The following is a 287746-nucleotide window of genomic DNA, read 5'->3' as shown; positions in this document are numbered from 1 at the left end:
GATATAATGTTGGAGAGATAAGGAGGGTGTGGGTTCGAATCCCCCCACTAACAATTAACATTTGCCTATCAAAAAAAAAAAAAACAATGTCGTTACAGCCCATGACGACAAAAAATGGCTTTAATGAAGTCACTAGAGCCTACACCGCCTTATTTTTAATATAAAATAAAATATTTAGAAAAAATAAGTAAATAGTATAAAAAAAAAAACGAATTTGTGAAAGTGGTGCTATGGCCTATAGTGACATAATGTCGTTATAGGCTATAGCGCCACTCATTTAAATATTAAAATACATAAATTTAAAAATAAATATATATAAAATAAAGAAATTTACAGAGAAGATAAATAAAAAAATATAAATTTATATTACATTCATAATATAAATTAAAATTTGAACAAAAGAAATAAGTTAATAATTAAAAAAAAACGTTAAAAACAGTGGCGCTATGGCCTATAGCGACACAATGTCGCTATAGGCCATAGCGTCACTTTTAAAAATAATTAAAATACATAAAAAAGAATAAAAAATATATAAAATTAAGAAATTACAGAAAACATAAATTTATAAACATAATGTCATATGAAATTGATAATAAAAAATAAAATAAAAAAAAGAATTGAAGTTAATAATAAAAAAAAAACGTAAAAAAGTGGTGTCGCTGTCCATACCGACACCCTTGTTTCCAATTTTTTAATTTTTTTTATTTACTTATAATAATATAATTTTATTTAAATTATTTAGTTTATTTACTTTTAATTCAAAATATAAAAACGAAAATTTAAAAATAAAACGTGATAATTTATAAATATAATGTTATATGAAATTGATAATAAAAAATAAAATTTGAAAAAGAATTGAAGTTAATAATTAAAAAAAAACGTAAAAAAGTGGTGTCCCTGCCCATAATGACACTCTTGTTTCTAGTTTTTTAATTTTCTTATTTTATTTACTTATAATAATATAATTTTATTTAAATTATTTAGTTTTTTTACTTTTAATTCAAAATATAAAAATGAAAATTTAAAAATAAAACGTAATAATTTATAAATATAATGTTATATGAAATTGATAATAAAAAATAAAATTTGAAAAAAAGAATTGAAGTTAATAATTAAAAAAAAACGTAAAAAAGTGGTGTTGCTGCCCTTAGCGAAACCCTTGTTTCAAGTTTTTTAGTTTTTTATTTTATTTACTTATAATAATATAATATTATTTAAATTATTTAGTTTGTGTACTTTGAATTCAAAATATAAAAACAAAAATTTAAAAATAAAACGTGATTATTTGCAAAAAAAAAAAATTATACAAAATGATTGGCGCTATGGCCCATTTGTCGCTATGACCCATAACGTCACTTTAAAAAAATTCATATAATATAATTTAAAATTATAGTTTTAAAAACTTAATTTTATTTTTATAAATATATAATAAATAACTCAGTTTATTATTTATTTTACATTTCTATTATTTTTATTTTTTTTTATTTTTTTCTTACATAGTGTCGCTATGGACTACATTGTTTTTGTTAGGCCAGCACACTTAAGTGTGCTGGCCGAGCCTATAGCGACACTGGTGGGGCTCATTCCAGCCCAACCTAAAAAAAAAAACATGTATCATGAATATCGTTATGAGCCACAGTGACACCGTTGTAAACAACCCAAAAACATAATTAACTATAAAATAGCCCTATTTACATAAAATATTTTTAAAACAGTCCCACTATATTCAAAAAGCCTTAATATTTATATGAGAGAGTAAGTAGAGGGATAAAAGTAGAAAAACCTTCTCCTCTCTCACTTTTGTTTCTTCGCTATTTCAACTCAAATTTGTGGAGAAATTTACAGACGTTGGATCCAATCCAAGCCTGCAAATTTCTCTTCAGCCGACTCTCTTGTTGAACAAATCACGCAACTTATTGGAAGATTAGTATTTTTTTTTCTCTCTTTCTACACTATTTCTCGAGCATTTGATGCAGATAAACGCAGTGGAAATATTTTAATAATTATAAACAAAAAAATATTAGTACAAATAATTAGATATTTGTGTTTTTTAACCAAAAGCTCAAATTTGAACCTTAACTTAAAATGAAGGTATATTTTACATCTATAAAGGTCGTATCGATAGGATTTAAATATGTTTTTAATTTTTATAAAATGAGTAAATTTTGATTTTGGTCTTCTAATTTTTTTTTCATTTTTTAAAATTTATAAACATTATTTTTTACTTTTATAAAATATTTTTTTATAGTTTTTATCCATATCAAATATTTTTTATTTTCATTACTCTAGAATCTAAATTTAATATTTTTAGCCTATAATGATCATTTTAAGATAAATAAATAATATCTATCTTAAAAATTTATTAAATTTTTAAAAATTGTAAAATAACAATATAATATTATTAATGATTGTAAATAACACATAGAATGATCATTAAAGCTTTTAATAAATAAAAATTAGTAAAAAAGATCACATAAAAAATAGGGATTAAAAATAATAATTCCAATTTTAGAAAGATAAAAAATAAAAAAATAAAAATTATAAGAAGCAAAATCAAAATTTACTAATTGTAGGAATTAAAAATATATTTAATAAAAAAATATCTTAGTAATTATGTAACAGTTAATTACTTACAAGTTACGGTTAATTATTATTAAGGATTTTAATAACTTCAAATACTGTTAATAGTGAAATAAAGTTAACCGTATTTACATATGATAGTCAATAATTTTATAACACTATTAACCACTTATAAGACAATTTATCATATTTATACATATTATTAAATGTGTATGATATTTAATAACTATTCATGACATGGTTAACTACTTGTGAGGTAAGTAATTAATCACTATTTAATATTTTAATAACCTTGTTAACATTACTATTAACTACATATATCGATTATATATACATATATAATTAAGCTCATTTATTTTTAACCACATGTAAAATAACATTAATCATATTTGTACTTTTATATATAAAATCCATATACGTTGAATGGAGATGAGTGTACAAATCTAGCATGTTTCATTGGTCTTTTTCCTTCTTATACACCAAACTACAACCAATGTATGTACTCCGGTGGTTTTTAATTAATTGTATTGAGATTTTTTTACCCCTTCAATTAAAAAAAAAGGGACTCACAAAGTTAAAAGAAAAACTATTATTGTGTTGTAAATAAAAATAGATTAAATTACATTTTTAGTCTTTATTTTTATCCATTCGTAATTTTCATCAAAGTAAAGTACATTTTATTCATCTTTAGATTAAACTAGATTAGTATAAAAGAAAGTCTTAGAACACTAGTGTAAAATAAAAATAATAAAAGATAAAAATTTTCCCTCCATTAAAACTATAAAAAAAATATTTAAAATTTAAAGAATAGAAGTCGTGAATAATCATGAGACTTCTGAGTAAAATTGTATTCCCAATTGTGTGTTGCGACTTCTAAGATAAATCAAAAAAGTATTGTAAGGTGTTAATTAAGAAAAATAAAAATAAATGCCCGCGTGAGGTAAAAAAATATTAAAAATAAAAAAATAGAAGTCATGAATGACTATTCTTAATAAAATTGTGTTTACAATTGTGATTTATAAAATAAGTAAATAAGAAATAACAAGGTATAAATATTGATAATTTTTCTAGGTTAAAATATCTTTTTAATTCTTATAATTGTATATATTTTATCTTTTAGTCTCAATAGTTTAAAATAATTTTTTTAGTCATTATATTTATTTATTTTCTATCCTTTTTAGTATTTATAGTTTAAGATAAATCTTTTTAGTCTATATATTTATAGTTTTTTTTTTATAATATTGTTTCTCTTATTTTGATATGAGAGATATTAATTTAATTTTGTGTATCTTTTGTTGAATTTATCTTTCTGAAATTATTTTAAATTAATTCTCTCAATATTTTGAATCTCTTTTGTACCCTCACTTGTAATGCACATTATTGATACACCTTTTTTTTATCTTCACAAAATTTAAAACTTTTACTATGTTAATACAAAACAGAAACAAAAATATTAATTATAAAGAATAAGATGATTAAAAAATTGTAAATATAATAATTAAAAAGATGTATCTTAAATTATAAGAATCAAAATAATTAACAAAGATAAGTACAGAAATTAAAAATATCTATTTTAAATTATAAAAACTAAAAAATAAGTATAAAAAAGTATTTTGACCATTTTCTATATACCCATTCTTGAAATTAAAAAAAAGAAAAAAACTGTGTGAGATAACAAAGCCGTAAAAGCGTGAAGGGTTTGACGAGGAAGGATGATACGAATGCAATAACATGGTCGCTGTGTTCGAGAAGCATAGTAGAATAATATTTCCCTTCTTTTTTTTATTTTGAATTATTGGTTAAATGCTTATATGTAAAGATCTCGAACAATAAACCGTTGGTCCGAACGAAATTAGATTTGGTTTGTTTAAATAAAATTTTGGATTCAAGTTGTAAAAAAAAAAAAAAAAAGTAATCGAGAGAGAAGATAGATAGGTAGCCAAATTCTCTTAGATTAGATAAGTGAATACTTAATACTATTAAGATGATAAAAAAAATGTATAAATGCGCGCATAGAAATTATAGCAAGAAGAGAAATGATAATGTTGAAAACAACATGAGTAACAAAGCCAAAAAATGATTCACCTGAGTCATTAGTTTGTGTCTTCTGAAAGACCAGTCAACCCAACCAAAGTAGTGTCCGTTTATTTGTGTTTTATCTTTTAGTGAACAATGGAGAAACGAGTGTTTACGCTCGCTCTTTTATATAACTAGAACCTTTACCCGCTGAGGGAGTGGTTGTACATTGCAGGGTACCTTTTAATGGGAGATAAGGAAAAAAATAACAAGGAAATGGTAAAAGTCCCTCTTGCTCCAAACCACATATGGAGAAGAAATGCGACCAATGCTATGTCTTTATCTTTTGGCTTCAATTCTTCTTTACACTGTTGGAGGCATCTTTAACCGTGTTGGACTTTCTTTCATCATTAATCAAGGTTATTGGTTATATTAACAAATGGATGCTTGAGCCCTTCAAAATCCTACTCCAACTTTAAATGGTCATTTGTTGACACCGTTGTATTATAATTCTATTGTGCTTTTGTTGCTGTATCTCAATTACTTGTACCCGTGATTCCGTGAAAATATCTCGAGGCTGCAATTTTTATCCTCCAACGAAAGTATGGATTTTGCCAATGATAAAATTAATTTCTGCAGCATCTTCTGAATGTAAATGTTTCAAAGAAAAGTTCTTGTGATTTACCATTGAGTTAAAAAATTTATGGTCGAGAGAAAGTAAGGCTCCTACCATGAATACATCCACTGAGTGCCTCACTCACGAGGCACCAATTTTTCTAAATTTAAAGTTTAGTATTAGATAGTTTATGTGGAGAACATGTTTTATAACTGTTAGATATATTAGTTAAAAATTCAATGACAGAAAAATTCATAAAGTGCCTTGGCTTTTTCTGCAAATCGGATCCGTGGCAGTCGTCCTCCTCCTTGTGGTGGCTGTGGTTGTTGAAAGAAAAGGAAGTAGGTTGACTGCTCTTGCCGCTGTAACAAAGGCGCTGATTCCAGGAACTCAATTTCTATGTGCAGCACATTCAATGAATCAATACAGAAACTCTAAAAAGAATAAAAAAACAAACTAACGACATCACGTACTAAAATCATCAAAATTTGAAGCAGTTCTCGCATCTCATTTTCTTACTCGAAGAGGGGTTTCATCATTGATTTCTCGTCCAATCCCTGTTCATCTTTCAAACAAACGATAAAGATCCTCCCAGATTAAAAAAGAAATCTCGCAAAAAGTATGCATTTCTCCAAAGTTTGTCTTATACATGATATCCCTTCAGGAATGTATCTGATATTTATGTTCTTCCAAAAGAAGTGAAAGAACAATAATTTCGACAGCAGTGTATATTTTTTACTTTTTTTTTTAAAGAATACCAAATCCATTATCGAAGTTTGAATCCTTTTTGATAACAATGCTACAACTCTATATCGGAAGGTGCACCAAAAAATTTGCACCATGGCAAGAATTAAAAAAAAAATAAAATCAATTTACAAGTAAGTTACAGTAGAGACAAAAATAATAGATCAAAAGTTGTCTGTAAAAGCTGGAGACTGGATAGTCCTTGAAAGCTCCCTCAAATTAGCCAATACATGGCGTGGTCCCAAACTCTTGGCATCAATGAAATTCAAAAGCTGTTCTAAATCCTTCAATCAAAAAAGCACGAGGGAAAGGAGCAGTAAGTCAAGGTTAATCACGAATATGTCTACACAGTAGTATAGCTATTAAATCTCGTTCAGACAACCACACTTTCAGGAAATATTAATAAGAGAAAAATAAGCAATAACGAAGTATGGGAGATTGCAAATACATTAAGCAAAAGCCTAAGCCACCCTTCCTGACAACAGCAATGCAAAACCAACAGCTTGTCAGTGTCAATATAAATGTAAATCTTGATACTCATTTTTGGGAGCAGGAACACCTGCAGTTAAAATTAAATGGTCTAGAATGTTGTACGATACATTTTATTTCATTATTCGGTGTTTGCAAAGCATTTTTATGATGATTTCTTGACGGTGAAAATTCAACTGCAGACAATCATAAATTTGTTTTTTAGTAGGAGGAAGTCTTTGGAAAAAACCAATAAGTTCTTAATATTAACAGTTAATATCCCAACACATCCGTGATTGGTTATGCAAGTGTACGTAATATTGACTATTGATTTTCTCATCAACAACTGAGATTTGTTTCTTTCTCTATAATGAGTAGCCCACTTTGTAAGTTCAATTCGAACAAAGGGTAGGGAAAATAGAACACTGAAGAGAAGCTAATTCTGGTGGAGGAACCCTCCAAACTTCCAGTTAGCTAACATACCGTAAGCTTTATTCTCATAGTCAAACGGAAATCTGCCAAATCAGTATTTGTTCATTACAAAGAGAAAAACACAAGCTAGGCCAAAATAGAAAGCTACTTCAGTGAAACAGATGGGAAACAAACTGCTAAAGATGCAAAACACAGATCCAACAATCTTGCGAAATATGAAAATGTATAAAGTCCACAACCCAAACAAATAAATTAGAAATGATAAGGGGGCAGAGAGTGTCTGCTATAAGATGCACTTATTTGTGTCCTCAGAAATTCTGAAGGAAAAGTAAACAAGATAAAACTATCCCTGCCCTGTTATGTTTTGCGTTAGTTCAAACAGAGCATTTCAAAGATTGAGAGTAGCTAAAAAGCAAATATAAATTGAAATATATACCTTATTCAGCAAGAATACAGCATAAGCTGCTCTTGTTGTGTCTTGACCTTCTAAATAAAGAGGGAATTCCACGTGCTTGACATTATTTGTGTTTGCATTTGATGAAGCTTCGGAAGATGTTAGTTCTGTTGAAGGTGCATTGTCAATAATATATGAATGAGAGGCACCCAACCGTAAAGGATATCGCAAAGGAACTTGCAAGTATGACGCTATAAGTGAAACAGCCTGCAAGAAAATTGGTCTAATAAGGTATATTTCAATAATTATTATAGGTCAACGGACATCCATATGAGCTGGCATAAGAAATGCTGCAGCTGAAAATACAGAAGTTTGATTATGATAAGAAAAAGAAATGACAATTAAGTTTGCCATATACAAGATGTCAAAATATGTAGGCTTAAATATATTTTTTGTCCTTGTGAACATATTAGTTTTTGCTTTTAGTTTCAGTATTTTTAGATTTTTTTAATGTTGAAACCTTTTTACTTTTGGTCCTTCCTGTTAGTCTCTGTTACAAAAATCACTTAGTTCCATTTAGCATTGCCACATAAGTATTTTTATAATGCGATATTGTCACGTGAAACACATGATATGCAAGCATTTTTGTAACGAAAGAACAAAAAAGGAACAGTTTGGTATATTTGTAAGAATGAAAAAGTAATTTAAACCAAATATGTATGTGACAATTTAGGAACTGTACAACACATTTTGGAAATGGATCACAAAAGGCACAAGATAGAATAACACAATCAGTTCTGAGGCATAAAAAGGGCCAGGTAGGTGCTAATACTCACATGTGCAACATACCCCAGAGCTGTAGCAGACCTCTGAATTTCCTTTTTATCAGTGAAAAAGCTCATCTTCCTGAAAGATAGCACATTCAAGTGCAGACCATGAATTGTTAAGGATCCTTGATTAACTGGTTTAAGATCAGCAGAAGTCCCTGAGTAATGAAATAAAGGAAACTTTTAACAATAAAAAATTCAGAGAAAGTATCACATGGAGATGCAGTAAATATTATCCAAAAATTTGTGATAATTTAAATTAGCTTGAGAGAAACTAGACTTAAACTTAATATTCAATGAATAGCTATGGTCCTCTGTTGCATCCATGTCACATTGTAAAACATCCCATGAAAGTCTTTTGCAGTATGAAGAAAAGTATACCCAAAAAACAATATTATTAATTAGCTGGATGGATGTTCAAAAGGTTTGTTATTTGGTCAGTCATCTTTCAATTTAAAGAATACAAATCGAATATGAAATTTTAAAGAAGAAAAATGAAAATGCATGACAGGAAACAGTATATTTTCCATCCTAGTGTTCAATTATAGCTAATCTTGGGATAAGAGAAGTAATTGCCGCAGCTGGTGGCTTTGGCAAGGGAGCATTGGGTGGAGTGCCACCATGGATGGTGGTAGTGGAGTTGTTGTAATAGCTGTCACAGTTGACCTGCATCAAAATGACAAGGAGCGAGAATTGCACTGTGGAGGCAACTGGGGAGTTTGGTATTAATCCCTCACTAGGCTTATTTCCTCTCTCTGTTTTCTCTCCACCAAAAAATATAAAACTGACTTTTTCATCCAATTTCTTTCCTCTCAATTTCCTTCCTCCCAAAATCTACTGTACTAAACAAAACTATAAAGTTATAATTTAAGGCTATTGACATTATGCAAAACTAACGCAGAAGCATCAAATAAAAGAACAAGACACGAGGCACACACATCAGGCAGATAAAGTTACAGAATGAAAGACACCCTTTCAACGCAACAGCCCAACATAAGGAAAAACTATATCCCAAGGCGCAAGTAAGAAATCAAGGGATAGGAATTGAACCATCCAATACCTCAAGTTTCATCATTTATTCAAATTGCAAGTTTCTTATTTTGCATGACCTCGGCCGTTTTTTACCTTAGGGGCACATTATCAAAATAAAAAATAAAAAAATAAAAAAAGAGAGAGACTACTATTGAGCTAACCATTACCTGCCAGGCAACCTAAAGGATATGCTTCAAGCTCTTGTTCTTGTGCTGGTCCAACCAAGATCTTTACAGGATGGAGCATTGAAATTTGAGATGTCATATATTGTTGCCTCTTCCTCAGCATCTTTTGCAATTTTCTAAGACGAACATAACCATTTTCTTCTGACAGTAATCTACTTGAATCCTATAATAAAAGCATCATGAATAAAATGATAACTTATTTAGATTCAGCTAAATAAACACGTCAATGCTATTTCTTACATGGACAAATAACGGAAAGAAGGCTTTCAAAGAAATGAGAACATTTGAAAGAAAACAAGGAGTTCATTTCAGAAGGATAGACACAAGAAAAACTGAGAAAGGTATACTCTATTCAACTGAATATAAACTCAGTCAAAACTCAAAAGCAAAAAAGAACAATAGAATGAATGTCAATTTTAACACATACTTCATCAATAAAATGAACCATTTTTTAAATCAAGACAACAATCCATTCCCTCTATAACTCAAAGCCCAAGAAACTAATATTAATCAAATCAAGGGATGGGATTAAGTTTAAAATTAAAAGTCTCTAAACATACCATCCCAACCCTAAAATAACATGTATAGTAGACAAGAAGATATATCACCCATAAGTCCTAACAAATACAGAGAAACTGTAAAAAAGCAGCTTTGCCTTTCACAATTTAAAAAAAAAAAAAAAACCCAGGACCAAAATTAAAATTAGTGAATACTATGCTTCTCTTGATAGTTGAGACTGTGTAGCATGCTTTAAGGCTTCTTATAAATTATCAAAAATATGATAATATACTATGGGTTACAACTTACAAGATAAAATACAACCAAAGAACATAATAGTTATATCCAAGCTACCCATATATGAAACAAATATTTAGTTTTCTTATGATAAAAGATAAATTAATGGTTTAATACAAAGACCCATCACACAAAGACGGAAGTCTTTGTTCTTGGATGTGTTAACCAAGGACATGCAAAAGATTGTTCCTAAATGCATACTTTTTGTTATAGTTTTGATTGAGGAATCAAGGGAACAAATTAACTCAAGCTTTAGAGACAGGCAATGGAATCAATGGTTTTCGTTTAATGAGTAAAACAATATTGGAAAAATCCAAGTCTTGCCTATCCTAGATCATTAAAAAGGGTCACTCACCATTTATCCACATATCAAGCCCAATATATTGAACATGAGGGGGTATATTGAAAAAAATTCAAGTCTCACATCAACTATAAATAAAGCAATTAAAGAATATATAAGTGAGATATAACCCTCACCTTACGAACTGATTTGTAAGGTTGTGTTAGGTCCATAAACCCCATTCTAAAATCGTATCAGAGCTATCTACATCCACTCTAAAAGGATCACTCATCATTGATACATGCACCAAGCCCAATAATTCTTAGCGTGAGAGGGTGCATTGGAAAAAACTGAAGTCCTACCTATCCTAAATCATTGAAAAGGGTCACTCACCATTTATCCACATATCAAGCCCAATAGTATTGGATGTGAGGGAGATGTATTGGAAAAAATTCAAGTTCCACATTAACTAGAGATAAGGCAATTAAAGAGTATATAAGTGGGGGACAATCCTCACCTTACAAGCCGATTTTATAAGATTGAGTTAGATCCATAATCCACATTCTATAAAACAAAGTACATGCATTGCTTTTTTAGTAACAAAAGGAAAATGACATAGGTAAAAATTTGAGAAAATATCAACCACAAGATTTTTAGTTAAAGGATTAAAGATCAATATGAAAAATTTATGGGAAAATTAATGGAAATGTCACATAAGATATAAATTGGGTAGTTAAAATGGAGAACGTTGCACTTTATAGTAGTGTATGTTGGACTTTAAAAGTGACAAAAAAGAGAAAAAAGCGGAAGTAGCAGAAATGAGTATGTTAATATGGATGTGTAACCACACAAGAATGAATAGGATACAAAATAATTGTCTACAAGATATTGGTGTAGCACCTATAGAGGAAAAATGACAGAAATTGGTTAACGTGGTTTAAGCAAGTGCAAAGAAGGCCATTGGAGATGCTAATGAAGAAAGTAACTTGAATGGTTTTAACTCAATGAAATGAAGTAGAGGAAGGCCGACAACATTGGAGGAAATTATTAAAAGGGAGCTCATGCCGGATAATATCCCTCAAAATTGTTTTCAACCGAATCCAAAGACGTCATGCGATCTATATAGTTAACCTTACTTGATGGGATAAGGTTATTGTTGTCATTGTAGTTTGTTGTTTTCATAAATCAATGCCTATTGCCTACAAATAAGAATAGTATCAATTTCATTTCATTCTTGAGCATCATCCATAGAGACAATGCTAATTCATTTCTATCTTATACATGCTTCTATGTCTCATTTGGGCTACATTAGGTTTTCATAACTCCTTTTAAAGGCTTGGATACTTCTTCATAGATACCAATCAGTTAAGCATTCGAGTGTATCAAAATTGGATTCATATCTGATACAGAGACATGAATAAAAAGAAGTATCAATGCTTTATAGAATAGGAGACCCTTCTATACTCTTTCATACATCTCACTCAAAATGTCAACCACAATGGTACACAAAAGGTAAATTTCAATCCATGTGTACCCTCCCAATTGTTTGCCAATATTCATAGCATAGCTATTTTTCTTTTTTTGAGAAGTCTCTTCAACATTGCTTATTAAAAGAAAAATGATAGAGACTACTGAACTTTTTGCTTCTAATTATTTCAACATTATAGCATAAACTCACCTGGAGATTTCTGCTGGTTACAGAAAGAGCACCCCCTGCCACCAAGAGTGATTGCACAGCAACACTAAGCTGCTCCTCCTGCTTACTAGCATCCTCCTTTGCCAGTCTAGAACGAATAGACATATTCTCCATCATCATTTTCTTTGATTCCAATTTTTGACGCATCTCCTCAAGTTCATTTAACCGACCCAATGATTCAGCATTGACCTGTTCACAAAATTATTGCCCATTAATATGCATCCTCGTCAATTAGGTACAAGTAAAAAATAAAAATCATCATACAACTATATATTGGAAATTTTAACATTGCTGTTGTCAACTGAAACCAATAATTAGCATGAAAAAGCTTCCCGTAGTATAAAACACAAACTAAACCACTCAACAAATTGACAAGACTGAACTGTTGTGCTCAAATAAAATCTTAGCACCATAGTTATCAGTCCTGATAACAGTAAAGTGACCAACCCCAAATTAACTGTAGCAATATAACAGATAGTGGGATGACTACTACTACAAAATTTATAGGTATAAATCAAATTATATATATACTAAACAAATACCCATAATTAAAACATAATTTTAAGCAAAGCACACATATAAATATAGACCCCTCTTTGAAAATTACAACAAGAAAGGACAGCATAAGGTTAACTATCTGAACACAGCAGTGAAAGAAAGAGAAAACATAACAGACACACACATATATAGACCCCTCTTTGACTTGAGCAGAACAGACCCCAAAGGATGCGAACAAAGTAGAGCCACAGAACAGTGTACCAGACATTTACAGATTGTGGACAGATGGTCTGCATCAAAGAGAGAAGAGACCACCTTTGATGTGAACAGAACAGGCCCCAAATGGTATGAAGAGAGTAGAGACCATAGAATGGTGTGCAGAGTTTCGTATGGGTTGACCTGAAACTCCATCAGAGTGCCATGGGTCGCCAGAAATGCAGTTGAGAGTGGGAAATATTGTTTGTGTTCTGATCAAATAAAAGGAGGGAGGGCTGAAATACCAAGATTGACCCCCTTAAACAGCACCAAAGAACATCAATCGAGGGGCTAAAAAAGGGCTTCATTTATGAATATCAGAAGCAATAGCAGCTGCAATTCATGCCACTCCAGGCACGACAGCAAGCTGTGACATGACAGGCTTCTATTGAGCAGCCAACAGACATGACACTCTATAGAAGCACTATAGCGCAGCTGACTGCTATGCTTAACAGGCTATTCTGAGTTGGAATTTGGGAATCAAGTGCATTACCCTTTGTTCATATATCATGTATCTAATCATATTGGGCACATTTATCAGTTAAGATCCAAGATATGCAACAGAATAAAGTCAGAAGTCATTACACACCAATGATTGTACACCTACTCAGACCAACTCTGATAAAAGTTAAAAGTTTAAACACAAAATGTTCAGTGTAAAACCAGAAATTTGATCATCAGAAAATTATTACTCTTAAATCTGCTCCTAAAAAATGTAAATATGCCTCTTTATAATCGAAGTTATGTAGTTCTTTCTCCTTATTCTGATAAAAAGAGGAAGATTAAATAATAAAGAATAAATATTCACAGTAGGAAAAAAGAAAGTGCAAAGTCTGAGATAAGACGTATTCATAAATAATCAAAGACATGTCAGCTTAATTTTCTATTACCAAAAAACAGAAGAGAGATGAAAGATCATCCAGTCCAACCATAGTATTCCTCAACCCCACTAAACATTGATTGAATTTGAAGCTCAGCTACCAACTTAAACACTAGTTACACGACAATCCAAAACCTATAGAATAATAAAATAGCCTAGTTGTGAACCAAAGGATCACCTTAAACCCTACATGGAAAATGGACCACAAGTAGTCCAGTAATAACTAATAAATAAGAAAATAAATATATTAGTTCTAATTTATGACATAAATGCAATGAGCTCAATTCCCCCATGTCCCACTAGATAGTGATGGAAATTAAAGCCTCTCAGCAATGAATATAATGTAATGTAAGGCTTAGGCTCAATGCCAACCTTGTTCCCCTTCCCCACAACACATGTGCCTGCAAAAATCACTATAAACCATCATTAAGGCCTTTAGCATGCCTTGGCCTTGGAATTACAAACATTGGGCTCCAATTTTTCCAGATAAAATAATTGCTTTGTTATCAAAAGTTCTTTACAGAAGCTGGCAAAAGACATTATTTTTTCAAAAATAAGCTGATCCAAACATATAATTCCATCATGATCGCAGATTCAAGGAATTCCGCAATGCAATAGCATTACAGCACTTCTGTGGCGGCTATTTAACCAAATTGACCATAATAAACCTCAACCCCATTAGACAGTGATTGAATTAGACGCCTACCAGTCTGAAACCAATTTAAATACCACAATCGAAAGCCAAAAAAATAATAGAATAGCCTAGTTGTGAACTGACAGACCTGCTTAAATGGAAGATAGACCACAAGTAATAAAGAAGAAAATAGTTTGCTTTTAAGTTATGATAAATGCAACAAACTCAATCCCCCATATCTCATTAATTAGATAGTGATAGACTTTTAAAGCCTCTAGGCAACAAAGTCAAACACAGCCCAAAACCCAAAATCACCACAGACTATTGTAAGGCTCAAGTTCAATATGCCTTGGCCTCGGAATCAGTGTTGTTAAATAGCCGCTATGGTGGTGCTATAATGCTATTGCATTGAGGAATTCCTTGGTTCCACAATCACAACTCCTTCGACCATTGCAGCCATTATGGTGTCATGTTTGCAGTATGTATCCTACATTCCCTTGTCATCTCTGCCACATCTTCAGCTAATTGAACTTTTGAGTTAAATTTATGTCAACTTTTATGCATTTTATTTTTATTTGCATACAACTTATAATTGATGTATTATATATTTTAACTGCTATTCAACTTCCGCTATTTGCCCGGGAAAATGATGATAGCAGATTGTTGGCTTTCCACCATTTTCCACAATCTGCAATTGATAACCCTGCTTGGAATTACAAATACATTTGATTCTAATTTTTCCTGATAAAATAATTTCTTCATTATCAAAATTCAAAAGTTCTTTATGGAAGCTGGCAAAACACTGATTATTTTTCCAAAATAAGCTGAGACAAACACATACATACCCCCCCCCCCCCCCAAGCTTTTATTATCAAAAACAAAAAGAGAGATGAGAGATCATCTACTCCAACCATAATAAACCTCAACCCCACTAGACAGTTATTGAATTAGAAGCCTGTGGGTAACCAACTTAAATACCACAATTAAAATTAAAAAAAAAAATAGCCTAGTTGTGAACCTAAAGATCTGCTTATAAGGAGAAGGAGAATCCTAAATGAAAATGGGCCACAAGTAATAAAAAAAAAGAAACAGTTTGCTTCTATGTTAAGATAAATGCAACAAACTCAATCCCCCCATATCTCACTACATAGTGATGGAATTTAAAGCCTCTAGGCAGCAAAGTCAAACACAACAGCTGACAGCCCAAAACCCAAAGATCACCTTGGCCTTGAAATTACAAAACATGTTTGGTTTCAATTTTTCCTGATAAAATAATCACTTTGATATCAAAAGTTCTTTAAGGAAGCTCGCAAAAAACAGATTTTTTTTCTTCCCAAAATAACATAGGCAAACATGTTCATAACCCTCCCCCCTTAACTTTCTATCAACAAAAACAAAAAGAGAGATGAGAAATCAACCAGCCCAACCATAATAAACCTCAACCCCTCTAGACTGAAACCTCTGTGCAACCAACTTAAATACCACATTCCAAACCAAAAAAAAATAAAAATAAAATGGCTTAGTTGTGAATCAACAGATCTACTTATAAGGAGAACTGGAGAACCCTAAATGGAAAATGAGCCATGGATAATAAGTAAGAAATAAATAGTTTTCGAAAATAATCCCAGTTGTTTATGGAAGCTGGCAAAAAAGAAATTATTTGTTTTCCAAAATAAGCGAAACAAACACATGCATGTTCCAAACCTTCCAAAAGTATGTTCAACCAAAAGATACAAAGGAGTTCATTCCCCGAACTTATGCTCAACACCCCACCAACGGATTTCCAAACATTCGCTTTTTATTACCAAAAACAAATAGAGAAATACGAGATCATGCAGTCCAACAACAACCATAATAAACCTCAACTCCACTAGACACGGAATGAATTCAAAGCCTCTCAGCAACCAACTTAAAAAGCACAATCCCAAACAAAAATATATAATAAATAGCCTAGTCGTAAACCGATGGATCCGCTTATAAGGTGAACCCTAATTTGCAAACAGGCCAAGAGTAAGTAACTTACATAATAAACAAACATATAAACAGTTCGCTTCTAATTCATTTTCACGACAAATCCAATCACATTCACCACCACGAATTCGTCTCTCTCCCCCGATCAATTTCCTTCCGCCAATAATCCTCCCAATCAAATCCACAACGCGATGTCATCCCCCACTCGAGTTCACAGTCTCCACGAGACCACACGCGGTGTCGCTCTAGCCACTAAATTCTAACCGCATTCTCATTTAATTTTTCATTTCCAGTACTCAACAGCACAAACGCAATTTCCAAATTTCAAGAAACGCAGTTTCGGCATTATTCACAAACGCCTAAACCTAAAACCTAAAACCGGAAATGCTACCTGGATGAGAGACTGGAGCTTGTGGTGAAGGTTTCGCTTCTTGTGGTTGGCGTGGTGGAGTGCGGAAGAGAGACTGGTCAACCTAGCGAGATCGTGCTGGAAGTCCTCCCACTGAATAAGCTTCACATGTTCGGGATCAGTTAAGGTCGTCTCCAATGAGAGAATCTGAAATTGAGGTTGGTGTGGTTCCATGAGGGATCGAATTCATCATCGACCCCTCTTCTTCTTCTGCTGCTGCTCCTGATTTTCTCGGGAAAATGCCGGGAGAGAAGGAAATTCGGTCCTCGTCTTGGAGAATGAAGAGAGTTAGGTTTTTTTTTCCCCCTCTTTTGGATTAAACCGCGAAATAGTGGACACGTGGAAAACGTGCACGGCACCTTTGCTCCCTCTTTGGGATAAATTTTTCGGTATTTTAAAATTGTCTTTATTTTAACTTAATTATCAAATAGTATTTTTTTTTAAATTGAATTTGAAAAAATAGGCTTGTTTGGTTTTATTATAAGTTAAATTTGAATTTTAGATTTTCTATTTTTATTAATTCATAATTTTGATCACCTATTTTAAAGCAAAGATATTTAGTGTCTTTATTTTAAAAAATATATAATTTAAGTTTTATATTTTTTTTTGTTGATTATTAAATAATATTATTCAAATATTTGTTACTATGTTTTCCTTCTCTTCTATTCCTTTTATTTTTCTTTCTTTTAAATCAAACAAAGATTCAGAAATTTAGTTGTATTATAATATCTGCTTCTTTTTTAACGTATTTCATAACTTGATCGAGTCTCAACATGAATATATGAGTGAAGATTTTCAAAGATAGAAAAAAAAAAAAGGAACATGATATTAAGGACTTAAGAATATAGTTGTGATGGCTTCCAACTCTTAAAAATGAAAATGGTAACAAATGGAAATATTGTGGTTATTTTTAGTGTTTTTTTTTTCAAAAAAAAAAAACTACTATATAATGTATCTAGAATATTAATTTCTAAACCTTATTTTTTCATGCAACAATCAAGTGAGTTGGATTGACTCCTTTAATCCATCACAATTAAAAAAAATTATATTTTATGTAATTTTTATTTAAAAATTTGATTAATATTTTTTATATATTTACATTTAAATCAATAATTAACTTAATTTTTTTAATAAAATAATTGTAACTCTTTATTTATTTGTTAAAAACATAAATATTTAACTAATTTTTAGTTTTTCTCATTTTAAAAATATGGTAAGAAAACCAATATAATTTCCTAATCCGTAATAGATTGAATTAGATTGAAATTTTTCTGACTCACCAAAAAATGAATCAAATTAGATTGATCCATTTAAAATATCAATTCATAACGAACAAATTAATTTACTTTAACATAAATATTTATAATTAATAAAATAATTCTAATAAAAAATTAACAAGAAAATATTTATATTTTAAATTAAATAACCAAACAAACTTCTCTATATAATAAGATTAAGTCATAATAAAATCCATAAAATTATTCCACAAGTTTGAAATTAAGGCTTCAACTATTGTTATCCACAGAAAATACTTTTTGGGTTATCATTTGGTTTGACAACACATCTTGATTCTTAGTTACTAACAAAATTTTACAATGCTCATGATCAAAATCCATGAAATACCTTTATATATTGTTATAAATTTTTGTAATTTATTGAGCTTCTTAAAATTGTCACCCAAATTTCGTTTCTCACTACCCATCAGCACAACTTCTATTCCATCTTAATTGGATATATATTACTAAATCCATGTTTGACAGTTGCCCTTACACAATGAGATTACTTTTTTTTTTTTGACTTGTCAAAGAAAGAACTTATAAGCACTCTCGTGAAAGGCCTTTCAAGATAACTAAAACTACAAAAATTGAAGACAACCAAATGAATTTCAGCATTTAAAATAAAAGGCAAGGTGTAGTAGAAAAAGAAATCAAAGTCAAATATTTGCTTATTGCTTGATGGAGAACTATTCCCTTATCCTAATTTACTCATTAGATATGGCAATTAAATTGTGATTCCTATAAACTTTCAACTTACAGGATAACTAACAAAAGAAACTAGCTATTGAACATCATCAATAGGATACTGTTTAAATAAATTGCTATCATGTTCAAAGCTAAAAATACACTATCACCTACCCAAAAATGGATTTTAGGTACAAACAACTTTTAGTATTTGGAATCATTGATCAAATGAGACCAAGTACCTATTTATTTTACTCTGCTTCCAAATTTCAAAACACGTTCAACATAATTTCTTTCACACATAATTGGATTTTAGTTACAAACAACTTTCAGTATTTGGAATCATTGAACAAACCAGACCAAATGCTTATTTATTTTACTTTGATTCCAAATTTCAAAACACATTCAACATAATTTCTTTCACACATAATTTTGATGTTTGAACAAAATTGGATGATAATACAAACACGCCTCGAATGTTTTGATTTTCATTTCCTCAACATTCATTATCATGTTACTATTCTCTTTACTTTTATCAAGGATATGAAAGTCCTTGAAATAATAAAAAAATATAATTTAAATAATAGTTCATCAACCCAATTTGTAAACCAAGAATACCATAGAATTCATCTATTTCTTGAAATAATTTTAACAAAAAAAAAAGCTAACAAGAAAGATTTAATTTATTTTTGTAAAGTAATTAACCAAACAAACTTCTCTATATAAAAACATAAAGTCACAATAAAAATCTCATAAAATTATTTTATAAGTTTGAACTTAAGACCTCAACAATAGTCATCCGTAGAGAAGACTATTGAGATTTTCATTCTGTTGGACAACACCTTCTTATTATTGGTCACTAACAAAATTATACAACCCTTGTGATCATTTCCAAATGGTATTCCTATCTTGGTCAAATTGATTTCACCTTGCAGATCGTTTAAGATGATAAGGATTTTTTGCTTCATCTTTATTTTTTCATATAAACAATTAGCTCTTTCCTCTAGAATCTTCTCTTGGAGTTGTAAACCCAACTGATTCTCAAGTTCTTCTTGAATATTTCTCACGTATAGTGATTTGTTCCGCCATATACTCTTTTTTTTTTTATACCAAGTTTGCCTTTATAACCACATCAAATTGTCCATCCCTCTCAACTCTTCTGGTGATTTTCTTCACCGCATTGTCTTTACTCTTATTACTTGTTTTGTACAACCTATTCATGATAATATCCGGTTGTGTTAGAGTTGTTATCATTTTATTCAAAATCTGGTCCATGTATGAATAAGGAGTGACATCAAGCACATAAGACCCATCTTCTTCTGATTATGTAAAATGGATAGATTAAATATAATTTTATAATAATAGACAAACTAGTAAATGGACATGTGCAATGCATGGAAAAAAAGTTAGTTAGAATATTATAATAAATAATTATAAAGTAAGTAATAAAGTTGAAAAAAAAATGGAAAGAGATGATTTCTAAGTCACAAGCTTATGAAATTCAAACTTCAAAACAATATACAGTAGAAACTCTTTAAATTAATAATGTCAGGACCGGATAAATTTATTAATTTAGAGAGTTATTAATTTATCGATAAATTAATAATTATTAATTTAAAGAGTTTTTAAGTAATTATACTGTACATACCAAACAAAAAGGCAAATTAGTCTATGCCTCTTAGAATTACGTTACAGCGAACCTTGAGACTCAACGTAAATTAGTAACTTTTGAAGTACATATGCATTGAAAATCAATACGTAATGACTTTTGAAGTACATATGCATTGAAAATCAATAATGACTTTTGAAGCCTATTACGCGAAAGGAAGCACTTATGGCGTCGAACACTCTTCACAACTTTATGATACAATACAAAAATACAACACCTGACCTATTGGATGCAATAAGAAAAGTTAGAGATGAGTTCCAAATAGACTTGAACTTTAAAGGAAAACAGACAACTATTGAATCATATTTCAATAGAGTGTAATATATTTTTTTCAGTTTCTATGAATTATTAATTTATGATTTTCTTGAACCGAAAATTATAAAGGGATCTCCAGAAAAATTATTATCTTATTATTTTATCGATTTTTTCAATTTTTTACATTGACCCAAGTCGGGACCGGACAAATTTATTATTTTAGAGAGTTTATTAATTTACCGATTATTAATTTAAAGAGTTTCTACTATATATATATATATATATATTAACTCTCTCATCTCTCATAATAAATTTCCTCTCACTTGATATGCTCCTTATATATATAGAGAGAAAGAGAGAGCATATTCCTTAAGCTTACAAAATGGAAAAGGAAAATATATTATTATAAAGGTGAAAAATATACAACATATGTCAAATGAAACTCGCTTCGCCCATCGGTATTATAATTTATAATACATTATTATAAATTATTTAAAATTAATTTAGTCTCGATCTGCTGCTCAAATCATAAAACTTAATGTATATATAACAATTCTTTAATCATTTCATGAAAGAAATGGATGCAAATAAAAAAAATATATTATGCAAGAAACTAATATTTAAAAGTAATCGATGAAATGTTGATAGAAAACATCCAAATAGGAATGCAAAAAGTTGCTCAAATTTTGAAGGTAAAATATAACTCAAAAGTTGAAGTAGAATAATTTTTTGATATGCACTTCATTCAAAATTGTGCTAATTAAATACATATAATTGAACAAAATATCCTATACCAATCATTATCAACAAAACTAAACTCAATTGATATTTTTTATATATATAATCTATAAGTAAAGAACTTTCGATTTAATAGTTGAATTTATAAAATTTATATTTAATATAAAATTATTGAGCAGTGTAATATTTAGTAAAAATTATACCGGTGTTATTATAACCCTCCTATATATATTATTATTACAAGAAGGACTGAGGCACTTCGTGCCTCTAATAATAATACACGGACAAATATTATAAATTATAGATAGTTATTTAGAAAAAAAAAATATTTTTTTTATATTCAAGGGATATAATAGTCCACTAAAAAGTGGAGACCAAAAGTAGTTACTGAAAAGGGTATTTTCTTTATATATTAGTATATATATATATATATATATATATGTATGTATTGTAATATTTTTGATAAATTAAAAAAATATTATTAGTAGATTTATGGATAAATTATAATTTCATAAATATAAATTATTATATAATAATATACTTTTACAAAAATATAAAGATATTATATAAAATAAATATATTAAAAGAAAGTTAATTAGAAATATCTATATAATGTATTTCTCTTTTAGTATTATATTAACAAAATTATTAAATTTTTAAAGAGGAGGCTAAATGGTATACTTTTGGTATTTGAAAGATTAAAATTGATCAATTAAAAGTTAAGAGATACAAATCACATGATTATAAAATCTAAAAAATTAAAATTTGAAGAATTAAAATCATACAATTGTCACAATTTGAAAGACTCAAAAAATATGTTTAGGGCTATACTCAATTTCGATTAGCTCTAGACTCTAATTGAAGTGGACTTGAATTTTTTTTCAATACATCCCTCACGCCAACATTATATAAGTTTGATATGTAGATATATGATGGATATGACCATTTTAATAGATATAGAATAGGTTTGTGAGACTTGAGGGTGACTGTGTTTAATGAATATTGGATAACATATATATCATCTTAAAATATGGATTTAAACTTAATACAATGATGCAAAATTATCTTGTTAAGTGAGAATTATCTCGTATTATAACACTATTTTAGTCTTATTTTTAAAAATAAATAAGATCCCAATTGTTTTTTTTTTAAATATATTTTTTACTTGTCTAATTATGTTAGATAGATATTTATACATGTGTACTTTGGATGACCAAGGGCTAACAAGGTATTCGATCACATATCCTTATTAGTGAGGATCAAATAAATAAATGTATATATATAAAGAATGATCTGTTTATTCTAGGAATAAGTCTATATAGACTAATTTTGTTCAATAACTCATGTTTTATATTAAATTTCAACGATCCAACCATTGAATTTAAAGTTATTGATGCATAGATTAAATCTGTAAATTTTTAAAAAATTTGAAAATTATTTAACACTTTGTTTCATTAATTCAAATCAATGTATAAAATAATATTATGATTATCCGTCAATTTGAATTAATGAAATTAAATATTAAATAAGACACATAGAGACAAACATAAACACCAAGCACACATATAAAATTGAGACAAGCACAGAGCACGCACACAAACACCAATACAAGGCATAGATATGCAACCACTTTTTTCGACATCAGGGTTAAGAACATCCTTAAAAGGTTTTATACTCCCACGTTTATCATATATCGATCAAACTACTCATCAAATAATGGCAACAAAAATTTCGAATTCAAGGATAATGACAACATTTTAAGGGTTCAAATACCTTACGTTTTATCATGATAAAAAAAAGAAACCCATATCAATAATGCAACCACATTTTTCGACATCGAGGAAAACTTGAAAAAGTCTATACTCCCATGCTCATCATATGTTGATCAAACTATTCATAAAGAAAGACAACCTTAAAAGACATCAAGAACAAAGACAACCTTAAAAGACAAGCAATCACATTTTTATGACATCAAGATCAAAGACAACCTTAAAAGATTTTTACTCTCATGCTCATCATATGTCGAGCAAATTAATCATTAAATAGGACCAACAATTTATTTCAAATTCATGGACAAGAACATCATTTTAGGGTTTGTATGCCCAATATTTAATCACAATAAATAAAAAATTCATACAATTAAAGTAACCACATTTTTTTAACATCATGACCAAGGTTAACCTTGAAAGGCGTATATTTTCATGTTCATCATGTTAATAAAATACTATTCGAATAAGAGAACCAAATTTTTCTAAATGTAGGGCTAGGAACAATTTTGTACGATTCACAACCCAATATTTTATTATGATAAATAAAAAAATCATTTCATTTAAGTAATTACTTTTTTCGACATAAGAGTTAGAGACAACCTTAAAAGGCTTAATACTCTCCCATTCATCATATGTCGATCAAACTATCCATCAAATATAGGCAACCATGTTAGGCCAAATTTAGGGGTATGTACAAAATATTAGGGTTTACAAACCCTATATTTTCTCATATTAAATAAAATTTTATATCATTAAAACAACCACTTTTTCATCAAGGTTAGCAACAACCTTAATATTTATACTCTCATATTTATCATATGCCAATCAAACTACTTATTAAATAAAGGCTATATAAATTTTTAAATTCAAGGACATATACAACTTTTTAAGATTTATATACCCCACATATTCTTGTGATAAATAAAAAACTCATATCAATAAAACAACCCCATTTTTTGACATCAGGTCAAAGATAACCTTAACAAGTTTATAATCGCATATGCATCATATGTCAATCAAAATATCCATACATAAAGGCAACCAAAATGTTTAGAATTCTGGAATAAGGATAACTTTTTAAGGTAGGGGTGTGCATGGTTTGATTTTTTAAAAAAACTGCACCGAACTACATCGCACCATTTTAATAAAATAAAACAATTTATAAATTATGTGAACCACTTTAATAAATCATTTTAAAATTGAATTACTTTAATAAACCAATTTATAACCGGTTTAAAACCAGTTTCATAACCAAACCAGTTTTTGAAAATTTTATCATTATGAAAACTAGTAGATTCTACATAAAATCAATAATTGACTTGTCACGGTGAAGTACTATTTGTAATTGAAAGGGTGCAGCCAATAAACATAAAAAGCTTCTAAAACAAACAAATATAAGTGGTAATAAGTAAACACCAGTGAATGATATAAACAATCACCTTGTAATTGACTGCCAGTGTACAAGATCATCAATGATCAAACATTCAACCATAAAGTGTTCACTAGCAGTATTATTAATACAAGCAGATTGGCTTTACAAAATAGTGAACAAATACTCAATAGGACAACTATGCATATGTATATCTCAACAATTACAGGTCCAACAAAGAATACATCATGATAATTCGTGACCTTATCAAGGATAGAATGTTCGTCGAAAGGTCCATTTCCTTGCAAATGATTGTAGACAACATCCAACACAATATGAAGGCCAATATGGTTAAGAGCCTTTAATGTATACAAATTCCAAGAGACAACAATAAAAAATAGATTTAATTGATTGTATACAATAGTATTACGATCTACATTACAAAATTAAATAGAAAATAGGATTTATGGATCTAACTTCTTTGGCTAGAAAGTAATAAATTCAGACCTTAACCATCTCACGAAACTCAATTGTACGGTAAGGACCATTTGGATTACTTGCATAACTGCCTTTAGGAACGCCCCAAAGAACAGGGTTGTACCTTTTTTAGACAAAAAATATAAAGGCAAACTTAACATAAAAAAAATGGTTTGAATTGTCAATCAATGTGATGTTAGGATCTTACCCCCAATTGTATCCATCAAAGTTTTGGATTGCTGTGATGAGAGCTTGTTGCTGATCTGAATCAGGTGGCAAACTTTCCAGTATTGTAGTATCTATCAGAGTGTTTGTGTCAGATATCAAACAAAAGATAAGTCAAAAGAATATAATCATGAGCTCATATTTTACCACATATCTTAGTCACAAGCTTCAAACCAAATGGATAAGAGGCGTGAATCAATCTATAGGAAAATGTAAAAGAAGACAAATGACTTGCATTTCACACACATACACAAAGATATGAATATCATTAGCAAAAATTGACAAAAAAATAACACAAGGCTATGTTATGAATGCATTGATGACTGTATATATTAAATTTATATAACGAAACAACAGATGACTATCTGCATCATATCCTTATATAGACTATAAATCGAGTGAAGAGACAAGGTATTAATTTAAAGATCAAGTAGCACTGATGAAGGAATCCTAGAGGGTGGGAAACATAGCTTAATGTCTGACACTAGATATTATGTGAGATTTCTTTCAAGAAGTAGAGTTTCCATTAAGTATGCAGAGAAGGGAGGAGGTTTAAATGTAAAACAAGAGTTTATTCAAAGGATAATCTGTCATAAATTTTACCTACAAATCTCCAGTTCTCTCCTTTTGAACATCAACCCCAGCAAAATGAAATGTTGGCAGTAGATGGATATGGGTGATACTGGCACTTGATAATCTCTTCAGATGATGTACACCTGCAGAATCCTTCAAACATATTGCAACAGTTATTTTCCATCATAGTAGTTATTAATGCACCTATTATTTCAGTCACATATCAATCTTGTTTTTAGTATGTCATAATTGTCATTCAGTTTTAGAATAATTTCTTCAACTGGATTCCTTTAGTTTATTAGTTACATTGGCTACATTGAACAACCATCATTTTGTGAATGGTATTTACATGGAATTTGAGAAAGTAATGGAGAATTAAAGATAGTAGAATTACCAGCAACGTAAAGACCTAACCACCGCGAAATTCAAGTTGAACAGAGAGGTCACTGGCACTGTGGCAGCAAACAAAAGATAACTAGAATTTATAGGACTGAACTCCATCTGCAATATACAATGAGGAAAAGGAACAAGATTTTCTTTCAAAGGACTAACACGAAACATCTCACATTCAAATTATGACTCTTTCAGTAGCATATGAAATATCTCATTCAAGCTGATAAACCATACAACAAGCAGGAAATGTTGTGATCAGAAACCCTGAATCATTCATCTAAATAAAACATACAACTAGAAAGTGCACAACATTCCTTATTGTCCAGCTTCTACTAATCTAGAAGAAACCCAACCACACGAGAATCCATAACAAACAAGCCAAGAGGATCATATTATCCTGTTAATCTTTCTCACACATAGACACGAACACAAGTGTAAACTATAATGTAAGTGTTTCTCTAATCATCATCAAGTGTAATGGAGGAGGCTGAATAAGCACCGTCTTGTGAGGGGACAATACCTGCAACATAAAGAAAAATATTCAATTAGTAGCTAGTCATATGTCATATTATATTAAGTAGATAATAAAATAATATAGTGTAAGGCAATTAAAAAAAATTATTACCTTGTTCAAATTTATCAAGCTCCACAAAATCCTCTATTTCATTCAAGGACAATGGTGGAAGTGTCCCTTTGAGCCAATCTTGCATGCAAATAAGTGCTTCCACCATTTGTGGTGTAAGAGAACTACGATATGCATCAAGAACTCTTCCACCGGTACTAAAGGCAGATTCAGAGGCCACAGTAGAAACAGGTATAGCAAGCAAATCTCTTGCCATGTTTGAAAGAATTGGAAATCGACCCGAATTTAGCTTCCACCAATTTAAAACATCCAAATCTCTTTGACTCTCTTCTAAGGCTTCCTCTAAGTATTTACTTAATTCAGATTTAGGAGATCCAGTTGATTTGAAAAACTGGTTGTAGCCATAAGGATCGTCACTTGCTTCTTCATTGAGTCGAGCTTCCTGTGAGTTAGCTTCAGACTCAATTCTCCCACCATTATACTCTTCAAAAAGTCATCTTATACTTTATTCCATTTTGTCTTTCAAATTAGATGCCACAACACCATCAAAACTTTGATTAATCAACCAATGCATGAATTTTAATTTATATCTTGGATGCAACACAAGAGCAATCAATAATAACATGTTCAGTCAATCAAGATTGTCCCATATTTATCATATTTCTGTTTCATGTTTTCAGCCATCATACTTATAATCACATCCTTGGAAGCACACATTTACTTAATCTTTATTCCAATACCGAAGGCCTCAAACATGTACATATTGCTAGTCACATAAGATGAACCAGAGATATGCATAGTAGCATCATAAAACAACTTTAAAAATGGCAAGATACCACGCACAAACTCCCAATCACCAAATGTAGGAACACCCTTCCCTTTTTCTAACTCTTCAATGTATTTTTTATCTTGCATCTCAAGATCTTTAAATGCCTTTTGATGTTTTAATGCAGCCTCCAACATTAAGTATGTAGAATTCCACCTGGTTTCAACATCTAGGCAAACAAGCCCTTCAAATTCAATGTTTCGTTGCTTAACACATGCCTTGAATTTAGATAGCCTAGAAGGGGAAGATTTTACATATTTGACAGCGGCACGAATTCTCATAACAACATCAATATTTTCTTTGAATCCATCTTTCACAATTAAATTCAGAATATGTGCACAACAATGCATGTTAACATAATCTCCCTTCATAACCAAACTATTCCATGACATTAGTCTCTTCTTGAGATATTAGATTCCAACATCATTCAATGGGGCATTATCAACTGTTAAACTAAGGACCCGATTCAAGCTCCAACTACTCAAGCAACTCAACTATCTTAGCCATAGTCTTTCCCGAGTGACTTGTGATTTGACAAAAATTTAATATCTTCTTTTGCAACTTCCAGTTATTGTCGATGAAATGAGTTGTCAAACATATGTAACATAGATTTTGACGTGAAAGAAACTTTTTTATCTTTGCTTTTTCACTATCCCAAAGTTTCAAAATGTGACGTGCTAGGGTAGTGCGTGAGTAGACAGTAAGAGAGGGTGCTATAATGCTTAAAAATTCTCGCAAAGCTTCATGCTCAATATTTCGAAAGGGGAGTTTCATTGCTATGAACATTTTGACCAGTGCATTCCAACATGCTTCTTGGTCAATTTTAGGCCTAGCCAAGGAAGGAGAAGAAACAACATTTGTGGATGAATTTGACTTTTGCTTCTTTCTTGCTTCTTTATCTGGGTTATTTTGGCATCTACGTAGATGAGCTCGCATTGCACTTGTTCCATTTTCAAATTTGATCAACCTATCACAATAGTTGCATTTAGCTGTCTTATCTTCATTGGATTCCTTAGTGAAATGATCCCATACTTTAGATCGATTTTTACGTGAATCAAAACTACGAGAAGGTGACATTCTACTTGTGTTAGGGACTGCAGTAGGTGGAAGAGAAACTAAATGATTTGCTGTCTCAAAGGGCAAAATGTCATCTTGATCAGCCATTGATTGATGTAGCTGTCTTGAAGATCTATAGATTGAACAATAATAAATTTAATCACAATAACACATTAATAAAACTCCTTCATTCAAGAGTTAAGATTTTGTGAGGATTATCCAATGAAATGTATTGTGATAATCAAGCCGCTCTTCACATTGCTTCCAATCCAATATTTCACGAGAGAACCAAGCACATAGAGGTTGGTTGTCATTTGTGAGAGAGAAGTTGCTGTCTAAGGAAATCATTACTGAATTTGTCAATTCCAGTGAACAACTTGCAGAAGTTATGACTAAGTCATTAAGGGGGCCTCAAATTCAATTTTTATGTTCCAAGCTCGGTGCATATAATCTGTATGCACCAGCTTCAAGAGGAGTGTTAGAATAGCTTGTTTAGAAAGCTTCTTCTTCTTTAAATATTTATTGTATTTTTCTGATTGGACTTTTCTCCTGATGTGATTACTTAGGCTTCTAGACTCTGTAGCCTACTCTGTAGCCTTTTCTTCTTGTAACCCTAATCACTCTTTATGTAAGGAAATTATTCAGATCAGTATCACTGATCCTTTTTGGCCAATCTGTTTCAATATTCAAGTATATCAACTACAGATGTTTCCCATCAACCTTCACTGCCACCAATGCATCACTGCTCCCATAAATTCAAAAAAAGAAGACGCAGAAAATGTTTAGCAAAAACTTTAATGTGAGCATCAGATCCAAAATTTTTATTGTGATACACACAGGTAGAGATAGAGCATAACTCTAATACTTTAAAAATAATCAAAAAGAAAAAATGTGTGCAAGAATACATAAGATATCAAGTTTTCAATGATAGTGGCCCCCACAATTTTAACTTTTTATGGTGTAAATCAAGGACATCCATAACATACAGATTCCATTTAGGTTCAATAAGCCTAAAAAATAGCATAACATCTCTTTTTCAAAATTCATCTCATAGTGACACCGAAATTTAATTAGGTAGCTAGAATTTATATACCCAATTTTCGTTCAACACGTTTGGGCATTCTTGAACAAACAACAAGACAAAAACATCACATTTTCCGATGCTTAAAAAAATTTATTTGTTATTCGAATTTAGAAACAACAATATCGTACCATCTAAGTAAAATTATCAAGAATCGACTCAAACATTCTAATTCAGCTAAGGGTCATTAACATTTAATAATAGCGAAAAATCGCTTTCTCAAAATTCAAATTTATAGTAGCACCCACAAAAATAAACACGAACGCATATATAGACATAAAGGCATGACCACACCCACAAAAGTCACACAAACAACCACACAGAGGGAGTGACAAAGATACAAGCACAAATAGATAAAGACACAAACAGACACAAAAACAAACATAGTTTGAAATAAAGCACACATACAAAAATAAGGACAAACATAGAGACAAAGATAAATCACACAACGACAAATTAGCAAAACCTTAGGCTGTCTTATACGATGGTGTCTTATAGGCTAATTTTTTTCAAATAAATAATTAATTCAACTACTAAATAACTTAATTCATTTTAGAAATCAACATACTTCATGCTTAGTACATTTTATGGACTAACTTATCATTTTTATTTTATTTTTATTAAAAAATATACAAGTTAAGATGAATTTATATATAAAAAAAAACATAAGTAATATATTAACCCATATTATTGTTCTAAAAAATTAATATTTTAGCAAAAATTAAGATAACCACATTTTCTATACAATTATGATAAACACACTGATTAACAAAAATAATCAATAACAAAAACTTACCCAATCTTTGAGATATCAAAAGTTATTTTATATTTGATTGCACTTATTGTACTTCTTGTCAAGATGCAAGATCACACCCCAAGTCCCAACCCCTGAAATACTACAGAAACATGATCATTGCTTGGGCAATACACATTATGCTAACAAAATAAAAAAATCCACAATTCAAAGAGAATTAAAAGAACTATTCATACGGCGGATTTGTATCCTTTCCATCATTCTTCTTTCCATTCACTTTATCTCTAAAAATCATTTATCCACCTTTTGTTTCCTTTTTTCTTTTCTGTACAAGAGAGGGCTCTAAAGTCAATCCAGTTTACCACCAAACAACACTCCTGAAAGTGAAATAATGGGCACACAAAACATTAGTGATCGAGTTGATATTAACCTATGTCACATATGACCACATCATCTTTTTTCTTAAATGCAATCAATATCCCTATCGAATACATTAAGAAAAAAACCCAGTCTTGAAAACAGGAACACACAAGTTCAAGAAAGAACCTGAACACAGACAGAGGAATCAAAAACAGCAATAAGGACGGCAAAAGGAGTCCAATCTCATTGCACTCCAAACATAAGAAAACAAGAATCAGAGATATTGAAAAAAGAATAGAGTTCAACTCAAAATCAAAATCAAAGAAGCGAAAGCATTCCACAATCGTCTCTGAATTGAAGAGACAAAACAAAAGAAAAGAAACACAAAAGACATAGGAGGCATTGGGTGTGGAGAAATAAAAAAATTTCAGATTACAAAGAAAAGAAAAGGAAAAAAAGCAAACAATTTTGAACAGAAGTGAGAGGGGGAGACAAGCACTCAGAGAGGCAGACAAATAAAGCTCGAAAAAATATAAATAAGATTGGAGTGAGTGAGATTATAAATAAGCTCGCCTCTACCTTAAATTAAAAATTAAAAATAAAAAACATTTATTCCTAGTCTAATCTAGTTTACCTAATTATCAATTATAAACAGAGAAAAAAACCAACATTAATTATACAATATGAATTTTTAAAAAAAAATTGTTATAAAAGATTTTATAATAATTTTGTTAAAAAGTTATATTTCTAAGACAAGGATTGTGATAGTGTCTGAATAAGAGAATTCATGTAACAAGTAGTTGGTTTTTCAGTCTTACAATATCAGTTTCTTTTTTCGAGAAATGTGACCAGTCATCAAGAGTGTTACATGCAGCAACATCAATCTCAATTATACATCTATCATTCACCCAAAAACCTCTAACAGGATCATAGAAGTTAGCAAGAGGCATGAAATTAGTGAAACCCCAATCATTCTCTCGAGCATTGAACTGATGCTATGATTCTGCAATATGCAACTCAATTCACTCTTTTCTAATAAAGAAGAAATGAGAAGGAATATAGCACAAATAAGGATAAGATATTCCTTAAAAAATGAGAGATTTTAAGGAGGCAAAAAAAAAGAAGACAACTATTCAACCTGCCATCAGACAGGTAAACTAGTCAAGCAGAATACCAATAACAAATGGGAAACAATATTATAATTGACAACAGATTGGGTTCATCTCAACTCTGAAAGTCTGTCTGAAGGGAAGAGGATGACACAAGTCATTAAAAATACCATTGCAACCATTATATGCTTAACCGATGTGGGATCTTAACACACAAACCTCAACCTGACTAGACACCTCAATGCTAAGTTAGCAAGATTGGAAATTTGTAAATGTGATTAATAGTATAAGAACTGAATATACATACACATGCAATGTACAAGTACAAAATGTAGTTTGTAACAAATAAATAAATACCACTCATCACAGACACAATCACAAACCACAATTCACATTTGTAAAAACTTAAAAAAAAAAGAAGAAAAATCAACTAATTTTTCAACCTGTTATGAGTATGCTATATTCAAAATTCCTATATGAAATTTGATGCCAGAATATTACACCAATTCCTTGTTACATGCAATTGCCCTCAAGACTGCTAAAGTCATATAATTACAAACTTGTACCCGTGGCAGAAATACTATATCAACTCAGTTGACTTTAACCCACATTCAACATGCGCAGCTTCAACCTTTATATGTTGAAAAATGCAAAACTTCTGTAAACAAACTTCCAAACAAACCCTAACAACTAAGGCAAAAAATCAAGCGAAATATACAGAATCATTCCCCATCTTATCACACAAAAAAAAAACGATAACTCCTTTTTAGCTACCAAATAAAACCTGGTGAATTACAACAAGTGAGAGTGAGAAAAGAAACCAATCCTCAATAAAGGCATTAACCAATAACCCCCAAATACCATCATGCTAAATTTAAAATAGACCTATCTTAATTTATCAACAATTATTTTACCGCTTTGTTTCACACATCTTTTTTCCTTCAAAAAATTCACCCAACATTCGGTCTAGATCTTTTGGTGTGTATTTGATGTACTTGTGAGGATTCTTTCCACTCCCCACTAGAGGTCAATGACATATCAAGTTCCCAATTATGCACTTATTGCAAAATAGTAATAGATCATACAAAAACCACAAGGCTTCAAAGGCAAAAGATAGGCATATGTATTTCTGTTTCAAAGGCACCATTTCACATTCATGGATGCTAACCCGTTACATAATAAATAGGAATGACATAAATTAAAATGAGAACCCACCAAAAATGTTTAACAAACGATCTATAGGCTGGCAACAAGATTTCAGCAACTGCAAGCCTGAGACTCCCAGTTTGGTGTCAAGAACTGTCCACTGAGATTGTTTTCGATGGAGTTCCTCAAACATAACATCAAACCTGATAACACAACACATGTAGATGTGTCAAAACTAGTAAAGAAATTACTCATAAAAAAGCAATTGAAAGGCTATCTGTCTTTAACAATTTCTCTTGAAGCACCGCTACTGCTTCCAGTTCCACCATCACAGCCACCAGTACAACTCCTGCCACCTGATGAGCTAAGGCCCTGAATAGATAAGCACTGAAGAATCTGCCATGAAAAGAAACCAAATGAAAAAAATACACAACTTTAACAAATATTAATGTTAGGAAGAAATAGAGCATTCGCATGAAACCAAACATAAGGAATAATTATATCAATCTACTGGAATGCCTTTATAATCAAAAACAAAAGAGTAATATATGTTTTTGTTCCTATTCCTAAGAAAATTTTTCTAGATTGGTTTTGGTCCTACTAAAATTTTGTCCAATTTTAGTCCCACAAAATTGGAAATACACTGTTATTTATCTTCAAATTAGTTTAAATAAAGTCTTAAAACCATTTTTAATCCCTACTTAAGTACTTGGAGGACTAAAGGTGATGAATTTTTAAATTTGGGGATTGGAATAGGACAAAAAAAACTTGAGACTTAAAAGCAAAGTTCGATAATTTTAGAGCGACTAAACATATTTTATCATTATCCAAGTGACATCTAAGAAAGCTGCAAGACATGTAGTAATCAGTAAGGTCACTAGAATAAGACATTTGCCCAAGTATTTCTTTTGTATTGATTTGCATGCTGCTGAACAATCCTCCCATGTCATTGTACCCAGTCATCCCCCTAGCAAATCCTTGGCATCAAACCTAGAATAGAAGAGGGTTCAGACGAAAAAAGACTTTGAGCCACCAAAACATGCAATAAAATTGGGATTTAAAGAAATTCATAATAAAAAATGTAGAAAACATACATCCGAACCGATCTGACAATATAATGAATATTGTTCTGGAGAAAAAGGATGTGCCAATGCAGGGTCTTTATATTGACTTGATTTTCCATCCAAATTTATTTGCAAAGCTTCCATTATGCACACTGTTACAGATCCCAGCGGTGAAGAATAATAATATAAAAAATTGAAATATGATTTACCAATTACACAAAAGTTAGAAAGAATGTATTTTCTAAATGTGGTCAAAAAGCAACTGAACAAAGAAAAAAATAAAATACACATTCAAGAATTTCAACAAGAACAGCTTTTCTTGAGTTCTGAGGAAAAAAAAAACAATTACAACTATAGAAACATCAAATAGCTTTTCAATTTCAATCAAGAAGCAGTGCAGAACTATGTTTTGGCAGAGAAGGAGTTTTGGCAGCCTTGGTAGTGCAAGGAGAAAATGACCACAAGGGTCGCAGAGACAGAAGCTTTTACCTTGCATACGAGAGGTTCTACTTGAACTTGTGTGGCTCCTTCAACTTCTTTAGTTATTCCGCTCTTGAAGAAGCGGAGAACAGAGGACGCAATGGAAGACAACCCAGAAACTGATAGGAAAGCTTAAAAAGCAGACAGATTAGTTATTGAGACATGTGAATCCATTATATCAAGGAGAATTAAAAGAACTATTCATACAACGGATTTGTATGCTTTCCATCATTCTTCTTTCCATTCACTTTATCTCTAAAAATCATTTATCCAGTTTTTGTTTTCGTTTACTTTTTTTGTACCGGAGAGGGCTCTAGAGTCAACCCAGTTTACCACCGAACAATACTCCTGAAAGTGAAATAATGGGCACACAAAACATTAGTGATCATCTTTTTGCTTAAATGCAATCAATATCCCTATCAAATACATTAAATAAAGAAAAATACCCGATCTTGAAAACAAAAAGACGCAAGTTTAAGAAAGAACCAGCCGGTCTTGAAAACAAGAACACGCAAGTTCAAGAAAGAACCAGAATACAGACACAGTAATTAAAAGCAGAGTCTGAATTGCAGAAACAGAAGAAAAGGGAAAGAAGAGTCTAGACATCTAACCGAAGATGAGGCATTGGCGTGTGGCAGTGCTATCGAAGAAACAGAGAGACTCTTACACTGGAAAAAAATGAAGAGTGAGAAGAGAGCGACTCTTGAAGGTGGAAATGAGAGAAGAGAGTGACACGAAACATTTATATAGAGAGGCAGAAAAAACGGTCACGCGACACGGCGGAGAATTCGTTCGATAAAAGAGAAAATGTATGTTTATAAATAAGACATGCCGTGCAGAATAAAGAAATATTTTTTTAAAAATAAAAAAGTAATGCTTCTGAATATTAAAATATTTATTTTTATAATTTTATTTATTTTAAATGAATTATTTGGTGAAGTTTTATTAATAAATTTTATTTAAAAATATTAAAATATTTATTCATTTATAATTTAATTCTCAAAATTTTTAAAATTAATAAATGTCCATCAACATGAATAAAAATAAAATATCTTTATGATGTTTCTAATATTTTAATTTTTAAAAATAAAATACAAACTTAATTAGAATTTGAATCTTTCTTTTTAATTTTTTATCCTCTAAATTTTAAAAATATAACATTGAAATTACCAATTAAAAAATTTTCACTTAATTTTGTTAAATTGTTTATATTATACTTCTATTTAATATTCTCATTTTTGATTTATAATTTAGCACAATATATAAACTTTTATATTATCATTTTTTTTTAAAATAAATAAATCTTCACAAAATTAATTAAAAAGGACAAATAGTTATTTTTTTTTCTTCTTATTTTACCACTAAATTAAAAAATTAAAAACATGTTTTAGCTATGTTCATGAAAATTATATAAAATCAAATTTAAAATTAATTTTTGTTTGTAAATAAAAGAATATCTATTTTTATTTTCCATGAATAAAAGATAATAAAGATAATCAACCCAAAATCGATGGAAAAATATGAAGATATTACAAATGAAAAAGAGTGACCTCTGGACAATATCTGAAATACAATTATAAATGCTTGATGTAAATTGTAATAAATTATTCGACTATTTATGTGAGGTTTGAATAGGATACAATCTCAACTAAATATGAAAATAAAAAAATAGAATATATTGCACTTTATCAAAACACATACAACTTCTTTTCAAAAAGGCTAAAACAAAAGACTAGACCTGATCGTATAATACTTTATTGTTTAATTTAAACTAAAGATGCTTTTCAAGAACATCCTGATCAAACTTTTCATCCTCATTCCATAGGGTAATAGCCATCTTTGGATAAATCTGCTTATGAGTTACATAATCTCTGTCAACAATTAGCCTAGCAAAACAAGTATTTAGGTGTTAAAATCTATATTTACTAGAAAATACTTACTCTATATGTGCAACCCAAAAGAGTAGCATGTTGGTAATGTTACTGCTAGTTAGTTAATGAGATTTTTCTTTACAAATGATAATTATATATATATATATATATATATATATATATGTGTGTGTGTGTGTGTTTTTTTATGTGTGTGAATAAACAAATTATACAAACAAATAACATTATATATATAACTTATTGGAATCTTCTCATGCCCAAAAAATTTTATTTGAAAAGATAAATACAACTTAATAGACCTAACAATATCATCATGTCATTATTAAACTTGAGAGGAGAATAGAGGAAATTGGATAGGATTTGGAATAGACCATAGGGTAACAGTTGCATAGTATCTGGTTACAGGATTTGAGAATCTTAAATATTCAATGTGAGAATGCTGTATTAACTAGCTCTTTTGCCTTTGAACCAGAAGATCAAAATTTATTTTATTCCTCTACTATTTTATTCCCAAAACGATTGACATACCAACAAGACTTCAGCAACTGCAGGCTTGAGAGACACTAGCAGATGGATGTCAGGAGCTGTCCACTGAGATTATCTCTAATGGAGTTCCTCAAACATAACATTCAATTTCTTAAACCTGATAACACAATACATGTAAACGTGTCAAAACAAGCAAAGACATTACTCATAAAGAAGCAACTGAAAGGCTACCTACCTGTCCTTAATGAAGCATCACTCCTGCTTCCAGTTCCACCATCGCTGCCACCAGTATCACTCCTGCCACCTGATGGGCAAAGGCCCTGAATAGATAAGCACTGATGAATCTGCCGAGAAAAGAATCAAAATTAAAAAAATAGACGAATTTAAAAAATATTAATGTTAAGAAGAAATAGAGCATTCGCATAAAAACAAACATCAGGAAAAAACAAATCAATCTACTAGAACACCTTCATTAACAAAAACAAAAGGGTAAAATAAGTTTTTGTTTCTATTCCCTCCAAAATTTTCTAGTTCAGTTTTAGTCCTTCAAAAATTATCTTATTTTAGTCCCTAAAATTTTGGAATGCAGAGTTTTTTTTTTTTTTTTTTTTTTTTTTTTTTTTTTTTTTATCTTCAAAGTAGTTTAAATAGCTACTTAAAACCATTTTTGAGCATTACCAATGTACTTGGAGGACTAAAAGTGATGCATTTCTAAATTTGGGGGCTAAAATAAGAAGAAAGAATAATTTAAGAGACTAAAAGCGAATTTTGATCAATTTAGAGGGGCTAAACATATTTTACCATTATCCATGTGACATCTAAGAAAGTTGTAAGACATGCACTAGAACAAGACCTTTGCCCAAGCATTTATTTTTTATTGATTTGCATGCTGCTGAACAACTCTCCTATGTCGTTGGCTTTAGACCTTGGCTTCAGTAATCCCCTAGCAAATCCTTGGCCTCAGACCAAGAACAGAAGAGGGTTAAGAGGAAAAAAGACTTTCAAACACCAAAACATGTAAAAAAAATTGTGATTTAAAGAAATTCATAACCAAAATATATTTTGATAATTTTAGAGGGGCTAAACATATTTTACTATTATCCAAGTGACATCTTAGAAAGCTGCAAGACATGTAATGGTCAACAAGGTCACTAGAACAAGACCTTTGCCCAAGCATTTCTTTTTTTATTGATTTGCATGTTGTTGAACAATCCTCCTATGTCGTTGGCTTCAGACCTTGGCTTCAGTCATCCCCTAGCAAATTCTTGGCCTCAGACGTAGAACAGAAGAGGGTTAAGAGGAAAAAAGACTTTCAACCACCAAAATATGCAAAAAAAAAAAATTGTAATTCAAAGAAATTCATAACCAAAATATGTTGAATATATACCTCCAATCCCATCTTACAATATAATAAATATTGTTCATGAGAAAAAGATGTGTTAATGCAGGGTCTTTATACTGCTCTATTTTCCATCTAAATTAGTTTGCAAAGCTTGCATTATTCACACAGTTACATATGCTAGCTGTGATGAATCATCACCCCTTTCAAAGTTTCCAGAAAAATTTGCTTCAAGGTGGATTGCTAGCTGCAAAGTTTAAAGAATTTTGATCAGGTCAAATATGTGAACATCAGATCTACGATAAAGATCCTGAAAAATATTAGCCACACACATTAGAGAAGAGTATAGCATTATCTTCTTACAAAGGTAATGAAAACTGAACTTTAAGAAACAGTTTCTCTTAAATATAAATAAATAAAATAGAAGAATGGGATTGCACAATTCCCTCATAGACATCATCATTTTATAATAAGGAAAATAAAACTCAAGTTCAGAGAGTTGGAAATATTTGATTGGATCAAGACAGATCTAATCACTCATTATTTTCTAGTTCTACCCTATATCCTAAGGCTGCTACCACAATGGCACAACATTTGGTATTTCAGGTTCATCAATAAAAAATATTTCTTTCCTTTAGATTTTGAACCAATTCCATCAATAAGATATCCTTTCAATAAAACTACAAAAGAAACACCTAGAAACTAACAGACCAAACATGTAACATGGAACGTCAATCTCTCATCAAATCTAACACAGAAATGCACTAAAATGTCCATGAGCAGAATAAATCAGAACTGTAAAATAAATTTTAAAAATTTTGACATGTAAGGAATGATAATAAATAATGACCAACAAATTTGTCATCTCATCAATGAACACGGCAAAAAAGGTCAAAAGATATGGCTACGAAATTGGGATCAGACAACACAGAATTTACTCAAACGCTGAACTTACTAAAAAATAAACCTCACATAGTTAATCACAGAGTGTGTCAAAGGATGGACAGTTCCATCTATAACTGCAGTCTTTGTAGTATCTTTCTTGATTGCCACTTCAAATTCTTCAAAGGTCTCCTGGGCTCTTTGTGCAGGATGTTTTGTCAAACTAGTTGCAGCTTCTTTTATTCCAGAGCAAGCTTTGCCTTTAAGAAGAGTTTCAATCTGCAAAATTTAAGGAAACTGTTTATTGCAAGATTATAACACTACTGCAAAATGACTTGTTCCTGTTTTCTGAATGAAACAAAACATCTACCATGTATCATGATAGTCAACTATATAACATTTAGTGCGGTGACTAGTGTAAAGTGTAAACCTCTATCAATAAGAAGTTGAAAGTAAACACTCTGGCAGATGAAATATCAACTAGTTTTTTTTTAAATTTACTAACTAGTTTTTTCTCTTGAATGCAATAAAAAATTTAAAAGTGGCAATGGTATGATTCCAAACTTTTACGCAATACTTTTAAAGAAAAAATGTCCGTATACATGAAATATCAAGAGTGTAGTACCTTCATGGTAGTCACAATTTATCAAAGACAACCATAATAATGTTAAAACATAAGCCAGAGTACAAGATCAAAAACTTGGAGTTTGGTGATCGAGACAAATTTCATGATTTTATGATAGAGCATTCTACCTTAAAAGAATAATAATTAAATTAAAGGCCCTTTACTACTAGTAGTCTCATAGACAACTGAAAAGGAAACTACAAATAAATTAGTAATGCAAGTGAAAAGTCACAGACATATATAGGCACTGAAAATTTTATGTGATAAATAAGAAAAGTCATGACCTCGGAATATAAATACTTATATATTTTTTTTCAAATTGAAGGACAAGGACAACATTTTAATACTCATATAACATTTTCTCGTGATCAATAAAATATTCTTATCAATAAAACAATCAAAATCTTTTGACATTTGAATCAAGAACAACCTTAGAAGGTTTATACTTTCATATTCATCATATGTCAATCAAATTACTCATAAAATAAGAGCAACCATCTTTTATCGAATTCAGCAACAAAGACATCATCTTATGGTTCATATGCTTTACACTCTCTCAAAATGAAAAGATATTTATATCATAGAAGCATCCACATATTTTTGACATCAGAATCAGGACAACCTTAAAAGGTTTATACACCTTGTCCATCATATGTCAATCAAATTTTCCCACAAATAATGGCATTCGCATTTCTTCTAATTTAGGGACCTGGACATGAACATTATTTTTGGGACCATATATCCTATATTTTCTCACAAATAAAAAAAACATATCAATCTCAATTTTCTTTTACCAAAATGCAAACTTGAGTTGCACAAACCAGCCAAGAAAATATATTTTGTCATCACCGCTACTACACCGGTCCTCCAAATTAGATAACAATACAATGATTCCTTTACCGTCTAACCATGTTTCATTAATCAAGGGAAATAGGAATTTTGGTACAACCTTAAAAGGTTTATACTCCGGTGTTCATCATATGCCAATCAAGCTACATGTCAAATATGAGTAACCAAACTTTTTTCGAATTTTGGAACAGGGACATTTTTTCGAGTGATAACCTTAAAAGGTTCATATCCCATGTTCATCATATATCGCTCCAACAACTCAACATGTAACGACAACTAATTTTTTTCAAATTGAAGGACAAGGACAACATTTTAGGACTCAAATAACATATATTTTCTCGTGATCAATAAAATATTCTCATGAATAAAACAATCAAAATCTTTTGACATTTGAATCAAGAACAACCTTAGAAGGTTTATACTTTCATATTCATCATATGTCAATCAAATTACTCATCAAATAAGAGCAACCATCTTTTATCGAATTCATCAACAAAGACATCATTTTATAGCTCATATGCTTTACACTCTCTCAAAATGAAAAGATATTTATATCATAGAAGCATCCACATATTTTTGACATCAGAATCAGGGAAACCTTAAAAGGTTTATACACCTTGTCCATGATATGTCAATCAAATTTTCCCACAAATAATGGCATTCGCATTTCTTCTAATTTAGGGAGTTGGACATGAACATTATTTTTGAGACCATATATCCTATATTTTCTCACAAATAAAAAAAGCATATCAGTCTCATTTTTTTTTTTACCAAAATGCAAACTTTGAGTTGCACAAACCAGCCAAGAAAATATATTTTGTCATCACCACTACTGCACCGGTCCTTCAAATTAGATAACAATACAATGATTCATTTACCGTGTAACCATGTTTTATGAATCAAGGGAAATAGGAATTTTGATACAACCTTAAAAGGTTTATACTCCAATATTCATCATATGCCAATCAAGCTACTTGTGTCAAATATGAGTAACCAAACTTTTTCGAATTTTGGAACAGGGACATTTTTTCGAGGGATAACCTCAAAAGGTTTATATCCCATGTTCATCATATATCGTTCCAACAACTCAACATGTAAGGACAACTATTTTTTTTAAATTGAAGGACAAGGACAACATTTTAGGACTCATATAACATATATTTTCTCGTGATCAATAAAATATTGTTATGAGTAAAATTATCAAAATCTTTTGACATCAGAATCAGGAACAACCTTAGAAGGTTTATACTTTCATATTCATCATATGTCAATCAAATTACTCATAAAATAAGAGCAACCATCTTTTATCGAATTCAGCAACAAAGACATCATTTTATAGTTCATATGCTTTACTCTCTCAAAATGAAAAGATATTTATATCATAGAAGCATCCACATATTTTTGACATCAGAATCAGGGCAACCTTAAAAGGTTTTTACACCTTGTCCATCATATGTCAATCAAATTTTCCCACAAATAATGGCATTCGCATTTGTTCTAATTTAGGGACCTGAACATGAACATTATTTTTGGGACCATATATCCTATATTTTCTCACAAAAAAAAAAACATATCAGTCTCATTTTTCTTTTACCAAAATGCAAACTTGAGTTGCACAAACCAGCCAAGAAAATATATTTTGTCATCACCGCTACTACACCGGTCCTCCAAATTAGATAACAATACAATGATTCCTTTACCGTCTAACCATGTTTCATGAATCAAGGGAAATAGGAATTTTGGTACAACCTTAAAAGGTTTATACTCCGGTGTTCATCATATGCCAATCAAGCTACTTGTCAAATATGAGTAACCAAACTTTTCTCGAATTTTGGAACAGGGACATTATTTCGAGTGATAACCTTAAAAGGTTCATATCCCATGTTCATCATATATTGCTCCAACAACTCAACATGTAACGACAACTAATTTTTTTCAAATTGAAGGATAAGGACAACATTTTAGGACTCATATAACATATATTTTCTCGTGATCAATAAAATATTCTCATGAATAAAACAATCAAAATCTTTTGACATTTGAATCAAGAACAACCTTAGAAAGTTTATACTTTCATATTCATCACATGTCAATCAAATTACTCATAAAATAAGAGCAACCATCTTTTATCGAATTCAACAATAAAGACATCATTTTATAGTTCATATGCTTTACTCTCTCAAAATGAAAAGATATTTATATAATAGAAGCATCCACATATTTTTGACATCAGAATCAGGGCAACCTTAAAATGTTTATACACCTTGTCCATCATATGTCAATCAAATTTTCCCACAAATAATGGCATTCGCATTTCTTCTAATTTAGGGACCTGAACATGAACATTATTTTTGGGACCATATCTCCTATATTTTCTCACAAATAAAAAAAAACATATCAGTCTCATTTTTCTTTTACCAAAATGCAAACTTGAGTTGCAAAAACCAACCAAGAAAATATATTTTGTCATCACCGCTACTACACCGGTCCTCCAAATTAGATAACAATACAATGATTCCTTTACCGTCTAACCATGTTTCATGAATCAAGGGAAATAGGAATTTTGGTACAACCTTAAAAGGTTTATTCTCCGGTGTTCATCATATGCCAATCAAGCCACTTGTCAAATATGAGTAACCAAACTTTTTTCGAATTTTGGAACAGGGACATTTTTTCGAGTGATAACCTTAAAAGGTTCATATCCCATGTTCATCATATATCGCTCCAACAACTCAACATGTAACGACAACTAATTTTTTTCAAATTGAAGGACAAGGACAACATTTTAGGACTCATATAACATATATTTTCTCGTGATCAATAAAATATTCTCATGAATAAAACAATCAAAATCTTATCACATCAGAATCAGGAACAACCTTAGAAGGTTTATACTTTCATATTCATCATATGTCAATCAAATTACTCATCAAATAAGAGCAACCATCTTTTATCGAATTCATCAACAAAGACATCATTTTATAGCTCATATGCTTTACACTCTCTCAAAATGAAAAGATATTTATATCATAGAAGCATCCACATATTTTTGACATCAGAATCAGGGAAACCTTAAAAGGTTTATACACCTTGTCCATGATATGTCAATCAAATTTTCCCACAAATAATGGCATTCGCATTTCTTCTAATTTAGGGAGTTGGACATGAACATTATTTTTGAGACCATATATCCTATATTTTCTCACAAATAAAAAAAGCATATCAGTCTCATTTTTTTTTTTACCAAAATGCAAACTTTGAGTTGCACAAACCAGCCAAGAAAATATATTTTGTCATCACCACTACTGCACCGGTCCTTCAAATTAGATAACAATACAATGATTCATTTACCGTGTAACCATGTTTTATGAATCAAGGGAAATAGGAATTTTGATACAACCTTAAAAGGTTTATACTCCAATATTCATCATATGCCAATCAAGCTACTTGTGTCAAATATGAGTAACCAAACTTTTTCGAATTTTGGAACAGGGACATTTTTTCGAGGGATAACCTCAAAAGGTTTATATCCCATGTTCATCATATATCGTTCCAACAACTCAACATGTAAGGACAACTATTTTTTTTAAATTGAAGGACAAGGACAACATTTTAGGACTCATATAACATATATTTTCTCGTGATCAATAAAATATTGTTATGAGTAAAATTATCAAAATCTTTTGACATCAGAATCAGGAACAACCTTAGAAGGTTTATACTTTCATATTCATCATATGTCAATCAAATTACTCATCAAATAAGAGCAACCATCTTTTATCGAATTCAACAACAAAGACATCATTTTATAGTTCATATGCTTTACACTCTCTCAAAATGAAAAGATATTTATATCATAGAAGCATCCACATATTTTTGACATCAGAATCAGGGCAACCTTAAAAGGTTTATACACCTTGTCCATGATATGTCAATCAAATTTTCACAGAAATAATGGCATTCGCATTTCTTCTAATTTAGGGACTTGGACATGAACATTATTTTTGAGACCATATATCCTATATTTTCTCACAAATAAAAAAAGCATATCAGTCTCATTTTTCTTTTACCAAAATGCAAACTTGAGTTGCAAAAACCAGCCAAGAAAATATATTTTGTCATCACCACTACTACACCGGTCCTCCAAATTAGATAACAATACAATGATTCTTTTACCGTCTAACCATGTTTCATGAATCAAGGGAAATAGGAATTTTGGTACAACCTTAAAAGGTTTATTCTCCGGTGTTCATCATATGCCAATCAAGCCACTTGTCAAATATGAGTAACCAAACTTTTTTCGAATTTTGGAACAGGGACATTTTTTCGAGTGATAACCTTAAAAGGTTCATATCCCATGTTCATCATATATTGCTCCAACAACTCAACATGTAACAACAACTAATTTTTTTCAAATTGAAGGACAAGGACAACATTTTAGGACTCCTATAACATATATTTTCTCGTGATCAATAAAATATTCTTATGAATAAAATAATCAAAATCTTTTGACATCAAAATCAGGAACAACCTTAGAAGGTTTATACTTTCATATTCATCATATGTCAATCAAATTACTCATCAAATAAGAGCAACCATCTTTTATCGAATTCAGCAACAAAGACATCATTTTATAGTTCATATGCTTTACACTCTCTCAAAATGAAAAGATATTTATATCATAGAAGCATCCACATATTTTTGACATCAGAATCAGGGCAACCTTAAAAGGTTTATACACCTTGTCCATCATATGTCAATCAAATTTTCCCACAAATAATGGCATTCGCATTTCTTCTAATTTAGGGACTTGGACATGAACATTATTTTTGAGACCATATATCCTATATTTTCACACAAATAAAAAAAGCATATCAGTTTTTTTTTTTTTTTTTTTTTTTTTTTTTACCAAAATGCAAACTTTGAGTTGCACAAACCAGCCAAGAAAATATATTTTGTCATCACCACTACTGCACCGGTCCTTCAAATTAGATAACAATACAATGATTCATTTACCGTGTAACCATGTTTTATGAATCAAGGGAAATAGGAATTTTGATACAACCTTAAGAGGTTTATACTCTAATATTCGTCATATGCCAATCAAGCTACTTGTCAAATATGAGTAACCAAACTTTTTCGAATTTTGGAACAGGGACATTTTTTCGAGGGATAATCTCAATAGGTTTATATCCCATGTTCATCATATATCGTTCCAACAACTCAACATGTAAGGACAACTAATTTTTTTTAAATTGAAGGACAAGGACAACATTTTAGGACTCATATAACATATATTTTCTCGTGATCAATAAAATATTCTTATGAATAAAATAATCAAAATCTTTTGACATCAGAATCAGGAACATCCTTAGAAGGTTTATACTTTCATATTCATCATATGTCAATCAAATTACTCATCAAATAAGAGCAACCATCTTTTATCGAATTCAGCAACAAAGACATCATTTTATAGTTCATATGCTTTACACTCTCTCAAAATGAAAAGATATTTATATCATAGAAGCATCCACATATTGTTGACATCAGAATCAGGGCAACCTTAAAAGGTTTACACACCTTGTCCATCATATGTCAATCAAATTTTCCCACAAATAATGGCATTCGCATTTCTTCTAATTTAGGGACTTGGACATGAACATTATTTTTGAGACCATATATCCTATATTTTCACACAAATAAATAAAGCATATCAGTCTTTTTTTTTTTTTTTTTACCAAAATGCAAACTTTGAGTTGCACAAACCAGCCAAGAAAATATATTTTGTCATCACCACTACAGCACCGGTCCTTCAAATTAGATAACAATACAATGATTCATTTACCGTGTAACCATGTTTTATGAATCAAGGGAAATAAGAATTTTGATACAACCTTGAAAGGTTTATACTCCAATATTCGTCATATGCCAATCAAGCTACTTGTCAAATATGAGTAACCAAACTTTTTCGAATTTTGGAAGAGAGACATTTTTTCGAGGGATAACCTCAATAGGTTTATATCCCATGTTCATCATATATTGTTCCAACAACTCAACATGTAAGGACAACTAATTTTTTTTAAATTGAAGGACAAGGACAACATTTTAGGACTCATATAGCATATATTTTCTCGTGATCAATAAAATATTCTTAGGAATAAAATAATCAAAATCTTTTGACATCAGAATCAGGAACAACCTTAGAAGGTTTATACTTTCATATTCATCATATGTCAATCAAATTACTCATCAAATAAGAGCAATCATCTTTTATCGAATTCAGCAACAAAGACATCATTTTATAGTTCATATGCTTTATACTCTCTCAAAATGAAAAGATATTTATATCATAGAAGCATCCACATATTTTTGACATCAGAATCAGGGCAACCTTAAAAGGTTTATACACCTTGTCCATCATATGTCAATCAAATTTTCCCACAAATAATGGCATTCGCATTTCTTCTAATTTAGGGACCTGAACATGAACATTATTTTTGGGACCATATATCCTATATTTTCTCACAAATAAAAAAAACATATCAGTCTCATTTTTCTTTTACCAAAATGCAAACTTGAGTTGCACAAACCAGCCAAGAAAATATATTTTGTCATCACCGCTACTACACCGGTCCTCCAAATTAGATAACAATACAATGATTTCTTTACCGTCTAATTATGTTTCATGAATCAAGGGAAATAGGAATTTTGGTACAACCTTAAAAGGTTTATACTGCGGTGTTCATCATATGCCAATCAAGCTACTTGTCAAATATGAGTAACCAAACTTTCTTCGAATTTTGGAACAGGGACATTTTTTCGAGTGATAACCTTAAAAGGTTCATATCCCATGTTCATCATATATCGCTCCAACAACTCAACATGTAACGACAACTAATTTTTTTCAAATTGAAGGACAGGGACAACATTTTAGGACTCGTATAACATATATTTTCTTGTGATCCATAAAATATTCTCATGAATAAAACAATCAAAATCTTTTCACATCAGAATCAAGAACAACCTTAGAAGGTTTATACTTTCATATTCATCATATGTCAATTAAATTACTCATCAAATAAGAGCAACCATCTTTTATCGAATTCAGCAACAAAGACATCATTTTATAGTTCATATGCTTTACACTCTCTCAAAATGAAAAGATATTTATATCATAGAAGCATCCACATATTTTTGACATCAGAATCAGGGCAACCTTAAAAGGTTTATACACCTTGTCCATCATATGTCAATCAAATTTTCCCACAAATAATGGCATTCGCATTTCTTTTAATTTAGGGACTTGGACATGAACATTATTTTTGAGACTATATATCCTATATTTTCTCACAAATAAAAAAAGCATATCAGTCTCATTTTTTTTTTGTACCAAAATGCAAACCTTGAGTTGCACAAACGAGCCAAGAAATTTGTCATCACCACTATTGCACCAGTCCTCCAAATTAGATAACAATACAATGATTCATTTACCGTGTAACCATGTTTCATGAATCAAGGGAAATAGGAATTTTGATACAACCTTAAAAGGTTTATACTCTAATATTCATCATATGCCAATCAAGCTACTTCTCAAATATGAGTAACCAAACTTTTTCGAATTTTGGAACAGGGACATTTTTTCGAGGAATAACTTCAAAAGGTTTATATCCCATGTTCATCATATATCGTTCCAACAACTCAACATGTAAGGACAACTAATTATTTTTAAATTGAAGGACAAGGACAACATTTTAGGACTCATATAACATATATTTTCTCGTGATCAATAAAATATTCTTATGAATAAAATAATCAAAATCTTTTGACATCAGAATCAGGAACAACCTTAGAAGGTTTATACTTTCATATTCATCATATGTCAATCAAATTACTCATAAAATAAGAGCATCCATCTTTTATCGAATTCAGCAACAAAGACATCATTTTATAGTTCATATGCTTTACACTCTCTCAAAATGAAAAGATATTTATATCATAGAAGCATCCACATATTTTTGACAACAGAATCAGGGCAACCTTAAAAGGTTTATACACCTTGTCCATCATATGTCAATCAAATTTTCTCACAAATAATGGCATTCGCATTTCTTCTAATTTAGGCACTTGGACATGAACATTATTTTTGGGACCATATATCCTATATTTTCTCACAAATAAAAAAAGCATATCAGTCTCATTTTTATTTTACCAAAATGCAAACCTTGAGTTGCACAAACCAGCTAAGAAAATATATTTTTTCATCACCATTATCAGAATGCATAATTTCTACGTTTCACCGTGTATAACGTAGAAAATTTAACATGTGAAGTTGTCAATGTAGTGACTTCATCGGTCCTCCCAATTAAGTAACAATATAATGATTCCTTTAACCTCTAACCATATTTCATGATTTAACCGAAAAAGACATATTGATACAACCTTCAAAAGTTTATACTCCAATATTCATCATATGCCAATAAAACTACCCGTCAAACATTTATTTAGGGTCATTAAGCTTCAAAGCATAACATTTATTTTTCAAAATTCATGTCACACTTTCACCCAAACCTTAAAAGTTATGATGGAAAGAACTCATTTAAGGTCATTAAGCTTCGAAAATAGCATAATAATTTTGTTTCAAAACTCATCTTGTACATTCACCCACGCTTTAAAAGTTATAAAGAAATGAACACCGAAATTTTATATCAATTGAAAACTTAAATTGAAAGGAAGGATTACCTTGTAGATATCATCGACAGTGGCACTCACAATTCTCTTCAAAGTCTTCAATAGAAGCTATCTAGCACTGCAAAAGCACACCATCAATGCAGGTCTTGGTATACCAAGGCTTTGAGATCCATTAGTATAAATTGAAAAACATTAACAACTTTATAATACAATGAAAATCTTTATCCATGAAACTATTTGGAGATTAAAAGATCATAACAAATGTAAATAAAATTTAACTAACCCACTGTCTCGCTTTCGCTTGTACATGCTCTTTTGATCAGTTGCATAGACCTATTATCAAGCATTAAACAATATATATGTAACAACATAGAATCATTATTTATATACCTTACATAAAGAGGAATGTCAATAACATACCATGCATAGAGAGGAATCCGAACACTAATCTAAAAATGTTATAAGGGGAGAGAAATGACAATAACATGCCTTGCATAGAGAGGAAGCAAAGGCCATGATCAAATGATGCAAAAACATCAATAAGATGGCTACTCAAAATTACTAAATATTCTCAACAGAAAACTAAAAATTAAAAAGGGAAGAAAAATCAACAAAATAAAGTGCTAAAATAATGAGGAAATAATTCAATTTTGGCAAAATATTCAATATAAAAAATAAAGACACTTAAGAAGTGGTTATTTAGAACCAGATACCAAGTTGATTAACCACCTAATTCTCTAAGTTAACATACCATAATAGAAAATATCATGTCCAAGAATTCCATGTTTGAAATTTTAGCATAAATAAACAATAAAAATGAATTTAGAATTCTATGATTTAATTATAATTCAAATTTTAATATTCCATGTTTCAATTGTCTAATTTGTAAACAACAATGCAACCCTTCTTCTTTTAACTAACTAGTGTAATTGTATTTGATTTATAATTTATAAATATATTGATATCTCATTTATAATTTGGTTTCTCTTTTAAGTCAAGAATAATGCAAATGATTCTCTTTTAATTAACTAGTCTAATTGTGTTTGATTTATAATTCATTAAAACGATATGTATATCTCATTTATAATTAGTTTCTCTTTTAGTTAAGAGTAATGCAATCCTTTCTCTTTTAATTAAGTACTGTAATTGTATTAGATTTGTTATTTATAAATATACACATATCTCATTTATAATTTGTTTTTCTAATAGCTGTAAATATATAACTGTAAATATATAATAAAAAGACGTATTGAATAAAGGATGTTGGACTAAATGGATAAGACAAGAACGAAATCATACCTGTCTAGACTCTCTGGACCTCTTAAATGGATAACAAAGATTACCTGTATATTTTGAATAGCTGTTTTTGCTGACCCTTCAACCATTTGCTGTATATAAACATGTTTGCTGTAATCACACATTCTAAAAGAAAATGTCATAGTAACAAAGAAAATTTTCACAATGCAAGAGAAAAAGGAATCACACATTCAAACTAATACATAGGAAGCAGATTTGGTTTAGCATTATAAAATATATCATTTTCTGGAGATTTACCATCAACGGTTACTTGGTTTACGCAGGCTGATGAACTTTTCATAAAGCATGCCAAAAGATGAACAACATGAAGTATAAAAATAAATACCTGTAAGATGATAATAACCGGTTAAACTCATCTTCTAGCTTCGAAATAGCCTTAGCTAGCAAATTATTTACCATCACTACTCTTAAAAACCTTCTTATTGCCAAAAAAACTGAATGTTGCTTCTCAACTTATCAATTGCTTCAAGATAGTTTTCCAAGTCTTCATATGGCTTTTGCCTCTGCCTGTATAATAGATCAATGATAATAAAAAACAATGTAAATACATTTATGTTCCACATATCTTGTAAAAAAAATGAAGAAAATACATTTAGTTATCATCTTGTAAATTAATTTTTTTAATTACAAGACTACAAAGAGAGTTTAAAGAGCTATCATAACATATTACGACATTGCTTCCATATTCTTTTGCATTTAGAAATAAGTAAATATCTCTCATCGCAAACACAATTGCAAGACACAATTCACATTTGTTAAAATTAAAAAAAAGAAAAATCAACTCAAATAAAGATATTTGTTTCATTCTACCACACCACACACACTTAATTATTACATTACCATTAACGACATCACTCTAATTTCTACCTTCCACTGGCACGAGGTAACCAAAGTGAGGAATAAATAGAAAAACCTTAGCAAGTAACAAAGACAAACAAGAATTAGAAAGAAATGAAACAAAGAAATTGATTTGAAAAGTAGAGAAGCAAAAACAGTTCATAACATCACTTTAATTTCTACCTTCCATCGGCACAATGTCACCAAGTGTGGAATTGTAATATCCATTTCCATCCGTTGCTGCACCACACTAAAAGAACATTGAAACAAAAAGAAAAACCTAGTGCAAAACAAAGATAAACAATAATTAAAAAAAGTGAAACAAGAATTAGAAATAAATCATACAAGAAATTGATATGAAAAGCAAAGAAGCAAATGCAGTTCATAACATCACTTTAGTTTCTACCTTCCATTGGTACAATATTACCTGCGTGAGGAACCGTAATATCCATATCCAGTAGTTGTCACACTTCCACCATTAGATGACCCATTGGACAAGATAGTGAAGACTTACTTGGTAAAGAAGGAATATGCAGTTGCTTCATCAACAATTAAATTGGAAGAAGAGTGACTTTTGAACAATGTCATAAAACAGTTAAATAGTATTTAATTGATTAGTTTATCAACCTTCTTCAACTATTTATTTGAGGTATTGCACAGGAAATATTATGAACTAAATCTAAAGAAAAAAAAATATTTCCAACGTAATGCCCAAGAACTCAGTCCCAAAAATCAAAAAAATTATCATACATGGCATATCAACAAAATAAGTACAAAAGACTTCTTCTCAAAAATACTAAAATAGAGGACCATACCTGATCATATGTCTTCCCAAATCCTTTTTGGCACTTTGATCTGTGCATATAGATGTTGCACCCTTTCTAATAGTGTGAGGTCATGTTTGAAAGCATTTATGAGTGAATTATTGAAATGGTCAAAATTCAGAGTCAAAACAGTAATAAAGTTTCAAAACAAACACTTTAATTAGATTATCTACTTAACCAAAAATCAAAGAGAAAAGTAATAACAAATATAGTAAAAAAGGAACATAGTTAAGCAGTATCAAACAACCTTATTAATTGGGGAGAAGTACACACATATAAACATAGACACAGACAAAGATAGTGATACACCTATAGAACACATACATAGACACAAAGCACACACACAAACATAAACACAAAGGCAAAGAACACAAACACAAAGACAGAGAAACACACATAGATGTATACAAAGACACCAAACACTAAGGCAAACATAGACACTGAGCACACACAGACCCAAATAGAGGCAAAGTGCACACAAACATAAACCCAAATGCACATATAGACAAAGGCACGACCACACACGAGCACACACCAACAAATTCATAAACACACCCATATAGACAGAGTGAGAGATACAAACACACAGAAAAAGGACAAACATAAGCACCAAGCACACATAAAATTGAGACGAGGACACAGCACACACACAAACACCAATGCAAGGCATAAATATGCAACCACTTTCTTCGACATCAGGGTTAGGAACATCCTTAAAAGGTTTTATACTCCTATGTTTATCATAAGTCGATCAAAATACTCATCAAATAATGGAAACAAAAATTTTGAATTCAAAGAAAAACATATCAGTCTCATTTTTTTTATACCAAAATGCAAACCTTGACTTTATGATTCATTTACCTTGACCACTACTGCACCGGTCCTTCAAATTAGATAACAATACAATGATTCATTTACCGTGTAACCATGTTTTATGAATCAAGGGAAATAGGAATTTTGATACAACCTTAAAAGGTTTATACTCCAATATTCGTCATATGCCAATCAAGCTACTTGTCAAATATGAGTAACCAAACTTTTTCGAATTTTGGAACAGGGACATTTTTTCCAGGGATAACCTCAAAAGGTTTATATCCCATGTTCATCATATATCGTTCCAACAACTCAACATGTAAGGATAACTAATTTTTTTTTAAATTGAAGGACAAGGGCAACATTTTAGGACTCATATAACATATATTTTCTCGTGATGAATAAAATATTCTTATGAATAAAATAATCAAAATCTTTTGACATCAGAATCAGGAACAACCTTAGAAGGTTTATACTTTCATATTCATCATATGTCAATCAAATTACTCATCAAATAAGAGCAACCATCTTTTATCGAATTCTGTAACAGACATCATTTTATGGTTCATATGCTTTACACTCTCTCAAAATGAAAAGATATTTAAATCATAGAAGCATCCACATATTTTTGACATCAGAATGAGGGCAACCTTGAAAGGATTATACACCTTGTCCATCATATGTCAATCAAATTTTCCCACAAAAAATGGCATTCGCATTTCTTCTAATTTAGGGACTTGGATATGAACATTATTTTTGGGACCATATATCCTATATTTTCTCACAAATAAAAAAAATATATTAGTCTGATTTTTTTTTTACCAAAATGCAAACCTTCAGTTGCACAAACCAGCCAAGAAAATATATTTTGTCATCACTACTACTGCACCGGTCCTCCAAATTAGATAACAATAAAATGATTCCTTTACCGTGTAACCATGTTTCATGAATCAAGGGAAATAAGAATTTTGATACAACCTTAAAAGGTTTATGCTCCAATATTAATCATATGCCAATCAAGCTACTTGTTAAATATGAGTAACCAAACTTTTTCGAATTTTGGAACAGGGACATTTTTTCGAGGGATAACCTTAAAAGGTTTATATCCCATGTTCATCGTATATCGTTCCAACAACTCAACATGTAAGGACAACTAATTTTTTTCAAATTGAAGGACAAGGACATTTTAGGACTCATATAACAGATATTTTCTCGTGATCAATAAAATATTCTCATGAATAAAACAATCAAAATCTTTTGACATCAGAATCAGGAACAACCTTAGAAGGTTTATACTTTCATATTCATCATATGTCAATCAAATTACTCATCAAATAAGAGCAACCATCTTTTATCGAATTCTGTAACAGACATCATTTTATGGTTCATATGCTTTACACTCTCTCAAAATGAAAAGATATTTAAATCATAGAAGCATCCACATATTTTTGACATCAGAATGAGGGCAACCTTGAAAGGATTATACACCTTGTCCATCATATGTCAATCAAATTTTCCCACAAAAAATGGCATTCGCATTTCTTCTAATTTAGGGACTTGGATATGAACATTATTTTTGGGACCATATACCCTATATTTTCTCACAAATAAAAAAAAACATATTAGTCTGATTTTTTTTTTTTACCAAAATGCAAACCTTCAGTTGCACAAACCAGCCAAGAAAATATATTTTGTCATCACCACTACTGCACCGGTCCTCCAAATTAGATAACAATAAAATAATCCCTTTACCGTGTAACCATGTTTCATGAATCAAGGGAAATAGGAATTTTGATACAACCTTAAAAGGTTTATGCTCCAATATTAATCATATGCCAATCAAGCTACTTGTTAAATATGAGTAACCAAACTTTTTCGAATTTTGGAACAGGGACATTTTTTCGAGGGATAACCTTAAAAGGTTTATATCCCATGTTCATCGTATATCGTTCCAACAACTCAACATGTAAGGACAACTAATTTTTTTCAAATTGAAGGACAAGGACAACATTTTAGGACTCATATAACATATATTTTCTCGTGATCAATAAAATATTCTCATGAATAAAACAATCAAAATCTTTTGACATCAGAATCAGGAACAACCTTAGAAGGTTTATACTTTCATATTCATCATATGTCAATCAAATTACTCATCAAATAAGAGCAACGATCTTTTATCGAATTCAGTAACAAAGACATCATTTTATGGTTCATATGCTTTACACTCTCTCAAAATGAAAAGATATTTATATCATAGAAGCATCCACATATTTTTGACATCAAAATGAGGGCAACCTTAAAAGGTTTATACACCTTGTCCATCATATGTCAATCAAATTTTCCCACAAATAATGGCATTCGCATTTCTTCTAATTTAGGGACTTGGACATGAACATTATTTTTGGGACCATATATCCTATATTTTCTCACAGATAAAAAAGACATATCAGTCTCATTTTTTTTTTACCAAAATGCAAACCTTCAGTTGCACAAACCAGCCAAGAAAATATATTTTGTTATCACCACTACTGCACCGGTCCTCCAAATTAGATAACAATACAATGATTCCTTTACCGTGTAACCATGTTTCATGAATCAAGGGAAATAGGAATTTTGATACAACCTTAAAAGGTTTATTCTCCAATATTCATCAGATGCCAATCAAGCTACTTGTCAAATATGAGTAACCAGACTTTTTTGAATTTTGGAACAGGAACATTTTTTCAAGGGATAACCTTAAAAGGTTTATATCCCATGTTCAACATATATCGTTCCAACAACTCAACATGTAAGGACAACTAATTTTTTTTCAAATTGAAGGACAAGGACAACATTTTAGGACTCATAACATATATTTTCTCGTGATCAATAAAATATTCTTATCAATAAAACAATCAAAATCTTTTGACATCAGAATCAAGAACAACCTTAGAAGGTTTATACTTTCATATTCATCATATGTCAATCACATTACTCATCAAATAAGAGCAACCATCTTTTATCGAATTCAGCAACAAAGACATCATTTTATGGTTCATTTGCTTTACACTCTCGCAAAATGAAATGATATTTATATCATAGAAGCATCTACATATTTTTGACATCAGAATCAAGGCAACCTTAAAAGGTTTATACTTTCACATTCATCATATGTCAATCAAATTACTCATAAAATAATAGCAACCATCTTTATCAAATTCAGCAACAAAGACATCATTGTATGATTCATATGCTTTACACTTTCTCAAAATGAAAAGATATTTATATCATTGAAGCATCCACATGTATTTGACATCAGAATCAGGGTAACCTTAAAAGGTTTATACACCTTGTCCATCATATGTCAATCAATCTTTCCAACAAATAATGACGTTCACATTTTTTCTAATTTAGAAACTTGGACATGAACATTATTTTGGGATCATACATCCTATATTTTCTCATAATTAAAAAAAATGTCAATCCCCTTTTTCTTTTACCAAAATGCAAACCTTGAGTTGCAAAAACCAGCTAAGAAAATATATTTTTTCATCACCATTATCATAATGCATAATTTATACCTTTCACTGTGTATAACGTAAAAAAATTTAACATGTGAAGATGTCAATGTAATGACTGCATCGATCCCCCCAATTAAGTAACAATACAATGATTCCTTTAACCTGTAACCATATTTCATGATTCAGGTGAAAAAGACATTTTGATACAACCTTAAAAAGTTTATACTCCAATATTCATCATATGCCAATGAAAGTATGAAACTACTCGTCAAATATGAGTAAGTTTTTTCAAATTTTGGGACAGGGACATTTTCTCATGATGAATAAAAATTTAATATCATAAAAGCAATCACTTTTTTTTTAGGGATAACCTTAAAATGTTTATATCTCATGTTCACCATATATCGATCCAACTACTCAACAAATAAGGACAACTAAGTTTTTTTGAATTGAAGAACAAGGAAAACATTTTAGGACTCATATAGCATACATTTTTCTTGATCATCAAAAAATTCTTATGAATAAAGCAATCAAAATCTTTTGACATCAGGACCGAGAATAACCCTAAAAGATTTAAACTATCATATGTCAATCAAACTACTTATAATATAAGAGCAACCACCTTTTGTTGAATCCAGGGAAAAAGACATCATTTTTGGGTTCATATGCTTTACACTTTCTCATAATGAAAAAATATTTATATCATAAGAGCAACCACATATTTTTGACATCAGAATAAGAGCAACCACATATTTTTGACATCAGAATAAGAGCAACCTTAAAAGGTTTATACTCCTTGTCCATCATATGTCAATCAAACTTTTCAACAAATAATGACATCCACATTTTTTCTAATTTAGGGACTTGGACATAAACTTTATTTTAGGGTTTATATATCCTATATTTTCTCATAAAAAAAAAATCAGTCCTATTATTTTGACCAACAAATGCAAACCTAGAGTTGAATAAACCGACCAGTAAAATATATTTTTTTATCACCATTATCAGAATACATAAGTTGTACCTTTCACTGTATTAGAAGAAAATAGTATATTAAAAAGTCTAAAATCAAATAGCAATGACAGAAATAAAGATTTTTTTTTACAAGAGTCATCTTAAAAATAATAATTTGTAAAGACTAAAATAAAAATAATAAACTTTTTTTACAAATAAAATAAAATTAAGTAGCAATGGAACTACAAGTGTATCTAAGCTAAATTTTATTAATGTCTATTTATTAAAATTAATTTTAATTTTAATCTTTTCTCTTTGATTAAAAAAAATATTTTTTTATTTGGTTTTGAAAATTAAGAGATGGATTGTTTTCCCTTGTAGTACTTAATTTATATGTTATGGTTTTGAAAATTAAGAGATGGATTGTTTTCCCTTGTAGTACTTAATTTATATGTTATAAATATACATGTATCGCTTTTAATAGTTCGATATGCACACACATATAGAGACACAAAAACATAGAGACAGAGACGCACACACATTATAAATACAAAGACTAAGACTAAGCCAGACAAATACACAGGGCACACATGCACACATAGAGATACACACGAACCATAGAAAGAGCACAAACTCATATTAGAGTCACAAACAATAAACACATACTTTAAAAACAATCGATGACAAAAATGTGCAGCAAAGTTTGCACAACAAGTAATGAGATACTATTACTAAGACCAAAGCCAAAAGCTTAGGCTATGAATCTTGATCCAACAGGAAAAATAAAATCATTAGGTAGGAAACTTTGAGCTTTAGCTGAAACGAGTATCAAAGTTGATGAATGTGTACCAACAAGTTGTTCGACAAAATGGTATTGATGGATAAAAAAAGAAAAAATGAAGACAATGAAACAAAAGGGAAACAAATTAAGGTGTATTGATAAGAACCTTAAAAATGAAGGAGTGTTTGAGAAAAGCTAGGGTCTCTTTTCCTTGAGCACAGTTCATTCAAGAATTTAATATGTAACATCAAGACATTCACACATAAAGTGAAAAAATTAACAAAGTAAGTGGTAGAGGAGTATTGATCCAAAACTATTTTAATTAACATATACATAAATCTCAAATAAAATAAATCAACAGTAAGAGTACAGTTTGTATACTTCCATTGATTTAATAAAGTAAAAAAAATAATAATAATGATGACAGATGTATGAACAACTACAATCCTCCCCATAATTTTAATGTACCCATAAAAAGAACAACACATGTATGAATCCAAACAACAAGAAAATCCAAAAATATAAAATAAAGAAACGGCAAATGCAGTGACAAACTAACCGAGATGTGCAATCCTGATGTGTTGGCTAGGGTTTTATCGGAGGTTTTAAGGTGGAACGGATTGTGAATTCCTGTGATTAAGGACATTTTTTACTACAATTAATGAAGTCCAGCTACGTCTATTTTGTGTAAATAATGAGCACTAATAATAAGCATCACATGTGCCCTATAAAATAAACAAAAGAAAATAAACCCCAAATCCTACAAATCCCAAAAATATATACAATGATTCTTTCTCAACGTTTCAATCAAAAAACCAAAAAGACAAATATCAATTATAAACCAAAGCCAACTGCAATTCGAATCAAAAAGAAATATATCAGACATGAAAGCAAAGAAAAACAAAAAGAAACCGAAACCAAAATCAAATGTCACATAGAAGCATGATAGAAAAATTATCAGACATGAAAGTCCAAAAAAACAGAAAGAAACCGAAACCAAAATCAAAATCAAATGTCACTCAATAGAAACATGATAGAAACTAAAGGTGCTAGCGAGAGATAAAGAGAGAACTCAAAAGGGAATGAGAAAAACCAATAAGAAATCTTTTTTTAAGAAGAATCTTATATATTACTATGATGAAATTATATATTCAAGTGTATTTTTGTAAATATAATTTATGAATAATAAAAATTAAAATAAGGATATTAAGTAAAATTTTAAATAACATTTAATTCTTTTTATAAATTATCATAATTATATATATATATAATCTTAATTGTGCAAGCTAAATATTCATTTTTATAATTAAAAATTATAATAAATACATACTTTTGACATATAAATTATATTTTAGATTAAAATATTGACTATTAAATTAAGACATTGAAACTTTGACAATTTAAAATATCTATGAAAGAACTACATCAGTCGCACATTAAATTATCTAAAACAAAAAGAAAGAAAAAAACTAGAATCACAAGACATTAAATTCAGCCTTATTTTAACATCAAATTCTTTACCTGATGCTATAATGTCTTTATCTCCATTTATGATTTTGATGTAATACTATGACATATTAAATTGATCATCCAAACATGAATGTTCTTATAGTGAAAATAAATTCAACAGAAAACACAACATTCAACTCCAAACCCATATTTACTAAACTTCGTAACCAAATGTTTTCTCCAAATATTATAGTATAATACATGTGTATTATAGTGTCCATCATTGTTCACATCAAATGTAAGTATGCAGCTATGGTTATACCTCAGATAATAAATTCATAGAACATACAATAAAACCACTATATATATATATATATATATATATATATATATATGAAAAGAAAGAGTAAATTGAGATCAAAAGTAGATTTAAGCTACTAAAAAAATAATGAAAACCCCTGCCATTAAAAATTTAGGCAGAATAATACCAACCTCATCAATTTTGTGAAACCATAACACTGCAACCATCTTGTTGAGTTTGGAATCCTTGTAGAGGTCTTCAAAGTAGGCAATCAGATGTTTGACAAAACAAAAACAAAATCAAGCACCTGAAAACTTTTAATCTAGGGAAACAAAAAAGTGAAACTCCCTTGAATAATGAAACTTTTATACATGTTTTGTTGTAATAAATTGTGCCAATAAGTTATTTATAATTGTAAATTAATAAACTATATTAATTTTTTACATTTTTAGGTACAAAATAACTTTATTTACTAATTTATATTACTAATTGAAATATATGGAGGTTTTTGTAGGGGAGGCTTAATCTCTTAATCTCAGACTCGTGTACTTACTTTTGTAGGGGAAGATTAACACCCAATAGTTTGGCTTCGTGTTTGCATGTATTTTGTGGTGTTGGTTTGCAAGTTCTTTTCTTGTGCTTCTTTTAGCACTTATGGTGCTCCTGATGTGTATACATACATACACACACATATATATATATATATTATCTTTGCCGAACAAAAAAATATAAATGGAGGTTCAAAGTATAAAGAAATTATTTTAAAAGAAGTTGAAAAATGGTAAAACTAAATAATGTTCAATTTCAGTGAAAATATAATTATCAAAGAAGTTTGTAATAAACTTGCACGAAAAATTAGCCAAACTTTATTTATGGATATTTAGTTTTCAAATAAAAAGTCAAAAGTAGAAGAAAAAAATATATATTTCAACGGAAGTTGAAAAGGTTGAAGCAAAATTGTGTCAAAGTAGATTTATAAAAAATTTCCACGAAAATATAGTTTTAGAAAAAATATGTATAACAAAGTTGTATCAAAGTTGAGAAATATAGTCATGTGACATCTACTAATATGATACATTAAAATAATAAATATGATGTTGCTTATAAAAAATTAATGAAATTGTTAAATATCATACTATTTAAAAAAAGAAGGAAAAAAAGAAGGAAAAAAAAGCACCTCACATATATCAAAAGCCTTAAAAGTTATAAAGCAAAGAAAAATAGAAATTTTATTGCAATCAAAAGCTTAAAATGATAGGAACAATTACCTCATACATATCATACGTATCCCCAATGGTGAGGCGGCTTGTACCTTCACAATCACCATCGTCTTCAAAGAACTCAACACAAGCTCTCAAACACTACATCAGCACAACATCAAGGCTGCTCCTCCTCCCATAATGCAGGTCTGGGTCCATAGAGGCTTTCGAATCCATTAGTATAAATTAAAAAGAGTATAATAAACACAAATAAAAATAAAAATAAAAATAGAAAAAACAGGCCATTATTTTAGCATTAACAAAACCTTGGTTGCAACAAACTCCTTATCTCAAGCTTTCGCTTGTGCTTGCTCTTTAGATCAACTGCATCCATCTACCACCTAACATTAAACAATAAATATACAACAACATAGGATCATCATTTATATATTTATTTTTAATATAACATAAGAAAAATTGATAATGGAATTTTACATGAAAATAAGAATGCAACTTAACTATTTAGAATAATAATACAGCAACAAACACAAAACCTGATACTGGAAGGAAGCAAGAAACCCCTTCTAAACAAGAGTATGTGTCTTCAAAATTCTTTTTGGCACTTTAATATGTGACTACATACACCCTTTCTAATAATGAGAGTTCAACTTTGAAAGAATTTCTGAATGAATTACTGAAATGTTCAAAATTGAAATCCTCCTTATTCACAGGACCAAAGCTTCAACCTCATGATGAATATGGAACCCATAAAGAATCAGCAACAAATTCAACCCCATCGAGAAAAATAGTGTTTCATCCACACCATCGAGTGGACAACCCAAGCTCTGATGCCACATAATAAATGAGAAATTAGTTCGATTAATTAAAACAAGTTATGCTGAAATATTAATTGGTATCTTGAAATATATCACCACATTCCCAGTTGCACCTTACTTTACAAAGGCACACATTTACAAAGATTCAATTTGGATATATCAACTACAGATGTTTACCATCAACCTCTACTGCCACCAATGCATCGCTGCTCCCATAAATTCAAAAAGAAGACGCACAAAATGTTTAGCAGAAACTTTAATGTGAGCATCAAATCCAAAAATTTTATTGTGATACACAAACACAGGTAGATATAGAGCATAACTCCAATACTTTAAAAATAATCAGAAAGAAAAACTGTGTGCAAGAATACAAAAGATATCATGTTATCAATAGTGGCCCCCACAATTTTAACTTTTCATGGTCATGGTCAATCAAAGACATCTATAACATACAGATTCCATTTAAGTTCAATAAGGCTAAAAAAATAGCATAACATCTCTTTTTCAAAATTCATCTCATAGTTACACCCAAACTGAATTAGGTAACTAAATTTATATACCCAATTTTCGTTCAACACGTTGGGGCATTCTTGAACAAACAACTAGACAAAAACATCACATTTTCCGATGCTTAAAAAAATTCATTTGCTAGTCGAATTTAGGGACAACTATATCATCCCATCTAAGTAAAATTGATCAAGGATCGACTCAAACATTCTAATTCAGCTAAGGGTCATTAACATTTAATAATAGTGAAACATCCCTTTCTCAAAATTCAATTATATAGTAGCACCCACAAGCATAAACACGTAGGCATATATAGACATAGAGGCATGACCACACACACAAGCAAACTCCCACAAAAGTCATAGAAACACCCACGCAGAGGGAGTGAGACAGATACAAGCACAGATAGATAAAGACACAAACAGACACAAAAACACAGCGACAAATAAAGCACACATACGCACAAATAAGGACAAACATAGAGACAACCCTAAATCACACAAGGACAAATGAGCAAAACCTTAGGCAGTCTTATACGATGGTGTCTTGTAATGCCACTGCTTCTTCTCGCGTCTGTTCCATGTGAAATAGATTTTCGGATTCTTGCATCTGATAGAAATAATGGGAAAAAACACAAAGAGAAGATAAAAGCCACTTCTCTAAAAGGAACTACTTCAACAACAAAATAATAAAAATATAAAGAAAAAGAATCGAAATATGATTTACCAATTACACAAAAGTTAGAAAGAATGTATTTTCTAAATGTGGTAAAAAACAACTGAACAAAGATAAAAATAAAATACACATTCAAGAATTTCAACAAAAACGGATTTTCTTGAGTTTTGAGGAAAAGAAAAAATTACAACTATCGAAACATCCAACAGCTTTTCAATTTCAATCAAGAAGAAATGCAGCATTGAATTGTTGAACAATGTTTTCTTGACTTTCTTTTGGCAGCCTTGGTTGTGCAAGGAAAAAATGACCACAAGGGAACAGAGGACACAACTGAAGAGAACCCAGAAGCTCTGACGAGTAACAAAAATCAAAGAAATGCATGTCCACCGGTTGCTGCACCGCACAAAAAGAACAAGAATCAAAGAAAAACTCTGACAAATAACAAAGACAAACAAGAACAAGAAAGAAATGAAACAAAGACTTTGAAAAGCAGAGTCTGAATTGCAGAAACAGAAGAAAAGGAAAAGATGAGTCTTCACATCTAACCAAATATGAGGCATTGGCGTGTGCCAATGCTATCGAAGGAACAGAGACTCTTCGAAACAGAGATTCTTGACACTGGAAACGAATGAAGAGTTAGAGAAGAGAGTCTTGACAGGAAAACGACTGAAGAGTGAGAGAAGAGAGTTGCATACAGATAGAAGAGTGACAACATTTATATATAGAGAGAGAGCAAAGGGACGATCACTCGGTGCAGAATTCACTCGGTGAATTATTTTTTTAAAAATAAACAAGTCATGTCCCTGTATAGAAATTAAAATATTAAAATATTCATTTTTATAATCAATCTTACTCTAATATGAATTATTTGGTAAAATGTTATTAGTGTTTTCTTTTAAGAATATTAAAATATTTTATTTATTTAAATTTTAAGTATCAAAATTTTAAAATTAATAAGTGTTCTTTAACTTGAATAAATAAAATATTTTAATGATGCTCTAATTTTTCAAAATTAAAATACAAACTTAATTGGAATTTGAATCTTTTATTTTTATTTTTTATTTTTTATTTTTTATTTTCTAAATTTTAAGAATATAGTTTTCACATTATCAATTTTGAAAGTTTCACTTTATTTTGTTAAATTGATTATGTTATGTTTCTATACAATATTTTACTTTTGATTTATACTTTAGCACAATATATAATCTTTTACATTGTCATGATTTTTAACAAAAAAATAAAATCTTCACAAAAATAATTAAAAAGGATAAATAATTTTTATTGTTTCTTTTATTTTATCTCTAAATAAAAATATGTTTTAGGTACATTGATGGAAATTCTATAAAATCAAATTTAAAATTAATTTTTGTTTGTAAATAGAAGAATATTTATTTTTATTTTCCAAAAATAAAAGATAATAAAGATAATCAATCCAAAATCCACGGAGAAATATGAAGATATTACAATAAAAAAAGTGACTTTTGAATAATATCTAAAATATAATTAAAAATGCTTAATATAAGACATATTAAATTATATTTCAACTATTTATTTGAGGTTTGTACAGGAAACAATTTGAACTATATATGAAAATAAAAAATAAAATATATTACACATCATCAAAATACATACATCTTAAATCTTTTCACAAAGGCTAAAAGAGAAAAATGTACCTATCATACAATACTTTATTATTTAGTTTAAACTAAAGATGTTTTTCAAGAACATCTTGATCAACAAACTTCCATAGCCTTTCTACCAAAAGATAATAGTCATATTCGGCCAAATCTGCTTATGAGTTACCAAATCTTTGGTAACAATCAGTCCAGCAAAACAAATCTTTAGTGAATACTCTTATTCTATGTGTGCAACCGAAGAGAGTAGCGTATTGGTAATGTTACTATTAATAATTAATGATTAGTGAATGAGATTCTTTTGTTTTTACTGCAATAGTGATTAGATTATAATTTAAGTAACTGTAATTGTTTATATTAAGAAAAATGGCAATTATATATATAATTAATTGTGTGTGAATATTCAAATTATCAAACAAATAATACTATATACATAACTTATTGAAAATTTCTCATGCCCAAAAAAATTATTTGAAAAAGTAAATACAACTTAATAGACCTAACAATATCATCATGTCATCATTAAACTTGAGGGGAATAGTCCAAAGAATAACACTTAAATAGTATTTGGAATAGACCACAAGATAACACCATAGTATTTGGTTAGAGGCTTTGAGAATCTTAAATATTCAATGTGAGAGTGTTGTATTAATGACCACTAGCTCTTTTGCCTTTGAACCAGAAGATCAAAATTGCATACCTCCATTTTTAAGTCATTTTTTCAGTTATGCAATGTGCAATCCTGATCTTCACATTTATATTTGTGGTTTATATAGTCTGAGACAGTAATTGACTAATAAAAATTGATTTATTTTATTCCTCTACTAATTTAAATTTTGTTATTATAAAATAATGAATAAACTATTCATTTTGTTTTTTTGTTTTCTTGAAAAAAGTAGGCGGGGAAGATGACTTGGAATTAAAATCAAGGAAGGATGTGTGGATGTGGATCAAGTTTTACCTCCACCTAGGAAGCAGAAAAGATTGACAGACGCAGTGCTCACTAAAACACCTTGTCAGGCAAGACATTGTAATTACTATACTAATTTTAAACATTTCAGCTATTGTGAGTATGATTAGTTCGAATATATGTTATGATAGGTTGTTTAACATTTTTTAGTGGCCTATGGCTGGTGTTTGTGGTGCATTAAAATGGTCACTTCATATATTTGAGTAAAATGGGGAAAAATGTTTTACCTTATGCATGATGCTTTACTAATTTATTTGGTTCTGTGTACAAGAAATCCTATGAATGTGCTAGATTTTTGGTGGCACTAATACCAATAGGAACACGAATATGACATAATACAGCTAGAAAAATACAGCTATTTAAAAGAAGTACATGCCCAGCATTGATATAACAGAGTGTAAATACCACTCATCTCAAGCATAGTCACAAATCACAATTCTCACTTGTAAAATTAAAAAAGGAAAAATCAATTAACACAAAGATATTTATTTACATCACTCCACACACTCACCGATTACATCCCATCATTTAATTTCTACCTCCTATCGACACAAGGTTACCAGAGCAAGGAATTGTAACATCCATTTCTACTGGTTGCTGCAACACACAAAAAGAACATCAAAACAAATAAAGAAAAATCCTGGTGAATAACAAAAACAAACAAGAAAATAAAGCAAACTTATTGGCATGCAAGAAATAGAACAATTGAATGAACCAACACAAAATTAAAACCCATAAATTCATAAAGCAAAAAGATTTCATCTTTATCAAAAAACAAAGCAAGCTTTCTTTCTTTCTTTTCTTGACCCTCAATTATAATTTATCTTTTCATAACACTTGACACCATCAACACCCATTGGGGACCGATTGAAATTAGAAAACACATGAAAACATAGTCGGTTTATTAACATGCAAGAAATAAAACAAATGAATGAACCAACACAAAATCATAAACAAAAAAAATTACATCTTCATACAAACTTTCTTTTATGCTCTCTTCCCATAACACAATTGACACCATGAACATCCATTGAAAATGATTGTAATCAGAAAACCTGTGAAAACATAAAGTCAGTCTAATGACATGCAAGAAATAGAACAATTGAATGAACCAACACAAAATTAAAATTCACAAATTCATAAACCAAAAAGATTTCATCTATATCAAAAAAGAAAGCAATTTATTTTCTTTACCCTCTTTTATTCTATCTCTTCCCATAACATTTGACACCATCAACACCCACTTGATTGAGACATGAACACTCTTAAAACTTCAGGTGAGGAGTGGCAACAATAGAAGCGTAAGCAAGAATGAAAAAATTAAAGAAAATAAATTCTCAGGAATGAGAAAGGGAACATATTTACTGAGATGTAAAAATTAAGAGCATATGGATGGGAGGAGTATATTTATATACAGTGCAGGTGTCTCATTGGACACCAGACAACTCAGGCTAATTGGTAAGTACTGACAATAACATTTAGATTAAGCATTTTTCTATTTTATATTTTCATTTTTAAATATTATATAATTATTTATATTATTTTAGAATTCAGTTATATTTTATTAATATTTTAACTTATGTAATATATGGATAAATATTTATTTTTTGTTATTAAAATTTACAATAAAAAACATTTTGAATATAAAAATTATATTATAATTAAAATTTGAAATATTTAAATAAATAACTTTTATATATAAATTATAATTTTAATTTATTATAAATAATTCATATTGTTATATAAAGCTCTTTTAATCATTGAAATTTTTTTAAATGTATATTAAAATTCAATTTAAAAATAATATATGATAAATTAAAAAAAAGTGATTAAAAATCTTTAAAAAAATTCCTTAAAACTAATTTCATATAATTATTCTAATTTTTATATGAAAAATAGTTTTTAAAATCTTTATGAGTTTACACACATTATTCTAATTTATATATTATATAATTATCCTAATTTATATATGGACAAATATTATTTTACTAAAAAAAATACCTTTGTTTATATCAAATATATTTTTTTATATGGGTTATTTATGTTATTTAAACACATTTTATTCCCATTTTACACAACAAACTTGAAGAGAGATCAATTTTATTTCTTTCCATTTATTATTTCCCACATAATAATCTAAAAATTATCTTATTCTACATTTTTTTCTTTGCATTTCTTTTCTTACATCCCTTTAGTGATCTCATTGAAAATAAAATAATAACTGATTTGATTTGAAAACTTAAATTAATATAAAGTTGTTAATTAAATAATTAATATTTTTTCCTTAAAGTAAAAGATAAAGTAGATGGGTGAAGTATAATTGTATATACATTATAAATGTACTAAATTTCAATTTTATTTGTTAATTTTTAATTAATGTTTATATTTTGTAATTTTACTTTATAGACAATCAATCTATTTAGATTTATCTCTTTCCCTTCTTCTTAACATACATAAGTTGGATTGTGTCGGAATTCATATTTTTATTACATGTATTTTGAAAGTTGAACATAAATTAAAATATTCTAAATGACGATCGCAACACTACATAGTTAATAGTATTATAAAGAATATAAGAATAATGATATATGAATATCTCACGATTGATTAGATAAATTTTTTGAAAATTTATATAAATATAAAATAAATTGTTATTTTTAGCGCACTTAGTTTTTATAGAAGGTTTCTAGTTTTTTTACTAGTAAAATTTACCATTAATGATTCTAAAGTTTAAATTTAAGATCTCGGATATTTTACTTTAATTCAATGCCATTAAACACATCCCAGTAATTCAAAGGTTATCTTATTAATTATTCTTTATAAAGTTGAATGCTATAATCAATATTAAAATAATTTGTTTAAAATTTTAAAAAATGACTATAAAATAATTATGTAATTCTTAAAAAATAAAAAGTTACTTACTTTTAAAATACTCAGTTTAGACAAGCTTTTAGAAAAATATTTATTTTATTTAAAAATGTTTTTAAATTAAATAAACGGACCATTAATATATAAAGAGAAAAAACAATTTATTGCCAGCTTATACATATTAAAGGAATATAATCAAACTTCACATATATTGCCAGCTTTTAATTATTTTGAAAACGGAAACTAAGGCATCACCTTTTCTATAAGTTTCAATTTCAGTTTAAAAAATAATTTATTTTCGTCACAATGATCATATTGTGTTAAAAAAGTCAATTTAATTCAAGTTCAAAATTTCAAATTTAAATCATGTTTATTTTAGTCACAATGATCATATTGTGTTAAAAAAAGTTAACTTAATTCAGGTACAAATTTTCAAATTTAAATCTATATGTCATTGAACAAGTTTAAGCAAATAACTAACTACAATATTGGCACATCTACAATATCTACATGTTATACTTTATTGCTAAGAAAAATAAAAGGAATAGCACAGTAATATAAAAAAAATCATAAACTTATTCTTTGCCTCTCACTTTTTTTAGAGGCTAATTTTTTTTTTTGGCAGAAAATTTATCTTTCACTTTATAATTAGAAATATAATTTCCCTTTATGTTGTTTGAAGATAGATGTTTTTATTTAATGATGTAGTTTGATTTGATATATCCTCTAACATTTTAATTAAAAAAATTATTTGAGTAAATTTTAGCAATTATTATTTAATTAATAATAATATGAAAAGATTAAAAATCTAAAAGTTATAAAGGAAATAAAAATAGAAAATTTATCAATCAGAAGCTTAAAATGAAATTACCTCGTCTATATCATCCATGTTTGCATAGTGGCTTTTAACCTCATGCTCATGATTATCTTCGAAGGCTTCAACAGATCCATAACATCAAGGATTTTCCTCCTCCCATAATGCACGTTTAGGTCTACCAAGGCTTTGGGACCCATTTATATAAATTAAAAAGATATTAACTATGTTATAATCCAACATAAATCCTACCCATGAAACTAGCTAGAGATTAAAAAGGGCATAAGAATGAAATTTTAAAAGAGACTTTATATTAGGGGGAAATCACTTAAGTTGCACAAATTTGTTGTCTTCAGCTTTCGCTTATGTCTGCTCTTTAGGTCAACTGCATTGACCTATCACATAGCATTAAATGATATATATACAACAATAGGATAATTATTATATAAATAATTTTAATATCATATAAGTAAAATTCATAATGGAATTTTACATGAAGATAAGCATGCAACTTAAGTGAACTAAAGAATAATACCACAACAAGATACACAGAACCTGATGTAGGAAGCGATAAATCCTTCAAAACAAGAATACGTGTCTTCTAAAATTCTATTTAATAAGTGCAACCCTTCACTACTATTTATTTTGTGGATACTAAGACTAAATTAGTTTTGTTTTGTTTTGTTGTGGATGAACCCTCTCCCATTCAAAAAACAAAGGAATAGAACAAAAAAATATCAAGATGAAAATAAGATTAAGTAGTGCTATGTGATAATGTATGCACTCATAAAGGGTAGAAATTTCGATGTGGCTTTTGAGAGAGTACCATGACCAAAAAAAAAAATGAATAATGATGCTTAAGGAGATAATAGAAGTCTAATCTGTCATTTATTACTATATTGATTTTGCTAAAGGGATTTTTGATAGAAAAGTCAAGAGCATGTTACTTACTTCCAAAATTTTCTGAAGATCATTATGATCTTCCCAGTCATTTAGAAAGGGAAAAGTATACATCGTTCTTTCTATATTCAAAATGAAAGGAAAAGGATTAGAGGAATATCTGACATGAAGATATTAATTAACAGAATAATATTATCAATGGATTTATAAGAATTTTGCCTTGAGGACAACAACTCCTCACCACATTTGTCTTTATTATATTCAATTGCTACTCCAGAATTATTCACAAAGTTTTGAAACATTGATTTCAAGAATTTATTTCTGGAACTATTTCATATCTTTCTCTCTTATATTCAATAGCTGATCTGTTATCATCTTTTGCTTTAGAATTTTTCATCTTCAATTCAAGAATCAAAGACCATAAAATTTTTTATTCATCCGCACAGATTGACTTGTATTAGAAATAAAAGGAAAAAGAAATACATTTGAGCCATAATTACCAGACTTGTAGCATCCACAACATAAAGTCATAAAAATGAACACTCCTTTCTTCCAATTAGAGATCCTAATAAGAAAAAAACAGGGAAGATGGTATGTAAAACAACAAGCAAATGAAAACAAAATACCGAGGTAAAGAAGAAAATTTTTATAAGAATCATCTTAAAAAATAGTAATTTTATAAAGACTATAATAGAAAAATAAAGTTTATTTATCCAAAAAAAAATTAAACAGCAATGCAACCACAAGTGTATTTACACCAAAATTTTATAAATATCTATTAATAAAAAAAATTTAATTCTAATTTAAATACTAATCTTTTCACTTCAAAAAAAAAATTATTATTTGGTGTTTAAAATCAGGAGATGCATTGTTCCTCTTCCAGGTTCCAATTGTCTGATTTATAAACAGCAATGCAACCCTTTCTCTTTTTATTAACTAGTGTAATAGTACGTAATTTATAATTTTATAAATATATGTATATCTCATTTATTTCAACAGTATAATGTATATATATATATATATATGAGGTATTGAAGTAAATGGAAAAGGTAACGATGAAATCAAACCTCTCTAGACTCTCTGGACCTCCCTTAACAAACAATTAAATTGGAAGTAAAGTGACATCTAAATAATGTCGGAAATACAATTAAAAATGCCTAATTGAGATGTATTAAATTATAAACCTTCTTCAACTATTTATTTGAGGTATTGCAAAGGAAACAATATGAACTAAATCAGAAAAAGGAAACAATACTTTCCAAACTAATATCCAAGAACTTAGTCCCAAAAATAAAAAGTTATCATACATCGCACATCATCAAAACAGGTACAAACAGAAGTTTTGAATGTAAGTCCAAATTATAGGATCTGTTATCAACATCACAGGAATTTCTATGTAAAAGATTGAAAATATATCTAGAGGTATTACACAGGAAACAATTAAATCAGAAAAGGAAGAAAGAGAATAATTTCCAAACTAATACCCAAGAACTTAGTCCCAAAAAAAAAGTTATCATACATGGCACATCATCAAAACAGTTACAAACACACGTTTTGAATCACTGGAATTTCTATGAAAAAAAAAATACACTGAGAGGTATTGCACTAGAAACAAAATGAACCAAATCAGAAAAAGAAAAAAGACAATAACTTCCAAACTAATACCCAATAACTTAATCCCGAAAATAAAAACATCATCAAAACATGTACAAACAAAAGTTTTGAATTTAATTCCAAATTTTAGGATCTGTTATCAACATCACTGGAATTTCTATGCAAAAAAATGAAAATATACTGAGAGGTACAAAGTGTACTTCAATAATGACATAGCTTCACAAATGGGAGACAAGGAAAGGTACAAATACAGACCATTTCTGCCAAGGCACGTGAAGCCACCTCAAATTGACTCAGTAATTTTTTCATAATTCCCTTTATCAGGGTTATACTGCAGGGTCGATTCCTTGAAAAGAGCATAACACATTGCTATGCGAAGTAGACATGGTAATTGAGCAGGAAAGTCAAGTTGCAATACCTAAACATTTAAATCATATTGGGTTAGTTTGTTTAAAATTTAAATAAATAAATAAAAATTAAAAAATTAAAAAAAAAAAAAGTGATTTAAGAAAACAACTCTTTAAGAAGCAGATGAGATTTGCTTCTTAAAAAAAGTAGATTTTTTTATTTTTAGATAGTTTATTTCATTCAGAAGTTGTTTATTTCATTAAAAATATAATTGTCTTAAAAAAATAGTTTAATCAACCAAGCTTATTAGCATTACAATATTCATTTGTTGGAAAGCCGTCATATTTGCAATCACCTTTAACCCTCTTTAGTTGCAGCCTCTTTGGAGCTGCCTTAATTGCAGCCTCAAGGGTGGTATTTACTCCGACATTGACTAGAAATATGGCTTAAATAAAATTTTATAAGTATTTACATTATTACAAGCTGGTTTTGTGGGTTGACTTATGCTCTAAAGTCCAAATTCTGAGGCCATCATAAGTTTATGTTTTGATGATAAACATGAAATCCATGCTGCTATACCATTGCAACAATCAGAGTTCTATAACAGGTCGTAGTTCAATGCAATCCTTTTCGTTCAAATACTTACAAAGTAAAACAGCATGGATATCCACCACAAAGCCATATACATGACAAAATTGGCACACAATATCCTTAGACCCATGGACATTGTTTCAGGGCAGAAGTTAAGGTCAATAAAATATTTTTCATTTCCAAAAGAAAATATTAGTAAATATTAATCAAAAACTTATATTTTAAAATTACTTTTATTTAAGATTATTTATATAGGGGTGTATCTGGTGAGGAGTTAACTTTCATAACCATGTGAATGGTTCAAGTTATTTACTTAAGTAAAGGGCAGCAGGTGGCTATGGTTGGCAAGGGCAATAGATGACCAGCGGCTGTATGGTTGGTATCTAGGCCGTCATCAATGGTTTTTTTTTTTTGTATAATTTTATTTATCATTATTTTTTAAGGCCTAGCAGCAACCAGGTATAGCACTAGGTATGCAAGAAATACTTGACCACCCTTGCACTACTAGTGATAATAAAGACGGGAATTATGCCCTTGCAAAGCAAGCACATGAGCCACACATATTTTCTCAGTTTTTCTCAATGTTTTTTGCCTAATTTAAATAAGAGCCAAAAAGAAAGGGAAAATCTCGAAAGATAACTATGAAATATGTATATGCAGATAAAATTATAAATGATAAAAAAAAAACTTTGGAACCTTGAGGCCAACTCTGCTCAAATATCAGCTGTAAGTAGCACAATGGAACCATCATCATTGCACAGAATGGTTATACATCTAGAAATTATACTTTGTGGGGCATCATCATTTTCTAATCATGAGAAAATTCCAAAACATGTACCTTGCATACGAGAGGTTCTACTTGTACTTGTGTGGCTCCTTCAATTTCTTTAGTTATTCCGCTCTTGAAGAAGCGGAGAACAGAGGACGCAACGGAAGACAACCCAGAAACTGATAGGAAAGCTTAAAAAGCAGACAGATAAGTTATTGAGACATGTGAATCCATTATATCAAAGAGAATTAAAAAAACTATTCATAAAATGGATTTGTATGCTTTCCATCATTGTTCTTTCCATTCACTTTATCTCTAAAAATCATTTATCCAGTTTTTGTTTTCGTTTACTTTTTTTTGTACCGGAGAGGGCTCCAGAGTCAACCTAGTTTACCACCGAACAGTACTCCTGAAACTGAAATAATGGGCACACAAAACATTAGTGATCATCTTTTTTCTTAAATGCAATCAATATCCCTATCAAATACATTAAATAAAGAAAAATACCCGATCTTGAAAACAAGAAGACGCAAGTTCAAGAAAGAGCCAGCCGATCTTGAAAACAAGAACACGCAAGTTCAAGAAAGAACTTGAACACAGACATAGGAACCCTAAACCCTAAACATAGGAATCAAAAGCAGAGTCTGAAATGCATAAACAGAAGAAAAGGGAAAGAAGAGTCTAGACATCTAACCGAAGATGAGGCATTGGCGTGTGGCAGTGCTATCGAAGAAACAGAGAGACTCTTACACTGGAAAAAAATGAAGAGTGAGAAGAGAGCGACTCTTGAAGGTGGAAATGAGAGAAGAGAGTGACACGAAACATTTATATAGAGAGGCAGAAAAAACGGTCACGCGACACGGCGGAGAATTCGTTCGATAAAAGAGAAAATGTATGTTTATAAATAAGACATGCCGTGCAGAATAAAGAAATATTTTTTTAAAAATAAAAAAGTAATGCTTCTGAATATTAAAATATTTATTTTTATAATTTTATTTATTTTAAATGAATTATTTGGTGAAATTTTATTAATAAATTTTATTTAAAAATATTAAAATATTTATTTATTTATAATTTAATTCTCAAAAATTTTAAAATTAATAAATGTCCATCAACATGAATAAAAATAAAATATCTTTATGATGTTTCTAATATTTTAATTTTTAAAAATAAAATACAAACTTAATTAAAATTTGAATCTTTCTTTTTAATTTTTTATCCTCTAAATTTTAAAAATACCAATTAAAAAATTTTCACTTAATTTTGTTAAATTGTTTATGTTATACTTCTATTCAATATTCTCATTTTTTATTTATAATTTAGCACAATATATAATGTTTTATATTATTATTTTTTTAAAATAAATAAATCTTCACAAAATTAATTAAAAAGGATAAATAGTTTTTTTTCTTCTTATTATTTTACCACTAAATTAATAAATTAAAAACATGTTTTAGGTATGTTCATGAAAATCGTATAAAATCAAATTTAAAATTAAATTTTGTTTGTAAATAAAAGAATATCTATTTTTATTTTCCATGAATAAAAGATGATAAAGATAATCAACCCAAAATCTATGGAAAAATATGAAGATATTACAAATGAAAAAGAGTGACCTCTGGACAATATCTGAAATACAATTATAAATGCATGATGTAAATTGTAATAAATTATTCTTCAACTATTTATGTGAGGTTTGAATAGGATACAATCTCAACTAAATCTGAAAATAAAAAAATAGAATATATTGCACTTTATCAAAACACATACAACTTCTTTTCAAAGAGGCTAAAACAAAAGGACCGTACCTGATCGTATAATACTTTATTGTTTAGTTTAAACTAAAGATGCTTTTCAAGAACATCTTGATCAACAAACTTCTCATCCTCATTCCATAGGGTAATAGCCATCTTTGGATAAATCTGCTTATGAGTTACATAATCTTTGTCAACAATTAGCCTAGCAAAACAAGTATTTAGGTGTTAAAATCTATATTTACTAGAAAATACTTACTCTATGTGTGCAACCCAAAAGAGTAGAATTTGGATCCTTTCCTGTAATTTTTTCTCTCTTCAGCCTCCCTCCCGTAATATTAATAGTCATTAGATATATCTAATGTTAAATTTGAGTCATTAGATATATCTAATAGCTATTAATATTGCAGGAGGGAGGCTGAAGAGAGAAAATTACAGGAGAGGATCTAAATTGAAAAGAGTAGCGTGTTGGTAATGTTACTGCTAGTTAGTTAATGAGATTTTTCTTTACAAATGATAATTATATATATATATATATATATATATATATATATATGTTTGTGTGTGAATAAACAAATTATACAAACAAATAACATTATATATATAATTTATTGGAATCTTCTCGTGCCCAAAAAATTTTATTTAAAAAAATAAATACAACTTAATAGACCTAACAATATCATCATGTCATCATTAAACTTGAAAGGAGAATAGTGTAAAGGATAACACTTGGATAGTATTTGGAATAGACCATAGGGTAACAGTTGCATAGTATTTGTTTACGGGCTTTGAGAATCTTAAATATTCGATGTGAGAATGTTGTATTAATGACCACGAGCTCTTTTGCCTTTGAACCAGAAGATCAAAATTTATTTTATTCCTCTACTATTTTATTCCCAAAACGATTGACATACCAACAAGACTTCAGCAACTGCAGGCCTGAGAGACACTAGCAGATGGATGTCAGGAACTGTCCACTGAGATTATCTCTAATAGAGTTCCTCAAACATAACATTCAATTTCTTAAACCTGATAACACAATACATGTAAACGTGTCAAAACAAGCAAAGACATTACTCATAAAGAAGCAACTGAAAGGCTACCTACCTGTCCTTAATGAAGCATCACTCCTGCTTCCAGTTCCACCATCGCTGCCACCAGTATCACTCCTGCCACCTGATGGGCAAAGGCCCTGAATAGATAAGCACTGATGAATCTGCCGAGAAAAGAATCAAAATTAAAACAATAGACGACTTTAACAAATATTAATGTTAAGAAGAAATAGAGCATTCGCATAAAACAAAACATCAGGAAAAAACAAATCAATCTACTAGAACACCTTCATTAACAAAAACAAAAGGGTAAAATAAGTTTTTGTTCCTATTCCCTCCAAAATTTTCTAGTTCAGTTTTAGTCCTTCAAAAATTATCTTATTAGTCCCTGAAATTTTGGAATGCAGAGTTTTTTTTTTATCTTCAAAGTAGTTTAAATAGCTACTTAAAACCATTTTTGAGCATTACCAATGTACTTGGAGGACTAAAAGTGATGCATTTCTAAATTTGGGGGCTGAAATAGGAAGAAAAAATAATTTAAGAGACTAAAAGCGAATTTTGATCAATTTAGAGGGGCTAAACATATTTTACCATTATCCATGTGACATCTAAGAAAGTTGTAAGACATGCACTAGAACAAGACCTTTGCCCAAGCATTTATTTTTTATTGATTTGCATGCTGCTGAACAACTCTCCTATGTCGTTGGCTTTAGACCTTGCTTCAGTAATCCCCTAGCAAATCCTTGGCCTCAGACCAAGAACAGAAGAGGGTTAAGAGGAAAAAAGACTTTCAAACACCAAAACATGTAAAAAAAATTGTGATTTAAAGAAATTCATAACCAAAATATATTTTGATAATTTTAGAGGGGCTAAACATATTTTACTATTATCCAAGTGACATCTAACAAAGCTGCAAGGCATGTACGGGTCAGCAAGGTCACTAGAACAAGACCTTTGCCCAAGCATTTCTTTTTTTATTGATTTGCATGCTGTTGAACAATCCTCCTATATCGTTGGCTTCAGACCTTGGCTTCAGTCATCCCCTAGCAAATTCTTGGCCTCAGACCTAGAACAGAAGAGGGTTAAGAGGAAAAAAGACTTTCAACCAGCAAAATATGCACAAAAAAAAAATTATAATTCAAAGAAATTCATAACCAAAATATGTCGAATATATACCTCCAATCCCATCTTACAATATAATAAATATTGTTCATGAGAAAAAGATGTGTTAATGCAGGGTCTTTATACTGCTCTGATTTTCCATCTAAATTAGTTTGCAAAGCTTGCATTATTCACACAGTTACATATGCTAGCTGTGATGAATCATCACCACTTTCAAATTTTCCAGAAAAATTTGCTTCAAGGTGGATTGCTAGCTGCAAAGTTTGATCAGGTCAAATATGTGAACATCAGATCTACGATAAAGATCCTGAAAAATATTAGCCACACACATTAGAGAAGAGTATAGCATTATCTTCTTACAAAGGTAATGAAAACTGAACTTTAAGAAACAGTTTCTCTTAAATATAAATAAATAAAATAGAAGAATGGGATTGCACAATTCCCTCATAGACATCATCATTTTATAATAAGGAAAATAAAACTCAAGTTCAAAGAGTTGGAAATATTTTATTGGCTCAAGACAGATCTAATCACTCATTATTTTCTAGTTCTACCCTATATCCCAAGGCTGCTACCACAATGGCACAACATTTGGTATTTCAGGTTCATCAATAAAAATTATTTCTTTCCTTTAGAATTTGAACCAATTCTATCAATAAGATATCCTTTCAATAAAACTACAAAAGAAACACCTAGAAACTAAGAGACCAAACATGTAACATGGCACGTCAATCTCTCATCAAATCTAACACAGAAATGCACTAAAATGTCCATGAGCAGAATAAATCAGAACTGTAAAATAAATTTTAAAAATTTTGACATGTAAGGAATGATAATAAATAATGACCAACAAATTTGTCATCTCATCAATGAACACTCATCAATGAACACGGCAAAAAATGTTAGAAGATATGGCTACGAAATTGGGATCAGACAACACAGAATTTACTCAAACACTGAACTTACTAAAAAATAAACCGCACATAGTTAATCACAGAGTGTGTCAAAGGATGGACAGTTCCATCTATCACTGCAGTCTTTGTAGCATCTTTCTTGATTGCCACTTCAAATTCTTCAAAGGTCTCCTGGGCTCTTTGTGCAAGATGTTTTGTCAAACTAGTTGCAGCTTCTTTTCTTCCAGAGCAAGCTTTGCCTTTAAGAAGAGTTTCAATCTGCAAAATTGAAGGAAATTGTTTATTGCAAGATTATAACACTACTGCAAAATGACTTGTTCTTGTTTTCTGAACGAAACAAAACAACTACCATGTATCATGATAGTCAACTATATAACATCTAGTGCGGTGACTAGTGTAAAGTGTAAACCTCTATCAATAAGAAGTTGAAAGTAAACACTCTGGCAGATGACACTAACACAGGCCCATTCTAATGACAGAATTATAATGCCTCAATTGAAATAAACAGGCTTCAATAAATGAGATGAAGCACCTATCAGAGTTTTTTTTTTTAAATTTACTAATTAGTTTTTCTCTTGAATGCTATAAATAATTTAAAAGTGGCAATGGTATGATTCCAAATTTTTACGCAAGACTTTTAAAGAAAAAATGTCCGTATACATGAAATATCAAGAGTGTAGTCCCCTTTCATGGTAGTCACAATTTATCAAAGACAACCATAATAATGTTAAAACATAAGCCAGAGTACAAGATAAAAACTTGGAGTTTGATGATCGACACAAATTTCATGATTTTATAATAGAGCATTCTACCTTAAAAGAATAATAATTAAATTAAAGGCCCTTTACTACCAGTAGTCTCATAGACAACTGAAAAGGAAACTACAAATAAATTAGTAATGCAAGTGAAAAGTCACTGACATGTATAGGCACTAAAAATTTTATGTGATAAATAAGAAAAGTCATGACCTCTGAATATAAATACTTATATAATTTTTTTTTCAAATTGAAGGACAAGGACAACATTTTAATACTCATATAACATTTTCTCGTGATCAATAAAATATTCTTATCAATAAAACAATCAAAATATTTTGACATCAGAATCAAGAACAACCTTAGAAGGTTTATACTTTCATATTCATCATATGTCAATCAAATTACTCATAAAATAAGAGCAACCATCTTTTATCGAATTCAGCAACAAAGACACCATTTTATGGTTCATATGCTTTACACTCTCTCAAATTGAAAAGATATTTATATCATAGAAGCATCCACATATTTTTGACATCAGAATGAGGGCAACCTTAAAAGGTTTATACACCGAGTCCATCATATGTCAGTCAAATTTTCCCACAAATAATGGCATTCGCATTTCTTCTAATTTACGGACTTGGACATGAACATTATTTTTGGGACCATATATCCTATATTTTCTCACAAATAAAAAAAACATATCAGTCTCATTTTTTTTTACCAAAATGCAAACCTTGAGTTGCACAAACCAACCAAGAAAATATATTTTGTCATCACCATTACTACACCGGTCCTCCAAATTAGATAACAATACAATGATTCCTTTAACGTGTAACCATGTTTCATGAATAAGGGAAATAGGAATTTTGATACAACCTTAAAAGGTTTATACTCTAATATTCATCATGCCAATCAAGCTACTTGTCAAATATGAGTAACCAAACTTTTTTGAATTTTGGAACAGGGACATCTTTTCGAGGGATAACCTTAAAAGGTTTATATCCCATGATTATCATATCGTTCCAACAACTCAACATGTAAGGACAACTAATTTTTTTCAAATTGAAGGACACGTACAACATTTTAGGACTCATATAACATATTTTCTCGGGATCAATAAAATATTCTTATCAATAAAACAATCAAAATCTTTTGACATCAGAATCAAGAACAACCTTAGAAGGTTTATACTTTCATATTCATCATATGTCAATCAAATTACTCATAAAATAAGAGCAACCATCTTTTATCGAATTCAGCAACAAAGACACCATTTTATGGTTCATATGCTTTACACTCTCTCAAATTGAAAAGATATTTATATCATAGAAGCATCCACATATTTTTGACATCAGAATGAGGGCAACCTTAAAAGGTTTATACACCGAGTCCATCATATGTCAGTCAAATTTTCCCACAAATAATGGCATTCGCATTTCTTCTAATTTACGGACTTGGACATGAACATTATTTTTGGGACCATATATCCTATATTTTCTCACAAATAAAAAAAACATATCAGTCTCATTTTTTTTTACCAAAATGCAAACCTTGAGTTGCACAAACCAACCAAGAAAATATATTTTGTCATCACCATTACTACACCGGTCCTCCAAATTAGATAACAATACAATAATTCCTTTAACGTGTAACCATGTTTCATGAATAAGGGAAATAGGAATTTTGATACAACCTTAAAAGGTTTATACTCTAATATTCATCATGCCAATCAAGCTACTTGTCAAATATGAGTAACCAAACTTTTTTGAATTTTGGAACAGGGACATCTTTTCGAGGGATAACCTTAAAAGGTTTATATCCCATGATTATCATATCGTTCCAACAACTCAACATGTAAGGACAACTAATTTTTTTCAAATTGAAGGACACGTACAACATTTTAGGACTCATATAACATATTTTCTCGGGATCAATAAAATATTCTTATCAATAAAACAATCAAAATCTTTTGACATCAGAATCAGGAACAACCTTAGAAGGTTTATACTTTCATATTCATCATATGTCAATCAAATTACTCATAAAATAAGAGCAACCATCTTTTATCGAATTCAACAACAAAGACATCATTTTAAGGTGATATGCTTTACACTCTCTAAAAATGAAAAGATATTTATATCATAGAAGCATCCACATATTTTTGACATCAGAATGAGGGCAACCTTAAAAGGTTTATACACCATGTCCATCATATGTCAATCAAATTTTCCCACAAGTAATGGCATACGCATTTCTTCTAATTTAGGGACTTGGACATGAACATTATTTTTGGGACCATATAACCTATATTTTCTCGCAAATAAAAAAAACATATCAGTCTCATTTTTTTTTTTACCAAAATGCAAACCTTGAGTTGCACAAACCAGCCAAGAAAATATATTTTGTCGTCACCATTACTGCACCGGTCCTCCAAATTAGATAACAATACAATGATTCCTTTAACGTGTAACCATGTTTCATGAATCAAGGGAAATAAGAATTTGATACAACCATAAAAGGTTTATACTCCAATATTCATCATATGCCAATCAAGCTACTTGTCAAATATGAGTAACCAAACTTTTTCGGATTTTGGAACAGGGACATTTTTCAAGGGATAACCTTAAAAGGTTTATATCCCTTGTTCATCATATATCGTTCCAACAACTCAACATGTAAAGACAACTAATTTTTTTCAAATTGAAGGATAAGGACAACACTTTAGGACTCATATAACATATATTTTCTCGTGATCAAAAAAATATTCTTATTAATAAAACAATCAAAATCTTTTGACATCAGAATCCAGAACAACCTTAGAAGGTTTATACTTTCATATTCATCATATGTCAATCAAATTACTCATAAAATAAGAGCAACCATCTTTTATCGAATTCAGCAACAAACACATCATTTTATGGTTCATATGCTTTACACTCTATAAAAATGAAAAGATATTTATATCATAGAAGCATCCACATATTTTTGACATCAGAATGAGGGCAACCTTAAAAGGTTTATACACCATCTCCATCATATGTCAATCAAATTTTCCCACAAAAAATGGCATACGCATTTCTTCTAATTTAGGGACTTGGACATGAACATTATTTTTGGGACCATATAACCTATGTTTTCTCACAAATAAAAAAAACATATCAGTCTCATTTTTTTTTTACCAAAATGCAAACCTTGAGTTGCACAAACCAGCCAAGAAAATATATTTTGTTGTCACCATTACTGCACCGGTCCTCCAAATTAGATAACAATACAATGATTCCTTTAACGTTAACCATGTTTCATGAATCAAGGGAAATAAAAATTTGATACAACCTTAAAAGGTTTATACTCCAATATTCATCATATGCCAATCAAGCTACTTGTCAAATATGAGTAACCAAACTTTTTCGGATTTTGGAACAGGGACATTTTTTTCGAGGGATAACCTTAAAAGGTTTATATCCCTTGTTCATCATATATCGTTCCAACAACTCAACATGTAAAGACAACTAATTTTTTTCAAATTGAAGGACAAGGACAACACTTTAGGACTCATATAACATATATTTTCTCGTGATCAATAAAATATTCTTATCAATAAAACAATCAAAATCTTTTGACATCAGAATCAAGAACAACCTTAGAAGGTTTATACTTTCATATTCATCATATGTCAATCAAATTACTCATAAAATAAGAGCAACCATCTTTTATCGAATTCAGCAACAAAGACATTATTTTATGGTTCATATGCTTTACACTCTCTCAAAATGAAAAGATATTTATATCATAGAAGCATCCACTTATTTTTGACATCAGAATGAGGGCAACCTTAAAAGGTTTATACACCTTGTCCATCATATGTCAATCAAATTTTCCCACAAATAATGGCATTCGCATTTTTTCTAATTTAGGGACTTGGACATGAACATTATTTTTGGGACCATATATCCTATATTTTCTCACAAATAAAAAAAACATATCAGTCTCATTTTTTTTTTACCAAAATGCAAACCTTGAGTTGCACAAACCAGCCAAGAAAATATATTTTATCATCACCACTACTGCACCGGTCCTCCAAATTAGATAACAATACAATGATTCCTTTACCGTGTAACTATGTTTCATGAATCAAGGGAAATAGGAATTTTGGTACAACCTTAAAAGGTTTATACTCCAGTATTCATCATATGCCAATCAAGCTACTTGTCAAATATGAGTAACCAAACTTTTTTCGAATTTTGGAATAGGGACATTTTTTAGAGTGATAACCTTAAAAGGTTCATATCCCATGTTCATCATATATCGTTCCAACAACTCAACATGTAAGGACAACTAATTTTTTTCAAATTGAAGGACAAGGACAACATTTTAGGACTCATATAACATGTATTTTCTCTTCATCAATAAAATATTCTTATCAATAAAACAATCAAAATCTTTTGACATCAGAATCAGGAACAACCTTAGAAGGTTTATACTTTCATATTCATCATATGTCAATCAAATTACTCATCAAATAAGAGCAACCATCTTTTATCGAATTCAGCAACAAAGACATCATTTTATAGTTCATATGCTTTACACTCTCAAAATGAAAAGATATTTATATCATAGAAGCATCCACATATTTTTTACATCAGAATGAGGGCAACCTTAAAAGGTTTATACACCTTGTCCATCATATGTCAATCAAATTTTCCCACAAATAATGGCATTCGCATTTCTTCTAATTTAGGGACATGGACATGAACATTATTTTTGAGACCATATATCCTATATTTTCTCACAAATAAAAGAAACATATCACTTTCATTTTTTTTTTACCAATGTGCAAACCTTGAGTTGCACAAACCAGCCAAGAAAATATATTTTGTCATCACCACTACTGTACCGGTCCTCCAAATTAGATAACAATACAATGATTCCTTTACCGTATAACCATGTTTCATGAATCAAGGGAAATAGGAATTTTGATACAACCTTAAAAGGTTTATACTCCAATATTCATCATATGCCAATCAAGCTACTTGTCAAATATGAGTAACCAAACTTTTTCGAATTTTGGAACAGGGACATTTTTTCAAGGGATAACCTTAAAAGGTTTATATACCATCTTCATCATATATCGTTCCAACAACTCAACATGTAAGGACAACTAATTTTTTTCAAATTCAAGGACAAGGACAACATTTTAGGATTCATATAACATATATTTTCTCTTGATCAATAAAATATTCTCATGAATAAAACAATCAAAATCCTTTGACATCAGAATAAAGAACAACCATAGAAGGTTTATACTTTCGCATTCATCATATGTCAATCAAATTACTCATAAAATAAGAGCAACCATCTTTTATCGAATTCAGCAACAAAGACATCATTTTATGGTTCATATGCTTTACACTATCTCAAAATGAAAAGATATTTATATCATAGAAGCATCCACATATTTTTGACATCAGAATCAAGGCAACCTTAAAAGGTTTATACACCTTGTCCATCATATGTCAATCAAAATTTCCAACAAATACTGACGTTCACATTGTTTCTAATTTAGAAACTTGGACATGAACATTATTTTTGGGATCATGTATCCTATATTTTCCCATAATTAAAAAAAAATGTCAATCCCATTTTTCTTTTACCAAAATGCAAACCTTGAGTTGCACAAACCAGCTAAGAAAATATATTTTTTCATCACCATTATCAGAATGCATAATTTATACCTTTCATTGTGTTTAACGTAGAAAATTTAACATGTGAAGATGTCAATGTAGTGATTGCATCGATCCTCCCAATTAAGTAACAATACAATGATTTCTTTAACCTGTAACCATATTTCATGATTTAAGTGAAAAAGACATATTGATACAACCTTAAAAATTTTATACTCCAATATTCATCATATGCCAATAAAACTACTCGTCAAACATTTATTTAGGGTCATTAAGCTTCGAAGCATAACATTTATTTTTCAAAATTCATGTCACACTTTCACCGAAACCTTAAAAGTTATGATGGAAAGAACTCGTTTAAGGTCATTAAGCTTCGAAAATAGCATAATAATTTTGTTTCAAAATTCATCTTGTACATTCACCCACGCTTTAAAAGTTATAAAGAAATGAACACCGAAATTTTATATCAATTGAAAACTTAAATTGAAAGGAAGGATTACCTTGTAGATATCATCGACAGTGGCACTCACAATTCTCTTCAAAGTCTTCAATAGAAGCTATCTAGCACTGCAAAAGCACACCATCAATGCAGGTCTTGGTATACCAAGGCTTTGAGATCCATTAGTATAAATTGAAAAACATTAACAACTTTATAATACAATGAAAATCTTTATCCATGAAACTATTTGGAGATTAAAAGATCATAACAAATGTAAATAAAATTTAACTAACCCACTGTCTCGCTTTCGCTTGTACATGCTCTTTTGATCAGTTGCATAGACCTATTATCAAGCATTAAACAATATATATGTAACAACATAGAATCATTATTTATATACCTTACATAAAGAGGAATGTCAATAACATACCATGCATAGAGAGGAATCCGAACACTAATCTAAAAATGTTATAAGGGGAGAGAAATGACAATAACATGCCTTGCATAGAGAGGAAGCAAAGGCCATGATCAAATGATGCAAAAACATCAATAAGATGGCTACTCAAAATTACTAAATATTCTCAACAGAAAACGAAAAATTAAAAAGGGAAGAAAAATCAACAAAATAAAGTGCTAAAATAATGAGGAAATAATTCAATTTTGGCAAAATATTCAATATAAAAAATAAAGACACTTAAGAAGTGGTTATTTAGAACCAGATACCAAGTTGATTAACCACCTAATTCTCTAAGTTAACATACCATAATAGAAAATATCATGTCCAAGAATTCCATGTTTGAAATTTTAGCATAAATAAACAATAAAAATGAATTTAGAATTCTATGATTTAATTATAATTCAAATTTTAATATTCCATGTTTCAATTGTCTAATTTGTAAACAACAATGCAACCCTTCTTCTTTTAACTAACTAGTGTAATTGTATTTGATTTATAATTTATAAATATATTGATATCTCATTTATAATTTGGTTTCTCTTTTAAGTCAAGAATAATGCAAATGATTCTCTTTTAATTAACTAGTCTAATTGTGTTTGATTTATAATTCATTAAAACGATATGTATATCTCATTTATAATTAGTTTCTCTTTTAGTTAAGAGTAATGCAATCCTTTCTCTTTTAATTAAGTACTGTAATTGTATTAGATTTGTTATTTATAAATATACACATATCTCATTTATAATTTGTTTTTCTAATAGCTGTAAATATATAACTGTAAATATATAATAAAAAGACGTATTGAATAAAGGATGTTGGACTAAATGGATAAGACAAGAACGAAATCATACCTGTCTAGACTCTCTGGACCTCTTAAATGGATAACAAAGATTACCTGTATATTTTGAATAGCTGTTTTTGCTGACCCTTCAACCATTTGCTGTATATAAACATGTTTGCTGTAATCACACATTCTAAAAGAAAATGTCATAGTAACAAAGAAAATTTTCACAATGCAAGAGAAAAAGGAATCACACATTCAAACTAATACATAGGAAGCAGATTTGGTTTAGCATTATAAAATATATCATTTTCTGGAGATTTACCATCAACGGTTACTTGGTTTACGCAGGCTGATGAACTTTTCATAAAGCATGCCAAAAGATGAACAACATGAAGTATAAAAATAAATACCTGTAAGATGATAATAACCGGTTAAACTCATCTTCTAGCTTCGAAATAGCCTTAGCTAGCAAATTATTTACCATCACTACTCTTAAAAACCTTCTTATTGCCAAAAAAACTGAATGTTGCTTCTCAACTTATCAATTGCTTCAAGATAGTTTTCCAAGTCTTCATATGGCTTTTGCCTCTGCCTGTATAATAGATCAATGATAATAAAAAACAATGTAAATACATTTATGTTCCACATATCTTGTAAAAAAAATGAAGAAAATACATTTAGTTATCATCTTGTAAATTAATTTTTTTAATTACAAGACTACAAAGAGAGTTTAAAGAGCTATCATAACATATTACGACATTGCTTCCATATTCTTTTGCATTTAGAAATAAGTAAATATCTCTCATCGCAAACACAATTGCAAGACACAATTCACATTTGTTAAAATTAAAAAAAAGAAAAATCAACTCAAATAAAGATATTTGTTTCATTCTACCACACCACACACACTTAATTATTACATTACCATTAACGACATCACTCTAATTTCTACCTTCCACTGGCACGAGGTAACCAAAGTGAGGAATAAATAGAAAAACCTTAGCAAGTAACAAAGACAAACAAGAATTAGAAAGAAATGAAACAAAGAAATTGATTTGAAAAGTAGAGAAGCAAAAACAGTTCATAACATCACTTTAATTTCTACCTTCCATCGGCACAATGTCACCAAGTGTGGAATTGTAATATCCATTTCCATCCGTTGCTGCACCACACTAAAAGAACATTGAAACAAAAAGAAAAACCTAGTGCAAAACAAAGATAAACAATAATTAAAAAAAGTGAAACAAGAATTAGAAATAAATCATACAAGAAATTGATATGAAAAGCAAAGAAGCAAATGCAGTTCATAACATCACTTTAGTTTCTACCTTCCATTGGTACAATATTACCTGCGTGAGGAACCGTAATATCCATATCCAGTAGTTGTCACACTTCCACCATTAGATGACCCATTGGACAAGATAGTGAAGACTTACTTGGTAAAGAAGGAATATGCAGTTGCTTCATCAACAATTAAATTGGAAGAAGAGTGACTTTTGAACAATGTCATAAAACAGTTAAATAGTATTTAATTGATTAGTTTATCAACCTTCTTCAACTATTTATTTGAGGTATTGCACAGGAAATATTATGAACTAAATCTGAAGAAAAAAAAATATTTCCAACGTAATGCCCAAGAACTCAGTCCCAAAAATCAAAAAAATTATCATACATGGCATATCAACAAAATAAGTACAAAAGACTTCTTCTCAAAAATACTAAAATAGAGGACCATACCTAATCATATGTCTTCCCAAATCCTTTTTGGCACTTTGATCTGTGCATATAGATGTTGCACCCTTTCTAATAGTGTGAGGTCATGTTTGAAAGCATTTATGAGTGAATTATTGAAATGGTCAAAATTCAGAGTCAAAACAGTAATAAAGTTTCAAAACAAACACTTTAATTAGATTATCTACTTAACCAAAAATCAAAGAGAAAAGTAATAACAAATATAGTAAAAAAGGAACATAGTTAAGCAGTATCAAACAACCTTATTAATTGGGGAGAAGTACACACATATAAACATAGACACAGACAAAGATAGTGATACACCTATAGAACACATACATAGACACAAAGCACACACACAAACATAAACACAAAGGCAAAGAACACAAACACAAAGACAGAGAAACACACATAGATGTATACAAAGACACCAAACACTAAGGCAAACATAGACACTGAGCACACACAGACCCAAATAGAGGCAAAGTGCACACAAACATAAACCCAAATGCACATATAGACAAAGGCACGACCACACACGAGCACACACCAACAAATTCATAAACACACCCATATAGACAGAGTGAGAGATACAAACACACAGAAAAAGGACAAACATAAGCACCAAGCACACATAAAATTGAGACGAGGACACAGCACACACACAAACACCAATGCAAGGCATAAATATGCAACCACTTTCTTCGACATCAGGGTTAGGAACATCCTTAAAAGGTTTTATACTCCTATGTTTATCATAAGTCGATCAAAATACTCATCAAATAATGGAAACAAAAATTTTGAATTCAAAGAAAAACATATCAGTCTCATTTTTTTTATACCAAAATGCAAACCTTGACTTTATGATTCATTTACCTTGACCACTACTGCACCGGTCCTTCAAATTAGATAACAATACAATGATTCATTTACCGTGTAACCATGTTTTATGAATCAAGGGAAATAGGAATTTTGATACAACCTTAAAAGGTTTATACTCCAATATTCGTCATATGTCAATCAAGCTACTTGTCAAATATGAGTAACCAAACTTTTTCGAATTTTGGAACAGGGACATTTTTTCCAGGGATAACCTCAAAAGGTTTATATCCCATGTTCATCATATATCGTTCCAACAACTCAACATGTAAGGATAACTAATTTTTTTTTAAATTGAAGGACAAGGGCAACATTTTAGGACTCATATAACATATATTTTCTCGTGATGAATAAAATATTCTTATGAATAAAATAATCAAAATCTTTTGACATCAGAATCAGGAACAACCTTAGAAGGTTTATACTTTCATATTCATCATATGTCAATCAAATTACTCATCAAATAAGAGCAACCATCTTTTATCGAATTCTGTAACAGACATCATTTTATGGTTCATATGCTTTACACTCTCTCAAAATGAAAAGATATTTAAATCATAGAAGCATCCACATATTTTTGACATCAGAATGAGGGCAACCTTGAAAGGATTATACACCTTGTCCATCATATGTCAATCAAATTTTCCCACAAAAAATGGCATTCGCATTTCTTCTAATTTAGGGACTTGGATATGAACATTATTTTTGGGACCATATATCCTATATTTTCTCACAAATAAAAAAAACATATTAGTCTGATTTTTTTTTTACCAAAATGCAAACCTTCAGTTGCACAAACCAGCCAAGAAAATATATTTTGTCATCACTACTACTGCACCGGTCCTCCAAATTAGATAACAATAAAATGATTCCTTTACCGTGTAACCATGTTTCATGAATCAAGGGAAATAAGAATTTTGATACAACCTTAAAAGGTTTATGCTCCAATATTAATCATATGCCAATCAAGCTACTTGTTAAATATGAGTAACCAAACTTTTTCGAATTTTGGAACAGGGACATTTTTTCGAGGGATAACCTTAAAAGGTTTATATCCCATGTTCATCGTATATCGTTCCAACAACTCAACATGTAAGGACAACTAATTTTTTTCAAATTGAAGGACAAGGACATTTTAGGACTCATATAACAGATATTTTCTCGTGATCAATAAAATATTCTCATGAATAAAACAATCAAAATCTTTTGACATCAGAATCAGGAACAACCTTAGAAGGTTTATACTTTCATATTCATCATATGTCAATCAAATTACTCATCAAATAAGAGCAACCATCTTTTATCGAATTCTGTAACAGACATCATTTTATGGTTCATATGCTTTACACTCTCTCAAAATGAAAAGATATTTAAATCATAGAAGCATCCACATATTTTTGACATCAGAATGAGGGCAACCTTGAAAGGATTATACACCTTGTCCATCATATGTCAATCAAATTTTCCCACAAAAAATGGCATTCGCATTTCTTCTAATTTAGGGACTTGGATATGAACATTATTTTTGGGACCATATACCCTATATTTTCTCACAAATAAAAAAAAACATATTAGTCTGATTTTTTTTTTTACCAAAATGCAAACCTTCAGTTGCACAAACCAGCCAAGAAAATATATTTTGTCATCACCACTACTGCACCGGTCCTCCAAATTAGATAACAATAAAATAATCCCTTTACCGTGTAACCATGTTTCATGAATCAAGGGAAATAGGAATTTTGATACAACCTTAAAAGGTTTATGCTCCAATATTAATCATATGCCAATCAAGTTACTTGTTAAATATGAGTAACCAAACTTTTTCGAATTTTGGAACAGGGACATTTTTTCGAGGGATAACCTTAAAAGGTTTATATCCCATGTTCATCGTATATCGTTCCAACAACTCAACATGTAAGGACAACTAATTTTTTTCAAATTGAAGGACAAGGACAACATTTTAGGACTCATATAACATATATTTTCTCGTGATCAATAAAATATTCTCATGAATAAAACAATCAAAATCTTTTGACATCAGAATCAGGAACAACCTTAGAAGGTTTATACTTTCATATTCATCATATGTCAATCAAATTACTCATCAAATAAGAGCAACGATCTTTTATCGAATTCAGTAACAAAGACATCATTTTATGGTTCATATGCTTTACACTCTCTCAAAATGAAAAGATATTTATATCATAGAAGCATCCACATATTTTTGACATCAAAATGAGGGCAACCTTAAAAGGTTTATACACCTTGTCCATCATATGTCAATCAAATTTTCCCACAAATAATGGCATTCGCATTTCTTCTAATTTAGGGACTTGGACATGAACATTATTTTTGGGACCATATATCCTATATTTTCTCACAGATAAAAAAGACATATCAGTCTCATTTTTTTTTTACCAAAATGCAAACCTTCAGTTGCACAAACCAGCCAAGAAAATATATTTTGTTATCACCACTACTGCACCGGTCCTCCAAATTAGATAACAATACAATGATTCCTTTACCGTGTAACCATGTTTCATGAATCAAGGGAAATAGGAATTTTGATACAACCTTAAAAGGTTTATTCTCCAATATTCATCAGATGCCAATCAAGCTACTTGTCAAATATGAGTAACCAGACTTTTTTGAATTTTGGAACAGGAACATTTTTTCAAGGGATAACCTTAAAAGGTTTATATCCCATGTTCAACATATATCGTTCCAACAACTCAACATGTAAGGACAACTAATTTTTTTTCAAATTGAAGGACAAGGACAACATTTTAGGACTCATAACATATATTTTCTCGTGATCAATAAAATATTCTTATCAATAAAACAATCAAAATCTTTTGACATCAGAATCAAGAACAACCTTAGAAGGTTTATACTTTCATATTCATCATATGTCAATCACATTACTCATCAAATAAGAGCAACCATCTTTTATCGAATTCAGCAACAAAGACATCATTTTATGGTTCATTTGCTTTACACTCTCGCAAAATGAAATGATATTTATATCATAGAAGCATCTACATATTTTTGACATCAGAATCAAGGCAACCTTAAAAGGTTTATACTTTCACATTCATCATATGTCAATCAAATTACTCATAAAATAATAGCAACCATCTTTATCAAATTCAGCAACAAAGACATCATTGTATGATTCATATGCTTTACACTTTCTCAAAATGAAAAGATATTTATATCATTGAAGCATCCACATGTATTTGACATCAGAATCAGGGTAACCTTAAAAGGTTTATACACCTTGTCCATCATATGTCAATCAATCTTTCCAACAAATAATGACGTTCACATTTTTTCTAATTTAGAAACTTGGACATGAACATTATTTTGGGATCATACATCCTATATTTTCTCATAATTAAAAAAAATGTCAATCCCCTTTTTCTTTTACCAAAATGCAAACCTTGAGTTGCAAAAACCAGCTAAGAAAATATATTTTTTCATCACCATTATCATAATGCATAATTTATACCTTTCACTGTGTATAACGTAAAAAAATTTAACATGTGAAGATGTCAATGTAATGACTGCATCGATCCCCCCAATTAAGTAACAATACAATGATTCCTTTAACCTGTAACCATATTTCATGATTCAGGTGAAAAAGACATTTTGATACAACCTTAAAAAGTTTATACTCCAATATTCATCATATGCCAATGAAAGTATGAAACTACTCGTCAAATATGAGTAAGTTTTTTCAAATTTTGGGACAGGGACATTTTCTCATGATGAATAAAAATTTAATATCATAAAAGCAATCACTTTTTTTTTAGGGATAACCTTAAAATGTTTATATCTCATGTTCACCATATATCGATCCAACTACTCAACAAATAAGGACAACTAAGTTTTTTTGAATTGAAGAACAAGGAAAACATTTTAGGACTCATATAGCATACATTTTTCTTGATCATCAAAAAATTCTTATGAATAAAGCAATCAAAATCTTTTGACATCAGGACCGAGAATAACCCTAAAAGATTTAAACTATCATATGTCAATCAAACTACTTATAATATAAGAGCAACCACCTTTTGTTGAATCCAGGGAAAAAGACATCATTTTTGGGTTCATATGCTTTACACTTTCTCATAATGAAAAAATATTTATATCATAAGAGCAACCACATATTTTTGACATCAGAATAAGAGCAACCACATATTTTTGACATCAGAATAAGAGCAACCTTAAAAGGTTTATACTCCTTGTCCATCATATGTCAATCAAACTTTTCAACAAATAATGACATCCACATTTTTTCTAATTTAGGGACTTGGACATAAACTTTATTTTAGGGTTTATATATCCTATATTTTCTCATAAAAAAAAAATCAGTCCTATTATTTTGACCAACAAATGCAAACCTAGAGTTGAATAAACCGACCAGTAAAATATATTTTTTTATCACCATTATCAGAATACATAAGTTGTACCTTTCACTGTATTAGAAGAAAATAGTATATTAAAAAGTCTAAAATCAAATAGCAATGACAGAAATAAAGATTTTTTTTTACAAGAGTCATCTTAAAAATAATAATTTGTAAAGACTAAAATAAAAATAATAAACTTTTTTTACAAATAAAATAAAATTAAGTAGCAATGGAACTACAAGTGTATCTAAGCTAAATTTTATTAATGTCTATTTATTAAAATTAATTTTAATTTTAATCTTTTCTCTTTGATTAAAAAAAATATTTTTTTATTTGGTTTTGAAAATTAAGAGATGGATTGTTTTCCCTTGTAGTACTTAATTTATATGTTATGGTTTTGAAAATTAAGAGATGGATTGTTTTCCCTTGTAGTACTTAATTTATATGTTATAAATATACATGTATCGCTTTTAATAGTTCGATATGCACACACATATAGAGACACAAAAACATAGAGACAGAGACGCACACACATTATAAATACAAAGACTAAGACTAAGCCAGACAAATACACAGGGCACACATGCACACATAGAGATACACACGAACCATAGAAAGAGCACAAACTCATATTAGAGTCACAAACAATAAACACATACTTTAAAAACAATCGATGACAAAAATGTGCAGCAAAGTTTGCACAACAAGTAATGAGATACTATTACTAAGACCAAAGCCAAAAGCTTAGGCTATGAATCTTGATCCAACAGGAAAAATAAAATCATTAGGTAGGAAACTTTGAGCTTTAGCTGAAACGAGTATCAAAGTTGATGAATGTGTACCAACAAGTTGTTCGACAAAATGGTATTGATGGATAAAAAAAGAAAAAATGAAGACAATGAAACAAAAGGGAAACAAATTAAGGTGTATTGATAAGAACCTTAAAAATGAAGGAGTGTTTGAGAAAAGCTAGGGTCTCTTTTCCTTGAGCACAGTTCATTCAAGAATTTAATATGTAACATCAAGACATTCACACATAAAGTGAAAAAATTAACAAAGTAAGTGGTAGAGGAGTATTGATCCAAAACTATTTTAATTAACATATACATAAATCTCAAATAAAATAAATCAACAGTAAGAGTACAGTTTGTATACTTCCATTGATTTAATAAAGTAAAAAAAATAATAATAATGATGACAGATGTATGAACAACTACAATCCTCCCCATAATTTTAATGTACCCATAAAAAGAACAACACATGTATGAATCCAAACAACAAGAAAATCCAAAAATATAAAATAAAGAAACGGCAAATGCAGTGACAAACTAACCGAGATGTGCAATCCTGATGTGTTGGCTAGGGTTTTATCGGAGGTTTTAAGGTGGAACGGATTGTGAATTCCTGTGATTAAGGACATTTTTTACTACAATTAATGAAGTCCAGCTACGTCTATTTTGTGTAAATAATGAGCACTAATAATAAGCATCACATGTGCCCTATAAAATAAACAAAAGAAAATAAACCCCAAATCCTACAAATCCCAAAAATATATACAATGATTCTTTCTCAACGTTTCAATCAAAAAACCAAAAAGACAAATATCAATTATAAACCAAAGCCAACTGCAATTCGAATCAAAAAGAAATATATCAGACATGAAAGCAAAGAAAAACAAAAAGAAACCGAAACCAAAATCAAATGTCACATAGAAGCATGATAGAAAAATTATCAGACATGAAAGTCCAAAAAAACAGAAAGAAACCGAAACCAAAATCAAAATCAAATGTCACTCAATAGAAACATGATAGAAACTAAAGGTGCTAGCGAGAGATAAAGAGAGAACTCAAAAGGGAATGAGAAAAACCAATAAGAAATCTTTTTTTAAGAAGAATCTTATATATTACTATGATGAAATTATATATTCAAGTGTATTTTTGTAAATATAATTTATGAATAATAAAAATTAAAATAAGGATATTAAGTAAAATTTTAAATAACATTTAATTCTTTTTATAAATTATCATAATTATATATATATATAATCTTAATTGTGCAAGCTAAATATTCATTTTTATAATTAAAAATTATAATAAATACATACTTTTGACATATAAATTATATTTTAGATTAAAATATTGACTATTAAATTAAGACATTGAAACTTTGACAATTTAAAATATCTATGAAAGAACTACATCAGTCGCACATTAAATTATCTAAAACAAAAAGAAAGAAAAAAACTAGAATCACAAGACATTAAATTCAGCCTTATTTTAACATCAAATTCTTTACCTGATGCTATAATGTCTTTATCTCCATTTATGATTTTGATGTAATACTATGACATATTAAATTGATCATCCAAACATGAATGTTCTTATAGTGAAAATAAATTCAACAGAAAACACAACATTCAACTCCAAACCCATATTTACTAAACTTCGTAACCAAATGTTTTCTCCAAATATTATAGTATAATACATGTGTATTATAGTGTCCATCATTGTTCACATCAAATGTAAGTATGCAGCTATGGTTATACCTCAGATAATAAATTCATAGAACATACAATAAAACCACTATATATATATATATATATATATATATATATATGAAAAGAAAGAGTAAATTGAGATCAAAAGTAGATTTAAGCTACTAAAAAAATAATGAAAACCCCTGCCATTAAAAATTTAGGCAGAATAATACCAACCTCATCAATTTTGTGAAACCATAACACTGCAACCATCTTGTTGAGTTTGGAATCCTTGTAGAGGTCTTCAAAGTAGGCAATCAGATGTTTGACAAAACAAAAACAAAATCAAGCACCTGAAAACTTTTAATCTAGGGAAACAAAAAAGTGAAACTCCCTTGAATAATGAAACTTTTATACATGTTTTGTTGTAATAAATTGTGCCAATAAGTTATTTATAATTGTAAATTAATAAACTATATTAATTTTTTACATTTTTAGGTACAAAATAACTTTATTTACTAATTTATATTACTAATTGAAATATATGGAGGTTTTTGTAGGGGAGGCTTAATCTCTTAATCTCAGACTCGTGTACTTACTTTTGTAGGGGAAGATTAACACCCAATAGTTTGGCTTCGTGTTTGCATGTATTTTGTGGTGTTGGTTTGCAAGTTCTTTTCTTGTGCTTCTTTTAGCACTTATGGTGCTCCTGATGTGTATACATACATACACACACATATATATATATATATATTATCTTTGCCGAACAAAAAAATATAAATGGAGGTTCAAAGTATAAAGAAATTATTTTAAAAGAAGTTGAAAAATGGTAAAACTAAATAATGTTCAATTTCAGTGAAAATATAATTATCAAAGAAGTTTGTAATAAACTTGCACGAAAAATTAGCCAAACTTTATTTATGGATATTTAGTTTTCAAATAAAAAGTCAAAAGTAGAAGAAAAAAATATATATTTCAACGGAAGTTGAAAAGGTTGAAGCAAAATTGTGTCAAAGTAGATTTATAAAAAATTTCCACGAAAATATAGTTTTAGAAAAAATATGTATAACAAAGTTGTATCAAAGTTGAGAAATATAGTCATGTGACATCTACTAATATGATACATTAAAATAATAAATATGATGTTGCTTATAAAAAATTAATGAAATTGTTAAATATCATACTATTTAAAAAAAGAAGGAAAAAAAGAAGGAAAAAAAAAGCACCTCACATATATCAAAAGCCTTAAAAGTTATAAAGCAAAGAAAAATAGAAATTTTATTGCAATCAAAAGCTTAAAATGATAGGAACAATTACCTCATACATATCATACGTATCCCCAATGGTGAGGCGGCTTGTACCTTCACAATCACCATCGTCTTCAAAGAACTCAACACAAGCTCTCAAACACTACATCAGCACAACATCAAGGCTGCTCCTCCTCCCATAATGCAGGTCTGGGTCCATAGAGGCTTTCGAATCCATTAGTATAAATTAAAAAGAGTATAATAAACACAAATAAAAATAAAAATAAAAATAGAAAAAACAGGCCATTATTTTAGCATTAACAAAACCTTGGTTGCAACAAACTCCTTATCTCAAGCTTTCGCTTGTGCTTGCTCTTTAGATCAACTGCATCCATCTACCACCTAACATTAAACAATAAATATACAACAACATAGGATCATCATTTATATATTTATTTTTAATATAACATAAGAAAAATTGATAATGGAATTTTACATGAAAATAAGAATGCAACTTAAGTAACCTATTTTACTACTATTTAGAATAATAATACAGCAACAAACACAAAACCTGATACTGGAAGGAAGCAAGAAACCCCTTCTAAACAAGAGTATGTGTCTTCAAAATTCTTTTTGGCACTTTAATATGTGACTACATACACCCTTTCTAATAATGAGAGTTCAACTTTGAAAGAATTTCTGAATGAATTACTGAAATGTTCAAAATTGAAATCCTCCTTATTCACAGGACCAAAGCTTCAACCTCATGATGAATATGGAACCCATAAAGAATCAGCAACAAATTCAACCCCATCGAGAAAAATAGTGTTTCATCCACACCATCGAGTGGACAACCCAAGCTCTGATGCCACATAATAAATGAGAAATTAGTTCGATTAATTAAAACAAGTTATGCTGAAATATTAATTGGTATCTTGAAATATATCACCACATTCCCAGTTGCACCTTACTTTACAAAGGCACACATTTACAAAGATTCAATTTGGATATATCAACTACAGATGTTTACCATCAACCTCTACTGCCACCAATGCATCGCTGCTCCCATAAATTCAAAAAGAAGACGCACAAAATGTTTAGCAGAAACTTTAATGTGAGCATCAAATCCAAAAATTTTATTGTGATACACAAACACAGGTAGATATAGAGCATAACTCCAATACTTTAAAAATAATCAGAAAGAAAAACTGTGTGCAAGAATACAAAAGATATCATGTTATCAATAGTGGCCCCCACAATTTTAACTTTTCATGGTCATGGTCAATCAAAGACATCTATAACATACAGATTCCATTTAAGTTCAATAAGGCTAAAAAAATAGCATAACATCTCTTTTTCAAAATTCATCTCATAGTTACACCCAAACTGAATTAGGTAACTAAATTTATATACCCAATTTTCGTTCAACACGTTGGGGCATTCTTGAACAAACAACTAGACAAAAACATCACATTTTCCGATGCTTAAAAAAATTCATTTGCTAGTCGAATTTAGGGACAACTATATCATCCCATCTAAGTAAAATTGATCAAGGATCGACTCAAACATTCTAATTCAGCTAAGGGTCATTAACATTTAATAATAGTGAAACATCCCTTTCTCAAAATTCAATTATATAGTAGCACCCACAAGCATAAACACGTAGGCATATATAGACATAGAGGCATGACCACACACACAAGCAAACTCCCACAAAAGTCATAGAAACACCCACGCAGAGGGAGTGAGACAGATACAAGCACAGATAGATAAAGACACAAACAGACACAAAAACACAGCGACAAATAAAGCACACATACGCACAAATAAGGACAAACATAGAGACAACCCTAAATCACACAAGGACAAATGAGCAAAACCTTAGGCAGTCTTATACGATGGTGTCTTGTAATGCCACTGCTTCTTCTCGCGTCTGTTCCATGTGAAATAGATTTTCGGATTCTTGCATCTGATAGAAATAATGGGAAAAAACACAAAGAGAAGATAAAAGCCACTTCTCTAAAAGGAACTACTTCAACAACAAAATAATAAAAATATAAAGAAAAAGAATCGAAATATGATTTACCAATTACACAAAAGTTAGAAAGAATGTATTTTCTAAATGTGGTAAAAAACAACTGAACAAAGATAAAAATAAAATACACATTCAAGAATTTCAACAAAAACGGATTTTCTTGAGTTTTGAGGAAAAGAAAAAATTACAACTATCGAAACATCCAACAGCTTTTCAATTTCAATCAAGAAGAAATGCAGCATTGAATTGTTGAACAATGTTTTCTTGACTTTCTTTTGGCAGCCTTGGTTGTGCAAGGAAAAAATGACCACAAGGGAACAGAGGACACAACTGAAGAGAACCCAGAAGCTCTGACGAGTAACAAAAATCAAAGAAATGCATGTCCACCGGTTGCTGCACCGCACAAAAAGAACAAGAATCAAAGAAAAACTCTGACAAATAACAAAGACAAACAAGAACAAGAAAGAAATGAAACAAAGACTTTGAAAAGCAGAGTCTGAATTGCAGAAACAGAAGAAAAGGAAAAGATGAGTCTTCACATCTAACCAAATATGAGGCATTGGCGTGTGCCAATGCTATCGAAGGAACAGAGACTCTTCGAAACAGAGATTCTTGACACTGGAAACGAATGAAGAGTTAGAGAAGAGAGTCTTGACAGGAAAACGACTGAAGAGTGAGAGAAGAGAGTTGCATACAGATAGAAGAGTGACAACATTTATATATAGAGAGAGAGCAAAGGGACGATCACTCGGTGCAGAATTCACTCGGTGAATTATTTTTTTAAAAATAAACAAGTCATGTCCCTGTATAGAAATTAAAATATTAAAATATTCATTTTTATAATCAATCTTACTCTAATATGAATTATTTGGTAAAATGTTATTAGTGTTTTCTTTTAAGAATATTAAAATATTTTATTTATTTAAATTTTAAGTATCAAAATTTTAAAATTAATAAGTGTTCTTTAACTTGAATAAATAAAATATTTTAATGATGCTCTAATTTTTCAAAATTAAAATACAAACTTAATTGGAATTTGAATCTTTTATTTTTATTTTTTATTTTTTATTTTTTATTTTCTAAATTTTAAGAATATAGTTTTCACATTATCAATTTTGAAAGTTTCACTTTATTTTGTTAAATTGATTATGTTATGTTTCTATACAATATTTTACTTTTGATTTATACTTTAGCACAATATATAATCTTTTACATTGTCATGATTTTTAACAAAAAAATAAAATCTTCACAAAAATAATTAAAAAGGATAAATAATTTTTATTGTTTCTTTTATTTTATCTCTAAATAAAAATATGTTTTAGGTACATTGATGGAAATTCTATAAAATCAAATTTAAAATTAATTTTTGTTTGTAAATAGAAGAATATTTATTTTTATTTTCCAAAAATAAAAGATAATAAAGATAATCAATCCAAAATCCACGGAGAAATATGAAGATATTACAATAAAAAAAGTGACTTTTGAATAATATCTAAAATATAATTAAAAATGCTTAATATAAGACATATTAAATTATATTTCAACTATTTATTTGAGGTTTGTACAGGAAACAATTTGAACTATATATGAAAATAAAAAATAAAATATATTACACATCATCAAAATACATACATCTTAAATCTTTTCACAAAGGCTAAAAGAGAAAAATGTACCTATCATACAATACTTTATTATTTAGTTTAAACTAAAGATGTTTTTCAAGAACATCTTGATCAACAAACTTCCATAGCCTTTCTACCAAAAGATAATAGTCATATTCGGCCAAATCTGCTTATGAGTTACCAAATCTTTGGTAACAATCAGTCCAGCAAAACAAATCTTTAGTGAATACTCTTATTCTATGTGTGCAACCGAAGAGAGTAGCGTATTGGTAATGTTACTATTAATAATTAATGATTAGTGAATGAGATTCTTTTGTTTTTACTGCAATAGTGATTAGATTATAATTTAAGTAACTGTAATTGTTTATATTAAGAAAAATGGCAATTATATATATAATTAATTGTGTGTGAATATTCAAATTATCAAACAAATAATACTATATACGTAACTTATTGAAAATTTCTCATGCCCAAAAAAATTATTTGAAAAAGTAAATACAACTTAATAGACCTAACAATATCATCATGTCATCATTAAACTTGAGGGGAATAGTCCAAAGAATAACACTTAAATAGTATTTGGAATAGACCACAAGATAACACCATAGTATTTGGTTAGAGGCTTTGAGAATCTTAAATATTCAATGTGAGAGTGTTGTATTAATGACCACTAGCTCTTTTGCCTTTGAACCAGAAGATCAAAATTGCATACCTCCATTTTTAAGTCATTTTTTCAGTTATGCAATGTGCAATCCTGATCTTCACATTTATATTTGTGGTTTATATAGTCTGAGACAGTAATTGACTAATAAAAATTGATTTATTTTATTCCTCTACTAATTTAAATTTTGTTATTATAAAATAATGAATAAACTATTCATTTTGTTTTTTTGTTTTCTTGAAAAAAGTAGGCGGGGAAGATGACTTGGAATTAAAATCAAGGAAGGATGTGTGGATGTGGATCAAGTTTTACCTCCACCTAGGAAGCAGAAAAGATTGACAGACGCAGTGCTCACTAAAACACCTTGTCAGGCAAGACATTGTAATTACTATACTAATTTTAAACATTTCAGCTATTGTGAGTATGATTAGTTCGAATATATGTTATGATAGGTTGTTTAACATTTTTTAGTGGCCTATGGCTGGTGTTTGTGGTGCATTAAAATGGTCACTTCATATATTTGAGTAAAATGGGGAAAAATGTTTTACCTTATGCATGATGCTTTACTAATTTATTTGGTTCTGTGTACAAGAAATCCTATGAATGTGCTAGATTTTTGGTGGCACTAATACCAATAGGAACACGAATATGACATAATACAGCTAGAAAAATACAGCTATTTAAAAGAAGTACATGCCCAGCATTGATATAACAGAGTGTAAATACCACTCATCTCAAGCATAGTCACAAATCACAATTCTCACTTGTAAAATTAAAAAAGGAAAAATCAATTAACACAAAGATATTTATTTACATCACTCCACACACTCACCGATTACATCCCATCATTTAATTTCTACCTCCTATCGACACAAGGTTACCAGAGCAAGGAATTGTAACATCCATTTCTACTGGTTGCTGCAACACACAAAAAGAACATCAAAACAAATAAAGAAAAATCCTGGTGAATAACAAAAACAAACAAGAAAATAAAGCAAACTTATTGGCATGCAAGAAATAGAACAATTGAATGAACCAACACAAAATTAAAACCCATAAATTCATAAAGCAAAAAGATTTCATCTTTATCAAAAAACAAAGCAAGCTTTCTTTCTTTCTTTTCTTGACCCTCAATTATAATTTATCTTTTCATAACACTTGACACCATCAACACCCATTGGGGACCGATTGAAATTAGAAAACACATGAAAACATAGTCGGTTTATTAACATGCAAGAAATAAAACAAATGAATGAACCAACACAAAATCATAAACAAAAAAAATTACATCTTCATACAAACTTTCTTTTATGCTCTCTTCCCATAACACAATTGACACCATGAACATCCATTGAAAATGATTGTAATCAGAAAACCTGTGAAAACATAAAGTCAGTCTAATGACATGCAAGAAATAGAACAATTGAATGAACCAACACAAAATTAAAATTCACAAATTCATAAACCAAAAAGATTTCATCTATATCAAAAAAGAAAGCAATTTATTTTCTTTACCCTCTTTTATTCTATCTCTTCCCATAACATTTGACACCATCAACACCCACTTGATTGAGACATGAACACTCTTAAAACTTCAGGTGAGGAGTGGCAACAATAGAAGCGTAAGCAAGAATGAAAAAATTAAAGAAAATAAATTCTCAGGAATGAGAAAGGGAACATATTTACTGAGATGTAAAAATTAAGAGCATATGGATGGGAGGAGTATATTTATATACAGTGCAGGTGTCTCATTGGACACCAGACAACTCAGGCTAATTGGTAAGTACTGACAATAACATTTAGATTAAGCATTTTTCTATTTTATATTTTCATTTTTAAATATTATATAATTATTTATATTATTTTAGAATTCAGTTATATTTTATTAATATTTTAACTTATGTAATATATGGATAAATATTTATTTTTTGTTATTAAAATTTACAATAAAAAACATTTTGAATATAAAAATTATATTATAATTAAAATTTGAAATATTTAAATAAATAACTTTTATATATAAATTATAATTTTAATTTATTATAAATAATTCATATTGTTATATAAAGCTCTTTTAATCATTGAAATTTTTTTAAATGTATATTAAAATTCAATTTAAAAATAATATATGATAAATTAAAAAAAAGTGATTAAAAATCTTTAAAAAAATTCCTTAAAACTAATTTCATATAATTATTCTAATTTTTATATGAAAAATAGTTTTTAAAATCTTTATGAGTTTACACACATTATTCTAATTTATATATTATATAATTATCCTAATTTATATATGGACAAATATTATTTTACTAAAAAAAATACCTTTGTTTATATCAAATATATTTTTTTATATGGGTTATTTATGTTATTTAAACACATTTTATTCCCATTTTACACAACAAACTTGAAGAGAGATCAATTTTATTTCTTTCCATTTATTATTTCCCACATAATAATCTAAAAATTATCTTATTCTACATTTTTTTCTTTGCATTTCTTTTCTTACATCCCTTTAGTGATCTCATTGAAAATAAAATAATAACTGATTTGATTTGAAAACTTAAATTAATATAAAGTTGTTAATTAAATAATTAATATTTTTTCCTTAAAGTAAAAGATAAAGTAGATGGGTGAAGTATAATTGTATATACATTATAAATGTACTAAATTTCAATTTTATTTGTTAATTTTTAATTAATGTTTATATTTTGTAATTTTACTTTATAGACAATCAATCTATTTAGATTTATCTCTTTCCCTTCTTCTTAACATACATAAGTTGGATTGTGTCGGAATTCATATTTTTATTACATGTATTTTGAAAGTTGAACATAAATTAAAATATTCTAAATGACGATCGCAACACTACATAGTTAATAGTATTATAAAGAATATAAGAATAATGATATATGAATATCTCACGATTGATTAGATAAATTTTTTGAAAATTTATATAAATATAAAATAAATTGTTATTTTTAGCGCACTTAGTTTTTATAGAAGGTTTCTAGTTTTTTTACTAGTAAAATTTACCATTAATGATTCTAAAGTTTAAATTTAAGATCTCGGATATTTTACTTTAATTCAATGCCATTAAACACATCCCAGTAATTCAAAGGTTATCTTATTAATTATTCTTTATAAAGTTGAATGCTATAATCAATATTAAAATAATTTGTTTAAAATTTTAAAAAATGACTATAAAATAATTATGTAATTCTTAAAAAATAAAAAGTTACTTACTTTTAAAATACTCAGTTTAGACAAGCTTTTAGAAAAATATTTATTTTATTTAAAAATGTTTTTAAATTAAATAAACGGACCATTAATATATAAAGAGAAAAAACAATTTATTGCCAGCTTATACATATTAAAGGAATATAATCAAACTTCACATATATTGCCAGCTTTTAATTATTTTGAAAACGGAAACTAAGGCATCACCTTTTCTATAAGTTTCAATTTCAGTTTAAAAAATAATTTATTTTCGTCACAATGATCATATTGTGTTAAAAAAGTCAATTTAATTCAAGTTCAAAATTTCAAATTTAAATCATGTTTATTTTAGTCACAATGATCATATTGTGTTAAAAAAAGTTAACTTAATTCAGGTACAAATTTTCAAATTTAAATCTATATGTCATTGAACAAGTTTAAGCAAATAACTAACTACAATATTGGCACATCTACAATATCTACATGTTATACTTTATTGCTAAGAAAAATAAAAGGAATAGCACAGTAATATAAAAAAAATCATAAACTTATTCTTTGCCTCTCACTTTTTTTAGAGGCTAATTTTTTTTTTTGGCAGAAAATTTATCTTTCACTTTATAATTAGAAATATAATTTCCCTTTATGTTGTTTGAAGATAGATGTTTTTATTTAATGATGTAGTTTGATTTGATATATCCTCTAACATTTTAATTAAAAAAATTATTTGAGTAAATTTTAGCAATTATTATTTAATTAATAATAATATGAAAAGATTAAAAATCTAAAAGTTATAAAGGAAATAAAAATAGAAAATTTATCAATCAGAAGCTTAAAATGAAATTACCTCGTCTATATCATCCATGTTTGCATAGTGGCTTTTAACCTCATGCTCATGATTATCTTCGAAGGCTTCAACAGATCCATAACATCAAGGATTTTCCTCCTCCCATAATGCACGTTTAGGTCTACCAAGGCTTTGGGACCCATTTATATAAATTAAAAAGATATTAACTATGTTATAATCCAACATAAATCCTACCCATGAAACTAGCTAGAGATTAAAAAGGGCATAAGAATGAAATTTTAAAAGAGACTTTATATTAGGGGGAAATCACTTAAGTTGCACAAATTTGTTGTCTTCAGCTTTCGCTTATGTCTGCTCTTTAGGTCAACTGCATTGACCTATCACATAGCATTAAATGATATATATACAACAATAGGATAATTATTATATAAATAATTTTAATATCATATAAGTAAAATTCATAATGGAATTTTACATGAAGATAAGCATGCAACTTAAGTGAACTAAAGAATAATACCACAACAAGATACACAGAACCTGATGTAGGAAGCGATAAATCCTTCAAAACAAGAATACGTGTCTTCTAAAATTCTATTTAATAAGTGCAACCCTTCACTACTATTTATTTTGTGGATACTAAGACTAAATTAGTTTTGTTTTGTTTTGTTGTGGATGAACCCTCTCCCATTCAAAAAACAAAGGAATAGAACAAAAAAATATCAAGATGAAAATAAGATTAAGTAGTGCTATGTGATAATGTATGCACTCATAAAGGGTAGAAATTTCGATGTGGCTTTTGAGAGAGTACCATGACCAAAAAAAAAAATGAATAATGATGCTTAAGGAGATAATAGAAGTCTAATCTGTCATTTATTACTATATTGATTTTGCTAAAGGGATTTTTGATAGAAAAGTCAAGAGCATGTTACTTACTTCCAAAATTTTCTGAAGATCATTATGATCTTCCCAGTCATTTAGAAAGGGAAAAGTATACATCGTTCTTTCTATATTCAAAATGAAAGGAAAAGGATTAGAGGAATATCTGACATGAAGATATTAATTAACAGAATAATATTATCAATGGATTTATAAGAATTTTGCCTTGAGGACAACAACTCCTCACCACATTTGTCTTTATTATATTCAATTGCTACTCCAGAATTATTCACAAAGTTTTGAAACATTGATTTCAAGAATTTATTTCTGGAACTATTTCATATCTTTCTCTCTTATATTCAATAGCTGATCTGTTATCATCTTTTGCTTTAGAATTTTTCATCTTCAATTCAAGAATCAAAGACCATAAAATTTTTTATTCATCCGCACAGATTGACTTGTATTAGAAATAAAAGGAAAAAGAAATACATTTGAGCCATAATTACCAGACTTGTAGCATCCACAACATAAAGTCATAAAAATGAACACTCCTTTCTTCCAATTAGAGATCCTAATAAGAAAAAAACAGGGAAGATGGTATGTAAAACAACAAGCAAATGAAAACAAAATACCGAGGTAAAGAAGAAAATTTTTATAAGAATCATCTTAAAAAATAGTAATTTTATAAAGACTATAATAGAAAAATAAAGTTTATTTATCCAAAAAAAAATTAAACAGCAATGCAACCACAAGTGTATTTACACCAAAATTTTATAAATATCTATTAATAAAAAAAATTTAATTCTAATTTAAATACTAATCTTTTCACTTCAAAAAAAAAATTATTATTTGGTGTTTAAAATCAGGAGATGCATTGTTCCTCTTCCAGGTTCCAATTGTCTGATTTATAAACAGCAATGCAACCCTTTCTCTTTTTATTAACTAGTGTAATAGTACGTAATTTATAATTTTATAAATATATGTATATCTCATTTATTTCAACAGTATAATGTATATATATATATATATATATGAGGTATTGAAGTAAATGGAAAAGGTAACGATGAAATCAAACCTCTCTAGACTCTCTGGACCTCCCTTAACAAACAATTAAATTGGAAGTAAAGTGACATCTAAATAATGTCGGAAATACAATTAAAAATGCCTAATTGAGATGTATTAAATTATAAACCTTCTTCAACTATTTATTTGAGGTATTGCAAAGGAAACAATATGAACTAAATCAGAAAAAGGAAACAATACTTTCCAAACTAATATCCAAGAACTTAGTCCCAAAAATAAAAAGTTATCATACATCGCACATCATCAAAACAGGTACAAACAGAAGTTTTGAATGTAAGTCCAAATTATAGGATCTGTTATCAACATCACAGGAATTTCTATGTAAAAGATTGAAAATATATCTAGAGGTATTACACAGGAAACAATTAAATCAGAAAAGGAAGAAAGAGAATAATTTCCAAACTAATACCCAAGAACTTAGTCCCAAAAAAAAAGTTATCATACATGGCACATCATCAAAACAGTTACAAACACACGTTTTGAATCACTGGAATTTCTATGAAAAAAAAAATACACTGAGAGGTATTGCACTAGAAACAAAATGAACCAAATCAGAAAAAGAAAAAAGACAATAACTTCCAAACTAATACCCAATAACTTAATCCCGAAAATAAAAACATCATCAAAACATGTACAAACAAAAGTTTTGAATTTAATTCCAAATTTTAGGATCTGTTATCAACATCACTGGAATTTCTATGCAAAAAAATGAAAATATACTGAGAGGTACAAAGTGTACTTCAATAATGACATAGCTTCACAAATGGGAGACAAGGAAAGGTACAAATACAGACCATTTCTGCCAAGGCACGTGAAGCCACCTCAAATTGACTCAGTAATTTTTTCATAATTCCCTTTATCAGGGTTATACTGCAGGGTCGATTCCTTGAAAAGAGCATAACACATTGCTATGCGAAGTAGACATGGTAATTGAGCAGGAAAGTCAAGTTGCAATACCTAAACATTTAAATCATATTGGGTTAGTTTGTTTAAAATTTAAATAAATAAATAAAAATTAAAAAATTAAAAAAAAAAAAGTGATTTAAGAAAACAACTCTTTAAGAAGCAGATGAGATTTGCTTCTTAAAAAAAGTAGATTTTTTTATTTTTAGATAGTTTATTTCATTCAGAAGTTGTTTATTTCATTAAAAATATAATTGTCTTAAAAAAATAGTTTAATCAACCAAGCTTATTAGCATTACAATATTCATTTGTTGGAAAGCCGTCATATTTGCAATCACCTTTAACCCTCTTTAGTTGCAGCCTCTTTGGAGCTGCCTTAATTGCAGCCTCAAGGGTGGTATTTACTCCGACATTGACTAGAAATATGGCTTAAATAAAATTTTATAAGTATTTACATTATTACAAGCTGGTTTTGTGGGTTGACTTATGCTCTAAAGTCCAAATTCTGAGGCCATCATAAGTTTATGTTTTGATGATAAACATGAAATCCATGCTGCTATACCATTGCAACAATCAGAGTTCTATAACAGGTCGTAGTTCAATGCAATCCTTTTCGTTCAAATACTTACAAAGTAAAACAGCATGGATATCCACCACAAAGCCATATACATGACAAAATTGGCACACAATATCCTTAGACCCATGGACATTGTTTCAGGGCAGAAGTTAAGGTCAATAAAATATTTTTCATTTCCAAAAGAAAATATTAGTAAATATTAATCAAAAACTTATATTTTAAAATTACTTTTATTTAAGATTATTTATATAGGGGTGTATCTGGTGAGGAGTTAACTTTCATAACCATGTGAATGGTTCAAGTTATTTACTTAAGTAAAGGGCAGCAGGTGGCTATGGTTGGCAAGGGCAATAGATGACCAGCGGCTGTATGGTTGGTATCTAGGCCGTCATCAATGGTTTTTTTTTTTTGTATAATTTTATTTATCATTATTTTTTAAGGCCTAGCAGCAACCAGGTATAGCACTAGGTATGCAAGAAATACTTGACCACCCTTGCACTACTAGTGATAATAAAGACGGGAATTATGCCCTTGCAAAGCAAGCACATGAGCCACACATATTTTCTCAGTTTTTCTCAATGTTTTTTGCCTAATTTAAATAAGAGCCAAAAAGAAAGGGAAAATCTCGAAAGATAACTATGAAATATGTATATGCAGATAAAATTATAAATGATAAAAAAAAAACTTTGGAACCTTGAGGCCAACTCTGCTCAAATATCAGCTGTAAGTAGCACAATGGAACCATCATCATTGCACAGAATGGTTATACATCTAGAAATTATACTTTGTGGGGCATCATCATTTTCTAATCATGAGAAAATTCCAAAACATGTACCTTGCATACGAGAGGTTCTACTTGTACTTGTGTGGCTCCTTCAATTTCTTTAGTTATTCCGCTCTTGAAGAAGCGGAGAACAGAGGACGCAACGGAAGACAACCCAGAAACTGATAGGAAAGCTTAAAAAGCAGACAGATAAGTTATTGAGACATGTGAATCCATTATATCAAAGAGAATTAAAAAAACTATTCATAAAATGGATTTGTATGCTTTCCATCATTGTTCTTTCCATTCACTTTATCTCTAAAAATCATTTATCCAGTTTTTGTTTTCGTTTACTTTTTTTTGTACCGGAGAGGGCTCCAGAGTCAACCTAGTTTACCACCGAACAGTACTCCTGAAACTGAAATAATGGGCACACAAAACATTAGTGATCATCTTTTTTCTTAAATGCAATCAATATCCCTATCAAATACATTAAATAAAGAAAAATACCCGATCTTGAAAACAAGAAGACGCAAGTTCAAGAAAGAGCCAGCCGATCTTGAAAACAAGAACACGCAAGTTCAAGAAAGAACTTGAACACAGACATAGGAACCCTAAACCCTAAACATAGGAATCAAAAGCAGAGTCTGAATTGCATAAACAGAAGAAAAGGGAAAGAAGAGTCTAGACATCTAACCGAAGATGAGGCATTGGCGTGTGGCAGTGCTATCGAAGAAACAGAGAGACTCTTACACTGGAAAAAAATGAAGAGTGAGAAGAGAGCGACTCTTGAAGGTGGAAATGAGAGAAGAGAGTGACACGAAACATTTATATAGAGAGGCAGAAAAAACGGTCACGCGACACGGCGGAGAATTCGTTCGATAAAAGAGAAAATGTATGTTTATAAATAAGACATGCCGTGCAGAATAAAGAAATATTTTTTTAAAAATAAAAAAGTAATGCTTCTGAATATTAAAATATTTATTTTTATAATTTTATTTATTTTAAATGAATTATTTGGTGAAATTTTATTAATAAATTTTATTTAAAAATATTAAAATATTTATTTATTTATAATTTAATTCTCAAAAATTTTAAAATTAATAAATGTCCATCAACATGAATAAAAATAAAATATCTTTATGATGTTTCTAATATTTTAATTTTTAAAAATAAAATACAAACTTAATTAAAATTTGAATCTTTCTTTTTAATTTTTTATCCTCTAAATTTTAAAAATACCAATTAAAAAATTTTCACTTAATTTTGTTAAATTGTTTATGTTATACTTCTATTCAATATTCTCATTTTTTATTTATAATTTAGCACAATATATAATGTTTTATATTATTATTTTTTTAAAATAAATAAATCTTCACAAAATTAATTAAAAAGGATAAATAGTTTTTTTTCTTCTTATTATTTTACCACTAAATTAATAAATTAAAAACATGTTTTAGGTATGTTCATGAAAATCGTATAAAATCAAATTTAAAATTAAATTTTGTTTGTAAATAAAAGAATATCTATTTTTATTTTCCATGAATAAAAGATGATAAAGATAATCAACCCAAAATCTATGGAAAAATATGAAGATATTACAAATGAAAAAGAGTGACCTCTGGACAATATCTGAAATACAATTATAAATGCATGATGTAAATTGTAATAAATTATTCTTCAACTATTTATGTGAGGTTTGAATAGGATACAATCTCAACTAAATCTGAAAATAAAAAAATAGAATATATTGCACTTTATCAAAACACATACAACTTCTTTTCAAAGAGGCTAAAACAAAAGGACCGTACCTGATCGTATAATACTTTATTGTTTAGTTTAAACTAAAGATGCTTTTCAAGAACATCTTGATCAACAAACTTCTCATCCTCATTCCATAGGGTAATAGCCATCTTTGGATAAATCTGCTTATGAGTTACATAATCTTTGTCAACAATTAGCCTAGCAAAACAAGTATTTAGGTGTTAAAATCTATATTTACTAGAAAATACTTACTCTATGTGTGCAACCCAAAAGAGTAGAATTTGGATCCTTTCCTGTAATTTTTTCTCTCTTCAGCCTCCCTCCCGTAATATTAATAGTCATTAGATATATCTAATGTTAAATTTGAGTCATTAGATATATCTAATAGCTATTAATATTGCAGGAGGGAGGCTGAAGAGAGAAAATTACAGGAGAGGATCTAAATTGAAAAGAGTAGCGTGTTGGTAATGTTACTGCTAGTTAGTTAATGAGATTTTTCTTTACAAATGATAATTATATATATATATATATATATATATATATATGTTTGTGTGTGAATAAACAAATTATACAAACAAATAACATTATATATATAATTTATTGGAATCTTCTCGTGCCCAAAAAATTTTATTTAAAAAAATAAATACAACTTAATAGACCTAACAATATCATCATGTCATCATTAAACTTGAAAGGAGAATAGTGTAAAGGATAACACTTGGATAGTATTTGGAATAGACCATAGGGTAACAGTTGCATAGTATTTGTTTACGGGCTTTGAGAATCTTAAATATTCGATGTGAGAATGTTGTATTAATGACCACGAGCTCTTTTGCCTTTGAACCAGAAGATCAAAATTTATTTTATTCCTCTACTATTTTATTCCCAAAACGATTGACATACCAACAAGACTTCAGCAACTGCAGGCCTGAGAGACACTAGCAGATGGATGTCAGGAACTGTCCACTGAGATTATCTCTAATAGAGTTCCTCAAACATAACATTCAATTTCTTAAACCTGATAACACAATACATGTAAACGTGTCAAAACAAGCAAAGACATTACTCATAAAGAAGCAACTGAAAGGCTACCTACCTGTCCTTAATGAAGCATCACTCCTGCTTCCAGTTCCACCATCGCTGCCACCAGTATCACTCCTGCCACCTGATGGGCAAAGGCCCTGAATAGATAAGCACTGATGAATCTGCCGAGAAAAGAATCAAAATTAAAACAATAGACGACTTTAACAAATATTAATGTTAAGAAGAAATAGAGCATTCGCATAAAACAAAACATCAGGAAAAAACAAATCAATCTACTAGAACACCTTCATTAACAAAAACAAAAGGGTAAAATAAGTTTTTGTTCCTATTCCCTCCAAAATTTTCTAGTTCAGTTTTAGTCCTTCAAAAATTATCTTATTAGTCCCTGAAATTTTGGAATGCAGAGTTTTTTTTTTATCTTCAAAGTAGTTTAAATAGCTACTTAAAACCATTTTTGAGCATTACCAATGTACTTGGAGGACTAAAAGTGATGCATTTCTAAATTTGGGGGCTGAAATAGGAAGAAAAAATAATTTAAGAGACTAAAAGCGAATTTTGATCAATTTAGAGGGGCTAAACATATTTTACCATTATCCATGTGACATCTAAGAAAGTTGTAAGACATGCACTAGAACAAGACCTTTGCCCAAGCATTTATTTTTTATTGATTTGCATGCTGCTGAACAACTCTCCTATGTCGTTGGCTTTAGACCTTGCTTCAGTAATCCCCTAGCAAATCCTTGGCCTCAGACCAAGAACAGAAGAGGGTTAAGAGGAAAAAAGACTTTCAAACACCAAAACATGTAAAAAAAATTGTGATTTAAAGAAATTCATAACCAAAATATATTTTGATAATTTTAGAGGGGCTAAACATATTTTACTATTATCCAAGTGACATCTAACAAAGCTGCAAGGCATGTACGGGTCAGCAAGGTCACTAGAACAAGACCTTTGCCCAAGCATTTCTTTTTTTATTGATTTGCATGCTGTTGAACAATCCTCCTATATCGTTGGCTTCAGACCTTGGCTTCAGTCATCCCCTAGCAAATTCTTGGCCTCAGACCTAGAACAGAAGAGGGTTAAGAGGAAAAAAGACTTTCAACCAGCAAAATATGCACAAAAAAAAAATTATAATTCAAAGAAATTCATAACCAAAATATGTCGAATATATACCTCCAATCCCATCTTACAATATAATAAATATTGTTCATGAGAAAAAGATGTGTTAATGCAGGGTCTTTATACTGCTCTGATTTTCCATCTAAATTAGTTTGCAAAGCTTGCATTATTCACACAGTTACATATGCTAGCTGTGATGAATCATCACCACTTTCAAATTTTCCAGAAAAATTTGCTTCAAGGTGGATTGCTAGCTGCAAAGTTTGATCAGGTCAAATATGTGAACATCAGATCTACGATAAAGATCCTGAAAAATATTAGCCACACACATTAGAGAAGAGTATAGCATTATCTTCTTACAAAGGTAATGAAAACTGAACTTTAAGAAACAGTTTCTCTTAAATATAAATAAATAAAATAGAAGAATGGGATTGCACAATTCCCTCATAGACATCATCATTTTATAATAAGGAAAATAAAACTCAAGTTCAAAGAGTTGGAAATATTTTATTGGCTCAAGACAGATCTAATCACTCATTATTTTCTAGTTCTACCCTATATCCCAAGGCTGCTACCACAATGGCACAACATTTGGTATTTCAGGTTCATCAATAAAAATTATTTCTTTCCTTTAGAATTTGAACCAATTCTATCAATAAGATATCCTTTCAATAAAACTACAAAAGAAACACCTAGAAACTAAGAGACCAAACATGTAACATGGCACGTCAATCTCTCATCAAATCTAACACAGAAATGCACTAAAATGTCCATGAGCAGAATAAATCAGAACTGTAAAATAAATTTTAAAAATTTTGACATGTAAGGAATGATAATAAATAATGACCAACAAATTTGTCATCTCATCAATGAACACTCATCAATGAACACGGCAAAAAATGTTAGAAGATATGGCTACGAAATTGGGATCAGACAACACAGAATTTACTCAAACACTGAACTTACTAAAAAATAAACCGCACATAGTTAATCACAGAGTGTGTCAAAGGATGGACAGTTCCATCTATCACTGCAGTCTTTGTAGCATCTTTCTTGATTGCCACTTCAAATTCTTCAAAGGTCTCCTGGGCTCTTTGTGCAAGATGTTTTGTCAAACTAGTTGCAGCTTCTTTTCTTCCAGAGCAAGCTTTGCCTTTAAGAAGAGTTTCAATCTGCAAAATTGAAGGAAATTGTTTATTGCAAGATTATAACACTACTGCAAAATGACTTGTTCTTGTTTTCTGAACGAAACAAAACAACTACCATGTATCATGATAGTCAACTATATAACATCTAGTGCGGTGACTAGTGTAAAGTGTAAACCTCTATCAATAAGAAGTTGAAAGTAAACACTCTGGCAGATGACACTAACACAGGCCCATTCTAATGACAGAATTATAATGCCTCAATTGAAATAAACAGGCTTCAATAAATGAGATGAAGCACCTATCAGAGTTTTTTTTTTTAAATTTACTAATTAGTTTTTCTCTTGAATGCTATAAATAATTTAAAAGTGGCAATGGTATGATTCCAAATTTTTACGCAAGACTTTTAAAGAAAAAATGTCCGTATACATGAAATATCAAGAGTGTAGTCCCCTTTCATGGTAGTCACAATTTATCAAAGACAACCATAATAATGTTAAAACATAAGCCAGAGTACAAGATAAAAACTTGGAGTTTGATGATCGACACAAATTTCATGATTTTATAATAGAGCATTCTACCTTAAAAGAATAATAATTAAATTAAAGGCCCTTTACTACCAGTAGTCTCATAGACAACTGAAAAGGAAACTACAAATAAATTAGTAATGCAAGTGAAAAGTCACTGACATGTATAGGCACTAAAAATTTTATGTGATAAATAAGAAAAGTCATGACCTCTGAATATAAATACTTATATAATTTTTTTTTCAAATTGAAGGACAAGGACAACATTTTAATACTCATATAACATTTTCTCGTGATCAATAAAATATTCTTATCAATAAAACAATCAAAATATTTTGACATCAGAATCAAGAACAACCTTAGAAGGTTTATACTTTCATATTCATCATATGTCAATCAAATTACTCATAAAATAAGAGCAACCATCTTTTATCGAATTCAGCAACAAAGACACCATTTTATGGTTCATATGCTTTACACTCTCTCAAATTGAAAAGATATTTATATCATAGAAGCATCCACATATTTTTGACATCAGAATGAGGGCAACCTTAAAAGGTTTATACACCGAGTCCATCATATGTCAGTCAAATTTTCCCACAAATAATGGCATTCGCATTTCTTCTAATTTACGGACTTGGACATGAACATTATTTTTGGGACCATATATCCTATATTTTCTCACAAATAAAAAAAACATATCAGTCTCATTTTTTTTTACCAAAATGCAAACCTTGAGTTGCACAAACCAACCAAGAAAATATATTTTGTCATCACCATTACTACACCGGTCCTCCAAATTAGATAACAATACAATGATTCCTTTAACGTGTAACCATGTTTCATGAATAAGGGAAATAGGAATTTTGATACAACCTTAAAAGGTTTATACTCTAATATTCATCATGCCAATCAAGCTACTTGTCAAATATGAGTAACCAAACTTTTTTGAATTTTGGAACAGGGACATCTTTTCGAGGGATAACCTTAAAAGGTTTATATCCCATGATTATCATATCGTTCCAACAACTCAACATGTAAGGACAACTAATTTTTTTCAAATTGAAGGACACGTACAACATTTTAGGACTCATATAACATATTTTCTCGGGATCAATAAAATATTCTTATCAATAAAACAATCAAAATCTTTTGACATCAGAATCAAGAACAACCTTAGAAGGTTTATACTTTCATATTCATCATATGTCAATCAAATTACTCATAAAATAAGAGCAACCATCTTTTATCGAATTCAGCAACAAAGACACCATTTTATGGTTCATATGCTTTACACTCTCTCAAATTGAAAAGATATTTATATCATAGAAGCATCCACATATTTTTGACATCAGAATGAGGGCAACCTTAAAAGGTTTATACACCGAGTCCATCATATGTCAGTCAAATTTTCCCACAAATAATGGCATTCGCATTTCTTCTAATTTACGGACTTGGACATGAACATTATTTTTGGGACCATATATCCTATATTTTCTCACAAATAAAAAAAACATATCAGTCTCATTTTTTTTTACCAAAATGCAAACCTTGAGTTGCACAAACCAACCAAGAAAATATATTTTGTCATCACCATTACTACACCGGTCCTCCAAATTAGATAACAATACAATAATTCCTTTAACGTGTAACCATGTTTCATGAATAAGGGAAATAGGAATTTTGATACAACCTTAAAAGGTTTATACTCTAATATTCATCATGCCAATCAAGCTACTTGTCAAATATGAGTAACCAAACTTTTTTGAATTTTGGAACAGGGACATCTTTTCGAGGGATAACCTTAAAAGGTTTATATCCCATGATTATCATATCGTTCCAACAACTCAACATGTAAGGACAACTAATTTTTTTCAAATTGAAGGACACGTACAACATTTTAGGACTCATATAACATATTTTCTCGGGATCAATAAAATATTCTTATCAATAAAACAATCAAAATCTTTTGACATCAGAATCAGGAACAACCTTAGAAGGTTTATACTTTCATATTCATCATATGTCAATCAAATTACTCATAAAATAAGAGCAACCATCTTTTATCGAATTCAACAACAAAGACATCATTTTAAGGTTGATATGCTTTACACTCTCTAAAAATGAAAAGATATTTATATCATAGAAGCATCCACATATTTTTGACATCAGAATGAGGGCAACCTTAAAAGGTTTATACACCATGTCCATCATATGTCAATCAAATTTTCCCACAAGTAATGGCATACGCATTTCTTCTAATTTAGGGACTTGGACATGAACATTATTTTTGGGACCATATAACCTATATTTTCTCGCAAATAAAAAAAACATATCAGTCTCATTTTTTTTTTACCAAAATGCAAACCTTGAGTTGCACAAACCAGCCAAGAAAATATATTTTGTCGTCACCATTACTGCACCGGTCCTCCAAATTAGATAACAATACAATGATTCCTTTAACGTGTAACCATGTTTCATGAATCAAGGGAAATAAGAATTTGATACAACCATAAAAGGTTTATACTCCAATATTCATCATATGCCAATCAAGCTACTTGTCAAATATGAGTAACCAAACTTTTTCGGATTTTGGAACAGGGACATTTTTCAAGGGATAACCTTAAAAGGTTTATATCCCTTGTTCATCATATATCGTTCCAACAACTCAACATGTAAAGACAACTAATTTTTTTCAAATTGAAGGATAAGGACAACACTTTAGGACTCATATAACATATATTTTCTCGTGATCAAAAAAATATTCTTATTAATAAAACAATCAAAATCTTTTGACATCAGAATCCAGAACAACCTTAGAAGGTTTATACTTTCATATTCATCATATGTCAATCAAATTACTCATAAAATAAGAGCAACCATCTTTTATCGAATTCAGCAACAAACACATCATTTTATGGTTCATATGCTTTACACTCTATAAAAATGAAAAGATATTTATATCATAGAAGCATCCACATATTTTTGACATCAGAATGAGGGCAACCTTAAAAGGTTTATACACCATCTCCATCATATGTCAATCAAATTTTCCCACAAAAAATGGCATACGCATTTCTTCTAATTTAGGGACTTGGACATGAACATTATTTTTGGGACCATATAACCTATGTTTTCTCACAAATAAAAAAAACATATCAGTCTCATTTTTTTTTTACCAAAATGCAAACCTTGAGTTGCACAAACCAGCCAAGAAAATATATTTTGTTGTCACCATTACTGCACCGGTCCTCCAAATTAGATAACAATACAATGATTCCTTTAACGTTAACCATGTTTCATGAATCAAGGGAAATAAAAATTTGATACAACCTTAAAAGGTTTATACTCCAATATTCATCATATGCCAATCAAGCTACTTGTCAAATATGAGTAACCAAACTTTTTCGGATTTTGGAACAGGGACATTTTTTTCGAGGGATAACCTTAAAAGGTTTATATCCCTTGTTCATCATATATCGTTCCAACAACTCAACATGTAAAGACAACTAATTTTTTTCAAATTGAAGGACAAGGACAACACTTTAGGACTCATATAACATATATTTTCTCGTGATCAATAAAATATTCTTATCAATAAAACAATCAAAATCTTTTGACATCAGAATCAAGAACAACCTTAGAAGGTTTATACTTTCATATTCATCATATGTCAATCAAATTACTCATAAAATAAGAGCAACCATCTTTTATCGAATTCAGCAACAAAGACATTATTTTATGGTTCATATGCTTTACACTCTCTCAAAATGAAAAGATATTTATATCATAGAAGCATCCACTTATTTTTGACATCAGAATGAGGGCAACCTTAAAAGGTTTATACACCTTGTCCATCATATGTCAATCAAATTTTCCCACAAATAATGGCATTCGCATTTTTTCTAATTTAGGGACTTGGACATGAACATTATTTTTGGGACCATATATCCTATATTTTCTCACAAATAAAAAAAACATATCAGTCTCATTTTTTTTTTACCAAAATGCAAACCTTGAGTTGCACAAACCAGCCAAGAAAATATATTTTATCATCACCACTACTGCACCGGTCCTCCAAATTAGATAACAATACAATGATTCCTTTACCGTGTAACTATGTTTCATGAATCAAGGGAAATAGGAATTTTGGTACAACCTTAAAAGGTTTATACTCCAGTATTCATCATATGCCAATCAAGCTACTTGTCAAATATGAGTAACCAAACTTTTTTCGAATTTTGGAATAGGGACATTTTTTAGAGTGATAACCTTAAAAGGTTCATATCCCATGTTCATCATATATCGTTCCAACAACTCAACATGTAAGGACAACTAATTTTTTTCAAATTGAAGGACAAGGACAACATTTTAGGACTCATATAACATGTATTTTCTCTTCATCAATAAAATATTCTTATCAATAAAACAATCAAAATCTTTTGACATCAGAATCAGGAACAACCTTAGAAGGTTTATACTTTCATATTCATCATATGTCAATCAAATTACTCATCAAATAAGAGCAACCATCTTTTATCGAATTCAGCAACAAAGACATCATTTTATAGTTCATATGCTTTACACTCTCAAAATGAAAAGATATTTATATCATAGAAGCATCCACATATTTTTTACATCAGAATGAGGGCAACCTTAAAAGGTTTATACACCTTGTCCATCATATGTCAATCAAATTTTCCCACAAATAATGGCATTCGCATTTCTTCTAATTTAGGGACATGGACATGAACATTATTTTTGAGACCATATATCCTATATTTTCTCACAAATAAAAGAAACATATCACTTTCATTTTTTTTTTACCAATGTGCAAACCTTGAGTTGCACAAACCAGCCAAGAAAATATATTTTGTCATCACCACTACTGCACCGGTCCTCCAAATTAGATAACAATACAATGATTCCTTTACCGTATAACCATGTTTCATGAATCAAGGGAAATAGGAATTTTGATACAACCTTAAAAGGTTTATACTCCAATATTCATCATATGCCAATCAAGCTACTTGTCAAATATGAGTAACCAAACTTTTTCGAATTTTGGAACAGGGACATTTTTTCAAGGGATAACCTTAAAAGGTTTATATACCATCTTCATCATATATCGTTCCAACAACTCAACATGTAAGGACAACTAATTTTTTTCAAATTCAAGGACAAGGACAACATTTTAGGATTCATATAACATATATTTTCTCTTGATCAATAAAATATTCTCATGAATAAAACAATCAAAATCCTTTGACATCAGAATAAAGAACAACCATAGAAGGTTTATACTTTCGCATTCATCATATGTCAATCAAATTACTCATAAAATAAGAGCAACCATCTTTTATCGAATTCAGCAACAAAGACATCATTTTATGGTTCATATGCTTTACACTATCTCAAAATGAAAAGATATTTATATCATAGAAGCATCCACATATTTTTGACATCAGAATCAAGGCAACCTTAAAAGGTTTATACACCTTGTCCATCATATGTCAATCAAAATTTCCAACAAATACTGACGTTCACATTGTTTCTAATTTAGAAACTTGGACATGAACATTATTTTTGGGATCATGTATCCTATATTTTCCCATAATTAAAAAAAAAATGTCAATCCCATTTTTCTTTTACCAAAATGCAAACCTTGAGTTGCACAAACCAGCTAAGAAAATATATTTTTTCATCACCATTATCAGAATGCATAATTTATACCTTTCATTGTGTTTAACGTAGAAAATTTAACATGTGAAGATGTCAATGTAGTGATTGCATCGATCCTCCCAATTAAGTAACAATACAATGATTTCTTTAACCTGTAACCATATTTCATGATTTAAGTGAAAAAGACATATTGATACAACCTTAAAAATTTTATACTCCAATATTCATCATATGCCAATAAAACTACTCGTCAAACATTTATTTAGGGTCATTAAGCTTCGAAGCATAACATTTATTTTTCAAAATTCATGTCACACTTTCACCGAAACCTTAAAAGTTATGATGGAAAGAACTCGTTTAAGGTCATTAAGCTTCGAAAATAGCATAATAATTTTGTTTCAAAATTCATCTTGTACATTCACCCACGCTTTAAAAGTTATAAAGAAATGAACACCGAAATTTTATATCAATTGAAAACTTAAATTGAAAGGAAGGATTACCTTGTAGATATCATCGACAGTGGCACTCACAATTCTCTTCAAAGTCTTCAATAGAAGCTATCTAGCACTGCAAAAGCACACCATCAATGCAGGTCTTGGTATACCAAGGCTTTGAGATCCATTAGTATAAATTGAAAAACATTAACAACTTTATAATACAATGAAAATCTTTATCCATGAAACTATTTGGAGATTAAAAGATCATAACAAATGTAAATAAAATTTAACTAACCCACTGTCTCGCTTTCGCTTGTACATGCTCTTTTGATCAGTTGCATAGACCTATTATCAAGCATTAAACAATATATATGTAACAACATAGAATCATTATTTATATACCTTACATAAAGAGGAATGTCAATAACATACCATGCATAGAGAGGAATCCGAACACTAATCTAAAAATGTTATAAGGGGAGAGAAATGACAATAACATGCCTTGCATAGAGAGGAAGCAAAGGCCATGATCAAATGATGCAAAAACATCAATAAGATGGCTACTCAAAATTACTAAATATTCTCAACAGAAAACGAAAAATTAAAAAGGGAAGAAAAATCAACAAAATAAAGTGCTAAAATAATGAGGAAATAATTCAATTTTGGCAAAATATTCAATATAAAAAATAAAGACACTTAAGAAGTGGTTATTTAGAACCAGATACCAAGTTGATTAACCACCTAATTCTCTAAGTTAACATACCATAATAGAAAATATCATGTCCAAGAATTCCATGTTTGAAATTTTAGCATAAATAAACAATAAAAATGAATTTAGAATTCTATGATTTAATTATAATTCAAATTTTAATATTCCATGTTTCAATTGTCTAATTTGTAAACAACAATGCAACCCTTCTTCTTTTAACTAACTAGTGTAATTGTATTTGATTTATAATTTATAAATATATTGATATCTCATTTATAATTTGGTTTCTCTTTTAAGTCAAGAATAATGCAAATGATTCTCTTTTAATTAACTAGTCTAATTGTGTTTGATTTATAATTCATTAAAACTATATGTATATCTCATTTATAATTAGTTTCTCTTTTAGTTAAGAGTAATGCAATCCTTTCTCTTTTAATTAAGTACTGTAATTGTATTAGATTTGTTATTTATAAATATACACATATCTCATTTATAATTTGTTTTTCTAATAGCTGTAAATATATAACTGTAAATATATAATAAAAAGACGTATTGAATAAAGGATGTTGGACTAAATGGATAAGACAAGAACGAAATCATACCTGTCTAGACTCTCTGGACCTCTTAAATGGATAACAAAGATTACCTGTATATTTTGAATAGCTGTTTTTGCTGACCCTTCAACCATTTGCTGTATATAAACATGTTTGCTGTAATCACACATTCTAAAAGAAAATGTCATAGTAACAAAGAAAATTTTCACAATGCAAGAGAAAAAGGAATCACACATTCAAACTAATACATAGGAAGCAGATTTGGTTTAGCATTATAAAATATATCATTTTCTGGAGATTTACCATCAACGGTTACTTGGTTTACGCAGGCTGATGAACTTTTCATAAAGCATGCCAAAAGATGAACAACATGAAGTATAAAAATAAATACCTGTAAGATGATAATAACCGGTTAAACTCATCTTCTAGCTTCGAAATAGCCTTAGCTAGCAAATTATTTACCATCACTACTCTTAAAAACCTTCTTATTGCCAAAAAAACTGAATGTTGCTTCTCAACTTATCAATTGCTTCAAGATAGTTTTCCAAGTCTTCATATGGCTTTTGCCTCTGCCTGTATAATAGATCAATGATAATAAAAAACAATGTAAATACATTTATGTTCCACATATCTTGTAAAAAAAATGAAGAAAATACATTTAGTTATCATCTTGTAAATTAATTTTTTTAATTACAAGACTACAAAGAGAGTTTAAAGAGCTATCATAACATATTACGACATTGCTTCCATATTCTTTTGCATTTAGAAATAAGTAAATATCTCTCATCGCAAACACAATTGCAAGACACAATTCACATTTGTTAAAATTAAAAAAAAGAAAAATCAACTCAAATAAAGATATTTGTTTCATTCTACCACACCACACACACTTAATTATTACATTACCATTAACGACATCACTCTAATTTCTACCTTCCACTGGCACGAGGTAACCAAAGTGAGGAATAAATAGAAAAACCTTAGCAAGTAACAAAGACAAACAAGAATTAGAAAGAAATGAAACAAAGAAATTGATTTGAAAAGTAGAGAAGCAAAAACAGTTCATAACATCACTTTAATTTCTACCTTCCATCGGCACAATGTCACCAAGTGTGGAATTGTAATATCCATTTCCATCCGTTGCTGCACCACACTAAAAGAACATTGAAACAAAAAGAAAAACCTAGTGCAAAACAAAGATAAACAATAATTAAAAAAAGTGAAACAAGAATTAGAAATAAATCATACAAGAAATTGATATGAAAAGCAAAGAAGCAAATGCAGTTCATAACATCACTTTAGTTTCTACCTTCCATTGGTACAATATTACCTGCGTGAGGAACCGTAATATCCATATCCAGTAGTTGTCACACTTCCACCATTAGATGACCCATTGGACAAGATAGTGAAGACTTACTTGGTAAAGAAGGAATATGCAGTTGCTTCATCAACAATTAAATTGGAAGAAGAGTGACTTTTGAACAATGTCATAAAACAGTTAAATAGTATTTAATTGATTAGTTTATCAACCTTCTTCAACTATTTATTTGAGGTATTGCACAGGAAATATTATGAACTAAATCTGAAGAAAAAAAAATATTTCCAACGTAATGCCCAAGAACTCAGTCCCAAAAATCAAAAAAATTATCATACATGGCATATCAACAAAATAAGTACAAAAGACTTCTTCTCAAAAATACTAAAATAGAGGACCATACCTGATCATATGTCTTCCCAAATCCTTTTTGGCACTTTGATCTGTGCATATAGATGTTGCACCCTTTCTAATAGTGTGAGGTCATGTTTGAAAGCATTTATGAGTGAATTATTGAAATGGTCAAAATTCAGAGTCAAAACAGTAATAAAGTTTCAAAACAAACACTTTAATTAGATTATCTACTTAACCAAAAATCAAAGAGAAAAGTAATAACAAATATAGTAAAAAAGGAACATAGTTAAGCAGTATCAAACAACCTTATTAATTGGGGAGAAGTACACACATATAAACATAGACACAGACAAAGATAGTGATACACCTATAGAACACATACATAGACACAAAGCACACACACAAACATAAACACAAAGGCAAAGAACACAAACACAAAGACAGAGAAACACACATAGATGTATACAAAGACACCAAACACTAAGGCAAACATAGACACTGAGCACACACAGACCCAAATAGAGGCAAAGTGCACACAAACATAAACCCAAATGCACATATAGACAAAGGCACGACCACACACGAGCACACACCAACAAATTCATAAACACACCCATATAGACAGAGTGAGAGATACAAACACACAGAAAAAGGACAAACATAAGCACCAAGCACACATAAAATTGAGACGAGGACACAGCACACACACAAACACCAATGCAAGGCATAAATATGCAACCACTTTCTTCGACATCAGGGTTAGGAACATCCTTAAAAGGTTTTATACTCCTATGTTTATCATAAGTCGATCAAAATACTCATCAAATAATGGAAACAAAAATTTTGAATTCAAAGAAAAACATATCAGTCTCATTTTTTTTATACCAAAATGCAAACCTTGACTTTATGATTCATTTACCTTGACCACTACTGCACCGGTCCTCCAAATTAGATAACAATACAATGATTCCTTTACCGTATAACCATGTTTCATGAATCAAGGGAAATAGGAATTTTGATACAACCTTAAAAGGTTTATACTCCAATATTCATCATATGCCAATCAAGCTACTTGTCAAATATGAGTAACCAAACTTTTTCGAATTTTGGAACAGGGACATTTTTTCAAGGGATAACCTTAAAAGGTTCATATCCCATGTTCATCATATATTGTTCCAACAACTCAACATGTAAGGACAACTAATTTTTTTCAAATTGAAGGACAAGGACAACATTTTAGGACTCATATAACATATATTTTCTCATGATCAATAAAATATTCTTTTCAATAAAACAATCAAAATCTTTTGACATTAGAATCAAGAACAACCTTAGAAGGTTTATAATTTCATATTCATCATATGTGAATCAAATTACTCATAAAATAAGAGGAACCATCTTTTATCGAATTCAGCAACAAAGACATCATTTTATTGTTAATATGCTTTATACTCTCTCAAAATGAAAAGATATTTATATCATAGAAGCATCCACATATTTTTGACATCAGAATCAAGGCAACCTTAAAAGGTTTATACACCTTGTCCATCATATGTCAATCAAATTTTCCCACAAATAATGGCATTCGCATTTCTTCTAATTTAGGGACTTGGACATGAACATTATTTTTTGGACCATATATCCTATATTTTCTCACAAATAAAAAAAACATATCAGTCTCACTTTTTTTTTTACCAAAATGCAAACCTTGAGTTGCACAAACCAGCCAAGAAAATATATTTTGTCATCACCATTACTGCACCGGTCCTCCAAATTAGATAACAATGCAATGATTCCTTTAACGTGTAACCATGTTCCATGAATCAAGGGAAATAGGAATTTTGGTACAACCTTAAAAGGTTTATACTCCAATATTCATCATATGCCAATCAAGCTACTTGTCAAATATGAGAAACCATCGAATTTTGGAACAGGAACATTTTTTAGAATGATAACCTTAAAAGGTTCATATCTCATGTTCATCATATATCGTTCAAACAACTCAACATGTAAGGACAACTAATTTTTTCCAAATTGAAGGACAAGGACAACATTTTAGGACTCATATAACATATATTTTATTTTGATCAATAAAATATTCTTATCAATAAAACAATCAAAATCTTCTGACATCAGAATCAAGAACAACCTTAGAAGGTTTATACTTTCATATTCATCATATGTCAATCAAATTACTCATCAAATAAGAGCAACCATCTTTTATCGAATTCAGCAACAAAGACATCATTTTATGGTTCATATGCTTTACACTCTCTCAAAATGAAAAAATATTTATATCATAGAAGCATCCACAAATTTTTGACATCAGAATGAGGGCAACCTTAAAAAGTTTATACACCTTGTCCATCATATGTCAATCAAATTTTCCAACAAATAATGGCATTCGCATTTCTTCTAATTTAGGGACTTGGACATGAACATTATTTTTGGGACCATATATCCTATATTTTCTCACAAATAAAAAAATCATATCAGTCTCATTTTTTTTTTACCAAAATGCAAACTTTCAATTGCACAAACCAGCCAAGGAAATATATTTTGTCATCACCACTACTACACCGGTCCTCCAATTTAGATAACAATGCAATGATTCCTTTACCGTGTAACCATGTTTCATGAATCAAGAGAAATAGGAATTTTGATACAGCCTTAAAAGGTTTATACTCTAATATTCATCATATGCCAATCAAGCTACTTGTCAACTATGAGTAACCAGACTTTTTCGAATTTTGGAACAGGATCATTTTTTCGAGGGATAACCTTAAAAGGTTCATATCCCATGTTCATCATATATCGTTCCAACAACATAACATGTAAGGACAACAATTTTTTTTCAAATTGAAGGACAATGACAACATTTTAGGACTCATATAACATATAATTTCTCATGATCAATAAAATATTCTTATCAATAGAACAATCAAAATCTTTTGACATCAGAATCAAGAACAACCTTAGAAGGTTTATACTTTCATATTCATCATATGTCAATCAAATTACTCATAAAATAAGAGCAACCATCTTTTATCGAATTCAGCAACAAAGACATCATTTTATGGTTCATATGCTTTACACTCTCTCAAAATGAAAAGATATTTATATCATAGAAGCATCCACATATTTTTGACATCAGAATGAGGGCAACCTTAAAAGGTTTATACACCATGTCCATCATATGTCAATCAAATTTTTCCACAAATAATGGCATACGCATTTCTTCTAACTTAGGGACTTGGACATGAACATTATTTTTGGGACCATATATCCTATATTTTCTAACAAATAAAAAAACATGAGTCTCATTTTTTTTTCACCAAAATGCAACCCTTCAATTGCACAAACCAGCCAAGAAAATATATTTTGTCATCACCACTACTGCACCGGTCCCCTAAATTAGATAACAATGCAATGATTCCTTTACCGTGTAACCGTGTTTCATGAATCAAGGGAAATAGGAATTTTGATACAACCTTAAAAGGTTTATACTCCAATATTCATCATATGCCAATCAAGCTACTTGTCAAATATGAGTAACCAAACTTTTTCGAATTTTGGAACAGGGACATTTTTTCGAGGGATAACCTTAAAAGGTTCATATCCCATGTTCATCATATATCGTTCCAACAACTCAACATGTAAGGAGAACAAATTTTTTTCAAATTGAAGGACAAGGACAACATTTTAGGACTCATATAACATATTTTCTCATGATCAATAAAATATTCTTATCAATAGAACAATCAAAATCTTTTGACATCAGAATCAAGAATAACCTTAGAAGGTTTATAATTTCATATTCATCATATGTCAATCAAATTATTCATAAAATAATAGCAACCATCTTTATCAAATTCAGCAACAAAGACATTATTTTATGGTTCATATGCTTTACACTCTCTTAAAATGAAAAGATATTTATATCATAGAAGCATCCACATATTTTTGACATCAGAATCAAGGCAACCTTAAAAGGTTTATACATCTTGTCCATCATATGTCAATCAAATTTTTCCACAGCATTCGCATTTCTTCTAATTTAGGGATTTGGACAAGAACATTATTTTTGGGACCCTATATCCTATATTTTCTCACAAATAAAAAAACATATCAATCTTTTTTTTTTTTTTACCAAAATGCAAATCTTAAGTTGCACAAACCAAGAAAATATATTTTGTCATTACCATTACTGCACCGGTCCTCCCAATTAGATAACAATAGAATGATTCCTTTAACGTGTAAGCATGTTTCATGAATCAAGGGAAATAGGAATTTTGATACAACCCTTTATACTCCAATATTCATCATATGCCAATCAAGCTACTTGTCAAATATGAGTAACTAAGTTTTTTCGAATTTTGGAACCGGGACATTTTTTCGAGGGATAACCTTAAAAAGGTTTATATCCCATGTTCATCATATATCATTCCAACAACTAAACATGTAAGGATTTAGGACAACTAATTTTTTTCAAATTGAAGGACAAGGACAACATTTAAGGACTCAGATAACATACATTTTCTCATGATCAATAAAATATTCTTATCAATAGAACAATCAAAATCTTTTGACATCAGAATCAAGAACAACCTTAGAAGGTTTATACTTTCATATTCATCATATGTCAATCAAATTACTCATAAAATAATAGCAACCATCTTTATCAAATTTAGCAACAAAGACATCATTGTATGGTTTATATGCTTTACACTTTCTCAAAATGAAAAGATATTTATATCATAGAAGCATCCACATGTTTTTGACATCAGAATCAGGGCAACCTTAAAAGGTTTATACACCTTGTCCATCATATGTCAATCAAACTTTCCAACAAATAATGACGTTCACATTTTTTCTAATTTAGAAACTTGGACATGAACATTATTTTTGGGATCATACATCCTATATTTTCTCATAATTAAAAAAAAATGTCAATCCCATTTTTCTTTTACCAAAATGCAAACCTTTAGTTGCAAAAACCAGCTAAGAAAATATATTTTTTCATCACCATTATCAGAATGCATAATTTATACCTTTCACTGTGTATAACGTAAAAAATTTAACATGTGAAGATGTCAATGTAATGACTGCATCGATTCCCCCAATTAAGTAACAATACAATGATTCCTTTAACCTGTAACCATATTTCATGATTCAGGTAAAAAAGACATTTTGATACAACCTTAAAAAGTTTATACTCCAATATTTACCATATGCCAATGAAACTACTCGTCAAATATGACTAAGTTTTTTCAAATTTTGGGACAGGAACATTTTCTCATGATGAATAAAATTTTCATATCATAAAAGCAATCACTTTTTTTTAGGGATAACCTTAAAAGGTTTATATCCCATGTTCACCATATATCGATCCAACTACTCAACAAATAAGGACAACTAAGTTTTTTTTAATTGAAGAACAAGGAAAACATTTTAGGACTCATATAGCATACATTTTTCGTGATCATCAAAAAATTCTTATGAATAAAGCAATCAAAATCTTTTGACATCAGGACCGAGAATAACCTTAAAAGATTTATACTATCATATTCATCATATGTCAATCAAACTACTTATAATATAAGAGCAACCACCTTTTGTTGAATTTAGGGAAAAAGACATCATTTTTGGGTTCATATGCTTTACACTTTCTCATAATGAAAAAATATTTATATCATAAAAGCAACCACATATTTTTGACATCAGAATAAGAGCAACCTTAAAAGGTTTATACTCCTTGTCCATCATATGTCAATCAAACTTTTCAACAAATAATGACATCCACATTTTTTCTAATTTAGGGACTTGGACATGAACATTATTTTAGGGTTTATATATCCTATATTTTCTCATAAAAAAAAAATCAGTCCTATTATTTTGACCAACAAATGCAAACCCAAAGTTGAACAAACCGGCCAGTAAAATATATTTTTTTCATCACCATTATCAGAATGCATAAGTTGTACCTTTCACTGTATTAGAAGAAAATAGTATATTAAAAAGTCTAAAATCAAATAGCAATGACAGAAATAAAGATTTTTTTTTACAAGAGTCATCTTAAAAATAATAATTTGTAAAGACTAAAATAAAAATAATAAACCTTTTTTACCAAAAAAATAAAATTAAGTAGCAATGGAACTACAAGTGTATCTAAGCTAAATTTTATTAATGTCTATTTATTAAAATTAATTTTAATTTTAATCTTTTCTCTTTGATTAAAAAAAAATATTTTTTTTATTTGGTTTTGAAAATTAAGAGATGGATTGTTTTCCCTTAGTACTTAATTTATATGTTATAAATATACATGTATCTCTTTTAATAGTTCGATATGCACACACATATAGAGACACAAAAACATAGAGATAGAGACGCACACACATTATAAATACAAAGACTAAGACTAAGACAGACAAATACACAGGGCACACATGCACACATAGAGATACACACGGACCATAGAAAGAGCACAAACTCATATTAGAGTCACAAACAATAAACACATATACTTTAAAAGCAATCGATGACAAAAATGTGCAGCAAAGTTTGCACAACAAGTAATGAGATACTATTACTAAGACCAAAGCCAAAAGCTTAGGCTATGAATCTTGATCCAACAGGAAAAATAAAATCATTAGGTAGGAAACTTTGAGCTTTAGCTGAAAGGAGTATCAAAGTTGATGAATGTGTACCAACAAGTTGTTCGACAAAATGGTATTGATGGATAAAAAAAGAAAAAATGAAGACAATGAAACAAAAGGGAAACAAATTAAGGTGCATTGATAAGAACCTTAAAAATGAAGGAGTGTTTGAGAAAAGCTAGGGTCTCTTTTCCTTGAGCACAGTTCATTCAAGAATTTAATATGTAACATCAAGACATTCACACATAAAGGGAAAAACTTAACATAGTAAGTGGTAGAGGAGTATTGATCCAAAATTATTTTAATTAAGTAACATATACATAAATCTCAAATAAAATAAATCAACAGTAAGAGTACAGTTTGTATACTTCCATTGATTTAATAAAGTAAAAATAATAATAATAATGATGACAGATGTATGAACAACTACAATCCTCCCCATAATTTTAATGTACCCATAAAAAGAACAACACATGTATGAATCCAAACAACAAGAAAATCCAAAAATATAAAATAAAGAAACGGCAAATGCAGTGACAAACTAACCGAGATGTGCAATCCTGATGTGTTGGGTAGGGTTTTATTGGAGGTTTTAAGGTGGAACGGATTGTGAATTCTTGTGATTAAGGACATTTTTTACTACAATTAATGAAGTCCAGCTACGTCTATTTTGGGTAAATAATGAGCACTAATAATAAGTATCACATGTGCCCTATAAAATAAACCCCAAATCCTACAAATCCCAAAAATATATACAATGATTCTTTCTCAACGTTTCAATCAAAAAACCAAAAAGACAAATATCAATTATAAATCAAAGCCAACTGCAATTCGAATCAAAAAGAAATATATCAGACATGAAAGCAAAGAAAAACAAAAAGAAACCGAAACCAAAATCAAATGTCACATAGAAGCATGATAGAAAATTTATCAGACATGAAAGCGCAAAAAAACAGAAAGAAACCGAAACCAAAATCAAATGTCACTCAATAGAAGCGTGATAGAAAATATATCAGACGTGAAAGCAAAGAAAACGGAAAGAAACCGAAACCAAAATCAAATGTCACTCAATAGAAACATGAGATAAAGAGAGAACTCAGCAAAGGGAATGAGAAAAACCAATAAGAAATCTTTTTTTAAGACGAATCTTATATATTACTATGATGAAATTATATATCCAAGTCTATTTTTGTAAATATAATTTTATGAATAATAAAAATTAAAATAAGGATATTAAGTAAATTTTTAAATAACATTTAATTCTTTTTATAAATTATCATAATTATATATATATATAATCTTAATTGTGCAAGCTAAATATTCATTTTTATAATTAAAAATTATAATAAATACATACTTTTGACATATAAATTATATTTTAGATTAAAATATTGACTATTAAATTAAGACATTGCAACTTTGACCATTTAAAATATCTATGAAAGAACTACATCAGTCGCACATTAAATTATCTAAAACAAAAAGAAAGAAAAAAACTAGAATCACAAGACATTAAATTCAGCCTTATTTTAACATCAAATTCTTTTCGTGATGCTATAATGTCTTTATCTCCGTTTATGATTTTGATGTAATACTATGACATATTAAATTGATCATCCAAACATGAATGTTCTTATAGTGAAAATAAATTCAATAGAAAACACAACATTCAACTCCAAACCCATATTTACTAAACTTCGTAACCAAATGTTTTCTCCAAATATTATAGTATAATACATGTGTATTATAGTGTCCATCATTGTTCACATCAAATGTAAGTATGCAGCTATGGTTATACCTCAGATAATAAATTCATAGAACATACAATAAAATCACTTTATATATATATATATATGAAAAGAAAGAGTAAATTGAGATCAAAAGTAGATTTAAGCTACTAAAAAAATAATGAAAACCCCTGCCATTAAAAATTTAGGCAAAATAATACCAACCTCATCAATTTTGTGAAACCATAACACTGCAACCATCTGGTTGAGTTTGGAATCCTTGTAGAGGTCTTCAAAGTAGGCAATCAGATGTTTGACAAAACAAAAACAAAATCAAGCACCTGAAAACTTTTAATCTAGGGAAACAAAAAAATGAAACTCCCTTGAATAATGAAACTTTTATACATGTTTTGTTGTAATAAATTATGCCAATAAGTTATTTATAATTGTAAATTAATAAATATTAATTTTTTACATTTTTAGGTACAAAATAACTTTATTTACTAATTTATATTACTAATTGAAATATATGGAGGTTTTTGTAGGGGAGGCTTAATCTCAGACTCGTGTACTTACTTTTGTAGGGGAAGATTAACACCCAATAGTTTGGCTTCGTGTTTGCATGTATTTTGTGGTGTTGGTTTGCAAGTTCTTTTCTTGTACTTCTTTTAGCACTTATGGTGCTCCTGATGTGTATATATATATATATATATATTATCTTTGCCGAACAAAAAAATATAAATGGAGGTTCAAAGTATAAAGAAATTATTTTAAAAGAAGTTGAAAAATGGTAAAACTAAATAATGTTCAATTTCAGTGAAAATATAATTATCAAAGAAGTTTGTAATAAACTTGCACGAAAAATTAGCCAAACTTTATTTATGGATATTTAGTTTTCAAATAAAAAGTCAAAAGTAGAAGAAAAAAATATATATTTCAACGGAAGTTGAAAAAGTTGAAGCAAAATTGTGTCAAAGTAGATTTATAAAAAATTTCCACGAAAATATAGTTTTAGAAAAAATATGTATAACAAAGTTGTATCAAAGTTGAGAAATATAGTCATGTGACATCTACTAATATGATACATTAAAATAATAAATATGATGTTGCTTATAAAAAATTAATGAAATTGTTAAATATCATACTATTTAAAAAAAGAAGGAAAAAAAAGCACCTCACATATATCAGAAGCCTTAAAAGTTATAAAGCAAAGAAAAATAGAAATTTTATTGCAATCAAAAGCTTAAAATGATAGGAACGATTACCTCATACATATCATACGTATCCTCAATGGTGAGGCAGCTTGTACCTTCACAATCACCATCGTTTTCAAAGAACTCAACACAAGCTCTCAAACACTACATGAGCACAACATCAAGGCTGCTCCTCCTCCCATAATGCAGGTCTGGGTCCATAGACGCTTTCGAATCCATTAGTATAAATTAAAAAGAGTATAATAAACACAAACAAAAATAAAAATAGAAAAAACACGCCATTATTTTAGCATTAACAAAACCTTGGTTGCAACAAACTCCCTATCTCAAGCTTTCGCTTGTGCTTGCTCTTTAGATCAACTGCATCCATCTACCACCTAACATTAAACAATAAATATACAACAACATAGGATCATCATTTATATATTTATTTTTAATATAACATAAGAAAAATTGATAATGGAATTTTACATGAAAATAAGAATGCAACTTAAGTAACCTATTTCACTACTATTTAGAATAATAATACAGCAACAAACACAAAACCTGATACTGGAAGGAAGCAAGAAACCCCTTCTAAACAAGAGTATGTGTCTTCAAAATTCTTTTTGGCACTTTAATATGTGACTACATACACCCTTTCTAATAATGAGAGTTCAACTTCGAAAGAATTTCTGAGTGAATTACTGAAATGTTCAAAATTGAAATCCTCCTTATTCACAGGACCAAAGCTTCAACCTCATGATGAATATGGAACCCATAAAGAATCAGCAACAAATTCAACCCCATCGAGAAAAATAGTGTTTCATCCAAACCATCGAGTGGACAACCCAAGCTCTGATGCCACATAATAAATGAGAAATTAGTTCGATTAATTAAAACAAGTTATGCTGAAATATTAATTGGTATCTTGAAATATATCACCACATTCCCAGTTGCACCTTACTTTACAAAGGCACACATTTACAAAGATTCAATTTGGATATATCAACTACAGATGTTTACCATCAACCTCTACTGCCACCAATGCATCGCTGCTCCCACAAATTCAAAAAGAAGACGCACAAAATGTTTAGCAGAAACTTTAATGTGAGCATCAAATCCAAAAATTTTATTGTGATACACAAACACAGGTAGATATAGAGCATGACTCCAATACTTTAAAAATAATCAGAAAGAAAAACTGTGTGCAAGAATACAAAAGATATCATGTTATCAATAGTGGCCCCCACAATTTTAACTTTTCATGGTCATGGTCAATCAAAGACATCTATAACATACAGATTCCATTTAAGTTCAATAAGGCTAAAAAAAATAGCATAACATCTCTTTTTCAAAATTCATCTCATAGTGACACCCAAACTGAATTAGGTAACTAAATTTATACACCCAATTTTCGTTCAACACGTTGGGGCATTCTTGAGCAAACAACTAGACAAAAACATCACATTTTCCGATGCTTAAAAAAATTCATTTGTTAGTCGAATTTAGGGACAACTATATCGTCCCATCTAAGTAAAATTGATCGAGGATCGACTCAAACATTCTAATTCAGCTAAGGGTCATTAACATTTAATAATAGTGAAACATCCCTTTCTCAAAATTCAATTATATAATAGCACCCACAAGCATAAACACGAAGGCATATATAGACATAGAGGCATGACCACACACACAAGCAAAAGTCATAGAAACACCCACGCAGAGGGAGTGAGAGAGATACAAGCACAGATAGATAAAGACACAAACAGACACAAAAACACAGCGACAAATAAAGCACACATACACAAATAAGGACAAACATAGAGACAACCCTAAATCACACAAGGACAAATGAGCAAAACCTTAGGCAGTCTTATACGATGGTGTCTTGTAATGCCACTGCTTCTTCTCGCGTCTGTTCCATATGAAATAGATTTTCGGATTCTTGCATCTGATAGAAATAATGGGAAAAAACACAAAGAGAAGATAAAAGCTACTTCTCTAAAAGGAACTACTTCAACAACAAAATAATAAAAATATAAAGAAAAAGAATCGAAATATGATTTACCAATTACACAAAAGTTAGAAAGAATGTACTTTCTAAATGTGGTAAAAAGCAACTGAACAAAGATAAAAATAAAATACACATTCAAGAATTTCAACAAAAACGGATTTTCTTGAGTTTTGAGGAAAAGAAAAAATTACAACTATCGAAACATCCAATAGCTTTTCAATTTCAATCAAGAAGGAGTGCAGCATTGAATTGTTGAACAATGTTTTCTTGACTTTCTTTTGGCAGCCTTTGTGCAAGGAAAAAATGACCACAAGGGGCGCACAGACACTTGTGCGTGTTCTTCAATTTCTTTAGGTATTCCGCTCTTGAAGATGCGGAGAACAGAGGACGCAACTGAAGACAACCCAGAAGCTCTGACGAGTAACAAAAATCAAAGAAATGCATGTCCACCGGTTGCTGCACCACACAAAAAGAACAAGAATCAAAGAAAAACTCTGACAAATAACAAAGAAAAACAAGAACAAGAAAGAAATGAAACAAAGACTTTGAAAAGAAGAGTCTGAATTGCAGAAACAGAAGAAAAGGAAAAGATGAGTCTTCACATCTAACCAAATATGAGGCATTGGATTGGCGTGTGCCAATGCTATCGAAGGAACAGAGACTCTTCGAAACAGAGATTCTTGACACTGGAAACGAATGAAGACTGAGAGAAGAGAATCTTGACAGGAAAACGACTGAAGAGTGAGAGAAGAGAAACGACTGAAGAGTGAGAGAAGAGAGTTGCATACAGATAGAAGAGAGTGACAACATTTATATATAGAGAGAGAGAGAGCAAAGGGACGATCACTCGGTGCAGAATTCACTCGGTGAATTATTTTTTTTAAAATAAACAAGTCATGTCCCTGTATAGAAATTAAAATATTAAAATATTCATTTCTATAATCAATCTTACTCTAATATGAATTATTTGGTAAAATGTTATTAGTGTTTTCTTTTAAGAATATTAAAATATTTTATTTATTTAAGTTTTAAGTATCCAAATTTTAAAATTAATAAGTGTTCTTTAACTTGAATAAACAAAATATTTTATTGATGCTCTAATTTTTCAAAATTAAAATACAAACTTAATTGGAATTTGAATCTTTTATTTTTATTTTTTTTTATTTTTTAAATTTTAAAAATATAGTTTTCACATTATCAATTTTGAAAGTTTCACTTTATTTTGTTAAATTGATTATGTTATGTTCCTATACAATATTTTACTTTTGATTTATACTTTAGCACAATATATAATCTTTTACATTGTCATGATTTTTAACAAAAAAATAAAATCGTCACAAAAATAATTAAAAAGGATAAATAATTGTTATTGTTTATTTTATTTTATCTCTAAATAAAAATATGTTTTAGGTACATTAATGGAAATTCTATAAAATCAAATTTAAAATTCATTTTTGTTTATAAATAAAAGAATATTTATTTTTATTTTTCAAAAATAAAAGATAATAAAGATACAATGAAAAAAAGTGACTTCTAAATAATATCTGAAATACAATTAAAAATGCTTAATATAAGACATATTAAATTATATTTCAATTATTTATTTGAGGTTTGTACCGGAAACAATTTGAACTATATATGGAGAACGGGCCGTTCTGGAAGCAGTACGGGGCGTTCTGCTGAGATTGAGAACGGGCCGTTCTGGTTTCAGAACGGGCTGTTCTGCTTTTTGGGAACGGGCGTTCCGATTTTGGAACGGGCCGTTCCAGTTGAGAAATTTGCCCACGTTTGAAGGATCCGGAACGGGCCGTTCCGAAATCAGTACGGGCCGTTCCGGTTGCGCCAGGAGGCCTATAAATAGGGCCAAGGGGGGGTGAAAAATTTATATTGAGCAAGAAGTGGTAATCTTAGAGAGAGAAAGAGGAGAGAGAGAGAGAGAGAGAGAGAAAGAAAGAAAGAAAGAGAGGGAAGAAAAAGGGGATCCAGAGGAGGAGACCCTGCCCAAGTTCCAACTCCGCCTATCCAGGTAAGGGGGGGAGTGAGAACCTCGCTCAGGGGTGTGGGGATAATTGTTGGATAGTTGTTTGTCGGATTGGCCCCCAATCCTTTGCCGTTGTTCTGTCTGATTTTCTATTTACTCTATTTTGTTCCTTGTTGAGGATGCCGTTGTTCTGTTTGATTTTCTATTTACTTTACTTTGTTCTTTGTTGAAGGTGCCGTTGTTCTGTTTGATTTTCTATTTACTCTACTCTGTTTTTGTTAAAGGTGCCGTTGTTCTGTCCGATTTTCTATTTATTATACTTTGTTCTTTGTTGAAAGTAATAAATGAGTATGAAATTAATGTTAATAATAAATGAGTTTTAATATGAACAAGAATGCTCTCTGTGAATTCCTGTGCGGACCTTATGAGGAGTATGAATGACATGACCATGTGAAATATGGACAAATGACATGAGACCTAAGAATGGACTATTGAGACAAACTATGATTATGATACTATGACAAATAATGATATGATGTACTAAATGAAATTATGTAATAAGTTAAATGTTGAGTCCATGAGATTATGAATGTATGACATGCATCATATGCATATATTACTCCAGGTGTGCCGCTGAGGCCGCATACCCACGACTAACAAGGTGTACCTTAGGGTCACCCACGACTAACAAGGTGTACCTTAGGGTCACCCACGATGTAACATGCTAACAAGGTGTACTTTAGGGTCACCAACGATGAATTGTGAATCTTCCGTATGACGCCACATGCATGCATTTATGAGTTGAGTCCATGACATCATAGCATGATAAATGAATATATATGTGATATTTGATTATTTATGTATGTGTATTGTTTACATGTGACTTATATTTGTTGTGTGTGTGTGGGTGTTATTTAACCTTTATTTCTGCACCTGAAACTGAGTGAGATGTTTCTCACTCCCTTGTTGTTTTTGTATATGTTTTAAATTGTGTTGCAGATGATCAGCATCATGGGGATGTTGGTGATGAGGCTTAAGGCTTCAGTGGGGCATGCTCTGATAGGATGTGACATCGGGGCATAGTTATTTTTAGTTTAATATGTTATTGTTTTAATAACTTTAGTTTCTCTTCTTTGTAATTTCTAACGAAGAGATAACGTAGATAAAGTTTATAATTCAAGGAAATTGTATGTTAAGAATTGTAATTTGAACGTTCTTGATAAAAGACCAAAATGAATATCTTTGTTATATTTTATTACATGATTTGGAAAATATAAATTGATTCCTAACTAGGAGGCACTGCCACCTTTACTGGAGTTAATTTATATTTCCTTTATTATTATTTGTATATATATGATTTCTTGTTTTTCACTAAATTGTATTGAAAATCTTAACTTCTTTTCTTTTATAATTTCTACACTGGAGTTATGATTTATGAGTTACAAATGTGAATCTTCTACCTTGTGATATTTGAAATATTTGTCAACTATGAAAGATTTTATTTACCCAAAAAGAAGAAAAGAAATATTTTATTGTTACATTTGTTGTATATTAATAATGGGGTAGAGGGTGTCACATTTAGTGGTATCAGAGCAGGTCGATCTAATCGGCCGTGACTTATCGAGATTCTGTTGTGTACTCTGACATTGTTTTGTTTGTTGTATACTTTGGTGATGCTTTGCTTTGATGATGTTTTGCTTTGATAATGATGATGGTGATGTTCTCCTTGTGTTGATATTGTAAAGTTTGATATTGTTAAGTTATTTTTTTTTTAATTAGAGGAATGATAGTCATGATAGTGTCAGCTAATACCATTATGACCTTTCTTCTTCATTCTTATGATTGTTTAATTGTTTGATACTTACGTAAGAAGTGGTGGTTGAGTAATATCGCTTGTGTTGCAAGCATATGTGCGAGTAGTGGTAGACGAAATATGTTGTTAATATTGTGGGAACTATTGAGGCCTTAGATTTGGGTAAGACATTGATTTATTTTAAAGTGTATTAAGAATTTATGATTGGTAAAATTTTTGAAAGCTATAATTGTAGCAATTGAATCCAAAGATGAGGTATGTTCAGAATTGGAGTTTTGGTATTCTTAAGAAGAGATTGAAGTGTTGATGATTTTTAGAGTTTGATGGTTGCATGAAAATTTTATTTTCTAAGCCTTTTGTACTGAATAGGTGAGTTATTTGGTTTAGATTTGTAGTGGGAAACTTTGATATGAATTTCAGGTGGAAAGGAGCAAGTTTGGAAGGATTAAGGTATTTTGTGGCATAGATGCTGATGCGTTAGTGTGTAGAGAATGTTTGCACTCCCGTTACAGCAACTTTGGTGATCAAAGGTCTAGTGGTAACCATTGAATATATCTATGGTGATTTTTGAATTTTTAGCTAAGAAAATGATTTTTTTAAAAATCTCATGTCTCACTAAGAGTTGTAGCCTATTCACTTAGTGATAGGTTGATATCACGTGGATGAGTAGAACTCTTTATGTGTTGTTTTCTTTGATAGTTGTTAAAAATAGAAGTTAGTCTGTATAATAATGTTTTCGGGTTAGTAGGCAATGCAAGGATAAGAATTGACATGTTTTGAGGTGTTTTCATGTGGATTGAGAGGTTGTTTAAGGTTATATGATGCTATGTGGTAAAGGTTGTTCATGTACATGCTTATGGATGATATATATGAAGGTTTAAAGTAGGCATTCTAATATGACTTGATGTGCATGTATGTCGATATGTGAATAGAAGACCTTAGGGATCAAATGGTGAATGTTGTATGGTTAGTGATATTGATCTTAGGATGTGATATGATCATATTGTAGTTGAAGGTGAAGATATATCCAAGACGGTTGTATGTTAAGTTTTCTAGTCCCTGTAAATTTCAGTTAAGGTGAACATGAATCTGTCTTAGGTAGAAGTTATGTTTAAGCAGAGAGATATCTAAGCAAGTTAGCGAGAATAAAAGTTTTATGAGGCTTACTATTGGAGATTTATTGAAAGAATTTCTAGGATAGCATTGCCCTTGACTACATTCACTATGAGGGGTATTGTCTTTATGTGAGATAGTAAGTATAAGAGTAGTTCTAACTCTTATGGCAAGATTGACTAGTGATAATATTACCTGACTCTAGTAAGTCTTATGTGGGATATAGTGATGACTTTGAAGACAGGTTTGGGTGGATTATTGATGCAAAGGTAGTAACTTATGTTTTTAAGCATCTAGGAAATGGAAAATTCATGAGAGAAATTACCTTGAATTAGAAGTTGTAATAGTTACGCTTGAGATTTTAGAAACACTATTGAGATATTTAGTGATTATAAGGATCTTAAATATCTGTTTGATCCGAAGGAATTGAATATGAGATAGAAGAGATAGTTGGAAATTGTAAGGATTAAGATTTTAATCTTAGTTGTTATCTGGGTAAACCTATAGCAGTCGATGCTTTGAATAGGAAATATCTATATTTATCTTTCTTTATGGTCAAAGAGATATATCTTTTGGCTCAAGTTAGGAATTTAAGTTTGATTTGTGAAATTACTCCTAGTAGTAAGGGACTATGTATGACTCGATTAACGAATGGATTATTCAAAGGATATTGAATAAGCATATTAGTCGATTCATTTTGGTGGCCAGGTATGAGATTATAGGACAAGGTAGTGAATAAGAGTTTTCTTGGAGTATAAATAAAGTGGTAAGACTTGAAGACCGAGTATGAGTACATAGTGAACTTACAATTAGGTGCCTAATCATTGGAGAAGATTATACAAGTTAAACTAATATGGTGACAAATGTCCTGAGTAGGATGAACATTTATCTATCATTTTGATGATATAAGGGTTGAGTTTGATTGAGTAGATTAGAAACTTAAGCATGATGTGTGAGCTCACCCTTAGGAACATTGAATTGAATATGTTGAAAGGATTAATAATGAGATTAGAAGACTCAGGAGTTAGATTCTTTCTTAGTGACCCAAGTGGAAAAGATTGGTAGGAATATAAATAGCCTTTTACAAGTGGAAGTTGATGGTGTTTCGGGATACAAGGATATAATCTATGTGCCTAGTAAACCCAAATTAAGGAAGATGATCTTAGAGAAAGGACATAAGAATATTTTTAGCATTTATTTAAGAGTTACTGAAATGTATCAGAGTGGCGCAGCGGAAACATGATGGTCTAAAGAGAAGTAGAGAAGTTGAATCAAGGTGTAGAAAGTAAGTTTAAATTTGGAGTGGATGGAGTGTTGAGATTTAAGGATGGGTTGTATATTCCAAATGTGCCAGAACTTAAGAGAGCAATCTTGGAAGAAGGTCATAAGAGCAGTCTTAGTATTCATCTAGGAGTTACTAAGATGTATCAATATCTTAAGAAGATGTTTTGGTGGCCTAAGATGACGGAGGAAGTGGAGGAATTTGTGTATGCTTGCTTAGTATGTTAGAAAGTTAAGGTCGAACACCAAAAACTTTCAGATTTAATACAACCTTTAGACGTTCTAATTTGAAAATAAGATTCTGTATCTATGAATTTAGTTGTAGTTATGTATGATATTCTTAAGAAATTTGATCTTATTTGGATTAATGGATAGGCTTACCAAGTCTGCTCACCTTGAACTTATTAACATTAGACATTTCTTGGAGAGATTGATAGAGTTGTACATCAATAAGGAAATTTTGAAGAAAGTGTTACATGGGAGTTAGAAAGCAAGATGCGAGAAACTTATCTATTTTTGTTTTCAGGAAAATTTCGGGGACGAAATTTCTAAAAGGAGGGGAGAATTGTAACACCCCAATTCCTTAAAAGGATATTTTTATTAATAATGGCATTTTCGTAATTATTGATGGCATTTTCGTAATTTTAATAAAGGGACAAGGGTATTTCTGGGTTTCGGAACGGGCCGTTCCAAATGCAGAACGGGCCGTTCCAAAAGAAGGAATATGCTTGTTTTTAAAGACCCAGAACGGGCCTGGAACGGGCCGTTCTGGTATGGAGAACGGGCCGTTCTGGAAGCAGTACGGGGCGTTCTGCTGAGATTGAGAACGGGCCGTTCTGGTTTCAGAACGGGCTGTTCTGCTTTTTGGGAACGGGCGTTCCGATTTTGGAACGGGCCGTTCCAGTTGAGAAATTTGCCCACGTTTGAAGGATCCGGAACGGGCCGTTCCGAAATCAGTACGGGCCGTTCCGGTTGCGCCAGGAGGCCTATAAATAGGGCCAAGGGGGGTGAAAAATTTATATTGAGCAAGAAGTGGTAATCTTAGAGAGAGAAAGAGGAGAGAGAGAGAGAGAGAGAGAGAGAGAAAGAAAGAAAGAAAGAGAGGGAAGAAAAAGGGGATCCAGAGGAGGAGACCCTGCCCAAGTTCCAACTCCGCCTATCCAGGTAAGGGGTGTAACGACCCACCCTAGGCCGTCACATCAATAACCAACCAAAATAAAATGATATATAATATAGAAAATAGAGCAAAAGCCAGCTACGCTAGAGTGTAATTATACAATAACATATAAATTGTTTCCAAAATATATAATATAATCTGCTATAGCAGAGTCATCATCCTTAGTAAAGTTATACAGTAATCCAAAAGATAATATAATATAGACACCCTAGGTGCTGGTCAAGCTCTAAACCTTGCTACTACTCAAAGCAGCTATCAGAAGACTTCTTGCTATCCCAAGCCTCACACCTGATCTGCTCCCCCACAAAGTGAGATCATCACAGTCCAAACCACATGGAAAACATGCAAGGGTTAGCACATATAAAACCAACCATAGTACATGATAAAATATCATTAAACAGATATTTATCCATAATATATATATATATCCGCACCAAGGAAATAAACCTTATAAATAGTTATTTCCATGCCAAATATAAATCAAATCTAAAATCCAATGCATACAATCCACACCATTTGTATACATATTCCACATCCAGAAACAAAGTCACACCACTGTATAATTATTCCATGATCTCACACCAACATATCCTCACAATGTTGGCCTCAACACCATCCACCAAGTGTTGACACGCACGCTGAAACATATCAGCAACCCAGGAATCACACCTGACCTCTCATGGAATTATACAGCTGGAATTACGTCGTCACGTAACCCTGGTGATCATGGCCACTTCATCCATCGGTATGACTCGGCCTGGCCCCCATACCGGTAGCAAATAGAATACTTAAAGGAGTACTTCAGAATCCACCTAACATCTGAAGTGGTTTATCATATAACCTTTGGAAAAGTTCCACATTGGAATCCTCACCATGGGATTCCCAATTTCATATTTTTCCAAAGATTATATCCTGATCTCACCAAGAGATCTAATCCATACCATAACCTTACTCCTTTAAGTCCTATTTACTTTTTTTTTCCAAACCACATGCATATAGCATATTCCACAATTACATGCAATCATTTCCAAAATCATGTCACATTCCATACCCAATATATATCATCATAATTAATTAAACACCCAAAACAACTATAACCAACTTAACCAAATTACCCTTTATGAAATGACAATCTTCACATAAAATAGCATATTAAGAGTTATACTACTCCTATCATGCTCATACTTATCTCATATGAAAGATAAGAAGATTTCCTACAACTCGTATGAAGACATCAAGTCCTAATTCCATCATTTACTTTGTTGAAAATGCTAAAAACCGTAACAGCTATAACCAATGCTGACAGCTTGACCCCTGTTCACTAAAACAGTCATATATGGAGTTCTAGACCTCCTTTTTGGATGATTCCAACGCCATTGGAAAGCTAACATCCAAGGCTAAAACTTTCATGAAGAACTCAAAACCAAAACACGCACGCCCGGCGCACTAATATCCAGCCCGGCGCAAAACTCAAACAGAGACCTCGGTTTTTAAATTGAGCCCGGCGCGACTTGCCTCGCGCCCGGCGTGATTTTGCAATGATGGTCTCTGATGAATTCAAGCCCGGCGCGAAGAACTGAGCCCGGCGCACTAGCGACCAGAAACCCTCGAAAACCTCAAAATTCCTTCCAATCATGAATCTAATCCAAAATATACGAGTTTGAACCATTACAAAGCATAAACACTATCCAAAAACAACATTTTAAGCAATAAAATCAAGTATTAACCATTATACCATAGAAATCATGAAGAAATCATGAAAACCCTATCAAACCCCTTTTTCCTCAATCCATCCTTAATCAAGCTTAAATCATGAAATTAATATGATATTTCAAACCCATACATACTAGATTAAGTCTTATAAGTACTACCCTTACCTCAGAAACTTCAGAAATGCAAGATTTGGACAAACCCCCAAATTCCCAATTCAAACTTCAATCTCAATTTTCAAGGCTTTAGAGGCCAAATCTCCTGAAACTCCAGTTGTGAAGATTGATCCTGGCTTGATAAGCTTCCCAAATATGTCCTCAGTTTCCCTCCGGACCAGAGCCTTTCTCTCTCTACTTTCTCTCTCTAAAAACTGTCTCTGCTGACCAAAAATGAAAACCTCCGGTCCTAAGCCCCTATATATAGCCATTTTCGAAAATTTCCAAATTTCACCCTTAGCACCTATTCACCTCAAATATCCTATTCCTTGAAGTATTTCAACTCCCTAAGCTCTGAAACAACCTCAAATTCACTCAGAAAGACTAGATTTATCTTATGTTCCTATCCTTCGATCTCCTACCCATCTTATTCCTCTCCATGCAATACTCACAACTCACCACCATATGAAATGCAACATGTGTCAACACACAAACAAATATCACTTTCAGATATAGATGCTTGGAATAATGAGTTGCATGCCATAATACTTCACTTAACCAAGATGAGAAGGAAGGTGATCAGTCTTCTTCCCTCTTAGTACAAGTTCAGTATAATGGTGTACAATGCATCATTCACCAAATACATGCACAGAGATAAGTACATTTCAAATTCACACATTCATAATCCAAATAAACAACTTATACATACATGCATACATACATACATATATATTGAATATATATATATACCAAATAGTTTGGTATTTCCATGGTGTTACAACTCTCCCCAACAACAAAAATTTTCGTCCCCGAAAATTCACTTACTCATAAAGAGATATGGGTATTGATCCTTCATTCTATCTTCCAACTCCCAAGTGGCTTCATTAGTAACCTCATCCCAAATAACCTTTACCAAATTGATAGATTTACCCCGCAATTGCTTAACTTTCCTATCTGCCACTGAAACTGGCTGTTTCTCAAAAGTTAAATTTTCCTTAACTTGTACTGCCTCTGATTCCAAGACATGACTCGGATCGTGAATATACTTTCTCAACTGTGAAACATGGAACACATCATGCAGATTAGAAAGGAATGGAGGTAATGCAATCTGATATGTCACTGGTCCAATCCTCTTGAGAATTTGATACGGTCCAATAAACTTAGGATTCAACTTCTTAGCTTTGATAGCTCTTCCCACACCTGTGGTAGGAGTTATCTTCAAAAATACATGCTCTCCCTCTGAAAACTCCAAAGGTTTCCTCCTCTTGTCTGCATAAGACTTTTGCCTACTCTAAGTAGCTCTCATTCTTTCCTGAATTTGTTTCACCTTTTCAGTAGTCTGTAAGATGATCTCTGGTCCCACCATCACTGATTCTCCCTCTTTAAACCAACACAAAGGTGTTCGACATTTCCTCCCATATAGAGCCTCAAACGGTGCCATTCCTATACTTGCATGAAAACTGTTATTATAAGTGAACTCGACCAAAGGCAACATCTCTTCCCAATTCCCTAGATGATCCAAAATACAAGCCCTCAACAAGTCCTCCAAAGATTGGATAGTCCTCTCAGACTGCCCATCAGTCTGTGGGTGATAAGCAGAACTGAGTCTCAACTTAGTCCCTAATGCCTGATGCAAACTCTGCCCTTGTATCTCAAAACTCCATCCATATCTTGTTCAAATCCTTCAGCTTTCTCAGAACCCAACAATTCTCTAACCTTGTTCAATCCCGTATCCTGAACTTGTTTTTGTTTCACCATCTCCAAGAAATCACTAGTAATGGTAGTCATACCACAACTAATAAAATTTGTGGCAACAACAACATTAAGATTCATATCCCTAAATTTCTCCACTAATTCCATCTCCTTGACCATCATGTAAGACATATGAAGAGATTTTCTGCTCAAAGCATCTGCCACCACATTTGCTTTACCTGGATGGTACATTAACTGAAAATCATAATCTTTCAAAAACTCAATCCACCTCCTTTGCCTCATATTTAACTCTTTCTGATCAAACAAATATTTCAAACTCTTATGATCACTGCACACATCAAACTTTGCTCCATAGAGATAATGTCTCCAAATCTTCAAAGCAAAAACCACCGCAGCCAACTCTAGATCATGCGTAGGATAATTCCGTTCATGAGTCTTTAACTGCCTAGATGCATAGGCCACAACCTGCCTATCTTGCATAAGAACACATCCTAAACCTTGATGAGATGCATCACAATAAACTTCAAAAGATTTATTGGGATCTGGCAGTATCAACACTGGAGACGACGTCAGTTTCTCCTTTAACTCTTGAAAACTCCTCTCACACTCCTCTATCCATACAAAAGGATGATCCTTCCTAGTCAGCTGTGTCAAAGGCATAACTATTTTAGAAAATCCTTCTATGAATCTTCTATAATAGCCAGCCAATCCCACAAAATCTCTAACTTCAATAACTGATTTCGGACGCTCCCACCTCAAAACCGCTTCCACCTTAGTAGGATCAACTGCAATTCCTTGTGCAGAAATCACATGACCCAAGAACTTAACTTTAGATAGCCAAAACTCACATTTTGACAACTTTGCAAATAATTGTTTCTCTTTCAATACCTGCAAAACTACCCTCAAATGTTCTCTATGTTCTTCCATAGATCTAGAATAAATCAAAATGTCATCAATGAACACCACAACAAACTTATCCAGAAAGGGTCTGAAAATCCTGTTCATATAATCCATGAAAATAGCTGGAGCATTCGTCACTCCAAAAGGCATGACAACATACTCATAATGGCCATATCGAGTCCTGAAAGCAGTCTTTGATATGTCCTCTTCCTTTACCCGAATCTGGTGATACCCAGATCTCAAATCAATCTTGGAGAAAATAGTAGCTCCCCTTAACTGATCCATCAAATCATCTATCCTTGGCAAAGGATACTTATTCTTGATTGTCAATTTATTTAACTGCCTGTAATCCACACATAACCTCACACCACCATCTTTCTTCTTTACCAATAACACTGGTGCTCCCCACGAAGATACACTAGGTCTGATCATCTGCTTCTCCAAAAGCTCCTCAACCTGCTTTTTCAATTCAAACAACTCCGCTGGTGCCATTCTATAAGGAGAAATGGACACTGGTCCCGCCCCTGGTATAAGATCAATACTAAACTCTAACTCTCGCTTTGGTGGTAATCCCGGAACATCATCCGGAAAAACCTCTGGAAATTCTCTAACAACATCAATACTATTCAACAACTTTTCATTCTCTATACTAATAAAAGATAAGATCATAAACCCAAGAGCTCCATTCTTCAACAACCCATCCACCTGTCTATTAGAAATAAATCTCTCCTGTTCATCAGTAGGAAAGATTAATTTCTTCTCTGAACAATCTATCAAAATCCTATTGGCAGAAAGCCAATCCATCCCTAAAATCACATCCAAATCGGATAGAGGTAAACAAAACAAATTCACTTTATAATAACGCCCTTCCACCTCCACTGGACATCTCAAACAAACTTCAGAAGTCAAAATAGACCCTGAAGCTGGGGTAGAAACAACTAGATCCACACACACGGAACTCACTACTAAATTTAACCTTGCCACGCATTCATAAGAAATAAAAGAATGTGAAGCACCAGAATCAAATAGAATAAAAATATCATTACCATTAGCTTTGCCCTTTCCTTTTACCAGTTCAGATGACGTTTCAGCTTCAGCACCTGTTAAAGCAAAGACACGACCTGCTACAGTAGGCCGATCCACTTTCTGGTTCTCTCTAGCTGGTGTATTTCTGACATTGCAATCTTTAGCCATATGACCCACCTTGCCACATTTAAAACATGCATAGTTCTTTGTAGGACAGTCCCTCATCATATGTGGGCCTCCACATGTATAACATCTAATACTCTGAATAGGTCCTGTAGTAGTGGTTCCCATCGGTTTCTTATTAGCATTTCCAATTTGAAACTGGGATGGTCTCTTTTGAGGATGTTTCCCCCTACCAAATCCAGATGATCCCTCTGGACCCTTTGCCATTTTATTTCCTCCTTCAAATCTTTCCACTGTTTTTGCCTTTTCAACTAAAACTGGAAACTCCATAATTCCCATAGGAACAATAGTCTTTCTCAGCTCAAATCTTAGACCCTCACTAAACTTCCTGCACCTCCAGGCTTCAGTGATAGCTTGAGAATAGTATCTAGTCAAGTGTTCAAACTTGACCACATACTCTTGTACTGACATATTTCCTTGCTGCAGTCTCAAAAACTCAGCTTCCTTAGCATACCTTGCACTATCTGGAAAATATTTCTCTAGGAATACCTTTTTAAAGTTTTCCCAATTTACTGCCTCCCCTCTAGCCTCCATCATAGCTTGAGCACCTTTCCACCAGAAACTAGCCTCACCCACTAACATATAAACAGCATAAACTAGCTTCCTCTCCTCAGGGCATTGCATCACCATGAAGATTTTCTCCATCTCCTCAATCCATTGGTCAGCAACTTCAGGTCCATCAACACCTGTAAATTGAGGAGGATTCCCTTTTCTGAACTCTGACAAGCCCTTATACTCATCAGGTACCTCAGCCCTAGCTGCTTCAGCTGCAGCCCGATTGGTCTCCATCTGAGCCAACAAAGTATTCTGCTGTCCAATAGCAGTAGCAATTTGCTCCATAGCCTGAGCAATCTGTTGCGCATTCATGCCTGAAGAAAGATTAGAATTGTTTCCCCTACCAACCATCCTAATCAAGATGAAAGATCAAGGAACCCATGAGTTTACACCAAAACACATAAGAAATTCCTTTCAAAAATCTATTTCCTCACAACAGAAACATAACAAGACCATTTCCCACAAATCCTAAAGAGACTCGACCAGCTCTGATACCAAAACTGTAACGACCCACCCTAGGCCGTCACATCAATAACCAACCAAAATAAAATATATAAAATAAAGAAAATAGAGCAAAAGCCAGCTACGCTAGAGTGTAATTATACAATAACATATAAATTGTTTCCAAAATATATAATATAATCTGCTATAGCAGAGTCATCATCCTTAGTAAAGTTATACAGTAATCCAAAAGATAATATAATATAGACACCCTAGGTGCTGGTCAAGCTCTAAACCTTGCTACTACTCAAAGCAGCTATCAGAAGACTTCTTGCTATCCCAAGCCTCACACCTGATCTGCTCCCCCACAAAGTGAGATCATCACAGTCCAAACCACATGGAAAACATGCAAGGGTTAGCACATATAAAACCAACCATAGTACATGATAAAATATCATTAAACAGATATTTATCCATAATATATATATATATCCGCACCAAGGAAATAAACCTTATAAATAGTTATTTCCATGCCAAATATAAATCAAATCTAAAATCCAATGCATACAATCCACACCATTTGTATACATATTCCACATCCAGAAACAAAGTCACACCACTGTATAATTATTCCATGATCTCACACCAACATATCCTCACAATGTTGGCCTCAACACCATCCACCAAGTGTTGACACGCACGCTGAAACATATCAGCAACCCAGGAATCACACCTGACCTCTCATGGAATTATACAGCTGGAATTACGTCGTCACGTAACCCTGGTGATCATGGCCACTTCATCCATCGGTATGACTCGGCCTGGCCCCCATACCGGTAGCAAATAGAATACTTAAAGGAGTACTTCAGAATCCACCTAACATCTGAAGTGGTTTATCATATAACCTTTGGAAAAGTTCCACATTGGAATCCTCACCATGGGATTCCCAATTTCATATTTTTCCAAAGATTATATCCTGATCTCACCAAGAGATCTAATCCATACCATAACCTTACTCCTTTAAGTCCTATTTACTTTTTTTTTTCCAAACCACATGCATATAGCATATTCCACAATTACATGCAATCATTTCCAAAATCATGTCACATTCCATACCCAATATATATCATCATAATTAATTAAACACCCAAAACAACTATAACCAACTTAACCAAATTACCCTTTATGAAATGACAATCTTCACATAAAATAGCATATTAAGAGTTATACTACTCCTATCATGCTCATACTTATCTCATATGAAAGATAAGAAGATTTCCTACAACTCGTATGAAGACATCAAGTCCTAATTCCATCATTTACTTTGTTGAAAATGCTAAAAACCGTAACAGCTATAACCAATGCTGACAGCTTGACCCCTGTTCACTAAAACAGTCATATATGGAGTTCTAGACCTCCTTTTTGGATGATTCCAACGCCATTGGAAAGCTAACATCCAAGGCTAAAACTTTCATGAAGAACTCAAAACCAAAACACGCACGCCCGGCGCACTAATATCCAGCCCGGCGCAAAACTCAAACAGAGACCTCGGTTTTTAAATTGAGCCCGGCGCGACTTGCCTCGCGCCCGGCGTGATTTTGCAATGATGGTCTCTGATGAATTCAAGCCCGGCGCGAAGAACTGAGCCCGGCGCACTAGCGACCAGAAACCCTCGAAAACCTCAAAATTCCTTCCAATCATGAATCTAATCCAAAATATACGAGTTTGAACCATTACAAAGCATAAACACTATCCAAAAACAACATTTTAAGCAATAAAATCAAGTATTAACCATTATACCATAGAAATCATGAAGAAATCATGAAAACCCTATCAAACCCCTTTTTCCTCAATCCATCCTTAATCAAGCTTAAATCATGAAATTAATATGATATTTCAAACCCATACATACTAGATTAAGTCTTATAAGTACTACCCTTACCTCAGAAACTTCAGAAATGCAAGATTTGGACAAACCCCCAAATTCCCAATTCAAACTTCAATCTCAATTTTCAAGGCTTTAGAGGCCAAATCTCCTGAAACTCCAGTTGTGAAGATTGATCCTGGCTTGATAAGCTTCCCAAATATGTCCTCAGTTTCCCTCCGGACCAGAGCCTTTCTCTCTCTACTTTCTCTCTCTAAAAACTGTCTCTGCTGACCAAAAATGAAAACCTCCGGTCCTAAGCCCCTATATATAGCCATTTTCGAAAATTTCCAAATTTCACCCTTAGCACCTATTCACCTCAAATATCCTATTCCTTGAAGTATTTCAACTCCCTAAGCTCTGAAACAACCTCAAATTCACTCAGAAAGACTAGATTTATCTTATGTTCCTATCCTTCGATCTCCTACCCATCTTATTCCTCTCCATGCAATACTCACAACTCACCACCATATGAAATGCAACATGTGTCAACACACAAACAAATATCACTTTCAGATATAGATGCTTGGAATAATGAGTTGCATGCCATAATACTTCACTTAACCAAGATGAGAAGGAAGGTGATCAGTCTTCTTCCCTCTTAGTACAAGTTCAGTATAATGGTGTACAATGCATCATTCACCAAATACATGCACAGAGATAAGTACATTTCAAATTCACACATTCATAATCCAAATAAACAACTTATACATACATGCATACATACATACATATATATTGAATATATATATATACCAAATAGTTTGGTATTTCCATGGTGTTACAAGGGGGGGAGTGAGAACCTCGCTCAGGGGTGTGGGGATAATTGTTGGATAGTTGTTTGTCGGATTGGCCCCCAATCCCTTGCCGTTGTTCTGTCTGATTTTCTATTTACTCTATTTTGTTCCTTGTTGAGGATGCCGTTGTTCTGTTTGATTTTCTATTTACTTTACTTTGTTCTTTGTTGAAGGTGTCGTTGTTCTGTTTGATTTTCTATTTACTCTACTCTGTTTTTGTTAAAGGTGTCGTTGTTCTGTCCGATTTTCTATTTATTATACTTTGTTCTTTGTTGAAAATAATAAATGAGTATGAAATTAATGTTAATAATAAATGAGTTTTAATATGAACAAGAATGCTCTCTGTGAATTCCTGTGCGGACCTTATGAAGAGTATGAATGACATGACCATGTGAAATATGGACAAATGACATGAGACCTAAGAATGGACTATTGAGACAAACTATGATTATGATACTATGACAAATAATGATATGATGTACTAAATGAAATTATGTAATAAGTTAAATGTTGAGTCCATGAGATTATGAATGTATGACATGCATCATATGCATATATTACTCCAGGTGTGCCGCTGAGGCCGCATACCCACGACTAACAAGGTGTACCTTAGGGTCACCCACGACTAACAAGGTGTACCTTAGGGTCACCCACGATGTAACATGCTAACAAGGTGTACTTTAGGGTCACCAACGATGAATTGTGAATCTTCTGTATGGCGCCACATGCATGCATTTATGAGTTGAGTCCATGACATCATAGCATGATAAATGAATATATATGTGATATTTGATTATTTATGTATGTGTATTGTTTACATGTGACTTATATTTGTTGTGTGTGTGTGGGTGTTATTTAACCTTTATTTCTGCACCTGAAACTGAGTGAGATGTTTCTCACTCCCTTGTTGTTTTTGTATATGTTTTAAATTGTGTTGCAGATGATCAGCATCATGGGGATGTTGGTGATGAGGCTTAAGGCTTCAGTGGGGCATGCTCTGATAGGATGTGACATCGGGGCATAGTTATTTTTAGTTTAATATGTTATTGTTTTAATAACTTTAGTTTCTCTTCTTTGTAATTTCTAACGAAGAGATAACGTAGATAAAGTTTATAATTCAAGGAAATTGTATGTTAAGAATTGTAATTTGAACGTTCTTGATAAAAGACCAGAATGAATATCTTTGTTATATTTTATTACATGATTTGGAAAATATAAATTGATTCCTAACTAGGAGGCACTGCCACCTTTACTGGAGTTAATTTATATTTCCTTTATTATTATTTGTATATATATGATTTCTTGTTTTTCACTAAATTGTATTGAAAATCTTAACTTCTTTTCTTTTATAATTTCTACACTGGAGTTATGATTTATGAGTTACGAATGTGAATCTTCTACCTTGTGATATTTGAAATATTTGTCAACTATGAAAGATTTTATTTACCCAAAAAGAAGAAAAGAAATATTTTATTGTTACATTTGTTGTATATTAATAATGGGGTAGAGGGTGTCACATTTTTCACGAAAGAACCAAACATATAGAAATAGATTGTCATACTGTCAGAGAAAAAATTGAATCAGGCTTTCTTCATTTGATGCCTATCACCTCAAAGGAACAAGTTGCTGATGTCTTGACAAAACCCTTAGCCTCTGGTCCCTTCCAAGTTCTTATATCCAAGCTTGGAATGTATGATATATACATTCCACCTTGAGGGGGCATGTTACAAAATATAATGTGAACAACAGTTTACTGTTAGTTAGTTTTTTTATCTTTCTCAATTAGTTTGATTAATTACAATTAGTTAGTTGTTATCATTGTTTTTTCTTCTATAAATACTCAGCCTTGTATTTTTATTTTGTGACTTTTATAATCTTCTTTCTCTATTTTTCTGCAATAAGAAATTTTCTTAATTCTCTTCAAAATTATTTCTTTTGTGGTTCTTAATCTACATACTATACCATGATTTTTCACATATTATGTCATTGCTTCCTAAATCTTTAGCAAATAAAATAAATTTGTAAATACCACTCATCTCAAGCATAGTCACAAATCACAATTCTCACTTGTAAAAATAAAAAAGGAAAAATCAATTAACACAAAGATATTTATTTACATCACTCCACATACTCATCGATTACATCCCATCATTTAATTTCTACCTCCTATCGACACAAGGTTACCAGAGCAAGGAATTGTAACATCCATTTCTACTGGTTGCTGCAACACACAAAAAGAACATCAAAATAAATAAAGAAAAACCCTGGTGAATAACAAAAACAAACAAGAAAATAAAGCAAACTTATTGGCATGGAAGAAATAGAACAATTGAATGAACCAACACAAAATTAAAACCCACAAATTCATAAAGCAAAAAGATTTCATCTTTATCAAAAAACAAAGCAAGCTTTCTTTCTTTCTTTTCTTGACCCTCAATTATAATTTATCTTTTCATAACACTTGACACCATCAACACCCATTGGGGACCGATTGAAATTAGAAAACACATGAAAACATAGTCGGTTTATTAACATGCAAGAAATAAAACAAATGAATGAACCAACACAAAATCATAAAAAAAAAATTACATCTTCATACAAACTTTCTTTTATGCTCTCTTCCCATAACACAATTGACACCATGAACATCCATTGAAAATGATTGTAATCAGAAAACCTGTGAAAACATAAAGTCAGTGAATGAACCAACACAAAATTAAAATTCACAAATTCATAAACCAAAAAGATTTCATCTATATCAAAAAAGAAAGCAATTTATTTTCTTTACCCTCTTTTATTCTATCTCTTCCCATAACATTTGACACCATCAACACCCACTTGATTGAGACATGAACACTCTTAAAACTTCAGGTGAGGAGTGGCAACAATAGAAGCGTAAGCAAGAATGAGAAAGGGAACATATTTACTGAGATGTAAAAGAAGGAAAGAAACAAAAAAAAAATTAAGAGTGATTTGGGTATTAAACAATAAACGAAGAGCAAAGGGATGGGAGGAGTATATTTATATTCACTGCAGGTGTCTCATTGGACACCAGACAACTCAGGCTAATTGGTAAGTACTGACAATAACATTTAGATTAAGCATTTTTTCTATTTTATATTTTCATTTTTAAATATTATATAATTATTTATATTATTTTAGAATTCAGTTATATTTTATTAATATTTTAACTTATGTAATATATGGATAAATATTTATTTTTTGTTATTAAAATTTACAATAAAAAAACATTTTGAATATAAAATTATATTATAATTAAATTTTGAAATATTTAAATAAATAACTTTTATATATAAATTATGCTTTTAATTTATTATAAATAATTCATATTATTATATAAAGCTTTTTTAATCATTGAATTTTTTTTAATGTATATTAAAATTCAATTTAAAAATAATATATGATAAATTAAAAAAAGTGATTAAAAATCTTTAAAAAAATTCCTTAAACTAATTTCATATAATTATTCTAATTTTTATATGAAAAATAGTTTTTAAAATCTTTATGAGTTTACACACATTATTCTAATTTATATATTATATAATTATCCTAATTTATATATGGATAAATATTATTTTACTAAAAAAAATACCTTTGTTTATATCAAATATAATTCTTTATATGGGTTATTTATGTTATTTAAACACATTTTATTCCCATTTTACACAACAAACTTGAAGAGAGATCAATTTTATTTCTTTCCATTTATTATTTCCCACATAATAATCTAAAAATTATCTTATTCTACATTTTTTTCTTTGCATTTCTTTTCTTACATCCCTTTAGTGATCTCATTGAAAATAAAATAATAACTGATTTGATTTGAAAACTTAAATTAATATAAAGTTGTTAATTAAATAATTAATATTTTTTTCTTAAAGTGAAAGATAAAGTAGATGGGTGAAGTATAATTGTATATACATTATAAATGTACTAAATTTCAATTTTATTTGTTAATTTTTAATTAATGTTTATATTTTGTAATTTTACTTTATAGACAATCAATCTATTTAGATTTTATATCTCTTTCCCTTCTTCTTAACATACATAAGTCGGATTATGTCAGAATTCATATTTTTATTACATGTATTTTGAAAAGTTGAACATATATAAATTAAAATATTCTAAATGACGATCGCAACACTACATAGTTAATAGTATTATAAAGAATAATGATATATGAATATCTTACGATATAATATTTTGATTAGATAATTTTTTTGAAAATTTATATAAATATAAAATAAATTGTTATTTTTAGCGCACTTAGTTTTTATAGAAGGTTTCTAGTTTTTTTACTAGTAAAATTTACGATTAATGAAAGTTTAAATTTAAGATCTCGGATATTTTACTTTAATTCAATGCCATTAAACACATCCCAGTAATTCAAAAGTTATCTTATTAATTATTCTTTATAAAGTTGAATGCTATAATCAATATTGAAACAATTTGTTTAAAATTTTAAAAAATGACTATAAAATAATTATGTAATTCTTAAAAAATAAAAAGTTACTTACTTTTAAAATACTCAGTTTAGACAAACTTTTAGAAAAATATTTATTTTATTTAAAAATGTTTTTAAATTAAATAAACGGACCATTAATATATAAAGAGAAAAAATAATTTATTTTGGGCGAGTTTTCAAGATTCTTTCATTCTTTGCATGTGGACCTGCAGATTTTTTGAGTGAGAATGTTGTGATGTATTTCTTTTGTACACTACTTTGACAATTTACTGAATTTTAATGGAATCAGAATTCCTGAATAAAAGTTCTGTTATGTATATCTACATTTAGGCAACAAATTATAATTTGTAGAGACTTTAGTGTTTTTTTTTAATCTGCTCTTAATATAGCTCTATAGTTTTTTTTATAATTGATTTTCTGTACATTATAAGATCAGATTATAGTTCAGAAATCTAAATTCTGATTGGATATAAATTGAGTTTGTTCTGTTCAAGTTTTGAATTTGTAAGAATGATTAATTTTTAATATTATTTTTTATTATTTAAAAATTTAAGGATGAAATAATCTAAAATTTATGTAATGAAAATAGACAACCATTTTTATATATAAACTAGTAAGGTGTGTTTCTATATTTATTTAAAAGTATTTAAAAATTATCAATATTTATTAAATTAATTAGTATTTGTTTAAAGTTGTACACAAAAACATGAATAGGTATATATATATATATATATATATATATATATATATAAGAAAAGAAAAAAAACTGTTTCACACTAATTAAGAAACTTAATTTATATTATTTAATTTTGTTAGTTTCATATTGAAAATAACTTATTTTTCTAAATCATCATTTCTTGAAACCTAATATCAAAAATAAAAAAATAAAATAAAAGTACAATCCTGAAGTATTTTAAAGATAACAATATTGAACAGAGCGAAACTAATTAAGATTTTCTTATATTGAGATGAATATAAGTTAATTCTTTTATTTATACTAATGAAAAAAAAAAAAGGTATTTTGTATTTTGTTAATGTTGAAAAGTTACAAAATGATTAAGGTAGTAGAAAAAGAAATCAAAGTCAAATATTTGCTTATTGCTTGATGGAGAATTACTCCCTTATCCTAATTTAGTCATTAGATACGGCAATTAAATTGTGATTCCTATATACTTTCAACCTACAGGATAACTAACAAAATAATAAAAAAAAATATAATTTAAATAATAATTCATCAACCCAATTTGTAAACCAAGAATACCATAGAATTCATCGATTTATTGAAATAATTTTCACAAAAAAAAGCTAACAAGAAAGATTTATTTTATTTTTGTAATGTGATTAACCAAACAAACTTCTCTATATAAAAACATAAAGTCACAATAAAATCCCATAAAATTATTTTATAAGTTTGAACTTAAGACCTCAACAATAGTCATCCATAGAGAATACTATTGGGATTTTCATTGTGTTGGACAACACCTTCTTATTATTGGCCACTAACAAAATTCTACAACCCTTGTAATCATTTCCAAATGGTATTCCTATCTTGGTCAAGTTGATTTCACCTTGCAGATCGTCTAAGATGATAAGGATTTTTTGCTTCATCATTATTTTCTCAGACAAACAACTAGCTCTTTCCTCTAGAGTTTTCTCTTGGAGTTGTAAACCCAACTGGTTCCCAAGTTTTTCTTGAATATTTCTCACGTCTAGTGATTTGTTCCACCATGTATTCTTTTTTACCAAGCTTGCCATTATAACTACATCAAATTGTCCATCCCTCTCAACTCTTCTGGTGATTTTCTTCAATGCATTGTCTTTACTCTTATAACTTGATCCGTATAACCCAATCATGATAATATCCGATCTTGTTAGAGTTGTTATCATTTCATTCAAAATCTGGTCCATGTATGAATAAGGAGTGGCATCAAGCACATAACATCCATCTTCTTCTGATTATGTAAAATGGATAGATTAAATATAATTTTATAATAATAGACAAACTAGTAAATGGACATGTGCAATGCATGGAAAAAAAAAATAGAATATTATAATAAATAATTATAAAGTAAGTAATAAAGTTGAAAAAAAAAATGGAAAGAGATGATTTCTAAGTCACAAGCTTATGAAATTCAAACTTGAAACAAAAAATATATATAGCATATTCCTTAAGCTTACAAAATGGAAAAGGAAAAGATAACATTATAAAGGTGAAAAATATACAACATATGACAAATGAAACTCGCTTCGGCCATTGGCATAAATCATTTAAAATTAATTTAGTCTCAATCTGCAACCGAAATCATAAAACATAATGTACAGCACTTCTTTAGTCATTTCATGGTCAAAATGGATGCAAATAAAAAAAAATACCATACAAGAAACTAATATTTGAAAGTAATCGATGGAATGTTGATAGAAAACATCCAAATAGGATTGCAAAATGGCCTACCAAAGTTGCTCAAATTTTAAAGGAAAAATATAATTCAAAAGTTGAAGTGGAATAATTTCTTGATATGCACTTCATTCATAATAGTGCTAATTAAACACACAATTGAACAAAATATCCTATAGCAATCATTGTAAACAAAACTAAACTCAATTGTGTAACCTTCCTCTAATTTGTTTCCAACACCAAATGTATTACATTGTTTTATAAGAATAGTTTCTTCAATAGTCCTTTCGCCTACAAACACCACATCTATAAAATATTCAATATGTCAATTACTAATGTATCAAATTATAAAATTTTACAACTTACATATAATAAAAAGAAAACCACTGATTTGACAACAAATTTATAGCTAGTGTATTGCTCATCTAATTTACTTATAATAGTTTAAATTAGAATATGTTTAAAATTATGCGAGAGTTTTCTTTGACCTCTAAAATTTAAAATTACAAAGATTATATGTCACATGAAAAATCCTTATCAAGTCTTACTAACATTCAATTTATTGTTAAAGAAATGAATATTATAGTTATAAATTTGTTGATTACATTAGCTTTTACATCATCAAACAACATAAATTACTATAAAGTGATAGAACTAAAAATGACGGCAAAATGTCAATTTTCACTATAAAATATTATTTTTTATAATTGATTAATATTGTATTTATTTTCAAATTTCAAATCACATAAATGAAAATAACCTAAACATAAATATTAAGATAAAAAGTAAATGACATGCCTAAACATGGATCCATTATAGATTTTAATATATTGCAGTATCTGCATCGTATTAACATCTCCTAAAGCAATATAGCAATAGAAGAGGACATATCTTTTGTATCTTATTTGCATTTGAACAGAAGCAGAAAACTGCATAATTTGAAAATGTATTAGAAAAAAATATGAGATCAATATCAATTATATATAGATGCATATAATTGACCTCTGAATAAAATTGTGCTTGTTAATTTCACAAAATAATGTCATAAATTAGTAAAACAACTTTAATAAAATATGAACTTATTTATAAATAAATGAATCGTACTTACTAATCATATTAATTTTTCTTTGTAGTAGCTCCACCACATCCTTATTATTTATTTCTTGTAGTTGTTCCACGGCATCAATATTTTCTGAAGAGTTGAGAAAAATACATACAAAGACATTCCCATATAAGTTAGAGAAATATTTAGAATACAAGCATGAGAGTCAAATTAAATTACCAAGTTTATGGAATTTTTTGCTTTTAATGTTTTTGGACCTTAACTCTTAAAAACAAAAAAGATTTGGATAGAATACCTGAAGAGTAAATCTTGGAGATAATTTTTGAATGTGGATTTCGACATAAATTTCCTTCTTGTTCCTCTCTGTCATCAATATCTTTTGAAGAGTTTGGGGAAATACCTACAAGAAAAGTCTGATGTTTAGGTCAGAGAAGTGCTTAGGGTGCATATACAAGATAGTTAGATTAAATTACTAACCTTGTGGGGTTTTCTACTTTTTATATGTTTTTATAAGCCTTATCCCTTAATAAAAAAAATGATATAATAACTAAAGAGTAAGTTTAGGGGATAATATTAAAATATAGATTTAAGCTTAAGATAATTCTAAAAAATTAATTTGTAAGATAAGAATCTTATTTATATACTCTTTCAAGTATCGCATGTAATTTTGGTGTCCAAATTTTAATTAAATAATTATAATTTTTTAAATATTGTAATTATATAATTTTAATTTATCACATTAAAAATCTAATAATTTTAAATATATATTATTTTCTAAATAAATAAAATGTATATATACTATATGTATTATATCAATAATATTATTAATATATTTATGGATAAATTATAATTTTATAAATATAAATTAGTATATATGAATATACTTTTATAAAATATAAAGATATTAAATAAAATAAAAATACTTTGAAAAAATTAATTAGAAATATTGATATTGTGTTTCTCCATTAGTATTGCATCAATAAAAATTATTAAATTTTTAAAGGAGAGACTAAAATCATAAAATTATAACATTTGGAAGATTGAAATTGATCAATTAAAAATTAAGAGATAAAAATTTTCATGATTATAGAACTTGAAAAATTAAAATTACTCAATTAAAAATTAGATGAATAAAATCATACAATTGTCAAATTCAAAGGACTAAAAATATATTTAAGATCATACTCAAATTTGACATTACCTCTAGCTTCTAATTGAAGTGAGACTTAAATTTTTTCAATACATCCCACATACTAACATATTATATTATATATATATATATATATATATACTTGTCTAATTATGTTAGATAGATATTTATACATGTATACTTTGGATGAACGATAACTAAAAGGTATTAGACTACATATCTTGTTAGAGAGGGTCAAGTAGCAGTGATGAAGGTTAATAGGAGCGAGGGGCAGCTATGCCCCGTCCGCCATTTTTTTTATTTTCCTTTTAAAAAGTAAAAAAAAAAAAAAAAAAAGTGCTATATTATAAATAAATAAAGATATATATATGTATTTAAATATTTTGGCAAAAAATCATAAAAATAGATTTTTTATATGTATAAATGTATCGGAATAACTGGATTGTTATGAAACTCATACCTGAAGCATACGATGGTTGCTGTGTAGCCATGTTTATGCCTTTGCAGCACAAGAAGCCACATAGCGCTCGGACAATTTCATCAACTTCTTCTGCAATGGAAATAATGCATTCCATTTGTTTTTCTTTCCTTAGTCTTCTTGTTTACTTTCTTGTGAAACTGAAAACATGCATGATATGAACATCAAAAACAAATCCATTATGACAACGGAACACTATTGAAAGTTTTAAGATTACCTTTTGTGAACAGATCGCTTGATGAACTCTTATGTTTATACTTGCTTCTCTCGAGCAGAAATGAAGAATGAAGTACGAGATCCAGAGAGACTAATATATATAGCAATAAAGAAAAGAACGAATTTGCTGGGAATGAACCCTTTTTATTTGACCATGATTCTCGAGTTATTATTATATCTAACAAACAAAAACTCGTGTTATTATGACATAATAAATGAAGTTTGGTCGCCACTCGCCAGTATAATATATAGTAAACATAAAAGACAGCACATCATGAGTTGTTCCAAGTAAAACTGTGTTCACATTTTTGAACAATATTTTCAACTTTAGATTAGTGAATAAAAAAAATGATTACTTACGTAAATTTTATTAAATTTAGTAACTTTTTATTTTAAAAATATTGACTCTGTATATTTAATCTTTTTTTTTATTCTAAAAACATTTGTTTAATAAAATGAGTAGTTTTTTTTACATACATATATATATCTAAACATCTTTATTTTAAAAAGTGTTACTTTATCACAGAAAAAAAAACTCCTATATATTTTTAATGAAATATTAAAAAACAATTTTTTTATAAATTTAAACAAGTGAATCATTATACTTCTTAATGTTTTTTTTTCTTTAATATTTTGCAAGCAGGGTGTCAGCTTACACATTGCTGACCAAATATTGGCAAATGCAGTAAAGGTTTTGACTTTCACTATATTGAGGCATCCACGTATGGTATTCAATACTTGCCACATGTGGGTGAAACGGTGAAAGGCATAAATTAAACTAACAACAATTGTTGAAGGGTTTTTTTTAATTAAAAAATTTAAATTAGAGAAAGATATAACTTATATGATAATTTCTTTATAAATAATACGAGAGAAGATGAATTTGATATTAAATTCTAGTCAATAGAAATAACAGGAATTAAGTTAATCTGTAACATGATGTTAGTCAAAATTTTACAATGCTCATGATCAAAATCGATGAATTACTTTTATAAATTGTTATAAATTTTTACAAGTTATTGCGCTTCTTAAAATTGTCACCCAAATTTCGTTTCTCACTACCCATCAGCACAACTTATATTTCATCTTAATTGAATATATATTACTAAATCCAAGTTTGACAGTTGCCCTTACACAAAGATTACTTTTTTTTTTTTTTACTTGTCAAAGAAAGAATGCATAAGCACTCTCGTGAAAGGCCTTTCAATATATAAAACTACAAAAATTGAAGACAACCAAATGAATTTCAGCATTTTGGATAAAAGGCAAGGTGTGGTAGAAAAAGCAATCCAAGCCAAATATTGGCTTATTACTTTTTGGAGAATTATTCCTATATCCTAATTTAGTCATTAGATATTGCAATTAAACTGTGATTCCAATAAACTTTCTACCTACAAGATAACTAACAAAAGAAACTACCTATTAAGCATCATCAATAGGATACCGTTTAAACAAATTGCTATCATGTTCAAAGCTAACAATACACTATCATGTTCAAACCAATAAAACCTCTAATAACCTTACACTTCATAGTCCACCATACACCATTTGTATACCAAGAATACCATAGAATTCATCGATTTATTGAAATAATTTTAACAAAAAAAAAAGCTAACAAAAAAGACTTAATTTAATTTTGTAAAGTGATTAACCAAACAAACTTTTCCATATAAAAATATAAAGTCACAAAAAAGTCCCATAAATTTATTTCATAAGTTTGAACTTAAGACCTCAACTATAGTTATCCATGGAGAATGCTATTGGGATTTTCATTTTGTTGGACAACACGTTCTTATTATTGGCTACAAACAAAATTCTACAACCCCTGTGATCATTTCCAAATGGTATTCCTATCTTGGTCAAGTTGATTTCACCTTGTAGGTCATCTAAGATGATAAGAATTTTTTGCTTCATCTTTATTTTTTCATATAAACAACTAGCTCTTTCCTCTAAAGTTTTCTTTTGGAGTTGTAAACCCAGCTGGTTCCCAAGTTCTTCTTGAATATTTTTCACATCTAGTGATTTGCTCCACCATATATTCTTTTTTCCCAGGCTTGCCTTTATAATCACATCAAATTGTCCATCCCTCTCAACTCTCCTGATAATTTTCTTCACCACATTGTCCTTACTCTTATAACTTGATCCGTACAACCCAATCATGATAATATCTGGTTGTGCTAGAGTTGTTATCATTTCATGTAAAATATGGTCCTTGTATAAATAAGGAGTGACATCAAGCTCATGAAGGGGAAGTGATGATCGTCGTCCGTGTACTGTAAAATGAATAGATTGAATATAATTATATTATAATAGACAAACTAGTACGTGGATGCATAGGACAAATTAATCAGAAAGTAATATAATATATTATAATAAATAATTGCAAAATAATAAAGTTGAAAAAATATATGGAAAGGGGTGATTTCTAAGTCATAAGCTTATGAAATTCAAACTTGAAAAAAAATTCCTAAGCTTACAAAATGGAAAAGGAAGATAACATTTTAAAGGTGAAAAATATACAACATATGCCAAATGAAACTCGCTTCGGCCATTGGTATTATAATATATTATCATAAATCATTTAAAATTAATTTAGTCTCAATCTGCAACTAAAATCATAAAACATAATGTATAACAATTCTTTAGTTATTTCAAAGTAAAAACGGATGCAAATAAAAGAAAACTATATATGCAAGAAGCTAAAAGAATCGATGGAATGTTGATAGAAAACATTCAAATAGGATTGGCTACCAAAGTTCCTCAAATTTTAAAGGAAAAATATAACTCAAAAGTTGAAGTAGAATAATTTTTTTATATGCACTTCATTCATAATTGTGCTAATTAAACACATATAATATTGTCAACAAAACTTAATTCAATTTTGTTGCTTTCCTGTAGTTTTTGTTAACAACATAAAATATTTTGCATTATTCTATAAGAATAGTTTCTCCAATAGTCTTTCTCCAACAAACACCACATCTATAAAATATCCAATATGTTAATTACTAATGTATCAAATTATAAAATTTTACAACTTATATATAAAAAGAAAACCACTGATTTAACAACAAATTTATAGCTAGTGTATTATAGCTAGTGTATTATGCATCTAATTTATTTAGAACAGTTCAAATTATAATATGTTTAAAGAGTTTTCTTTGAACTTTGAAATTTAAAAATTACGAAGATTAATTCTATTAATATATTTAAATATGTTAATGAAAAACTCCTTATCAAGTCTTCCTAACATTAAAGTTTATTGTTAAGGAAATGAATGATGAAAGTAATAGATTTGTTGATTTAGTTTTTCAACATCAAAAAACATAAATTACAATAAAGTGATAGAACTACAAATGAGAGCACAATATCAAATTTCACTATAAAATATTATTATTTTAAAATTGATTAACATTGCATTTATTTTCAAATAAATGATGTATAACTCTTTTAATGAATATAGGATAGTGTCATATGTAACTTTATTTAATGAATCTTTAATAGTTCTTATAATTTCATAAAATGTGAATTTAAATTTAATTCAATAATATAAATTATCTTGTTAAGTGAGAGATATTTCACATTTATATACACCATTTTAATCTTATTTCTTAAATAAAAAAAAAAAAACAAGATCACTATTGTTTTTTCATTTTTTTTTACTTGTCTAATTATTTCAGATAAATATTTTATAACAAGTGTATTTAAATATTTTGGCAAATAACAAGTGGTTGTGGATACATGGAATTAGATTTTTTATATTTTATAAATGTACCGGAATAAATGGATTGTTTTGAAACTCATACCAAAACGTTGTTGTCTAGCCTTGACTATACCTTTGCAGCACAAGAAGCAACGTAGCGTTCGGACGACAATTTTAACGACCTCTTTTGCAATGGAAATAATGCATCCCATTTTTTTCCTTCCTTAGTCTTCTTGTTTAATTTGTTGTGAAACTGAAAACAATGCATGATGAACATCAAAAACAAATCCATTATGACAACGGAACACTATTGAAAGTTTTAAGATTACCTTTTGTGCACAGATCGATTCATGAACTCTTATGTTTTGTATAGACTTGCTTGCTTCTCTCCAGCAGAAATGAAGAATGAAGTATGAGATCCAGAGAGACTAATATATATAGCAATAAAGAAAAGAGCCAAGTTGCTGAGAAAGTGGGAATGAACCCTTTTTCTTTAATATTTTGCAAGCAGGGTGTCAGCTTACACACTGCTGACCAAATATTATTGCGAATGCAGTTAAGGCTTTGACTTTGACAATTATAATACTGACACAGCTAGAGCTAGCTACTGAGGCTTCCACATGGGTATTCAATACTTGTCACATGTGGGTCAAACGCTGAAGGCATAAATTAAACTAACAACAATCATTGAAGTCTTTTTTTTTAAATTTAAATTAGAGAAAGATATAACTTATATGAGAATTTCTTTATAAATAATACGAGAGAAAATGAGTTTGATATTAAATTCTAGTTAATAGAAATAAAAGGACTTAAGTTAATCTGTAACGATCTTCAAACTTTTTGTAACTCTATGTCTCCAAAGTAACTCAATAGTAATGATGACCTAAGTGGTAAAACTTAGTCACATACTCATGCACAAACAAAACAACATCACACACAAATCCATTTTGTCCTTTTGTTTTCTTGTGAAACTGAGAACTAATACATGATGAAGCAATAGTATATCAGAAACAAATCCATTAATTAGGACAAGGGAACACTAATATAGTAAGTTTTAAGATTACCTTTTGTGATATAGTACTCTTATGAGATTACTTTTTTGTTTTTTGAGTTGTCAAAGAAAGAATGTTTAAGCACTCTCGTGAAAGGCCTTTCAAGATAACAAAAATTGAAGACAACCAAATGAATTTCAGCATTTTAAATAAAAGGCAAGCTGTAGTAGAAAAAGAAATCAAAGTCAATTATTTGCTTATTGCTTGATGGAGAATTATTCCCTTATCCTAATTTAGTCATTAGATATGGCAATTAAATTGTGATTCCTATAAACTTTTAACCTACCGGATAACTAACGAAAAAAACTAGTTATTGAACATCATCAATAGGATATCGTTTAAATAAATTGCTATCATGTTTAAAGCTAACAATACACTATCACCTATCCGAAAATGGATTTTAGTTACGAACAACTTTCAGTATTTGGAATCATTGAACAAACGGGATCAAGTGCTTATTAATTTTACTCTCATTCCAAATTTCAAAGCACGTTTAGCATAGTTTTTTTCACACATAATTTTGATGTTTGAACAAAATTGGATGATAATACAAACACGTCTCAAATGTTTTGATTTTCATTTCCTCGACATTCATTATTATGTGACTATTCTCTTTGCTTTTATCAGGATATGAAAGCCCTTGAAATAATAAAAAATATATATAATTTAAATAATAGTTCATAAACCCAATTTGTAAACCAAGAATATCATAGAATTCATTGATTTATTGAAATAATTTTGACAAAAAAAAAGCTAACAAGAAAGATTTAATTATTTTTGTAAAGTGATTAACCAAATAAACTTCTCTATATAAAAACATAAACTCACAATAGAATTCCATAAAATTATTTTGAAAGTTTGAACTTTAAGACCTCAACAATAGTCATCCACAGAGAATACTATCGGGATTTTCATTGTGTTGGACAACACCTTCTTATTATTGGCTACTAACAAAATTTTACAACCCATGTGATCATTTCCAAATGGTATTCCTATCTTGGTCAAGTTGATTTCACCTTGCACATCGTCTAAGATGATAAGGATTTTTTGTTTCATTTTTATTTTTTCATATAAACAACTAGCTCTTTCCTCTGGAGTTTTCTCTTGGAGTTGTAAACCCAACTGATTCCCAAGTTCTTCTTGAATATTTCTCACGTCTAGTGATTTGTTCCACCATGTATTCTTTTTTACCAAGCTTGTCATTATAACCACATCAAATTGACCATCCCTCTCAATTCTTCTGGTAATTTTCTTCACTGCATTGTTTTTACTCTTATAACTTGATCCGTACAACCCAATCATGATAATATCTGGTTGTATTAGAATTGTTATCATTCCATTCAAAATCTTGTCCATGTATGAATAAGGAGTTGCATCAACCACACGAGCATTAAATACAACTGATTCCTTTAAATGAATAAATTAAATATAATTATATAATAATAGACAAACTAGTAAATGGACATGTGCAATGCATGAAAAAAAAATAGTTAGAATATTATAATAAATAATTATAAAGTAAGTAATAAAGTTGAAAAAAAATGGAAAGAGAATATTTCTAAGTCACAAGCTTATGAAATTCAAACTTGAAAACCTTAAGACTACAAAATGGAAAAGGAAAATATATTATTATAAAGGTGAAAAATATACAACATATGGCAAATGAAACTCGCTTCGCCCATCGGTATTATAATACATTATTATAAATCATTTAAAATTAATTTAGTATCAATCTGCTGCTCAAATCATAAAACTTAATGTATATATAACAATTCGTTAGTCATTTCATGGTAGAAATGGATGCAAATAAAAAAAAATACTATGCAAGAAACTAATATTTAAAAGTAATCGATGAAATGTTTATAGAAAAATCCAAATAGGAATGCAAAAAGTTGCGCTCAAATTTGAAGGTAAAATATAACTCAAAAGTTGAAGTAGAATAATTTTTTGATATGCACTTCATTCATAATTGTGCTAATTAAATACATATAATTTGAACAAAATATCCAATACCAATCATAGTAATCAAAACTAAATTGTGTTACATTCGTGAAATTATATATCAATTATAGATGCATATAATTAACCTCTGAATGAAATTGTGCTTGTTAGCTTCAAAATATTACTATTCACGTATGTTTGAATTTCACAAAGTAATGTCATAAATTAGTAAAACAACTTTAATAAAAATAAATACTCTTTTGTAAATAAATAAATCATACTTCGACGACGCTTATCATTCATTCTTTGTAGTTGCTCCATGATATTCTTATTATTTATTTTTTGTAGTTCATTCTTTGTAGTTGTTGCATGATATTCTTATTATTTATTTTTTGTAGTTGCTCCACGACATCAGGATCTTCCAAATAGTTGAGAAGGATGCATACAAAGACATTCCCACATAAGTTAGAGAAGTGTGTTTACAAGCATGAGAGTCAAATTAAATTACTAACTTTATGGAGTTTTTTGCCTTTAATGTTTTTGGGCCTTAACTCTTAAAAACAAAAAGATTTGGACAAAATACCGGATGAGTAATCCTGGAGATAATCTTTGAATGTGGATTTTGACATAAATTTTCTTCTTGTTCCTCTCGGTCATCAATATCTTTTGAAGAGTTTGGGGAAGTACCTACAAAGAAAGTCCAAAGTTTAGGTTAGAGAAGTGCTTAAGGCGCATATACAAGATAGTTAGATTTAATTACTAACTTTGTGGGATTTTCCACTTTTGATATGTTTTTAATTAAGCCTCATGTCTAAATAAAATAAAATAAAAAAAGATTTTGATATAATAACTAAAGAGGAAGTCTCTTGGGGATAATATTAAAATGTCGGTTTAAACTTAACATAGTTAAAAAAAAAATAGTTTGTAAGATAAGATCTTTATGTATACACTCTAAACTTAATTAGATTTTTATCTCTCATGTATCGTATTTATACAAATTTTGTGTCTAAATCTTAATTGAGTAAATTTAATTTCTCAAATATCTAATAATTATATATATATATATATATTATATGTATATATATATATATGTATGTATTATAATATTTTTTAAAATTAATAAAAACAATATTATTAGTAGATTTATGGATAAATTATAATATAATAATATATTTTTACAAAAATATAAAGATATTAGATAAAATAAATACATTAAAAGAAAATTAGTTAGAAATATCGATATAATGTATTTCTCCTTTAGTATTGCATTAACAAAATTATTAAATTTTTAAAAGGGAGGTTAAATGGTATAATTTTAGTATCTGAAAGATAAAAATTAATCAATTAAAAGTTAAGAGATAAAAATTGCACAATTATAAAATTTTAAAAATTAAACTTGCTCAATTAAAATTTGGAGGATTAAAATCATACAATTATAATATTTGAAAGATTCAAAATATGTTTAAGGCTATAGTCAATTTCGATATTAGCTCTAGACTCTAATTGAAGTGGACTTGAATTTTTTTTTTCAGTACATCCCTCACGCCAACATTATATATATAAGTTTGATATGTAGATATATGATGGATAATGACCATTTTAATGGATATAGAATAGGTTTACGAGACTTGAGTGTGATTGTGTTTAATGAATCTTTGATAACATAGATATTATCTTAAAATATAAATTTAAACTTAATCTAATGATGCAAATTATCTTATTAAGCGAGAATTATCTCTTATTATAACACTATTTTAGCCTTATTTTTAAAAATAAATAAGATCCCAATTGTCTTTTTATATATTTTTTTTACTTGTCTAATTATGTTAGATAGACATTCATACATATGTACTTTGGATGAACAAGGGCTTAAAAGGTATTCGATCACATATCCTTATTAGTGAGGATCATATATATATATATATATATATATGTATAGGAGGAATCTGTTTACTTTAAGAGTAAATATATCTAGACTTACTCCGTTCAATAAGTCATGTTTTATATTAAATTTTAACAATCCAACCGTTGAATTTAAAGTTCTTAATACATAGATCAAATAAGTAAATTTTAAAAAAAAATTAAAAATTATTTGATATTTTATTTTATTAATTTAAATCAATGTATAAAATAATTTTATAATTATCTATAAATTTGAATTAATGAAATGAAATATTTAATGAATGTATCGAAATAAATTGATTGTTTTGAAAGTCGTACCTGAACTATACGATGGTTGCTGTCTAGCCATGCTTATGACTATGCAGCACAAGAAGCAACACAGCGCTCGGACAGTTTCAACAACCTCTTCTGCAATGGAAATGATGCATTCCATTTGCTTTTCTTTCCTTAGTCTTCTTGTTTAATTTCTTGTGAAACTGAAAACAATGCATGATGAACATCAAACACAAATTCATTATGACAACGGAACACCAACGAAAGTTTTAAGATTACCTTTTGTGCACAGGTCGATCGATGGACTCTTATGTTTTATATAGACTTGCTTGCTTCTCTCAAGCAGAAATGAAGAATGAAGTACGAGATCCAGAGAGACTAATAATATATACATCAGTAAAGAAAAGAGCGAAGTTGCTGGGAATGAACCCTTTTATTTGACGATGATTCTTGAGTTATTATTATATTTAACAAAAAAAAAACTCGTGTTATTATAACATAATAAATGAAGCTTGGTGGCCAGTATAATATATAAAAGATAACACAACATAAGTTGTTCCAAGTAAAATTGTGTTCACATTTTTAAACAAGATTTTTGGATTCTGATCTGTGAATGAAAACAAAAAGTGATTACTTATATAAATTTTATCAAATTTAGTAATTTTTATTTTAAAAAATTCACTCCGTATATTTAAACTTTTTTATTCTAAAAAAAAACATTTGTTTAATAAAATGAATAGTTTTTTTTTTACATATTTATCTAAACATCTTTATGTAAAAAATTTATACTTTTTCCACAAAAAAAAACAACTTCTATATTTTTTAATTAAATATTAAAAAACAATTTTTATAAATTTAAACAAGTAAATCGATATATTTCTTAATGTTTTTATTTCCTTTAATATTTTGCAAGCAGGGTGTCAACTTACACACTGCTGACCAAACATTGGCGAAAGCAGCTAAGCCTTTGACTTTCATTACTATAATACTAGTACAGCTAGAGCTAGCTATTGAGATTTGAGGCATCACATGTGGTATTCAATACTTGTCACATGTGGGTGGAACGGTGAAGGCATAAATTAAACAAACAACAATTCTTGATACGTGTTTTTTTTTTAAATTAAAAAGTTTAAATGCGTGTTGTTCTTTTAATTAAAATAAATAAATTAGAGTAATACAATTTCTATGAGGATTTCTTTATAAATAATATGGAAGAAGTTTAATTCAATCTCAAATTCTAACTAATAAAAATAAAGAGACTTAAGTTAAACAGTAGTAATCTGTTTTAGTTATAATACTTATGAAATTACTTACCACTAACAACAAAAATTAGATTACTTCAAATTATACATGTACAATTATCTTGATATGTATTATATATCATGCATATAAGAGTGACATTTATACAAAACTACTCAAAAGTTGCACCAAATAGCATAAATATCATTGTCCACCCGATGACTACATCTATGTAGACTTAGTATTGTTTTGTTCATGTGGAAAATAAGTAAGGATAAGCTAGATTTCAATAACATATAAGTATAGAAATAAAATATCTATATTACCACCAACATCCACATGTAAACCAACCAAACTCACCACATTGTTTACAATAATCATTATACTATCAACATGTTTGAAAGCTAAACACTTAAGCAGTTCAAACATTAATTACAATCATACTATATAATAAGGTATTCGTTCAGTGCATATGAACAACATTCACCTACAAAGATCTTCTAATGCATTTGAGTAGTTTAACTGACTTGACCCTACCGAATCAACCTAATCGTTTTCATGCCTAATGCACCCGCTATCGCTCACTAAAATGGGATATATACCAATCCTTTTTATGATTTATTGGGTATCATCACTTACACTAAAAAAGTCGGACTCCATTGTCATGACTATTATAGTTGGGTATAAGCATACTGTAACGACCCGGCTGGTCACTACACAAGGCATAGCACACTAGAAACACCAGACAGATAGAACAAGTATATAAATATAGGATCTAGAATATATAGATATACAAAGTTCCAATCTGACTAGAGTTAAAGTGTACAAAAGTTACAATCAAATGATATCATCCCAAGTAGCTCAACAACAAAATAATCACAAAAGATAGATCAGCTCCTCCAGTCTGCTGAAGACTCACCACTAGACTCCCATCTATCCCTGCTCTGCTCCCATACATAGTATGATCATTGCAGTCCAAAACATCATGGAGACAATAAAAGGGTAAGCTAGTGTAATTAAAATCAACATACTGATATATAACAATATGATAAACAACTGATATAGCTAACAACACACATGTACAACTCATACCACTCACAACTCGCAACAATATCAGCACTGCTTAGCAGCAATAACAGCACCACTCAAGTGGCTATAACAGCACCGCGAAGCGGCAACAACAGCACCGACTTAGTGGCTATAACAGCACCACGCATGTGGCTAATAACGGCACCGACTTAGCGGCTATAATCTCACACAACTCAGCACAGCACAGCATAGCACAGCAGTTCAACATACGGCACAACTAATCAGCATTGGCATTATACAACACAGCTCAGCTTTGCATCAATACAGCTTAAACATCATACGACATTAATAACTTAAACAACATACAACTCAGCTCGGATCAACAACATTAATCAATATTAGTCAGCATTAATCAGCATATTTATGAAAGAACACATCTGAAACAACCTTCAACTTATCCTAATCACTCATTGTGAAGTGACAACCTTTACTAAACATAGAATATCTGGAGTTATAATACTCCTATCATGCTCATCCTTATCTCATATGAAAGATAAGAAGATTTCCTATAACTCTCATGAAGACACCGAGTCCTAATTCCTTCATCTACCTTGTGAAAAATTTTAAAAACCGCAACAGCTATAACCAAGGCTGGCAGCTTGACCCCTCTTCACTAAAACAGCCATATCTGGAGTTCTAGAACTCCTTTTTGGGTGATTCCAACGCCATTGGAAAGCTAAGATCCAAGGCTACAACTTTCATGAAGACTTTAAGACCAAATTCGGTCATCAAGACCCACCGCTGCAGCGCTCAATCCAGCGCTTTAGCTGCAACTCTGTGCCAGTTCAGTTTGCCTTCCACAGCCATGGCTGCAGATCCACGGCCATAGCTACAAGTTTCTGCCACTTCAATTTTTTTCTCCACAGCTATGGCTGCAAAACCACAGCCATGGCTGCAAGTCTCTGCCATCACGTTTTTCCTTCCCACGGCTATGGCTGCGAATCCACGGCTATAGCTGTGGGTTCCTGCAAGTACATTTTCTTCCACGGCTATAGCTGTGATTCCACGGCTATAGCTGTGGGTTTCTGAACTTCCAAAAACTCCATGGATTTCAGCTTCGTTTTCACTCAAAGCCTCCATGAACTTGCAATCCAAGGAGACCCAAACCATGCTACAACTCAAATGCAATACTATCAACCACATGCAACCCAAAAACATCAACAATCACAACATGCATGCATCCAAAACTCAAGAAAAATCATCAATGTTCAACCTTCCATCAAGAAACCAAAAACCCCAAATTTTCATCAAACCACGAAACCCCGAAAATGAAAATCTTTCAAACACAACCATCAATCTCCAAGAATCAGACAATCCGTGAGTTTCTAACTCACTCAACAACAACCAGTACAAGATCCTAGCTTCCCTTACCTCGGTGAAGGAATCCGAGCTTCCGGGAAGAGACGATTGAAGAACAAAGAAGAGAGACGAAAGGGAGCTTGAACGAACACGAACGAACAAGAGAGAACTCTGAAAATTAGCTAGCAGAGTCCAAGCTCACTCAGCACAACCACCTTGAGATATCAAGAAAAGGAAAGAAAGTAAGGAGAGCAAGTGGGAAATCAGATAAAAGAATGTAAAGGTGAAAGAGGAACTTGCGGAAGGAATGGGGTCTCACACATACCATAATCTTAACATGCATAAATAGAACCATCATCATCATACATTCAACATACAACTTAGTAAGTATAAATAACATGCAAAATCTTCCATGTCCAACACAACATACCTTGCGCCCAACGTCATTAAAATAAGCAATTCTTTGTCTCACCCACACTTGAAGCCATTCAACCTGTGCTCAACGTGAATGAAGTGGAGACCCTTCAGACCTTGCACCTAGCGCGAAATAATCCCACACCTAGCCTTACGCTAACCCGAGATGATTCTCTCTCCTGACTCCTAACATCACTCATTTGGCGTATTGTACCAATCCAAGCTAGCAAAGGCAATTCCTCAACTCACATCCAACGTCATTCAAATCATGTCTGATGCTACTTCAACCCGAGACAATTATCTTTCCTCACGTCCGATACCATCAATCATGCGTCAAACATGAACAAAACAAAAACCCTAAATTGAAGTCACATCTAACGTGATATTAGAATATACACAATGAAGATCATTAAAATTGCACACCAAAACCTGTAATTTAGTTAAACCAGACATGCAATGCATCCAACAACATATAAGCACCATTCTCAACTCATCTAACACCAAAAACCAAGCATGCACCAACAATTTGATCAAATAATCAAAACTCAACTCATGTGCTTAAAACACCAAAAATAACCACCCACTTTATTGAATCATTTGAAAATCCAATACATAAACACATTATTGGTGCAATTAAACAACATGCAACATAATACTCTAACAACAAAACGATTATTGCTTCCTTACCAAAAATCTAAGCCATAAAGAGAAGAACTTCAAGCTTCGATGAAGCTCCACACCAAACTACCAACTTGATTCTTAGCTTCAAGTTTTGAATCTACAACCTAGCAATGATCCTCACACGCTAGAGGAATCTAGAAGGAAGGAAGGAAGAAGAAAGCTTCCAATTAGAGCTCCTTTCGTTATAATTTTATTTTTTCTAGTTTTTGAAGAACATGAACTTGTAAGACTCAGTTTTTAACAAAAACCTTATATAACTTTCCTATCTTAGGGTCAACTAGATCTCTAGCCAAAGACCCTTAAAACTAACCAAACTCTTGAAAGTTCTTTAATTATTAAAGCTTCACAACATACCTCAAGCATTATATACATAATTAATGCTAAAAATTTCAATAATTAACAAATAGTAGATAATCAATTATCACTCTTATATAGCATGCATGTTTGAATTAACAAATAATAATTCTTATGTTTTCTTTGAATTAATGATTCGAATCAAGACCTAAAAAAATAAATATTAAAATCATGAATGCGCGCAATTTTTTTAGTTTTTATATTGTTATTTTTTTACCATATCTCCTAACCCTTGGCGGCTAATTTTTAATCAACACTTTAATTCAATGTGCTAAATTATACTATTCATCTTTATAATCTTCAACTTGCAATTTTAGTTTTTTTTTTTAAATTATACAATTTAATATATTTTTCGCATAGTAAATAATATAAATTTTATAATATTTAAAAAGTATAACATTACAATATTTCTTTAAAAAAATTAATAACTATAAAGGAAGCAAACGACAAAAAGTGATTATATATGTTTATATTCAGTTATATAAAAATATATTAAATAAAAAAATTATATAATTAATTTATTAAAAATATTATTTTTATTAGATACTTTATTATTTATTAGTTTTAAACTAGATTAAAATTAAGTAACAAACTTTAAAAAAATTTAATGTTATATATAATATAACCTTCATGTTATAATTTTAAAATGTAAATGACAGAGTGATTTAAATAGTAATTTATTGTGAGGATCATGAGTTTTAATTCTTATCAAATACTTTTTTATCATCTTCTAAATAAATCATATAATTTGTATATAAATTTGTGACTATAGTTGTAACACCCAAACTTTTTTAAAATTAGTATAAAACTTTTAATTAATTTATTGAGTTTTTAGAAATAATTATAAGAAACTTTTTGTATAATGTGTATTTGAAATATATGCATTTTAGTACATTATTTTTATTGACTGTTTTATTTTATTAAGAAAAGGGAGTGAGATTTTAAAAAGGAGCTTTAAACTTTTCGTTAGTTTACGCTTTTACATTACATTTACATTCTTTCTCCCTAGAACATAATTAATAAACATTTTAAAATATAAATATTTATAATATAAAAATAGATATATAATTTTTTTAAAGTTTATAATATCATTTGGTATTTTAATTTTTTAAAGAGCTTTTAATTAGTTTTTCAAACTAAAAAAATTGTAATTTAATTTTTTTATATCTTTTTTTATATATATTTTTGTAATTTAGTTCCTAAAGTTAGAGATTAATTTATAATTTATACTTAATTGTGTTTTTGATCCTTAAAATATTGTAATTGTGCAATTTTGATTCCAAATTTTAATCGAGCAATTTTAGTCGATTATAATCGTGCAATTTTAGTCTTTTGATTTTTAATTAAAAAATTTTAATCCTTCAAATATTATAATTATACAATTTTCATATTTCTCATTAAAAATTTAATAAATTTAAAATTTATATATATATATATACATATAATATTTTAAAATTATATAACTGTTTATTTATTTAAGTTAATGTATATTATAATTTTTTATTAATATATCAAATGATATATATTTATTATTTTTAAGTAAATAAAATTTATATATTATTAATATTTTAGTATTACTGATAAATTAGTATTAATAATATTTTTAGTATATTTATAGATAAATTAATAATTTAATAAATATAACTTAGTATATATTAATATATTTTTACAAAATATAAATATATTAGATAAGATATATATACTTCTAATTAATTATAAAAGGAATATCAAGTTTGTAACTATTTTTATCTATATTTTCAGTGAACTATTGCACTCTTAAATGTCAAAAAATAACTTTTCATATATTTTTTTAAATAATCATCTCTATATATATATTATGTGAATAATTGTTAGAGGAACTATTTAATTTTAAATTATTGCGACTACAAAAGTAAAATTATAGCAGTGTTGTTGGCATCTCCAATTTGGAAGAAAGCGAACAGTCGTGAGTCACAGGTGCAGATTGGTCAAAATATAAATAATCCAATTGGGTGAAAATCGCGAGTGCATTGCATTTGCATTTGCATCTGCATCAATGGCGGGCGTTTCTCTCAAGTGCGGAGACTGTGGGGCTCTGTTGAGGACCGTAGAAGAAGCCCAAGAGCACGCCGAACTCACTTCTCACTCCAACTTCTCCGAATCCACCGAACCCGTTCTCAATCTCGTCTGCACCGCTTGCTCCAAACCCTGCCGATCCAAAACCGTTAGTCCAATCAACACTTTCCGATTATCGTTTTAGGGTTCCACATCGCTATTAGTTATCTGTTTATTTATTTTTCATATGCATTAACTGAATCCGTTACTGTTGCTTGCAATTGAATTCCGAGGCGGTGAAACCGATTAGTTTGGAGGCTCCTAAGGTCGATGCGACTTCTTCGTCGGAAAACCCTTCCGCTGCTGCGTCTACTGACCAGAATGAAGGTAGTTTTTATTATTAAGCTGAGTTAATTAAGGTGTGATAATCTTAATTTGAGATTGTGAAGATGTAAATAATGAATTAATGACCAGTGATTTCCGTGGTTTTATGGAATGAAATTTTGCTAATGAATGATGGCATCCGATGTTTTTATTAGATGTGCACGTTGATTTGGAGAGAGAAAAGAGAGAGATGAAACCTACATTGATCTAAATTGATGAATGTGCAAAATTAAATATACGCTATTCTTACAGGACGCAGATATCATATACAGTGCTTAGCTAGTTAGCTTCGGCTAACTAGTTCTCCGAGAATTAACTACTCGTAAATAGTAATAGTTTGGTTTATAAGCTCAGTGGTGAATGGTGATATGATTTTGGTTTGTATCTTTGCCTGATTGTGATTTGTATTGTGTAATGCAGAAATGGTTGTTCCTGAAGTGGATAAAAAGCTGCTTGAGGAACTTGAAGCCATGGGATTTTCAACTGCAAGGGCAACACGGGCGCTTCATTACTCAGGTGAATTTACGTGCAGTCATATTCTTTTGATATTGACCTTAGTTGTTTAGTATTGTTATGGGTTCAAGATTGTAATCTTCTCTCACTTCTGGATATTAAACATTTAAACTTAGTTTCTTCCATTCTACAGGTAATGCTGGCCTTGAGGCTGCTGTAAGTTGGATAGTAGAGCATGAGAATGACCCTGACATAGATCAGATGCCCTTGGTATAATATTTTTATTTTTAATGTGGTTTATAGTCATTGTGTTCTTAACTGCTTATTGCTTCTTAAGTAATAGATTTGATGCTGCAAACTTCAACAAAATTAAGACTAATTCATGTTGTGATAAATGTCAAAATGTGTTCAGTCATTCAGTGTAATTAAGTTGCAACCTCTAGTTTCTGACCTGCTGAATAATGATTCCCTCAGGTGCCTGCCAACACCAAAATTGAGGCTGCTAAACCTTCTCTTACCCCAGAAGAACTGAAGGCCAAACAACAGGAACTAAGGTATGAAACAGAATTCAGATAAGATTTACACTAAAGGGCGAAGTTATGGGGAACAGACTAAAAAATAATTTTAGCTATTTATTGATTCATTTGATGGAAGTAATGTATGATGATGGCAGAGGGTAATCCTTAATACCTAATTGGCTTTTACCTGACCTCTAAGGAGGTGTTTGTCACAAGGATTGTTTTTACTTTCTTAGGAATTTGAGATTAGGGAAGTTAGTTTCTCATGTTTGATTTGTTAGTTAAAACATTCTTAGGATACATTATTTCCTGGGAATAATTTTTACTTATGTTTCCCATGAAGTCATTCACATGGGAATAGGTGAGAATCTTACATTCTTGAGTTAAATGAAAATTCTTTTCTAGTAAAAACGTCATATTATCTTTATTTTTTTATTTAATACAGTAAAAATATTTGAAAAATGTCATGTTACCTTTATTTCTTTATGTAATACAATTATACAGTAAAGTTTTTTTGATTCCTTGGTAACATTTATAAATACTTCTAAAAAATTTTATGACCAATCAAATGGGTTTTAATCATTCCTGTGAACCAAACAAATTTTAATCATGATTCTTGGGTATGAAAAAATTTCCTGTGAACCAAACTCCTCCTTAAGGAAACAGTTGTTGCATTCTATATATTCAAATTTTCAGTAAATTATTTTATAAATAAATAATAAATAGGTGGCGCTGTAGGCTTTAGCGACACTATGTCGCTATAGGCCATAGCGAGTCCTTGTTTTTTTATTTTATTTTATTCTCAATTATATTATCAATTTTTATCAAATTTTTATTTTATACTTCTGTTTTATTCCATTTATATTTTTAAATATTTTTAGTTTTATTTTTTTATATATTTTATTTGTTAAAAGATATTATATACTCAAATTTTCAATAAATTATTTTATAAAAAATCATTTAATTGGTGGCGCTATAGGCTATAGCGACTTAATTAAAGCCGTTTTGTGTCGTCATGAGCTGTAGCGACTTTGATAATATGACGTTCATGGCTTCTCAGAATTTAAAAAATTACACGTGGCATTGGTGTCGCTATGGTCCATAGCGACACCATAGTAAAATGTCCTAAAGGTGTAAAATGTTTCAAAACAGCCCCATTTATGTAAATAGTTTTGGAAACTACCCCACAATGGTCAATCAGCCATTGTTGACTAAAATTTATTGAAAATTACAAATCTTGGTAAGATGCGAAACTCATGAAGATTTTTTAAATTTTAATACAAATTACTAGATTTCTTGCAACTCCTCGGACTCGAGATAATGTTTTGTATAAGGTATGAGTGGTTTTGTCTATCAGAAGGTTATTTGGTTACTAAACAAAACAATCCCAGCCTTCTTCCATTATGATCTCTGTTAACAATTCTCTTTATAAAAAAGGTGGTGGCTATAGAGCTTTTGAATATTACCTATGATACATGGATTGGATAGAAATGAGTTCCTCGGGTTTTGGGAATAAACTATATGTTTATTTTTATGTCATGCTTATATAAATAATATGATATTTGGATATATTTTCTTAGGTAGGTTCTGCTTAACTCAATAGTTAAAAGTGTAAAAAACCCTGGATGCATACAAGTGTTAAGGCCACGTGATATACATTAATTTTCAACTTTGACTAAATCCTTGCTATCACATACTTGAATCTTGTCTTCGCGTTAGATATTTGATGAGCAAACTAAGGTAGGCTTGTTTACTAATATCACAATTGATTATGCAACTCGGAAACGGCTGGCTATTATATCAGCGGATTTGTTCATAACATTAAATTTTCCCTCTTATTGTTAACCCTTATCTTTTTGAAGCCACCTAGGGGTCCTCCCTTAATATGAAAAATATTTGATAAAAGGATTAAATATATTTTTGTCCTTAAAAAGTTGACTGTATTTGATTTTAGTCGTCCAAATTTATATAATACTCATTTTTAATTCTTTTTATAAACACTATTAACCCTTATCTTTTTGCTTATTTTTTTTATTTATTTAATCACTGTTCATGTTCATTGTGAGATGGTCACCCGATTTGTGAAAGTGATTATGCACTTTTGAAGCCACCTAGGGGCTCCTCCCATAATATGAAAAGTATTTGATAAAAGAATTAAATATATTTTTGTCCTTAAAAATTGACTGTATTTGAGTTTAGTCTCTCTAAATGAAATTTATTAATTTTAGTCGTCCAAATTTATATAATACTCATTTTTAATTCTTTTTATAAACACTGTTAACTTTTAGTTAAAATGAGTCACTTAAGCACCTAAATCACCATATCTTTTACTGAGAAAGAATTGTTCTAATATATGTCACTTGTTTCTTAACCATTCTTTGAGAGCAACTTGCCATTCATGACCATTCTTGTTCCTTATTAGGCCCTCTAACTGAAGGAAAAGAGGATTCATTATCACAACTTTATGTTGTAGATGTTATAAGTATGTTTATTGGACTTGTTAATTATGACTGAAATGTATTTTTTCTTTTTCATTTCTGATATTTGTCAAACTGTGATTTTAGCAATGATATGAATGATAGAGTTGAATATAACAGCCAGAAATGAAATAGCTCAATAAATGAATTCTTGAATCTAATGTGCCACAACTTTGATTCTTGAATTGAAGATGAATAATTCCAGAGTAGCCACTGAATATAACAAAGACAAAAATGGAAGTTATTGTCAATAAGGCAAAAGAATCCTTATATATTTATAATATATTTTGTTAATATCTTCAGGTATGAAGAATCATTCTGTAATTGCAAAAACTTATATGTCAAAAAATACAAAATCCTGATACTTCTTTTAATGGCTCATAGACATTCGATATCAATCTAAACAATATATTTTCTTTAAAGAAATGAATTTTAATTGGTCATTTCTTGTAATTTAATGTTACATTTTTCATTCTTAATTTTGTTTCCTCATGTTCATTCTATAAATACTTTTAGTTCAGTGGAAAGACTAAATTAGTGTTAATATGTCATATAGTATTGCATCCTAAATCATAAACTATGATAAGACATTATAGCATTATGTAAAATTTGATGCTAAAATAATTTAATGTTCATAGTTATTTTTTAACAGTCAATATTTTAATGTTTTAGTTTATATTTAAATCTAAAATATAATATACATGTAAAAAATATTTATATTTTATAAATTTTAATTATAAAAAAGGAATATTTAGCTTGCAAGTTTAAGGTACTAATATTAATATATATATATATATATATGATAATTTATCAATTATTTCACGCATTTTTTAAAATTTTACTAAATATCCTTATTTTAATTTTTATTGTTTGTAAAGTATATTTTAAAAAAATAAACCTGTATATATAATTTCATTATTTTAAATTTTTTAAAATAAAGTAATAGTAATATATAAGATTTTTCTATTAAATTTTTTCCTCTTTATGTCTCTCTTGATGTGCTTCTATCGTTTCTTTCTATAAGAGACATTTGATTTGGGTGTCGGTTTCTTCCTCTTGATGTTTTTTTTTTTATTGAATCGTTGAGAAAGAATTGTTCTATTTATTTTTGAAATTTATAGGGGTTGGGTTTTAATACTTTTTTTTATTTTTATTTTCTTGAATATCCGCTAAGGCACACTGTTGCAAATTATCACTGATATGCCTATGGTTCTTAATTCAGATTGGTGGATTTCTTTGGACTCCTCGATCTCAAGATAATAATGTGCAGTTGTCTAATTGTGCGGTTAGTGATTTTCTGACTAATTTTCTTGGTTGTAACTTTTGTATCTCTGTATACTATTTTGTTTTAGACTTTTGTATTATACTATTTTTGTACTCAAAAATACTATTTTTGAGTACTAGGATGTTGGCTATGGAAGACGGAGAAGAGGGTTTTGTGGTAGAGGGCAACGATGGAGGACAATGTGAGCATATCAAAGAAAAGAAAATGGTTCTTGATACATCTATGTTTCTTGATATTTCTGTCACAAATCTCCTTGCCAGTTTAATTTTTTCTTGATATAGATTGTTGGGTTTCTTGCAACTCCTCTGTTTCAAGATAATGCTGAGGTTCTTGATACTTCTATTACAAATCTCTATCTGAGTTTAATTTCTTCTTGATACAGATTGTTGTACCTGCACCTCCTCGATTTCTTTCAACTACTCGGGCTCAAGATAATATGTACAAGTTTTATAATTGTGAGGTTAGTATCTTTTTTGATAAATTGAGATTTGACCCATAAACTTTGTTATAAAATTTTTGAAATTTTTTGTCTGTTTCAAGGCAGCAACTTATTGTACATACTCATTTTTAAATCTTGAATGTTCCAAATCCTCTAAGGTTGGTGTTGCCTGTAAAAATTGAGAAGTATTGATTGTCCAAACTTGATGAATCCTTTTGAATATTGGAAAGTTTCTTTATTTGTGATTCATAATGGGTTTCCAAGATTGATTTGTTATTGGGTAATATGAGTTTTGCATAACCAAAATGGGACTCGTAGTATGGTTTAATTTAGTAGGAGAAATCTTTGTCACCCCAATTTTAATCCATTTTTAGATGTTTGAGCCTTTGTGACTCAAATTCTGGTAACTGGTAAGTGAGTAATTTTCTTTTCTTTTCTTTGGTGAACTCAAGAATTTTTTTCTATTATGTGCCAAGTGAATAATTTTAAATTAAACTCAAGATTCTTTCACTACTGCTTCATTCAAAATTAAATTTGAAATGTGCATGCTAGTATTAAAAGTTATTTAGTTATATGAGTATTTTGGCATTATTTCTCTAGGTTTAATTTAATCTTGAACTACTTTTTTTTCTACAAAATGACCTAAGAGCCCATTTGTGGAGGATGATTGTTGACCTTGAGGTGAATTACTTGCTACATATCTGTATGACTAAATACTTGCCCTTTCTCTTTGTTTCAATATCATCTGGCTTTAGGCTCCTTGATTTGGTCTAAAATGACCAAAATTGTTGCTGTTACTACTTGTTTTAGTCCCTTGCTTGCCAATGTTAGGTTTGAAGTATGCATTATGGATGAACCTCATACCAGTATGCTAATTTATTTCTTTCATTTATTTTATAGAGAACATGTGATACTTTTATGCATACATATATATATATATATATGTGTGTGTTTATGCCCTATCTCTTGTGTTTATGTCTATGCTCTATCTCTGTGTGTTCTGTGTGTTTATCTTTGTCTTTGTATGTTTATGTGTGTGCCTGCTTATATGTCTTTTGCGTGTTTGTGTCTCTATGTGTGTGCATATCTATGCCTTGTATTTGTTTGTGTATGCTTTGTCTTCATCTCTTTGTTTACGTGTATGATTGTTGTTTATGTTTGTCTGTGTGTCTCTTACATGTGATGTGTTTGTGCCGGTGTCTATCTGTGTCTCTGCCTTGTCTTTGTCTTTGACTTTGTGTGATTTATCTTGGTCTCCGTGTTTGCCTTTATTTGTGTATCTGCCTGTTTTTGGATACAAGTTTGTATGTCTCTTTATCTCTATGTGTTTGTATCTCCCTCCCTCCTTCTGTGTGGGTGTGTCTGTGACTTTGTTGGTGTGTGCCTCTGTGTTTTATGCCTATACGTTTGTTCGTCCTTTATGTTTGTGTGCACTTTGTCTCTGTATTTGGTCTGTGTGTATGTTGTGTCTGTATGTGTGTGCGTTATCTGTCTCTATTTGTGTGTATTTCTCTATCTTTTTCTTTGTCTCTATGTTTGTGAGTGGGCTTCCATTGATCAACATGAGAATGGGCCTGTGTTAGTGTCATCTGCCACAGTGTTTACTTTCAACTTCTTATTGATAGAGGTTTACACTTTACACTAGTCACCACACTAGATGTTATATAGTTGACTATCATGATACATATTAGGTTTGGGTAGTTGTTTTGTTTCGTTCATAAAACAAGAACAAGGCATTTTGCAGTAGTGTTATAATCTTGCAATCAACTATTTCCTTAAATTTTCCAGATTGAAACTCTTCTTAAAGGCAAAGCTTGCTCTGGAATAAAAGAAACTGCAACTAGTTTGACAAAACATCTTGCACAAAGAGCCCAGGAGACCTTAAATTTTTTTAAGTAAGTTCAGTGTTTGAGTAAATTCAGTGTTGTCTGATCCCAATTTCTTAGCCATATCTTCTAACATTTTTTGCCGTGTTCATTGATGAGATGACAAATTTGTTGGTCATTATTTATTATCATTCCTTACATGTTAATATTTTTAAAATTTATTTTACAGTTCTGATTTATTCTGCTCATGGACATTTTAGTGCATTTCTTTGTTGGATATGCTGAGAGATTGACATGCCATGTTACATGTTTGGTCACTTAATTTCTAGGTGTTTCTTTTGTAGTTTTATTGAAAGGATATCTTATTGATAGAATTAGTTCAGAATCTAAAGGAAAGAATTAATTTTTATTGATGAATCCAAAAGACCAAATGTTGTGCCATTGTTGGTCTTGAGCCAATCAAATATTTCCAACTATTTTTGAACTTGAGTTTTATTTTCCTTATTATAAAATGATGTCTGTGAGGGAATTGTGCAATCTCATTCTTCTATTTTATTTATTTATATTTAAGAGAAAGTGTTTCTTAAAGTTCAGTTTTCATTCCCTTTGTAAGAAGGATAATGCTGTACTCTTCTCTAATATGTGTGTGGGTAATTTTTTTCAGGATCTTTACCGTAGATCTGATCTTCACATATTTGACCTGATCAAAATTCTTTAAACTTTGCAGCTATCAATCCACCTTGAAGCAACTTTTTCTGGAATTTGAAAGTGGTGATGATTCTTCACAGCTAGCATATGTAACTCTGCGAATAATGCAAGCTTTGCAAACCAATTTAGATGGAAAATCAGAGCAGTATAAAGACCCTGCATTAACACATTTTTTTCTCATGAACAATATTCTTTATATTGTTAGATGGGTTTGGAGGTATGTATTTGACATATTTTGGTTATGAATTTCTTTAAATCACAATTTTTTTACATGTTTTGGTGGTTGAAAGTCTTTTTTCCTCTTAACCCTTTTCGGTTCTAGGTCTGCGGCCAAGGATTTGCAAGGGGATGACTGAAGCCAACCACATAGGAGGATTTTTCAGCAGCATGCAAATCAATAAAAAAAGAAATGCTTGGGCAAAGGTCTTTTCTAGTGACCTTGCTGACCATTACATGTCTTGCAGCTTTCTTAGATGTCACATGGATAATGGTAAAAATATGTTTAGCCCCTCTAAAATGATCAAAATTCGCTTTTAGTCTCTTTAATTATTTTTTCATCCTATTTCAGTCCCCCAAATTTAAAAATGCATCACTTTTAGTCCTCCAAGTACTTTGGTACTGCTCAAAAATTGTTTTAAGTAGCTATTTAAACTACTTTGAAGATAAAAAAAACTCTGCATTCCAAAATTTCAGGAACTAAAAAAGATAATTTTAGAAGGACTAAAATTGAACTAGAAAATTTTTGGAGGGAATTTCTTAATTGATATTCTCTTTTATCTTTTTCATTTTATCCTTAATAATTATACATAATTTTTGATAACTATACAAATTATGCGAATGAATTTTTTAATTTTCTTTTATAATGGCAGCATGTAATGTTTTATTTATTTATTTTTACTTTTTCAATAGGCACTATTAAAGAGATTACCCTTTTTTTCGGTGTCTATACTAAGTGTTTTGAAGTGTTTTTTTTTTAACTAGTAATAGTTAATAAGCATTAATAAATTGTGTCCGAGCATTTATGAGCATTTACTTATAAATTGAATTGGTATTTTTATTTTGGGTATAAATATCATATTTTTCACTACATGTGCAATACTAGTGAGTGACAGTTTTCCTCTGGATGTTTACTATAGCTTACTCTTAACAGGTTGAAAAGTTAGTTGATATTTATTTTTTTAATTCTTACAAATGTGAATTGGTTTGCGATTGTGTCAGATCAGAGGTATTTATTTATAGTTGCTAAAGAATAAGGAAGTAATGTCATGATATGTTATGGATAGCTCTTTTAACTCTATTTTCTTGCATGTTGTGTTTTAAGTGCCGGAACTTGGGGTGGGGTGTGATCTTGCATGTTGTTAAGTAGCTCAGAATTGTTTTCTATCACGTGGGTGGACTTGATTGATCTGGCAAGTGTGTAATTTGATTTTAAACTTTTAAGATTATTTCTCTACTTTGTGTGGACCTGTTGGATTGGCAAAGTGGGTAATTATTTTTTTCAAGATTTTTTCATTAGATTGAATGTTGAGCTGTTTAATTGGTGAAATAGCTAGTTAGAGTTTCAAGATTCTTTCATTCTTTGCATGTGGACCTGCAGATTTTTTGAGTGAGAATGTTGTGATGTATTTCTTTTGTACACTACTTTGACAATTTACTGAATTTTAATGGAATCAGAATTCCTGAATAAAAGTTCTGTTATGTATATCTACATTTAGGCAACAAATTATAATTTGTAGAGACTTTAGTGGTTTTTTTTATATTATCTGCTCTTAATATAGCTCTATAGTTTTGTTTTTAATTGATTTTCTGTACATGATATCAGATCAGATTATAGTTCAGAGATCTGAATTCTGATTGGATATAAATTGAGTTTGTTCAGTTCAAGAGTTGGAATAATAACCCATCGTTTATTACAAACTACATTTTGTACCTGGGCATTGCATCTTTATGTATATTTAGTTCTTATGCTATTAATTACATTTACAAATTTCTAATCTTGCATATATCAGCCTTGAGGTGTCCAGTTAGGTTGAGGTTTGTGTGTTAACATCCCACATGGGTTAGGCGTAGGCATATTATGAAGGTAAAATGGTCTTTGAGAAAATGCTTGTATTTTTGTACATGTGTGTTGTTTAGGAGAGTTTTGTATATAAATTTTCTTTTGCATTAGGGTACTGCGGTGGAAGGCACCATACAACAGTTGTTTGAACGTTCCCGTATGAACTATATCGAATGCCGCAATTTTTCACTATAAATAAACAAGAGAAAAATCATTTTATGGCAAGTATTTTAGAACTCTATTGTCTCATGCAAGAATCCATAGATTCTCAGAACTTCTGCAATTTTTAAAAATGAGAACATTGAATAGAAACATAACAGAATCACTCTTAACAAAACAAAGTGAAACTTTTTAAATTTGTTATACCAAAGTTATATATTTAAAATTTAGAGGATAAAAATAAAAAAATGAAATAGGATATTTAATTCTAATTTAGTTTTTATGTTATTTTTAAAAATTAAAGTATTAGGAACATCATAAAAATATCTTATTTTTATTCCTCTTAATGAACATTTATTAATTTTTATAAAGTTTGAGAATTTAAATAAAAATAAATAAAACATTTGTATTCTTTTTAAATAACACTTATTAATAAAATTTCACCAAATAATCCAGATTAGAATAAACAAAGTTATAAGAATAAAAATATTTTAATATTTAAAACTTTGAATGGATTGTTTCTTAAGTTGTAATTTTTACCAAATTTTATGAACAAAACATTTAATAGTGTTAAATTACTAATAATCACAAGAAATTATTCAACAAAACAAGTCTTTTACATTTTCTCTTTTCCATTGAACAAATTTAAAGTTGCTCCTATCGTGCTGTTTTTTCCTTGATCACCGTCTCCCGCCCTTCTTTCTCTCTATTTGTCTGCTTTAACATCATTCGTTCAGATTTTTTTTTTCTTTGTTATTAAGAGTCTCTCTATTTTTCAATAGCAACTGTACTCTTGAATGTCTCCTCTTCCGTTAAATGTCTTCATTCTTCTTTTCCTTTTCTTTTGTCTCTACAATTTAGATTTTGCTTTGCAATTTCTTGTTTCATTTCTTTGTTTATTTTCTTGATTGTTTTGGTTTGATTTTTAAATTTTTTAAAAATTTGTAAACTTGATAAACTTATTTTTTGGAGTAAATATATTCTTCCTCTCATATATATATATATAGTCAAAGAAAGTGGAAGTGGATACATCCAATTAGAGATTTTTTATATATAAATGTATCGGAATAAATGGAATGTTTTGAAAGTCGTACCTGAACTATACGATGGTTGCTGTCTATCCATGCTTATTCCACCTAATTCTCTTTACTTTTCTCAAGGATATTAAAGCCATTGAAATAATTAAAAAAAAAACAAACATAATTTAATTAATAATTCATCAAGCCAAATTGTATACCAAGAATACCATTGAATTCAACGATTTACTGAAATAATTTTAACAAAAAAAAAAGCTAACAAGAAAGACTTAATTTAATTTTGTAAAGTGATTAACCAAACAAACGTTTTCATATAAAAATATAAAGTCACAATAAAATCCTATAAATTTATTTCATAAGTTTGAACTTAAGATCTCAACTATAGTCATCCATAGAGAATACTATTGGAATTTTCATTGTGTTGGACAACACCTTTTTATTATTGGCAACTAACAAAATTCTACGACCTTTGTGATCATTTCCAAATGGTATTCCTATCTTGGTCAAGTTGATTTCACCTTGTAGATTGTCTAAGATGATAAGGATTTTTTGCTTCATCTTTATTTTTTCATATAAACAACTAGCTCTTTCCTCTAGAGTTTTCTCTTGGAGTTGTAAACCTAAAGGGTTTCCAAGTTCTTCTTGAATATTTTTCACGTCTAGTGATTTTTTCCACCATGTATTCTTTTTTACCAAGCTTGCCATTATAACCACATCAAATTGTCCATCCCTCTTAACTCTTCTGGTGATTTTCTTCACTACATTATCTTTACTCTTATAACTTGATCCGTACAACCCAGTCATGATAGTGTCTGGTTGTGTTAGAGTTGTTATCATTTCATCCAAAATCCGGTCCATGTATAAATTAGGAGTGACATCAAGCACATTAATGGTCTCTGATGCTGGTTGTGCTATAAAATAAATAGATTGAATATAATTATATTATAATAGACAAACTAGTATGTGAACATGTGCAATGCATGGGACAAAATAGTCATAAAGTAATATAATATATTATAATAAATAATTACAAAATAATAAAGTTGAAAATAAAAATGGAGAGAGGTGATTTCTAAGTCATAAGCTTATGAAATTCAAACTTGAAAAAAAAAATCCTAAGCTTACAAAATGGAAAAGGAGGATAACATTATAAAGGTGAAAAGTATATAACATGCCAAATGAAACTCGCTTCGGCCATTGGTATTATAATACATTATCATAAATCATTTAAAATTAATTTAGTCTCAATTTGCAACTAAAATCATAAAACATAATGTATAACAATTCTTTAATTAGTTATTTCATAGTAAAAATGGATGCAAATAAAAGAAAACTATGCAAGAAGCTAATATTTGAAAGAATCGATGGAATGTTGATAGAAAACATCCAAATAAGATTTCCTACCAAAGTTCCTCAAATTTTAAAGGAAAAAATATAACTCAAAAGTTGAAGTAGAATAATTTTTTTATATGCACTTCATTCATAATTGTGCTAATTAAACACATATAATATTGTCAACAAAACTTAACTCAATTCAATTGTGTTGCTTTCCTGTATAGTTTTTGTTAACAACATAAAATGTTTTACATTATTCTATAAGAATAGTTTCTCCAATAGTCTTTCTCCAACAAACACCACATCTATAAAATATCCAATATGTTAATTACTAATGTATCAAATTATAAAATTTTACAACTTATATATAAAAAGAAAACCACTGATTTAACAACAAATTTATAGCTAGTGTATTATGCATCTAATTTATTTAGAACAGTTGAAATTATAATATGTTTAAAATTATGCAAGAGTTTTCTTTGACCTTTGAAATTTAAAAATTACGAAGATTAATTATATTAATATATTTAAATATGTTAATGAAAAATTCCTTATGAAGTCTTCCTAACATTAAAGTTTATTGTTTAGGAAATGAATGATTAAAGTAATAGATTTGTTGATTTAGTTTTTCACCATCAAACAACATAAATTACAATAAAGTGATAAAACTACAAATGAGAGCAAAATGTCAAATTTCACTATAAAATATTATTATTTTAAAATTGATTAAGCCAAAATCTTTTTATTTTCCTTTTAAAAAGTAAAACAAAAAATTGTGTTATGCTATAAATAAATAATATATGTATTTAAATATTTTGGCAAAGAACAAGTGGTTGTGGATACATGGAATTAGAATTTTTATATTTTATAAATATATCGGAATAAATGGATTGTTTTGAAACTCATACCAAAACGTTGTTGTCTAGCCTTGACTATACCTTTGCAGCTCAAGACATATAGCGATTGGACAATTTCAACAACCTCTTTTGCAATGGAAATAATGCATCCCATTTTTTTCCTTCCTTAGTCTTCTTGTTTAATTTGTTGTGAAACTGAAAACAATGCATGATGAACATCAAAAACAAATCCATTATGACAACGGAACACTATTGAAAGTTTTAAGATTACCTTTTGTGCACAGATCGATTCATGAACTCTTATGTTTTGTATAGACTTGCTTGCTTCTCTCCAGCAGAAATGAAGAATGAAGTATGAGATCCAGAGAGACTAATATATATAGCAATAAAGAAAAGAGCCAAGTTGCTGAGAAAGTGGGAATGAACCCTTTTTCTTTAATATTTTGCAAGCAGGGTGTCAGCTTACACACTGCTGACCAAATATTATTGCGAATGCAGTTAAGGCTTTGACTTTGACAATTATAATACTGACACAGCTAGAGCTAGCTACTGAGGCTTCCACATGGGTATTCAATACTTGTCACATGTGGGTCAAACGCTGAAGGCATAAATTAAACTAACAACAATCATTGAAGTCTTTTTTTTTTTAATTTAAATTAGAGAAAGATATAACTTATATGAGAATTTCTTTATAAATAATACGAGAGAAGATGAATTTGATATTAAATTCTAGTTAATAGAAATAAAAGGATTTAAGTTAATTTGTAACGATCTTCAAACTTTTTGTAACTCTATGTCTCCAAAGTAACTCAATAGTAATGATGACCTAAGTGATAAAACTTAGTCACATATATACTCATGCTCATGCACAAACAAAACAACATCACACACAAATCCATCTTGTCCTTTTGTTTTCTTGTGAAACTGAGAACTAATACATGATGAAGCAATAGTATATCAGAAACAAATCCATTAATTAGGACAAGGGAACACTAATATAGTAAGTTTTAAGATTACCTTTTGTGATATAGTACTCTTATGAGAAAGATATAAAGAAAAGGATTATAATATATAGCAATGAACAGGAGGACTATAATATATACAGTATTAAATTCTTATTCATCTTCGTGGCATTGATTCAATACCGTGTTGTTATTATTTTTCTCTGGTGATAATTCTCGTGTTATTATTATATCTAACAAAACGATACGTGTTATTACGATATAATAAATAAAGTTTGATGATAATCATAATATGGAGTATTAAATATAACAAAATCAATAAAAACATGATGTTAGTCAAAATGAATTCATGGTTGAGTAAATAAATCACACCATTGAAATTGGTGAGATTTTCGATAGAAATAGCTGCATATTAAATAACATTTCATACTTGTAAAATGATTACAAAATAAAAGAACATAAAAATTGAACATGGAGTAGAAAATGAGCATGTCATGCCTTGTACACACTTCATACGCGCAAGCGTCTCTAATTTAAATTTGCATGTCATTGATGCTATCTATATCATGGTAATTTCACTAATTTGACTTGTGGTGCCAACCCATGTAGCTAGGTGTGTTTGTAAGAAAAACAAATTTGTGAAGTAAAATTTGACTTTTATTCTTCTTTATACAATTTGATTGTATTTCATTTTATATTTTCTGAACAAATAATATATCTACATTTGATCCATTTGATTGCGGTAAATAAAATAATAATAATCAGTAATTACTAATTAAAAAATTAAAATAAATAAACAATCTTTATTAACAAACATAAACGGTTATTTTGTATGAGAGTGTTTTCAAAAATTATTCTTTTAGTTAAAGCTTTTTCATTTTTTTAACTTATTATTTAATTTGATTTTTATTTGTTATATTTATTTATAAATTAAATTTTAATATTTTTAAAAATAAATTATCAATAATTAAAAATAATATTGTGTTGTAATATAAGTTATTCATCTTAACTCTAAAATATAACTTATATATTTAAAAAATTATTTATATAAATTTTAAATATGATTTATGTAATTAAATATAATATTCATCAAAAAAATTACACATATGAGATCATTATTATTACTACATTGGCGATTATCATCATTATCATTATCAATGTCACTGTTACATGATAATAATAATAATGTTAAAGATTATAATTGTGTGAAAGTAACAAAAATAATTATTTCCTATATCATAGACTTTTAGTGACTAAATAAAATTCATCATTCTAAAATGATGAGATTTTTCATTTAATCATGTCCCATATTATTTTTTTATCCACTACTAGAAAGATTGTATTCTAAGTCGCTTATTTTGCCATATCTACATCGGTTTTAAAACCGACTTAGATAAGGCCGTCGTAGATGAATGATCATATCTAAGTCGGTTACGTAAAAACCGACTTAGATGTATTTATACATCTAAGTCAGTTTTTAAAACTGACTTAGATGTATTTATACATTTAAGTTGGTTTTTACAAAACTGTTTAAGATGTGCACATACATTTAAGTCAGTTTTTATCAAAACTGACTTAGATGTATATATGCACATTTAAGAAACCGACTTAGATGTATATGTGCACATCTAAGACGGTTTTTATTCAAAACCGACTTAGATGTGCATATATACATCTAAGTCAATTTTTTCTTAGAACCGCTGTAAATTGTATTTTTTTTAATCAGGTTAATTTTTAAAATAAAACTGATTCAATTATAAATAACCTGAAAAAACTGATTCAATTATCCAATGTAAGAGAAACCAACATAGACCAATTTGGGATCGTTATCATTATAGAAATGGCTCAATTACATTATTATATAATATATATAATACTAAAGAAACAATATACTTGAAAACCAAGAGAGGCTAATCTAGTATCCATAAAGAAGAGTTTTTCTCTTACAAGGAGAAGAGAATATCAAAAAAATTAGGTCACACTACATTAGACATGCACTAGGCATCCTAATACTGAAACCACATTCACCTATTTCTAAATTTTACATGTAATATTAGACCTTTCAACATGATCTATTTCTAAATTTTTTCTAAAAACAAATTTTCCCAATGAATCTAAATATCTTCCAATTTGGTTTCCCCCAATGGTGTAGCATCTTCAAAAAGCTGCAACATATATACATCATATATTAGTTACATCAAATAAGGCACATAAGATAATCTGGCTAACTTCTAAAATCTAATTATAAGGTTCATATGTTGGTGTCTTTAAATTTAAGTTTAGAACTATAATTATAATTAAAAGAACTAAATCGTTATATTTACTTTGACTTATTATTTAAAACACTACTTATTGTTAACTTGATTGTTAAAATAGTTTCTTGACAAGTAATTATAAAATTTGTTTTAGTTATTAGAAAATTATTATTTTAAATACATGATCAAGTATTGTATAGAAAATTCTTTTTCCCTCTGGCTTTTGCTGCCAAAGTTGACTATCTCATTAAGTTATGGTTACTTTTTCTAAACTAAAAATGAGTTGCTGGAACTAAATCAGAAAAATAGTCGTTAAGGAATCGAAAGCTTTTCGATTACTAGTTCAGTGACTTTCTAAGCTCTGGAGCTGAATCTATATCTCTCCATAAGAATTACGGTGCCTTAGTATAAGAATTGTGTACTTAAATGAATATTATTGTAAACCTTGAGTGTATAAAAAGCAGAATCATCCTTAACTTAACGCACATTCTCTCTTCTTTTCCTTTTCTTTGTTATTAATTCTTAGTTTAATTAGGCACTTGTAGCACTCAATTGTCTATGTCAAAAGGAGGACACAATGACTCGAAACTATCTAAATCACGCTTCAAAAATGCTTAACAAAGATTAAGACACAGAAGAACGTGGTCAGAATAAAAAACACGGCCAGCAGAGGGCTTAACTCACCATAAAGAACAACATAGTAAAAAGGAGCAAAGACTCTAGACATGTCAGTGGGTTGATAGAACATGAGAAAATATAATTTAAAGGGAGAATAATGAAAATAAAATAGAACTCGCCAAGTTTTAGAGAGCTCAACACCAAAGTAGTAACAGGACATATCAAGCCACGATCCTCTGATATCATGCTAATATTGTGGGATTTTACGTATACATGGAGGGAGAGGTAAACTCTTGTTCATATTAACTAAGATGTATTACAGTTTACAATGTATTGATGAGTGTAAAACCTAGAGCATTAACTTTTACTTGTACTAAATTATGATCCTAACTAATTAAGAAAAGAAATCATGATAAGATGAGTAAATATAGGATAACCAATCCTAATTCCTAAGAGATAATGAGGAAATAAGGAAACAAATCCAATTGAATAATGTAAAATATGATAAGATATGATTCATATATTCTAACATTATATAATATATCATATATATGTACACATTGTGATATTTCAAAAAGAAAAACGTGTATTGCTTACCAGCTTCTTCCAATTGTGGTACACCTCGGTGATGTTTTGCCTCTTCCATTGGACCAAATCAAAAACAAGTTTCTACGGCACCATTAACATTGCCCTTCAAATCAATTGACCACATAGAAGGAGAACCCAATTGCTTAAGAACTGGACTGTAACTTGAATTCAACCATTTAAAGTCTTCAATGTTTTGAACTTGAATGGTTGCCTTTCTTGGCGGATTCACCAAAAACCACATCCTCATTGCCGCATAATTGAGCCTATCAGTAACAATGTGGAAAACACGTTTTGAGGTGTCCTGCAAAATTATTAAAATAACATTATTAATGATATAGCCAGAAATGAAAGTGTCACTGTTAATATCAAATCAATCCTATATGCATAAATTGTAATAGGTTAAACTAACCATTTGGTCCCTATAGCTGACAGTGACACTTGCTAAAAAATCAGTCCTCATATGAAAAAGGCTCAAGTTTTAGTCCCAATAAAGACATATAGGGACTAAAACTTATGAAAAATAGTAAAAGCGTGGACCAATGTGTACAAATAATGAGGGTGTATATGGACTATAACTAAAGATTTTTGATACAGGGACTGATTCCTAAATATAAGATTAAGGACCAAATGGTTAGTTTAATCAATGTAATTCGAAGGTCTAAAGCTAACTGCTAACCATTCATATAGTTAATGGATGAACGCATAAATTCTTTTTGGGGAGGGAGCAAGTTACAGTTAAAAGATAACATGGAAATATTATATATTGACTATAATCAAGTAGATGGTGATACACATATTTGATATAGATAATGATGCACCAACCTGTACTAACCTCTTGCATATTTGATATATACAATAATATTTTGACAACAGATGCTGCATAATTTAATGTAAGTGGGAAATGAATTCAATCATATGAAGAGCAAATCAAATTCATAAGACACTTACGTGCTCTTAAATAGAGTTAAACCAAAGCTAGGGAAGTTGTCAAATCCGCATGAATCCCCAATACCACTGAAGAACCACTTAAAGCAACTCCAGAAGCTTTACATAGCGCTTCCCTGCTTCCCACCAAATTCTCTTGTACTGAAGGATCACAAACTGCAGTTTCACAAACTGCAGTTTCTTAGTCTTATGGTTTGAAAATGATACTTTGTTGGCCCTGTTTGATTTCTTTCCCGTGAAGGGACACACTCTCCCTGAAAAAACAATAAAATCACAGCACTATAAGAATCAATCACCAGGCTGCTAGTTAAAACTGTTTCAAAACAATTATCACAATTGCAGTTGGATGCCTCACAAACCAATGACTATGTTTCGTGAAGATTCACACAAACAAGCAATAATATTAGTTATGGATGTCAAATAATATTGTTAGTTATGCATGTTCTCTAATTAAAAAGTTAAGAGGGAATTTGGTTTCAAAAATATATTCTCTATTTTCAATTTTGAATAAAAGACGTCCAGTTACTTTTACTTTATTTTCTGTTTTAAAAAATTTATAGAACAGTGAAATTAAGAAACAAGGAAATTCATAAACAGGAAGAATCAGCATAATTAATGTAGAACAAATTATGCCTACACCTCCTATTGTTTTTTTCGAAATTCACGTTATATTCCTACATTTGTTTTCTTATACTAATCCCCTTTATTGTTTGAAATACGTTATAGTCACACCTAATGTTACTCGAAAAACAAATTACAGCAGGTCCAGTCTGCCTATAAGGAGGGTATATGCAAGTTATCTTGTGAATTTCGGGGTGTGGGAAGCAATTTGGGGTTGCAGATTCTGAGGCCGCTCAACTGAGAGGTGACGAACCCAAGATCCGCTGAAAAGGGTGAAATGAATCCTTCATTTGACATTTGAGGAAATGAAAATGAAAATGAAAGTGAAGAAGAAGAATTGACTTACAAGGCTTACTCAAACCGAAGTTGTTCCTGAATGAAACCGCACAAGTTGCTGCTGCCATTTTGCCTCTGCCTTTGTTATCTCTTCACACTTCACTGCCCACACACGCTGCACCCGGATAAGTGATAACATCTATATTCAAACCCTTTTCTTTTTAATTTTAATTTTCCTATTATTATTATTATAAAATACTTACATATGTTTATAATCTACAATGATTTTTTCAATAATAATAACAAGTACAAAACAAGAACCGGGTTGCGGAGCTGCGAACAATTAAATAGGAGAAATTTGAGAAATGGAAGAGATAATATGGTTTTGAGACCATCCGTTCAGCCACTGGAACACCTGAACCGGGTTGCTGCTGCTACTTTCCTTTAAAACACGAAACCTAGAAAAAGAAACGGAGAAAGGGAGTAACGGGAAAAAGCGGCTTCAAGTTCAGCACCAGCCAGAAAGCTCACCCAATATTAACTCAGAAAAAGAAAAATACTATAAAGAAATAAAATCACCCAGAAAAATCTCAAAACTACGTCGATAGAGGGAAATGAGAAAATGAAGAGAGAAGATTAAACTTGGTAATGGTTGCTCCGAAATATGAGAGAATGAAGAGAGAAAATAAAGAGGAAATACCTTGCCGTCGTTGAGGTTGTGCTCGCCGGAATCGAGTTCGCTGAAATATGAGAGAATGAAGAGAGCTTTCGAGAACTGAGAGAGAGAACGAGGGCTGTGGCTGACAGACTGAACGGTGCGCATAAATTGAGGGCGAGGTCGCGAATTTTGGGTCTCCATCTAAGTCGGTTTTACTAAAAAACCGTCGTAGATATACTCTATTAAGCTTTTCTGCTACGGGTATTCACTAAACCGTCGTAGATAATGTTCCTTTTATTTACAAAAATGTCACCGTGTTTTATTCTACATCATTTTTCAATACACCATCTTAGAAAATATATATTGTTAAAAACAGAATATTATGAAAAAAATTCCAAAAAATTTTATTTGTTTTAAAAAAAAGCTAAAAATTATTTCGTTGAACAATGATAATTAAAAATAGATTTAAATAAATTTTTAACCATCCACTCTAAAAGAATTTTATTTTTACTGTAGTTTATCTTAAAAAAAATTGTAACTTTTAATTTTTATTAATTTTTTGTTACATAAATTAATCATAATTGAAATTAGTCTTATCTATTAAGTACTATTAATATACATTAAGAATATTGATGCGTATATAATTACATAATAATTATTAAATTATATGATATATATATATATATATATATATATATATATATAATTTTATTATTCGCACATAATCATAGAGAATGAATAATTGTTTTTAAAATATTTTATATTTTCAAAAAAGAATGTCTTATCATAAGTAAATAGAGAAATTACAATGTTATATAATTTAACATCGAATAAATAATTATGTAAACATCAATAATCGATTCTATTATAATTTTTTAACATATAATCATTTAATAGATAAGACTTAATTTTAAGAATTAACGAGAAATTAAAATATGACAAAAAAAAATTTGAGTTTTCAATAGAAAATCAATCATATACTATGTTTTCCTTTTCTTCTATTTTTTTTTCTTTTAAATCAAACAAAGGCTAAAAACTTAGTTGAACTATAATATCTTCTTCTTTTTCAACGATTGTATGTCACAACTTCATCGAATTCTCAACGTGGGTATATGAACAAGGGTTTTCAAAAGGAGAAAAATAAAAAAGGGAACGCGGCATCAAGAACTTAGAATATAGTGGCGATGGCTTCTAACTCTTAAAAACGAAAATGATAACAAATGAAAATATTGCAGTTATTTTTATTGTTATTTTTAGTGTTTTTTCAAAAATAAAAAAACACTATTGTATAATGTACCTAAAATATTAATTTCTAAATCTTATTTTTTGATGCAACAATAAAGTGAATCTCCATCACAATTAAAAATTTATATATTTATATTTTATATAATTCTTATTTAAAATTTTGATTGATATTTTTTTATATTTACATTTAAATCAATAATTGACTTAATTTTTTAATAAAAAATTATAATTCTTTATTTTATTTGTTAAAAATATAAATATCTAATTAATTTTTAGTTTTTCTTATTTTAAAAATATATGGTGAGATAATTCATATAATCTTCTAATATGTAATAGGTTAAGTTAGATTGAAATTTTTTCTAACTTTTCAAAAAGTAAATTGAGTTAGATTGACTCATTTAAAATATCAATTCATGCTAAACTAATTTGGATGGGATAAATTGATTAATTTTAACAGTTTTATTAAACACTTATAATTAATAAAATAATTATAATAAAAGGTTAAAAAAAATATTTTAAACTAAATAACCAGATAAAGTCACAATAAAATCTGTAAAATTATTCCACCCGTACGTTTAAACTTAAGACTTCAACTATTGTGATCCACAAAAATACTTTTAGGGTTATCATTTGGTTTGACAACACATCTTGATTCTCAGTTACTAACAAAATTTTACAATGTTTACGATCAAAATCGATGAATTACGTTTATATATGGTTATAAATTTTTACAAGTTATGCGCTTCTTAAAATTGTCACCCAAATTTCGTTAAAGGCCAGTCTCTTTCAATTTCAATAACTAAAACCACAAAAATTGAAGACAACCAAATGAATTTCAGCATTTTGGATAAAAGGCAAGGTGTAGTAGAGAAAGCAATCAAAGCCAAATATTTGATTATTGTTTGTTGGAGAATTATTCTTTTATCCTAATTTAGTCATTAGATCTTGCAATTAAACTGTGATTCCTATAAACTTTGTACCTACAAGATAACTAACAAAAGAAACTAGCTATTGAACATCTTCAATAGGTTTAAACAAATTACTATCATGTTCAGAGCTAACAATACACTTTCGAACATTCAGCATTTGGAAACGTACGTTGAACATCCGAGACCAAGTGCGTATTTGTTTTACTCAGTTTCCAAATTTCAAAGCACGAATAACATAATTTCTCTTTCACATAATTTTGATGTTGAATGAATCTGGATGATAGTACAAATACGTCTAAAGTGTTTGGTTATTTTCATTTCTTCAACATTCACTATCATGTGACCATTCTCTTTACTTTTATCAAGGATATTAAAGCCATTGAAATAATTAAAAAAACAAACATAATTTAAATAATATTTCATCAAGTCAATTTGTAAACCAAGAATACCATAGAATTCATTAATTGAAATAATTTTAACAAAAAAAAAGCTAACAAGAAAGATTTAATTTATTTTTGTAAAGTGATTGACCAAACAAACTTCTCTATATAAAAACATAAAGTGACAATAAAATTCATAAAATTATTTTATAAGTTTGAACTTAAAAACGTGAACTATAGTCATCCATAGAGAATACTATTGGGATTTTCATTGTGTTAGACAACACCTTCTTATTATTGGCTACAAACAAAATTCTACAACCCTTGTGATCATTTCCAAATGGTATTCCTATCTTGGTCAAGTTGATTTCACCTTGTAGATCGTCTAAGATGATAAGGATTTTTTGCTTCATCTTTATTTTATCAGACAAACAACTAGCTTTTTCCTCTAGAGTTTTCTCTTGGAATTGTAAACCCAACTGGTTCCCAAGTTTTTCTTGAATATTTCTCATGTCTAGTGATTTTTTCCACCATAGATTCTTTTTTACCATGCTTGCCTTTATAACCACATCAAATTGCCCATCCCTCTCAACTCTTCTAGTGATTTTCTTCACTGCATTGTTTCTACTCTTATAACTTGATCCGTATAACCCAATCATGATAATATCCGGTTGTCTTAGAGTTGTTATCATTTTATCAAAAATCTTGTCCCTGTACGAATAAGGAGTGGCAGCACCACAACCTCCACCTCCACCACAACCTCCACCTCCACCTCCACCACAACCTCACCACAACCTCCACCTATAAAAGAACCTAGTACATGGACATGTGCAATGTATGGAACAAATTAGTTAGAAAGTAATATAGTAATTACAAAGTAAGTAATAAAGTTGAAAAAAAATATGGAAAGAGGTGAATTCTAAGTCATAAGCTTATGAAATTCAAACTTGAAACTAAATATATATATATATATAACATATTCCTTAAGCTTACAAAATGGAAAAGGAAAAAAGATAATATTATAAAGGTGAAAAATATACAATATATGGCAAATTAATGAAACTCGCTTCGACTACTGGTATTATAATACATTATCATAAATCATTTAAAATTAATTGTCTCAAACTGTGACTGAGATCATAAAACATAATGCATAACAATTCTTTAATCATTTCATAGTAGAAATTGATGCAAATAAAGAAAATACGCAAGAAACTAATATTTGAAACTAATCGATGGAATTTTGATAGAAAACATACAAATAGGATTGCAAAATGGCCTACCAAAGTTGCTCAAATTTTCAAGGTAAAATATAACTCAAAAGTTGAAGTAGAATTTTTTTTTTATATGAACTTCATTCATAATTGTGCTAATTAAACACATATAACATTGTCAACAAAACTAAACTCAATTGTGTTGCTTTCCTGTAGTTTGTTAACAACACAAAATGTTGTACATTATTCTATAAGAATAGTTTCTCCAATAGTCTTTCTCCATCAAACACCACATCTATAAAATATCGAGTATGTTAATTACTAATGTATCAAATTATAAAATTTTAGAACTTATATATAAAAAGAAAACCACTGATTTAACAACAAATTTTTAGCTAGTGTATTATGCATCTAATTTATTTATAATGGTTCAAATTATTATAATATGTTTAAAATTATAGTTTTCTTTGACCTCTGAAATTTAAAAATTACGAAGATTAATTCTGTTAATATATTTAAATATGTTAATGAAAAATTCATTATCAAGTCTTCCTAACATTCAAGTTTATTGTTAAAGAAATGAATGATTAAAGTAATAGATTTGTTGATTACGTTAGCTTTTGCACCATCAAACAACATAAATTACAATAAAGTGATAGAACTACAAATGAGAGCACAATGTCAAATTTCACTATAAAATATTATTATTTTAAAATTGATTAACATTACATTTAAATATTTTGGCAAAGAACAAGTGGTTGTGGATACATGGAATTAGATTTTTTATAAATGTATCGAAATAAATGGATTGTTTTGAAACTCGTACCTGAACCATACATTGGGACAATTTCAGCAACCGCTTCTGCAATGGAAATAATGGGTTTCTTTCCTTAGTCTTGTTGTTTTAATTTCTTGTGAAACTGAAAATAATGCATGATGAACATCAAACACAAATTCATTATGACAACGGAACACTAATGGAAGTTTTAAGATTACCTTTTGTGCACAGATCGATCAATAAACTCTTATGGTTTATATAGACTTGCTTGCTTCTCTCAATGAAGGATGAGATCGAGAGAGACCAATATATATAGCAATAAAGAAAAAGAGCGAAGTTGCTGGGAAAGTGGGAATGCAGCCAAGACTTTGACTTTCATGAGGCAGAGCAGAGCCGTGTTTAATAAGTATTTAGGTCTAAAACAAATTTTTTTATTTATATTTTACTTTTACGGAGGAGAAAATAAGATGTCATGCCTTATGCGCACTTCATAGTTCATACGCGCAAGCGTCTCTAATTTAAATTTGCATGTCATTGATGCTATATATATTCGTGCCAACCCATGTAGGTGTTTGTAAGAAAAATAAATTTTTGAAGTAAATTTTGACTTTTATTTTTGTATACAATTTTATTGTATTTCATTTTTATTTTTTTTAAACAAATAATATCTACATTTGGTCCATTTGATTGCAGTAAATAAAATATTAATAATCAGTAATTACTAATTAAAAAATTAAAATAAATAATAAATATTTATTATTAAACACAAACTATTATCTTACACGAAAGCGGAACTATTTTTTAATTAAAGTTTTTTCATTTTAATTTATTATCTAATTCAGTTTAATTTATTATATTTATTTGTAAATTAAAATTTAATATTTTTAAAAATAAGTTATCAATAATTAAAATAATATTGTGTTTTAATGTAAATTATTTATCTGAAAATAATATTGTGTTTAAAAAATATATATATATATATATATATATATATATATATATATCGCGTTAAGAAAGAGTAAAAATCAAATTGTTAAAAAGTTTAGGAAGTAAAAACTTATTTAACTTTCAAAATACTATAATTTGAGATAATTATTTTAGTTTAATATAAAATAATTATATTTTTTTATCTTTTTATTTTATTTATACATTTTTAGGTATTGTATTTATTAAAATATTCATTTTGATTATTTTTCTATATTTAAATTGATTTAATTTTATTTTAAATTAATGATCATTTTTAACTTTGTAACATAATTTTAAATCAAAATGAAAAGCTTGTAACACTAGAGTTACCCATATAACAATTATAAGTTTCAATTGATGTTCAATCTAATATAAAAGAGCGACAACCATGATAAAATTGTTTGATAAATATATTCCACAAGCAATTAGTAAATAGTAAAATTAGTTTTTATTTTAATTTTTCAATAACTTTTGAATTATTCTTATTTTTTTTTACCAAATTTATAACACTTTTGTTTGAATTTACATTGCGTTCAATAATATGAATAGAACTAAATTTAATAAAACAAGTTTCAAATATTAAAATCAATAAAAGAAAAATTTAAATCATATCCCAAAATTAAAACAATAATTATTTAAAAAAAATTAAACCAAACTTTAAGAAATAAAGAACTAAAATAACATCTTAAAAGAAAAAACTAAAATGAAATAAATAAATAAAAAAGAAGATAAAGACCATAAATATAATTTGTTACAGGAGATAACGAGATTTACTTCATAATTTTATTTAAGATTTAATTGTTGTTAACCTTTATTTACTTATTTACTTCTTTTAAATACTAATAACTATACTAACCATTCTATTTGTTTCATAATTTTTATTAAACATTTAATTGTTCTGAACCTTTATTTGTTTCTTTTAAATATTATTAACTCTACCGACCATTTTAATTATTGTTCTTAAAACTAATTATATTTCACCTTGTCTAATTTCTAATAACGTAGGAATTTATACTATTTTGTTCAACTCATGGTTTGTTTTTTAATAAAATGTTTAAATTAAGATCAGTGATAACTTTATGTAAGGTCAAATCTACTATCAACTTTTTTGAAAATTTATAATAATATTACATATTGTCTAGCCGTTTCATGTGTACCACACCACTTATACTTTTTTTTTATCCACATAATTTATATAATATCTCAAAATTATTGACAAACTGAGATAATTTTATTTATAATTATTTCACTAGTGGAAAAAAACGTTTTTAAAATCGGTTATTTTGGACTTTTAAAATCGGTTATGGAACCGATTTTAAAAGAGCCGATTTTGAAAAGGTAGACTTTTAAAATCGGTTATTAACCGATTTTAAAAGTAGACTTTTAAGATCGGTTGATTTATAACCGATTTTAAAAGTAGACTTTTAAGATCGGTTGATTTATAACCGATCTTAAAAGTCAAGACTTTTAAGATCGGTTGTGGTTTTAACCGATCTTAAAAGTCAAGACTTTTAAGATCGGTTATGTAGTAACCGATTTTAAAAGTCTACTTTTAAAATCGGTTATGGCATAACCGATTTTAAAAGTAGTGATATTTTTTTGTATGTTTGATTTGTTTTGGGAGCACCTCAGAACAAAAAACCTGTAGAAAAACCAGACAGTTCAAAATATTTTCTCAATGAAGCACAAATCGCATTCAAATGACAAGATGATAAATGTTAATCATATATATATATAATTGAATAGTTTTAAATACATCTAATACATAAATGGACTACATTGCTCAATGAAATGTAAGTTCTAACTAGTTAAAGCAATACTATAAAACATAAGCCCAAACTAATTAAGGTAATGGTCAATAAAAAATGTGGCCCATTGCTCCCTAATGATGTTTATGTCTTCTAACGGCAATGGTGATCGATCTATAAATATCTGTTAAGAAAAATTAAAATAATTATTAATAATTCATAAAATATATAGAATGAGAACTTAAAACAAAAACTTTCAAAATTGTAAAACTTACTTCAGTCCACCCAGATACTATTTGTGAATCGACAATAGTATGCATTGTCTTCATTACATAGTATCCGCACTCATAATTTCCTTTTTGTTTATGAGACTACAAAAAGAATATAAAATCAATTTCAATAGAATAGTAATTAAAAAAAATTAATAAATTACTTAAAAAAAATATCGTTGCTAGAATTAAAATCTTACTTTAGGAGAGACCCAACTTATTTTTTTCTTCATCTTTGAACCCTTAAGTATATGATATCCTTCCATGGCCCTAATGATAAAATGACATTATGATTAGTGTAAAGTCAAATATAATGATAATCAATAAAAGAAATTAGATATTTTTAAACAATTTACCTATCTAATAATTGTCTAAAATCCATAGGAGGAGGTTTATGCAACGAGCAAATGCATACAGCTATGTTGTCCATAGGACAAATAACTAAAAGTTGCCAATGAGCACTGCATTAAGAAATTATGAGTAATAGAAAAAATAGTTTTTATAAAAAATTATATTTAATTATATAAAATTAAACTTACTCAGAAAAATAAGGGGCCAAGTAAACTTTTTTATTTGAGTCGAACATCCAATTTTGAATGTAAGCTTGTATTTCTTCGACTTTGTTTCCACTTTTTTGGATTGACTCAGGCTCCAAAAATCCATATATGTGATCATTTCCCTTATCCATGCTCAATTTATGGATAAATCTACAACGTTAGAAATAATGTTAGAAACAATGTTAGAAACAATGTTAGAAAAAATCAACAAAATATAATTAAAAATAATTTAAATACTTACAACAACCATAACTGCAAAATTGATATGTTTAGCATACAATGACCATTTGTAATCTCTGATATATCACTCTGACTTATATATAGGGGTACTTTACTAGACATGTTAAACACTTCAGGAGGCCAAGGGAGTTGTTTGGGTTGCTCGTTATCTTCCATATCTGCAACTAATCTCCATAGCCTTTTTATTGGAGGAAGATTTCTAAAAGGGGTAACAATGACCGTCCCTTTACCCTTTGGTGAGGTAACAATATCCTACTCCACAAAGTACAAAGCTAATATTATACAATATTATAATAAATTTACACCAACTTAAAATTAAATATTATTTAAATAACATACCTTCGTAGATATCACCTTTACTAACTTATAAGGCCACTGAAGGAAGGTGTTCAAGGCTTGTCCCATTGTCTGAACCTCCACTGTGGGCATAGGAACTCTAGCCTCTGGTTGTCTCACATCCAACACTGAAACCCTAACCATATCATCTCCCATGACTTGATGGTGTACAGTGGACCCTAATATGTGAATCTGCCCTATACCCACAGGATCGAGTGATCCATCCACAAACAACTCACATTTATTAGATGTACCTGGGCCAGTGGCAGTAACAGGGGGATCAATAGAAGCACATGATCCCTTTGTACTCACACGTGCAATAAATGGTTCTACTATTGGAGTACTTTGTTGAAATTGTTGGCTGAGTGATTGCATATGCTCTTGTAGTTGCCTTTGCATGTCCTCTTGTAGCCGCTTATGAATGTCCTCCTGCATCTGACTAAATTTTTGCTCATAAGTTGCTATAAATTGAGAGACCTTCAGTTCCACTAACTGGTCCATCGTGCCAGATGTCTGTGAAGATGAGCGTGATCCAAAGTAGGTTTGTAAACTATGACCTCCACCAGCAGCCCGAACCCGACCTGGGTGCTCAGGCTTTCCAATTGCAACTGTGAGTATATCCTGGCGTCCATGGGAAACAAAAGATCCCTCTGTGGACTGTTGTTCCAATATATCCTAAAATACAAGACACAAAAACAATTTAATAAACATCTATTGATCCATATCTTAATTAGCATCATATGTACAAAACAATTATACTTACTATCTTGTTAGCAATTTCTTTTGCTGCCTCAGTTGTAAACTCGCCCGTTTTTTTTATGCGACCATGCTTCCATAATTCATGACGTGTGGGTGGAGAAGGAGGATCACTAACTGTAGTCTCATCTTGGCTAGCTTGACGCTTCATAGCCTTCTCTTTCATCAACTTTTTCTTAAGCCATGGATAACCCCCACGAGACATCACAACAATGGTGTCATTGTTTGCCTGAATCTCTTGTGCCTTCTTTCTTTTCTCCTACAAAAGTACCATATAATGAGATTAAAGGTAAAAACATAATATTCTGAACAATACAAATAACAATGCATGTAATCCTAACTTACCAAAAACTCTTTAGTCATTCTAGACTCTACAAATGCGTTCCATGTCTCTTGATCTATGGTGGGGTTCTTATAACCAGGAAATTCACCTTTCTTTTTTCCAAAAATGTAATTGTTCGTGAGGCTAGTCTTATATGCCCTCCACCTCTCAGCCACAATAGAGAGGGTTTTCCTTCTCATGTCCTCTGTCCTAGGAATGTCCCAAGTTTCCTACATTTATGATAACAATGAGTTAGTACATGTTATATCCTAATGAAGTTTAATAATGAAAATTGTTGAGTATAAATGAAATTTTACCGTAATATCTGCCCAAATATGGTTCTTGACAACCTCCTCTACATGATCCCAACTAGGCAACAAAATAGAAACCTTGGTTCTAGCAAGAACCCCCATGGTACTCATAAATTGGGTAGCTGAGTCCCCCGTAGGTCTCTTAGTTATCTCATCAATATCAACATGCAATCTCTCCTCATGAAGGCGTTTGGATGTGACATTCTTCATTCTAGTGGGACCTCTGACTTTCTTCTTGGCTGTAGTCTATGTAGAGTCTAAAGGAGAGTCTTGATGTTCATCCATATTTATCTGTTGACAGAAACAAAATAAATTACAAGTCATTAGTATAAAATTATTTATAATAAATAATACTTAAAGTGATAACAAAAATAAAAGTATAAATAGAAGTAACTAACAAAAAAAAACTATAATAACCTATTTTGGAAGTATGATCAAGTTTGAATGTTCTCCCATATTCCTTCCTGATGATCATCACGAGTGGCATGTACATTATCAACATCATCTTCTTCATTAATAGTTGGCACCCGTTTGCACAAAGAAGGAGTATCCATAATATCAATTGAACTCTTACCTTGTAGAACAATTGACCACCTATTGTTAGATGGATCAGTGACATAAAATACTTGCTTTACATGCATAGCCATGATAAAAGGCTCTTCCTTATGACCAACTTTATTGAGGTCAACCAAAGTAAATCCAAGTTCATCAATTTTGACACCATTGTTACTATCAACCCACTTGCATTTAAATACAGGTACTCGGAATGGACCATAATCAACCTCCCATATGTCTTCAATAACTCCAAAATAACACATGGATGCTGTGATGGGGTTCTTATCATTTCTGGTTGAAAAATGCATAGATTGAACAACTAGCATAACACCACTATTTTGCATAGTGCTTTTGTCATCTTGTGCCTTTGTATAAAATGAGTAATTGTTAATGTCATATCCACAGAAAGTAAACACATCAAAGTTAGGTCCTTGAGCTAGCCGTTGTAAAGTTTCAGAAACATTTAAATTTGTCCCAAAATTCTTTTTGAACCACTCTATGAAAGTCTTATTATGCTCGTTTAACACCCATTTCTCAGGCATGCGAGGGTTGTTTCTCTTCACTAAGTCTTTGTGGGCATTTAAATAAGGAAGAACCTCATCAGTATTGTTTAATATATACAAATGCGCTTGAAGCACTTCTTCTCGCATCATGCTTTTTAGTTTTGTGCCTATTGTACCCTTCCCAGCACTTCGTCCCTCATGACGAGTCTTAGGAATGCCTATTGATTCAGCTTGATACATGTATTCAGTACAAAACTCAATTGCTTCCTCTGCAATGTACCTTTCTATGATGGATGCTTCTGGACGATATTGGTTCTTCACATACCCTTTTAGTATCTTCATGTATCGCTCAATTGGGTACATCCACCTCAAAAAGACAGGTCCACACAATCTAACCTCCCTCACCAAGTGGATGATTAAGTGAACCATAATGTCAAAAAATGAAGGAGGCAAATCGTAACTCTGAACGCAAAGCGCGACAATGGCGGTGAAGACGAAAGGGAACTCGAATGGAGGCAAATCGTAACTCTGAACGCAAAGCGCGACAATGGCGGTGAAGACGAAAGGGAACTCGAATGGAGGCAAATCGTAACTCTGAACGCAAAGCGCGACAATGGCGGTGAAGACGAAAGGGAACTCGAATGGAGGCAAATCGTAACTCTGAACTCAAAGCGCGACAATGGCGGTGAAGACGAAAGGGAAGAGGCAAATGGTAACCCTGAACGCAAAGCTGAGACAATGAAGAGTGAAGGAGGTGAGGAAGAACGCACATATTTAAAATCGGTTATCACTTACCCGATTTTAAAAGGTCCCTTAGTTACTACTTTTTTAAATCGGTTATTTTAGAACCGATTTTGTATACTATATACAAAATCGGTTCTAAAACAACCGATTTTAAAAGTAGTAACAAAGCCACCTTTTAAAATCGGGTAAATAACAACCGATTTTAAAATACCATTTAAAATCGGTTAAATTTTAACCGATTTTAAAAGTGGTGATTTTAATTACAAAAATGCCACCGGCCCCCTTTTAAAATCGGTTCCCCCTTAACCGATTTTAAAACCCCGATCTTAAAAGCTATTTTTGCACTAGTGTTTGATAAAAAATATAGTTATTTATTATAAATTTAAAATATATTTTATATATTTAAAAGTATTGTTTATTTATTAAAATATCTATTCACATGTTTAAATAATATTTGAAATAAATCTCATTTTGTCATTGTGTAACGATTCTTTCATCATCACATTAAACATAATCACTATTATTAACAACAAAATTAACCTACTATAACATTTAAGATTAAATGATAAAACATGTTATGCATATATATAGTACATGAATATAAAAGTAAAACACCTGTATTAATATTGACAATTTACATATACGTGTATACAATAATCTCAAAATAATCCTATGTTTCAATGTCGGTCGAATAAAATTATACAAGTTACAGGCAGTAACACTACCTCCAACAAAAATATCACACCACTTGCTTGTAGCATCTTCTCAAACTTGTCTTGATTTACTCCCATACAAATTATAATTATCACAGTTCAAACCACAATGGAAACATAATGATAAGTTAGAGTTCAAAAACATGTAAGTATAAAAAACAATTATATAACATACAACATCACACCACAACGATACATGAAAGTTAAAACACTCCAAAGCAAACATGTATCTCATCTAAAACCATGTCATGCAAGACATTCAACAATGCATATGAACACAACATAACATACATCATATGCAAATGCCTCAATCAATGCGTCGTCATGCACTCACTTATGAAGATTTCCTAGCAACTGAGTAGTCTAAGTAACTTTACCCTACCAAATCAACCTAATTTTTTTCACACCCAATGTGTTAGTTCTATCACAATAAAATGGGATACCAATGTGTCCTCTGATTTCTCAGATATTGTCACTTACACTAGGAAAGTTCGATTTCACTATTAGGAATGGTACAATTGAGTATAGGTTTTCCACAATCTTGACATGTATTATCAAGTCACATGTGGAGTTAGCCCATTGACCATCCTCAAGGAATCAGACAGTCTTTCCAGGTACTTGGTTAAGGGTTATAACCCTTAACCTCTTATCTTATTCAACCATTAACTAAGAACCTGGAGAAGACTCAACACACCTCAAAAACCCACTCCAATATACACACCTACTAAATGAGGGTTTCCCAATAGTAGCCTACCCAAGCACCACTCCAAAGATACCCTATGTGGGATTTTCAATTTTCAAAATATTTTTCTCTCTTAAAGTCTAAGTTAGCCAACATGATTTAATGTCATATCACATTCTCAATATCTACACCTTACCATACATCTACTATATACATCACATTCATTCAATGCATATAGAGATCAACAACATCATCCATACAGGACATATCAGTGCTCTCCAAAATCATACATCATACATATGTACAACATACATATACTCGTCATCATCCAACACCATATAAACATTTATATATGTCATATCCAATCAACATATGCAAAATCATCATCATATACCATACAATATGCAATATAACTTAAAACATTTATTCATGCTCATCATACAACATGTATAAACATACAATGACAACTTTCACATAAAACAATACATATGGGGTTACTCCAATCAAACTCGTCTTTATCTCATATAAAAGCTAACAAGGTTATCTACAACTCTTAATTATATATTCTATATTTTTTATATTAATTAATAGACCATGTATAAATAGATTTCTAGTATTTTAAAATTGAAATATTAATCTTATCTTATTCTTAATTAATCTTATCTTATTCTTATATAATAGAATAAATAAAAATAATAGAATATAATACGAATAGAGTATTCAAATTGAAAATTTAAATTTTTTATAGTTTATTCGATTTATTTTATTATTTAAATTTTATTGTTTTTTTTAGTTTTACAATATACCATCATATAAGTATAAGATATGAAAACCTCAAGTTGAAACTCCATCATTTATTATACTGAAAATCACAAAAATCACAATAATTTGCCTAAATGCAAACAACTTGACATTTGCTCACAAAAAATGTCAAAACTAGTTATAGACCTCCTTTTTAGGTGATTTCAAAGCCATCGGAAAGATAACATCCAAGACTATAAATTTTTTATGAAAATCATAAAAGCAAATTCAATCATCTACTTACTTAAACGAGTCAATCTCTCACTTAAGTGAGGTCAACTCATTCAGAGCGACCATCAACTCACTCAAAGTAATCAACATCTTGTTTTAAGTGACTAATAACTCGCTCGGAGCAACCAAAACTGGCTCTGAGCGACCTAAGGCAGAGAACATCTCTGAATAATCACCTAGGCTTGCTTGGAGTGACCCCCATGGGCCGTCTAAACAACCAAACCCAAAAACATGCAAATTTGAAGCTCAAGAACACCAATCTAGCAAAACACTTCAATAATCCAAAAATCCATTCAATCCCTACATCAATTCATGCATGCATCTCAATCACTCATACGTGCACCTTTCCAACAACTCATTTTACCCAAAAAAACACAAAAAGCAACTACGAAATTTGTCAAGATCATTAAAATCATCTCAACCACCTCAAGAACAACCAAAACCCCACCACTTAACGTTTAAATTTGTAAATCCATCGATTCATGCAACAAATGATAATCTCATTTTTATACAATACAATAATTCAATCAACCATTCATCCTAACTTCCCTTACCGTAGAACTATAGCCACCTCGAATGAAGAGAAAAGGGAGAAGGAAGCAGAAGCAACCCCAAGAAGCTCTACATTCACACAATCATCAACTCCAGCAACTTCGAATCACCACCTAAAGGATCAAAAAGACCTCTCACACCTTTGGAAAATCTAGAAGAAGGAAGAAGAAATGAGAAATCTCCAAAGCCTAGTTATCTTGTTTATCTCTTTATAATCTTGGAGAAGGAACTTATGAAGCTTGTTATAAAAAAACTATTTACACCTTTCTTTCTCAAGTTTAACTAGACCTCTAACTAGAGGTCTTTCGCTTTCAATGTCACTCCACAACCCTTAAGTACCTAAAAATCAATTGATTAACTTACAGTGTCACACACCAGATACTCCATCATTAAAACAAATTTTACATATTATTATTCTTGATTCTTGATTTTTGATATTAAAATTAACTTAAAATACCTTTTTTAACCCTTATATAATTTCACTTAACTTTTTTGTTTTTATAAAATTAAAATATATTTTTTTTAGTTAATGTACTTAAATCCTTAAGATAGATTTTTTAAGTCTTAATAATTGCATTATATATATTTTTTTAATTTCTATTCTTAATTTTTTTAACACCGTCTCCTTTTTTTTTTAATCTTAATTAATATGATAGACATATCAATTTAATATTGAATGTCTAATGTTAAATTTATCTTGCTAGAATTATTTAAAATCAAGTTTCTCAACGTTTTATCACTTTTTTTTTTCCCTTCTTACTCATGACATCCATTGTTAAAATCATTTTTTTACCTTTACAAAATTAAAAACATATATTATGTCCACACAAAATAAATAACATTTTAAAAAATTAATAATATAGATTAAAAAAAAATGCAATTGAAACAAAAATCTATTTTGAATTGCAGGAACTAAGAAGGATGAAAACATAAATATAAAAATTAAAAATACCTATTTATACCTATTTATTTCCTATTATAAAAAGAATATCAAGTTTGTAATTATTTTTATCTGTATTTTCAGTGAACCATTGCACTCTTGAATGTTAAAAAATAACTTCTCATATTTTTTTTTAAGTTAATCATCTATATACTGTCAATATAAAGTTTTTTACACCGGGAACCAATGAGATCTTTTAAAGTTATTTATTTTATTTAATGACATAATAATAAAATAAACAACTTTAAAAATCTCATTATTTATCAATTTAAAATTTTTTTATACTAGCAGTATATAGGTGATTATTTTTATTTTTATAAATAATCATCTCTCTATATTTATACATATTATAAAGTGATAAATTTTAATAATCACCTTTTAGTTTTTATTTTTAATAAATAATTATACTCTTAAAATATAAAAAGATTTTTTAAAAAATATTTTTTTAAATAATTATCTATAATTTTTAATATTTATTTATGTATATATTAGAGGGACAGAGTTACTCAAATTCTCAATGTGAATAATTGTTAGAGGAACCATGTAATTTTAAATTATTGCGACTACAAAAGTAAAATTATAGCGGTGATGTTGGCATCTCCAATTTCTTGTACTCGGAGAAAGCGAGCAGTGGTGACTCACAGGTGTAGATTGGTCAAAATATAACTAATCCGCTTCGGTGAAAATCGCGAGCGCATTGCATTTGCATTTGCATCAATGGCGGGCGTTTCTCTCAAGTGCGGAGACTGTGGGGCTCTGTTGAGGACCGTAGAAGAAGCCCAAGAGCACGCCGAACTCACTTCCCACTCCAACTTCTCCGAATGCACTGAACCCGTTCTCAACCTCGTTTGCACCGCTTGCTCCAAACCCTGCCGATCCAAAACCGTTAGTCCAATCAACACTTTCCGATTATCGTTTTAGGGTTCCACATCGCTATTAGTTATCTGTTTATTTATTTTTCATATGCATTAACTGAATCCGTTACTGTTGCTTGCAATTGGATCGCGCAGGAGAGCGATTTGCACACCAAGAGAACCGGCCACACTGAATTTGTCGATAGGACTTCCGAGGCGGTGAAGCCGATTAGTTTGGAGGCTCCGAAGGTCGATGCGACTTATTCGTCGGAAAACCCTTCCGCTGCTGCGTCTACTGACCAGAATGAAGGTAGTTTTTATTATTAAGCTGAGTTAATTAAGGTGTGATAATCTTAATTTGAAATTGTGAAGATGTCTGATAAATAATGAATTAATGACCAGTGATTTCCGTGGTTTTATGGAATGAAATTTTGCTAATGAATGATGGCATCCGATGTTTTTATTAGATGTGCACGTTGATTTGGAGAGAGAAAAGAGAGAGATGAAACTTACATTGATCTGAATTGATGAATGTGCAAAATTAAATATACGTTATTCTTACAGGATGCAGATAGCATATACAGTGCTTAGCTTCGGCTAACTAGTTCTCCGAGATGTAACTACTCGTAAATAGTAATAGTTTGGTTTATAAGCTCAGTGGTGGATGGTGATGTGATTTTGGTTTGTATCTTTGCCTGATTGTGAGTTGTATTGTGTAATGCAGAAATGGTTGTTCCTGAAGTGGACAAAAAGCTGCTCGAGGAACTTGAAACCATGGGATTTTCAACTGCAAGGGCAACGCGGGCGCTTCATTACTCTGGTGAATTTACATGCAGTTCATATTCTTCAGATATCAACCTTAGTTGTTTAGTATTGTTATGGGTTCAAGATTGTAATCTTCTCTCACTTCTGGATATTAAACTTAGGTTCTTCCATTCTACAGGTAATGCTGGCCTTGAGGCTGCTGTAAGTTGGATAGTAGAGCATGAGAATGACCCTGACATAGATCAGATGCCCTTGGTAATATTTTTATTTTTAATGTGGTTTATTGTCATTGTGTTCTTAACTGCTTATTGCTTCTTAAGTAATAGATTTGATGCTGCAAACTTCAACAAAATTAAGACTAATTCATGTTGTGATAAATGTCAAAATGTGTTCAGTCATTCAGTGTAATTAAGTTGCAACCTCTAGTTTCTGACCTGCTGAATAATGATTCCCTCAGGTGCCTGCCAACACCAAAATTGAGGCTGCTAAACCTTCTCTTACCCCAGAAGAACTGAAGGCCAAACAACAGGAACTAAGGTATGAAACAGAATTCTGATAAGATTTACACTAAAGGGCGAAGTTATGGGGAACAGACTAAAAAATAATTTTAGCTATTTATTGATTCATTTGATGGAAGTAATGTATGATGATGGCAGAGGGTAATCCGTAATCCCTAATTGGCTTTTACCTGACCTCTGAGGAGGTGTTTGTTACAAGGATTGTTTTTACTTTTTTAGGAATTTGAGATTAGGAAAGTTAGTTTCTCACGTTTGATTTGTTAGTTAAAACTTAAAACATTCTTAGGAGACATTATTTCCGGGGAATTTTTTTTACTTATGTTTCCCATGAAGTCATTCACATGGGAATAGGTGAGAATCTTACATTCTTGAGTTAAATGAAAATTCTTATTCTATTAAAAACGTCAGATTATCTTTATTTGTTTATTTAATATAGTAAAAATATTTGAAAATTGTCATGTTACCTTTATTTGTTTATGTAATACAATTATACAGTAAAGTTTTTTTGATTCCTTGGTAACATTTATAAATATTTCTAAAAAAATTTATGACCAATCAAATGGGTTTTAGTCATTCCTGTGAACCAAAAGAATTTTAATCATGATTCTTGGGTATGAAAAAATTTCCTGGGAAGGAACCAAACTCCCCCTTAAGGAAACAGTTGTTGCATTCTGGTATTTTCTTAAGTAGCATAGGCAGACTAAGTGAACACCTAATATCAATGTATACTGCACCAGTGCATCCTGATTTATATAGGTAGCCTTGAAGTAGTTAATTATTAGAAATTCATCTGCAGAATGCAATGTCCTCTATCATTGCATGCCGGTTATAAACATGCCATTAATATGCCACAGTATTAATGTTAGTCAATTTCGTGTCAAAGTAATGTGTTCTGGCCTTCTGAGTATTCTGGACTTTTGTTCAATTCATATAGTCATATATTGATGTTTGATATTATGTAGTTTTAAGTTTTAACACATGCTTACATGTGTCCAGAACTATAGTTTACTCGTGGTTACTTTGTAAGCCTATTTATTATTACTGGTATATCTGTATTCTGTGTAATCATTTTATTTTTAAACTATAATCTCAAGGGAGAGAGCTCGCAAGAAGAAAGAAGAGGAAGAAAAGAGAACGGAAAGAGAAAGAGAAAAGGTATTTTGCTGATTCACCATTTGCTTTTCGCTTATTTATCGGGACTTTCACTACTGGCATATTTGTATTTAAATTTTTTACCTTATGGGATATATGAGGATGCGTTGTTAGGGATGTATTTAAAAGGTATGTAGACTTTGTTAGGGATGTAAAACCAACCATGGGTCTCCATGCAATATTTTTAGCTTTTGGCGCATTGGGAGAGTTGGTACTTGACATGGTATATGACTCTATGACCCATTGGTCAAGGAAGGGCTCAATATATGTTGTCTTGCCTCACCTGGTCAAAGGTTGAATTTCAGCACAAGGTAGACTGGTAGAGTGGGCTTGTTAATGACATTGCAAACTCGAATGACTCTTCTGAGATGCATGTTAGAGATATAAAATCATTTATGATCCTCCACTTAAGAGCTTAAGCATTTTGGCTTGCGTGAGTTGTTTCACAACTCATGTAGTATTGCTTAAAAGATCAATAACTTGTTTTTTCAATTACTCAATTATTGTTTCCATTATATCAAAGTCTTATGCAGTAAACAGATTGTTGTTCCTGTCATATTGGTAAACTTTAGGTTGATTAAAAGTAATGAATTACCTCATCTGTATATCAGTATATTCTTGAATCGATGTTTACATTACTGAATAAATATAATTTTCTAGACTATTAATAGTATTTTTTTAAAAGTGTTATTATTTTCTGGTTTTGTATACAAGGTGGTTTGAGGGTTTCGGTAATAGTTTTATGACCCTTTGTTTTAATTTTGGTAAAGATCAAATGTGTCCATGCACAGTAAATGAGACACTTTTGGAAGATGCCCAACACCAGTTGAGGTTGGTAGAAGTGTGACCTAAGCAGTTTCAGTCTTATTATTGATGTATAAGGCCTTTGTTTTTTAAGTTGCAAGTTGTAACTTAACTATTCAAAGCAGTTTTAGTGGATCTAGTATGCATTCCCCTCAATTTATATTTATCTTTTCCTATTAACTTTCTTCACATCTCCTTGGCTCAAACCAAGATTTTCATCATAACTAATTTGTGGGTGAACGTGAATCATTCAAAGTCCAATTTTAACTCATTATTCCCACTTTGTACAATAACAAATTTTATTTCTCTCACCCATTTATGTGTCTGTTAAGGTTTGATGAATTCACTGGTTTTGGCACTCAGTTTATATAGTCAATATTGAAAAAAAAATCCAAGTTCCATATCGACTAGCAATAAAATGAAAGTAGTGTAAAAAAGTGGAGGGCAACCCTTGTTGTACAAGTCAGTTTTGTGTAGTTAAGTCCAAAATTGGCTTAAAATGTTATTGGACATCTTTTTGTACTAATTTTTAAGCTCTTATACAGTCTAGTTATTCCTGTAGATGTGTGTGTGTGTGTGTTTTCATTGAATGAATTTCAAGCTGGCAAGTATCTGTAATGTGTCATATTCCAAAATAGCAGTATGTCTTTAGTTATCTTGAAAAATCTGAAGTGAATTTGTGTTATGTATACTACATGTTCTTAGATTGGACCAGTTTATGAGATTGTGATGTAGCATTTCTAGATACATTTGTCCATGTTTGTTAGAGCCTGTTTTGTTCTGTGTTGGAACCACATCTTCTATTTCATTTTTGCATGTTTGACGTGAATTTTAGAAGCTACAAAGAGTAGCTTTGGGTCGGATATGACATGGCATCAACTATACGTGCATCCTTAAATTTTAACCAAACACGCACTTGATTACTTTGGATCTTCATTTTCTTGTCTGTCATATGTTTTTATGCAGGAGAGAATTCGTATTGGCAAGGAGTTGCTGGAAGCAAAGAGGATTGAAGAAGAGAATGAAAGGAAACGGTCTGGCTGACCTAGTAAATTTATTGTCTCACATCCTGTGCTTTGTTTTGAATGCACTCAGCTACAAGAAATATCTGCTTCCTCTTGCAGGGTGTTGGCCTTGAGAAAAGCAGAGAAAGAGGAAGAGAGAAGGGCTAGGGAGAAAATCAAGCAAAAGTTGGAAGAAGACAAGGTTTCAAAATTTCCTAACCATTTGGTTCTTTCTCTTGTTCTTTTATTGAGCCTCTGTTCTTATCTGACTCTGAAGTCAGATCATATGAACTGTCTTTAATTAGAATATGCATGCCAAATATGAAGTCCAATATTTAAATTTGTTTCCCTGACCTCTATTTGATTTTGTTTTACCATGTGCATTAAATTCTAATCTTTTCTCATTTGGTGGTTGTTGCATACTGATAACACTTTTTGAGTTTTGTTATTATCTTCTCTCAAAAGATCATTTACTTTTGTTTAATTTATTCTCTGAGTCTTTGGTAAAAGATCACTTAATATAGAAGCCTTGGACATTAATTCAGGTTGTATATTTAAAGATTTTGAAAGATAAGCCACCATTTGCCGTACATGTTGTCAAAAATGAATGTCTTTTTTGGATAACTTTTATTTAGATTTGATTGATTTATACTGCTTTGAATTGGTAGACAAAGTTGTTTTCATTTTGGAACTGCATTCCACTTGGCATTAGGTTATCTGAAGCATGGTAGTAAGTATCGGATGTATCGCGATTCGTATCATACGATACGATACGATTCCAAGGTTCCGCGATACGAATCGCAAGTCGTCTCCTTTTTGATCAAGAATTGCATGTGAATCGTGCGTATCGTTGCGTGAATCGGAAAATCGCGATTCTGGACGAAATCGCACGATTTCAAAACAGCGGGTTGCGCCTCGAAACCGGGTCGGGTCACACGTGATCTGATTCTGGAAACCCTAAAAAAAAGTTTTTTTTAGAAAAAAAATGCAGAAAAGAGAGGGAAAGTGTCGATCCTCCGTCGATCTGTCTTCTTCTCTGACGAATCTCCGTCGATTTGTCTTCTCTGACGGATCTCCGTTGATCTGTCTTCTCTGACAGCGGCTCTGTCTTCTCTGGCGGTGGCTGCGGTGGCTCTGTCTTCTCCCGCATCTGCAACCTGTCTTCTTCTAAGAAAAGTTGGGCCAAATGGGCCAAATTTTATTTTATCTTTTGATTTGGCCTTCACTATTTTTTTAGAAGGTAATTTCTCTTTATTATTAATTATTATTATAATTCAGATAATATTTTAAGTAATAAAAAATTTAATATAAAACCTTAAATATTTTGTTTTCTTAATTTTTTTTTATTTTGTTTAACTACCATGATCTGAAGTACATGTTGAATCAAAAAGGTTGGTTTTTCAATATTAACAATCCAAGCTTCTCATTCATGGGAATTTGTTAAAGGGATATGCTACGTCTAGGTCTATACTTTTCATGCACTTGATTTCTCTTTCTGTCAAGAATAACATTTTTATTCTTTTATTACTAGTAACTTTTCAAGTTTTCTTTTTAACTTATTTAATATTAAGTATTAATTATAATTTATAAGAATATGATTACTTAGAGGGATATTTTTTGAATGAAGGTTAATTTGTTTATTTTTTTCAAATGTATTTAGACACAAGAAACTGTGTCCTGAAGTTGGTAGCAAGGATTTAATCTACTTATTTTGTGATACATATAGGTGAATATTACTTTTTGTACTAATATTTTTATGAAAAAAGAAAAATAAATTATTAAAAATAATGAACTACAAAGAGAAGAGAGGATAAGGAGTCATTCTTAACTAAATAACAAAACAAAAAAACAACGAAGAAAACCAAAAATGAGGGAAGCAAAGCTGCTCCCTCCAATCCCTCAACTTATCTGTTAGGGAAACCTCATTAAAAAGTGCATTCTTCTGTCCAAATAGAGGTCAAATGTCTGATCTTTTCCTAAATCTATTTTTGTCAGTTTTGTCACAGAAGTCTCTTTAAAAAATACAAGTTATTGGTGGTATTTGAATGAAATCACTTTGTTTCTCTATTATGACAGGCAGAAAGAAGGAGGAGACTTGGATTGCCTCCAGAGGAACCTTCAGCAGCCAAACCATCTCCCGTTGTGGAGGAGAAAAAGGTGTGATCTTGGCCAAAAATAGTATCATTTTTTTTTGAGGTCCATGTTTATTTGAAATTTTTGTGCATGTAGAGTTTTGTGCCTGTTAGGCCTGCCACAAAAGCTGAGCAAATGAGAGAGTGCCTCCGTTCTCTCAAGCAGAACCACAAGGTACACTCTTGGGTAATCCTGGGACTTGTCTAGTCAACAGTATTAATTAATGTTTGATAGTTGTTGATGAATTGGTATCCATTGAAAATCTGTTAGTGAGTAGCATTAGAGTTGATGCTAAATAATATTTTTTTCAGAGCAAATTATGCAGTGCTTTACATCCATTATTTTTATCTATTGCATAACCTTTTTTATGTTCACGAGTCCCAACTGACCTACCTCGGCTTTTGAATAATGTTTACTTTTATCTACTTAAATGTTTCCCTTTTTAGAGAGGGTGGAATATTTTTTGGATAGAAATCAGTGATGTACATCTGGGGATGTGCTTCTGACAAATATTAGTGCACTTTAATAGCATCATTAATGAATCCACTAGTGGTGATATCTCTGATGCCAATTTTAGCTTCATATATCATCTTTATGCTTCTCAAAGAAGAGGATTTGGTTGATTGTCATGCAAAAAATATTGTGTTGTTCTTGAGATGGTGTCAAATTGGTGGGTATACTTGCAAATTGTCATGATTGTAATTGACTAATGGCATTAGATGGGTTTAAAACTTTACTGAATTGTTGTGGTCATTAATCATACATTGTTACAAAATTATTGATGCTGGAACTTACTAATGAAAATTATGCCTTGTCAGTAGTTCTAGTAAATTTTAATAATTTTTCATGACTAAAAGCTGAAGTGGTAAAATTCATTTTTACAACCAATGTTTAAATGTAATTTTTGTTGATAAAGATGATGTTCCTATACATAAAATTGAGGGTAAATGATCATTGTGGTTTTCCAAAAAGATATATCACATTGATCTTCCATTTATTTAGACACGTAAAATTGGTCTTTCCCATAATAATTACGAACACAATTTGATGGGCCCCCAAAAAAGTGACATTAGGGAGGATTTACGCCATTTGTGTCTTTGAAGAACCAAAGGATGATCAATATGATTTTGCATATTTCTTTGAAGGACCAAAATTTATATTCTCCTAAAAATCATAAACTTTATATGATTTCAATTATTTTCATTTTGGTTTCTAGTGCATTGATTTTGGATGGTCAGAAGAGATGTAAACCATGTGCCATGCAATGTGGAAAAATGAGGCCATTATTTTTTATATACAGTACTGATAACGTTAACTGCATTTTACATTCTGCTAAGCTAAATGAAATTGATTTTACATCACTGCAACGCTTCTCTAATATATATATATATATATATTCTTTTAAACTTAAGTATCTTCTGCATAAATATTGTTACACCTTAACCTATTTACATGTTCAATTATTCTTGGAGCAGGAGGATGACGCCAGAGTAAAGAGAGCATTCCAAACTCTTCTAACGTATGTAGGGAATGTTGCCAGAAATCCCAATGAGGAAAAATTCAGGAAGATACGCCTTACTAACCAGTCTTTTCAGGTAAGAAACTCCCTAAAGACGTGTGTTTGGTTTGTTGAGGGAAATTCAGCTCATGCTATTGATTTGTGTGCTTTGGGATAAACAGCCCGCTACACCCTCCACCCTCCCCCCAAAAAAAAAATTCAATCAGATCAAAATTCCAAAATGGGCCACTATAACACAGTATGGACACTATAACACAGAATTATTGTTGGGACATGTATCGAAAATTTAAAACACTGGGCTTCAGATCAGGAGTTTTGGCATGACATCAGTCTTATTTTAATCATTTATAATGTTCAATTTGTATATAGTCTTTCTCTGAGAACATATCTAGTAAGATGACCTTTTCTTATTTATGAGAAAGTGAGAAGAATAAAAAATATTAATAATGTGAACTTAAAAAGTTACATGACTTTTTTAAGTAATAATCATACGAATTTAAAAACTTTCAATTTTGACCATTTAAATTTATATATTATCGTATTACTAAGATTTATTCATCACACTCTAGTATAAACCTCCCACCCACTAGATATAGCTCCATTTTATCATGTCTGAATGAGTAGACGCTCCTGAATGTTTATTATTAACCTACCACTAGATCGTTTATATACAGTATGTACTGTATATGCCCGTGTTGATGTTCGGTGTGTTTTACAGGAAAGAGTTGGTTCCTTGAAAGGGGGCATTGAATTTCTAGAAATTTGCGGGTTTGAGAAGATCGATGGTGGTGAGTTTTTGTTTTTGCCTAGGGACAAAGTTGAGATGGCGGTACTGAATTCAGCTGGATCTGAACTAGACTCTGCAATAAAGAATCCCTTTTTTGGAGTTCTTTAGACGAGACAACTGTTATTATCAGAGGCTTGACAATTATAGTCTCATTTCAAAGTCGAGTGCTACCTTTTGTTCATTAAACATACTCTGTTGTTTATTTACCTTAGCTGGAAGGTATCTACAGAGACGTTTAACTTGATTGTCATATAAGTTTGAGGTTTATAGAAAGTTGAGTCTTATATCTAATGATAATGCGATCACTCGGCTTACTTATTACGCTTAGGATTTTTGAGTCAGTTTATGCAAAATTTAGAAAGTAAAAATTGAAGTGTTTTGTGCGCGGACATGAAATCTAGGCAAGCGATTGATAGAGGGAAATTTTTTAACGGCTGGAAATTATGATTTCTAGAAATTAATTTTGGAAATCATTTTCTGAAAATAATTAAAATATGTTTTATTGATATAAATGTTGTTAAAAATACTTATATGTTATTTGGATATTAATGTTTTTCTTTTCTACATTAAATAGGTAACCGTGACATTATTTTTATTTTTACTGGGATAAATTTTCATTTAACTTGATTTTCATTTACTCATAAAAATAACTTTGATTTTGGGGAAAACATAAGTAAAAAAAAATATTTTTAGGAAATAATGTTTCTTAGAAATTGTATTTTCTAATTAACAAACTAAATATGAAAAATTAACCTTTTCATCTTTTAAGTTTTAAAAAAGTAAAAACAACCTCTGTACAATTGTACTAAACGTTTTCTAAAATTTTAAGAACCTGGAATTTGAAAGTATAGAAAGAACTTGATTTTTATTGGTGTATTTTATTAATGATCAGTATATTAAGAATTATGACATTGAAATTTATTGTAAAAAGAGCGTAATTTTTTCCCCTTTATTATTAAGATGATTGTAGATTTAAATATATGAAGAAAATATATAAATTCACTAAGGATGTGTTGATGGAAAATTTAAGGTAATTTGAAAATTTAAAATTTTTGAATTATCTTAATTTAATTTTCTTTTATTTATATTTTTTTTTTGAATAAATCAATACAATTATTTCTAGAGATGTAGTTTGGTGGTGTGATTTACATAAAGTAAGGGATGAATGACTTTATATATTTCAATTTGACTCGTTTAACATGTGAGCCAAACGGTTTATAGTTAGATTAATCTACTAAATCTACTCGGTACTAAATAGTTTAATTTAATACTTTTGTCATTTGAATTATATTTTTATTTGTATTTGTATTTGAATTAAAGAGACTTGATAATAAAAAATGTGACTTTTAAAATGAAGAGTAATTTTTCTTCCTTTTTTTCAATCTTTTACATTTGTTTTATTTTAATTTTTTTTTTAACTAACCTACCTAATTCATGGTGAGTGATGTAGGGTTAAAATTTTGTGATTTATCAGTTGAGTTAGACTAATCTATTTAAAATTCCGATATACGGTGAACCATTTTAGATGAGTGAATTAGCTCACTTTATCTCCTGTGTGCAGTGGTTTTTTGTCCCATGATGTTGGTTGGCACGTAACCGTGGGATGTTGAGGCTTGATATGGGTTGTAAGGGATTGGAGCTTCATCCTGGTCTCCACCACATATATTCCTCTGATTCTAAATACACTCCCTTTTTGTTTAAATCGCTTTAAATAATATATAACTTTTGTTTTAGTTTCTCTAAATATACTTTATTTTATGTTTTAGCTCCTATCTTTACTATACTTTTATTTTAGTCCCTCTAAGTATACTTGTTTATGAGGCTTATAAACAAAAAACCTGTGATATCTTGCTAATGTTATATGAGGAGAGATAGAAGTTTCTACCAACTTGTGCAAACTAAGGTTGGTTATTTCTTTATATTTAAGTTCATTCATTCTGTTAGTTTATATACTAACCCTGAGTTAATATTCCTTCTGTTTTAAATTAATTGTAATTTTAAGGTTTTTTACACATAAGTTATGGATAATAATAAATATGTAGTTAAAATATTTTTTAGTCTATATTTTACCTTTTAGTTTTTATAGTTTAAAATAAATTTTTTAGTTTTTATACTTAATTTTTTTTATAATTTAATATAGATTTTTTAAAAATATTATATTTATAATTTTTTAATCTTTTAATCTCTATCAATAATTTTTAATAACATTATTTATTTTGTGTTAACATGATAAATGTCTTCAATTTTGTGAAAGGAAGAAAATTGTATTTCAACAATGAATGATATAAGTGAAAGTACAAAATAAAAAAACATGAATTGTTGAAAAACTTATTTTAAAATAATTTTAACAAAATAAATTTCACATCAATCATATAAAATTAAATTAATATATCTATCACATCAATATAAAAGAGATAACATTAAAAAAAGTTAATGATAAAATAATTGAAACTATAAAAACTAAAAAAAATATTTGAGTCTAAGTATATTATTTTATAATGTAATTTTATTAAAATAATTTTCCTTTTTCAATGAATATTTAATTTTTCTTTTATGATAATTAAATAATTTAGGAGAATATAAATGATGAAAAATACTTAATCTTACGTAACTTAAATTATTTGAAGTGAAACTATTGAAGTAGGGAGGAGAGTATATAGGAAGAGAAGTTAGGAAGGAAGGTTGGATTCTGATGGATCCTATTCCTGGTTGCACAGACAGACATTAACGTTATAACTTAGAAACACGAGAGATGTTGATGTCGATGTCGATGTCGATGTTCTCATAAAAAGAAAAAGCGAAAGCGTCTTCTATTCCATCTCCATAATATATTTTCCCTTCTCTCTCTCTTTACACCTTTACCAACTAAGCACAACAAAACTCCCTCATATAACTTTCTCCATATGGCACCACTTCCTCTGCTCCTACTAACCATCGCACTCGCCACCCAGAGTGCGAGTGCGAGTGCGAGTGCGAGTGCGGTGGCTCAAGGAGGTGGCACCGCCACTTGGTGCGTGGCCAGGAGTGACGCCACCACCGACGCACTGCAAACGGCGTTGGACTACGCCTGTGGCGCTGGTGCTGATTGCTTTCCTCTTCAGCCGGAGGGACTCTGTTTTCTTCCCAACACCATTCAAGCGCACGCTTCTTATGCCTTCAACAGTTACTATCAGCGCAGAGCTAGAGCTCCTGGCTCCTGTGACTTTGCTGGCACCGCCACCATTGCCACTAGTGATCCCAGTATGAAACTTCAAATATCATATTATTATCTTTCCATTTTTATTTTTATCTATTTATTTTTTGCTGCTTTTCTTTTGGTCTGTGTACTGTGTAGGCTATGGATCTTGTGTGTATCCATCTACAGCAAGGTATGCTTTTACTTTCTTACTAATATTATTATTATTACATATAGTGTGTGCATTTTCAATTGGCGAAAGTGAAACGGTTTGTGTTTCTTGATCATGAAGTAAATGGATTCTCATTCTCATTCTCACTATTTTTTTTGCCTTTCCTTCTCTTTCGTACCTTTTCATTTGTCTGCTTCAGTGGCGTGCCTAATACGGTGGTACAGAAGATCTAAGAGAGAAAGAAGTGTTTGTTTGAATGGGAGAGAGGGGTTATTTGAGAAGATTTACCCATGTGCTACTCAAGTTTTTTAAACTTGTCAATTATTATTTATTACTACCATTTTTGGTAAGAAAAATGACTTTAGTTTAATTTTTCAAAAATAACCAAAATTAAGTCTATAAATATCCCTTCGGTCTATCAATTTTACAGATGGTTTCAAGTATAGTATTTTAAGCTTTAAATTAAGTATACCATAATCAAATTCTTCTGCCAGCAAATTAGTGTGTTTGGGTGGGTGTTGGAAATATGCATGTACCTTTATTTTGGCATAAAAAATGAGCGTATATCCTCTTTTTGGGCATAGAAACTTAGAACATTCACTTCACCAGCTTCCATATGAACGTGGATCCAATTTCAAAACACGGAATTTGTGTTCTTTGCGTCTGATTCTTCTTTCTTCAAATATTCAAATATTCAAAATCTTGGGTTGCACAAATTGGGTGAGTGCAGTGGTGCACTATTTTACTGACACACTGTATGCTCTCGTCCAGTGTGTTGGTTACTTTTTCTGTACTTTGCGATTGGACCGTTGGATGAGTCTGCGTGACCCACTTCCTCCAACGGCTCAGATTAGCGTGATCGTACGGTGTTGATCTTATGAATCATACATAATGTGTTATATTTGCTTTAAAGCGTGGTGAGGTAAAGTGAGAAAACAGTGTAGCAGTAATTGATGCTTACGTTTATGTCAGCCGTTGTTTTCTACCATTAATAAATAATCTGTGGAAAATGCCGTACCCAGCTTCTTCAGATGTTCTTTCTCAATCCTGAAATTGACCCATCCATGATTCTTTACACATTTGCATATACGTGTGACCATTGTTAGATGCGCACTTTGCATCATCTATCACTTCATTCACATTTCATCTTTCTTTCATTTATTCATTTTATATGCAAGTATAGCATCCATTTGCATATGATATAAATGAAAATGACCTTTTGCTTCATTAATGGATGTGATACCTATTCATGGATACTCAATTGGAAAAAACGAATCCTTATTTGAAATAATTCATTGTAGAAATTTACATGTACTTTTTAATCACGTAAAATTAAGCCCATCAAAATTTAACTCAGTGATTCGTAAAATGAAAGAAAGACAAAAAGGGAAGATACAGAGTACATAGGAGAAGTATTTGACATGACTCTTTCTTTAGTATCTTATTGAAGATATGGTTTGGTAGCAGGGTGACTTACATTACATGAAAGGAATTTTTATATGGATAATTACAGTTAGGTACAAAGTAATAACGGCTGGTTTACTTTTTGAATGTTCATTTGTTTTTCGAGTGTAATTAATTAATGTACTAAAAAAGTTATGCATCAAGACAGAGCAATAAGGGAGAGAACCATGCATGTTGTACAACAGTAGGGTAGCATATAAAGATGCTGGTTGTGTTCAAATCATTGCTTGGAATGTGTTTGACCTCTTTTGATTTCTTATGCCTCAACATGTTAGAAAATTGTTGGTATATAGACCAGGGACAATGATGGGGCCATGCTGATCGAGTTCTAGGCTTATTTTGCCCTCCCACGTGTCATCATGACCCTTTATTGATGGGGCCATGCTGATCGAGTTCTAGGCTTATTTTGCCCTCCCATGTGTCATCATGACCTTTACTGTTTGTTGAGGAATCACACCCACATGGTTATTACAATATAAAAGTTCAATGTGTTACAACTTTTCCTTCACGTGGTTAGTTGAATTTAGGGTGTGAAAAAAAATAATCATATCAATTTTTTAAATGAATTGAATCAATTCACTTAGATAAATAAAGGTTGATTAATCGATCAATTTTTAATAAATAGATAGATTCAGTTTGGTTTGAATCCTTAAAAATTCAATCCATGACCGGCTCTAGTTGAATTGTAGCACCATGAAGAGCTCTAAATCAGTTTTTGGAAAGTGGTTTGTGTTAAGCCATGAGAATGCTTTTCATTGATCACTTAAATTATAGTTAGTACTTTACTTTACGGAGTTAATTATTTGATTTCCTATCATGTTCAGTGCTGCTGGAGGACCAAATACACCAACCACAACACCTCCAATGAACAATCCAAATGTGCCATCATCTACCACAACAACACCGATCTATGGTGGGGGCAATCCTGGTGGACTAACTCCTGGAATGAGCACTACTCCATTCACTGACAATTCAAGAGCACCTTCAGAAGCAATAGATACATGGTTTTTGATGATCTTTTCCTCTCTTATTATATTCATTATTATCTCTTAGCCTATGTGTGATCTTTGGGGAGGCTTACAGTTTTGTCAGAAGTTAAAGAGAGCCTTTTGTTGTTTATAACCTTAATTTATGCAACTACTTCTCATACCCTACTATTTTAATGTACAAGGTTATGAACAAGTTAAGCATGACAACATAACATGGTTTATTCAGGAAAGAGCAGAGCTAGGTTGTAGCAAGGCCTTTGCTGATGTCATTCTTGATTTATAGGGCTCAAATTCAATTCAATACTTCAATTTAATTGTTCCCTTTGCAAACATTGTTATGTTTCACAATAGTGCAATATTGATTAGTTTGTGAAAGGATTTTATTTTAGTGTTTCTCCATGTCATTTTCTTTTTTGCCAAATACTTATGCTAAGTGAATTCTGAATACAGACACTCTTAGACCTGAAATTACAATTTGGATCCCAAATCAGAATAAAAAATCTGTACAATGCCTTACAATTAATAATAATAATATTAATAATAAAAGAGGATATTTGTTCTTGTCAACACGGATTGTTGACTGGAATGTCAAACTTTTAGTCTGGATTCAATTCAACAATACTGAAACAGTTGGTGGCTGGAGCAAATTTATTTTATATAAGTCAAGAAAACAAAGGGACTTTATAACTATTGCAAAAATGCTCTATTGAATTTTATTATAAGTCACTTTTAATTGAATCATACAAATTAATATAAATAATTATGTTAGTTTATTTTATTAAATTTATTAAAAAATTATAATTTATCTATTTTATCCTTTTTAACATTAAATTTTAGTGAAGAAATTATTCCATATAAAACTTTATCTATTATATTAAGAAAAATAATAATAATAATTCAAGAATTTAAGAGGTGTGAGAACAATATTCTTACAATTTTTATTAAAGACCAAAATGAAAATTAAAACTAATGCTTTATAAAAACGATAAAGTGCTTTTTTGAATTTATATATAATAAAGAGTAAATTACAATAGTATATGTGTTTTTTTTCGTATATTATATTCAATACACTTCCATTATTTAGAATTATTTAGATTTATAGGGAAATCTCATAAAAATTGAAAAGATATTATATTTATATCTTGTGTTTTTTTATGCGTGTATTCAATATTCTTCCATTATTAGATCTATAGTAGATCTTTTAAAAGTTGAAAAAGATATTAGACCTGTATTCATGTATTTTTTATTTTAGATTGTACCCAATATTCCTATGTGAGTGTAATTTACTAAAAATAAATAAATTATTCACACTATCAATAATAATTATTCTCTTATTTTATAACCATTTTTTACATTTAATTTTGTTTAAGACTATCTTAATCTTTATTAATTATGTATTATATTATTTTTTAAAAACAAAATATATAGAGATATGAAGTATTTCGATTTCACTATTATTTTTAAACAAAACACATTTATTATTAAGTGTTAAAATAAAGAAAAAGTGTAACTATTGAATATCTAAATTCTTTCCTTCATTCATTGATTATTATAAATTTATTTATTATATTTATGAAATGGCGTAAATATATATTTTTAATTTTTATAAAATGAGTATATTTTGATTTTAATCCTTGTTTTTTTTTTATTTTTTCCCTCTAACATTTATAATTATTGTTTTTGGTCATCAATATTGTCTAATCAATTTTAATAACTTATTTGTTAAGGGGTCTCACTATAGATCCAAATAATAGAGAAGTATTGGGTGTAATCTAAAAAATTATAGGTGTAAATGTAATATTTTTTCATTTTTTAAAGGGTCTCATAGTAGATCCAAATAATAGAAAAGTATCAAGTACAATCTCAAAAAGCACAAAAAGTACAAGTGAAGTTTACTCTAAGAAAAAATAACAAACACAAATTAAGAAAGTTCTTAAATACATTCAATTTTTTACAATTTTACATAAAATACGCACTACATTTCTTAAAATATCTTTAATTACATTCATAAAAGATAGTACTTTCTTTTATTACCTTAAGAATATTTTTGAATTAAGAACGTTAAAAAAAAGTTGATTTATTAAAATTCTTATAATTTAGTCTAAAATTTTTAAATGTCAGTCCAAGAGAAATATTACCATTTTTTTTTAAATTATCTTACAATAAGGACCGAAAGAAATAATTATTACGTAATGCATTTTTAGTAGCAAGTTGTTAGTGTATGATATCGTTACCGGTAAGAAACATTAATACTAATGTAAATTAATTGTTTTGTTTATTCATTATATTCAGTTTCATTTTTTTTATACTTGAAAAAGTCCAGTGAAAACTACTCTTTTTAATTATTTAAAACTGTTTCATATGTTATGTTGACCGATCGACTTGCATTTTGATAAATATGTTAACAATATATTTTGTATACTTATATTCTTAAATAATTTTGATTATTTATATATTTATTACAAAAAAAATAGAAATTTTATTTAAAAAATAATTTTCCAAATAATAAAAATAAAAAAAACTGACAAACAATGCAATAATATATTAATTTATATCAAGTAATATTATATTTTTTATAACATGTCATTGACGTTCAATATGGTGAAATTAGGAGTGTCTTCTTGTTTTACTATTTTTTTTTACAAAAGAAAAAATCTTTTAATCTTTACCAACTTAACTGAACCATAATTGTGGTATACTATTTCTTTCAATTAAATGATACTTATTGTTAGATTGAAATTCATTTTACATGAATTATATTACGTATACAAAACATTATTTCAATTCAAAATTATTCATTACCTCATTCCTATAGCATAATGTATATATGTGTGTGTCTCATATAATTTATTTTCTTAAATCAAAATAAAGAACTTATTAAAATTAATAAGCTAAAACATATATTATTTTTATAAATTATTGGAACCACTTACAAATATTTGATTCATGAAATATAAGAGCTAAAGAGGTTAGACAACATAATTTATTTTGCTATTGAGGTTAAGTGGTGCCTATGCCAAGTTGGTCAGATCTTGTAACTTGGATGTTGAATAAGGTGGGTAGACACAACTTCCGAAACCTATACACAAGTATAGAAAGAAAGAAGAGAATGTTAATAAATGATTTAGACATATAAAAGAGAAGAGAAGATGATACATAATTCATAGAACATAATACATAATACATAGTAACATAATACATACTAGGATCTGTTACTGCAATGGTTGCTGCACCACCAAAATTACAGGAACCAGGAGCTTTTCCCTGTCTCTCATAGTAACTGTCGAAAGCATAAGAAGCATGGATTGAAGCAACTTCCACCGGGCCTGATAGGCCCACAGTCAGCTCCATGTGAACATGCATATATAGTCCAAGCCCGCTTTCAGTGCTGCGTTGCTAGCATCACTACGTGCCACACACCATGTTCCTTCCACATTTTCCCCTACTATTATGCTTAATAGCACAACAAAATACACCAACTTTGATGCTTCCATTTCTACAATGAAACCTTATGATTTCCTTAGTTGGGGTGAAGAAATCTTTTTGACCAACCACATCAATTTATAGTAAAAGTCTAGACACCATCCCAACACAATCAACCATAAAATTTAGTATAAATATAAAGAAACATCAATATTTTAACATAATGTATGTTACAAATATTTATTTATGGAGTTGATCTCTCACAAAAAATTTAGTCAGGAATACAGTGCATGATCAGGTACTTAAAAAATAAAGTTATTTAATTGTGTTAACTTTTATACAAGAAACAATATTATTTTTACTATAGATATGTTACATTTCTTTTTAATCTCATTTAAAATTTATAATCTATTAAAATAATTTTAATTTTTAGTATTATTATTTTCCTACATTGTTAACTAACTCTCTCATATTGTGTTACTTATGGATATATCGATATTTTTTATTTAATTTTAAATGATTTGTTAATGATAAATTAAAGTTGTTTAATTTTAAAAATTAATTAGAATAAATTTATAATAAAAAATTTGAAAATATTAAAATTATAAAAATTATAAGATTGAGGTACTTCATGTTTCTATTAAAAATAAAATAATAAAAAAAAGTAATAAATGTATGTCGATATAATATTATGATTAATACATTAATTTCAAAGTTTTGATTTTGATTAAAAAAAATATTTTTTTTAAATGAAAGGATACATTTTTATAAGATAATTATTAAAAAAAATATCCCATTTATGTATTAGTATAAATTAAAAATGGATTTAAACGAATTTTAAATGCAACTTATCGAATCATATTTTTCATTAAACTATTAATAATCAGGTTATGTGATTTTTTTAGTTTATTAAATTTGTGCAATATGACAACATGGGTTCTCGAGTCATAAACAGAACGTGCTATATTACATTATTTCAAAATTTATAATTTAATTTATTCCTTTTAATTTCTTTATTCAATGTTCATAATTTACATTATCCCATATCAATTTTTGAAAACCCCTAAAAAAATCTTTTTTTTTCTTCTTTTTCTTTCAAGTTATCTGTTGAGTTAATTTTCGTTCACGATTGAGCGTGAAAATCAATTCACGTAGAATGTTTTCAATTTTTCTCTCAAAAAAGATAAATGTTTTAGTGATATCGATTTTTTTTTTACGCCATAGTAATCTCGACTATGAATACTACCTATACAATTTTGCACTTCAATTTCACTTCTTTCTTAATAACTAAAATAAATTAACTTACATTGTTTTTCTTGCATCATTGTTAAATAAGCTTTAACTATTTTTTTAATACTTAAGTCTCCTTATAACTGTCATTCTTTATTTTTTAAAACCGTTTCGTCTGTATTATGGTCAACTCTTCGATCTTGAATTTTGGTTGAATGAAATTATGAGAGAAATATTCTATATAATTAGATTTTTATGTAAAAATAATTTATTTAGATAATTATATTTTTACTCTTTATTAACTCTTTTTAAATATATATTTAGACCAAAGATAACAAATAAACTCGTATCTATGAGTAATGTTAAAACTTGTTTCTACTTTGATAGAAATATCTAGTTTGACCAAACACGAGTACAAGTAATAATCGACTTATTAAATCGAAAATGTGGATGGGGATTAATATATATATATATTTACTTGTCTTGTACTCGTAATCGTTCGCGTTTCCATCCCCTTTAAATTTCTATAAACTCAATTTACTTTATTTAGAATTTACTTGAGATTTATGTATTTCTTACTCTATTTTAAATTTATGTTAAATAAAATTTAATTAATAAAATTTTGTAATTGCTACTCTATATTGGAATTATTTTTTTTTCTTGTAAAAAAAATTTAATTAATTTCTAAACAAGTATAAAATAGTTACGAGTATACTTAACAAGGATAAAAATGAGATACAAATCTCATATTCTTCAGATATGGAAAGGATAATGAATATAAGGTACGAACGCAGAGAGAAGAACAAAAATATTGAAACTCTCATTCACCCTATCTTATTGTCATCCTCAATTTTATGTAAGAAACAATATTATTTTTACCTAAAATATGTCAAGTTTCAATTTAATCTCATTTAAAATTTATAATTAATTAAAATAATTTTAACTTTAACTTTTAATAATATTATTTTTTTACATTACTAACTCTAATTGTCACATCGATATTTTTTATTTAATTTTAAATGAAATATTAATTATAGACCAATATTACTTAATTATTATTCATCGAGCCTTGAATCAATTGCCATAGAATTTTTTATTAGTAATCTCGAATTTGAGTACTACCTATATCATTTTGTGCTTCAATTTCATTTTTCTCGTTTTCTTTAGAATTTTTTTTTGATAACTAATATAAATTGAATTACATTGTTTCTTGTGTATCACACTTAAATCCTTAAATATGTTTTTAGTCCCTCAAATTTAAGGCAAATTTGTTTTTGGTCCCTCAAATTTAAGGCAAATTTATTTTTGGTCCCTCAAATTTAAAACTGTTGTTTTTAGTCCCTGTAATTTTTAAAAATTATATTTTAATCCCTTAAGTCATCAATAAAATATTTGAAAGTGACTAATTAAGACAGTTATGCAATATCAACCATATTAAATGTGATATTTTCACTAATAGAGACACCAATAGGTAGATTTTATGCAATAATGTTTGATAAATTTTTTAACAAAATTTGAATATAAAGATTAAAATAAGATTTTTTGAAATTACAAGGACTAAAAACAATAATTTTAAATTTGAGAGACTAAAAACAAATTTACCTTAAATTTGAGGGACTAAAAACATATTTAAGCTCACACTTAAATGAGTTTTTAACTTTCTTTTAATACTTGAGTCCCGTTATAATAATTCTTAATTCTTTAAAACCGTTTCGTCTGCATTAATTATAGTCAACTTTTCAACCTTAAATTTCGGTAAATATATTAATAATATTATTTTTTTAATATATACTTACACTTTTGAATAAAATATATTTAAAGAAAATAAAATTTCCAAATAATAAAATACATTAAAACAAAAATATTAGCAACACACTCTCTAATAATTTTTTACTAATATTCTATCTACTATTAAAGGAAAATAACAAATTATAGTAGAATCTACTATTAAATCAAGAAAATAAGATGTGGTATATACACTATTTATAATTTTTAATAAATTTTAATTAATAATAAGAAGTGTTTGAATAGAAGAGTATAAGACAGCTAGCTTTCCTCTTCATTAAAAAACTCTCACTGTCACACACAATGCATTAATATCTTCTCTTATTTATTTATTTATTTATTTATTTATTATTATTATTATTATTATTATTATTATTATTATTATTATTTAGTTTATAGAGTTTACCTAGCTAACTAAACCTTGAGGGGACGTTTGACAAGGGAAAGGACGAAAGGTATTTCTTTTATGATATTATAATTCTTAAAAATAATAAATTCTAAAAATTATGATTTTTAAAGATAATTAAAATATTTTTAGGTACTCATAAAAGTTATTAAAAATATCTATACATCATTTTGAGAATTAAAGATTTTTATGTTTAATTATAATAATACATTTATGGATTTATAAGTATTTTTCACAAAAAATATTTTTTATTAAAATAAACTTATTATATATATATATATACTTAAATCTTATTATAAATATGACATTAAATTATTTTAAAAAAATTAAAAATTAAAAATTTATTTAAATATTGAATTCAACAAAAAAAAAATATTAACAAATACTATTAAAATATAAAAATAAAATAATTTTAATAATATTATTAAAATTAATAAGATCAATAAATAACGAGATACAAAAAAGGAAGAGAAATAAGAATATGGGAGGGAGAGAAAAGAGAGGAAGGGAGTAAGAGTGAGAGAGAATATAGAAAAGATATTATGATCTTTTATATATGAATTAATCACCTATACACCGCTAATGTAAAGTTTTTTACACTAGCAGTCAATCAAAGCTATTAATAGTGTCTTTTTTATTTTAATTTAATTAAATGAGCAGATGAAAATGCACTATTAACGACTCTGACTGACTGCAGTAGAAAAAAGTTTTACACTGTCAATGTATAGATGATTAAATCTTTATATATATAAAACTTTCCTTTTAACTTGAAAAAATTAGATTCTCACTCTCTTATGATAATGTTTTTATAGAAAAGTAGGATAAAAATAATTTTTAAAAATATATTCCTAAGCATTTCTTTCTCTCTCTCTCTTTTAAAATAACTACTAAACATAAAAAACTAATATTTTTGCTTTAAGATTCTTAAGAATATAAAAATATTTTGTTTACTAAACATCCTAATTGTTTTATATTGTACGAAAATATTTTTATAGACTACTCTTTGATGGGAGCATTTTTAAGATTTTTTTTTAATTTTTTAATCAATTCAATTTTTTTTATTTATCATATTTGTTTATGAATTAAAATATTAATATTTTTAAAAAAAATTATCAATAGTTAAAAATAATATTGTAACACAATATAAATTATTTATTTTAAATTGCAAATATAATTTATAAACTTTAAAATATCTACTTATACAAATTTTAAATATAATTTTATATTCAAATATAGTATTCATATAATTTAGTTATATATATAAAATATTTAACTTATAAAACACACATCAAAATACTAGTGTAGACAAAAAAGAAATAAATTCCAACTCAATAACTAAAATAAATGAACTTTAAATACATTATTATTTTTAATCACAATTAAATCCTTGATCACATCGATCAATGCTTATAAAAGCAGAAGTTCAAAAAAAGAAATAATAAAGAAAGAAAAACACAAATTCTGGACTAATTTTGGCGAAGACTATGGCCAAAATTGTTTGTTTTAGCTATGCCTTTCTTTTCATCCTCGCCGTTGTTTCTGTGATCGAAGTTGTCTGGGTCAGTTTCCATCTTTTTTTTTTTGTATAGATTTCCTTATGCTTTTCTACGTCACAGAAAATTATATATTTCTCGCTTCTTATAACTTACTTTTCTTTATTTTCTTCGCATCTTAATTTTTTTACATATATCTTTTTTAATATGTTACTTACCATATACATCCCTACGACACAAGTGAAAATAATTGCTAATTTAAAAATTTAAAAATTATTTTTAGTGTGAGTTGAAGATTTCATATCATTTAAGTATATATTTAATTTTTTTAGTTATTTATTGTTTGCACAGGCTGGTGGGGAAGGATCACTTAGTCTCGAAGGTACTAGTTCAAAGCTTGTTTAAATTTGAAGTTTTTATGGCAGAATTAGAGATGAAATGAAGGAGGAAAAAGATTAATGTTACAACTAATTAAAATCTTTATTAATTACATTATGCAGAGTGTGGATTTGCATGTGCGGATGTGCCCAACGTTGCTCAAAGACTCACCACAAGAAGCCATGTTTGTTCTACTGCAGCAAGTGTTGTAAGACATGTTTGTGTGTCCCATCAGGAACCTTTGGCCACAAAGATGAATGTCCATGCTATAACAATTGGAAAACCAAGAAAGGAACACCCAAGTGCCCTTAATTTAATTAAGATCCTTCGATACCGTACAAGCATGTTGCTTTGATCCATGTATTTCTCTCATTTCTATATCTAAGATTTTACTATTGCCTTAACGGCCTCATATCATGTTGAGTTACTATTACTAAATATTGATGTGACTATTTATATTAGGCATCAAAACGGGGCGGAGCGGGGTGGGTTTTATGTTCCTGCCCCGGTCCGTAGATTTAAACCATTCCCGTCCTTACCTATAATACTTGTTAGGGATAAAATTTGGGCACTCATTTTCATTTTCGGTGAGATTTGAGTTTCCTGTCTCGCTCCCGTCCCGTCCTCGTTCCCACCTTTTTTTTTCTTTGTTCTTTTAAATAAATACGAATAAATTTAAAAAAAAATAAGAAAAAAAATAATACAAATTTTTACATATAAATATTTCTATTTTTGGTTTATATATATATAAAAATATTTTTTTAATCCGCCCCTAATCTTATCAATTAGGAAAAACTTGAACTTGAACCAGATAAATAAGAGTCATTCCCGTCCAAATCAGGACGGGTTCAGGCAAGTACCCACGGGACGGGTTAGATTGTCATGCCTAATTCATATAGAGAATAAAAATAAGACCTTATAACTCCAAAAACATGTATGAGTTATTGTTAATATGTATTATCAAAGATAATTGAAAAGTTCTTGTGACGATGAATAGAGATTAATAAAAGAATTAAACACATAAAGCGCTCTTAATTGTACACACTTAAAATATAATAATTATTTTAATAATTTTTTTCAGATCCTGATAAAATAAATCAAATTATTTCCAAAAAGAATTAAATTAAAATAAATTCAAGAGTACTATGGCATATATTACTCCCAATCAGCATCGCCCTTAATTGCATACACTCATTATTTTACTTGCCAAGATATGTAGCCCACGAAAGTTCTATAATTTAGCTACTAAGGGCTTGGGATAATAGAATGGCCGAAAGTAGCATCTTCTTTGTTTCTTTGAGTTTTTTTTTTTTTTACTTAAACTTTTTGTAAGTTATGGTAGTATGTTCTTTCATAAATATATCTTGTATTTTTATAGTAAATAAAAAAAATTGATAGACATGTGATTTTCATTGATTTTCATTTTAAAACATTTTTAATGTAGTTTTAAAAAATGTTTTAGAAAAAGGAGGATTCAAATAACATGAGTGTAACTTTTACCAAATATTACATTGTTCAATAACTTTATATTAAATGTATATTTTGTCGATTCAATTGTCGAATTATAACTTTATATCATCTTGTATGTTTATATCAAATTTTGTTAAAATTAAACAACAATTTGAAGATAATCAAAGTATTCACATTTTAGTATATTTTGAAGTGTATATATTACATCAGTTTTGTATTATAAGAATGATGTATCAAATTATCTTAAATTAATATAATATTGATAATGTTAATTTTTACTTACATTCTAGTACCAAATTTGTTAACACATTTAACTCTTTTCTAACTTTTGACTTATGTAATCCTCAATTTAACTTCTCTTTTGTAAGTAAAGACACTTTGGTTACACATACAGGGTTATACATAATTAATCCTCATTTTTTGTGATTTTTTGGATAGGTAATCATGTTGGAAGAGGTCATGTCAAAGAGAAGAAGCTGGATTGAACTCCAATGAAGCTAGCTGGAATTTTCAGTAGACCCGCGCTGAGCCCATAGCTCAACTCGCTCAGCGCACTGGATCAGGGAGTTGATGGAGAATTGGCACCGCGCTGGGCGTGCCCAATCATGCGCCCAGCGCGCCTTCCGTCATGCGCCGGGCGCGTATCGTATCGTGCTGAGCGCGTCACTTAAAGATTTGCGTAGATGGATATAATTTCGAGCTGAGCGCGAAGAGAAAAAGATCTGGAAGCAAAACCAAAGAAGGAGCAGAACGTAGGTCTGAAGGGGAGAAGCTAGGGCTCATCTCTTCACCATTGTTTCTCATTGGTTTTCTTCCATTCCTACTCTTTTGATGTATCTTGCTAATCTCATGGACATGGATTGCTAAAACCCTTTTGTTGGGGTTAGATGTAGCCAACTTGACTCTCATGTAACTTGTCGAATATATATATATCTATCTTCTTCATTCAAATGTTAGTATCATGTTCTTGTGCTTAATGCTTGTATGGAATGATCAACTATTACATGATTTTTGATTACTTTTGGTGTGGGAATATCATTGGTAATCTTGTTTGAGAATGTGGTACCTTGTAAACTTGTGTCTAGGAATGGAACATGAGTTACTTGTTGTTTGGAGCCCTTAAACTTAATGCAAGTGGATTTATTGAAATGTTCAAGGGATTGATATTTGGTAATGAAACTTAGGCTCTTTTAACCAAGGAATTGGAATTTGAGAAAATTAGTGGGCTAGCATTAATGTTTGAATGAGAAGGAATGTTTTTTATGCATGAGATTAAAGTTGGTGAAGTCTAATCCTAACATTTCGTTCATATAAGTCAATCTCCAAAACCGCGTTTCAAGTGTTTGATGAAAGTTCACTTTAGTTTATTTGCTCTTTTTAACTTAACAATTACAATCCATCAAATATGAAATCATTCTTTAGTCTGTATTAGCTTTAATTCCATATATTGCCATTGTATTACTCAAGTCCTTTGAGAAGAACGACTATTACTTCTACTTACTACTTGTGCAATTGGTTCGCTTGCCATATCAGAAGAAATCGTTTAACAAATATTTTGTATATATGATTTAAGAATAAAGAAATCTCAATCTAACAACAATAGGTTTTAAAAAATTCACATTTAATTGAAAGTTATTAAATAATGTAATAGTTGGTAAAGATTGCATTGGTATCATTTGAACTCTTTTCATATATATATATATATATGGGAGAGGGATTAAATCACTTTAAGAGTAACTCTTGGTAAAATTATTTTATTTAATAACTCATGGTATATGTTAAATTTCAACGATCCAACAATTAAATTAAAACTTTTTAATGTATAATTAAAGTCTATTTTTTTTTTAATTTTTTTTATATATATTTAAATTAACATATATTTTTTTTAATTCAACGATTAAATTGTTAAAATTTGATGTAAAATATATTAAATATTAAATTTAATAAATGTAATATTTAATAACCTTACTAAATTTAATTGTGTACTATATTCATTAAATGCAATAAATAATATTATCTTTGTTTCTATATATAATACTTAATTACCTAATTTAATTGTGTATTATACACTCTTTTTTATTGGTTAAAATTTGTTGAAAAATATAAAATTTAGTAGATTTCATATGTTATTTATTGACTATTTTTCTTGATTTTGTGATTTTAAAAAAAAATTTAACCAATAAAAGAAGGTCAATTAAGAAGAACGTGTTAGAGGGTATGTTATTATTGCTTCTCTTGAATTTTGTAAAAGAGAACAAACAATTGTTCAAAGTTAGATCTTATAAATAAGAAGTAAGATTATATTATATCATAAAAGTCTATTTATTTAAATATTTATACAATTACATTTAATAAATTAAAAGAATATATGATATTTAATAAATGCAATATTTAATAACCTTATTATATTTAATCATGTATTATATTCATTAAATGTAATAGTTAATTTTTTACAAAGAAAGAGTTTGTTTATTTAATATTTATATAAATAATATATTAATAGTTACATTAAATATAAAATATTATTTATTATTTATTTATTTATTTTTTAGTTCGTCCCTGGGCCGATAGCAATGACTAATCTCCTCGCTACGTTGGAGGCACCTCAAAGGGTGGGATAGCTGACCCCAAGATTTAACGCGATTGCATTATTTATATATCTATATAAATTATATATTAATAAATTTTAATATTACATTAATATTTATTTGTAAGTTTACTATATAGATAGATATATAATAATAGATTTTTTTATCCGTAAAGGGCCTGTCGAAAATTTCCCTTTACCAACGGACTTGCATTATTATTGACAGAGTTTGGCCGTCAGTAATTTTGCCTTTTTCTTGAAGTGAAACATGTGCTATAATTGGATCGATTTTGTGGTTTCATTAGGTAAATAAAAATTGATTTTATCTCAAAGGAGATGAATTGTCACTATTTAATGTGTGAATCGATGCAAAGTTGTTTTAATTTAATTAGTTCTCTTAGGTTTGAGTATTGAATAGGTTACCTATAATAGTTCTATTTGGGAAGTTATGTCGTATACAGTGTTTTATCTTAAGAGTTTTACATCTCATAATAATTTTATTGTAATCGAACAAAATTGTTTCAATAATCCAAGTTTTTTAACTGATTCAATGATCCAGGTTTTTTAACTGAATGTGTTTTTCTTTTGATTGAAACTGAATGTATTTTTCTTTCAAATATATTTGTTAGTTTTAAGTTTAACTTATTAATTAACCCCAAAAATTCATTGTTGAATCCACTCTCCTTTTATATTTGTAGCGTATTTAATCAAGTTATACATGAATTTTGATTCTGATATTAAATATAAAATAAATTATGATAAAAGAAAAATATTATCTTATATGCGTTTATAATTCTAAACACTTTTTGGAGTAAATATTTTATATTAATATCATGATTATAAAAAAAATTAATGGTTAAATTTAATTTTTTACTATATTTATTAAATGCATCAGGTAATATTATATAGCATAAAATTTTGATATAATTTCTTATATGTGGTCGTGTTATTTTTTAATTAAAGTTAAATTTTATTTTGATAATATATATAAATATATATTAATAAGATATATATTAAATATAAATGCATAATACTAACTTTAACTTTGATCGAAAAAATAACACCAATCACAGTTAAACAACTGTACCTAAATTTTTCCCTATTATATAAGAAAATATTTGTTTATTTAAATATTTATATAAATAATGAATTTATATTGTATTAAATATTATTTAAATTTATATAAATAATACATTAATAATTGCATTAAATATTATGTTAATATTAATTATTTAATTATGTTCACGTCTATGACAAGATTATTATACGATCAGCAAGGAAAAGAGAAGTGTCTCTCTATATTATTTCTAAAATAAAATAAAATAAGAGTTAAATAAATAAATAATGAATGAATGAGAAAGCATACAATTAACTTTAGGAGGAAAGATTCGTTGACATATAGTGTAAAAATTAGTAAAATAACATCTTTAATAATTTTTTATAAAATATAATTTTAATTGGTCTAATTGTTGTATTTAATTTTATGATATTATATTTATCATCATATATATAAAATTTCAAATGATTTGAAATTTTTTGAATATATTATCTAATTATATATAAATATTTATATGTATTTTAAATATAATTTTATATGATAAAATGATTTGATACAATGAATTGTCAAATAATTTTAGAATTGAATATAATTTTGTATATTTAATCTAATTAATAGTATCATCAATATAATAGTTAGATCGATTGAATTTGCATTTTATAAAAAAAATTATTCAAATCGCCATTTCACTAATTTAACACATTGATACCAATAAATCTTAAACCTAATTTTACTCACCGTATAATGAAAGTATAATGGATAATTTATATTATTTAAAAAGTAAAAAGACATATAAGAAGTAACATGGATAGTTGTAAATATTGTGCTCGACCTTTATGATGAATATAATAAAATATTCATTACTTGATCATTGGAACTTGATACATATTATTGAATAAAAATAAATAATATAGAGTATAATTATTATTACAAAGAAACCATACAAATATTTGAGAAAGAAAATTTAGAAAGAATAGAGAATCAATGGAGTAGACTTTATATAGGCAAAGTAGGTATCCCTTCATAAACTCAAAAATATAACTACCCTCCTCCATTAAAAGTGAATAATGTAGAAATTTGAAACTTATAATGATTATATCAATTATTTCTAATTATGAATTATTTAATGTTTATATTCTAATATGGACCATCCATAGAAACTATTATATATATATATATATATATATATATATATATATATATATATATATATATATATATGATGTTATTATAGGTTGTGAGTCACTATATAATATTTTTTGTCTTTATATTTATTTTTTACAATCTTTTTGGTCTGTATAATTTAATATAAATATTTTAAGTCTCAAAACTTACATTTTTTTAAAACCTTTCAGTTCTTTGTCACTATTTTTTTTTATAATAATTTTTCTTTTATATTGACAAGATAAATGTATTTATTAAACTTTGTAACTTATGTCAAATTTATATTTGCTATAGTTATTATAAATTAAGTCTCTCAATGATTCATGTCTTTTTTTTGTGTCCCATCTACAACGTTCATTGTTGAAATATTTTTTTTACTTTCACAAAATTAAAGATCTCAATTATGTTAATACAAAATAGAAAATATTACAACAACAAAAATTAATGATAGAGACTAAAATGATTAAAAAATCTTAAGTATAGAAAATAAAAAATTCTTAAACTATAGAGGCTAAAAAAGATAAGTATAAAAACTAAAAAATCTATTTTAAATTATAGAAATTAAAAGATAAAGTAAGTGTGAAACTATAGTGACTAAAAAGTATATTAACCTAATTTTGAATTTTTACTAACACTACAAAAAATGTCATGTAGTAATTCACACCTTATAATGATACAATACTTGTTACTGAAAATTACTTTTACATACACTATAAATATAATATATGTTGGTATATTGTTAAAAAAAATGCATGTACATGATGTAGTGACACATAATATATATTGTTGAATCTCATTTAAAATTAATATTAAAATTATGTGTAACTATATTTCAAATACATTTATTCTTCCATATATTATATTTATAATGACATTTTTATATGTACTGTATATAATATTTCTCATAGTGTAATAAAAATGTCAAACTTTTATTGTTATAATTATTATTATAATTTCTACTGATAAAAAATGATAAAATAAAAGAGGAAAAAAAGATTAATATAATCTCCTTGATGTAATATAATACTATACATTAACAAAATTTAACATCTGATTTGTAACAGCCCAAGCAACCCGCATGAGGATATTGTCCGCTTTGGCCCACGGCCGCACGGTTTTGCTCTTGGCGATGACACGCATGCCACCCCAAAAGGCCTCCTCACAAGGAAGGTATCCACACTCATATATATGGCATGCTTCGTTCGCCTTCCTAACCGATGTGGGACTATATCCACCCCCCCTCAAGGGAGTCCAGCGCCCTCGCTGGCACACCGATCCGGGCCCCGGCTCTGATACCAATGTAACAGCCCAAGCAACCCGCATGAGGATATTGTCCGCTTTGGCCCACGGCCGCACGGTTTTGCTCTTGGCGATGACACGCATGCCACCCCAAAAGGCCTCCTCACAAGGAAGGTATCCACACCCATATATATGGCATGCTTCGTTCGCCTTCCTAACCGATGTGGGACTATATCCACCCCCCCTCAAGGGAGTCCAGCGCCCTCGCTGGCACACCGATCCGGGCCCCGGCTCTGATACCAATGTAACAGCCCAAGCAACCCGCATGAGGATATTGTCCGCTTTGGCCGCAGCCCTCACGGTTTTGCTTCTGGCGATGACACGCATGCCACCCCAAAAGGCCTCCTCCAAGGCAAGTCCTGCCAACCCATCAGAGTAGCACAGCGACCCCACATGGCCAGATATTGTCCCCTTTGCCCTCAGGCCTCAGGGTTTTGTCCTAGGCAATGCCCTCATGGCATCCCTAAGGGCCTCCTCACAAGGAAGGTATCCACACCCATATATATGGCATGCTTCGTTCGCCTTCCTAACCGATGTGGGACTATATCCACCCCCCCTCAAGGGAGTCCAGCGCCCTCGCTGGCACACCGATCCGGGCCCCGGCTCTGATACCAATGTAACAGCCCAAGCAACCCGCATGAGGATATTGTCCGCTTTGGCCCACGGCCGCACGGTTTTGCTCTTGGCGATGACACGCATGCCACCCCAAAAGGCCTCCTCACAAGGAAGGTATCCACACCCATATATATGGCATGCTTCGTTCGCCTTCCTAACCGATGTGGGACTATATCCACCCCCCCTCAAGGGAGTCCAGCGCCCTCGCTGGCACACCGATCCGGGCCCCGGCTCTGATACCAAATGTAACAGCCCAAGCAACCCGCATGAGGATATTGTCCCACATCGGTTAGGAAGGCGAACGAAGCATGCCATATATATGGGTGTGGATACCTTCCTTGTGAGGAGGCCCTTAGGGATGCCATGAGGGCATTGCCTAGGACAAAACCCTGAGGCCTGAGGGCAAAGGGGACAATATCTGGCCATGTGGGGTCTGTAACATCCCAAATTTTATTCAATGAAAAGAAATATTTTTTTTATGTATTTATTATGTGAATAAGTATTTATTTATGTATTTTACTATTTACGTATACATATTTTACTATTTATGTACACATATTTTACTATTTATGTATATGTATTTTACTATTTACGTATACGTATGTATGAATAGTATTTCACTATGCAATTGCACAGTGAAGGGCGGCTGCACGAGGGACGCGGGTTCAAATTTTATAATAAATTTGAATATAATAATGAATAGTGCATAGTAATTTATAATATTATTTTAATGAATAGTGCATAGTGCATAGTAATTTATAATATTATTTTAATGAATAGTGCATAGTGCATAGTAACTTCAAAAATTCTATAAATAGGGACTTAAGGTTTTGAAAATTTAGAATTCTAGAGAGAAGGAAATTCTGGAGAAATAGAGAGAGAAAGTAAGAGAGAGAGAAGGAGAAAGAAAAGGAGGTTCTGCTCTAGTGTCTTGTTTAAGGAGAAAGAGGAAGAGATTCTGCCCTAATTCCGATTCCTTTTAAGGAAAGATAGAGAGGAGGAGATTCTGCCCAAATTTCTGTAAACCCAGGTAAGGGGGGAGTGGGAAACCTCGCTTGGGGGTGTGGGAATAATTGTTAAATAGTTTGTTTGTTGGATTGGCTCCCGATCCCTTGCCTGTTGTTTATTTCTTTGAATATGTATTATTGATGTGTTTTGTTTTATATCTTATTTATTTACGTATTAGAATCTGTTATTTGAATGGAAGGCTAAGCCTCCTAAGTATTTATAAATTTGTAATCTATTATTTAAATGGAAGGCTGAGCCTCCTTATTATCTTATATTACCTTTTAAGCTTCCTACTTTACTTAAAAGATCTTAATATATTATTATTGAAAAATATGATACCTAAGCAACCTCTGGACTGTTGGATTGTTGGACTGTTGGATTGTTGGACTGGTGGACTGTTGGACTGTTTGGACTGTTGGACTGTTTGGACTGTTGGACTATTGGACTATTAAATTGGATTATTGAAATAATTCTTAATTATGAAATATGAATATGATATGTGTAACATGCTAAAGGTTGAGTCTGTGAATGTATGACATGCATCATATGCACATATTACTCCAGGTGTGCCGCTGAGGCCGCATACCCACGACTAACAAGGTGTACCTTTGGGTCACCCACGATATGCTAACGAGGTGTATGAACACCAATGATAGGTGTACCTTAGGGTCACCGACAATTGTATAGGTGTGCCTTCGGGTCACCAGTGATGAATTCTGCAACTTCCGTATGGCGCCACATGCATACATTAGTGAGTCAAGTCAAGAAAATCATTATACATAAGCATATATGTGAGATTGATTATATATGTGAATTATATTGCGTGTGTGTGTGCTATTTAACTTTTATTTCTATATCTGCAACTGAGTGAGAAGTTTCTCACTCCCTTGTCATTTTTGTGTATATTTAAATTATGATGCAGATAATTAGCATGAGGCTGAGGATGTTGGTGGTGAAGCTTAGGCTTCTGTTTGGGTTTCGCTCTGATAGGATGTGACATCGGGATTAGCTAGACTTATTGTTAAATTATTATTATTTTTCTTTTGTAATTTTTATGTTATTTATGTTGAAAGTGTGTATTTTTGTCATATTATAATTTTACTAAAAGATTATAAGTTAATTCCTAACTAGGAGGCTCTGCCACCTTTACTGGGATTAATCTATAATCTTTATTTTATTATTTCTTGACAATTTGATACTTACAGTTGAAAATTATGAATGTGCATCTTTTACCCAATGATACTTGAGATAATTATTTTATATTAGACTAAGAAAGAATTTATATATAGATGGTTTATATCTATTGTATTTATGTTGGGGTAGAGGGTGTCACATTTAGTGGTATCAGAGCAAGTCGATTTTATCAACCGTGTGTGTTATGTGCTTATCATGACTCTGTTGTGTACTCTGACTATGTCTTGTTTGTTGTGTATTATGATGATGATGTTCGTCCTGTGTTGATATTGTTGAGTTTGAGATTGTTAAGTTAGTTTGTAATCAGAGGAATGATAATCATGATAATGTTAGCCAACTCGAATTATTAGAACCTTGGATGGGAGGTGATATATTGAGTGTACTAAGAGTTTATGATTGGTGAAGTTTCTGACATCTATAGTTGTAGCAGGTTGAATCTAAAGGTGGTTGTCTCTTTGGTGAGAGATCGAAATGATGGTAATTCCCTTAAGTGTTATTATTGGTATGTTAATTATTTATGGTTTAGGTAGCATGAGAGTTGTTTTGATTGAGAAAAGTAAGGAGAGACTTGAATGAGAAATTAAGTAGTGAATTTGGAAAAAGTTGAGGTATTTTGTGGCATTAGATATATTGATACATTATTGCTATTTGGTGTCGAAAATATTTTCATTATAGTTTGTTATGATAGTATGAGTATTATATCGACAAAATTTATATTTTGAGGTCTTTATGAAGAATATGGCTTTAGATATTATCTTTTCAATAGAACTAGGATAAGATGAAACAAAAATCTAGAACTTCAAGTTATGACTGGCTTGGTGATTAGAAATTTAGTAAGCACTGAATTTATTAGTGGTGATATTTGAATCTTTAGCTAAAGAGATGATCTCTTGGAAATCTTATGTCTTCATAAAGAGTTGTAGCTTATTCACTTAACTTTCGTTTGAGATAAGTTTGAAATCACTTGGATGAATACAACTCTGTGTGTCAGGCAGATATATGCTATCATGATATTTTGAGTTGTTAGGTATAAAAATAGATTTAAATATGATATTTTGAGGTTTTGTATTTGATAGGTCTATTAAAATGATATAATGCAGAGTAGTAAAAGTTGGTTCTTGTACATGTTATGGATGTAAGCAATGATCAATTCATACATGCTTAGGAATGATATTTATGAAAAAGGTATTCTAATATGATTTGATATACATGTATGTAGAAATAAGAATAGATGACTTTATGGATCAATCAGTGGAGGGTTGCGATAATAAAATGTTTTTGACCTTAGGATGTGAGATGATCATATTAGAGTATAGATTTAAACTAGATTGTCTAAGTATGAATTTGGATTGTATGAGGTGAGTATTTTAGACCATGAAATTTCTTGCGGAGGAAGATTTACCTAAGTTGTGCTTAAGTGAGAGATACTTGAGTCAATTAGTAAAATCAGGAGTCTTGTTTGATAGTTTATATGAAAATTCAGTGAGTAATTTTTTTTTTTAACAGCTGTTCATGGTTTAAACTGCTCTCACTATAAAAATTGCTTTTGCCTTCGTTTCTTTGGTTATTAAGATGTTTCAGTTCACTAGGTTGTTTCTTGCCTACCCTTGGAATCAACCGTAAGGATAATCTATATCAGGAATTCTTGAACCTATGTATATTTTTAACTACCCAAATCATTTCGTTGCTTACTTCTTTGAATTACTTACTATTACCTTTGACTGAATTGACTAGAAAGGAGTTACATTAGTATGGGATAACAATTGAGGAAGTAGTTTTCAAACTCTTAAGGAAAGATTGACTAGTGTTAATATTACTAGATTTTAGTAAGATTATTGTGATATATAAATATGTCTCTGAAAATAGGTTTAGGAAGAATATTGTGGCAAGAAGAAAAGATAGTAGCTTATGTTTCTAAGAAATTGAAAATTCATGAGAGAAATTACCTTACCCATAACCTTGTTAGCGACTTTGTCATTTATACTAAGATTTGGAGACACTAACTATATGATTCTATGGTTGAGGTATTTAGTGATCATAAGAACCTTAAATATCTTTTGACCAAAGGGGTTGAATACGAGATAAAAGAAATAGTTGAAATTTCTTAAGGAGTAAAATTTTGATCTTATTATTTGGCTAAAGCCATTGTGGTGATTGATGTTTTGAGGAAATCTTTATCTTTCATTATGATTAGAGAGATGAATCTTTTTGGCTCAAATTAGAAATTTAAGTTTGGATTATAAGGTTACTTCTAGTATTGTGAGATTAAGTATGAACAACGAATGGATTGTTGAAGAAAATTATAGGAGCATAATTAGTTGATTTATTTTGGTAACAAGTTATAAGGCTATAGGTTAAGGTGATGGATATGATTATGACTTGGGTGAAGATGAAATGGTGAAACTAGAGAACTGATATGGATACCGAGTGTACATTATGCTTAGGTACCTGATCTTTAGAATTGATCATAGAAGAGTTTGAATTGGTTGTAGATAGAGTAGTAAAATTAGTGATCTGATATGTGTATCTAATGCTTAGGTGTTGATGTTGTGGCAAATATCTGGATTACAATGATAACCAAATTATTATTTTGATGATTTAAGGATTGAATTTGATTGCAGAATTTAGAAACTTATGCTTGATGTGTAAGATTACCCTAGTAGCATTGAATTATTTATGTTGGAAGTAACTATCAGATTAATAGATGAGATTAGAGGAACTAGGAGTTAGATCCTTTATTAGTGACCCAAATAAGCAAGAGATTAGAAAGGACACAGTTGGATGTTTAGTTATAAAACTTGAAAGGACATAAGAGTACTCTTAACATTTATTTAGAAGTTACTAAAATGTATCAGAGTGGCGCAGGGGAAGCGTGATGGTCTAATATGGAAAGAGAAGTAGAGAACTTGAATCAAGATATGGAGAGTGAGTTTAAATTTGGAGTGGATGGAGTTTTGAGATTTAAGGATAAGTTGTGCATTCCTAGTGTGCTAGAATTTAATAAAGCAATCCTAGAAGAAGGTCATAAGAGTATCTTTAGTATCCATTCAGAAACTACTAAGATGTACCAAAATCTTAAGAAGATATTTTGTGACCTAAGATGAAGAGAGGAGTAAAGCAATTGTATATTTATGGTTAGCATACTAGAAGTTTTTAAGAATCTTGTAGCACTTAGATGCTTCATTTTGGAAGTAAGATGGTGAATAGATAGACCCTAGTGTAAGATTTGTCTAAGACGCTTAAGAAATTAATTTTGTTTGTGTTTAAGTGGATAAATTCGTCAAGATCTTTCCCTAAGCAAAATCCTTTGAGGAAATTGATAAAAGTTGTACATCAACAAGGTAGTGATGTTGCATAAGAATTAGAAGTAAGAATGCGAAGAGTTTACCATTGCAAAAATTTCGGGGACGAAATTTCTAAAAGGAGGGGAGAATTGTAACATCCCAAATTTTATTCAATGAAAAGAAATATTTTTTTTATGTATTTATTATGTGAATAAGTATTTATTTATGTATTTTACTATTTACGTATACATATTTTACTATTTATGTACACATATTTTACTATTTATGTATATGTATTTTACTATTTACGTATACGTATGTATGAATAGTATTTCACTATGCAATTGCACAGTGAAGGGCGGCTGCACGAGGGACGCGGGTTCAAATTTTATAATAAATTTGAATATAATAATGAATAGTGCATAGTAATTTATAATATTATTTTAATGAATAGTGCATAGTGCATAGTAATTTATAATATTATTTTAATGAATAGTGCATAGTGCATAGTAACTTCAAAAATTCTATAAATAGGGACTTAAGGTTTTGAAAATTTAGAATTCTAGAGAGAAGGAAATTCTGGAGAAATAGAGAGAGAAAGTAAGAGAGAGAGAAGGAGAAAGAAAAGGAGGTTCTGCTCTAGTGTCTTGTTTAAGGAGAAAGAGGAAGAGATTCTGCCCTAATTCCGATTCCTTTTAAGGAAAGATAGAGAGGAGGAGATTCTGCCCAAATTTCTGTAAACCCAGGTAAGGGGGGAGTGGGAAACCTCGCTTGGGGGTGTGGGAATAATTGTTAAATAGTTTGTTTGTTGGATTGGCTCCCGATCCCTTGCCTGTTGTTTATTTCTTTGAATATGTATTATTGATGTGTTTTGTTTTATATCTTATTTATTTACGTATTAGAATCTGTTATTTGAATGGAAGGCTAAGCCTCCTAAGTATTTATAAATTTGTAATCTATTATTTAAATGGAAGGCTGAGCCTCCTTATTATCTTATATTACCTTTTAAGCTTCCTACTTTACTTAAAAGATCTTAATATATTATTATTGAAAAATATGATACCTAAGCAACCTCTGGACTGTTGGATTGTTGGACTGTTGGATTGTTGGACTGGTGGACTGTTGGACTGTTTGGACTGTTGGACTGTTTGGACTGTTGGACTATTGGACTATTAAATTGGATTATTGAAATAATTCTTAATTATGAAATATGAATATGATATGTGTAACATGCTAAAGGTTGAGTCTGTGAATGTATGACATGCATCATATGCACATATTACTCCAGGTGTGCCGCTGAGGCCGCATACCCACGACTAACAAGGTGTACCTTTGGGTCACCCACGATATGCTAACGAGGTGTATGAACACCAATGATAGGTGTACCTTAGGGTCACCGACAATTGTATAGGTGTGCCTTCGGGTCACCAGTGATGAATTCTGCAACTTCCGTATGGCGCCACATGCATACATTAGTGAGTCAAGTCAAGAAAATCATTATACATAAGCATATATGTGAGATTGATTATATATGTGAATTATATTGCGTGTGTGTGTGCTATTTAACTTTTATTTCTATATCTGCAACTGAGTGAGAAGTTTCTCACTCCCTTGTCATTTTTGTGTATATTTAAATTATGATGCAGATAATTAGCATGAGGCTGAGGATGTTGGTGGTGAAGCTTAGGCTTCTGTTTGGGTTTCGCTCTGATAGGATGTGACATCGGGATTAGCTAGACTTATTGTTAAATTATTATTATTTTTCTTTTGTAATTTTTATGTTATTTATGTTGAAAGTGTGTATTTTTGTCATATTATAATTTTACTAAAAGATTATAAGTTAATTCCTAACTAGGAGGCTCTGCCACCTTTACTGGGATTAATCTATAATCTTTATTTTATTATTTCTTGACAATTTGATACTTACAGTTGAAAATTATGAATGTGCATCTTTTACCCAATGATACTTGAGATAATTATTTTATATTAGACTAAGAAAGAATTTATATATAGATGGTTTATATCTATTGTATTTATGTTAGGGTAGAGGGTGTCACAGGGTCGCTGTGCTACTCTGATGGGTTGGCAGGACTTGCCTTGGAGGAGGCCTTTTGGGGTGGCATGCGTGTCATCGCCAGAAGCAAAACCGTGAGGGCTGCGGCCAAAGCGGACAATATCCTCATGCGGGTTGCTTGGGCTGTTACATGATTAATATTTATTCTCAAATATACTTTATTCATTAATATTAATATTTCATTATTATATACATACTGTAATTGAATAGATTTTGTGTCTACATTTAAATAGAATCTGATTTTGTTGGTGCTTAAAGTCATAAAGTGAAAGAGTTCCCATTTACAGCCCTTGTTTTTATGAATATTCTTGATGACGACAATGCTTATAAAAGCAGAAGTTCATCAGCAGCAGAAATAAACAAAGCATAAATTGATCTGGAGTGGAGTGATTTTGGCGAAGAGAAGACTATGGCTAAAATTGTTTGCTTTAGTTATGCCTTTCTTTTCATCCTCGCCATGGCTTCTGTGATCCATGTTGTTTCGGTGAGCTTCTTAATTTATGCTTATCTCTGTCATACAAAATTATACACTTGTCACCCCCTATGATTCACCTCTCCTTTTATATATATGTTTTTAATTGTGTACAATTATATTTGTATATTGTTTTTATACATATACATTACGAAAAAAAACACAAAATTATAGTCTTAATATTAGTTTTTTCCTGCGATCATTTTCCTTCGACCATGATTTTTCTTCATCTATTAATTTAAAGACTAATCTTTGCTGTTGTTAGTTCAAAGTTATAGTTTAATTTACTTTTATATTATAAATTTGAATATTCATTTTTGAGTGAGAACATTTTAAAAAAAATTTCAATGAAATCAAAGTCAATAATAAGGAGACTTATGATACTCGCACACTCTACTCAATCAAGTGACCTAGACTTCCTTGATATAGAACTATTATCAATTGAAAGTGTTTTCTTAAATTATTTTTTTTAAGAGTTATTCTAACTTTTGTAAAACCATGTGTCTTATGACTCTTATCTTAATCCAGTATATTTAGTTTGTAGTTTTTTTTAAAATATATTAATTTTAATTTCAAATTTGATTTGATTTAATGACTAACACAAAAAATATCTTTATATCTCAAAACACTTTTCTTTTATATATTCATAAATACCTATTTATTATAATTTTAAATTATATAAAATAGTATTTATATTTTTCACTGCACTTGTTAATTAAAATAGTTGTAATATAAATGGGAAAAGAAAAACATTTTCTTAGACTACCAATGAAACTACACATGGAGAAAATCCAAGAGTCAACCTGATGGTCAAATATCCTATATTTACATATTATGAAGATGGTCTATACAATAAAAAAAATTGTGTTCAATCCTTACTATATGCAAAACCTTTTTGACCAACCATAATTACAACACTGTAAGCAAAATTAATCCATAGCCTATTAGCTGGAAAAATATATACCTGCAACAGGAGAAAAAACTACACATTATAAAAATGTAGCCAAAGCTAATGAAAGATTTTTTATATTTAATTTTTACAATTTGATAATTGAGTGTTTTACATTAAAAAAAAAGTATTCTCTCCACATTCTAAATTATATATATATATATATATATATATTATTTATTTATTTATTTATTTATTTTGTTTCCTTCCTCTTATTACATAACACATACAACTCGAGGATTGAAAATATGTATGCATGAATTATTTTGTTGGAGTTTTCCATATATAATATGTTTGTACAAAAGTACTCATTCAACTTCAAATGAGAGTTGCAACAGGATGTAGATAACTTTATTTTTAAACATGTGGTTATGAGTTATATCATTAATCAATTTATATATAAAAAATATATTTGTTAAAAAGATAGTAACTCTTTAAATAGATTCGAGTACTTTGAAAAATTAGTCTATGACTTTCAATGATATCTTAGTTTAAAAATAAGATACAAAATGATAGTATATGTATGCATAATTGTTATTTTGACTTCTCTTTAATTTTATTTATTTATTAAAATCTACAGGCTGGTGGGGAAGGTTCACTTCGTCCGGAAGGTACTAGTTCAAAACTTGTTTAATTAAATTTAAAGTTTTTATAGCACAATTAGATGAAATGAATGAGGAAAAAGATTAATATAATATAGTTGATGTTGATCACAACTCAAATCTGAATTACATTATGCAGAATGCGCAAATGCATGTGACTATCGTTGCTCGAAGACTCAATACAGGAAACCATGTTTGTTCTTCTGCAACAAGTGTTGCAACAAATGTTTGTGTGTCCCATCAGGATTCTATGGTCACAAGGAAGAATGTCCATGCTATAACAACTGGAAAACCCAGGAAGGAAAACCCAAGTGCCCTTAATTTAATTAAGATCCTTCATACGTACGTACTTGGATGTCAAGTTAGAGAATCAATAAATCTCCCTTGATTACGGATCCTATAATCATGGATGATCATGAGAATCATGATATGAATTAGTCAATCCCTATAGTTAAGCTATTCCATATTTTAGACTTTAATGTAATCAATAATTGTCATTATTGTAGAATCATTGCTATAATGACTAGCATGATTACAGGATCAGCTACTTCTCTTTTTACTGTATATATTCAGGTATTCACACATGTAACATATGAAAGTGAATATACAATATTCAGTTTTCTATCTTGGTATCAGAGAATTAATCCACACTGATGTATGGGGTCCTGCACCAATAATATCATCATCTGGTTTTAAATACTATGTCCATTTCATTGATGATTTCACTAGGTTTACATGGATTTATCCTTTAAAACAAAAATCAGATACTGCTCATGTCTTTATCCAGTTCAAAAATATGGTAGAAAATCAGTTCAACAAAAGGATTAAAACAATTCAGTGTGATGGTGGTGGTGAATATAAAGTTGTTCAGAAGCATGCTATAGAAACAGGGATACAATTCAGAATGTCATGTCCATATACATCACAACAGAATGGCAGAGCTGAAAGAAAACACAGACACATTGCAGAACTTGGGTTGACACTGTTGGCACAAGCTAAAATGCCTCTGAGTTACTGGTGGGAAGCATTCTCCACTGCAACTTTCATTATAAACAGGCTGCCCTCACCAGTAACCCAAAATAAAAGCCCTTATTATGTTCTATATAAAAAGGAACCCGACTACAGCTACTTAAAATCATTTGGATGTGCCTGCTACCCTTGTCTCAAGCCTTATAATCAACACAAGTTGCAGTTCCACACAACAAGATGTGTGTTCTTGGGCTACAGTAATTCTCACAAAGGGTACAAATGTGTCAATTCTCATGGTAGAATCTTCATCTCAAGACATGTTGTTTTCAATGAAGATCACTTCCCGTTCCATGATGGTTTTCTTAATACAAGAGTTCCTTTAAAAACACTAACTGAGAATCCATCTAGTTCTTTTCCATTGCGTGTTACAGGTCCATCACTTAGAGAAGACATTGTTCCTGCTAACAATGACTTCCACATTGAACCAGAACCACTTGGGAACCCAAAAGCTTCCAATGAACAGCTTCAGGAGAATGTTACTGAACTTGCTGACTTAGACACGAACACAGGTCTTCCTAAGGCACCTGCTGAATTAGACACAAACACAGGGTTTCCTGAGGAAGGCCGGATCCACACCAGAAGCAAAAGTGGTATTCACAAGCCAAAGCTTCCGTATATTGGATTAGCTGAAAACTGTGTTGAAGAAAAGGAACCAGCAAATGCACAAGAAGCCCTCCAAAGTCCACAGTGGAAAGATGCTATGCACAAGGAAATTCAGGCACTGAATCTCAATCATACTTGGACCTTAGTACCATATCAAGCCCAAGAAAGCATCATTGACTCTAAGTGGGTGTTCAAAACCAAGTACAAAGCAGATGGCACCATTGAAAGGAGAAAAGCCAGATTAGTTGCAAAAGGATTTCAACAAACAGCTGGATTAGACTATGAAGAAACCTTCAGCCCTGTGGTTAAGGCCAGCACAATCAGAATCATCCTTGCAATTGCAGTTCACCTTAATTGGGAAGTAAAGCAGCTTGACATAAATAATGCCTTCCTCAATGGTTATCTAAAGCAAACCATATATATGAATCAACCAGAAGGCTTTGCAGATCCAACCAAACCCAATCATGTTTGCAAATTATCTAAGGCAATCTATGGACTTAAACAAGCACCAAGAGCCTGGTTTGACAGCCTCAAAAATGCCTTGCTAAAATGGGGTTTTCAGAACACAAAAAGTGATACCTCACTCTTTACTCTAAGAGGTAAAAATCATATTACTTTTCTTCTAATATATGTTGATGATATAATAGTGACAGGGAACAACACCAACTTCCTGGAAGCCTTTGTCAAACAACTCAACATTGTGTTCTCCCTAAAGGATCTTGGTCAATTACATTATTTCTTAGGCATAGAAGTTCATAGAGATGCAACTGGTATGTACTTAAAGCAATCCAAGTACATAAAGGACTTGCTAAGGAAATTTAAGATGGAAAATGCATCACCCTGTCCCACTCCTATGGTAACTAGCAAGCAGTTTACAATTGAAGGGGAGAAACTGAAAAATCCAACCGAGTTCAGACAAGCCATAGGAGCATTGTAGTACTTGACAAATACAAGACCTGACATTGCTTTCTCTGTCAACAAACTTAGTCAGTTCATGAGCTCTCCAACTTTAGATCACTGGCAGGGTATCAAGAGAATTTTAAGGTACCTCCAAGGCACTATGCACTACTGTCTACACATTAAATGCTCTGCTTATCTAGACATAGCAGGTTTTTCAGATGCAGATTGGGCCACTAGTGTGGATGATCGAAAGTCTATGGCAGGTCAATGTGTTTTCCTTGGAGACACACTTGTTTCTTGGTCCTCAAGAAAGCAGCAAGTAGTGTCAAGGTCCAGCACAGAATCAGAATATAGAGCCTTGGCTGATCTAGCTGCTGAAATAACCTGGACTCGTTCACTTCTTACTGAATTAAAACTCCCTCAGCCAAGGAAACCGATACTATGGTGTGATAACTTGAGTGCCAAGGCATTAGCTTCAAATCCAGTCATGCATGCTCGAACAAAGCATATTGAAACAGATGTGCATTACATTAGAGATCAAGTACTGCAAGATAAAGTCATTGTAGCTTATGTTCCATCAGCTGATCAAATCGCTGACTGCCTCACCAAAGCCTTGACACATACAAGGTTCAATCAATTAAGAGACAAACTTGGGGTGACTCCTTCACCATCAGTTTGAGAGGGGAAGTTAGAGAATCAATAAATCTCCCTTGATTACGGATCCTATAATCATGGATGATCATGAGAATCATGATATGAATTAGTCAATCCCTATAGTTAAGCTATTCCATATTTTAGACTTTAATGTAATCAATAATTGTCATTATTGTAGAATCATTGCTATAATGACTAGCATGATTATAGGATCAGCTACTTCTCTTTTTACTGTATATATTCAGGTATTCACACATGTAACATATGAAAGTGAATATACAATATTCAGTTTTCTATCTAACCCTATTGCATTGATGCATTTCTCTATTTCTTTATCTACGATTTTATGGGCCTTATTGGCCTTGTGATGAGTTACTATTGTAACCTTTCAAATGGAAAATAGAATAAGCTATCAGTTCAAAATATAAGAATGAATTAAAGTCGATATGTATCATCAAAGTTAATTAATTAAAAAGGTCTTGTGGTGGATTATGACTAGAAAGAAAATAATGGGAAAAAAATTAAATAAACACAACACTAAAAAATATTATTTGTGATGCTTAAAATTGCACTTGGTTAAAACTGCCACAAATTACCGTTCGAACATTTAAAAATTTCCATGTTGATGGGCGCAAAAAAGGGTTTGTTACAGAATTTAGTTAAACGCTAGTTTTGTTGTTAGAAAAAAATATATATTAAAATTCCTAGCTGGTTATTAATCGCCAAAAAAAATACATTTTTTTTCTGTTTATTAAAGGGTCAAATTTTCTCATAATCACATAAAATTAAACTATAAAGATTATTATCTCATTAATACAACTTTAACACTTTCTCACAATATAGGAAGATATTGAAAAATTAAATTCAATTTTAGTGCTAACAAAACTAAATGACTTATTTTTTCCATTGAACCTTCTTTATGGATCTCCAATTATAAATGTTGGGTGATAGTTGTTTCAAATGACTTTAATAAAATCTCATTCCCCTCAATTAGGGATGGCAATGGGGCCCCATGGGGGCGGGTAATAGTAAACCCGCCCCCGCCCCGCTGAATGAAAATTGGCCTCATACCCACCCCATATCTGTGCGGGTATCCATTAAGCGGGTATCCATGAATTTCTTGAATACCCACAGATATCCATGGATATTTATAAAATTTTTAAGAAATTAAAAAAATTATATTACAAATAATTTTAAGTTTATATTTTAATGTCATTGAAATATTAAAAATAAAAATTCAATGTTAATTTTGAACTTTTATTTAACGTTAATTTTGTTGAAATAATAATAAAAATTCAAGATAATCAATAACTTAAAATACATCAATCTCACAAGTAAGTTAAAGTCTCATCACAAAGCTACAATAATTCAATCTCATAATTCCAAATGAAAGTAAACAACTTAAAATACATAAATCTTATTGGTCCAATCAAAGCTAGAAAATTAATCAAACTACATCCAACATAATTTTATAACATGCTTAACATATGTCGGTAACTTCATCGACCTCACTTTTGTAAGAAAATAAGATGAGAGAGTGTAGTTTTAGGGTTATGTGGCACAAGGATAATTAGGATATTTAAGAAATAATATTAAACGGGTACCCACGGGTATGGATATCATCATACCCGCCCCCGCCCCATTTATAAACGGGTAAAAAATTATCCGTCCCCATTATCCGCGGGTATCCAATTAGCCTATCCATTTATTATCCGTAACGGATTTTATCCACAGATACTCGCGGGTGCGGGTATTTTTGCCATTACCCTCAATGTTTATAAATAACTCACAATATTTCATAAATAATATATCTTTTACGGGGGTTTAAAGTCAAAAGATCAAACAAATTTATTATTGACTACACATGATCAATAAATTTCAATCTTTAAGCAATTCCTATATATATCACATCGGTTCTTAATTTTATATTTTTAATAGATTATTTGCTAAGAAGTTTTCAATCATTAAGCCTCATAATCAATTATCTCTTGAGTAATAAACTCTAATTCAATACTTATTTTTAGTTGATCTTAAATTAATTTCATTGCAACAAAGTGCAATGACACAAATTAGTGGATTTTGTCTCATATGGACTCAATACTTAATTAATCATCATTTTATTTTTTAATACAATGGATAATTCACAATGTTAAATATCATAATTTATTATAACATCTCATGTTATGTAAAATATGCAATATGGATAACATCATATTTGACATTATAATCAAATAAAAATATCAAAAATATTTCTCACGTTCCCTAGCATCTCATGTAAAAAATGACATATGTTTTCAAAAGTTAGACTTACAAAACTCACATAAAAAAAATACTACAAAAGTATCAACATTATATAATAATATTAATTTGAAAGTGAGTCTCATTTCATTCATGAAAATTAATAATAATAATAATAATAATAATAATAATTAATTCTTCCCATTATAAAAATTTTTTCAAAAATTAATTGCCTATATTATTTTTCATATGATGTCTCACAATTATTTATTCATAAAGAATAATATTCTTAAAATAATTAACTTTTTACTTCCACATATATAAATAAATATTTAATTATCTCCAATATTTTAACACAAACAATTAAATATATAAAACCTCTCTAATATATGATGATATATAAATTTTTCATACAAAATAAATAATATAGAACATGCATACCTCAACATAACCGCACATAACGCACCTTTGCACCATTGCATCACTCTTTATATGTGTAATTTGGATATTTTCCACGACACTCCCTCGCCCATTCAAAATGCTTCCTCTCCTTTCTGGCACCTTTGAAAATACTGCCCAACAAACCTCCAAGGCATGCTACCACACCTGATTCAGCTGGAGGTCTTCCCAAAGGAAAGTCGATGCTCAATGTTGTCTCTCTTGGGGTGTATATCGTAATTCTTCCCTTCCACAAACAACATTTGAGTCCTTTTAGGATGTTTTTGTTCATGGATGTTAAGTACACAAACTTATCTGAATTCCTGAAGTGTGTAATGCATTTTTTTAAAGAACTTATCTGTACTTTAATACAATTTTCTCAGAGTTCCCTAGAGTATAACAAGATCTTTTTAATACTACACTGAAAATGTAAAATTAGCAAGTTTCTAACCTAAAAAGAAAGAATAAAGAAGAAAGCAATGCTTAGTATATTTGATTCTTACCAAGTCTCAGTATTTATAGAAGTGAATATTGGCTGATGTGGCTATAATTAATTACGAGAATTAAAATTAATTATTTTTTTAATCATTTGACAATTAATTAATTAAAATTACAAGGGTCAGGATATTATATTTCATTAAAATTAATATTAATTAGTTTTTAAAATTATAATTAATAAAATAATTATTTTAAATTTAAATTTAAATTCAAAATAATTTGATGAAATAATTAGCTTTTTTGAAATATATATTTTAAAATATACAACAATATCTAAGTAAATGATATGCATTGTGAAGGTCTCAGACTAGAGTTTCAATTGACCTTAAGGAAAAATGATATATAAGATTTTCTTAATTTCTTATAAAATCTCTTTATGAAGAAATTAATAAATTTCATGTAATTAGTTATTAATTAGTATAATACATGCATGAAGTATGATAGCTATTTTGTGAGTGTGATAGTATTTTTCTTTATTTAATTTAGGTTTAAATATGTTGAAATTACTTTTAAATAGGCCAATTTTCAAATTACTACTTATTATTTTTTTTTTGTTTCAATTACCTGATTAATTTTTTTTTAATTTAATACCTGACATTAGTCCTCATCCGTTAAGTGATGATGTGACTGACAAACTGCCACGTCATCACTCAACAGTGTCTACCACATCATCTAAAGGACTGTCACATGGACATTTAGATAATGTGATAGATACTATTAGATGATGATGTGACAGTCTACCAGTCACGTCATCACTTGACAGAGAGAAACTAACGTTAGGTACTAAATTGAAAAAAAAAATTAAGTATTTAAAATAAAAAATAAAAAATTAATAAGTAGTAATTTGAAAACTTACGTATTAGAAATAGTAATATTTTTTGTTATTTGCTCTGTACCCATGTTTTCGTATTACCCTACTCACTTACAACCCTAAAAACTTTCCCGTGTTGATGATGAAACTTGAAAGGTCGCAGTTTTTGGGACATTGCTTCTTTCACTACTTCACCTTCTTCATCACCCTAATTGGCAAGTTCCCTTAATTCTGACATTTAACCAATGCTTATGCCACATTCAAAGAGAGGGTAAGTTGATGGTGACTGAGATATTAATTGATGCACTCTCTAGATCAATCGATGCATAATGATGTTGATGGAAGCCAATATTGCAGAAATTGCTATTTTTAACATTTTATATATAAAAAATTAATAGTATTGTAATTTTGTTACGAATCATGTCATAAAGTATGACACTATTCTTTTTTTTATATTTACCCAAAAAATACTAAAAAATTTATTACAAATTGACTTCAGTGTCAAATTATTTTAATTTTTTTTTTAAATCTCAACTATATAATATATAAACGTAAACAATAAAAAAAATATAAATGAATTTTATTATATAATCTACTCTGTATAAATTAGAATAATAATACAATATTTTTAGAGACTATTCTATAATAAGAGTGTTTATAGTTAATTTTTTTTCACAAAAGTATTTTTTATGAATTTTTCTTAAACTCTTATCTATTTTAATATATTATTTTAAATTTTAAATTTTTCATTAAATTTTCATATTTTAAAAATATTATTACTAGTTAAAAGTAATCTTGTATCAAAGTATAAATTATTTATTATAAATCTATAATTTATATATTAAAAATATTTATTTATTACAAATATTAATTATAATATAATTTATATATTATAAAATTTTAATATAAAAAAGTATCCATACACTGCACAAACCAAAATACTAAATAAATAGTAATGAAGGATAGTATAAATTTGAATCTTGTTATTATTGTAATTTTTATAAAGCAAAAGTAAAAAAAATGAATAAAATAGACTAAAAACTTATTTTACTGCCCATAACCTAATTAAATTCTGTGCCGTATAGTTGCATGGTTCTTTCTTTCTCATTATGAACAATGATGCAATATTTTACTTTTTGATTCATAATAATGATGCAAGTCATTGGCGTTAGAAAACACTCCACGTCCTCATCATATCTTGTTATCATGATCGATATCATCTCAATCCTAACTCAAAGATATGTACACACAATGGCTGGTCTTTTTCAAAGTCGATAACATTAATTTCACTGATTCCGTCGTCTGAATTCTCTGGAAAGTTCTTAATTAGCACTATGGTTGGTCACAGACTCAGACTTGAATTTAATATTTCTAATTGTACGTAGTGACGGATCCAGAAAGTTTAGATAGTGGTGGCAAAATTTATTTATATATTTGTAATATTAAAATTTTTACATATAAATTTTTAAAGTATAAATATATATCCTAATTATTTTTTACAAGTTTTTATATTTATGATTACGATTAAAGATGAAAATAAACTAGGTTAAACTAGGTTATATTATAATTTAATAGATTTGAACCTAAATTTCTTTTAAAATACATGTCCTAAATATGACTTATTTATTTATCATAAACATTTTTTAAATGTTTGGTTAGAACTATAATCTTAAAGATTTACTTTATAATAATTTAACACTAATAAAAATATATAAATAAATATGTTAAATCTTATAAAAATCAAGTTTGATTTATTTATGATATAAACATATTTTTCATACATGATATAAATTTTTAAATGATAATTTATTTTAAAACATATTTTATAATAAAAATTCTAAGTAGAACATAAATTTTCTAATCTTTTCTATTTTGATTTTTCTTAATCAATATATACAATAAATTGAAAACATAGAAGATAAACATACATGCTGCAAATTTTATTTTATCAAAAAATAATTTTTTTAATATATTACATTATATATGTGAGTATTAATATATATATATATATATATATATTATAATCAAATTTAAAAAAATTAATTTATTATTAAGAAATATTCTTTATTACATATGAAAATTAATCTTTTTTAAAAGTTTGACAAATATCAAATAAACAAATATTTTATCTAAATTTATATTTTATAATATGATAATTTAAAATATATATATATATATATATTATTAAAATATAACTTTTATTTTTAAAATATATTATTTTTTAATAAAAAAAACATATGTATAAAATAGTAGTGGGGGCAAGTGCCCCCACTCTATTCAACGTAGATCAGCCCCTAATTGTATGTATGGAATGGAAACTCCTTTCTTTAAAAAGGAAAAAAAAAAGTATGAGAAGACAGAATTGAATGGAACTATAATACCGTTCTATTCGGTTTATGTAATTAAGTAATTTCTCGCGCACAATTTAAATTATGAGTAAATAGTTTATGTTGTTCCATTATTATAAATAACTTTAGTTTGTCATTTAATCAGGAATTGATGATTATATATATATATATATATATATATATATATATAATTAGTAATTAAAATTAATTAATATATTGATCATATGAGTAAAATTAAATAAGTATGATATTGATTCAAATTTAACAAGAGTCTAATTCAGTTAGTAGGTGTGTGAGTTATAGTAAATTTTCTTAATATTGAATTTGCAACACTATACGTTTTAATAAAGTGTTGCTAACTACATTTTCTTTTTGTGATTCATTTGTTGTTATGTTGTTGTGAAATTCTGAAATTAAGTAATTCTGTATGAGATTTAGGTTTTTAGAAGGTTTTATGGATAGATGTTCAATTTGATCCTTGAAGAAGGTATATAAAGTTTCTTTTGGAATTTGAATTTCATAAATTCATTTATCAAAGAACCTTAGAGAAAGTAGTGAGAATAGCTTTAGATTTTTGAAACCTTTTTCTTCTTTCTTAGCCTCCTAGGAGCCATAAAAGCTCTTAATTGAGTAGTTAGCTGACAATTCAAAGTTATAGGAGTTGAGAATCAATCTTATATTGGTGGTGGTGTGGAGTTCTCGGAACTCATTCATCTTCTTCTTCCTCTTTTCTCTCAGGTTTGGAGACTTGGAGGTAAGAGAAGTTAAATTCAAAATGTTGTTGAATTGTGAAGTTGCATGATGCTTGATCTTACTCAATTCGTAGTTGTGTTGATTGATTTTGTGTAAATTAGATGTTGAGATTGGGGTTTTGGTTCTTTCTTCAATGTGTTGAGAGAATTTGATGTTTTGTATGATTTGTGAATACATTTTGTTATTCTGAGTTGATTCAAGTTGTTGGTGATGTATATGAATGATATTTTGCATTGCATGTTGGAGATTTTTTAATTTTCAAGTGGTTGCCAAATTCATGAGCTTGCAAGTACAAAATTCATGTTCACATTGGGCGTGACTTGAATTAGGGGCCTCTATCTCACTCTCGTTGGGCGCAGGATTAGTGACACCAAATGTGATAAGAGAGAAAAAGCCTCTAACTTGGTCACGTCAAATGTGGTTTGAATGGCATCGAACATTGTCTGGATTGGTGTCAAGCATCAAATAAGTGACATTGAAAGTGAGGACAAAGAATCATCTCTACCTAAAATGGAGCCTAACATGGATTTTTTCACGCCAAGCATGAGGTCCCAAAGGTTCCTTACCTCATTCATAGTGGGTCTAGGTCAAATGGTGTTGGGCATGGGCGAGGTAGAGAGTTTGTAACACCCTCTACCCCGCATATCATAAATCAATAAATTTAAATAATATAACTTTAATAATCAAACATGTTTACAGAGTATCACATTTGTAACAAACATAATCAGCGGAAATTACAAAGAAATAAATCTCAAAGTTTTCAAAGTAATTTAAAATAACATTAACAACCTAATCTAATCTTATCTATACCCCGATGTCACATGTCCTATCAGAGCATAGCCCATAAAGAAGCCTAAGCTTCACCACCAACATCCTCAGCCTCATGCTGATAATCACCTGTATAACGGTTAAAGAAAAAAACAACACAAGAAAAAGGGAGTGAGAAAACATCTCACTCGGCTCACAGTGTAGGAATATATACTAGATAGCCAAACACAAACAATACATACGTAAAATAACAATATCTCATATTTGCACATATATCATGCATTGGTTTTCTTAACTAGACTCACAAATGCATGCATGTGGCGCCATACGGAAGATTCTCATATCATCGTGGGTGACCCTAAGGTACACCTGGTTATCATATCGTGGGTGACCCAAAGGTACACCTAGTTATCATATCGTGGGTGACCCAAAGGTACACCTGGTTATCATATCGTGGGTGACCCAAAGGTACACCTAGTTAGTCGTGGGTATGCGGCCTCAGCGGCACACCTGGAGTATTGTATGCATATGATGCATGTCAAACAAGACTCTATGCATTCTCATATTACTTTATCACTTTCCATGGTCATTTCATATCTCATTAACATATTATCACATTTCATATCTCATGTCTCAACCATAGTTCATATTATCTCCTGGTCATTTCACATCATCATATTTCATCATCACATCATATCATATTATCATCATATCATATCATCACATTCACATTATCACATCATATTCACAACTTAACAATCATAGTCTCAACATAGTTTCTATTCATACACGTATATTAACCAAGCAATTAGAACATACAAACAATATGACATATAACAAACACAGGATTGGGGGCCAATCCCACTACCCAGCATACAATCACACACCCAGAGCGAGGTTTCTCACTCCCCCCCTTACCTGGATGACAAGCGCTGAAACTAAAGAAGAGCTTCCTCCTCTAGGCTCCTTCTACTAGGATAGAACCACCTCCTATGGATTCCTCTAGGTCTTCAAAGAGAAGAAGAGGAGAAGAAGAGAGTATAAGAGAAGAGAGAATGAGAATTGAGGGATGGTTTGCAATGGAGAAGTGAAGGGCTATTTATAGCCTTCAAGACACATTAAAAAAATGGAAAATAATGAAAAAATCTTAGACAAAACTAAGTGGAATGAATTAGTGAGATGAATTATTAAAGTTGGTGGGATGAATTAATGGAGTTGGTGCCATGTTCTTTTCCTCACCGACTTTAGCTACTGATTTGGACCTTATAGACAGCCGAATCTGAAAATATTTCCTTCATGAAAGTTGTAGGATTTTCTCTTATCTTTCCATAGCCACCAAGTTTGTATCATTTGAACAACCACCGACCAAGTTATACCCCACAAACCGAGGCTTGCCAATCAGTCCAGCGAGAAACAATTGTATCAATCAAATTCCAATTTTGACCTCCTAAACGACCGATTTTGAAAATGGCTATTTCTGTAAAAGTTGTGCGTTTTTCTCTTAGATTTCCATTGACACCAATTTTGCATCATTTGGACCATCACAGCCCAAGTTATGCCCTAAACACCGAGGTTTGCCAGTCAGCCCAGCGAAAACGATTTTATTGAAAAGAAAGTTTACAACCAACAATATACATATATTTCTAAAGCCTATAATTAAGCATAAATGGAGTAGGAATTAGCTACATTTGGAATAAAAGATAACTACCAAATATCATAATAATAATAGTAACCATTTTGGAAAACTGGGGTGTTACAATTCTCCCCTCCTTTAAGAAATTTCGTCCTCGAAATTTACCTGAAAATAGGAATGGATAAACTTCACGCATCTTGCTTTCTAATTCCCAGGTAGCATTTTCTTCAAAATTTCCTCCCCAAACGACCTTAACCAAAGGAATTTCCTTTCCTCTTAGTTGTTTCACCCTCGTATCATCAATTCTTAAAGGAACTGTTTCATAGGTGAGATTATCTTTCAATTGAACGTTGTCAGACTCAATGATATGGGAAGAATCATGGACATATTTTCTGAGTTGGGAAACATGAAAGACATTATGAAGATTTGAAAGAGATGGGGGTAAGGCAATTTGATAGGCTACTTCACCAATCCTTTTAAGGATTTGATAAGGACCAATGAAACGTGGAGTAAGCTTACGAGATTTTAGTGCTCTGCCTACTCCTGTCCAAGGAGTAACTTTAAGGAATACATGATCACCTTCATTAAACTCAAGGTCCTTTCTCCTCTTATCACTGTAACTCTTCTGCCTACTCTGAGCTGCTCTCATTCTCTCCTGGATCATCTTAACTTGTTCAGTAGTTTGTTGAACTATCTCAGGTCCTAAGATAACATTCTCTCCAGGTTCTACCCAACACAAGGGTGTTCTACATCTCCTACCATATAGTGTAATACCTTATTTTTTTATTATTATTATTATTTATTATTAAAATGGCATTTTCGTGAATTTTATAAAGGTATAGGGGTATTATTGTAATTATTGATGGCATTTTCGCAATTTTCAAAAAGTTTGAAGGGTGTTTTGGTAACTTGGAACGGGCCGTTCCAAAAGCAAAACGGGCCGTTCCAAGCTTTAAAATTTAACTAAAAATCTTGAGTGAGAACGGGCTCAGAACGGCCGTTCCGACAAGGAGAACGGGCCGTTCTGATTGTGAAACGGGCCGTTCTAAAGGGAGAACAGGCCGTTTCAAAAGGAGTACGGGCCGTTCTGCTGGAAATTGGGAACGGGCCGTTCCGTATTTGGAACGGGCCGTTCCAGTTCAAAAATTTGCGTAGCTTTTTCGAGCCCAGAACGGGCGTTCCGCTTTTTGGAACGGCCGTACCGGGTAGAGGAGCCAGAATTGCTATAAATAGGGGCTTGGGGAGTTACGAAAATTCATACCTTGGGAAGAGAAAATCCTTAGAGAAAGAGGGAGGAAAGGAAAGGGGGAGAAAGAGGAAGAGGAATCCGGTAGAGGTGGTTCTGTCAGAATAAAGAAAAGAGGAGAAAGAGGAGGAGGTTCTGCTCAAATTTCGGTTCAGGATTATCCAAGTAAGGGAAGTTAGTTTTTGAAATTATTAATTGTTTGATGATTAATAATAAATGAATATTTTTGAACTGTGTCAAAATTTTGTTGTTGAGTCGAGCTGAATTATATGTTGATTTTTAACAGTATTGTACTATATAATGCTGAGCTGTATGCTGATTATACCCACTTGAGGTGGTGTTGTTGCTGCTGTTATAGCCGCTATGTCGGTGCTGTTAGCCACTATTATGGTGCTGTTGTTGCCGCTAAGTCGGTGTTGTTATAGCCACTAGAGTGGTGCTGTTGTTGCCGCTAAGTCGGTGTTGTTATAGCCACTAGAGTGGTGCTGTTGTTGCCGCTAAGTCGGTGTTGTTATAGCCACTAGAGTGGTGTTGTTGTTGCCGCTAAGTCGGTGCCGTTATAGCCACTAGAGTGGTGCTGTTGCTGCTACTAAGCAGTGTTGATATAACCGCATTATGGTGCTGATGTTGTTGAGCAATATAAGCTGTGTAGATGTGTTGATAATTATAACGATGAATTTATTTACATTGCTAATCCTTTGCTAGTATGATTTTTTTTTAAAAGAATACTAGCTTACCCTTGCATGTTTTCCATGTGGTTGGAACTGCGATGATCATACTATGTATGGGAGCAGAGCAGGAATAGGTGGGCTTCTTGGGATGAGTCTCCGGCGGACTTTGGAGCTAATTTGCTTGTGTGGATATTTTGCTTGTAGCTACTTGGGATAGTAGCATTTGGTTGTAATTTTCCTTGGTACACTTTAACTCTAGTCAGACTGGAATCTTGTATATTTATATATTCTAGATCCTATATTTATATACTTGTTCTATCTGTCTGGTGTTTTAGTGTGCTATACCGTGTGTAGTGACCAGCCGGGTCGTTACACTTTAATGGTATCAGAGCAGTTAGAGTCTAGTGGACACTCTTTGGGGGTAGTTCCTTTAGGCTTTTTGCTGTGTTAGCTCTGTGCTGTGTTGTTTTGCTGTGATGTCTGCTGTACTGAAATTGTTGTGGTGATTTGTTGTGCTATTGATTTTGTGTGGCTTAGTTACTGTTTACTAAAGAAGTTGTTATCTTTGTAGAAGATGACTAGGACAAATGAGCAGATAGCCCGTGCCCTCGAGATGTTGGCCATGGCTATGCAACAACAAAATACCTATTTTGCTAGGATGGAGGTTGAGAGAGCTGCAGTTAGTGCAGCAAGACCTGCAGGGTCACAGGAGAGCCGGGATCTTGCTGAGTTCCGAAAGTGTAACCCTCCGCAGTTTACTGGAGATGGGGATTCAGAGGTAGCTGACCGCTGGATCCGTGAATTAGAGAAGATCTTTACCGTACTGGGATGTCCTCCAGAGAGGAGGTTAGCATATGCTGTGTACATGCTTGTGGGAGAGGCTGAGCATTGGTGGAGAGGCACCTATCAGATGCTTGTTGCTAGAGGAGTTACCGTTGACTGGGAATGTTTCAGGACAATGTTCATGGAGAAATACTTTCCTGACAGTGTAAGGCACGCCAAGGAGGTTGAATTTATGCGACTGCATCAGGGTGGGATGACAGTTTCTGAGTATGCGATAAAATTCGAGCACCTGGCCCGTTTTTATTCGCAGGTTATGCCTGAGGCTTGGAAATGCAGGAAATTTGCAGATGGATTGAGATATGAGCTGAAGAGGATGGTGGTGCCTATGGCCATCACGGAGTTCCCAGCCTTAGTGGAGAAGGCGAAGGTGGTTGAACAGTTGGAAGGTGGCAACCGTACTGTAAGGACTATTGGGGGACCATATGGGTCCAAGAAGGGTGAGAGTCAGAGGAAACCATATGACAGGCCCCAACCACAGCGAGGGGGTTCTGTTTATAGGCAATCTTTCAGTGCTGCTAGTGGAGATAGACAGAGTGGAGGTGCCACTCTGAGATGTTTCAGGTGTGCTGGGCCCCACTTTATCAGGGACTGTCCGCACACGGAGAACCGTTGCTTCAGATGTCATCAGATGGGCCACGAATCGGCAAATTGTCCTACGGGGGATAGACCAGAGAAGAGCACTCAGAGGAGTAATGTACAGAGGGCTGATACTCAGAGGAGTGGTGCACAGAGAGCTGATACACAGAGGGGTGACAGACCTACTACTGCTGGTAGGGTATTTGCTTTGACGGGTGCTGAGGCTTCGACTTCTTCTGATCTTGTGAAGGGGAAGGGCAAGGCCGCTGGTAAGGATGTGATGATTCTATTTGACTCTGGTGCTACGCATTCATTTATATCATATGCATGTGCTGCTTTGTTGGGTGTGCCTGTGTGTGAGTTGGGGTTGAGACTACTTGTGTCGACACCCGCTTCTACTTCTGTGATTGCTTCTGAATTGTGCGTGGGTTGTCCAGTTGTGGTGGATGAGAAGAAGTACAAGGTGAACTTGATTTGTTTACCTTTGGTGGATATTGACATAATCTTAGGGATGGATTGGTTGTCTGCCAATCGCATCCTTATAGACTGTGCCAATAGGCGGTTAATCTTCCCTCAAGAGGAGGATGAGCTGTTGATCTCAGCTGTTCAAGCTGAGTCCTTGCTGAGGGATGGGGCAGAGTGCTGTCTTCTGCTTGCTACCACGAGTGTGGAGACCGAGAGGATCTTAGCTGGTATCGATGTGGTGAAGGAGTATGCCGAGGTGTTCCCTGACGAGGTGCCTGGGTTGCCTCCTGTTAGGGAGATGGAGTTCAGCATTGACCTGGTTCCAAGTGCAGGACCAGTGTCAGTAGCTCCCTATAGGATGGCTCCTGCTGAGCTGGCTGAGCTGAAAGATCAGTTGGAGGACTTATTGGAAAAGCAGTTGGTGCGACCGAGTGTTTCGCCGTGGGGTGCTCCTGTGTTGTTGGTAAAGAAGAAGGATGGGGGTAGTCGACTGTGTGTTGATTACAGGCAGCTGAACAAATTGACCATTAAGAACAAATATCCACTTCCCCGGATAGATGACTTAATGGATCAATTGAGGGGCGCGACGGTGTTTTCTAAGATTGACTTGAGGTCAGGATATCACCAGATTAGGGTGAAGGAGGGTGACATACCGAAGACTGCTTTCAGGACTAGGTATGGTCACTATGAATATGTTGTGATGCCGTTCAGTGTGACCAACGCCCCCGCTGTGTTCATGGACTACATGAACAGGATCTTCCGGCCGTTCTTGGATAAATTCGTGGTAGTGTTTATTGATGATATCTTAGTTTATTCAAGGACCCCGGAGGAACATGGAGAGCACTTGAGGACAGTGTTGGAGATTTTGAAAGCGAAGCAATTGTATGCTAAGCTTTCAAAATGTGAGTTCTGGTTGGATGAGGTGAAGTTCTTGGGCCACGTGATTTCAGCTAAGGGGATTGCTGTTGATCCGGCTAAGGTGGAGTCGGTATTGCAGTGGGAACGCCCGAGGACTGTCACGGATATACGGAGCTTTGTGGGCTTAGCGGGTTACTATAGGAGGTTCATTGAAGGGTTCTCTAGGATAGTAGCGCCTCTGACCCAGTTGACGAGGAAGGAGCAGCCGTTTATTTGGACAGATGCCTGTGAACGGAGCTTTGAGGAGTTGAAGAGAAGGTTGACTACTTCTCCTGTGTTGGTGTTACCGAATTCTGGTGAGCCTTTTGATGTGTACTGTGATGCTTCTCATCAGGGTCTGGGGTGTGTGTTGATGCAAAACGGGAAAGTGGTGGCGTATGCTTCAAGGCAACTGAAGACTCATGAGAGGAACTATCCCACTCATGATCTGGAGTTAGCAGCTGTGGTGTTTGCCTTAAAGACTTGGAGGCATTACTTGTATGGAGCTCGATTCAGTGTCTTCAGTGATCACAAAAGTCTGAAGTATCTGTTTGATCAGAAGGAGCTGAACATGAGACAGAGGCGATGGATGGAGTTTCTGAAGGATTTTGATTTTCAGTTGATGTATCATCCAGGCAAGGCCAATGTGGTGGCAGATGCGCTGAGTAGGAAATCCATCCATATGACAAGTATGATGATTAGAGAGCTGGAGTTGGTTGAGAAGTTCAGAGATTTGAATCTCTGTGTGGAGTTAGCTCAGGATCACATTAGTTGTGGGGCAGTTACCATAACTAATGAGTTCTTGAGGCAAGTTGGACTTAAGCAGTTGCAAGACACCGAACTGGTGAAGCTTCTTGGGATGTTGGGTACCGATAAAGCTGTAGGCTTTGAGCTGGGAGAGGATGGGATCTTAAGGTTCAGAGGCAGGATTTGCCTACCTCAGGATGCTGAGCTAAGGAGAGTTGTGCTAGAGGAAGGTCACAAGAGCAAACTTAGCATACATCCAGGTATGACTAAGATGTACCAAGACCTCAAGAAGACTTTCTGGTGGTCTGGTATGAAGAGAGAGATAGCTGAGTATGTGGCGGCCTGTTTAACCTGTCAGAAGGCAAAGGTTGAACATCAAAAGCCTAGTGGGTTAATGCAACAGATTGAGACTCCCGAGTGGAAATGGGATAGCATTACTATGGATTTCATCGTGGGGTTGCCTAGGTCATCTAGGAATAGTGATGCTATCTGGGTGATTGTTGATCGGTTGACCAAGTGTGCGCATTTCTTGCCTGTCAACATCAAGTGGTCCTTAGAGAAGCTGACGCAGTTGTATATAAGGGAGATAGTTCGGTTGCACGGGGTGCCTTCCAGTATTATTTCCGACCGAGATCCGAGGTTCACTTCCAGATTCTGGCAGAGTCTACACCGAGCTTTAGGCACAAAGCTGAAGCTGAGTTCTGCTTATCATCCACAGACGGATGGTCAGTCGGAGAGGACAATCCAGTCCTTGGAGGATCTGCTGAGGGCTTGTATGTTAGATCACTTGGGTAGTTGGGAGGAAGTATTACCGCTTGTGGAGTTTACTTACAACAACAGTTTCCATGCTAGTATTGGGATGGCGCCGTTTGAAGCCTTATATGGCAGGAGATGTAGGACTCCTCTGTGCTGGTATCAGGATGGTGAGTCAGTGGTTGTGGGACCGGAGTTGATCCTACAGACTACTGAGAAGGTGAAGATGATTCAGGAGAAAATGAGGACTGCTCAGAGTAGGCAGAAATCATATGCTGACAAAAGGCGTAAGCCTTTAGAATTTGCTGAGGGGGAACATGTGTTTCTGAAGGTGACTCCGACTTCTGGTGTGGGTAGAGCGCTGAAGACTCGGAAGTTAACACCAAGATTCGTGGGTCCCTATCAGATAATACAGCGTGTGGGTCCGGTTGCTTATCGGTTGGCTTTGCCACCGTCTCTTTCAAACCTACACGATGTATTTCATGTGTCCCAGCTGAGGAAGTATGTTCATGACCCGAGTCATGTGGTGGAGATGGATGAGGTGCAGGTGAAGGAGAATCTGACTTATGAAAAGAAACCGGTAGCTATAATTGATCATAAGTTGAAGGAGCTTCGTGGCAAGTCCATAAAATTGGTGAAAATTCTTTGGGATGCAACTACGGGTGAGGCAACTTGGGAAGTAGAAAGTCAGTTCAGTGAACAGTACCCATATCTCTTCTAAGTAAGTGAATTTTCGAGGACGAAAATTTTTGTTGTTGGGGAGAATTGTAATACCTTATTTTTTTATTATTATTATTATTTATTATTAAAATGGCATTTTCGTGAATTTTATAAAGGTATAGGGGTATTATTGTAATTATTGATGGCATTTTCGCAATTTTCAAAAAGTTTGAAGGGTGTTTTGGTAACTTGGAACGGGCCGTTCCAAAAGCAAAACGGGCCGTTCCAAGCTTTAAAATTTAACTAAAAATCTTGAGTGAGAACGGGCTCAGAACGGCCGTTCCGACAAGGAGAACGGGCCGTTCTGATTGTGAAACGGGCCGTTCTAAAGGGAGAACAGGCCGTTTCAAAAGGAGTACGGGCCGTTCTGCTGGAAATTGGGAACGGGCCGTTCCGTATTTGGAACGGGCCGTTCCAGTTCAAAAATTTGCGTAGCTTTTTCGAGCCCAGAACGGGCGTTCCGCTTTTTGGAACGGCCGTACCGGGTAGAGGAGCCAGAATTGCTATAAATAGGGGCTTGGGGAGTTACGAAAATTCATACCTTGGGAAGAGAAAATCCTTAGAGAAAGAGGGAGGAAAGGAAAGGGGGAGAAAGAGGAAGAGGAATCCGGTAGAGGTGGTTCTGTCAGAATAAAGAAAAGAGGAGAAAGAGGAGGAGGTTCTGCTCAAATTTCGGTTCAGGATTATCCAAGTAAGGGAAGTTAGTTTTTGAAATTATTAATTGTTTGATGATTAATAATAAATGAATATTTTTGAACTGTGTCAAAATTTTGTTGTTGAGTCGAGCTGAATTATATGTTGATTTTTAACAGTATTGTACTATATAATGCTGAGCTGTATGCTGATTATACCCACTTGAGGTGGTGTTGTTGCTGCTGTTATAGCCGCTATGTCGGTGCTGTTAGCCACTATTATGGTGCTGTTGTTGCCGCTAAGTCGGTGTTGTTATAGCCACTAGAGTGGTGCTGTTGTTGCCGCTAAGTCGGTGTTGTTATAGCCACTAGAGTGGTGCTGTTGTTGCCGCTAAGTCGGTGTTGTTATAGCCACTAGAGTGGTGTTGTTGTTGCCGCTAAGTCGGTGCCGTTATAGCCACTAGAGTGGTGCTGTTGCTGCTACTAAGCAGTGTTGATATAACCGCATTATGGTGCTGATGTTGTTGAGCAATATAAGCTGTGTAGATGTGTTGATAATTATAACGATGAATTTATTTACATTGCTAATCCTTTGCTAGTATGATTTTTTTTTAAAAGAATACTAGCTTACCCTTGCATGTTTTCCATGTGGTTGGAACTGCGATGATCATACTATGTATGGGAGCAGAGCAGGAATAGGTGGGCTTCTTGGGATGAGTCTCCGGCGGACTTTGGAGCTAATTTGCTTGTGTGGATATTTTGCTTGTAGCTACTTGGGATAGTAGCATTTGGTTGTAATTTTCCTTGGTACACTTTAACTCTAGTCAGACTGGAATCTTGTATATTTATATATTCTAGATCCTATATTTATATACTTGTTCTATCTGTCTGGTGTTTTAGTGTGCTATACCGTGTGTAGTGACCAGCCGGGTCGTTACATATAGAGCTTCATAGGGTGCCATCCCAATACTGGAATGGTAGCTATTGTTGTAGGTAAATTCTATCAAAGGTAGGAAACTATCCCAACTACCCCCATGTTCTAAGATGCAAGCTCTCAACAAGTCTTCCAAAGATTGAATAGTTCTTTCGGTTTGGCCATCTGTTTGGGGATGGTAGGCTGAACTCAATCTAAGCTTAGTACCTAGAGCCTCATGTAAACTGTCCCAAAATCTAGAAGTAAACCTAGGATCTCTGTCAGAAACTATACTAGTAGGAACCCCATGCAATCTCACAATCTCACTTATGTACAACTTGGTTAGTCTCTCCAAAGAGTATCTAATGTTAATGGGAATAAAATGGGCAGACTTAGTCAATCTATCTACAATGACCCATATAGCATCTAGGTTTTTCGTAGTTTTAGGTAATCCAACTATGAAATCTATAGAGATGCTATCCCATTTCCATACAGGCACATCCAAAGGTTGCATCAAACCTGAAGGTTTTTGGTGTTCTACCTTAGCTTTTTGACATACTAGGCAGGCATACACAAATTCCTCCACTTCCTTCTTCATCTTAGGCCACCAAAACATCTTCTTAAGGTCTTGGTACATCTTAGTGGCTCAAGGATGAATACTAAGGCTACTCCTATGTCCTTCTTCAAGAATTGTTCTCTTAAGTTCAGGCACACCAGGAATACACAACCTATCCCTAAATCTCAATACTCCATCTATTCCAATTCTAAATTCACTTTCCACACCTTGATTCAACTTCTCAGCTTGACTCAATAAGAAAGGATCTACCTTCTGACCTTTTCTAATTTCATCTATCAAGTTATTAGTCACCTTCAAGGTTCCCAACCTAATACTCTTAGGAGTTAGCTCACACCCTAAACTCATATCCCTAAATTCCTCAATCATGTGCAATTCCCTCATCATTAAAGAAGAAATTCTCAAGGATTTCCTACTCAAAGCGTCAGCTACCACATTAGCTTTGCCGGGGTGATAGTTCAACTGAAAGTCATAGTCCTTAAGAAACTCTAACCATCTTCTCTGTCTCATATTTAATTCTTTTTGGTCAAACAAGTACTTAAGGCTTTTATGATCACTAAACACCTCAAATCTAGAGCCAAACAAGTAGTGCCTCCACAACTTAAGTACAAAAACTATAGCAGCTAACTCAAGGTCATGAGTAGGATAGTTCTGTTCATGGGTTTTAAGTTGTCTAGATGCATAGGCTACTACCCTTCTTTCCTGCATAAGTACTCCACCTAAACCTGATTTGGAAGCATCACAAAATACCTCAAAAGTCTTGCTAGGGTCAGGTAATACTAACACAGGGGCACTAGTTAGTCTTTTCTTAAGTTCTTGAAAACTCTCTTCACACTTAGAGTCCCACACAAAAGGTTGGTTTTTCCTAGTCAATTTGGTCAAAGGTAAAGCTAATTTAGAAAAACCCTCTATAAATCTCCTATAATACCCAGCTAGTCCTAGAAAACTCCTAATCTCAAAAACTGACTTAGGTGTTTTCCATTCAAGAACCGCCTCTACCTTAGAAGGATCTACAGCTATCCCATCCTTGGATATCACATGTCCTAAAAAATTTACACTCTCCAACCAAAATTCACATTTTGCCAATTTAGCATACAACTGTTTCTCCTTAAGGGTTTGAAGAACGATCCTAAGATGCTCAGCATGCTCCTCCCTATTCTTAGAATATACTAGAATATCATCTATGAAGACCACTACAAATCTATCCAAGTAAGGGTGAAAGATCCTATTCATGTAGTCCATGAAAACACTAGGTGCATTAGTCACACCAAAAGGCATCACTAAATACTCATAGTGCCCATAGCGGGTCCTAAAAGCAGTCTTTGGGATATCCTCGGATTTCACTCGGATTTGGTGATAACCTGATCTCAAATCTATCTTACTAAACACACAAGCCCCAACTAGCTGGTCCATAAGGTCATCTATTCTAGGCAATGGATACTTATTCTTAATGGTTACCTTATTCAATTGTCTATAATCTATGCACAATCTCATGCTCCCATCTTTCTTCTTGACCAATAGAACAGGCGCTCCCCAAGGTGAAACACTAGGCCTAATGAATTGTTTCTCTTGTAGTTCCTCTATCTGTTTCTTAAGCTCAACTAACTCTTTAGGAGACATCCTATATGGTGCTATAGATATGGGTGCGGTACCTGGCACTAAGTCTATACTGAACTCAATCTCTCTCTCAGGTGGTAAACTAGACACATCCTTAGGAAATACTTCTGGAAATTCTCTCACTAAGGGAATCTCATCTAGCTTACTCTCAGTCTCAACTGTTAATGAAGATAAGATCATGTATACCCTTTCATTTTCCTTTAAACAAGTTTTAATGTTAGAAGCACTAAGAAATTCCGTACTCTTACATTCACCAAATGAAATGGATTTATCAAAGCAATTTAAAAGAACATGGTGAGAAGATAGCCAATCCATACCAAGGATTACATCTAATTGACTAAGAGGCAGACAGATTAAGTCAACTAGAAACTGTTTATCAGAAATTGTCAAAGGGCATTTTAAACACACTAGGGATGTAGTTACTGAACCATTAGTAGGGGTTTCAACAACTAAATCAAAATTTAACAAAGACACAGGCAATTTCAGTTTTTGGACACAAGAGATGGAAATAAAGGAATGAGTTGCACCAGAATCAAATAGTACAACAAAAGGAGTCTCAGCTATGAAACAAGTACCTTGTATCAAATTTTCTGACTGAGCAGCTTCAACACCACTAAGAGCAAATACTCTTCCTACAGTCTTTGGTCGTTCGGTTTGCGATCCTGATCCAACGACACGTGTTCTTGGTGGTTCAGGACATTGAGTGCTAATATGTCCTTTATCACTACAGTTGAAACAGGTAATCTCCTTGTCACGACATTCTGACTTGTTATGACCAACACGTCCACACTTCCCACACCTCCCTGAAAAAGTAGATCCTCCAACACTTCCAATAGTATTCACAGTGGGTTCTTTAGTAAAGGGTTTACTTCTATTAGTAGTAGACATACTCCCTTGAAATCTTGTAGAAGTGGAATAAGGCTTACTCCTACCAGAAGTACTAGGATTCACTGTACGAGTAGGACCTCCAGCTCCTTTATAGAAAGCAGCACGAGCACGGTTGTCACGATCATAAATGCTGCACTTATTGACCAGAATGGGAAAATGATATATCTCCTGATAGTTAATTGCTGTTTTCACTTCAGGACGCAGACCATTTACAAACTTTATGCATTTGGCCCTTTCACCATTCTCACCATGGTAGTGTGTACAGTAGCGGACCAAAGCATCAAATTTGGCAGCATAAGCTTCCACAGTATCATTTCCTTGTTTGAGTTCAAGGAATTCCATTTCCTTCCTACTTCTCACATCATCGGGAAAATATTTCTCAAGAAATACTCTTTTAAAGTTCTCCCAATTCAAGTGCACGCCTCCATCAATTATCCTCCGAAGTGCTCCTTCCCACCAAAAGTAAGCATCAGCTGTCAGCATGAAGGTGGCTAGCTTCACTCTCTCTGTAAGGGGACAATCCATAACATTAAAGATTTTCTCGATCTCTGATAACCAATTCATGGCGGCATCTGGGTCATAACCTCCTTTGAAAGTGGGTGGATTATTCCTCTGAAATTGCTCCAACCAGTTAGGAGCAACTCCATTCATATTATTGTTGTTCATAGCTTGGGCTAATGCTTGGAGAGCATCAGCAATCGCACGATCATTTCTACCAGCCATATTCTAAAGAAATAATACAATTAATAGACATAGGCAAGCATCATACCAACATAATAGATCTCACAATCAATTCATTTATCAAATAAACATGTTAAAAACATAACTCACGGCCGATAGAATCGACCTGCTCTGATACCACTAAATGTAACACCCTCTACCCCGCATATCATAAATCAATAAATTTAAATAATATAACTTTAATAATCAAACATGTTTACAGAGTATCACATTTGTAACAAACATAATCAGCGGAAATTACAAAGAAATAAATCTCAAAGTTTTCAAAGTAATTTAAAATAACATTAACAACCTAATCTAATCTTATCTATACCCCGATGTCACATGTCCTATCAGAGCATAGCCCATAAAGAAGCCTAAGCTTCACCACCAACATCCTCAGCCTCATGCTGATAATCACCTGTATAACGGTTAAAGAAAAAAACAACACAAGAAAAAGGGAGTGAGAAAACATCTCACTCGGCTCACAGTGTAGGAATATATACTAGATAGCCAAACACAAACAATACATACGTAAAATAACAATATCTCATATTTGCACATATATCATGCATTGGTTTTCTTAACTAGACTCACAAATGCATGCATGTGGCGCCATACGGAAGATTCTCATATCATCGTGGGTGACCCTAAGGTACACCTGGTTATCATATCGTGGGTGACCCAAAGGTACACCTAGTTATCATATCGTGGGTGACCCAAAGGTACACCTGGTTATCATATCGTGGGTGACCCAAAGGTACACCTAGTTAGTCGTGGGTATGCGGCCTCAGCGGCACACCTGGAGTATTGTATGCATATGATGCATGTCAAACAAGACTCTATGCATTCTCATATTACTTTATCACTTTCCATGGTCATTTCATATCTCATTAACATATTATCACATTTCATATCTCATGTCTCAACCATAGTTCATATTATCTCCTGGTCATTTCACATCATCATATTTCATCATCACATCATATCATATTATCATCATATCATATCATCACATTCACATTATCACATCATATTCACAACTTAACAATCATAGTCTCAACATAGTTTCTATTCATACATGTATATTAACCAAGCAATTAGAACATACAAACAATATGACATATAACAAACACAGGATTGGGGGCCAATCCCACTACCCAGCATACAATCACACACCCAGAGCGAGGTTTCTCACTCCCCCCCTTACCTGGATGACAAGCGCTGAAACTAAAGAAGAGCTTCCTCCTCTAGGCTCCTTCTACTAGGATAGAACCACCTCCTATGGATTCCTCTAGGTCTTCAAAGAGAAGAAGAGGAGAAGAAGAGAGTATAAGAGAAGAGAGAATGAGAATTGAGGGATGGTTTGCAATGGAGAAGTGAAGGGCTATTTATAGCCTTCAAGACACATTAAAAAAATGGAAAATAATAAAAAAATCTTAGACAAAACTAAGTGGAATGAATTAGTGAGATGAATTATTAAAGTTGGTGGGATGAATTAATGGAGTTGGTGCCATGTTCTTTTCCTCACCGACTTTAGCTACTGATTTGGACCTTATAGACAGCCAAATCTGAAAATATTTCCTTTGTAGGATTTTCTCTTATCTTTCCATAGCCACCAAGTTTGTATCATTTGAACAACCACCGACCAAGTTATACCCCACAAACCGAGGCTTGCCAATCAGTCCAGCGAGAAACAATTGTATCAATCAAATTCCAATTTTGACCTCCTAAACGACCGATTTTGCAAATGGCTATTTCTGTAAAAGTTGTGCGCTTTTCTCTTAGATTTCCATTGACACCAATTTTGCATCATTTGGACCATCACAGCCCAAGTTATGCCCTAAACACCGAGGTTTGCCAGTCAGCCCAGCGAAAACGATTTTATTGAAAAGAAAGTTTACAACCAACAATATACATATATTTCTAAAGCCTATAATTAAGCATAAATGGAGTAGGAATTAGCTACATTTGGAATAAAAGATAACTACCAAATATCATAATAATAATAGTAACCATTTTGGAAAACTGGGGTGTTACAGAGTTCCCTTCCTTAATGGCGCCCATTGCAATTTATTTTTTCAAATTCCTATTGTTTGATTAATGATATGGTGAACATGAATAAATTAGGTGAATCTATTACACATTATATGGTGATTACAGTCTGTTATATGCCATATGTTGATACATGATGTTTAATCTTTATACCTAGGTGTAGTATATTGTATAAAGTTGATTAAATGGTTAAAAGTTGAGTTGAACTATATATTATTCAATTAAGTAACTATGTTGAGAATGTTTTGGCATTAAAGTTGTACAATGTTAATCAACCTAAGACTAGAGGAGAAGTTATTTATAAAGTTGCATATCTCATTGTGAGGATATTGTGTTGTGGTGTTTTAAGAACCCAAATTGTTGAAAACCCTTCTTGAGAAGTTAAACCTTGAAGTGGATAGTTATGTCTCCTCCAAGACTTTAGTTGATGCGGTATATGAGCCAAGTTGAGGCATACTGACTATAAGCAACCATTGTTGATCCGTTTGTGGGAAAGGTTGATACATAAATAAAGTGACCAAATTAAAGTAAAGTACAAAGTCGAGGGCCAAAATTCCTAACTAAGTACTGGAAGGGTGTAGTATTTGGAAGGTAGTCGGCGAGCTAATCTTATAGGTGGTTTAGTTATGTTAGCTAATGTCGTGGTAGACTAAAACCCAAGTTATTCTACGCTGATTGAAATACTATACTTCCTAGTTTAAGTGGCAAAATCCGAGAAACCATGTTGTGTTATGGATTTTATTTGAATTGGCTGTTGATTTAGCTGGATTAAAAATATTGAATTGTTGATGTGTGTATGTTGTGTTGTGAACATATTGTGTCATATGGTTGATGAGTTGAATTATGTTGTTAAGTTGTAAGTTAATGAAATGTTGAAGCATGTTGAGTTGATTGTGCTGATAGTATAATAGGATTTACTTCTATACTTTTATGTTGATTCTTTTGAATACTAGCTTATCCTTATATGTTTTTAATATAGTTAAATTATGATGATCATACTTGATATGAAAGTTGAGCAAAAATAGATTCTTAGTAGAGTTCTTTTGAAGCCATGTTGGCGATGCCAATGCTATTCTTTAGGGCTACTTCAGAGTAGTTAGTCTAGTAGTTGTTAGTTGTTGCTTGACCAGCAACTTAGAGTTATATATTATAATTTTTGAATTACTATATATACATGTATGTATACTTATATAGTGTTTTAGTTGTTGGTATAAATTTTGTACACACACACACAAACATATATATATATATATATATATATATATATATATATATATATTGTATATGTTTTTCCATTGCTTGTAATAAAATCATTAAGTGTAGAAATCAAGACATATCATTACAAAATTCAATTGCAATATATCAAAACTATTGAGTTCAAACTTTGTGATGTAAAAAAAATGTGATAGGAAACTTCACTAAAGGTAATATGTAAGATTTTTTCAACAAAGATTAATCATTATCAGAATTGGTAAATACTTTAAATTTATAATATGATGCTTAAAAAGTTATTAAATTTTACAATAACCATTTTAAAAATTATATCTATCATAATTTCTCGTAAAACTTTTACACGAAAAATATATAAAAGTTAAACTCTTAATTCTACTGTAATTTTTAATAACATTATATCAGACAAAAATTCCATCACACTGAATATCTAACAATGTCATAATGATATTGCTTGTCTTGTAGTTCTGTTTTTTGGTGTGTGATCATTATTATATATTTCTCTATAATTGTCAAGATGGGTTAGTTCATCCCATTTAGTACTAAATTTGAGTAAAAAAGAGGCCACAAGTCAAAAAGTCCACATAAAAAGTAAAACAGGCCGACGAGTTCACGGGGCCATGTGGATTAAGCTCATGGGCCTTGAAATTAAATTTTTGACCCATTTATTTATGTAACCATATACAATAGTATCATTTTAGATAAATTGTGTAAATTACGATAGTTAGAAGTATATATGCATCCAAATTTGGTAGGTTTTGTTTGGATTTTAAAATTTCCAATTCGATGGTATTGATTTAGGTACCGTATCCAAAGTACATGGAACTTGAACAAAATTGAACCTGCACTACTTTAGGAAATGTCAATTATATTTTTCGTAAAAAGAAATATTAATATACTTTTCGATGCATAATAATACACATCAAGAAATGAAGATCTTATGAATCCTATATCTTTAGGCTTATTTTCAAAATATATAAATTGACGAAGGACTTGTTGGAGTGGGTAAACTCATTTACATGTGTACTGTAAAAGTGTGGAGGCATTGACTAAAACGCGTCCACGGGTCAACCTTGAGTATATGTAAATTAATACTTTACGGACAAGTGGATAACTCACCTTTTTCCCAATAAATTTATCTTTATTTTCCAACACCTACCCACTATTTCCTATTTATAATTCGGATAAATTTTCATGCCATGCTATACTATTTAATAATTATAGACAAAAATGAAAATTCATAAAATTATAAGGACAAATTCCGTGTCAAATCTCAATTTTGAGTCTTAGTAAAAGTTTGTTTGAATAAACATTTTTTTATAGACATTTTTAGAATAAAAATAAAAAAATTTATAAATTAGAATTAATTTATAAATAAGTTTTTTAATAAGTTAAAAAAATAAAATTTTTAAAAGAATCAATACGAATGAATCTTTACAAAATATGTATAAAGTAAATTCAACTTACGATACTATCCGATTTATTTTCTTCTTATTTTTCTTATAAAGATTTTTTTTTTCTTCTAAACATACTATAAATGAGAAGATCGTCTACTTTTCAAGCATTATTATTACCATAATTGTTATAATTTCACGAAAAGTGAAAAAGAAAAAGTACCATTAATGCTTTCACTTTTATTTATTGAAATTAAAAAAAAAAAAAAAGGCGCATAAATACGAATTAAAAAACCCGGTTGCAAACAAATGTAGCTACATACTTACATGCAATAAAATCGCCACTAAGGTACACACACACCACACTGTTTCTCCCATTCTCTCTCTCTCTCTCCCTTTTGAGTGCTTCTTTCTTTGTGCATCTCCAAATGGGTTCCAAAGGGAATCTAGCACTCTCCTTAGCCATGTTCCTCCTTTTCCTTGGTTTTGCAACCTCCGATATCAACCAAGACAAAGCAGAATGCACCGACAAACTCCTCGGTTTAGCAGGTTGTCTTCCCTATGCCACTAGTCAATCCAAAGTCCCCACCCCAGATTGTTGCTCTGGTCTCAAAGTGGTCATTGACAAGAGCAAGAGATGTTTGTGCATCCTCATCAACGATCGTGATGACCCCAACCTTGGCATCAAGATCAACGTTACCTTAGCTCTTAACTTACCAACTGTTTGTCACACACCCACTAACATAACTCAGTGTATAGGTAAGTAAGCTTATGCATTTTCATAATCACCTTATTAGTTAATCTTATGACAATCCTTAATTTGTTACCCTTATGCCCAATTTTTAATTTTCATCATGTTTCAGATCTTTTGCATTTGGCACCAAACTCCAAGGAGGCTAAGGTGTTTGAGGGGTTTCAGAAAGCCTTGTCCAACAAAACTGATTCCACCCCATCCCCTAGTGGTAAATGTTATTCATTCATTTTTCATTAACTCTTTATTCCACTAATAGTAGTACCATTTTGGTACTCCCAAGTCCCAACTTCAATTGTACAAATTGGGCATGAGAATTTGACATCCAATTACGCTATAGTGTAAATTCAATAGCAAAACTAGAGTTAATAAGTCTTTTACTAACTTGTAAAAAATAATAACTGCAGTTAGTAACAACGCCACATCACAGGGAAC

At 30.3% G+C, this 287746-nt stretch overlaps 11 protein-coding genes, 7 long non-coding RNA genes and 1 other non-coding gene across 66 annotated transcripts in view; 7 read left to right on the top strand and 12 right to left on the bottom strand.

Moving 5' to 3' along the window:
- Positions 1 to 5808: 5808 nt before the first annotated feature.
- Positions 5809 to 17017, bottom strand: LOC109799699 (UV radiation resistance-associated protein). The gene is made up of 6 exons (XM_020360309.3): positions 16695 to 17017; positions 12048 to 12254; positions 9277 to 9457; positions 8087 to 8235; positions 7293 to 7517; positions 5809 to 6240 (listed from the first exon to the last, which is right to left on the bottom strand). Exons 1-6 carry the CDS (start codon positions 16884 to 16886, stop codon positions 6121 to 6123), a joined length of 1074 nt encoding a protein of 357 aa, XP_020215898.1. The 5' UTR covers positions 16887 to 17017; the 3' UTR covers positions 5809 to 6120.
- Positions 17018 to 89820: 72803 nt separating this feature from the next.
- LOC145954485 (uncharacterized) lies at positions 89821 to 125711 on the bottom strand. 35 transcript variants are annotated; one of them, XR_014431707.1, is made up of 19 exons: positions 124178 to 125709; positions 123998 to 124070; positions 122124 to 123664; positions 121892 to 121958; positions 121443 to 121543; positions 113507 to 115209; positions 112971 to 113079; positions 112778 to 112892; positions 110621 to 112072; positions 110183 to 110528; positions 108662 to 108824; positions 105948 to 107355; positions 103176 to 103263; positions 102720 to 102805; positions 99793 to 99997; positions 98141 to 99538; positions 97897 to 97971; positions 96560 to 97779; positions 89821 to 95250 (listed from the first exon to the last, which is right to left on the bottom strand). It is a non-coding gene; the product is annotated as an uncharacterized LOC145954485 (long non-coding RNA). The 35 variants fall into 35 exon arrangements; XR_014431711.1 differs by lacking the exon at positions 99793 to 99997 and having other exon boundaries at positions 96560 to 98628; positions 99450 to 99538; positions 124178 to 125707; XR_014431712.1 differs by lacking the exon at positions 99793 to 99997 and having other exon boundaries at positions 96560 to 98431; positions 99450 to 99538; positions 124178 to 125706.
- A 10610-nt stretch (positions 125712 to 136321) lies between these two features.
- Positions 136322 to 137135, bottom strand: LOC114915602 (uncharacterized). The gene is made up of 2 exons (XR_003803697.2): positions 136963 to 137135; positions 136322 to 136809 (listed from the first exon to the last, which is right to left on the bottom strand). It is a non-coding gene; the product is annotated as an uncharacterized LOC114915602 (long non-coding RNA).
- Positions 137136 to 138257: 1122 nt separating this feature from the next.
- Positions 138258 to 155034, top strand: LOC145954484 (uncharacterized). Its single transcript, XR_014431690.1, has 3 exons — positions 138258 to 138379; positions 139334 to 143705; positions 154063 to 155034. It is a non-coding gene; the product is annotated as an uncharacterized LOC145954484 (long non-coding RNA).
- Positions 155035 to 155225: 191 nt separating this feature from the next.
- LOC145954483 (uncharacterized) lies at positions 155226 to 156181 on the bottom strand. Its single transcript, XR_014431689.1, has 3 exons — positions 155911 to 156181; positions 155712 to 155799; positions 155226 to 155343 (listed from the first exon to the last, which is right to left on the bottom strand). It is a non-coding gene; the product is annotated as an uncharacterized LOC145954483 (long non-coding RNA).
- Positions 156182 to 158866: 2685 nt separating this feature from the next.
- Positions 158867 to 163046, bottom strand: LOC114915304 (disease resistance protein RFL1). 3 transcript variants are annotated; one of them, XM_029269826.2, is made up of 5 exons: positions 162912 to 163046; positions 162677 to 162834; positions 161362 to 161466; positions 161112 to 161195; positions 158867 to 159560 (listed from the first exon to the last, which is right to left on the bottom strand). In XM_029269826.2, the coding sequence occupies exons 2-5, from the start codon at positions 162789 to 162791 to the stop codon at positions 159034 to 159036; spliced, it is 831 nt and encodes a 276-aa protein (XP_029125659.2). In that variant the 5' UTR covers positions 162792 to 162834; positions 162912 to 163046; the 3' UTR covers positions 158867 to 159033. The 3 variants fall into 3 exon arrangements, with proteins under 3 accessions (XP_029125659.2, XP_029125660.2, XP_029125661.2); XM_029269827.2 differs by having other exon boundaries at positions 158867 to 159557; XM_029269828.2 differs by having other exon boundaries at positions 161362 to 161479; positions 162912 to 163045.
- A 1508-nt stretch (positions 163047 to 164554) lies between these two features.
- On the bottom strand, positions 164555 to 167618 carry LOC109791265 (uncharacterized). The gene is made up of 3 exons (XR_002239013.3): positions 166940 to 167618; positions 166744 to 166863; positions 164555 to 165183 (listed from the first exon to the last, which is right to left on the bottom strand). It is a non-coding gene; the product is annotated as an uncharacterized LOC109791265 (long non-coding RNA).
- A 709-nt stretch (positions 167619 to 168327) lies between these two features.
- Positions 168328 to 172479, bottom strand: LOC145955328 (putative disease resistance protein At5g63020). The gene is made up of 4 exons (XM_083069991.1): positions 172058 to 172479; positions 171824 to 171981; positions 170187 to 170290; positions 168328 to 169069 (listed from the first exon to the last, which is right to left on the bottom strand). Exons 2-4 carry the CDS (start codon positions 171936 to 171938, stop codon positions 168536 to 168538), a joined length of 753 nt encoding a protein of 250 aa, XP_082926117.1. The 5' UTR covers positions 171939 to 171981; positions 172058 to 172479; the 3' UTR covers positions 168328 to 168535.
- Positions 172480 to 178773: 6294 nt separating this feature from the next.
- Positions 178774 to 187524, top strand: LOC145954482 (uncharacterized). Of its 3 annotated transcripts, XM_083068765.1 has the most exons (10): positions 178778 to 179275; positions 179693 to 179788; positions 179919 to 179995; positions 180200 to 180279; positions 183943 to 184005; positions 184125 to 184212; positions 184388 to 184465; positions 186233 to 186339; positions 186998 to 187195; positions 187301 to 187524. In XM_083068765.1, the coding sequence occupies exons 2-10, from the start codon at positions 179695 to 179697 to the stop codon at positions 187332 to 187334; spliced, it is 819 nt and encodes a 272-aa protein (XP_082924891.1). In that variant the 5' UTR covers positions 178778 to 179275; positions 179693 to 179694; the 3' UTR covers positions 187335 to 187524. The 3 variants fall into 3 exon arrangements, with proteins under 3 accessions (XP_082924892.1, XP_082924893.1, XP_082924891.1); XM_083068766.1 differs by lacking the exon at positions 187301 to 187524 and having other exon boundaries at positions 178774 to 179275; positions 186935 to 187070; XM_083068767.1 differs by lacking the exons at positions 184125 to 184212; positions 186233 to 186339 and having other exon boundaries at positions 178774 to 179275.
- LOC114915303 (uncharacterized) lies at positions 182554 to 192879 on the bottom strand. 2 transcript variants are annotated; one of them, XR_014431688.1, is made up of 4 exons: positions 192697 to 192879; positions 192477 to 192620; positions 190291 to 190345; positions 182554 to 182933 (listed from the first exon to the last, which is right to left on the bottom strand). It is a non-coding gene; the product is annotated as an uncharacterized LOC114915303 (long non-coding RNA). The 2 variants fall into 2 exon arrangements; XR_014431687.1 differs by having other exon boundaries at positions 192507 to 192620.
- A 2340-nt stretch (positions 192880 to 195219) lies between these two features.
- LOC145954481 (uncharacterized) lies at positions 195220 to 199591 on the bottom strand. 8 transcript variants are annotated; one of them, XR_014431680.1, is made up of 6 exons: positions 199391 to 199590; positions 198954 to 199148; positions 198761 to 198865; positions 197797 to 198677; positions 196858 to 197149; positions 195220 to 195552 (listed from the first exon to the last, which is right to left on the bottom strand). It is a non-coding gene; the product is annotated as an uncharacterized LOC145954481 (long non-coding RNA). The 8 variants fall into 8 exon arrangements; XR_014431681.1 differs by having other exon boundaries at positions 198761 to 198852; XR_014431684.1 differs by having other exon boundaries at positions 198761 to 198852; positions 199012 to 199148.
- A 3616-nt stretch (positions 199592 to 203207) lies between these two features.
- On the bottom strand, positions 203208 to 204385 carry LOC109791270 (uncharacterized). The gene is made up of 2 exons (XR_014431686.1): positions 204113 to 204385; positions 203208 to 204036 (listed from the first exon to the last, which is right to left on the bottom strand). It is a non-coding gene; the product is annotated as an uncharacterized LOC109791270 (transcript).
- Positions 204386 to 206143: 1758 nt separating this feature from the next.
- On the bottom strand, positions 206144 to 209755 carry LOC145954480 (uncharacterized). Of its 2 annotated transcripts, XM_083068763.1 has the most exons (10): positions 209406 to 209755; positions 209112 to 209318; positions 208774 to 209025; positions 208014 to 208685; positions 207676 to 207926; positions 207417 to 207584; positions 207234 to 207338; positions 207078 to 207147; positions 206884 to 206979; positions 206144 to 206792 (listed from the first exon to the last, which is right to left on the bottom strand). In XM_083068763.1, the coding sequence occupies exons 1-10, from the start codon at positions 209607 to 209609 to the stop codon at positions 206700 to 206702; spliced, it is 2118 nt and encodes a 705-aa protein (XP_082924889.1). In that variant the 5' UTR covers positions 209610 to 209755; the 3' UTR covers positions 206144 to 206699. The 2 variants fall into 2 exon arrangements, with proteins under 2 accessions (XP_082924889.1, XP_082924890.1); XM_083068764.1 differs by lacking the exon at positions 207234 to 207338 and having other exon boundaries at positions 206404 to 206792.
- A 5953-nt stretch (positions 209756 to 215708) lies between these two features.
- LOC109791269 (ubiquitin-associated (UBA)/TS-N domain-containing protein) lies at positions 215709 to 224947 on the top strand. Its single transcript, XM_020350538.3, has 12 exons — positions 215709 to 216005; positions 216131 to 216284; positions 216699 to 216794; positions 216918 to 216994; positions 217197 to 217276; positions 218352 to 218412; positions 220180 to 220247; positions 220338 to 220419; positions 222294 to 222374; positions 222447 to 222524; positions 223826 to 223945; positions 224588 to 224947. The coding sequence occupies exons 1-12, from the start codon at positions 215838 to 215840 to the stop codon at positions 224762 to 224764; spliced, it is 1242 nt and encodes a 413-aa protein (XP_020206127.1). The 5' UTR covers positions 215709 to 215837; the 3' UTR covers positions 224765 to 224947.
- Positions 224948 to 227315: 2368 nt separating this feature from the next.
- Positions 227316 to 230844, top strand: LOC109791268 (PLASMODESMATA CALLOSE-BINDING PROTEIN 1). The gene is made up of 3 exons (XM_020350537.3): positions 227316 to 227896; positions 227991 to 228024; positions 230292 to 230844. Exons 1-3 carry the CDS (start codon positions 227560 to 227562, stop codon positions 230518 to 230520), a joined length of 600 nt encoding a protein of 199 aa, XP_020206126.1. The 5' UTR covers positions 227316 to 227559; the 3' UTR covers positions 230521 to 230844.
- Positions 230845 to 255073: 24229 nt separating this feature from the next.
- On the top strand, positions 255074 to 258356 carry LOC109791240 (gibberellin-regulated protein 12-like). The gene is made up of 3 exons (XM_020350507.3): positions 255074 to 255407; positions 256925 to 256955; positions 257086 to 258356. The coding sequence occupies exons 1-3, from the start codon at positions 255333 to 255335 to the stop codon at positions 257265 to 257267; spliced, it is 288 nt and encodes a 95-aa protein (XP_020206096.1). The 5' UTR covers positions 255074 to 255332; the 3' UTR covers positions 257268 to 258356.
- A 12022-nt stretch (positions 258357 to 270378) lies between these two features.
- On the top strand, positions 270379 to 273986 carry LOC145955149 (uncharacterized). Its single transcript, XM_083069858.1, has 3 exons — positions 270379 to 271030; positions 272108 to 273841; positions 273978 to 273986. The coding sequence occupies exons 2-3, from the start codon at positions 272111 to 272113 to the stop codon at positions 273984 to 273986; spliced, it is 1740 nt and encodes a 579-aa protein (XP_082925984.1). The 5' UTR covers positions 270379 to 271030; positions 272108 to 272110.
- A 4742-nt stretch (positions 273987 to 278728) lies between these two features.
- Positions 278729 to 283267, bottom strand: LOC145955148 (uncharacterized). Its single transcript, XM_083069857.1, has 3 exons — positions 283092 to 283267; positions 280885 to 282302; positions 278729 to 278835 (listed from the first exon to the last, which is right to left on the bottom strand). Exons 2-3 carry the CDS (start codon positions 281882 to 281884, stop codon positions 278729 to 278731), a joined length of 1107 nt encoding a protein of 368 aa, XP_082925983.1. The 5' UTR covers positions 281885 to 282302; positions 283092 to 283267.
- A 3613-nt stretch (positions 283268 to 286880) lies between these two features.
- Positions 286881 to 287746, top strand: part of LOC109791236 (non-specific lipid transfer protein GPI-anchored 14) — a 1278-nt gene continuing 412 nt past the window's right edge. Inside the window, exons 1-3 of the mRNA XM_020350504.3 lie at positions 286881 to 287319; positions 287424 to 287522; positions 287719 to 287746. The exon at positions 287719 to 287746 is cut by the window's right edge and continues 412 nt beyond it. Coding sequence (XP_020206093.1) covers positions 286989 to 287319; positions 287424 to 287522; positions 287719 to 287746 — 458 coding nt within the window. The 5' untranslated portion in view covers positions 286881 to 286988. The remainder of the gene's footprint in view (positions 287320 to 287423; positions 287523 to 287718) is intronic.

Source organism: Cajanus cajan, chromosome 2, assembly GCF_000230855.2.
Source record: "Cajanus cajan strain Asha chromosome 2, NIPB_CcT2T_4, whole genome shotgun sequence".
NCBI lineage: Eukaryota > Viridiplantae > Streptophyta > Magnoliopsida > Fabales > Fabaceae > Cajanus > Cajanus cajan.
The sequence above is the reverse complement of the archived record's forward strand: the minus strand, read 5'-3'. Positions and strand labels throughout refer to the sequence as shown.

Coding starts and splice junctions, on each gene's coding strand:
- LOC145954482 (XM_083068765.1), top strand. CDS start 179,695: ATGGTTGTTCCTGAAGTGGATAAAAAGCTGCTTGAGGAACTTGAAGCC. Junction 179,996..180,199: donor ACATAGATCAGATGCCCTTG/GTATAATATTTT, acceptor TGATTCCCTCAG/GTGCCTGCCAACACCAAAAT. Junction 186,340..186,997: donor GAGACCTTAAATTTTTTTAA/GTAAGTTCAGTG, acceptor TAAACTTTGCAG/CTATCAATCCACCTTGAAGC.
- LOC109791269 (XM_020350538.3), top strand. CDS start 215,838: ATGGCGGGCGTTTCTCTCAAGTGCGGAGACTGTGGGGCTCTGTTGAGG. Junction 220,420..222,293: donor AAAAGTTGGAAGAAGACAAG/GTTTCAAAATTT, acceptor CTATTATGACAG/GCAGAAAGAAGGAGGAGACT. Junction 223,946..224,587: donor TTACTAACCAGTCTTTTCAG/GTAAGAAACTCC, acceptor TGTGTTTTACAG/GAAAGAGTTGGTTCCTTGAA.
- LOC109791240 (XM_020350507.3), top strand. CDS start 255,333: ATGGCTAAAATTGTTTGCTTTAGTTATGCCTTTCTTTTCATCCTCGCC. Junction 255,408..256,924: donor CTGTGATCCATGTTGTTTCG/GTGAGCTTCTTA, acceptor TAAAATCTACAG/GCTGGTGGGGAAGGTTCACT. Junction 256,956..257,085: donor AGGTTCACTTCGTCCGGAAG/GTACTAGTTCAA, acceptor TACATTATGCAG/AATGCGCAAATGCATGTGAC.
- LOC109799699 (XM_020360309.3), bottom strand. CDS start 16,886: ATGGAACCACACCAACCTCAATTTCAGATTCTCTCATTGGAGACGACC. Junction 12,255..16,694: donor AGCTCCAGTCTCTCATCCAG/GTAGCATTTCCG, acceptor TTTTGTGAACAG/GTCAATGCTGAATCATTGGG. Junction 7,518..8,086: donor CTCTGGGGTATGTTGCACAT/GTGAGTATTAGC, acceptor ATTTTCTTGCAG/GCTGTTTCACTTATAGCGTC.
- LOC145955149 (XM_083069858.1), top strand. CDS start 272,111: ATGACTAGGACAAATGAGCAGATAGCCCGTGCCCTCGAGATGTTGGCC.
- LOC114915304 (XM_029269826.2), bottom strand. CDS start 162,791: ATGGAATGCATTATTTCCATTGCAGAAGAAGTTGATGAAATTGTCCGA. Junction 161,196..161,361: donor CTCCAAGATTTACTCTTCAG/GTATTCTATCCA, acceptor TCAACTCTTCAG/AAAATATTGATGCCGTGGAA. Junction 159,561..161,111: donor AAGAAAAATTAATATGATTA/GTAAGTACGATT, acceptor TTACATAATCAG/AAGAAGATGGATGTTATGTG.
- LOC145954480 (XM_083068763.1), bottom strand. CDS start 209,609: ATGAAGAATGTCACATCCAAACGCCTTCATGAGGAGAGATTGCATGTT. Junction 207,927..208,013: donor TAAAGGTGATATCTACGAAG/GTATGTTATTTA, acceptor TTTGTGGAGTAG/GATATTGTTACCTCACCAAA. Junction 206,793..206,883: donor TAGTATCTGGGTGGACTGAA/GTAAGTTTTACA, acceptor TTTTCTTAACAG/ATATTTATAGATCGATCACC.
- LOC145955148 (XM_083069857.1), bottom strand. CDS start 281,884: ATGGCTGGTAGAAATGATCGTGCGATTGCTGATGCTCTCCAAGCATTA. Junction 278,836..280,884: donor AAGAGTATTTGCTCTTAGTG/GTGTTGAAGCTG, acceptor GAATTGGAATAG/ATGGAGTATTGAGATTTAGG.
- LOC145955328 (XM_083069991.1), bottom strand. CDS start 171,938: ATGGAATGCATCATTTCCATTGCAGAAGAGGTTGTTGAAACTGTCCGA. Junction 170,291..171,823: donor GCAACCATCGTATAGTTCAG/GTACGACTTTCA, acceptor CTTTCTTTGTAG/GTACTTCCCCAAACTCTTCA. Junction 169,070..170,186: donor TCTCCAGGATTACTCATCCG/GTATTTTGTCCA, acceptor ATTCATTTAAAG/GAATCAGTTGTATTTAATGC.
- LOC109791268 (XM_020350537.3), top strand. CDS start 227,560: ATGGCACCACTTCCTCTGCTCCTACTAACCATCGCACTCGCCACCCAG. Junction 227,897..227,990: donor CATTGCCACTAGTGATCCCA/GTATGAAACTTC, acceptor TGTACTGTGTAG/GCTATGGATCTTGTGTGTAT. Junction 228,025..230,291: donor GTGTATCCATCTACAGCAAG/GTATGCTTTTAC, acceptor TATCATGTTCAG/TGCTGCTGGAGGACCAAATA.